The following is a 250,716-nucleotide window of genomic DNA, read 5'->3' as shown; positions in this document are numbered from 1 at the left end:
GGGACACTGTTTATCTGAACACCACTTGCACGAATTGGATACCTTAGAAAGCTCCACGCAGACACCCCTGTAAACTTTCTACGGTTTGACACGGTTCCATATTCCAAAGTGCAGCATGCACTCAAGTTGTTTTGACACAAGGCGGAATTGTTGTTTTCAATATTACAGCATTACATTAAACTCTGCAAGGAAACCTGTTTCCATCCACTTTAGTGCATGCTCTGTGCTACACTAGCATTTCTGCTTCTGCAGTAACAATAATCCTTGCGGTTGAACATCTGCCCCAGTCGTACCAGTTGGGAGCATATATTAAATAGGACTTATGCAAAGTATGAGTTATGTGAAACTTGCACAAGTTATAGGAAATTCAAGGGGACTTAGGCAGATGTTTGACTTAGTTGATGATATAAATTATCCCTCTTTCTCTCTCTCTCCTGACTAGAGCATTGCCCCCCACCAGCTCGTTCTGGTTTCTTGAACGAGCTGGGAGGGGGGCGGGGGGGGGGGAACCACTTTCACCCCCAACCACTTTTTAAATCGTTCTTCTCAATGAAGCTGTGAAGATGGATTGTCAAAATAAAATTGAAAAAAAGATAGAACTTAATTCTCAAATTGTAGCCCGAAATGAAGTGTCTTGTCGGTTGCTAAAAAATTTTTTTTGGCCAACGACACAGCGAAATGCTAGCAAGTTTTAGCACCTATTCTGGCGCTATCTTGAACCGAAAAACAAAACGCTCTTGCAGGCCAAGGCAAGGCTCAATTTCGGGCCTTGGATGAGAACAACATAGCAGTGGGTGTTATGAAGGAATCTGTTGCAGCAAGCAACTGCGCGTGTGTCTATTGCAAGTGAGCCCCAGGCTGAAAAAAAAATCAAAGTGCTGCCAACTTTTTAATGCCGACTAAGGTTTCCTCCACCACACAAACAGAAGACTGCTGGGTCAGCCTGAGGTCAGTAGAATACCCCGCCTAGAGCAAAGCTTCTCTTCCATTCCGAGTCCCTCCAAAGTATGTGTGCCCTTCGCTGTCTCTCTTTTTCTCTCGCTCGTTGGACAGCACAACATTTACACCATGTATTGTGTCCACTGGGCTGCGAACGGAACGCAGCAAGGACTTAAGTTCAATAACACAACCGCTAACCAGGCTCACTAAGGATATAAATTGAATAGGAGTGTTGGCCCAGGTCTCCTCTTATTTTTGCTGGGGTCAGTCAGTGCTCGTTCTTTAATGCTGCCTTTCGTTCAGAGTTGGGAGGGAGGGAGGGAGGGAAGGAAGGGCAAGTCAGAGGGTCTCCAGGATGCGGGGCATAAAGATTTCCGCGCAGTCACAGGAATTACAATGATACGTCTCAGCACGCTTCACAGTAATCACGGTTAATTGCAGCCGCTCTACTCGTCGGCAAACAGGTCGGCCGGTTTGCGCACAGCAATGTCCCTCGAGCAGCCACGAAGGAGGTTGAATGACCAGTTCTATCTGGAGGGGAAAATAAATTCCAAAGATCATGAAGTCATATGTTCCTCGTGCACGACGAGAAACCAGAAATCCCGGGGGCTTTCCGACAGTATAAAAGTTGCAGCTGCGCTAACGTGCTTTAGCTCATCACTGTCTGCGATGTAAAAGCAGTGTAATGCACCCAGCGAGGAGGAGGGTCAGAGAATCCCGCTGAAAATGAAAGTCATGTGAAACGGTCAGGAAAACAAAGACAAAAATCCCCCAAAAATGGAAATACACCTGAATAAGAAAGGCCTAATTTTCTCAGAAAGGCCTCTGGTTTACCATTGCCCCCCCAGCAGGAGCTCTGGTGTTCGAGCACGGTTACAGTCGTCAAAGAAAGCCTCCCGGGCAGGCAGTGAAGCATGCAATGCAGGAGTGTCCTAGGATGGGCGGAAATTCCTGCGTAGATCGGGACCCATAAACACACACTTTGAACTCACAGTCGACACTGCCATCCCAGTGCAGTGCTGGGGGGCGCACTGCATTGTCGGAGATTCTACCCCTCTACTCCTGGCTCGGGGTCAGACTCCGCTACTGTCCAAGCGCTCCGGGACGCTACCCTGCGTGATGGGCGCTACATAAATGCAAGTTGTTGCTGTCCAAAGCACGAGACGTTAAACCGAGGTTCCCGTCTGCCTGTTCGGATGGACGTTAACGTTCCCATGGCACTCGAAAAGAGAAGGGAGTTTCTCCTGGAGTCCTGGTCGACAGTCCCCCCCACTCAAATAAAATTGGTCATTCTCTTCATTCATGGCTGTTTGTGGGACATTGCTGTGCGCAGATTGGCTGCTGTGTTCGCCTACAAAATACAGTCATTTGACATGAAACCAGCGACTGAGAACCACTACACTCGACAACAAAATCCTGTGAAGTGCTTTGAGACGTTTCGATGACATGATAAGGCTCTGTACTGAATACAAAATATTATTATTGTTACAAACCACATAAACCACAAGATGAAAACCCAGCACCTAGGGGTTGGGATACAATATGATATTACATTCATATAACGCCTTTCACGTCGGAATGACGTCCCAAGGCCCTGACACAGTCAGGGATCCGTACCCGAGCTGGTGGTTGGGATCAGGAGGGGTGGAGGGTGGGGAGGGTGATCGAAGGCACGGTCGAAGAGGGGGGTCTTGAGACAGGTCTTGAAGGAGGAAAGGGAGGGGGGTGAGGCGGAGGAACTGTAACACCCAAGGCTTTGCTATTGGTACATTAAAAAGCAGCCACATTACAGTGATTAGCTTGAGCACCAATTCTGTTACAGAAGCTGATCAGGGAATGTGGCCTCATTCTGACCACACGAACATTTTAAGCAGACGGTTTTCTTCACAAATGAAAGAGCTGCTATTCAATTAAAAAAAAACTCAAGGCCTTAGTATGAAAAACTGTGGATTCAAATCCCTACTCGGGGATGCCAAGTTTCTGACAACAGCTCATGTTTCTGCCTCCCTCCACTTTTCGCTTCTCGCCCACTATCCAGCCATCTGTCTACCAGAAGCACAAACATCACCGGATTCCTCGGGTTGAGCAAGACACGGAAGGGGGAATCTTTCTCAATCTGAAGTCCGACCGACTGAGGAAAAAAAACATTCCTCTCTCTCGCTCTCTCTTTTTCTTCCTAAACATTGTTTTCAGCATGCAACTGAAACTATTTAGATTTCCAGGAAAAGCCAGTGTTTTTCATTATCACAGAACCTTTTATAGATGGGCGATAGAGATAATAGAGAGAGAAAGAGACACACAGACAGAATTACACTTACATAGCACCTTTCACATTGAGAGAACGTCCCTTCTCATAGTATCATTGGATCTGTAACGACCATCTAAAGAACAGGCCTACGGCACATTGGTTTAATGTCTCATCTGAAGGATCAGACCTCTGACAATGCTGCGATCTCCAAGCAACACACTAGACTGTCAGCCTAGACTGCGAGCTCAAAGTCCCAATTTGGGGCTTGAACCCTCGATCTTCTGCCGCAGAAGGGAGAATGCTAACTTTCTGAGCCAGGCTGACACTCAGGTAAAGATGTGGAAAGTTGCAGGCACGTTTAAAAATTTAGTTAGACTGGAAGTTAGACTAAAGACTAGACGAGTTGAAGTTCAAACCCGTTATCAGCTCAGTCTCTTCAAAATGAACAAAACAAGCATCAAGTGTAAAAAATATTTTTCTTCAGAAAGGAAGCCTTAACCCAACGACTCGCCTCTCGTGGATCCCTTCCTGTCCTAGCACCGCCCTGTGTCTCTGACCTGCTTATTTCCCACTCCACCACCTGCCTCCTCCGCTCGACTGGCTCCGGCCTCCTGCTCGTCCCTTGTCCCCTCCGCTCCACCATCAGTGGCCGTGCTTTCAGCCACTACGCCTCGGAACTTTGGAACTCTCTCCCTCAATCCCTCCGCCTTGACCCCTCCTTCCGCATTTTCAGATCACGCCTGAAGACCATCCTTTTCAACTGTGTTAATGCCCCACACCCCCCCTCCCAGGGTCAATCTCCGCCACTATTAAGTGCTCCAAGACTCTATCCCTTGGGAAGGGCGCTACATAAATCTTGTAGTACCGATCACTCTCAAATGTCTTAAAAATCCTTATGATGAACTGGGAAGCCTTGATATGTCCCCTAGAACAATAGAAATATACAGCAGAGAAGGCCAATCGACCTATCGCACACGTGAAACAAATTGAAAGAGCTACCCATGCGGTCCCATTCTCCTGCCTTTCTCCCCCCTCCCATACCCTTTTATATATTCACCTTTTCAGACATTTATCCAATTCCCTCTTAAAACTTTGTTTCGGATTCTGCCTCAACCACAGTTCCAGGTGGGACATTCCACGTCCTAACGCCTCTCCATGGATAATACACTTCTCGCAGCCTCTCCCTTCGTTCTTTTCGTAATGACTTTAAATCTCTGTCCTCATCAATATGAGCCAGAGTCCAAATGTGTAGGATGGTCCTAGCTGGACAATGCCACGCAAAGTAGCAACTCATTATTTTGCTTTTACCACTTTCCTCCATTTGTTTCCCCGACCTCGAGCATTGTAGAGCAAGAGAGCGGGTCATTCACTTTTCATTTACTTTCAAATATGCCAAGACAGCAGAGCAAGAAGGTACAAGTTCACTTTACAAGTGCAAAGGGCAATTTCAGGACGGACACCAATAATAATAATAATCCTTGCATTTGATGTCGTGCTTTATCACGTCTTCGAAACCCCTCAAAACGCTTCAAAGAATATACTGTAAAGTGAATTGACTTGTATATTTTTTGGGCAAAGTATTACTTTTCACACAGGGTAATTGATGACTGGGACACGGTGATCAGGAAGTGGTGGCCGAGGCCAGGACGCTGAGGTTCATTTAAAAAAAAATATTGCGATGTTGCGGTGGGAGGAATGTGAGGCTGGTGTTCTGGAAGGGACGAGAGCAGATGGGTCGAAGGGGCCTTCTTCATCTGACCCGATCTTGTCACCTTGCAAGTTCAGTGAAAGTAAGCAGAGCCAGCAGAGCTCTGGTGCAACCGGAGGATGGAATGGGATCCTGGCTGCTGCTCATCTGCTAGTGGAAATGTTGAGGTTTTATTAACACAAACATAGAGAGACAGATTGTTCCTATTAAGGTATGTAAATTCTCCTCAGTGATGGCAAATCTCGATATCCTGACAAAGACACACCCCCTTTGGATTTTGGCAGGCTGACTACATACCCTGGTGACTTCTGGGCTGGGCCAGGAGCCAGCAGATTCCCTGGTATAATAAAGGCTGTCTTCTTTCTCGGGCTGCTGAGAACCGCAGAAGAACAATGTCTGGCCCTCCTTTCGGTGCGTTCTGCTTCTGAAGCAGAGTGAAAACAGACGTACTCTCCCCTCCTTTTGTAAGAACAGAACTCTGCAGAGAGCACCACTTTACAGACAAACTTTACTGGGGGCTGAAAACGATCACCCCTCCCTTCCCCATCCGTCTGTCGATTAGTCCCCGCAACTCCCCCCTCCACTCACCACACACACACACACCACATACACATGCACAGGGGACTGTAAAAAGAGGATATTTAGCTTAAAATTACCAAGCAATCAGATCAGGTCACTTAAATAACCTTGATTTGGAACAGTGCCTTTCACGTCGGGAAGCCATCTCGAAGCCTCACAAGACGTACTGTGAAGTGTAGAGACTGAGTAATTTTTTGGTGAGTTCCCACTTGTTTAGTGTTTGAAGACTCCACGTTTTCTGGTGTCAGTCAGGCTCAGTTGGAGCATTAATCACCTCTTGAGTCAGAAGGTCGTGGGTTCAAGCCTCATGTCAGGACTTTCAGTTCATTCATGAGACTGACATTCCAGTGCAGTACTACAGGTGTGCTTTATTGACAGAGGTGCCATCCTTCAGATGAAACATTAAAAGGAGCCCCTCTTGCCTGTTCAGGTGGACGTTAAAGATCTCATGACACTACTCGAATCCCCAAATAAAATTGATCGTTCACTTCATGGCTGTTTGTGGGACATTGCTGTGTGCAAGTTGGCTGCCTAGAAAATACGCAGTCACTACCTTTATAGTAAAAGCCTGTGAAGCACTTTGAGATGTTTTGGTGGCATGATAAAGCGCTATTATTAATGGCATGGTTTATTACACTGCATTCAACAAACACTACTGAAGGCCTGCACCACTCCAAAGTATCTGCTACTTTAAGATGCCCAGGTCACTTGTCTTCCAATTGCCGTTCCTCCCTCTGGCAAGTATCGAGCCTCTACATTACCTATTCGCCCCTTGCCCCCTCCGCTCCACCATTGGCGGCTGTGCTTTGAGCCACTACACCCGAAGTACTGGAACTCCTTCCCTCAAACCCTCCGCCCTAACCCCTCCCTCCCCACTTTCAAATCTCGCTTCAAGACGACCTTTTTGATCGTGCTTACGATCACCTCCCCACTCCCTCTCTCCCTGACCTGGAGTCAGACTCCATCACTGTCAAGCGCTCTGGGACGTTACCCCGCGTAAAGGGTGCTGAATAAATGCAAGTTGTTGCTGTGATACCCGAATGAGCCCCATTAAGGCCACACCAGGCTCAGTGTTCAGGTCAACATTGTTTCGAACAGCGTCGTGAGATCCTCAATATTTGCCTGTGAACTGGGCTCAATCCTCACCTGAACAGAATGGCATCACTGACAATGTAGCACTTCTCCCCCCCAGTACTTGGGAGCTTCAGCTCACAGTCCAGACATTAAAGTGTGTTGGGATCTGCTGAATCATAGAATTATACAGCACAGAAGGAGGCCATTCAGCCCATCGTGTCTGTGCCAGCTCTTTGAAAAGAGCTATCCAAATCAGTCACACTCCCACGCTCTCTCCCCATAGCCCTGCAAACTTGTCCTCTCCAAATAATTATCTGCTTCTCTCTTAAAAGCTATTAATTTACTGTTCCTTGCTTCAAAGCTTGACGTATGTAATGGGTTATTTTAAGTGTTACAGGCTCAGCGATGCTGTAATGAGCTGGCTGGTGTTGTGTCAGGGAGGTGCATTCTCTGTATTCCAAACTTAGTCACATTCCTCTCCCCTGTTATCAACAAGAACTCGCATTTATATAGCGCCCGGCACCCAGGGAAGCATCCCAGAGCACTTGACAGTGGCAGAGCACGACTCTGAGCCAGGAGGAGGGGGAGGTGACCATAGGCACGGTCGAAGAGGACGGTCTTCAGGCGCGACATGAAGATGAGGAAGGAAGGGGCAAGGTGGAGTTATAGAGGAAAAGTGTTCCAGAGTTTTGGGGAATAGTGCAGAGTAGGTTGAAATTGCTGCCACCAATGGTGGAATGGAGGGCCCGAGGACATGCAGGAGGCCAGAGCCAGTAGAGAAACAGCGGGTTGTGAGTTGGGGATTAAGCAGGTCTGAGAGTTAGGGAGGTGCTCGGGCATGAAGGGATTTGGAAACGAGTGTGAGGATCTTGGAATCGACCTGTTCGGTGATAGGGAGCCAGTGGAGCCCGGCTGGAACTGGTGTGATCGAGTTACGGGGTTTAGTGTGGGTGAGTATGCGGGCGGTGGGCTTTTGGATCGGCTGGATCCTGTGCATGGTGGAACTGGGGAGACCGGCGAAGAGGGCATTTGAAGTGTCAAGGTGGGAGGTGATGAATGCATGGGCGAACAAGTTATCAGTAAGGTCAGATTGTGTGGTCGCACTGGCTCAGTAGGTAGCACACTCGCTTCTGTGTGTTAGTAAGGTTGTGGGTTCAAACCCCATGTTGGGATTTTGAACGTCGTCAAGCCTGACACTCGAGCGCAGTGCCAGGGGACATGCGGCATTGTTGGAGCTTCCATCCTTAGGATGCGATATTAAACCGGGATCCCGTCTGCCTCTTCAGGTGGACATTAAGGATCCCATGGCACTATTTGAAAAGAGAGTTTCTCCCGGAGCCCTAGCCAACAAATACACCAGATGAAATTAGTCAATGCACTTCATGGCTGTTTGTGGAACATTGCTGTGCGCAAATTGCCTGCCACTTCACCTACAAAATACACCGTCACTACACTTTCCAGTACATCCTTTGAAGCGCTTTGAGGTGTCCTCTTGACATGAAAGGCGTTCTATCAAATGCAAGCATTGTTATTAATCTGATTCCCTTTTAAAAGCTCGCTGTGGATTTTCTGGTTGAACCACTGTTGTTGGTAGTAATATTCCATATCCTAATAGCTGTGTGTGGTGTGTGTGTGCAATTCTAAACTTGATGACAAAATGGTCTTGTTGGCTATGACTAGGTGGATGTAGGAATTCAGATATGTATAGTTATTCCAAAAAGAAAACAAACTGCATAGTCAATGAAGGCTGGTTTCTACCGTTCCAATGTTACAATTACTCTTGTTTTTGTGTTCACCTCTGCACAGATTTCATTACCTGCTTGGACAAGGGGAGCCACTTCTCAGAGCCTGAGGTCAGGTAAGGAAAGCCTCAGGGAGCCAGTTGGTGCCGAGAATCTGGAATTCCTTTCGGGAACTTGGTTCCTCAAATCTCAGCGCCCAAAAAATAGATGTGCAGGCCTTTCCCTGGGCCTTATTGTGGTGTTTACGGCAATTTCAGGACAGACACCAGGAAATATTATGGCCCCAGAGGAGTCCTGTAGCTTAGTGGTTCGAACAATCCTAAGCGAGAGGTCCCCTTAGGCAATTTTCCTTACTCCACACGTCTGTTTACCTAGCAGTAAGTAGGAACTCGATTGTTAGTCATTGGTGGATCACTTTTCCGGGCATAATAATTCCTACAAAAAAAAATAATTTGGTCACTCAATCCACGACTGTTTGTGAAACTCTGCTGTGCGCAATTGCGCACAGCAGAGTTTCACAAACAGTCAATTCACTTTACAGTGGATTGACTGTGAAGCGCTTTGAGACGTCTCGAAGATGTGATAAGGCGCTATATCAAAGGCAAGGATTATTATAACTAATGACTAGAAAAGGGTTACAGGAAGAGTGGTTGAGACTGACAAGAGTTGTAAGGTTATCATCAGGAATAGGAGAAATGTGCAGTGAAAACAATGGAGAGTGGGGGAGTAAGGTATTTTTTTTGGGGGGGTGGGAGTGAGGAGAACTTGTGGAGTTTTGTTCTTTTCTTTTTGGTTAACCTGGAAATCTGCTGCATGTGGAACTTGGATTGAAAGTCTCCAGTTACAACTGAGCAAAAGTTCTGGATTACGCAGCCTGTTTTAAGAACCAACCTGTCCTGACACAGTCCATTAACCCGGGGTTTGCACGTTGCGTATTTTGGCCTGCATTTGTACGTGGTCTGCATGTATAAATGTATAATAGGAGCTGTTCGATGTTGCATAATAATCAACTTCTGCTCAACACAGGGGCAATAGTGAGCCGATCGCATCAGAATGGAAAGGTTTGGGTCAAGAAGGCTCTTTGGCCCATTTGGTCATATCCTTCCACCCTATACAGTTTTCCCATTACAGCATTGAGTTCCTTTTTTTGTTAAAATGATTCCAGCCTCCTGGCCTTGACCACCGTTCCTGGTAACCACGTCACAATCTCTAGTTACGCACTGGATCCATAATACATCCTGGCGTCTGTCCTGGAATTGCCCTTTGCCATCCTAAACTTCTTGTGCTTCTGCCTTGGGGGCTTTTGATTGGCAGTTGCTCAGCACTCCGTACCATACCAGTGAGCACTGTCTGCTTCGCAGTGATCACTGCCTGATCACAGCGCACAAATCATCTGCAATTCTGCGGCACCGAAAATTTCATAGGCAAAAATCAGAGCCATACATCTACCAGTCAGTCTGGTTTGTTTTTAAGAAGAAATGGGTAACTTTATCAACTGCACGGATTATTAAACTTTCCCAACGGCCCCTGCTGGTGTTGAGCAGTACTGCAGAAAGTACAACAACTTGCATTTACACAGCACCCCTCATGCAGGGTAGAGTCCCAGAGCGCTCGACAGTGGTTAAGTACCACCTAACGTCATCGTTGATGAGACACGTGTACGGGTTAGAATGTACCGAACTGCACGTCTTTGTAAATGTCTTTTAACAGTGAGGTTGTTGGCGTTGTGGTGAACTCTATACCTTGACTTCCAGGAACCTGTTTGACCCTTATTGTGTCAGTAGTGCAGGTTCATTTGAGTGGCTTCTGTTCAACTGAAGCCAGCAGGCCATGCAAGCTCTGTGTGCGCGTGTGTGAGAGAGAGAGAGAGAGAAACTGTGCGCGCATGCTTTAGACATTGTAGCACATGCTCGCAAACACAGATGTCCACTGACTATCACAAGCTCGTGCATTTCCTGTGAGATGTTGATTCATGTTTCCCATTCTCAGCAAGTACTGCCCTGCTGGATGCCTGACACCATTTGGTGAAATTTCTGGAACCATCCCTCATGGCTATCGAGATGTAAGTAAAAAAAAAAAGAAAGAATGAACAAACCTAGACTTTCTATTTGTAGCACCTTGTACCCCGGAATGTCTCGCAGCCCTTTACACTAATCATCCCCAAGTTTAGTGATTTTTTTTTGTTGGCAAATGTGGAGGCCTTTATATGCAAACCTAGGTCCAAATTTATCTTGAGGATTCTTGTTCGATTAGCACAGCAGGAGAAACTCCCTGCTCTCTTTAAATAATGCCAAGGAATCTTTAATGTCCATTTGAACAGACAGGCAGAACTTTGGCTTCATATCTCACCTGATGGATGGCACCTCTGTAAACACAATGCTCCCCTATCATTGCATTGGAACATCCGCCTGGACTGTGAGCTGAAAACCCCAATTGGGGCTTAAACCCACAATCCTCTGACTCAGAGGCAATAGTGCTGCCAGCAACGATCCACAGCCAGAACCATGAAGTGAATTGACTCATTTTAATCTGAGAGATTGTTGGCCAGGAGACCGGGAGAAACTCCCTTCTTCTTCAGGATCAGTTTTCGAAACTCAAATGAGCACTTTCCATCCATTTTGGGTTGTAAATTAGACCCCAGAGGAGGTTGAGGGGGAAGATTGAGACTGTGAAGGGAACTGACAGATAGTGAGGGGCTTTCTCCCTTCGCTGGATCAGAGGTTATTGCTGGGAGGACATGATCGGAAAATAAAAGCAAAGCAAACCTAGTTTACAATAACAACAACAAGCCAAGGGGAAAGGGAGTGGGGAGGTGACCGAAAGCACAATCAAAAAGGAAGGTCTTGGGCGGGATTTGAAGGTGGAGAGGGAGGGATCGAGGGGGAGAGTTCCAGAGTTTCGGGGTGTATGACTGAAGGCATGGCCACGAGGGTGGAGCGGTGGGAACGAGGGACAATTAGGAGGCCAGAGGCAGCCGAGCGGAGGCAGCAGGTGGTGGAGTGGGGGGTAAGCAGGTCAGAGAAGTAGGGAGGTTCGAGGGAATGAAGTGATTTGAAAAGGAGTGAGAGGATCTTGAAGTCGATCCGTTTGGTGATTCGGAGCCAGTGGAGCCTGGCAAAGACTAGTGTGATGGGGGTTAAGACTAGGGCAGGCGGGAATGTCCTCCCACGGAGAGTGACGGGATTGTGGATTGTGCGCTGTCCATCCTGCAGTTTTACAGGACCTTTCACATAAGATAACATCTCTGAGGGCCTTACAGTGAGGGGATCAGGCAGCAAGAGAGCGAGAAAGTGACCATAGGGACGGTCGAGAGGTAGGCTTTAATGCTGGATTGAAAGAAAGATTGGAAGTGGGGGGGGGGGGGGTGAGATGGAGCAATAGAGGAAAGGAAGCGTATTTCAGAGCTTTGGAGTGGAGTCGCAGAAAGTTTGGCCGATTCCTAAGAATTTTGAAGGCGTTTTTCTGCAGTTACTAAAAAGAGGCTCGATAAATTAAGACTGAATTTCAGAATTGTCTAAAAATTTGCAAGGTTGGGAAAGAAGAAACAGAGAAAGAAAAAAAAAGTCTTAAATGTCTAGACCCAGATGATTTTCGCTCCCTCCCTAGATGTAAGGTGCAGCTGGACTGGTTGGTTGTTGTGGGAAGCGCAGTGGTGTTAGCTGGTGAGTGGAACAACTGTTTGAGCTGCAGCTTATTCTCTTGATGAGGGGGGTTTATCAGGCCCTTTACCACAGAGCTGATAATATACGGAGAAGCAGCTGGGTTGCAGCCATCTGGAAGTGTGAGTCAGTGGGACCGTGAAGATGGAGGGCACCCAGTCATCGCAGTCTGGCTTCTCCAGTGCTTACTTCACACATTCCAGGCAGAGGGCGTGTCGGGCAGATTGAAATGAATACCGAGACCATGCAGAGCTTTTAATTAATCAAATGCCAAACCAGTCACGTCATTATATGACGATGCCTCGGTTCGGTGAGGTTGTGGAGTGCCTCCAGCAAATTCATTTGGAGACTGCTTAATTCCTTCCAAATGAATCGATGTGAAGACTAGACAGGAACTCCCTCAAAGCTTTTCTGGGTGTTCACTCACAAATACAGTCACTACACTTTGCCGTAAATCCTATGAAGCATTTTGTCAACAATAACAAAATTATATTTGTAAACCTTCAGTGATGTGATAAGAGTCTGCATCAATCGGAAGGATTATTAATATTCCTTCTTCCAACGCCTCTCCTCGTTGCCGCACCTTCACCGTTCTGTTCTCTCCTGGACCTGATCAGGAATCCCCTGCTGTGAGGAGGTGGCGTAATTACTCTCATGAGGCAGACGACGGGGCGAAATTGAACAGCAGTTAAAGCACTGGGAAATCCTGGCTATGGACTGACTGAGAACAACAACAACTTGGATTTATATAGCCCCCCACCTCTCCCCCACCCCCCCGCTCCCTCCCTTCGCATAGGGCAATATCTCGGAGCACTTCACAGTAACAGAGTCGGACATCAACCGGAGGGAGCAGAGGGGTTGGGGAGTGGAAAGGAAGAGTATTAAAGGAAATGGTGGGGGGGCAGTGAAATGAAAAGATCTGCTGTGATTAGATCAACTGATCAAACAGCCCGCTTCCACAATTCCTGTTCCGAAGTGACACTGGCGTGATGTTGTCTTCTGAAAACGATGCCGTGTTCTTCTAGTTAGCGTAAGACATTTGTGCAAAAGCAGTACTGATGTTGGGTTTCCTTTTTCAGTCCTCCCTCCTCTGCAAGGCCGCCGTTCACGCTGGCGTCGTCTCGAACTATCTGGGCGGCCGAATCAACGTGGTCATCAGCAAAGGCATTCCGTTATACGTAAGCACCCTGGCAAACAATGTCTCCTCAAAACTGTAAGTGTGTTGTTCATTTCAGGAGGGCAGTAGATAAAGATGTGTTTAACCCGCCTGCTGCAGTCTGACCCCCCCCCCCCCGTTATAGCCAGCCTCGGTATACTGCGGATTTGTGGTGAAATGCGTTGGGCCTGCAGTACATACCGCAGTCACACAGGTCCAGACCAACTCTCTCAGGGGCAATGATCGCTGCTGCATTGTCGGACGTAACGTCCTTCGGATGAGATGGCTCGGGTTGGTAGCACTCTCGCCTCTTGAGTTTGGAGGGTTGTGGGTTCAAGCCCCCAACTCTGGACTTTTAAACTCATTCTTGGCTGATGCTCCCAATACGAGGGGGTGGCGGGTGGGGTGGATGTTCTGCATTGTCCAGATGTTAAAAGGTTCCCACGGCACTATTCGAAAAGTGAAGGGAGTTTCTCCTGATGTCTTGGCCAACAATCCCACTCCAAATAAAATCGGTTGTAAACTTCATGGCTGTTTTGTGACGTATTGCTGCCTGTCTACAAAATACAGTCACTACACTTTGCAGTAAATCCTGTGAAGCCCTTTGAGACATGCCTGATTATAACTTGGGGTGTTATTTTAACATTCCCAAACACCGCTTTATAACGGGGTCGGACTGTATTGGCCTGTAAATAGTCTGTGCAGTGCTTTGTCCTTTTATGGAGAAAAGGGTAAATTTGCGACATATCACTTTGAAATCCCTTTGGTTCAGAAGGGATTTAATCGATAATTATCGACTGGTTTAAAGGAGGTGCTCAGATTACCCTCCACTTAACCCCCCACCCCCACTCTGAATAGTTTTGTATTTAGTTTTCACCCTCTGAAAAAAAAGTAGCAAATTAGCTTCAAGTCTGGTTAAAAAGGCATCTTTTGTGTAGCTTTCCCAATAACCATAGAAGGGATCGGACTGGCTCAGTTACTTGCACTCTTGCCTCTGAGTCACAAGGTTGTGGGCTGTTGGATAAGACGTTTAAAGTGAGTCCCCGTCTGCGCCTGTTCAGATGGGCGTTAAAGATTCCATGGAGCAATTTGAAAAGAGAAGGGAGTTTCTCCCCAGTGTCCTGGCCAACAATGCTCCAGATAGAAATTGGTTCAGTCACTTATTGGCTGCTTGTGGGACATTACAGCACGCAAATTGGTTGCTGCATTTGCCTACAAGCACACAATTGCACATTTCACAGTAAATCCTGTATAGCGTTTTGAGAGGTCTTGACAACTTGTTAAGGTGCTCTATCAAATGTAACTATTATTATTAATATGACTGTTTAGCAATCTATGGCATGGGAGGAGGCCATTTAACCTATTGTTTCCTCCTCCAATGAATATCCAGTGTTTGCACAAGTACTCGATTTTATTTCGAGGGTTATACCTTGTTAATCATTTAGCACACTCGCTGCGCTGGCTTAAACCTGTCGGTTGATTTGAGGGTTTCACCAATGAAGTATACAGTCAGTTCATTTTACACTACATTCTGTCTCGACATCGTGATAAGGCGCTATATCAAATGCAAGTATTATTATTGTTATGACCACAATTAAGGTCAGTTTATTACACGAGAGAGATTGTGTTCTGAAGTGGTTTTGCAAGCAACAATAGCGCCATCTGGTGTGGGTAAGAGAAGCAGTTTCAGAAGGTAAAATATCTACAGTAGAGACCAATCCATACTTATTGGGACCAGCCCCATTGTGGATATGAAGAGTGTGGATATCCAGTGCAATGCAATGTACAGTACTAACCAAACTTTTCTTGCATCAGGACTTATATTGCCACTATAGTACCACACAGTGCTAACCATTCTCTTTCCCTCTTTATCTCTGTCTTCTTCCACTCCTCCACACACAAAATACCAGTCCTCTCCTCTTTCCCTTTTTCTCCCTCCACCTTGTACAGTGTTTTCTGTTTCTTTCCTGCTTCTCTCTGACTTTCTCTTTTTTCTCTCTCTACCAGTTTCTCTGTTTGTCTGTCTGTCTCCTTTTCTCTCTCAAACTCTGAATCAGACGCAGAGTTAGTAGAGGTGAAGCAGCAGGGAATGTTCCCACTGAAGAATAGATGCTCTCGGAGCGCTCTTATTAAAGCATTCACAATCCTAAAGGGTAGAACTAGACGAATGTCTACCAAGATGTTTAATATAGTCACAAAGAGGCAAGGACAGCTTTAAAAGAGGGAAGGTGAACAAAGATGTAACTACTTTACGCAGAGAGCGATAAATGTGTGGAATGGATTTTCAAGGGAGAAAGTGGAGGCGTAAATAAAGTTGACCAGTCTCGAGCTGCCCACTATTACTGTTCTCCTTCATTTTACAGTGGACCCTTGTCAGCTAGTCTGTTTACATTCAAGACCAGCGGTGAGTGTCCAATGAACCGAGCCACTGTATGTAGCGTTGTGTGCTGCTGAGCTCAACATGGCAGCAGCATTGTTGTGGTTTACTGCATTATTTTCATTCCCATTTTTGCAAGGTCTTGTCTCATATCCAGTGTGCCAGCCTGGCTCAGTTGGTAGCCCTCTCGCCTCAGCGAAGGGACTTCGAGCTCACAGTCAAGCCTGATGCTCCAGTGCAGCGGTACTGGGAGACGCTGCATTGCTGCTGGTGTCGGATGTAACGTTAAAACCTATTGATCGGGTGGACGTGACACAAAACACCAAAAAAAAAAGCACACTAAGAGTTTCAGCCTAGTGCCCTCACCAACAATCTGCCAGATTAATTGGGCTTTTGCCACAAGGTGATTTGTGGGCCGTTGCTGTGCAAAAAACTGCTGCGGCATTTGCCTACGAGAAACACAACAGTGATTTGAGACAAAGTTCTTTCTTTTCTCTGTTTTTGTTTCAAACTGTGCATGAGTCAGCCTAGTGCACTCGCCTCACAAACGAGAGAATCCGGGTTTGATTCCCGGGTGGGGCAAAACCTCACGCAATTTTCCTTACTCAACTTCTCTGTTTACCTGGCAATAATTAGGAACCCAGTAGGTTGGCGGATTGCTTTCCGGGGGGTAATAATGCCTTTGAAGTAAATAAACAAACAATAATAATTAGGTCAGTCAACCCACGACTGTTTGTGGGACACTGCTGTGCGCAATTGGCTGTTGCATTTCACCTGCACAATATACAGTCAATTCACTTTACAGTATATTCTGTGAAGCGCTTTGAGACGTCTGGGTAAGATAAGGCACTGTATCAAATGCAAGGATTATTATTATGAATCACTTGCATGTTTATGGGTCTAGTGCCTGTGGAAACGCTGGAGCCAGTGTGTAGTGTGATGATCTGATTGTGTTGCTACTGCTGCTGCTGTAGGTTGCTATGGGACTCTGGGCATGGAGTCTGGCATCATTGGGGACGGGCAGATCACCGCCTCCTCCGCTCTGCAGTGGCACGATTCGTCAGGCCAGTTCCACGTCTGGGGCCCAGAAAAGGCTCGTCTGAAACAGCAAGGCTCGCCTTGGGCTGCGTGTCTCACTGACGAACACCAGTGGCTGCAAATCGACCTGAAGAAAGAGAAGCGAATAACTGGTAAGCTGCCATTTCAGAAATCCGCCCAACGTGAAAGGTGCTGTATAAACGCGCAGTTGTTAGCATTTCTGACCCCTGCAAACTCCGAGACCTTATCCAAGGTGAAGAGCGCTGTGAAAGTGCAAATTTTGCCTACAAACACGCAGTCACTACACTTCGTGATATATCCTGTGAAGCACTTTGAGACACGATAAGGTGCCGTACCCAATACAAGGAATAGTCTTAGTATAAGATATTAGTATCCTATCAAGGAGGGTGGGAGTGTTGTGAGAGTTCAGGTTAATAGTCATTATTCCCAAAAGAGACAGCTTCTTCATGTGGCGACATTAAAGATCCTATTAGTAGCAACAACTTGTATTTATATAGCGCCCTCCACGTGGGGCAGTGTCTGAGGACGTTTAACAATTTGAAAAGAGACCTTTCTGGGTCAGAAGGTTATGGGTTCAAGTCCCGTGTCAGGTCTTGGCTGACATTCCAGTGCAGTTCAGGTTAACAGTACATTGTTGGAGATGCAGTCTTACAGATGAGACACTGAACAGAGGTCACATCAGCCTGTTCAGGTGAACCTTAGAGGACTATGAAGGCAAGGCACTATGAAAAGAGAAGGGAGTTTCTCCTGTTGCCCTGGCCAGCAATCAAGCCCCTAAATAAAATTGGTCATTCACTACTTTGAGGTACCTCATGGGCAGAATTTGTCTACTTTTTTTTAAAAAGCCACTTCACTTGACAATAATTACTTGTGAAACGCTTTTCAGATGTTTCAATGTGATACGGTGCTAGAAAAATAGTCCTTACATTTGACATAATGCCTTTTGCATTGGGAGTTCGTCCCAAATATACTGTAAAGTTTAGTGGCTTTCGTTTTTGTGTGGAATTCGCAAAGTTCACAAAGAAAGCAAAATGCGAAGTCCTCTCTCTGGGTCTTTAATTTGTTTTGAACGGCAGTGAAGCTGAGAGGCACGTGATGGCAAAACCAGATGGCACAAGCTAACTTTTGTGCTCGAGTTAAATTCTTTTCGATATAATGTGCGCATAGAATAGAGAGATGGGAAAAAGTCCACACACTCAGAGGCTCCTTCCTCAGATGTGCTGTTTCGCTCCCCAGGTATAATAACTACAGGTTCCACGCTGGGTGAATACTCCTTTTACATCTCGGCATATCGGATCCTCTACAGGGATGATAAGCAGAAATGGAAGATGTACAGAGAAGCCAACGGTGATCAGGGCAAGGTCAGTGCATTCAAAATGAGGTTCGGTCACCTGTCTTTTATGCATTCTCAGAGTCCAGTTCCTTCTTTACTTCTTTTTGGGGTCTAATTTGTGACGACTTTCATAGTGATAATGCACAGAAACAGACCACTTGGCTTAGCAACATAGAAACAGGAGTAGGATATTCAGCCCCTCGAGCCTGTGCCACCGTTTTATAAGATCATGGCTGATCTATAACTCAAGTCCAGTTATTCCCCTTTGCCCCATATCCTTTAATACCCTGACCTAACAAATATCTATCTACCTCTTTCTAGAAAATGTGAATGGACAGCCTAACTTGTCTGTTGGTCTTCATACTTCATATGTAGTATGTCTGCCCCTCTATTCCCCTCACCTCCACCCCTCTATTCCCCTCACCTACACCCCTCTATTCCCCTCACCTACACCACTCTATTCCCCTCACTTTCACCTCTCTATTCCCCTCACTTTCACCCCTCTATTCCCCTTTTCCTTGTTATATACATTAAGTTTTCTTTCGAACACATTGAAGCTTTTTGATTTAACCACAGCTTCCGGCAGCGAGCTCCACATTCTCACCACTCTCTGCATGAAAAGGTTCCTCCTAGTAGGTCAATAAACTACTATTGGGGTCATTCGTTGTCATGGCTGTTTGTGGGACGTCGTTGTGCACAGCTTGGCTGCCGTGTTCAAATTTTTCCAACCAAAGAACAGCGAATGTCACAAAGGAGGGGAAATAAAATAATGTTAATTTCACTCTGTAATATATCCACAGATATTCCAAGGAAACGCTAATAATTACCAGGAGGTACGGAACAATTTCATCCCACCTATTCTGGCCCGGTACATCCGCATCATTCCAGTGCAGTGGCATCAGAAGGCAGCACTGAAGGTGGAGCTCCTGGGCTGTCAGCCTGCCCAACTCTCCTTGGGTAAGGTGGCAGCAAACTCCGAGCTGGGGGTGGGGTGGGAGGGGGGAGGGAGGAAGTGACCCCAAGCACGGTTGAAGAGGAATCTCTTCAAAGCGTGGTCTGAAAAGGGGAAGGCGTGGGGGTGCTAGCGGGAGGGATTGAGGGAGAGAGTTTCACAATCTAGCCAATAACTAATCCTTTACTCGGAAAGAGAAGCTAGTTTCTCCCGGTGTCCTGGCCAACAATTGCCCAGTTAAAACTGGTTGTTCACTTCGTGCTGCTTTTGGGACATAGTTGCGCACAAATTAGCTGCAGCATTCAGCTACAAAATACACAGTCACTACATTTTGTAGTAAACAGTGTGAAGCGCTTTGAGACATTCTCCCGACATGAAAGACGCTGTATCAAATGCAAGGATTATTGTTGCTATAGTAACCCGCCAAGTGATTTTACTGAAGAAGGACTTGTTTCAGAGGCGTGAATCATACAGGCAGATCTTGGATCCAGTTAGCTGTGCGCACAGAAACGTCCGTCTGTTTGGAAAGACTAGACAGGATTTAGTTTGGCTGGCGCTCGTTTTCCTTGCTTTGTTTGAAGTGTTTGTGTGAGGTTTTTCTTTGTAGTGGTCCTCAGGAGGGTAAGAATGGAACTGGCGAAGTGTGGTCGCCCATGCTGCCAGCTGTCTGAAGTCTGTCTGAGGTTCATTCCAGAAGTGGTCACTGGAGATGAGGGTTTGCTGCATCTGGCTCCATATCACACATGTAACGGAAGAAATGCAGAGTTTTTTTTTATTTAAATCATGTATAATTCCAATGACTGCTCTATGCACTAAAAGAGCTGATCCCAGAACAAGGCATAATCTTAAAATGAGAACTGAAATGGTTAGACGTTGTTCGGGAAAACATTCCTTCACTCAAAGGCCTTTGGGAGCGTGGATTGCATTGCCCCAGAAAGCTATAGATGTAGAAACGATTGTCCTTCCCAGTCACTGGGGAGCATCGATTCTTCCCACTCAGCTCCTATTATCCCTGCAAGTCAAAACCCTAACGGGTAGAGTTGTCCCAGTTGGACGAACAATTGGGAGCTTGGCAGTTAGTTGTTTTAATGGCAAGGTATGTGGTTTGAGCTGGCTAAACTCCAGAACACTCTGGGGTCTCCAGGGTGCATCCCTCCAGGGAGGGAGACAGAAATGGGGAGAGAGTGCTCAGGAAAATCTCCATGTGTAGGTGGCATACATATGGTTCAGATTCTCTGATGAAGAGGACGGGGGGGATGAGAAAAAACAAATCCAATGCCTTTGGTAGAAGAGAGAATTGGCAGATAAATATCCTTATGCATCAAAGGATCATTTGAGAGGATTTGTTTTGCAGTTCGGGCTCCGTCACAGTCTGTGCCTCCTCCACTCAGCACGGAAATCCCTCTGACGCTGATTGAAACCACGTTCACGCCGGATGTCAAGAACACCTCAGTGAAGTCAAATGTAACTAAAGGTAAAGACTAGCCTTGTCTTGATGGTCTGATTCATCAGCCGCTATCGTATCAGTTTAGCTTCTGGGGGAGGGATTAGCTAGCAATCAAAGTAAAAGAGCACAAGTGACTTAAAAGGGCGTAAGAGCTGAAGTGACTTAGAGGAACTCGTAGGAACGGCAATCCTGACAGAACAGCAAGGAGATGTTGCGATTCAGCCTAATTTTATAAAATGAGACGACTCACGATACGAGGCGTGTCGGACCGTGAAAAGTCCCGCCTTGTTGCCAGCCTCCTTCCCTGTGTTAAACTGTCGCTAAATCATGCATCGTCAACAAGGTGACCTCAGTGGGTGATCTTTCAAGTCAGTTTTCCCTCTGCTTCTGCTTTTTTTAAAAAAAGACATCTTTTTTAAAAAACAAATCTCTTTGACGTGCGAAATGAGCATCAGTAGACTGCTCGACCATTGGCCGATCCTGCCTGACCACCCCCCACACACCCCCCCCCCACCCCGCTCCCAGCAACACTGACTAAATTTCTGCCTGCCCGCTCATATGCCATTGACCTCAAACTGTAGCCAACCGCGCTTCCCTTGCTGACATTAATAATAATCCTTGCATTTGATATTGAACACTCTTGGTGCAGTCCAGGGTCTGAATCGGGTGTCTATAGATTAAGTTCTCCAATGGTTTGATACCACACCACGTGTATCACTTGCCTTTGGGGGGAACTTCATCCTAAAGTTAGGGGACTAAACAAGAGTTTAGTCTCTCTCAAGACAAATCAGCAGACCAGAGAACAGCACCCAGACTGATTATGTTATGGAGTCCTGCAGCTTAGAGCGCTCGCCTCACCAGCGAGAGACCTGGGTTTGATTCCCGGCAGGGCAAAACGTTGGGCAAGTTTCCTTACTCCATACATCTCTTGTTTACCTAAGCAGTAACTGGGAACCCGGTCATTAGTTGATTGGCGGATTGCTTTCCTAGGGGTATTAATTCCTTCAAAAAAAAAAATAATAAATTGGTCAGTCCATGACTGTTTGTGGAACGCTGCTGTGCGTGATTGGCTGCCTCGTTTTGCCCACAAAATATACAGTCAATTCACTTCACAGTATATTCTGTGAAGCGCTTTGAGACGTCTCGAAGTCATGATAAGACGTTATATCAAATGCAAGGATTATTATTATGCTCGAACTGGCATCCAGAAGAAATAGGGACCTGGAATCAGTCATTGGGGTGACCTGGTTTAACCCAGCCTCGCTTGCTGCAGACACAGGGCTACTTTTAAAAGGTTTTAAAATTAAAACCTGTCAAGGCTCGTCCTTTCAAATTTATTATTGAATCGTGGATAGTAGTTGCATGCATTGAATTCCGTTCTGCCAATGGAATCGCTCTTGACAACAAAATTGAGTGTTTTTGATGGTTTTATGCAGAGGGCCCCGCTGTGGCTCAGCCGAAAATGAGTCCAAGGGATGAAATTGACAAAAAAGTCTGGTTTTATTATCGATGGTCGTTTAGAATCCCAGCTGGTCTGATCAGCACAACAGAGCAGGGTAGACACCGAATCAACACTCACTGTTTGAGGGACATTGCTGTGTGTAACTGGCTGTCACGTTTCACCCACAAAATACATAGTATATCCTGCAAAATGCTTTGAGACATCTCAATGACTTGATAAGGCACTATATCAAATGCAAGGATTATTATTAACCGTTGCTGAGTCAGGGTTGCTAGAGAGTACACTCCTACAGAGCATTGATGTTATTTCAGATATTCTGTGATGTCTCCTCAGTTCTAGGGATAAATGCAATGAAACTTTCTACCCTGACTACTGTCTTGGGATGTCCTCCCAATGTGAAAGCGTCAATCATAGAATTATACAGCACAGAAGGAGGCCATTCGGCCCATCGTGTCCGTGCCGACTCTTTGAAAGAGCTATCCAAATTAGTCCCACTCCCCCGCGCTCTCCCCATAGCCCTGCAAATTTGTCCTTCCCAAATATCTATCTACTTCTCTCGAAAGTTGTTATCGTATCGGCTTCCACCAGCCTTTCAGGCAATGCATTCCAGATCCCAACAACCCGGATGTAATTTGTTGTTTGTTGTTATTCCTGTCATCTCGTGTTGCCTCCCTCTGCTCATCCCACCAGAGGAACTCGCATTGTTCAGTTTCTCTCCCAAGGCAAATCAACAGAGTTACACTGTCCTAATGTGGTCTGAGCCTCAATGTCTTTTGAAAGTTAAAAATCCTGCAGAGTTTCGGAAAACTTTTAAAAATCCAGTCTTAATTTGGATTCTTAAATTCAGTCCTGGTTTAGCGGCTGTTAAGTCCTCCATTTCTTTGTTTTCTTTTCTTTCCTGTGCAAAAAAAAAAGCAACTTCCAATTTAAAACAGAATTCCAATCTTCTGCACAAGCTTGATTTTTAAGAGGCTTCATTTCTCTTCAGGCTGCTGGTCAAGCTAAAAGTTTTTACTGTGAGGTTTATTGAGGGGAAATCTTTTAGCTTGACCAACAAGCAGCCTGAAGAGAAATGAAACGTGGAGCAAGACAGATTTGGATCATGTTATAAAATTGCTTGTGTGTGTGGAATCGGTTCTAGAAGCTTGGGGAAAGAGCAAAATGTCACGCAGAAGTACATGCCGTATTTATGAGAGCCTGAGAATGTCCTCTTAGTGCTCCAGTAATTGAGGTTACAGCCACAAGGGCAGATTCACAGTATAATCCTATAAAATATTGTCACATAACACAAGAGTGTGCATGTGTGGATGCAATTGTCTGAAATGTATGCAGATGTGTTGAAATGGAGCTTGTGTTATTGAAGGTTCTGAGTTGCACTGCAGGGCAATTGTTATGACTGTAACTTTTTTTTGCAAAAGTTCGCTAGGGTCTTAAAACAGTATTTACAAACACAAAGCCCTCAGTTTCGCACACAGAAATCTGAGACTATTGGCCCGATGGGGGTTTTCCTGCCTGAATCAAACTTCGTCTGTTACTTGGCTTTTACTGAACTGCAGCTGTCTTCAATGGGTTTCAGATGTGGCGTTGGCAGCTGTCCTGGTGCCTGTGTTAGTCACGGTGCTCACCACACTTATCCTGGTCCTCGTGTGTGCCTGGCACTGGAGAAACAGGTGAGTGATTGGGCAGTCATGGAGCAGGGACTTGGTTACTGTAATCTGCCAGAGTTTAGCTACCCAAACTCCTTTTTGAGGGTAATAATCCCTTTATGAAATGTTGATAATAATAATAATAATAATATGGTCACTCAATCCACAGCTGTTTGTGGGACACTGCTGTGCACAATTGGCTGCCACATATCGCCCACAAAATATACAGGCTATTCACTTTGCAGTATATTCTGTGAAGCGCTTTGAAACGTCTCGAAGACGTGATAAGGCGCTACATCAAATGCAAGGAATATTATTATTACCCTCATCACAGACTGCCTCCGATAGTGGGTGAATTTGTTGGCAAGAATGAGATATAAATGTCACGTGTGTTATCGTCAATGCCATTGAATTGTGTCGGGAGCATAGGCCATGATTGGTGATTGCTTTTTTCTGACAGATTATCTTGGTGCACATTAGGCCAAATATAAAAATGTGAATAAAAACAAATAGTTTGGGAGGTTTGTATTGTATGCATTATCCACTGGGATTATCATGGAGGTTTCTACTGCACAAGTTGTGAAAACCTTGTGTAAACATTTTATTAATTAGGTGCACGTTTGAATGTATGTGTGCGGGCTTTTTTTGGGTGCACATGTGTTTTTTTTGTGCTTTTGGGTGGTAGATGTTTTTTGGGTGGGTGGGGGTTGTGGATGGGTGTTTTGTATGTGGATTTTTTTGGGGGGGTTGGATGTATCTTTTTGGGGAAGGCTGATTTTTGTGGGAATGTTTTTTGGGGGATGGGATTTGTGTGAGTTTGTTTTTGGGGTTGGGGGGTTTGGTGTGTGTTTTTTTGTTTTGAGGCTTGTTTTTTGGGGGTGGGATGTTGTGCGTGTGTTTTTATTGGATGTGTGTGTTTTGGGGGGGGAGGCGTTGCGGGGGAGGGTTATATGTGTGTGTGTGTGTATGTGTGTATATGCGTCCCATCCTGCGGTGTGTATGTGTGTTCAATTGACCGTAATGTAATTACTCTGTGATTTTGTGCATGTGTCTCCTCTTGTGCATGGTGATGTGTGAATGGTCTGCACTGTATTTTGTCCGCTCTGTAAAAATGTTAACAGAAGGTATTTTCATTACAGAAAGAAGACTGTGGCTGGGACTTACAATCTGCCCTACTGGGACCGAGCAGGTAAATGAGGCCTTGGGCCCCTTCAGATCTCATGTCAAATTGGTACACAATATGTTATCCAGTTTAACTCCTTAACTATCCCACTACATATCTGAGGAAGAAAGTTGCCGCTTACAATGGACTGCCCGTGCACTTAGCCAGGAAAATAATAATAAAAAAATAATGTGCTCACTCAATCCATGACTGTTTGTGGGACACTGCTGTGCGCAATTGGCTGCCTCGTTTTGCCCACAGAATATACAGTCACTAAACTTTGCAGTATATTCTGTGAAGTGCTTTGAGACGTCTCGACGACGCGATAAGGCGCTGTTAAAATCCAAATTGCGATGTGCGATTGCTCTTAAAGACCTGAAAAACTCAACACGGAGTCAGTGCGGTAAACATCCAAAAAACGCTTTATTTCATATATGAGGTGCAGAGCGGTAGCAACAACTCTCTCAAGATACTGCTCCCCACACTGCACACCAGATAAAAATAACATCTGACTTTTATACAGGTTCCATTTTCCCATAATTGGATGTCTGTTTCTTTCAGAAAAAGAGATATGGGTCCCGGGTTCCTTAGCACAATAACATATACATTGATAGTTGCAAACCAAAACAAAGCTGAGCTTACACCAAATGCGAAAACATGTTTTGTCTCATTGCCTTTGCTTATTCTGTAACTTTTGCGATTGCCCAAAGATGAACAACATTGCCCAAAGATGAACAACATTCCCACACTTTCCACAGCGCTATATCAAATGCAAGGATTATTATGGCTCCTTTTTGGCTCTGAAGATATTTTTGCTGAGTAATCGGCGAGAGTCTCTTTGTCATTTGCTTCCTGTACATTTGGATAAGCTGATCAGTGAGTCACTCAAAGCTGTGTGCACAGAGCATTGCCGCTGCATTACTTATGTAGTACCACGTAGCTGAGATTTATTACTATATAGCGTTCAGACAAAATATCTGTTGGTTAAGAAGCTAAGATAAAATTCTAATGGTATGAGACTATTGCATTTGCAAGCCAAATATGCAAACCAGACAAAAATGCTTCTACAATGTGTGCCAGCTTGGAACTGGACTGAGATCTTTGCGTTTCCAAATCCGTTGCCTCCCCTAGGTAGTGTTCCAGGTCGGGAGTGCGATCGGTCTGTATAAGGTTAGCGAGCTGGTTCTGATCTAGTAGGTGTCAATGTATGTCTCCTTTTGATGATCTCAATTAGAATCAGGACATCTTATGGTCAAAAACGATGCCTGGAAGCTGAACAGAACTTTTTTTTCTTTGAATCTTACAAAACGTGGCCTCTGTGCCCCCTGTTAGGCTTCATGCTTGGCTGTTCCTCTGAGTGCATGTGTAACTAATCAGATATTGTGTCACTCGCAGGCTGGTGGAAGGGAATGAAGCAGTTTTTACCGGCCAAAACGGCGGAGCCCGAGGAAAGCGACGTGCGCTACACCAGCAGCGAGATGAGCCGCCTGCGAGCCAGAGACGTCGGCAAGCTGATCCAGACAGAACCCGCAGGTACCTGTGGGTTATACCTTTAAGGCCCACAGCCTTGCTCATCCCTACCTCCATTACCTCCTAAGACTCTACCCAACCTGTCTGTTCCTTCCGCTCAGCAGGCTCCGGCCTGTTTCACGTCTTTCACCTTGCCAGCCCCACCATTGACCGGGTGGCCTTCAGCCTCTCTGCCTCCACCCTCTGGAACTCCATCCCACAGTCCCTCGCCCCACCCCCCCCTCCCTTGCCTCCTTCAAGACCCATCTCAAGACTCTCTCTTCGACCGTGCCTTCAGTCACGCTCCTACCCCTACACTCCACCCCTCCTGATCCCAACCACTAGCTCGGGTGCGGATCCTTGACTGTCCAGCGCCTTGGGACGTCCTCCTGATGGGAAAGGCGCTTTACAAGTGTAATTTGGTGTTGTACAGCTTGGAACTCTTAAGAACCAGCGCTGCCGTGAGTGTAACACGCTGGGGTCTGGGCTGCAATCAGAGCTGCAAACTGATTTGGCATCATTCGCTCAGACACTGGCTTCCTTTTTTCTTTGGTTTCTTTCTAGGTTTCCAAAAGGCGTTTTTGTTTATTTAGCAGCAAGTAGGAACCCAGTTGTTCGTCAATTAGCAGATCGCTTTCCAGGGGTAATAATCCCTTCAAAAACGAAGGGATTGGTCACTCAATCCACGATTGTTGGTGGGACACTGCTGTGCGCATTTGGCTGCCGTGTTTCCCCCACAAAATATACAGTCGATTCACAGTATATTCTGTGAAGAGCTTTGAGACATTCGACGCCGTGATAAGATACTATATCAAATGCAACGATTATTAATATATACAATGTACCCTCTCACATCCAGGCTGTCCTACTCGAGTTTGCTTAGAGCCCACTAGCTGACTCTCTTCGGTTTTCTCTGTTGTTCCACTGCTAGCTTTAATCTGGGGGAAATCTGACGCTGTTTAACTTATAATGCGGCAGTATATTTTTTTAACTCCGAACATCTGAATTTTTGGGGATTGTCACAACAGTGCTCTTAAAATGGTGCTTCTTGCCCTCTCTACTTTTGATGTTTGTGCCCTGACCCTTTGTTGGCCTGAAATGCCACCCAGCCTTGGCCTGTGAGACAGTTTTGTCTTAAAATTTTAGATTCCACAGAATCGTGGACTGAATTCTTCATTTCAAATTTTGGTAGGCGTTTCTAACCCCCTTTCTAAAGGCTCATTCAAATTAATATTATTAATAACAATATTATCATCAATAATAATAATTGCATTTGAGATATCAACAACAACAAATTGCATTTGTGTAGCGCCTTTCAGATCATTGCTTCTGCCTGCTTCTGCCTTTCCGCCTGTCTTAAAATCCCATTTTACAATCTACCTCTCTGCCTGTGCCTATGGTCTCCTCAAACCCCTCCCCCTTTATCCCTTGCTCCGACCCTTGCTCCGAGGCGCTTCTCCAATTTGACGCTGTTGAGCAACTGAAGCGCCGCGAATGTCCGGGGTGAGTCCCTGTAAACAAGCACGAGCTCTTCCTTCCTGTGCCCACAGAGTACGCTCAGCCTTTAGTAGCCAGAGTGGTGGGCACGCTGAGACAGAGATCCACTTTCAAGCCGGAGGAAGACCCCGAAGCCGGCTACACCGACCCGGATGGGGACTGCCGCTACGATGCCCCCGGCACAGAAATCTACCACGCGTACGCCGAGCCCTTGCCGGTCTCCAGCCCCGAGTACGCCACTCCCATTGTCATGGAAATCGCGGGTTACCCTTCGGGAGGCTTGGGGCCCGTTGTGGCCTCCAGTTTTAAGTCCGCAGGGGTCTCTGTGGTGAGCCCGAGCCCAGCGTCGCCCACCATCGAGCCAGCCCCTCCTGGCCAGGCACAGTATGACACACCCAAAGGAACAGTAGCTTCGGTGACTGAGGAGCAACTAACGTACCAGGTACCACAAAGCCTCCCCCAGGCCACGACGGTGGCAGACACTGGCTGAATGGAGACGAGTTTCCCCACCCACCCCACCATCCCAATTCACTCTAGTGTGGTGGGGAGTGGGAGAGATAATGGGGGGTGTTTGGTGGGAGGGTGGTGGAAGGGGGTGAGGAGAAGAGACAAGAGAGTTTTAAGCCCACTTGACTGCGCGGCAAAGGAAAGGCGCGTCCAACATAATATGGTGTTACGTTCTGACGGTCGTCTCACTGTCTGCCACGCGCGGAACGTGGAGGAGACTTCGTGGAATCGTTGCCTTCCAAGCATGCGCCTGCGATGCAGAGAGCGACTCCTGCTAGTTAGTGTTTTAATGTCTGCTGGTCCCCGGGGGAGGGGAACGAGTCGAGAACGGTTTCAATTGAGTTGAGAAGCATTTCACCCACAAAATACACATTCGATTCACTTTACAGTATACCTCTCCTGCGAAGCGTTTTGAGACGCCTCAATGACGTGATGAGGCACTGTATCAAATGAAGAAAATAATAATAACAGTCAGTGTTGAATCTGACTCAGATCCAAACCTCCAATGCGTTTCGTAACTACTTCTCGTGGTCATCTTTCCACAGCACCGTTGTGTGATATCCAGTGGTTAGCATTGATCCAGAAAATTAGCTTGGGATTCGCCTTTAAACCTTCTTACAAAGCATCGGACTTAATTAGGTTTTGGGTGGGTTGAAAGTTCCAGGACGCATATACAGACTTTGAGGAGGTGAGGTTATAACGGTGGGAAACATTATTACTGGTCAACATTGCCAAAGGCGATGCACCTAATGCTGTCTGGGATTCCTCCCCACACACCCACGCACACAGGCCCATCGTAGCTCTAACTTCTTTCCATACCACTCAGAGGCCTGAAATTTCTTGCTGTGTTAGCATTAAGACCATTATCTTAAAATGTATTCTTCAAATCTACCATAAAATCCGGCTTCCAACTTGAAGCCAAAGACTTTAAGAACCTTCCTAACAACATTAACTTTTCAGACAATGCTCTTAAGGCAATAGTCAACAGAAATTTCGGACTGTAGGAAGGAAGTGGGGGCGGTGGGGGTGGGATTGGGGAGGGTTCACTTAATGAACCTTGAAGTAAAGGGCTGTGAATTGTCTGCTTTCAGACAGACAGGACCGTGAAATGGGTTTTCTCCCTCGAGCAGAGCGGATGCGATGCGTGCATTGTGAGCGCTTCCCTGTGTGTGTCGGTCAGAGCATTTGCAGGGTGGTGCCAGCGAAGTTTTAGTGGCTCAGACCGGCTATTCCCCGAACAGAGCTCTTTGACAGCTGCGCGTTAAATCTTCAGGAAATCCATTATCTAACGCTGGGGCCAGCCAGCGCCGCGCTGGACCACTCCAGCTCCAATTCGAGTGTAAATCGCCCTGATTCAGCACCTTGGTGGTCAGAGTTCACCCCCACATGTATATTTGCAGCTGAATTGGATCACTTGGAATGCCTTACTCACACATGGAGGATATTTTATAATTGGGCTGACACAACGCTACGTTTTTTTTTAAAAAAAGCATTACCGTCCTGTGTTTTACTGCTGGGGGAGAGGGAGTAGGAACAGGAAGGGAATGTGCTGATATTGCTGAAAACCTGATCTTTGTGTTGGAAATGTTTTAAATGGTACTATCTTCATTATTTATATGTTGGGGGTTCTTCAGGTAAGACTCGATTGTTTTTTCTCTTAAAAAAAAGGCTCTAATGTTGGAGCTCGAGAGGTCTCCCCATACAAGTTTCGCTTAATCCCAGCCAGGACTGTCATTGGAGATGATGATGAGCCTCTGGATCAGATTCCTAGTGGAAGGTGTGGCATTGGTTGAGAAAAGCATCTGTTTCAATGTGATCCAAGCCCCACCACCCCACCCCACACCCCCCCCTGTAAAGGGAAAGTGAATAATATGCCATGTACAATGCCCCTTTGAATATTTCTCACATCATAATAACACAAATCTCACATTAAAAACCTTTGGTACGAGTTGGATCTCTACATGAATGTACTTTTTCTGTTGTCTTACCTCGGCATGTACTGTAGTCAGTTTAAGTTTGTATATTTTGGTAGAATTTAGAGTCTATGTAGTGGGAGAGGTTTTTATATATATATATGTGTGTGTGCTTTGTTGATATGTGAATGAAATACTTTGCACCCAAGATCGCCAGGCAAAAATGACGCATTGGTGGAAAAGCGCTCAGAGCCCTGCTGTGTTCCAACAGACCAGTCTGTCCCAAGGTCCGTCTGGTTATTTCACTCGTCACTGCAGCTCTGCCATCGCAGTGACCTACGCTTCTCAGCAGAAAAAAATATTTTTAATGCCTTTTTTTTTCTTCTTCCTGATCTTGTGCGTTCAAAGCTGCTGGTTCTAGTGTGCCTATTTTTCCTTGGTGCTCTTCAAAACTGAATAATTGTCGTTCTCTTCAGTGAAGAGTTGGCTCTGCAGAAATAGCTGGTTAATGGGGCTTGGTTTGGAAAGACCAAAGAAAGGAGCAAATCCGATGCAAAAAAAAACACCACAATGTCTCGACAGAGCACAACTAGCCTTGTAAATGCTTGTGTGGAACAGAGAGGGCAGCGGGGAGTCATTGGAAGCTGTGGTGGTACACACGCAGGCTGTGTTTTGTTACAAGGTACGTACACCTTTCTGGCAAGAAAAAACAGAAGCTCCTACTGAAATGTCATTTTTAAAAAAATCGAACTACTGTTGCCAGAAAAGGTGCTCCTTTGTTCCGTGTCAATGAATCTTTGCTGCAAGAAGTACCGCATCTCCCAAGAAAAAAAAGTGATTTATTTCTGTGAAATAAAAGTTTGAACTTGTATTCGTATCCAGACCATTACACTGCAAAGTGCATTTTCATTCGAGAGCAGTTGCCAACATGGACAACAAAATGTTTTCTTTTTTTTTAAAAAACAAAAAAAACAGAATGTAGTTCCAAATGTAGTCTTTTTTGCTGTTGTTGTGGGGGACGAGGAACAAATTGTAATTTCACGAAATTAACTCTGGAAAAAAGTTTGGGGTGAGGGGGAAGTAGGGTGAAATCGTAAGTTATTCCTTCATGATAAAAGCAGTATGAAATGTCATGTATTTCACCCCAGTGCATTGAAGAAGGGAGGTTTTTCCTGTGTCCTAGCAAACAATCCTGCCAAGTAAAATTGGTCATTCACTTCATTTCTGGTTTTGGGACTTTGCGGTGTGCAAATTGGCTGCTATGTTCGCCTACAAAACACACAGTCACTTTAACAGTGAAACCTGCAAAGCACATTGACAGGTTCTCCTTATGTGAAAGGGGCTGTATCAAATGCGGGGATTATTGTCAGTGATTCTTTACCACTTTCCCTGCAACCTGGCAAGCCAAAGGCTGTTTGTTGTACATGCGTCTGAAATGAAGTGAAGTGAACGGAACTGGTCTAATTCTCCAACAGGCAAGTAGTTCCAAAGTTCACTGACACTCAGAGAATTCACCCCTTCCCACACAAGCCTTCAGAATACCTACAGATACAGCCTGCACTCACTGCTTTCACACTGCCTTGCCGGGAAAGTCACCTATCTGATCCTTGGAGGTATTTTGTTTTAAGATAATAATCCTTGCATTTGATGTAGAGTCTTATCACATCTTCGAGGTGTCTTAAAGCACTTCACAGAATAAATATATTTATATTTGAAAAAAAGTGATGCACGTGGACCAGTGAAAGCTATCTCGAAACTTTTTAAAGTGCCTCGAGTTATTTTCGTGACAATTATTTTACTTTTTGCTGAAACTGGGAATGAGCTGCTTTCTGCTAGATTGTGTGAAATCTGGAGCCTTGATACACATGGTTCAACTTGCAAAAAAAGTATATTCTTTTTGTTTTGTACTTGTCGGTGAAACTGCTTTTTCTTTTGAATTTATTGCAGACAGTTCTACACTATGTAGAAGCCATTAAGTTTGTTGATTTTTACTTGTAGTACTTTTTTAATATATATAATGTGTGTTTTTTTATTGTTAGTGCGAGTACTGTACTGTGGCAGTGGGAGAATGCTGCCAGTCCAAATTAAATTCTACCTATAATAAAAGCCAAACTGAGTGGTGCAGTTGTTAATTTTTGTGTGTGGTGAAGGCCATTAGAGTGAGGAGTTTCTTCTGGTGTCCTGGCCAACAATCCCCTCCCCAAATAAAAGGCAGTCACTCGTTTCGTGCTCTTTGTGGGACATTGCTGTGTGTAAATAGGCTGCCTACCAAAGGCATTCAGTCACTGCACTTTGCAGTATCCTGATGAACTCCTGATGTGAACGGTGCTGTAATAAAATGTAAGGATAATTATTGCCTGTTCGGGTTGCTCAGCACCAGCCACACACAACAGGATGAGGCAGCTTTGCAGTGCTTGGAATGGAAACTCAACCCAGCCACACACAGCGCTCGTGGTCTTTGCCTTGACTCATTGTATTTAATAATTAATATTTCAATAGTCAGAAATTCTTAAATTCAGTTTTAATTCAGAAGCCAGTTCATCCCAGCTCTGTAAGTTCCTTGCACAGGAGGACAAAATCGCTTGGAGATTTGCCTCTCTCTTCACCCAAATGTTTATTCCTCTCTCTTCTTCACCCCCCCACCCATTATGAATTAATCCAATTGCAAGATTTCTCCAAACATCTAGTACAGCATCTTAACCAGTCTTCCCAAGTGGAGTCAAAATCACTCAACAATCTGTTGTAAAATACAGCTCTTTGGGATATCTCGATAACTTGCTAAGATGCTGCATTAGATGCAAGGATTATTATTGTATTGCTGTAAGGATCTTGGGACCATTTCATTGTGATCAACATCCTTAACCGAGTGCAGATCAAACTGTATCTTAACTTGATCTTAACCAAAAAGCCAGGTAGGGATCCCAGTTTCTTTTAAACAAAATACCACAGCAAGAATTCCCATGTCTGGTGTATTTCTGTTGCATGGGTTTATTCTGTTTGCTAATGCCTTATTATGATCTGCTCACTCTTACCCTCTTGGGCTCACACACACTCTTTCTCCTTCCTATCCCTTGGGTCATGTTTTTGAGGTTAAATAAAAGTTGAAATACCATTGATGATCTTGTCCAAATTCTCAGCTGCTCCTGCCATTTCCTGCTGATTTCTGCTCGCTGGCCTGTGTGTGTGTGTCCCTTAATCTCACACAAGCAGAGGTGGACAGGCACTGCATAGGAACAGAGTAGTTATATATATTTTACAACCTTGATGTGTCATTTCCATTGGGAAGGAAGAAAGAAGTTTAGTGCAAGTTTGTAAATTTTGTAAGCACTCCGGGACGCTACCTAGGGTGAAGGGTAAATGCAAGTAGTTGTAAAGAAAATTACGTTGCAAAATATAGTCAACCCACTTTACGGTATATCATATCAAGCACTTGGAGACATCTCAGTGACACGATAAGGATCTAAAATGTAAAGGATTATGTTTTTATGTTTATATAGCACCTTTCACATCATGGGGGTATCTCAAAGGAATACAGGATCTGCTGTGAAGCGGCATGACTATTTTGTAGGCAAACACTCCAGCCAGTTCGCACATGGCAGTATCTCACAAATGGTCGTCATGAAGTGAATTAATCATTTTATTCAGGGGATTGTTAGCCAGGAGAAACTCTTCTCTTTTTTGAACAGTGCTATGGGATCATTAACATCCACCCGAACAGGCAGACAGTTTAATGTCCCTTCCAAAGGGACAGGCACCTCTGACCATGAAACACTCCCCCAGCACTGTATTGAAACGTGGAGGGCTTGAACCCACAACCTTATGACTCAGGGGCAAGAGTGCTATCAATTGAGCCAAGGCTGACTACCTTCTTCAAACAAGAGATGCATGGTTTTATGGAAATCACATTGCTGTGAAAACACCTTATCGCTATCCCAGGTTGAAACTGGAGCTTTTCCAATATGCTGTGATCAGCCTTAAATCTTAATAAAAGTCAGGCAGATCTTATCAGAAATTGCAACCAGAAGGAAACTCACTCTGGGTGGTAAATGAGCTCTGGGACATTCCTTCCTTAAATACCGAGATGGAATTTGTTTTTTTGTGTGTGGAGGGGGGAGGAGGGGGTATCACAGACTGAGTGATTTTTGTTTGTGAATTCTGATTCAATATAAAATTAACTTTAATAAAAAAAAATAAAAAATCCATATGAACATGACATGCCTTTTAGAACCATAATGTTTGTTAAAAGTACAAATAGATTTTTTTAATCTCATTTTTGTTCCAAGAACAGTACTCCCAAACACACGACTTAACCCAACAGAGCGAGTGGCCAGAGCACACACCCGTGAAGGTAAGAATAATAAACCTTGCGTTTGAATAACTTTTCCATCGTCCCCTCTCTATGTTTCTTTAAGTTCCATTTTAACACACCCACCTCCTTGACCATACCCATTTCCTCTCCGCTCTCCCCCCCCCCCCACTCCGCTCACCTCCCCATTTGCCCCTCCTTTTCCGTTTGTCAGTTGATTAGCGGATCACTTTCCGGTGTTAATAATCCCTCCAAAAATAAAATTTGGTCACTCAATCCACAACTGTTTGTGGGACAATTGGCGGCCACATTTTGTCCACAAAGTACCCAGTGAATCCACCGTACAATATATCCTGTGAAGCGCTTGCTATATCAAATGCAAGAATTATTATTACCGAGTGGATAATAACAGAGGTCTCTAACTGAGGTCTCACTTAGCTTGAACCATAGCCTCAGCAGTAATTGAACAGGTTTGCGAACGCCTCCTCAAATGAAAGGAAAAGTATGTGGGCTTGCCCTCCTCCGTGCTCTGTAACATAGTCCAGTCTCAGAGTGAAAAAGAGCATGATAACTGATAGTCAGGGATCTCAGCGAGAAAGTCAGGGCTGAGATGAGGAAATGTATGTATTGGATTCCTCGGGGAACCTCTTTGTCCACATATTTTTCTTGTATTCAGCATTTATGGCTGATTAGTTCAGGACATTATCAAAGCAGCTGTGATAACAGGACAGCGATCTGAGGTAATAAACAGCCTGAAACGTCCTTAAATACTCTCCTCCCAGCAGTGAAGGCCAGAAACTCTGATAAATGATCATCGTGCATTGCATACCAGCTAACCGTGAACTGTGATTCCCTTGACATGCATCAGAGAAGAAAGGTGGCAGTGTGTTTAGCTGATGTACCTGTACGCATTGCTAGTCAAGGGGATAAAACACCATTAAATATTTCTGTACTTAGTGGGTAAACAACTGTAGGGTTGGTTTAGATAAAACATTATCCTTGATGTAGCATTTATAACATCAAAATACTGCACACATAATTGCTGTAAAGTGCAGTGATTGTATATTTGAAAGCAAAAGCAGCAGTCCAATTGCACAAGGTCATGTTCCACAGACAGCCATGATGTGAATGACCAACTTATTTGGGGGATCGTTGGGCGAGGAGATCATTTCAAAAACAGTGCAATGGGATCGTTAACATCCACCTTAACTGGCAGACGGGACCTTGGTTTACATCTCATCCAAAGGGCGGCAGGTCCGACAATATAGAACTGTCCCATAAACCCAAAGTCCCAACGCACGGCTTGAACTGATAACCTTCTGACCTAGAAGCAATAGTGATACCAATTAAACCAAACTGATTCCTGGAATGTTTCTGCATGAATGAAATTAAAGTAGTCAAATGGTCTTCTTCATCAAACCTTTTGTGATCTTATAATAACAGTTATTTTGTAGCTCATACATCTTGCCCTTTTCTCAAAAGTCAATGGTACCATATCTAGTTAACGGTTTACAGAATGAAAGGGAAGAGTGATTTGCTCTTTTTTAATCAGGTTGCAAAAAGGTTTCAATATCCATTTAAGTCCCATCTTTATATCCCATTCTGTTCAAGATTCCTATCATGTCTTACCATTTCTGAAGAATTCTTAATGAATCCATTCACACGTGATATCTCAAACCAGATTGTACTCCCAGCAGTGCTCTGTGCCTTGTTAGCTGATCCGAGGTGAAGCAGCAGTTAAGACCCTACACTTAATTAACACAAAGAAAATCAGCCAAAGTTCATGCTCCTAGATCCCTATCAAGAGAACCATGCTAGAACATACAGATCAGGTGAGGACAGGATCAAGCTCGGATGTGATAATAATAATAATAATAAAAATTCTTACATTTATAATAGCGTCTTTCACGTCAAGAGGGCGTCCGAAAGCACTTCAGAGGTTATATTGTACAGTGGATTGAATATATGTTTCCCTTGTGGGGCAAATGCAGCAGCCAATTTACACACAGCAATGTCCGATAAACAGCCATGGAGAGAACGACCAATTTTATCTGGGGGATTGTTGGCAAAGACACTGGGAGAAGCACCCTTCTCTTTCAATTTGTGCATTGATCGTTAACGTCCATCCGAACAGATAGATAGAGCCTCAGTTTAAAGGTCGCATTTGAGGAAATATGTCTTATACCCCACAAAAGGAACAGAAAAATCAGCAGGAAAAATATTTTTACTCCTTTCATTCATGTCAGTTAACACTTATTGCAGACTGTGCTTTTGCCACTGAATCTCTCACCAACATTATTAACAGTCTTGAGATTTTCTTGTGAGGCAAACCATTGCAGGGGTGTGTGAGAGAGCGACTTATTAAACATTTGGACATATTTTGTAAAATGGCATGTTCCAGACTTCAGACTCTAAATTGCTAATTGTTCGTGCTCACGGAGAATTTGGTATTCAGAAGCAAATGATTTGATTTGACTTGACAGCAGTGGCTGAGGGGCTTTCAGTTCAGATCCCAGTATTAACATCGTGAGACACGAGTGCTGTACACATCAGCAAGCCCTCGGGAAAACAAACTGTGTTAAGTTTCTGCCTGCTCCATACAGAGGGCAGCATTCCCTCACTTAATAATAACCGCCCTTGCATTTGATACAGAGCCTTATCACATCAAAGCAACTCAAAAGTAGTTCACAGTTTATAATATAATAATCTGGTATAATGCCTTTCACGTCAGGAGGAAGTCCAAAGTTCTTCACAGAACATATTGTAAAGTGTATTAATTGTGCATTTGTAGGTGAATCCTGCAGCCAATTGGCGCACAGCAACATCAAGAAGTAATAGACCAATTTTGTTTTTATCTGGGGGAAATAATTGACCAAGTCTCCTTTCTAACCAAACAAAATAGACATTCAGGACTGAGTATACTTGAGACTTCAAAGGATTAATTTTCAAACTCATACAAAGTTTAAAAAAAAATCTGTCAGGCCCCACACAAATATTTGTAAATCCCTTGGGAGGTGACTGCAGCAAACCAACGAGTGTTACACAGAACTTTCTCATCCTTAAATCCATCAGTAGGTTAAAACTAGCCGTAGAGAAACAATAGCTAAATAAAAATCCCATCGATAACAGTTATCGGAGACATTGCTTTATTGTGTTTAATGTACTTTGTACTTAGAGGATGAACTTTGATAGTTCAAAATAGTTGAAACTGGGCATTTTTAAGCTATATTGAAAGATGCAACTTTTGTTCTTCCATCATCAGCTTGAGTGGCACCAACTCTGCTCTAAGTGGACAGGACAGGACATGCTGACCAGTGCAATACAATCTGAATTTACATTTATGTAGCGCCATTCACGTCAAGAGGACATCCCAAAGCACTTGACACTGGTGGCTGGGTTCCTTAGGTAGGAGGGGGAGCCAATGTATGCCTTCATCACCACCCCTCCCACAGTCAAATACCATGATGACAAGTCACATCCTTCGTTCAATTTACCCTTCCAGTAAGTTACACCTAAATAATAGTTACCTGGACAACATTCAATTTGCCAGTTATACTTTAAGGAAACAAAAAGAGAACCAACTGAACCACAAAGATCAGAAAGAAAATACAAAAAGAACAAAACACAGACTTCGTATAAGTCACTTTGGGTGTTAAAACCTTTTTTTAATATATATATTTTAAAAAAAGCATTTAAAGGGGCACCGTCTTCACAAAATCTTGTTTGTCAAACCTTTTATTCCATTTATACAAAATGACATTGAAACTCCACCATGACACTTTGGTGCCTACATAACAACAACAAATTACATTTGTATAGTGCCTTTCTCGTCAAGAGGACGTCCCAAGGTGCTGGACCAAGTCAGGAATCCGCACCCGAGCTGATGGTTGGGATCAGGAGGGGTGGAGGACGGGGAGGGTAGGAGCAAGGAGGGTGACCGAAGGCACGGTCGAAGAGGAGCGTCTTGAGACAAGTCTAAAAAATGCAGCACAATTCTTTTGGGTCTCCCTCAAACAACAACATGGACGAAGCCTTTTAACTTCGGAAAAGTCAATTTTGGAGGAGAGGAGAAGGCAGCGGGGAGGGGTGTGGGTTGATCGCTCTTTGGAAAGTTAAATCCAACCAGGGGCATTTCAACAAGTTCAATTTGGTTATCCAGGAGAGTGCCAACGCATCGCACAAAAAAAAACAGATTTGCTGCTACTGTGAGCAGAATCACATTCAACAGCCCCCTCTCACGCACTTCTTTGTTCACAATTGAATCCTCAACAAGCACCAGAGGTTTGGCAAGAAACATTAGACGCATGTCAGGGTTATTCATCCATCAGGATTTCAAATAGGTGAGTCATGCGCTTCTTATCCTGTGCTGAATCTGAACGAGATTTATGGTTCAATGGCATATCCTGATAGGAAGCTGAGCATTTGAGCTGCATGACATGTACCTTTGGCAGCCTGGAGATGTCACTGTGCCAATAGCAGCCTTGTGGAACATACCCTGCAGATCACAGGCATATCTGGAGGAAGCTTGGGTTACATAAGCACCACCTGTTTTTCCTTTTTATGAAGCTTGCTGCACGGATTCCCATCGGCTACGTCTAAGTCTGCAAGAATGTTCGTACCTGGCTAGGGTTTTCTTAACTAAGTACGGCCTATGTCCACGATCAATAGGTGTCGCTGGTAAGCCAGAGACCAGAATGGTTGAGGCTATATGGGTTGTCGACATTTGCCACATTCCTAAATGCATTTTGTTCCTTATTTGAGGAACCGGGACTGCATCCAACCCTGGTGGGGAAGTTGTACATTTGGAACAACTCATGCTACTGAAGAAAGGCAGATTAATCCCTCATCTACAACAAAAACTTGCATTTATATATATGTTGCACTAATATATATTGAGACTAGGGTAGGGCCTCGGAGTGCTGCACAGTGGAGGGTTGGCCAACGGGCAAGGGAAAAGGGAGAGGATGACCATAGGTATGGAGAAAGAGATAAAACTTCAGATGGGGATTTAAAGATAGAGGGGTTGAGGCAGAGGATTCCAGAGTTTAGGGATGGAGTGGCTGGTTTAGATACTCTTAAACGTGGTGATGGTTTTCCCGATGCAACAGACACAAAACAAAATCCTTAAGGATTCTGGGGTACGTCTCACCTGCTTTACATTTAAGTCCGGTCAGGCCCACATCTGGAAAACTTAAAGTTACTGACATTGCTTATGTTACAGATTCCTGAATTCAAAAGATAGTAACAGCCTTTTAAAGATTTTTTACAGACAAGGCATACTATCCTGTACTCTGTTCTAGTTTCTAACCCAACCTAAGGGGTGAAAGGTTAAAGTTCTTACCCTGCACCACCCAATCGTGTGAAAACATGACCTAACTCAAATTACAAATTCATGTGAAAACCATTAGATAAAATTGAGATTTAATAGCAAGAGAGCAAAACTGTTGCAAAGTGGTCTTTGGACACATTACGGAGCAAAGATGGACAAGTGTGTGGAGCAGTGCAAGAAATAATATTCATGCTAACACTTACACTTCAGAAGGTAGTCGCAAAGAACTTCACAGGATTTACTGTATAGAGTAGTGACTGCGTCTTTGTTCTAAAATCTAAAGACAGGGAAAGCCAATTCTTTATCAGCTAACTGGATTCTCTGTATAATCCTCCTCACCACTGGTGAGGAATTCTACCTGGGTCTAGATTTATTCTAATTCTGTAGCAATTTGTAGCATTCCTTCTGTAGTTTCTTAAATGAAACTTTTCGGAAAACCAGTTTCAAATTTAAGGCTGTCGTTGCAAAATTCTGTACACTGTGAAATAAATAGAGTGAATCTAGACCCAGATGGACTTTCTAATCACCCACCTCTCTCCCCCATGTGTCTTCTTGGGAAGCACTGAGATATAATTGGTAAATCACTCCAGGAACAGGAGGAGATGTAGACCACCACAAATCTATCGCCTCTCCGCCAACACACACACACACACACAGACTGAAAAATATTTTCTGTAAGGAATAAGGGGGTAAAATTCACAGTGGTTTCTGAATCAAATCCTCGTGTTAATCAATGTTAGGAAACAATCACAACTTTTATACCTCCACCAGTGGTAAAAAAAATCATTTTTTAACACCCACTCCCCTCACCCTTCCCCCTCATCTCCTGCTATCACCACAAACATTATGCATATTTACAAGCAACCATATCTTTTTTAGCAAAAATGCCCTTCACATTATTAGAATCTTTGCATTTCATATAGCATCTCATCCCATCGGTCGGATGTCTCAAAGGGCCTTCGCACAATTTACTGTGAACAGTATTGACTGTCTATTTGCAAGCAAGTCTATACATTTTCTAAAAAGCGCAATGCTGAGAATTGAATGAGTTACAAAGACCCAGCAGTTTATTTTGGGCAAGAGCATGCCCTGATTCAAAGAGCACATCGCAATTGGCTATGGACAGTAGCTTGAAGGGTTAAGCCAGTCTCATCACCCTTGCAGTGTATTTGAATACACGATTTGTGTTTAACGTTTAAACGCAGTCCGTTTTTTTCCAAATTTCAAAGAGACAAATGTTAAAAGCACGCCAGCAATGATAGAAAGCGCCCCGGTCACACAGTAGGCAATTCCAAGGAAAGAGTTCTTACTCCCCATCCAGGACATAGTTGAGAGAATCATTTCTTTCCTCCCTCCAAATGCAGTGACTGGGTAATCTGATACGTGCAGTTAAGGTTCCCAAAACTCACAGACAGAATACAGGCAAACATTGACACATCTCCTACCCGTGTTGGAGTGACATCTTGCCAAGCTTGGTTAGATATTTGAGACGCGAAATTCGTAATCCTTGCATTTGGTATAGCCCCTTATCACATCATCGGACCATCTTAAAAGTGCTTCAAGGGATTTTACTGTAAAGTGCAGTTACTGTGTGAATGTAGGGGTGAACTCGGCAACCGGCCAATTTGCACTCTACTCTGTCTCACAGTCATGAAGTGAATGACCAGTTTTATCTGGAGAATTGTTGACAGGAAAAATACCTGCGTTTTGATAGCACCTTCTTACCTTTCAGCGCCTTGGGACATCCTTCCGAAGTGAAAGGCTCCATACAAATGTAATTTTGTATCGTATTGTATCATGTGAAAACATCGCTAATTTCTTCACATGTAACTTCAAAAGCGCCTTGGGACATGTGAAAGGTGCTACGTAAGTGTCAATTATCAAGTGTAGCAACTAATTTTGCAGGCAAACTCGGCAACCATTTGCACCACTAAGGTCCCACAAAGATCCATGAGATGAATGACCAATTTAATCTGGCAGGTTGTTGCTAAGGGCACTGGGAGATAGATATTACCCTTTTTTTTTGAATAGCATTACAGGATCTTTAACACTGCCCAAACAGGTAGCTTTCCCTTCCCTCCCCTCACCCTGACCATTTCCCCCCTCCTCGCTCCTTCCCTTCCCTCCCTCACCCTGACCATTTCCCCCCTCCTCGCTCCCTCCCCTCCCCTCACCCTGACCATTTCCCCCCTCCTCGCTCCCTCCCTTCCCTCCCCTCACCCTGACCATTTCCCCCTCCTCGCTCCCTCCCTCCCCTCCCCTCACCCTGACCATTTCCCCCCTGCTCAGGTCATGACCCAACTGTGCAGTGCCTTGGGACGTCCTCCTGACGTGAAAGGCGCTTTATAAATGGAATCTTGTTGTTGTTGTTGTTGTTTATGATAAAAATAAACAACAGGTTTAACGTCTCAACCAAAGATAGAAATCCTCAACAATACAGTGCTCCCCCCGCAGTACTGTAGTGTCAGCCCAGATGATGAGCCCAAATCCCAGTGTGAGGCTTGAACCCCACGGTCTTTACGGTAAAGATTCCTATGGTATTACAGGCAGGTAGACCACCTTACCATTGCACAGTGCGGGAGACAGGTCAGTAAAGGATACTATATTGAATCTTAATACTGTAATTCCCAGCAGGGAGTCCGTTGACAAACTCCTCTTTGCGATCCAAGTATCGATAAAGCTTTCGGAAATTTGGGAAGGCATCAGTTCTCATCCAGACAATGAAGTCCTCATTCACAAAGCCATTGTTATTGCCATGACCTAGCGTGTAAATGTCCTTCTGCCAGTTTGGAGGTCTCACTGTACCTAAAAGCAAAACATTTTAACTTTAGAGGTTGAGGTAAGCCATTTTGGAGTCCTGTAGCTCAGTGGTTAGAGCACTCGCTTTGCAAGCGAGAGACCTGAGTTCAATTCCAGTCGGGGCGAAACCTTGGGCAAGTTTCCTTACTCCACACAGAGCCTAATAATAATCCCTCCAAAACCAAAAACAATAATAAATTGGTCATTTTCAATCTACAACTGTTTGTGGGACATTGCTGTGCGCAATTGGCTGCCGCGTTCGCCCACAAATATACAGTCAATTCACTTTACAGTGTGTTCTGTGAAGCGCTTTGGGACGTCCTCCCGACGTGAAAAGCGCTATATCAAATGCAAGGATTATTATTATTATTATTATTATTATTGTTTATTTATTACCTTTCCTCTAACTCCACACATCATTAACCCATTCCCCTGTCAGTGGAGCTTCTTCTCAACGTCTCCTCTTGATGGAACAGCAAGAGATTTAGAAGGCAATCAATGGCCACAAATCTGTGGTCTACATTCCAGCACTTCAATTCACCTTGAATAATCCTTGCATTTGATGTAGCGCCTTATCACATCTTTGAGACGTCTCAAAGTGCTTTACAGAATATATTGTAAAGTGAATTGATTGTATATTTTTTGTGGGCGAAACGCAGCAGCCAATTGCGCACAGCAGTGTCCTACAAATTATTATTTTTATTATTTTTGTTTTGTTAAGGATCTTATCACGTTGTTGAGATGTCTCAAAGCATTTCACAGGATATATTGTAAAGTGGATTGACTGTGTATTTTGTGAGGAGGAAACGTGACAGCCAATTGCACACAGCAGTGTCCTCCATACAGTCATGGATTGAGTGCCCAAATATTTTTTTGGAGGGGTTACAATGAAGAACATCCAAATCTTCTGTTTAGGGCAATCACATCACAGAGCTTGTGTTTTTTATCGATAATATTAAAAATAATCCTTACATTTGATATAACACCTTTCACGTCAGGAAGTGCTTGAAAGCGCTTCACTGGATATAATGCAAAAGTCCAGTTTAGGCGAATACAGCAGCCAATTTTCTGCCAGCAATATCCCACAAACAGCCGTGAAGTGAAAGACGAATTTTATCGGGGGAGATTATTGGGAGATTACTGGAAGAAACCGTCCTCTCTTTTTTCAATAATGCTTTGGGATCTCAAGCCTCCACCTGAACCAGGCAGACAGGACCTCAATTTAACATCTCATTCAAAGGACGCCACTTCCAACAATGCAAGATTTAGGGAGTAGTCAGGTGTAGAATTGTACTATAACATTTGTGGTACACAGACATGGAGCCATGCTAGCGTTTCAACTCCAACTTTCTATCACAAAACACAAACATGTTACTTTCCCTTTTAATTTCTTTGCTTTGCCTGCTTTTGTCTTCCAGACAACCGGCTCCCAGGACAAAGATGTCCAATATATTACATGACATTTCCCGCTAGATGGAGACAGTGAACTAAATGTACTTTGTGAACAGCCTCTGGTGGTGGAATGTTTATATTGCATCACTGCAGCTCACTGATGGTGCACGGAGCTTCAGACTGGTTCCAATGCTTTCCTCAGTTCAGTCTCTGGGTTGGGATATTTCAGCTTTTTTGTAATCAACTTCACAACTTCTTAGACACTAGAATTAATAATAATAATAATAATCCTTGCATTCGATATAGCACCTTATCATGTCTTCGAGACGTCTCAAAGCGCTTCACAGAATACACTGTAAATTAAATTGACCGTATATTTTCTGGGCGAAATGCGGCAGCCAATTATGCACAGCAGTGTCCCACAAACAATTAATGTAGTACTTTAGAATTGTGGAGGATACCCCCTCAAGCACAAATAAGGCCTACAGTCTAACATAACTATTAATAATCTCGAAGACGTAGCCTTAGCGCTATATCAAATGCAAGGGTTATTATTATTATTAATAACAATAACAACTTACATTGATACAGCAGCCTTCACGCAGGATGAGTGCTGCTCCACTCCAGCCTGACTGACTAACTAATAATTAATCTCTAATATGTAATTTTTCAGGACGCTCCTAGCGCAGAGGAAGTTCACCAAGAGGTCTTTGGACTGTAAGCAGGTGTTACACTGTAGATAGAATAACAGCTGCTATCTCTGCCACAGTACAAGCCTTTATGTTTGTAAAATATTCAAACTACACTAGCGATCATGATCAGCAAAGCACTGGCCTCATCTCATATCACTGATCTCCAAGCAGGATACAACAATAACAGCTTACATTTATATAGCGCCCTTCACGCAAGATAACATCTCGGAGCGCTTCACAATGGCAGGGTTTAATGAAGAATTTTCAGGACGGGGGCGGTGGGGGGTGAGCAGGTCAAAGAGATAGGTTTTAAGTTCAGATTTGTAGATAGAGCGGGCATGAGGCGGAAGGATAGAAGTTCCAGAGTTTGGGGCTGTTCAAAACATTTGCCTGCAACTGTGTCATTCATGCTTTTAAGTATTTTGAAGTTGATAATTAATAAAATGTGTATCTGAGATCACTTTTGAAAAAAGGATATCCTTCATCACTCTGTGTTTGGGGAAAATAAAACAAATTCCCTCCATCCCTTAGGAGAATGGCATTGGCAGAGGTCCTACAAAAAGTATGATTCACTTTCTTTACTCTGGTGACCACAGAGACCGAGACGCAACATCTAGACGCTTGCAAACCTTTTTTAAAAAAATAAGTCTATCAAAATAAAAATATTCATTGCAGCTTTCAAGCTGCTTTTTCCGTTAAACATCATGAGGAAGAAAAACAGCCAAGTATCTGTAAAATCAGGGTGTATATAAATACCGATTGGTATTAAGCACATTAAAAGTATTCTTTGGGATAGGTACAGCCTCAATAGTATGTGTTGGAGAGAACTGCAGTTTACAGATCAGGAGATCACTGGTTCTAATCCCGGCCCGTGCTGAGTTTGTTGTTCTCAGGCAGGGTTGCAATCGAGAGGCTAAATTGATGAGGGAAGGGAAAACAAGCCTGAGTTCCTGCGCCTGGTACATCCGTAACAACCTCTACTGGTTGTGTTTGCCAAGTGAGGGAGGTCAGGCTCGTCTGCGATGCCTACTCTTACTGTATCGAGGTTCCCAATGGATACAAAAATTGGTCACACAATCCACGACTGTTTGTGGGACACTGCTGTGCACAATTGGCTGCTCGCGTTTTGCCCACAAAATACATAGTCAATTCACTTTACCGTATATTCTGAGAAGTACTTTGAGATGTGATAAGGCACTATGCAAGGATTATTATTATTATTGTTATTATTATTATTATTATCATTAATAGCCACTTGGGCAAGGAATGGAATGGAGGGAAACTAGTTGCTTGTGGAACCACACCCAGCCGAGAGAAAGTCAGACAAGGAGCAGTTATTCCCCTTTATTGACTTGGAATGTGGGGAAAGATAGTATTATTAATAATAATAATAATAATGATCATAATCCTTGCATTTCCCACTCTTTCCCTGAAATTAATATGGTTTGGATGTTATCTTGTCTGGAAGACTTTTTTTTCCGAAGGATACGTAGACTTGAACAGACTCTCTGATGGAAGCAGATGCACGTGAACATCCTGCACCCAGCTGGCCTTTTCAGTAATGAAGAGGGCACTCGGCTGGTTGGCAGCAACAGATGTGTAATTCCATCCTCAGACACGAACCGAAGCAGATTCAGATTCAGATTCGAGAGGAAGCAGTCAGTGCCGTGACATCCAGTTATACACACTGCATGGATCAACACTTCCTCATCACTACACCCAGCGTGACCCATGACACCAATCTGTCTGCAATTTACAATCACAACCACTCAGTTGTTGCTGAACTGCTTTTAACATTTCATCTTTCTGAACGTTGCAACATAAATACACACACATACATATATATATATATATATATATATATATACTCCTTTCACAACTTCAAGCTGCTTGTTAAATGAGTCCAGCCCTCTGGCCTCAGCCATCATTCCTGGTAACCTGTTCCAGCCATTAATTGCCTTCCGAGTAAATAAATCCCTCCAATAATAATAATAATCCTTGCATTTGATATAGCGCTTTTCACGTCGGGAGGACGTCCCAAAGCGCTTCACAGAACACACTGTAAAGTGAATTGACTATATGTTTGTGGGCGAACGCGGCCACCAATTGTGCACAGCAATGTCCCACAAACAGTCGTAGATTGAAAATGACCAATTTATTATTGTTTTTGGTTTTGGAGGGATTATTATTAGATTCTGTGTGGAGTAAGGAAACTTGCCCAAGGTTTCGCCCTCTGCCTGGAATTGAACTCAGGTCTCTCGCTTGCAAAGCGAGTGCTCTAACCACTGAGCTACAGGACTCCACGTGTCCGTATCGGTTGGAGGAGAAATGTTTAAATCAGAATTTTTGAAAATCAGCATAGTATTTATCAGATGCGGATTGAAACAAACTTGGACCTGGTAAAGCTTTACCCTGTACAGTGCACAAGCCATACACCAGTGCACTCAATGGTCATAATAATCCTTTGACGTAGCACTTATAACATCGAAATGTCTCAAAGCTTCACAGTGGTTACTGTTAAGTGCAATGATTGTTCATTAGTAAGCAAATATAGCAGCCAGTTTGACACCGTAATGCCCCGCCAACAATCATGACCCACATATCTGGAGGGTTGCGAGCTAGGACACCAAGAAAAACTTCCTTCTGTTTTCCTGTCTTGGATTCCTGAAGATCCACCTCAATAGACAGAATCTTGGGTTACTGCACCCCCAGCAATGTAGCGCTTCCCAATGCTGTAGTGGAATGCCAAGTCTAGATTACAAGCTCAAAGTCCTCGACATGGGGTTTGAACCTCTGGCTCAGAGATGAAAGCACTACCAACTGAGCCAGATGGTGTGCTGCTTGACGAATACAATGATTTTTTTTATGGTGTACCTTAGTAACTATACAACCTATAAAAACTGAGCAATAAAATGAAAACCTGCAAAAGCCGCTGAAAGGTTATTGTGTGGAACAGGATTCCTAAACTTTATATTCCTGTCCGTCCACCAAGTGATGTCCCTGTCCAGCAGCGAAATGGTCCTTTCACAGCTAGTGTTGGGTAGGAACAAAAGAGAAAAGGTATCTGAAAGACAGAAAAAAAGATTAACGTGAACCACTGAATCTCAGCCACTGAACCAGATAGTCTCTCTTTGACCTATGGATAAGCTTTCAAAGTTTTCAAAGTGCTCTGTCACTCTGTCAAATGGATTGGACAAGATCCTGGCTTTTTAATCATCTCTTGCCCCCTCGCCACAGCAAACTGATCTTGCGACCTTGTAATGTAAGATTAGAAGTAGTTTGCTCGTCCTACACCAGTCCTAGTTAAAGATGTTGCCCAGTGACTCAGCCTTTCCAAAATGTCCAAAATGTTTCCTCAGGTCTACTCTGGAGCCGACCCAGGGAAGAGGAGGCAGCCTGGAGGTGAAGACATTAACTCAATCCTACAAGCCATAGCCCTTTAGAGGAGCAACAGTCCTAGCTGCTGCGATTTGTCCAAAAATACACAGTCGATTCACTTTACAGTATATTCTGTGAAGCTCTTTGCCATGTCTCAACAACGTGATAAGGTGCTATATCAAATGCAAGGATTATTATTATTATTATTTGTTGGACACTTTATTGTAGGTATAGTTTTTGAATTACAGGACTAAGGATGATTGTCTTTACACTGCATGTCAGTCTTACGGAAAAACATAAAAATGTATCTCTGAACTCACGGTCAACCCTTTTTTTTAGGTTGTAATTTGTTTAGGGTATTTTATTCCCCTCCCCCCCCTTCCCTCCTCAAACGAGAGCCTGTTTTCTCATCAAAAGGTCACCAGACAGTCACAACTCGAATCACATCATTCTTTCTCCTATCTGTCCCAGAAACTCACCGCACTCCAAAAGCAGCCTGCGGATATCGTTTCGCTCCATTAGACACGATTGTGATCAGGCTTTCATTTAATCTGCTTCCATATTAAATCTAAAACCTCCTGATCAGTTAAGGAATGTATTTGGACTGATTGCATCGTGTTTTCTTACGCTCCGCAGGAGGTACGCTAGCAGGCACAGAGCCCACAATAGCTATATGTTGGATACTGTGCAACAAAGTCAAGATTTGTTAGAGCACTTTCCATCTCCATGCATTCATGCTCCCCGGTCAGTTAGCACTAGAGCTGTCAATCACTGCGCTCAGACAGCCTTTACCAGAGCACTCGGGGAATGTAGACACGTGAAGGAAAAGGTTACGTGACAACTTAGATCATATAGAGTTGGTTGGTGAATCGGTTACCAGCGGGCTTCAGTTCAGGATTGTCACTGGAAGAGTTAATGGGGTTAGATGATTTTGTTTACACGCATACAGCAAGTTATTAGAACAGAAGATTAGAGGGTTATTAGATTTAGTGGCAATTGTGGTTAAGGCCATGACAACATTATAAAAGGAAATGGGTAAGTGCTTGCAGAGAATTAATACAGAAGCGTACGGAGAAAGAGCATGAAGGGTAATCAAAGACTGTAATTCACTTAAAAAGCAGCTCGATGCAGTGATAATAATAATAATAATATAATAATCCTTGCATTTGATAATAGCACTTTTCACGTCTTCTAGACGTCTCAAAGCGCTTCACAGAATATACTGTGAAGTGAATTGATTGTACATTTGTGGGCAAAATGCAGCAGCCAAGTTGCGCACAACAGTGTCCCACAAACAGTCATGGATTGAAGTGACAATTTATTATTGTTTTTTTTTCTTGAGGGATTATTATCAGATGTGTGGAGTAAGGAAACTTGCCCAAGGTTTTACCTGCCGGGAATCAAACCCAGGTCTCTCGCTTGCGAGGTGAGTGCTCTAACCAATGAGCTACAGGACTCCACACGGTGATGGAGGGAATGGTAAGGTGGGTGTTCTGGAAGAATGAGATCTGGTGGGCCAAAGAGTCTTCTTCATCCAGACCAATTTTGTGATCTTGTGATCTTCTGAATTGGGATTAGAATGTATGGTTTCAGTGAAAGAGCCACCCTATCTTCTGCCCCTCACAGCATTAAACTACTTTTTAAATGAGTCCAGTGTCCTGCCCTCAACCACCCTTCCTGGAAATGTGTTTTAGTCTTTGATTATCCTCATGTTGCACATTTGGAGTCAAATCTGCAATCTCTAACCCGCAAGAGGATGTCTTAACATTTTATGGATTTTATGGATCTCATAACACTGTGTTACAATGGGGATTCACTGCAGCACCTTTCACCTAGATAGAATATCTATCTAGGTAGAACATCTGAAAGTGGTTTACAAAAAAATTCAGTGGGAGCCTGAGCTGAGATGGATATAGGAAGAGCAAAGTAGGAGGTGGAGCAGTTAAAAGTGCAATCAAAGAGATGCGTCTTTAGACAGTTTCAAAAGTGGGGAGCGAGAGAGGGAGGGAGGCAAGATGAAGCAGAGGGGATTTGGAAGAGAGTTGCAGAGGGTGGGGATGGAAGGACACGGGCAAAGTAGCTGAAAGTTCAACGTTTGCCGAACAAACAGCAAAAAAAGCACAAAGACTTCAGTGCTTACCATTAAAAAGGCTGTTGGCTACAGCGCCACATGGAGCAATAGGATTTCCATTCCCATCTGTGTTAAAAGGCTGACAGCTATCGCTAGGCGTCTGCATTGGATCCAAAACAACAACAGAATTACAGCATTTGGATTGCTTCCAAAATTTAGGGTGAACGTTAAGAATTTTCCAAAATTCGACCCTTTCTTAAAAGTTTCAAGACAATAACCCTAACGCTAAGACGACAGTCGGTCATTTCGCAAACTTCAAATAACAATCCCCAGGTGAGGTTAACAAAAAATGCGTTCTTCGGGTATTAAGGTTGAAAGAGGTACAATAACAACAATAACAAAATTACATTTGTATAGCGCCTTTCACGTTGGGAGGACGTCCCAAGGTGCTGGGAATTGGTATCAGTGTAATTTGTAGGAAAACACGGCAGCTGCTTTGCACATTGCAATGTCCCACAAACAGCCATGAAGTGAATGCCCAATTTTATTTGGGGGATTGTTGGCCAAGACACTGAGAGACACCCTTCCTTTTCCAAATAGGTCCAATGGGATATTTGATGTCCACCTGAACAGGCAGACGAGACCCGAGTTTAACATCTCATAGAACCATAGAAATTGATGGCATAGAAGAAGGTTATTCAGCCCATCGTGTCTGTGCCAGCTTCCTTAAGAGCAATTCTTCAGTTCCATTCACCTGGCCTTTCCCCATCCCCCTGCAGTTGACTCTTTTTAAGGTATCTGAAGGATGGCACCTCCGACAATGCAGCACGCCCCTAGCATTGTACCTGACAGGTTCAGTATGCATTGGTGTCAGGCTCCTCAGCCTCAACAGTGAGGTTAGACTCTCGGTCAATGGCGAGAGGTATTTCTCAGTGTTGATACAATGCTGAGCAGAGAGGTTGATATGGGGTCAGCAAGTCGCAGAGGAAAGGAGGGCAAAAACTGTGGAGGGCCTTGAAGTTGAAGATGAGGATTTTGAACTCTATCCTCTGGGGGATGGGGAGCCAGTGGAGGCGGGTGAGGGTGGGAGTGATGGGGTCACGGAGCCTGGTGCGGGAGAGGACACGAGCTGCAGAGATCTGGATATACTTTAGTGGAAGAACTTATAGCATAAAAAGAGGGCAAAGTTACAGAATGTGGATGCATAAAAATCATTCATGTTCACGTACTGAAAGTCTAATAAAGTTAGTCATGTTGGCAGTATTTTCTCTTCCCCCCAGCTTTCATTAAGAAATTAAATTAATTCAACGTGACTGTGGGAGATCTTCAACAAAAGGAATTTGACAGCCGTTCAGTGCTTGCTGTTGCATTATGTCATTTTCATTTAGGAAACAGCTTAACGGGAGGACAGTAGGGTGGGTATTCTGAAAGGATGAGATCAAATGGGCCAAAGGGCCTTCTTCTGCCGATCCATCTTGTGATCTTGTGTCAGTTTACAGTGTATAGTTTGGGACACAACATGTCAAGTGACTGCCAGGATGGTGGAAGGTAAACTAGATGGACCTTGGTCTTCTTTCGCCTGGCAAATTCTTATGTTCTTATCTTATGTTCAGTTATTAGCTGAGCTGACAGGTGAGGAACTGTGGGATTGAATGGGTGGCTTTGGGCTTCTATATATAACTGGATAGTCAACATAAAGGTGAAAGAGAAGGGGAATAGGGCAGGATGGGATGAGATTAGAGATGAGTAGTATTTTGCAATTTTGTCTGTTCAAATTTTACATATTTTTCCCCTTGAAGTGGGCATGGTAAAAAACGCTGACTTCCAGGTCATCAGGTTGCCGCCGACATCAGTTCCTGATTTGCGCACGCACAGCGCACAGGAAGTGACATTGGCGGAGACCTGATTATAATCATTTTACGGATTAAAGCACTGCGTTATAACGAGGCTCCACTATATCAACAATCAGAATATTGGGGTTCAAAGCCGTGATAGGTTTATCGTCAGGGTGGCAGCATTTCCATTTTACACTTTCAAAAAAAATCCATGCATTTCATATTTTGCATCTAGAACCAGAGGACATGGCCTGCAATTGAAGGGGGGGTAAATTCAAAACAAATCTACGGAAATACTATCTCAGTGAGTGAGTTGTAAATGTATGGAATAGGCTCCCTTGGGAGACGGCAGAAGCAGAAAGTTTTGATTCTATCAAAAGCGAATTAGATCAATTCCTTTCAGGAAGTAACTTCTCAGTATATAGTATCTAGTTTGGGGCGTGAGATGTGCATGCGACTGCCAGGATGGTGGAAGGCGAATTGGATGGACCTTGTTCTTCTTTTGTCTGGCAAATTCTTATGTTCTTATGTTTATACTAGGAGGACGTATCAAAGAATAAACGATTGTCAGGGTCAGTACCTTTAATCTTCTTGGTAATCCCAATAACTGTGCATTATCCCTGGAAATCCCATACTGTCGATGGTTCTGGTAGTAGTTTCTCAATCCATAATACATGAAAACATCACCCTGGAGAGGAATCATGAAGGAGACAATTGGTTAGACAAAGGGAGAGAGTGTGTGCATACCATCGCCAACAACTGTAGGCACTATCTATGCTGGGATCTTGAGGTTGTACAAAGGGAAATCTAAAGGTATCTGCTTGTCTCTGCCCCCACCCTCTGGAACTCCATCCCACAATCCCTCCACCTCGCCCCCACCCTTGCCTCCTTCAAGACTTGTCTCAAGACTTTCCTCTTCGACTGTGCTTTAGGTGACCCTCCTACCCCTACTATCCCGCCTCCACATCTCCTGAATCACAACCACCAGCTCAGGTGCGGATCCCTGACTATCCAACGCCTTGGGACACCTCCTGATGTGAAAAGCACCATACAAATGTAATTTGTTGTTGTTATTTGTTGTTGTTGATAGTCCTGTCTCCCCTGCGTCAGGATGTTGTGGGTTCCAGCCACGCACTTAAGCTTACTGTCCAGGCTGGGGAAGTTCTGTTGAAGATACCATCCTTAAAATATAGATGTTAAACCAAGAACCTGTCTTTCTGTTGTTTAAGTGGATATTAAGTGGAGTCCTGTAGCTCAGTGGTTAGAGCACTCGCCTCGCAAGCGAGAGGCCTGAGTTCAATTCCCGGCAGGGCAAGTTTCCTTACTCCACACACCTGATCATAATCCCTCAAGAAAAAAAACAATAATAATTTGGTCACTTCAATCCACGACTGTTTGTGGGACATGGCTGTGCGCAACTGGCTGCCGCGTTTCGCCCACAAAATATAGAGTCAATACAGTTAGAGCCAAAAAAGACATCAATTCACTTTATGGTATATTTTGTGAAGCGCTTTGAGATGTCTATAAGATGTGAAAAGCACTATATCAAACACAAGGATTATTATATTATTATTATTATTAAAGACCGCAGAACAGCATAAGCAGGGAGTTTCTCCCGTTGTCCTATATAATCTCCCACATAAATTGATCATTCACTTCATGGCTATTTGTAGAACCTTGCTATGAACAAACTGTTCATCTATGTTCACCTAGAAATACAGACACTGCATTTGACAGCAATTATCTGTAATGTTGTTCAGAATCTTTTGAAGCTATATTAAACATAAGGATTATGATCAATCTGAAACTGGTTGCTCATTTATTTTTTCTCTTCAGTGCCCTGGAATGATTAATCGTGCCACGTATCACAATGCTCTGATTGCTTGACTCACTGGAGAAGATAGAGGAGAGGTGTTATGGAGACTGACTGGAGTCATCTCTGCACAAAGCTGCTCCCAGGCTACAGGGATCTTATTTCCTGACACAGGGCTAGTTCATGAGTCCACATTAGCCCCCTGATAAAATCTCAGTTATAGCCAAAAAAAGACATCAACAGTATGTGGCAGCAATGCTCTCAGCAACTCGAGTTCCAATATCGTAAGAAACCCTTGCAATTACTATAGCACCTATCACATTAGGAGGATGTCTCAAAGCATTTCACAGGATTTATTGTAAACTGGAGAGACTGTGTATTTTGTAGGCGAATGTAGCAGCCAGTTTGCACTCAACGATGTCACACAAACACCAAGATGTGAATAACAATTTTATTTGTTTTTTTTGGGCCAGGACACAGGGAGAAACTGCTTTCTCTTTGCAAAAAGTACAGATTTAGCATCAAACTATGCCATTGTTCAGAGCAGCCCTCACCTGCGTAAAGGGCCCTTATAAATGCAAGTTGATTATTTTCCAACAATCCAGCTGATTCCCTTTTAAACAAATTGGTAGACCTGGTGTCAGTGAGGGCTTTGAAACAGAGAGATCCCGTTTTCTCTGGTTTTGTATTACAACATGCAGTTATTGCGTCTGCAGTTACTTGCCGTGCAGTTTCTCTCACTTAGCAGCAACTAAAATTAAGTTTGAACCAATAAGCAGGTCACAAAAGCGGTGTCAGAATGACTGACATGTGTCCTGACTTTGCAGGAAATACGAAGGGCATATGCTCCAAAACAATCATCATGGCTTGGATGTAACCAGAATTATTCTGTGAATTCTGTGCTCCAACCAGTCCATGCCAGTGTTTATATTCCACATGAATCTCCACCCACTCCTTACTCCCCCCAATACCCATTCCCACACCATCCTATATCCCTTGTGTGTATATTTAGGATAATGCTTTCTATTAACTTCAGCGAGATAGATGTTTTGCGGAACTTACCTGGAAACTTTCCTCCAGAGTGAAGTTTATGGTACAGGTGCACGGTTTGGTCCAATTGCGCCAGTCCTCTCGCAACAAGCTACAGTGTTGACAAGCTCCATCCGTGTAATCAACCTATCACAGAGGAAGCACCCTGTTAACATCGATTGACACATCCATCTCCAGGCAGACGCAAATTTATTATTGCTAAAGGTAAAGACATCCACTGCTGAAAATCCACACCACACGCAGTGATCCACTGCCACGCTTAAAATAAATAATAATCCTTGCATTTGATATTGCGCCTTATCATGTCGAGGTCTCTCAAAGCACTTCTCAAGATTTTCCTGTAAAGTTTAATGACTGCGTATTTGTTGGCAAGGAATAATTGGTTAACTACATGATGGAGAGCAACTGTAATTCCCTCTGTGCACATGGTTAGCACAATCCGCAAACTATATCCAACTGACTGAGTGAGAGGCACTCGTCAGTGACAGAACCTGTATTATCTACAGCAGTGATGAAGGGACCTGGAAAAGATCTATCTCAGTGCAATGGGGTGGGAGGATGAGATATGATACATTAACCATCAGTACCATAACACTGAACAGATTGTTACACTAGTGCCCTTCTAATAGTCAGTAACCATTTAACTACTTAAAAGGACATGCATCGAGAGATTACTGAACATTCTCGCTGCTTGGCTTTCAGTTCCCGTCTGGCCTTTGAGAACAAACAGAGGGAAGAACTGTGTTTCCTCAATAATAATGCACATGGGACCTGAATAATGATCTTAGGTCTGTGAGCTTCTTGCATGAGGTGCTCCCAGGGGCATCTGATATTGAGAGGGTAGGGCAGGGCAGGCTGGGAATCCAGCTCAGCTCTCCTAGTCAAGGGACAATGCCTTAATAATGTATTTCTATTATTTTTTAAATCCCCATAATTTAAAGTTCAAATGCACCATTCGAAAAGAGGAAGGAGTTTCTCCCAGTACCATTGCCAACAATTCCCCCAAATAAAATTAGACATTTACTTCATGGCTGTTTGTGGGACATTGCTGCGCACAGATACGCTGCTGCTTTCACCCACAAGTTACACAGTTACTACATTTTACAGTTTATCCAGCTTTGAAACATTCTACTGATGCGAAATGTGCTATATCAAATGACAGTATTATTATTAATAATAAGTTAAATATTTAGGCAGCTCAGCTACCCAAGTGTAGAGATTTTATGTATAGTTTTTCAAAAATTATTTTAACTTTTTAAAATGCAATTTTAAAACCAGTGTAAAACCACATTCACACACCCCACCACAGCCCCCAAATTGTGCAAATAATGTGAAAATCTTTACACGCATAGATTTGCCGAGACATTTATTGGGGTAAACACTTAAATATGGCAAACGGCAGCATTTAACATCAGAGCAGCACCTCTTGCGACGGAGGGTTCGCTCAATAAAAAGCAAGGTTCATAGGAGCAATCTTTGAAGAACGAGCTTTGTGAGAGTGAACTCTCACCGCTTTTTAACCGCTTTTGAACTTCTATTATTTTAAAATAACATTCAGCATCTTTATTCTTCTCTGAAGAAGGCAGGCCTGTCAAATCTTGTTCGCTTTGATTAATCAGTTTGTGCATTTCTGTTTTACTGAATACATAGAAAGGAAAATGAAAGGACAAAAGGTTTGATTTGTCGCTGCTCATTCAATGGCACACCTAGGAAGGCCCAGTTTTAAACGCTGTACCAGGCAGGGATATCACACCCAATCAATTAAATGTGGGTGGATTCTTACTTGTAAATCTTAAGGGTTATCACTTATGCTAGCTATTTCTTAGGAAACATAAATCCATATCCAGAGGAGAGTTTCAACGGTGACCCCACTGTACAGACCTGAAACTCTTTCACTCTCCCGTCGATCACAAGCAGGAAGATCCCAACGCTAATGCAGAACACTCCAGTGATGTAAATAGTTGGCAGCACGTTTTTAGCATTTAGAAATGGAGTCCATGCGGGAAGTCTTTGCTGTTTGAAAGCCGAATTATCTGGCTGGTTCAAGAGATCCTCACTCTCTAAACCGGTATCTCCTTTTTCCTTTGAATCTTTTTCCCTTGAAGCTTTTTTCCCCATAATTTTGTCAACGACTGTAACAAAACCACTGTTCTATATCTATATGGCACCTCAAGGCTTCAACCAAGGATTTCTGCTCTGCTCGACTTGGCTCGGTTCTGTGTCGACAACTTGGAAACCTTTGATACTCCCATAGTTACTTATTAACTTATGGGTTGTTTCGGCCACCTATTCTAGAGATCGGGAATACTTATGTTGGAACCAGTTCAGATTTTCCGCCCACAAAATACACAGTCACTATTCTTATTTGCTGTGTGCAATTGGCTGCCGCATTTTACAAAATATTTTCAGTATTTTCTGTAAAGCGCTTTGAGACATCTTGTCAGGGTGATAAGGCACTATGTTAAATGCAAGCATTATTAGTATATATTATTATTAATAAATTTAAAAATAAATTAATAAACTCCTCAAACGACTTTACAGGATTTACTATTATCAGTAAATTATTAATAATAATAAATCCTGTAAATTCGTTTGAGGAGTTTTCCCCTTGTGAAAGGTGCTCCATTACTTTTATAATAAAAAACAATAAATAGTCACTGCACTACATAATAATATTTAATAATAATAATCCTTCTATTTGATGTGAAACCTTGGGCGAAACCTTGGGCAAGTTTCCTTACTCCACATGCCTAATAATAATCCCTCCAAAACAAAAAACAATTATAAATTGGTCATTTTCAATCTACGATTGTTTGTGGGACACTGCTGTGTGCAATTGGCTGCTGCGTTTTGCCCGCAAATATACAGTCAATTCACTTTACAGTCTATTCTCTGAAGCGCTTTGAGACGTTGAGAAGACGTGAAAAGCGTTATATCAAATGCAAGGATTATTATTATATTATATATTATGTAGCAACTTTCAATCTGGAGAATGTCTCAAAAGTGCTTTAAAGGATCTACCATTAAGTGTACAGACAATGTATATTGTAGGTGAACACAACAGCCATGAAGTGAATGACCAATTTTATTTGAGGGATTGTTGGCCAGGAAACAGGAACAAAATTCCTTCTTCTACAGCTAATCGTCATATGAAACCCTTTGAGGCCTTGGGACATTTGCAGGTGCTATATCAATGCAAAAGATTATTAGCATTATTAATATATCTCAGTTCTGGAGTAAGTGAAGGTCGATCATTTATAAGCTGCATCTGATCGGATTGTCACTTTAAACATAAATGCTTATTAATACATAAAAGGGAAAAGTAAGGAAACACTCCACGATTACATTGTAATGAGCACCAACCAAAACTCTGAACTGGCCACAAATGTTTTCTAAGTGCTTCAATAAAAGGCAAGGAGAGGGGGAGAGAGAGGCAGAGAGAATGTAGTGTCAAGTGGCTTGTAAAATACCAGACCTAGTGTAAATGGTGCAATAGATCATTGTGCTGGGATTGTGTGATTCTGGGTCAGACAGATTACCAGCTACTTTAGCAATGATTCACTTTACCCCGTTTGACAATCATACATTTCAGACACACCTTCCTTCTCAACCTCGTACCCTCTAGCTTGAAACCATTACCCTGACTGGTAGTATTGTGATAATAACAATAATAGTCGTACTTGGAATTTTGTATTTGATATAGCACCTGCAAAGTTCCGAGTCCCATGGTCATGATCTGCTATCAAGAGAGAAGGGATTTTCTCTTGGTATCCTGGCCAGCAATCCCTCAAATAAAATCAGTCATTCACCTCATAGCTGTGTGCAAATTGGCTACCGTGTTAGCCTATAAAACACACAGTCACTACACTTAATAATATATTCTGTAAAATGCTTTTGAGACGTCCTCCAGAGTGAAAGGTGCTATATTAAAGGAAAGTATTAGTATTATTATTAACTATTATTATCTAGTGTAGTGACTGTGTAATTGTTTTTACAACAATAATAATAATAGAGCATCTTTCATGATGGGAAAACACCTCAAGGAGCTCCATGGATTTACTTTTAAGTGCAGTGATTGTGTATTTTGTAGGCAGAGGTTATCTGAACTGGTTCTAATGTACGTATTCTTGATCTCTCGGGAGGGTGTCCCAAAAGGTTTCACAGGATAGGTCGTAAAGTAATAATAATGATAATCCTTGAATATGATTTAGTGCCTTTTCACGTCATCGAGATGGCTCAGAGAGCTTCGCAGGATATACTGTAAAGTGAATTCAATGTGTATTTTGTGGGGGAAATGCCGCAGCCAGTTATGCACTGCAATGTCCAACAAACAACCATTGAGTGACTTTATTTGGGCGATTGTTGGACAGGATACTGGGAAAAACTTCCTTCTCTTTTCAAATAGTGCCATGGGATTCTTAATGTTCATCTGGACCGGCAGACAGAACCACGGTTTAACGTATGATCCTGTATGTTTTGTTGGCAAACATGGCAGTCAATTGATCTCCTCCTACAGAAAGAGTTGTGTTGTCTAAAATTAGAATCCAGTTACAGGCGAAAAAAAGTATCAGCTGTTTGTAATTCATTCAATGATATAATCTCGCAATTGATGTAGACCCTTTCATGTCAAAGCACTCCACTGGATTTACTGTGAAGTGAGTGACCAATTTTATTGATAAATTGTTGGCCAGGCTACTGGGAGAAACTTGGTTTAACATTTCATCCAAAGGACGGCACACTTAAAGCACCACATTGGAGTGTGAGCCTGGACTGTATGAGTTTGAAGTCCCGATTAGGGTTGAAAGTGTGATGTTCAATGTCACATCACATCTCTCAAACATTTGCAATCGATGAAGGTGAAATCATATCCATGTTATTGTTTCCCAAGTGGGCTGGAAAATGTGCTTCCATGGTTTGTTTTAGTTTTTCAACAGAAAATGCACATGTGGGACATGAGTCAGGTCACCGCAGGTACCGCACATGAAAGATAAAGAAATACATACGTCGAACATTTCTACAGCCGTTTCCTATTAGTTGAGATTTACAGGGTTCTTAAATGCATCACGCAGACCCCATACAAGTCTCATCATTAGCATTTGGGTCATTAGGGACTCCCCCTCCCACCTCAACTTGTGTGATAATCTTTTGGGTGAGACGTTAAGCCAAGGTCACGTCTGCCTGCTCAGGTGGGCGATAAAGAGATCCCACAACTCTGTTTGAAAAGAGAAGGGATTTTCACCCTTTTCTCCAACCCGAAATTCTCCCCAGATAAAATTGGTGATTCATTTTGTGACTGTATGTGCGACACTACTTTATGCAAATTGGCTGCTTGGTTCACTTACAAAATGTAGTCATCACTTTACAGTAAATTCTGTGAAACGCTTTGAGACATCCACTTTCATGAAATGTAAGGAATATTTTTATTATTATAATAATAATAATACAAAGCATCTTGACATGGTTCCAGCTTGGTTCAGTTGGTAGCACTCTTGTCTCTTGGCCAGAAACTTGAGGGCTCAAACCCTCTTTGAGACGTTTCCACATGAGAAGGTGCTAAAAAATGCATTTTTAAAAAATATATATTTCTCTCTTAGTGCAGTTCAAGACGATCAGACATCCTGTTGGGTTACAAGGGCAAGCCATGAAGTTCTGTATGACGCATTTAGGAAACATTGACTAATAGGTAACTGCTGTAGAATCGTTTGACAGATTTGTTTACCTTTCGTGTACAGCCTACAATCACTGGAGGGCATCATCCTGTCTCCATTCATTAGGTCATACATGGCAAGGGAATGTTTGGCGCTGACATGGGGCGCACGGAAATATATATTTAAATTAAGACGCCAAAACACGCAGACAGCCACTGTTGGCACCCAGACAAACCAAAAGCAGAATAATTTCCCACTTACATTTGTAAAAGTACACTTTATTAACAAGAGATGCTGACCAGCGACGTCAAGGCTATAATCCAATCTCAGACTGCAGAGGAGACTGTAATGAACTTCTCATGCTTCAATCTGCCTTTATAACATCATCAAAACCCAGTCACAGAATTACTGGCTTGCAAAGCCATTTTTCCTCCACTCATGAACCTGTATGTTCCCACAGCTGGCTTCCTTGCCTGCTCCCCCACCTGCCTGGATTTGAAGCCAGATCACAGTATTATTGGACCATTAAATCCACCTCAAAGAACACTAAGTAGCTTTTCCATGTCTATCGTTCACTTTAAGTTGCTGAGCTGTGTTATGTAGAACTGCATAGACTACACAGCACAGAATAAGCCATTTAGCACACCTGGTCCACACAAGGAGTCTCCACCACTCCCTGTACCCCTTTATTCCCTGCTCACTCATGTATTCTCTCCCTCTGTCCGGTCACATTCACCAAAGTGTTCAATACAAAGCTCCGTGTCAGGACTTTGAACTCATACAGTTTAAGATGACGGTCCAATACTTTCTATCCTTTTCTTCTAATTCATCTGCAAAATCTTGACTAACACTCAAATATAGTGTGGGAATGTGCTGCATTGTTGGAGGTGCTGTCCTTTGGATGAGACATTAAACCATCTGCCTGTTCAGGTGGACATTAAAGATCCCATGGCATGAGAAGGGGAGTTTCTCCCAGTGTCCTCCTCAACAATCCCCGAAATAAAATTGGTCATTCACTTCATGGCTGTTTTGGGGATATTGCTGTGCACAAATTGGCTGCTGCATTCACCCACAAAACACACAGTCAGTACACTTTAGAGTATATCCTGCGAAGTGCTTCGAAACATCCTCGTGACATGAAAGCTGTGGATTACAAGCCATCCATCTATATCTCCCATATTTATTTGACTAAACTTGAATTTAGAGTGCATTTGTTTTTCTGCAAACCCACACATGATGAATGATTTCTGTACAAATCAGTGAAAGATTTGTACAACATATCAGACCTGCGATTAACGCACAGCACGATGAATGAAATGATGTGTTAAGATTTCGAGTCGAATTGTTGAACATAATAGGGTGTTGCATTAAATATGGTAAGTGGTAAACTAAGCATATTGAATGTGGTGAGAACTTCAATTAGAGACTTAACTCCTAAACCGAATAAAACTTATTGTTTAAAGTTAAAACGTTCAGACGAGGCATTCAAACCCAGATTCCATCTATCTGTTCTGTTGATCAGATAGATGCAATGATACTATTATGGAGTGTAACTATAACAGAGTTTATTAGGTGGCATTGGCAAATATACCTTCCTCATCCAAACTCAGGTGTCAATTTGGCTCCGCTCTCTGAGTCAGTAGGTTGGGGGTTCAAACCCCACATCGAGACGTTCAACTCTTCAGACTTAGGTCCTAGGTTAGACTGAGTTCTCGGCTCCCATGGCACTACTCGAAAAGAGAAGGGAGTTTCTCCTACATTTCCTATACGTCTCCTGGACCAACAATCCCCCAGATAAAATTGGTCATTCATTTCATGGCTGCTTGGGGAACATTGCTATGTAAAAATTGGCTGCTGCATTTGCCTTACAGTCGTTTCACTGTAAATCTTGTGAAGTGCTTTGAGAAGTTTTGACAATGCAATAAGATGCTGTATCACATGTAAGGATTGTTATTATTATAAACTCACTAGAAACAATCTGTCCTTACTGCTGTTTGCAGATTTGCTGCCGTGGTTTTCTACCAATCATTCACTCCTCTTCAGGAATAACTCATTCAATAAAGCGAGAAGGGATTTTTCAGTGTTCAAGACTGTGAATTCTGTTACAAAGAGCAACAAAAAGAAACCACAACACACAAGGTATTAAGAATGTTTTATGATTTATTTATTACAGGAGTACAATTTAAAACAATTTAACACTGGGGGAAAGGGTATAAAATGTAATGATTTCTAATCGGATTCCTTAACACGAATTCCGTGTTGCAAATGGGGACTCTTTCCAGCGCCTGTAACTACCGTAACTTCCATCTGCGGAAATTCAGCTCTGGGAGTAGATCAGGTCAGAAAAGAGTTCCTTACCAAAGAATCCCACTAGAAATCGCTGCGTTTCAGACCCTGACGCCAATTGTTCTGTTTCCACACAGATGTAAGCAAGCCTTTTCTTGGCGAATGACATTTTGTATTAGAAAAGACCCAGTTTGACAGACCCTGATTGACAGGCAGATATGATGCTCGTCTCCAGCATCAACAGCGTTTCCTTTTTAACCTGAAAGATGTGAAAGAAAATCAGAATTAGGTTCAGTCCGTGTATGGTCGCTCAAGCCTTGCCCAGGCAGATAGCTTCAATGCACTGTTCCTATTTCTACTGCGCATTTACAGTCAGTGTGGTCTAATTTGCTAGACTCGCAAAAGGACACGTGAACGGCAGGTTTCAGACCCTGACCTCCTCCTAAGACACCGGGAGGCGCTTTTGACAAGTCAAAACTGAGGTCGGCTGAGATAACAATCACCCAGATAAAATCAATCACTCACTCCATGGCTGTTGGTAGGACATTGCTGTGCGCAAATTGGTTGCCAGGTTTGCCTACAAAATACACAGTCACTGCACTTTACAGTAATTCTTGTGAATCGCTTTGCAAAGAATTACAATGATTTGTAAAGAATGCACAGCATGGAAACAGGCCATTTGGCCCAACTAGTCCATGTCAGTGTTTATACTCCATGAGTCTGCTTCGAGATATGACCCCATCCACCTGCTCAGTTTTCCAAAGAAAACAAAATCCCTGCATTGGGTGCGTACCTGACATACATCAATTTCAAATGCGCAGGTTGGGAGATAGATGGGGTCTGGGGATTGCAGATTTATTGCTCGCCTTTGCTTTGAGAGCTATATTTCACACAGACAACTCTTGCTCTTAAATTGTCAGGATATGTATAATTCATATACGTATAGGTATATGTTGCCTGTGAAACATTGTACATATTTAAAGAAAGCAAACAGTTGAGTTTAGGAGAGAAATAATCACAGTTTAACCCACGAGGAATCTCCTGGGACAATAATCTGCAGCATTAACGTCTTTCAATTTAATGGTAGAGTTAAGTGTCCTGCTTGACAGTAGAGCACTTGCCTCTTGGGTCACCTTTTGGGTTAAAATCTCATGTCAGGGACTTTGCGCTCAATCTGGCTAATACTCCAGTGCAGTCCCCCTTGGGGAATTCCTGCATTGTCAGAGATGCTCTCGGTCAACTGAAATGTTAACTTGAGGTCCTGTCACCTGGATGTCAACAAAATCATGACACAATTTAATAATAATAATAATAATCCTTGCATTTGATATAGCGCTTTTCACGTCGGGAGGACGTCCCAAAGCGCTTCACAGAACACACTGTAAAGTGAATTGACTGTATATTTGTGGGCGAACGCGACAGCCAATTGCGCACAGCAATGTCCCACAAACAGTCGTGGATTGAAAATGACCAATTTATTATTGTTTTTTTTTTTGGAGGGATTATTATTAGGCTCTGTGTGGAGTAAGGAAACTTGCCCAAGGTTTCGCCCTGACCTGCCTGGAATTGAACTCAGGTCTCTCACTTGCAAATCGAGTGCTCTAACCACTGAGCTACAGGACTCCACTCTAATTTAAAATTAGAAAGGAGTTTCTCCTGGTATCCTGGCTAACAATTCTTCAGATATAATTTGGTCATTCACTTCTTGGCTGTTTGTAGGCCATAACTGTTTACACCTATAAATAACAACAATAATAAAAATCGTTACATTCAATAAAGCACCTTATCACATTGTTAACGCTTCTCAAAGCTCCTCTCTACTGTGAAAAGTATTGACTGTGTTTTTGTAGGCAAATAGAATCGGCAATTTGTGCAGAGCAATTTCCCACAAACACCCATAAAGTGAATGACCAAGTTAATCTGGGGAATTGTTGGCCAGAACTGGGAGAGAAACTCCCTTATCTTTTCAAATAGTGCCTTGGGATCTTTAACGTCCACCTGAACTAGCAGATGGACTTTAGTTTAACGTCCAAAAGAGGTACATAGGTATTTGATAATTTAGGGCCTAGGAGATTATGGTTTTGGAGAAAAGGCAGTGAAATTAGATTAAAACATGATCTGCCACAATTTAATAAAATGTCAAAATCTACTTGATGGAGTGAAATGGTCTATACCAGTTCTTACGGTACAAAGATACATATGTCTGCTTGCATGTTAGAAAATGATAATTACCTCTGGAATATCCATCATTTTTCTAAGTTTCTGGTCACGCCAATTCCAATCCAGGATCATGTACTTCAGAGACTGCAGACTGAGTGCATCTAGGATAAGAACTGTGAGTTAGCATTTATTGCCATTGACTTAACTCCCATCTTAATGCCTTCCAAGGAAACAAACGTCTTTGACTATGCATTCAGTCATCTTTCCCCTCCTCAGCTCCCTAAGTTCCCACCCCCAACTTGGGGACCCATGCAGCACTGTGAAGCACTTTGAGACGTCCTCTTGGTGTGAAAGGCTATATAAATTGTGTCATATTCCTCACAAGAATCATTACAGCAAAGAGCCCAGCTACTTGTAAAAGTTGACTTTGTAGTACAGTTTAGTTACTGCACCTATTATGATTAAAATCATACATTTATTTCTACTTATCAGTCTGTACTTTAATTTAGGAGATTAATAGACTGTGAGTTCAAAGCCCTGAGAACATTCTGAGTCAAAGGAAAGAGTGCTACCAAACTTCCTTCAAGATTCTTGGCTGACCAACTTAAAACATGCGATAACTGGCAGCTTTCTGAATTGAACCGAAACGAGTTAGAGAGACAGAATTAAAGAGCACGTGGTTGTATTTATCCATACCTTGATCTATCAGACTTCTAATGCGCCCTGGAGTTCCCACACCAAGATGGACAACACCGCTCGACAGCAACTTGACCTGTTCTTCTATCTGGAAACAAAACAAAACACCAATAATAAGATGCAACGCTGCTGAGCAGATACCATGCTTAATAGGTCCATTGGCCCACCCAGTGTAACAGGTGTCCTGGGTGACTGGGAATCGATGCAATGAACAAACAGGGAATTTGGTGAATTTGGATAATGTGGGAACATAAAACAGGATATCCAGGAGAGAAAAACTCCACGTTTCTTTGAAATAGAGCTAAGCCTGGGATCCAGCAGAGAAAGTATTCCTCCAGCAAAAGGGTCTGTGGCAACCTGGAAATAACAATATGTTTGCTACGATATGTAGCAATTTTGACATTGGTTGTTCACGTAAACTAGGTGTAAGCACAGCAGTATTATGGGCTACGTAATGCCATGAAAAAGAATAATTATGTAATTCATAAATCCTTTTCATTCATTGCTACTTATATCATTGAGAGTGTCTGTATTTCCCTCTGTACACATGTGTTAACACGTGATATGTAATAAAGCTGCTTTTGCACATAGCACATTATTACACTCTTACTGTAGATAATTGGTGGCCAGGACACCCTGAGAAATTCCCTTCTCTTTTCAAATAGTGGCATGGAATCTTTGCCATCTACCTGAACCAGCGGATAGGATCTTTCAGTTTAACATCTCATCTGAAGTACAGGGTCTCCAATGTTCGCCAACACTGCATTGGAATGTCAGCTTAGACTATGTGAGTTGAACCCACAACCTTATGATACAGAGGCTAGAGTGCTACTAACTGCACCAGGCTGACAGAGGTAATGCAGTTTTACTGTATTTTATAAACACACTAAGAAGCCTCTAATGCCAGAGTTCAGCTGATCTGCTCCAGGTGTCACCACTGAGTCCACTTACACTCTGAATCCCAATAGCAACTCGTGAAATCAGGATACAATTTAAAACCTACTTGATCACATATTACCTAGTAAAGATTAACTGTTACCACAACATGGCAAATTCCCAGCTGGTGACATCAATGTATTCACATTTACCTTGATGTGTTTTGCAAACAACTTCAGAGTCTTAGAGTCACTTTTAAAGGCCGACAGCATCCTGCCAGAACAAACAAGGTACAATCATACAGATACAAATACAAAATTACATTTGTATAACGTCTTTCATGTCAAGAGGATGTCTCAAGGCGCGGGACAGTCAGGAATTTGGCCCAGAGCAGGAAGGTTCGGATCAGGGAGGTGGAGGCTGAAATAGTCCCAAAACTATGCTGTTATATTAGCCCATTCTGCTACTGTGTTGGTAGATCCACTGAGGAATCACAATCCCAATCCCACAGTTTCAACTTCCCCGTCGACTTCTGACAATAAACATCAACACAGTTAATAAGGAGAAAACACTAGAGATACATCAAATAGTCCTATCAGCACAACTGCTACTATAGATACTTAGGTTCCTTGAAATCAATGAACTTGATACACTCCTGATATTATTAACATCTGTGAGTATAGTCAGGTTTCAGTTTCTCGCGCTCTCTCTTTCTCTTTTGCCCTCTCCTCTAGTCTGCAGGTTTGTGTTGGTTGCTGGGAGGTGTGCAAATGCCTAATAATAATAATAATAATCCTTGCATTTGATATAGCACCTTATCACGTCTTTGAGACGTCTCAAAGGCCTTCACAGAATATACTGTAAACAACATCAACAACAACAAGATTATATTTGTATAGCTCCTTTCACGTCGGGAGGTGAATTTACAGTACTTTTTGTGGGTGAAACACAGCAGCCAATTGCGCAGAACAGTGTCACACAAACAGTCATGGATTGACTAAACAATTTAATATTATTATTTTTTTCAGGTATGCTGGGCTGAGCTCGGTTGGGCTGGGTTGAGGGCCAGAACAGGAGTCAACTTTCAAAGGTCAAAAGTTCTTCTGGTTCAGCACAGGAGAAGAGAAACCTGGGACAGGTGTGTGTTTTGCTGCTTTATTTCAGCCACCATAGCCCAGCTCTCTGCAACTCCCTCCCAAAATGCATCCACCTCACTCCCTCTCTCTCTGGTTTCAAAAATCCTCTAAAAAATCTTCAAATATGCAGTAACCCCATCACACTCAAGCCTCAGGGGTAACTGCCCTTGGCTCTTTTGAATTGATTTGTGTGACTCACCTGATGAGTTTGAGGGCTCGGAGGGCAGAGCTACACATGATTAACATCAGCACGGATTTCTTCTCTGTGTGGCTCTTGGACAGCTTCACCCACTTGGGACAGACTGCAGACGGGCAGACAGACATCATTCCCAAACACTTATGCATTAGCGATCAATCATAATGTTCGGAAAACCTATCAACTATTTCAAAGCAATTTCAAACTGCCCAAAGAGGGAACACGGGAGGAGGCCATTCAGCCCATCTCGTCAGTTTCTTCGATCGTAAACAGATCTTTTAATCCCACTTCCCCATTAATCTCTTTACCTCCCAAGTATGCATCTCCCTTTAAACATCCCATTTGATTCAGCTATCCACAATCATTTCATCTTGACCAAGTATTCAGAAAAACAAAATTCAATCCAGGTAAATGCATGTGATAAGGTTTAAGACTGCCTCTGGATTCCATCTTAACATGGAATCTCAGAGGGGACCATATTAAGGCAGGTGTGTACCTCGTGGTCTAGTTATAGTGCGATTGACCTGTTTACTGTTTACTGGAAATGCGGTACAATTAATAATAATAATAATCCTTACATTTGGTATAATACCTTTCACGTCAGGAGGATGTTCCAAACAGGATTTACTGTAAAGTGCAATGACTGTGTGTTTCGTGGGCAAACACGGCAGCCAATTTGTGCGCAGCAATGGCTCACAAAAAACATAGATTGAATGATCAATTTTACTTGGACGCCCATGTGCAGTGCGGTTCAGTGAACACATGAGCTCCTTCGTGCCTCAATCATACATCCAACATTCTATAAAGATGCATTTTCGAACAGAGGGGATATGAACAATGATCAGGAATGTAAACGCTGATTGATATTTTTTTCCCCCCTCCATCCCAGGTGCACTGAAGCTAAACACAACACCCCACTCCTGCCCCAACTGAGAGCAATCAACCTCAACCCAGGCCATAAGTCATATTGGAGACATCTGAGTTTCTATCAATCACTTCCCCATCAGGCAAAGGCTTTGTTACCCAAACTATTAGGAGAGGCTGAGATCTGTCGATTTCTATTAAGAAATTGAAGCTCTTATGCCGACACAAGTATGGAGACGTGAAGGATGTCTTCACAGCCCGCACACCGTATGTGTAGTGTACATAAGGTGTGCATTCATTAGTGGTAGCTTCAGCGCCGAGGGACATACTTCTGACGTGAAAGGTGCAATATAAACATAATTTATTGTTGTAACCCACTTACCTTGTTTCAGGTAGGAAGACAGAGTGTGCGTGAGGTCATTGCTCTGAAGGAAACAGGAATCTGAAAATGCACATAAAATGTTTGACACGAAAAAAGCACATCCCCACAAGCTTCAAAACAAACCCCAACTTTCCTCCACTAGTTAGCTGCAGAGGTGTCTTTCAAAATGCCAAATTTGTTTTTCTAAAGAAAACACAGAATCCTATTTTTAAACAAATATTCAATTTAAATTTGCATTCCAAACATCTACAAAACAAGAACAATTTACATTTGTATGAAATGCTTTGAGACGTCTCGAAAACGTGATAAGGCGCCATGTCAAATGCAATGATTTTTCTTCTTCTTCTTCTTATTATTATTATTATTTGTATCGCGCTTTTCATGTTGGGAGGATGTCTCAAAGCCCTTCATGCGACTGACTAGGAGCCAAGCTGGTGGAAGGGTAAGGTACTTAGGAAGGAAGGGGGAAAAGGAGGCTGAAAGCAGGGTTGGAGATGTAGATTTTAAAGCGAGTTTTGAAGGTGGACAAGGAGGGAGAGGGGCAGAGAGGCTGAGGGAGCGAGGCGGCGGGATCTCAGGAGAATAGAGGCAAAGGTCTCAAAGCTCGCGTGACAAGGGTGAAAGCTTGCTGGACAGTGTGTTCTGTACTGGATAGTGAGCTGTGTGATGGATAAATAACTGTGTACCTGGCAGCTTCATTGCTTCCAGTTCAATGACAGACCGTTCGCCTTTGAAATGCTGGACAATCAGATTCTGCAAATCGTCAGAGGTAGCAGGCTTGGGGGCACTGTCTGCCAGAACATCAGAGATCTTCTTCTATATTGAAAGCAAACAGATCAACAACATTAATGGAATAATAAAATAATATATGTGTTTGATACAATAATAATAATGATCCTTGTGCTTGATATAATAATAACCTTTGTGTTTGATGTAATAATAATAATGAATAAAATAACCTCCTACAAAAATTAGTTATTTTTGGAAGCTCAAACATACTAAGAAAAGTAACATCCATTCACATGTAACTTTGTCAGTGTTATTGATCTGGTTGATCCATCACTGAAAACCACTTAGATTTAAATTGTATTAACATAATAATAATAATAATCCTTTAATTTGGTAAAATAGCTTTCACGTCAGGACAGCTCAATGCACTTCACAGGATACATTGTAAAGGGAAGTGATTGTATTTTGTGGACAAACACGATAGCCAATTTATCATGGAATCTTTAATGTCCACCTGAACAGGCAGATGGGACCTTCGTTCAGTGTCTAATCCGAAGAACGGCAGCTACAATAATACAGTGCTCCCCTAGCATTGCACTGGAGTGTCAGCCCAGACAGTGAGCTCAAAATCCATATGTGGGGTTTGAATCCATAACTATCCAACTTGAGAGGTGAAAGTGCTACCAACCGAGCCAGACTGACCAAAGCTTTCTCTCTGGAAACAAACTTGTATCATGTGCAGGTGTTTGCAATCCTAGTGCTTTCGCTCTGTTACCTTTCTCCGTCTCCTCGTCTTGGTCGGAGGTTGCTGAACTGTTTCTTCCTCCACCTCTGGATCTAAGAAACATTCTATTTGCTAGAAAGTAAAGCAAATGTTTTAACCGTGTTAGAAACCTGCAAACTGCTTGACTAACAGTTATAATAACAGTCCTTGCATTTGAGACTGTGCTTTATCACGTCGTTGAGACATCTCAAAGCACTTCAGTGAGTGTATTGTAAAGTGGTTTGACACTGTATTGTGTGGGCGAAATGCAACATCCAATTGCACACAGGATTGTCCCACAAACAGTTGTTGATTGAGTGACCAATTTTGGGGGGTGAGGGGGGGGTCCGGAGGGATTCTTTTCCTTGGAAAGCGATCTGCCAATCGATAAACAACCTAGTTCTTACTTATTGCTAGGTAAACAGTAGAGTAAGGAACTTGCCTAAGGTTTCACCCCACCTGGGAATCAAACCCAGGTTCTCTCACTTGCAGGGTGAGAGGGCTAACCACTACATTAATGGACTCCACAATACAACAGTTCTATGTATTAGGGTGCTTTCCATTGAGAGGATCTAGTGAGGGCCACCAGACGAGATGCTAATACCTCAAATCCCAGGTTCGAGGTTGCTCGAAAAAGGGCAAGCCCCTTTGTGTAGTGGAAGGAGCTTACAGATCCAGGAGCTTGCTGGTTCGAATGCTAGGTTTGTTGGTTTCAGCCAGGGGCTGCTTGGGAAGGCTAAACTAGCCCAGGCCTTCCCAGGGTTAGGGAAGGAAAAAACAGCTGGGGTTCCTGCTCCTCTTCAGCACTCTTTGTTTGTGCAAGTGTGTCGGAGAAGCAATCAGAACCATCTCTGGAAGCCGCTCCCCTTGGTTAGAACGTTTGCAAAGGCCATTAAAAATGTTTTTAAACAAAAAAGGTGTAAAGAAATGCTGCCTACAAAGTGCTTCAGACTGTCAGAGTTTGGGTAATTACAGCTGAACAGCCATTTCCGGTCTCTCCAGTGCAATAATTTCCCAGTTACATCACTCAGCTGCAATTAATATTTCGGCACTACTATTTATAGCAGTCAACGGCTACTTCTGTGGTTAGTGACGCAAACTGCATTGGGTTTACACTTGGTTTAACAGGTGAGTCGCGCATTCAGTCTGACAGCTTTCAAGGTTGACTACATGCTGGGATAGGCCGCTGGTGGAAGGGAAGGCTGACTCGCCTAATTGCCGCATTATTCTCCAAGCTCTTGTCAAAGGAACAATGTCGTCTTAAGACTCAGCGAGAACATTGACAAGTGGGTCAGGGAGAGGATCAGGAACTTGGTGGAAAAAGTCTGTAGGAACAACTGTGTTAAAGTCTAATCCCAATTTGCGACAGGTTTTTTATGGTGGGGTTAAATGCAATGTGTGAATGGATATCACTTTATGGTACACATTGTTGTTGTTGATGTTCTATCAAGAAGGGAGGTTGAGGCCAGGACACTGGCATTCATGTAAAGCACAGCTTGATGCCATGATTGGAAGATGTTTGGGTGGGTATTCTGCAGGGATGAGATCAAAAGGGCCAAGAGCCTTGTTCATCTGAATCAATCTTGCGATTTGCTTGCATCACCTTTTTACTTTTCTTTGCCGTGGCAGACACCATGCTCTCATCCCCTTCCTTCCTTTTCCTTTCCATCGTATCTTTGTCTGCGTCTTTCCTTATGTTCGCTCTTTTAAGCATACCTAGACCAAAACAAGAAAACATCTCTCATACATACGTATCCTTCAATCCCCTGCAAGCAATGCAGGGGATTGAAGGATACATCCTGAACAAATGATGCAGAGCTATTGGTAATAAACAGAGTCTCTCATGACACGGGCTGCACAACCAGACCCACAAGACAATGACAACTTGCATGTCTATAGTGCCCTTCCCGCGGGTAGGGTCCCGGATGCTTGAGACCAGAGACCCACTTTTGCACTTATAATGTCAAATGTCTTAAAGCGCTTCATAGAAATTACCGTTACATGCAATAAATGCAGCAGCTAGCCAAGCCCACAACTAGTTATGAAGTGAATGATCAGTTCATCCATGGGATTGTTGGCCAAGACACCGGGAGACAATCTACCCTCTCTCCGAGTAGTGCCATGGGATCTTTGAAGGAGCTCACGAACAAGTAAATGGAAACCTTGGTTTGATGTCTCATCCAAAGGACGGAGCCTCTGACAATGCAGTGCACCCTCAGCACTGTACTGGATTTCCAGCCAAGACTAAGAAGTCACTGGTTCTCAGTAAAATGAGACAATGGTTGGAACAGTAACTCAAATTAATAATAAAAATAATAATCGTTGACTTTGATATAGAGCTTTTCACATCTTCTAGACGTCTCAAAGCGCTTCACAGAATATACTGTAAAGTGAATTGACTGCATTTTTCTGGGCGAAACACGGCAGCCAATTGTGCAGAGCAGTGTCCCACAAACGTGGATTGAAGTGACCAAATTATTATTGTTTTTTTTTCTTGAGGGATTATTAGAACTGTAAACACCTATGGATGTCTGTTACTGACAGCTTACGAAAAATAGGTCACATTTCAAAATGTCTCCCTCTTCCCCCCCACAGGTTCAATATCATTGGTAAATATACAGTTGTTTTTCGAGTACTTTAATGCTCATTTTCGACTACTAGCAAAAGTGCAAAATTCCTCGCTCCTTCCTCTCAAATAGAACTCTTCACTTCTGTGAAATAATAATTATAATTATTATTTATTATGAAAATAATATTATGTAAATACATGTAGTATTTGTTGACGTGGCTATCCAAAGTGATTACAATGTAAGAAATAAGGAAATGGAGAAGATTAGGAAATATATCAATCTACAAATTGAGTGCGGATGTATGTGGTGATGTAAAACAAACATAGTTCCTATCATCATCGGTGCAACCGGAACTGTTAATGAAACTATTCAGAAATGCCTTGACAAACTACCCGGTGAACAAAATAATAATAATCCTTGCATTTGATATAGCACTTTTCGCGTCAGGAGGACGTCCCAAAGCGCTTCACAGAATAGACTGTAAAGTGAATTGACTGTATATTTGTGGGCGAACGCGGCAGCCAATTGCGCAAAGCAATGTCCCACAAACAGTCGTAGATTGAAAATGACCAATTTATTATTGTTTTTGGTTTCGGAGGGATTATTATTAGGCTCTGTGTGGAGTAAGGAAACTTGCCCAAGGTCTCGCCCTGACCTGCCTGGAATTGAACTCAGGTCTCTCGCTTGCAAAGCGAGTGGTCTAACCACTGATCTACAGGACTCCAATATCATGATTATTATGAAAATAATATTATGTAAATACATGTAGTATTGTTATCAATCAAAATATTAACCTCCTGCAAAAGATAACTATTTATGAAGTTTAAACATACTAAGAAAAATAACATCCATTCATATGTTGCATGGCAGTGTTATTGGTCTGGCTGAACAATCGCTGAAAACCACTTAGAAACTACCTCTACGGAGTGATTTAAACTGCAATAGCATAGTAATAAATAATAATGCTCGCATCTATTATAACACCTGATCATGTTATTGAAATGTTTCAGGATTTACTGCAAAGTGACTCTGTATTTGAAAATCAACGTGGCAGCCAATTTGTGCCACCAAACAGCCACAACGGGAAATGAGGGATTGTTAGCTCGGTTACTGGGAGAAACTCTTTTTTTCTTTTCAGTTAGTGACACGGGATCTTTAACATCTACTAGAAGAGGCAGACGGTACCTCTGTTTAAAGTTTCACCTGAAGGACGACACCTCCAACAATACAATGCTCCCCAGCACCGCACTGGAGTGTCAGCTTACACTACAACAACAACAACAAAATTACATTTGTATAGCGCCTTTCACATTGGGAGGATGTCGCAAGGCACTTGAAAGTCAGTGTTTTCGACCTGAGCTGGGGGCAGGATTGGGGAGGGTGGAGGGCAGAGGGGGAAGCAGAGTAATCGAAGAGCAGGGTCTTGAGATGGGATTGAAGGAGGCAAGGGAGGGGACAAGGTGGAGGCACTATAGGATGGAGTTCCAGAGGGTGGGGCAGAGTGGCAGAATGGTGGGGTGGGCGAGGCGAAGTATGTGAAGCAGGCTGGAGCCCACTGAACGGAGGGAGAGGGCAGGATGGGAGGAGGTTAGGAGGTCGCAGAGGTAGGGATGAGCAAGGCCATGGAGGGCTCTGAAGGTGAAGACTAGGATCTTGAACTGTATCCTTTGTGTGATGGGAAGCCAGTGGAGTTGGGTGAAGATGGGGGTGATATTGAAGAGGAGGGACCAAGGTCAGCGACCTGAGGAACACCCCATGAGACTCGTTCAAAATCCTGATGTGGAGGCTTGAACCCATGAGCTTCTGACTCAAAGGTGAGAGTGCAACTGACTGTGCCAAAAATGACTGGCAGAGAAGGGCAAACTAAAGTCACCAAAGCCTCTGAGGATGAACAGAACAGGGAGCTCAGTAAGCGCTGTAAATGGCGGTGGAGCTAATACAGTTCCAGCACTGCTAATCCAGCATACCTCTCGATCCTATTTAAAATCACTGCGAATTGCACATGTGATGGCTTCTACATCTCAGTTGGCACCATGTGTGGAGGTGTGAAGTGAAGTGAACGCACAAGCTCCCCAGGAGAGGAGGGACAGTCAATAAAAAAGCCCTTCCAATTCACCTTTCCTGCGCTTCCACTTAACTCAGGCTGTGTATGTGCTAGTTTCCGGGGAGTGCACTGCGTTTCACCCAAAAAATATACAGTGAATTCACTTTACAGTGTATTCTGTGAAGCCCTTTGAGACATCTCGAAGACGTGATAAGGTGCTGTATCAAATGTAAGGATTATTATTGTTATTATAGTGCACACATGAAGCCAGCAATGACTGACAAGTGGTATTCACGGAACTTTCAACAAAGCCTGGCAAGACTTAAATACAAATATATTGATATAGGAATTGATCCAAACATGTATTACCAGCAAAAGCTTAGCTCATCAATAGTCAGAGCCAAGTGCAGCATGCCCAGGACTAATAAACCACAATTTTTTGTTTGATTTTGTTTCAGTATTTCCTTCACTACTTTACATTTGCACGTGGAATACACTTTTACCAAATGGGATGCTGGGATAACGGAATCATCTGTCCAGGTATCTTCCATGTCTTTAGGTGACTATCTTAACAGTTTCAGTCTATGTGTGACCCCATCACACCCACCCTTGCCCGACTCCACTGGCTCCCCATCCCCCAGAGGATCGAGTTCAAGATCCTCGTCCTCACTTTTAAGACCATCCATGGCCTTGTCCCCTCCTACCTCTCTGACCTGCTGACTCCCTACTAACCTGCCCGCTCCCTCTGTTCAGCGGGCTCCGCTTTGCTCCATGTCTCCCACTCGACCCGCCCTACCATCGGTGGCCGGGCTTTCAGCCTCTCTGCCCCCACACTCTGGAACTCCATCCCACAGTCCCTTCGCCTCGCTTCCTCCTTTGCCTCCTTCAAGGCCAGTCTGAAGACCCTTCTCTTCGACCGTGCCTTTGGTCACCCTCCCATCTCTTTGCCTTCCCTCATTCCTACACCACCCCTCCCCCATGCTCGAGCCCCGACACCTGACTGTCCAGTGCTTTGGGACGTCCTCCCGATGTGAAAGGCGCTCCATAAATGTAATTTTGTTGTTGTTGTTGTGGTGGTTGTTAGCCTGGCTCAGTCAGCAGCACTCTCAGCCCTGAATCAGAAGGTTGTGGATTCAAGCCTCACATCGGGATTTTGAGATGCAATGCTAGGGGAATGCTGCACTGTCAGAGGTTTCATCCTTTGGATGAAACTTTAAAACCGAGATCCCGTCTGCCTGTTAGGTGGATGTTAAAAAATCCCATGGCATTTTGTTGGAAAATGTCAAGGGAGTTTCTCCTGGTGTCCTAGCCAAACTAAGAGTGACCAATTTTAATCGAGGGATTATTGGCCAGAACATTAGGAGAATCTCCCTTCCCATTTCGAACAGTGCTGTGGGATCAGTAACCTTCACCTGAACAGGCAGATGGGCCCTCGGTTTAATGTCTCTTCTGCAGGACGGCACCTTTGACAATCCAGTACTCCTCCAGCACTGCAGTAGAATGTCAGTCTAGACTATGAGTTCAAAGTCCTGATGTGGGGTTTGAGCTCACGATCTTCTAACTCAGAAGCTAGAGTGCTACCAATTGATCCAGGCTGGGACTTGATCCACCGCGCAAATTGCCAATTTAAACCTCACGACTGCCAATTGAAACCTCACAAAACGATTCTGTGCCATGGCTTTACATAAGGCTCTATGATGCTCCAACGTGTAAACCATATGTCCCCACGTGTTCCCAGAGAGAGAAACTACAGGGTAACTCGAAGCCCGTTTAGTAACACATGGAATCATTTCACGTCTCTATAATAAAACATACTTATACGGGGGAGACAAACCGTGCTTGAACGACTGTGCAGCCCTGAAGCGGCCTGTCAATCTTCCTGAAGTGCTTACTTGAAAGTTGAACGGTTTCGATTTTCCTTCCCCTGTGCTGCTGCTATTTTGAGGCACCTTTTAGAACATCTTAGTTAAAATGACACGTTGCAAACTAAGGCTGGAGTATCTGAGTATCGGAACGTGCGAGTGAAACACATGATCACAGGCAAGTGGGGGGAGGAGGATGGGAGGGAGGAGATGGGAGAAGTTAAGGGTTTCAAGCAGAAGGTGGTATTTCAATAGAAATGTTATCAATCGATGTTTCCTTATTATCTCCAGCCCACAAACACATGGGTATTAAGCCCCATGCCCTATTTGAAATCACAGTCTAGGCTGACACACCAGTGCAGTGCTGGGGGAGTCCTGCAATGTTGGAGGCACCATGTTTTGGATGAAATGTTAAGCCAAGGTCAATGGGACATCGTTACAAGCAAATTGGGTGCTGAATTTCACATGCAAAAAAATGCAAACTAACTACACATTACAGTAATTTCCTGTGAAGCGCTTTGAGATGAGGCGCTATATCAAGTGCAAGGATCATTAATTACTATTATTGCCAATAACTGTGAAGGTTTTCTTTCCGCCGTGCTTCTAGAGCGAGTCACAGACCGCCAGTCAGGTCAGATTCCAACCCGCTTGGTCGCGCGCTGGTCTGATTCATTAGACTGTCCCGATCGGTGCTGGTTTTCCATATTACACAATGTGTCAGAGGAACCACAGGCTGCTACGACTGGGGCCAGCTGTGCCTTCACTAGTTTATACACGAGAAGCCCTGGGCGTCAGTAATACTTCTGCTCACCATGGCTTTGAATAATTTAATCTGTATATCACACAGAGGATCTTTATAGAAAATAAGCACATTGCTGTTAGGGGAACTTGAATTTGCAAAAGTCACTCAGAACTCAAAAGGGCAGTCGAATTCCCAGCTCAAATTTTCCGAACATTTCAGTTTTGAATTCAGGAAAGTTAATGATCGAATGGAGTTTAGGGGGAGGGGGAGGTTCAAGGGACATTTACGAACCCTGGGAGGCCACATTAAAAGGGAAAGGGTAAATGGAAGTTCCCAGTCACTTCAGGGAATCAAGCAGATGTTTTGAGTGACCAAATTGTACTTTAATAGCGGCAACAGGAAATTTTACGGGTAATAAACAGCATTGATAAGCCTGCTGGGCACAATATTACTCGTCAGTTATCTCTTTTTGCCTTTAAAAAATATCTTCAGCAACTGGGCTCAGACCATTACCCATTGCATCCTGAGAGCAGATCCACAATCAATAAATCAATCATTTTTGTTTTCTCATGTGTGATAAAGCAATAGCAACAGGAAGAGCTTAGATTGGTGCTATGCTTGTGTGTCAGCCTGGCTCAGTTGGTAGCATTCACCTCTGAGTCAGAAGGATGTGGGTTCAGGCCCCACATTGAGACTTTAAAATCACTAGTCTCGGCTGACACTCCAATGTGGTGCTGGGGGTGCGCTGCATTGTTGGAAAGGTCATTAAAATTGAGGTACTAAGGGCCTGTTAAAGATCCCACAGCACTATTCAGAAACAGAACAGAGTTTCTTTCGACTGCCCTGGCCAACAACCCCCAGATAAAAATAAGTCATTCGCTTCATGGCTGTTTGTGGGTGAATACTGTATGCAAATTGGCTGCTGTGTTCCCACAAAATACACAGTCACGGCACTTTACAGCAAATTCTGTCACGCGTTTTGAGACATCTCTTGACATGAAAGGCATTATATCGAATGTAAAAATAATTATTATTTCTTTGGTATGATGGGTTCCCATTGGATTTTGTTGTATATCCAACAGGATGGGATTGCACCTCTTTCTCTGTTGCATACAAAATCCCATTCAAGGCTGATGTGATTCCTCTCTTTCTTTCAGACATAAAGCACTGGTAAGTTTCATGATGTTTCTCCAGTTAGGACCACCCTGTGTGTTATGTGTTCTGTCTCCCAGACCTGACGACATGTCTACGCCTCCAAGGCTGAACAGATGAGCCAGACAGTCTGTTCAGCCATCAACAATGCCTCGGATGAGTGTGGAGATACCTAGTTTTGCCAGTCATGAGTCCTTGGAGCCACTTAAACTCCAGACAAACTCCTCTCTCCCCGAGGTGATTTGTAGGCATGCTTTTAGCAACTTCAAATGGGTGAAGCATTGAGCTGATCAACTGGATTTCAAAGCCAGAACCATCTAATCCCAAATCAGCTCAACAGACGTACAGTCGTAGTCTATAACGATTAAATACACAGTCATTTCACTCAACAGAAAAGTCTGTGAGGTGCTTTGGGATGTTTCGACATACTAAGTCACTGTATAAATTTAAAGGATTATTATTAATAATAATAATAAGGGAAATAATCCTGCTCTGCATTGCTATCCAGTGAACTGCTGTGGAAAGTGTGCACCAGTAAACATCAGGTCAGGACAAGGTCAGAGGAGGCTGTGCTGGTCTCTTGGGTTAAATAGGCTACCGACAGTTAGAATAGGCTATTGTTCTGTCTTACACACACAGGATGGTCACTTGGGTGAAGTTAAGGAGAGCTGACTTGGAAGCGTATCATTGCAAAAGTCAGGAGAGGAGTGAAGAAAAGGATAGAAAATTGGCAAAAACTATAGCAAAATAATCTCTAAGACCAGACTGATATCCCTGTTGCATATCGCATGAACCCATATTATTAGAAAATGGGGGAAGAACGCTGTCATTTCATTGTAAGAAATAAATCTAGTTTCCCCCCCACAACACACTCCATCCCAAATGGGAGCTAAGCAATGGAAAATGTGAAAGAGCTTTACATGTGATGTCCTGCCAACTTGGCTCTGGCATCACCTCAGCCACTTGCACTGAATATTTCAGCTCCCGTCTGGGCACAAGCTGCATCAGCTGCTTCTGTTAGCCACCCAGCTACGTAGCTTATGTGCCCTGCTTTGGTATAGACAGTGCAGTGAAACTGACAGCTATCTTTAACCTCTGAACACAGAGTAAGTGAAGCAAGGGAGAAGGGGGAGGGGAGGATGAAGTTAGCACAGGGTGGAAGGTTACTATCACTTGTTCTGCATCAATTGGCTGCGAGGAACCGACCCCATAGACGACAACACTTCACAGGACTCCCAATGCAGCTCATTGCAACTGCAGGAGCTGACTTTCAAAAGCAAACCATTATATAATAAGCATACGGGCACGTTGCAAATTTGAGCACAGCCCAATGCAGTATCAGTAACGCGAATGGTGAAACTTAAGCCCTGTTTACTTTGGAGCGATATTCCATGGAGACTGGGTGCACGCAATAGTTCTGTAGTTCTAATGTTGCAAACCAAAAATCTACACCTATGTGAAACCAGAAACAAAACTCACCTATGTTACCTCAGGTCTTGCGCTGCTTTTACACTAACAGTTCAACTGTTAAGAAGCATTAGCTTTAGATTGCCTTCACAGCTAATTTGCATTGTCAGTTGCAAATGTTGATGGCATAGTGTTAGAAGCATTACCACTGGGGCTTACTATAGAAGAATTCAGTAAGAAGTTTACAGCACAGAAGGAGGCCATTCAGCCTACAGGAGCAGTGTATTATTCTGCAATTCAGGGGAAAGCTATTTGAAGGCAACAACAACAGAGACTTGCATTTATACAGTGTTCTTCATGTAGGATAATAACGTCTTGGAGATCACAAGATTGGTTCGGATGAAGAAGGCCCTTCTCACCCTTCTAGAATTCCCACTCTACTGTCCTCTCATCATAGCCCACAAATATACGGTCAATTGACTTTACAGCATATTCTGTGAAGCGTTTTGAGACGTCGCGAAGACGTGAAAAGCTCTATATCAAATGCAAGGGTATAGCATCATGCTGCTTTTTGAATGCATCCCAGTGTCCTGTCCTCAACGACCTTTCCTGCCAACCTGTTCCAGTCGTCAATTACCCTCTCTCTGTCCTGAAATTGCCCTTTGCAACCCTAATCCCTGTGTCCTCTTGTTCTACTGTCTTAGTTCATTCTAAAGCATTATCCCGGGTTTACTTTTTCAATCCCATTTAAAATGTTATACACCTCTTTAACATCCCTTCCGAGATACCTTCTCTCGAATAGGCTTCTTGTGCAGAGACGAGCAGATACTGTTTGTTCAGTTAGAAAGTTATGAATGTCAGTCTTAGAAGTAAAACTATATCACACCGTGATCTCTTCTGATCTTAATCTGAAAACCCAATTTCCAGTTCTTTATAAATTAAGAGAAAAAAAATCAAAACTCAATGAAAGGATTTTTCATAATACTGAAAATTTCAAATGTTAAGATATTAATCTAGAGGCTGAGAACATAAGAATTTTAGGCCTCAGAAGCAATGAGCTAATTGAGTGCAACAGGAGATTGATGCTCTCAAGACATCAAGGATACACTTATTTAATAATTATAATAGTCCTTGCATTTGATACAGCGCCGTTCACATCGAGAGGACATCTCAAAGCACTTCACAGGATTTTACTATAACGTGTAGTGACCTTGGATTTTTGTTCTCCGATTTTACTTTGTAATTTGGTGGGAAATCCCATTTGTAAAGACATGGCCATTTAGCACATCTCCCCAAATAAAATTCACTTCATTGGCTGTTTATGGGACATTACTGAGCGCAAATTGGCTGCCGCGTTCACGTACAAAATACACAGTCAGCACACTTCGCAATACATCCTATGAACCGCTTTGACATGTCCTCTGACGTGACTGGTGCAAATTCAAATGTAATAATAATTATTATAATCACAAAACAATATTTGTACTTTGACGTGAAAACGAGTAGAGAAATATCATTTTCTTTTCCCTGTTTATAATGGACACATCTGCACACATCTGAATTTTGTTTGTGAGAGCTTTCTTTTTTTAAAAAAATATAACACATTCGGCTCTTAAAGGGATGGAAATAAATCACTTTAAAATCATTGTACTTGCTTAGCAACAGTGAGCAGGCATCACAGGCATATGGTGAGTTCTCTGTAAGCCCCGAAGCCCTGTCTGGTTACATCTCTCTGTGGAGAGACTAGGTCAGCTTTTTGACAGGGCCATCTGCCCTTACTGTGCATAGCTGCACTGGAAGTAGGAGATAAATATAGAGGATCATTCCGATCCATGCCAGGTTCTCCCCGCTAGCCCGAGACTACGGACACCGATCCCTGCACACTGCTTAAAAAGGAATAGAAAATAAAGCCGAGGTTCTATGTTCAAGCTAGCACACACACCTTCTGTGCAATGTCTTTGAGGAAGAGCTGGAGTAAGAAAAGGAAGCCACTGAAAAACTTGTCTTGTTCAATTGTCTTCTTGCCTGAAGACCGAATGCCTATTTTACGCAACACTTACTGTAACAGAACCCTGGATTTTGAGCCAGATCTGCAATCGTAGGATTCACAGGAGAAAATTCCACCCGCGTTCTAACAGTAAGGCATTCAGCTTCTTTATTGTGTTCTATTTTGTCGACAAGTATTTTTCTGTTAAAATGGTGCGATAAATGTTCCCCCACCCAAGTTTTCATTGAAAATACTATAATTTGATGGTACATTGCTTACTGCGTGATTTGTAATGGTGTTTACTACTTAAAAGATTAGCTTTGGATGTTTCAAAATAATGTCTTTTTCAGCCAGGCGGAAATAGGGTTTAATGTACAGCACAACTGAGCACTTTCCGGAAGCTTTGCTGAGCAGTTAATTTGCACCCCCTTCACTGAAGGACTGGCTGGTGTTGGGAACTACCACCAGTACCAGAATTAAGTCATTTTGCCAAATAGCCTACTGGGCAGATTCTAACATCAGATTCTGAACTCCATTCAGTCAGGGCTCCAGTTACGTGCTTCGAGACACCACCTCGTGTGAAGGGCACTGTGTAAGTGCAAGTTGTTGTTTTGTTGTATTTATGAGAGAAGATCACACAACTTACTTTTTTTCTGGCCGTTCCGAATTGTCTATGATTTAAGTTAAATCCGAACAGTGCGTGATAAGAGGCGACGGGGCACTGTGGCTGTAGACAAGAGCGCATGTGATGCTGTGTTTGATGCACAAGCACAGGACATAGGAGGATTATAGGAGAGCTATGTGTGTGTCTCTGCGGGTTGTGAAGGTGCAGTGTTTGAGTGGGTCATTTACTGAAAGGCTTCTAGTCAATGTAAAGCTTCCACCTGAAAGAGCTAATCAAATACAGTGCCAGGTTGCAGCTCATATCGCTGCAAGTCAAAAGACGTGCTTCTAATGTTGCCTGAACACTGCGGGTGTAATTTTGAGCCCTCTGTCCTTCAGAAGGACATTGATGCATTGAGGCTTCAGAGAACATAGGAACATAGTCACAGGAGGAGAAACAATTCAGCCCATTGAGCCTATTTCTCTCTTCTATTAGCTAATGCCTGATCCTTATGTTTCCCTCACGCTTCTCCATTTCCCCTTATTACCCAACAGGAGGATTAAGATATAAGGGGAAGATCGCAGAGCTGAACCCATTATAAACAGGGAAAAGAAAATAATAATCTTTGCATTTGGTATATGTCTGCCCTAACTAATAATCCTCCAGATAATTGGGCATTCACTGCTTGGCTATTGGTGGGAAAATGCTGTGCACAAATTGGAAAGATATGGTCAAGCACCAAGTTACACTATGAAGCATATAACAGCAAAGTTATTCTTATTCGCTGAACTGAATTGAACTCTGTCTGGGACTCACAAAAAGATATCTGAATTGAGCTCTGGGGAGAGCTGATTGCTGCCTTCTCAAAGGAGAGCAATAAATAGAATTAAGATGCATTGTTTTTTAGAGGGTTTAGCTGTGTATTGTGCACAGTTGGATCTTCCTACTGTTACTACCAGTGTTTTAGAAAAATCATAATATTCCTCCCCTTTCATCCACAAGACATACAGTCAATTCACTTGACAGTATATTCTGTGAAGCTCTTTGAGACGACTCGAAGACGTGATAAGGCGCCATATCAAATGCAAGGATTGTAATTACGATTATTATCTGACATAGTGCCTTTCAGTTCAGGAGGACGTCTCAAAATGCTTCACAAGGTTCACTGTAAAGTGTATGGCTCTGTATTTTGTGGGCGAATGCAGCAGCTAATTTGCGCACACCAAGGTCCCACAAACAGCCGTGAAGTGAATGACCGATTTTATCGAGGGCACGGTTAACTAGGAGAAATTCCCTTCTCTTTTCAACCAGCGCTGTGGTATCTTTAACGTCCACCTGAACAGGCAGACAGGGCCTCGGATTAACGTCTCATCCGACGGACCAAATTGTACTGTTGGACAACAGCCAGTAAACAGTGAGCTGTTGTGTGGCAGTCGTGCGCTGAGCCTTTTCCATTGCCAGCAGTGTAGAGGCTATCACTGGGGCCTGGGGAAAGGGCGGGCTGTCAATATTCCTTCCTGTAGAACCACAGATAAGACCGAGTAGCATCTGCCCGCGGTGAATAATGAATATTTCCTGCCCTTCTTACTGCTTGAGGAAAGGAAAGGGAAATCTGCTGACATTCAGGAGTTGCCATTACCCATGTCCACTGGGGTGATATTCGCACATTAAAATTGGGTGAGTCTTGATAGGAAGCGCAAATAAAATAGAACACAAGGCAGAGGCTGAATTTTACAGCTGGAGTATCTGGCAAGAAATTACTGTTACCCAGCAGCTGAATACAAAACAACCTCACATAGAAGCCCCGCAGTTGAATACACTGTCCGCACTTCATTATGAGGATGGTTTTGTCACTTGCGAGTAATACGATTTGCGAACTTATGTGCCAGGTTGGCTCAGAAGACTGTGTTTGGTTCAAGCCCCATATCAGAACTTTGAGCTCATTATTTACGCAGATGCCCCAATACACTGCTGGGGGTGTGCTGCTTTGTTAGAGGTGCCATGTTTCGGATGAGACGTTAAAGCGTAAAGCAGCAAAGATCTGTTCTACCTATTCAAGTTGATGTTAAAGATCCCATGGCACTACAAGAAACAGAAGGGAGCTTCTCCCACTAAATATACAGGCAATTCTCTATAGAGTATATTCTGTGAAGCGCTTTGAGACATCTTGAAGACGTGATAAGATGCTATATCAAATGCAAAGATTATTATTATTATTATTATTATTATTATTATCCTAGCCAACATTCTCCCAAATAAAATTGATCATTGGCTTCTTGGCTGTTTGTGAGACAGTCTTGTGCACAGATTACCTGCTAAAAATTCAGTCAACAACAATAACAACAACTTGGATTTATATAGCGCCTTCCACGCCGGACGGCGTTTCAGAGCGCTTCAGTCATTACATTTTATAGTAAAAATCCTGCACAGAGCTTTGAGATGTTTCATCGACACGATAAGACGTAATATCAAATGCAAGGATTATTATAGACTCCGATATAAACACCTCGTGTCTCTGCAAAACAAAGCGGATCTGAGCAGGTTTGGTCATTGATGCTGGAATTTGGCTGTATCCAAGAGAAAAACAGTAGCAGAAACACAATACATAGTCAATAGTCAATACACTTCACCATGTCTACTGTGAAGCGTTTCGAGAGACCTCATGACTTGAAAGGCGCTGCATCAAAGGTAAGGATTATTATTTAGAAGACAATTAAATGAGCACACGTTTCAGGTTTAGAAAACTCAGGCAAATCTGGGCTTGTAAATGAGGATCTAAGGAAGGATCTTATTTGACTAACAACAATCAATCAGGAACTCACACAGTGCTTTTTGGGTTAAGAAGCGCAGATCAGGTGTAAGGGGTTGAGTGAAATGTTTGGCAAGAGGCAATCAGCATTATGTTTAAAACCAATCTTTCTGTTTGCGGAAGAGTGTGATTCGCTAGATGCTCTAACATGATTGGCAAACTAATGGGGGAAAATTATTTCACTTGTTGATGTACATTGATACGCATGCTGAGATTTACTAGCTGAAGTTTGTTGGGTGCTATAATTTGCTCACAGAATTCAACATTCTGACCGCATGGAATAGGATCAGGGCAAGATCCAACTGCATTCAGTGCAAGTGGTAATTTCCGTGCCTTCTGACTGTCACTTTACGGGTTTGATTTTATATCTTTCCTCGCAAACACCAGACTTCATTTGCAAAGCACTGTACCGTGTAACAGGACTACATCCAGTGAAATCTGCTTCGGAAACTGGTGCAAAACAATTCCTGAGTTCTCCAAAGGGATAGAAAGACATGTTTCCTTTGTGGAAGTAGCAGCCAAAGAAATGAGCAAAGTCTTCAAAGACTTAACCTACTTGTGCTATATAGTGCCCAGCAAGCTTGTAATACACTGTAACACATCCATGGAGCAATAAGCTTATGTAAACAGCTTAGAACTCCTCTTTAGTATTAAAATGCCCTTTTGCCAATGACAGTATTTAGGGAACAACAGGTGAGGTCCCATCTACCTGTTGAGGTGGACATTAAAGATCCTAAGCCACTATTTTAAAAGAGAAGGGAGTTTCTCCCTGATGTCCTGGCCAACAATCTCCCAGATAAAATTGGTCATTCACTTCATGGCTGTTTGCAGGACATTGCTGTGTTCAAAGTCTAAAGTGCAGCGACTGTAAAATTGTAGTCATACGGAGCAGCCAATTTGTGCACATCAAAGTCCCACAAAAAGCCAGGGTGTGATTGATTAATTTAACTGGACGATTGTTGGTCGGGGCACTGAGAGAAATTCTCTTCTCTTTTCAATAAGTGCCCTAGGATCTTTACCGTCCACCTGAACAGTCAGAAGGTTTAATGTCTCATCCGAAGGATGGCATCTCTGGCAGTGCAGAGCTTCTCCATCACTGCACTGGAGCATCAGCCTAGAGTCCTAGCCCGTGAGCTCACAGTCCAAACTTGGGGCTTGAGTCCACCACCGAGCTCTACCTACTGAAGCCAGACTGACCCTGTAGCACACAGAATCTATTAAGGGGAAGGAGAATGTTAAAGATGTACTTCTCTATCTCCCCAACGGTTCTTTTGGAAAAAAAGTACTTTGTTTAAAGCGTTTACGAGTTGTGGAACGCTAGGTTGCATCTAGCAATGTGATAAAACACACACACACACACACACACAAGGCTGAAGTGTTTAAAGCCCAGACCATGGTTGCCAGTACCTAAAGCTGGACAGATGCCTATGAATACAGCCAGCAAGGCTGCCCCTCACCATCAGCAAAACGATCTCTCAGTGAAGGGCCAATGACTATAAAATATCCAGAGAGGTGAAGCAGCCTCCGATACCGTGCTCCAGCTTCCACAGTGGCCTGAGTCTGTACAGTAATGCATCCTCGGGGGCCAATTGCCTCACTAATTTAAGTGATGTGAAGTGTCCTAAATAAATCCATCAGCTCTGCCCGGCTATTACACGGCGCAGAAAAAAACACAAGCAGCAACTGAGGCAAGCTCAGCCTCGGTGGTCGCTGGACGGATGTGGCAGGAAGGGTTTTTTGAAATTATGCCAACCTCTGTGTGGTCCAGCAATTTGAACCCTTCCTTGTTTTCACACGTCAATTTTTTTTGCCAGAAATCTTCTCCCATTTGTTCTCCCCACTCCAAACCGCCACATACATACACACCATACGCACACACAGACACACACACCCCCGCACTCGCACTCACACAAAAAACATATTTTTTTCATATTTTGACCTTCAGATGGAAGTGGGAGAACATGCAACGCTAGCTTTTCTGAGGCTCTCACCAATCCTTGTTAGCTGACAGGAGGGAGGGAGGGAGGAGGGAGAGAGAGAGAGAAGGAGAGTGAGGGGGAGAAGGAGAGGGAAGGAGGGAAATTGTCATCCTGTCAATTTTTACTCACCAGAGACGTAATGCTTTATTGCTAAACTGCTTCAGCTGCGAAATGAGAAAATACGATCATCCTGAGTTCAAATGACAAATAAAGTCTCATATTCTAACCCGGCGGCTGAGAGACTGAACTATAACTGGCCAAGTCATTACAGCACATCGTAGGATTAGAATTTGTGATAGGATATATCCTAGACACAAGATTTCCTGATAACAACAACAACTTGCATTTATATAGCGCCCTTCATGCAGGGTAGAGTCCCGGAGCGCTTGATAGTGGCGGATTGTGACCCTGAGCCAGGGGTAGAGGGAGAGAGCAAGTGACCGTAAGCACGATCAAAAAGGAAGGTCTTTAGGCGTGATTTGAAAGTGGGAAGGGAGGGAGCAAGGTGGAGGGATTGAGAGAGAGCGTTCCAGAGTTTCGGGCATAGTGGCTGAAAGCATGGCCGCCGATGGTGGAGCGGAGGGGGCAAGGAACGAACAGGAGGCTGGAGCCATCCGAGCGGAGGCACCGGTTGGTGGAGTGAGGGCCATCATTATTATTTTTTTGAGGGATTATTACCCCCGAAAAAGCGATCCGCCAATCAACTAACAGCCAGGTTCCTACTTACTGCTAGGTAAACATAGGCTTTTGGAGTAAGGAAACTTGCCCAACATTTTGCCCTACCGCGAATAGAACCCGGGTCTCTCGCTTGCTAGGCGAGCGCTCTAACCACTGAGCTACAGGACTCCACGATTTATAGGTGAAGGTGAGTGAGAAGCTTCAAATCGATCCGCTGGGACACAGGGAGACAGTGGAGCCTGGAGGTAAATGGGGTGATGGGTGTGCGGAGTCTGGTGTGGTCAGCCGAGCTTGGGAGTATAAACATAGGGATTAGTTAAGCCGAATGGCCTTATTCCATGCTCTTTCCCAGCAAAGAGCATGATTTCCTCTTTTGGGAATAGTGGAGGGATAGGGGATGAGTGGGGTGACAAAGCGGTTTGGCAGCAGAAGGCATGTCAGGCATTGCTGCGTAAGCCATCTGGGATTTTATGATCCCTTCCAATCTTTCGAGCTGCGGTGCTTTATTTAACCTTCCTCGGAACCTTTGACAGAATTCATTTGCAGGGGTCACGTCACAAGGTACAAAAAAGAAACAGCACTGAAACTTTACAGGGCAGTATGGAATGTCAGCTTAAAATATCTGCTCAGATTGCCGTGGACGTTACAAAGCCACATGCTAAAGACCTAAACTATTATTGGCTTGAGAGCTTAGCTCCCACGCTGATAGATACATTGTGAACCAAAATGTCAAAGAGGAGAAGAAAATTACCCCCTTCGTAAAGAGGTTATAGTGATAATAATAATAGTAATCTTTGCCTTTGATATAGCTCGTCATCACGTCATTGAAACGTCTCAAAGCGCTTCACAGAATATATTGTAAAGTGGATTCACTGTGTATTTTCTGGGCGAAATGCAGCAGCCAATTACGCACAGCAGTGTCCCACAAACAGTTGATCAAAAACGGGGTCTAAAATGTGGGCCAGGCCAGCAGTCTGACTCACATTTTAAACCTCCAAACTGCTTTTAAAGCAGCCTGTGCTCGAATGACTTCATGAACTATATCCTGGGTTATTAATGTCCATTGGCAATACGGCACAGGACAAATTAAGAAAGATTATTTTCAGTTGAAAAGGAAATAAAAAACGTTTTCCTGAAGGCAAGGCACCATCGGAGTGATTGAAAATAGTAGGTTTAGCAATGTACACACTCTACGATCCTGAAACCAGTGTAAAACTAGGCTGTTACCTGAACATTCGTTGGCTGAAGCAAGTAATTTGGATTGAACACATTTCTTGACCCGAACTTAGTCCACTTGTATTAACCCCAATGCTCTCAGCTGTCCTCTGTATAGTATTACCAGCTGAGTGCATGGCTCGGATTTCAAACCCAGCACAGTGATGTGCTTAACACCTGCTGCGCTTGATAAGTGCTCCGCACGCTGTCAGAAAGAAACAAAGAAAAAGCACACCGAACATGGATTTTATTGATCTAATGTGTGTGTGCCAGGTGTCCTCCAGTTCTACATGGGAGCAGAAGTAGTCTGCAGTACCATGTGACAGGTGCTGCAATGTCAGGAATGGAGGAAGGCCACTGGGACCTTTCCCGAATGTCACACAAAAGTATTTGATTCCAAATTGATATCACGACAGATGCTCTCTCTATTCCCCCAACACCCACCCCCCCTCCACCTCTCCCTACTGAAAAAAAAAATATTTTCCCAGTAGAGGCTTAGAACACATTTCGATACAGTCTTCAAGGTGAAATGGCAGTGTCCGAACCCAATACATCCCAGATCGCACCAAGACAGTAGAACAAGTGGAATTTTCAGGACAAGGGCGATTTCAGGACTGTGGTCAAATCTGAATTTTTATCGATTGAAACAAATACTTTTTTTTAAACCCAATTAGTTTGGCGCTCGCTTTTATCTTGTGGAACACTCCTATCTCTTATAAACCTCCAATGCCTCCGCTCAGCTGGTTCCGGCATTCTGTTCGTCCCTCGACCCCCCCCCACCCCCCCTTCACCACCAGCGGTGGCCGCGCTTTCCAGCCACGACGCCCTGAAGCTCTGGAACTCCCTTCTTCAATCCCTGCCTTACCCCCTCCCTTCCCACTTTCAAATCCTGCCTAAAGACCTTCATTTTTGATCGGGCTTACAGTCACCTCCGCCACTGTCAAGCGCTCCGGGACGCAATGAAGGGCGCTATATAAATGCAAGTTCTTGTTGTTATAACCTCGCCACTATATGTTTTCCACGCAGCTGCTGAGGGTTGAGCTCTTCTATCCCACTGTAGATTTTGATTAATTTAGCACTCGCGGCCCATTTCGATGAGGATGCGAAACCTCAGAGCGTGAACGCTAGCTAAATCAAACGGGCTTCGGAAAAGATACCAGATCAGGCGGCGTTCTTGATCTCCAAGCTGATTGTGTCTTAAAACAAGAAACAGCTTCCGACTGCAGCCACTTCCTCCCTGTTAGGGCTCTTTCGAGCCACAGGCGTTAAAGACCTGGATGAGGGATGGTTCTGGATGAAGGACCCGTGAGGTGTACTGTTGAAAGCCCGTATCGTGCAGACCAACATCGCAGAACACAACATCATTACAAAACATCTTCACATCTGATAACCCCCACTGTCTGTGATAGTCAAGTGAACAGGGAAAACATATCAAAGCGAATTGCTTTGCTGCATAAAAACCAGCACGAGTCTCAGAAATTGAGAGAAAGCAGGCAAGTTTGTGAGGAACTCCAGGCGTTTAAAACTTACTATTATTTAGAATTGTTCCTTTGGGATCTAACAAATACAATATAATACCAAATTACATTTGTATAGCGCCTTTCACATCGGGAAATGGTTTAAATTTAGACATCTCTAAAGTCTCAGAGTAGGATTACACAGATGTAATAATAATAATAATCGTTGCATTTAACATAATACTTTTCATGTCTTCGAGACGTCTCAAAACGCTTCACAGAATACACTGCAAAGTGAACCGATTGTATATTTGTGGGCGAAACATGGCAGCCAATTACGCACAGCAGTGTCCCACAAACAGTCATGAACCGAGTGACCAAACCAACAACAACAGCAACTTGGATTTATATAGCACCCTCCACACCGGATGGCATCTCAGAGCGCTTTACAGTAATGGATCCTGGGACCGATCCAGGGGGAGGGGGAAGAAGGTGACCAAAGGTGCAGTCGAAAAGAAAGGTCTTCAGCAGAATAACCACCATTGTTGTTTTTTATTCGAGGGATTATTAACCCGGAAATGCGATCCGCCAATCGACTAACAACCAGGTTCCTACTTACTGCTAGGTGAACAGAGGCGTGTGGAGTAAGAAAACTTGCACAACATTTCACCCTGCCGGGAATCAAACCCAGGTCTCTCGCTTGCGAGGCGAGTGCTCTAACCACTGAGCTACAGAACTCCACGAGTAACAAGTAACATGTAACAAACTCTCCCTCCGCCCCATACATACCAAAAGCTGGGACAGGAAACCAATATAGTCGAAGCTCATCCTCCAGCGCAGTGCTGAGGTGCGCTGCATTGCTGGAATGCCGTCTTTCGGATGAGACTTTAAACCAGAGTACCACCTTGCCTAATCAGGTAGATGTTATACTGTTATGGTACTATTTGAAAAGAGAAGGAAGTTTCTTCCCAGTGTCCTAGCCAACAATCCCTCAAATAAAATTGGTTATTCAGTTCAAGGCTGTTTGTGGGATATTGCTGCATGCAAATTGGCTGCCGCACTGACCTACAAATAAAATACGCAGTCACTACACTTTACAATAAATCCTGTGAAGTGCTTTGAGGCATCTCAAGGAGATGATCAAGCCTACAAAATAAAGTTATTGCACTTTACAGAAATTTTGTGAAGCGCTTTGAGACGTTCTTGACATTGTAGACGTAATATTAAATACAAGGATGCTTATCGTTATAATCATTATACTCAATGTGTCTTTATATGGCACCTCACCTCAACTTCCACCTCCAACTCAGGTGCCGAACCAGGATTGTTAAGCACCTTGGGACGTCCTGTTGATGTGAAAGGCACTGTGTAAATGTAAATTATATTGTATTTGTGCTAGAGTCACATTATTTGTGATAAGTCATGGAGGAAATATTGTGTTGAAAAGTGAACAATGTGCAGTTTGAGGTTGTTGAACCTCAAACTATCACCCCACCCTCTCCGGCTCCACTGACTCCCCATCCCCCAAGGGATAGAGTTCAAAATCCTCATCCTCGTGTAACAGGCTCTCTTTTGCCTTGCTCCCTCCTACCTCTGAGACCTGCTAACCCCATATCAACCTTTCCGCTTGCTCCGCTCAACAGGCACTGGCCTACTCCACATCCTCCGCCCAACCTGCTCCTCCGGGCCTTCAGCTTCGCTACCCCTACCCTTTGGAACTCTATCCCCCAGTCTCTTTGTCTTGCTCCCTCCCTTGACTACTTCAAAACAAGTCTCAAGACCTTCCCCTTTGACCGCGCATTCGTCCACCCTCCTACCCCTACCCTCCCTGGCTTCCACCCCTCCCTGATCCCAACCACCCGCTGGGGTCCAAATCCAGCGCCTTGGGAAGTCATCCCGACATGAGGAGTGCTAGACAAAAGTAATTTGTTGTTGTTGTTGAGAAAACTGAAATCCTTCTCCAAAGGTGAGATTAATACTTCATTGATCCACACGGAGACTCTCCAACAACGTGTATCCAGTTTCCTAAATTATCCTCACATGATCACATCAATCCACTTTTCCTAGAATCAATCTATTTATATGTAAAGAAACTCCAGGTTTAGCACTGATCACTTTGAAGAACTCCCTCTCCCCTCCTGATGATGGCTTTCTCATTTTAATCTGGTTTCCACATCACAAGCAGCTACTAGGCAACGGTATATTATATATAAATACAGTTCAACAGAATTACTTGGCACAATAAATACATTGTCCAACATAGCTTACAGCAGGGAAATGCCTTTTTTCTCTTTAGGACCGCATAGCTCTATGTATAGCAATGGAAAATTCCAAGGGTTGCATGAAAACTGCCACTCAACTTGTAGCGATTGGCCAGTGGGTCCATGTGTGGTCATCAGCACAGAACAACTTAGAAGAGGTCAGTTTCAGCAAGTCCTAGAATAAGTGCTGTAACAAGCACCCAGGGACTACTATAACTTGTAACTCTTTAATACACAGCAAACCATGATGAAATGGAAAGGAAGAAAACATGTTCCAGTTTTGTCATTTGATAGATCAATAAATTGAATTATAATAATCCTTGCATTTGGGTGTCAGCCTGGCTCAGTTGGTTATACTTTCACCTCTGAGTCAGAACGGTGTGGGTTCAAACCCCACGTCAGTACTTGGAACTCATAAAGTCTAAACTGACACTCCGATACAGTGATGGAGGCGTGCTCCGTTGTTGGACGTGTCATCGTTTGGATGAGACGTCAAGCTAAGGTTATGCCTGCCTGTTTAGGTGTACACTAAAGAACCCATGGCACTATTTGAAAAGAGAAGAGAGTAATGGCTGGTGTCTTGGCCAACAATTTCCCCCTCCCTCAAAAACAAATGGGTCATTCACTTTATGGCTGTTGGGGGGGACATTGCTGTATGAAAATTGGCGGTCGAGTTTGCCCAAGACTCACACAATCACTCCATTTTGCAGTATACCCTGAAAAGGGCATTGCTACGTCCTCCCAATATTCTTCTGAAGTGTAAAGGGCTAAAGTAACAATGCGATGAAAACCGAAAAACTAGTTACCGACAAGACACTCAACACTCGTTGCATGAGAATACCTCCATGTGAAAAAAAAATACAAAATCTCAAGTATTTTATAAATGTTTTATATAATTAGGTGCTGTTGCTGTTCAATATCAATATCACTGCTTACACCACTGTAAAAAAAATCCAGTAAGGTGGAAACTTTAATTTAATTTATATGCTGTACTTGTTCACCAGACGAGTGTGTTAGGACTTTTAGGTCCCTGGGCATCTTGTAAATTACACCTAGGATTTCAGTATTAGATTTTAATGAGGAGTAAAGGAATATGGGCTTGGTGCCTGGACATGAGAGGTCAAAATGGGAACAGACTGTGCAGATCCATAACAAGGACATAAACTAAAGAGCATATCTGGCAACTGAATGCTCTTTTCATTCTAGTGATACAGTGTCAGGAAACCTGCACTGTACATTGACGTTTACTCTCGTGACAGGAAACCTGTACTACAGAGGGATGGCTTCTCTAGTGATAGATAGCCTGCACTACAGAACATCTTATAATAATAAAAATAATAATAAATATATAATCTTTGCATTTGATAGAACACCTTATCGAGTCATTGAGACGTCTCAAAGCGCTTCAAAATATATTATGAAGCGAATTAACTGTATGTTTTGTGGGTGAAACATGCCAGTCAATTGCGCACAAACGTGTCCCACAAAGTCGTGGATTGAGTGACCAAATTATTATTATTATTTTTGAAGGGATTATTATCCCCGAAAGCAACCTGCCGATTGACTAACAACTGGGTTCCTACTTACTGTTAGGTAAACAGAGGCGTGTTTATAGTACACAGTGAGGAAATTTGTCGAAGGTTTCACCCCGCCCGGGAATCAAACATGTGTACTCTTGCTTGCAAGGCGAGTGTTCTAACCTACAGAACTTAGTAAACTCCATATTTTCTAATGATAGAAAACTTCCACTACAGACCAACACCTTCTCCTGCTCCTTGTCTCCCGCCCGAGCTGCCCTACCATAGGCGGCCGAGCTTTCTGCCTCTCTGCCCCCACACTCTGGAACTCCATCCCACAGTCCCTTCGCCTCACTTCCTCTCTTGCCTCCTTCAAGGCCGGTCTCAAGACCCTCCTCTTCAATTGTGCCTTCGGTCGCCCTCCCACCTCTCTGCCTTCCCTCATCCCTACACCACCTCTCCCCCATGCTCTGACCCCTGACTCTCCAGTGCCTTGGGACGTCCTCCCGACATGAAAGGCGCTCTATAAATGTAAATTTGTTGTTGTTGTTGTTGTTCTCTAGTATTAGTGATAAGAAACCTACATTGAACACTGATGTCCCCTTTAGTAACAAGAACCAAGAGCCCTGCACTGTACAGTGACATCTTCCCCAGTGATAGAAAGCTTGCACTACATACTGACATTCTCTCTAGTGATAGGAAACCTACAGTGACAACAAGGCTGTGCTACTCCAGTATTTGAAAAGAGAAGGGAGTTTCTCCTGGTGTCCTGGCCAACAATCATCCAGATAAAATGGGCCAATCAGTTCATGGCTATTTGTGCAACATTGCTGCTCGCAATTTGGCTGCCGTGTTCAAGTACAAAGTATACAGTCACTACACTTTACAGTGCACGCTGTGAAGCATTTGAAACACTTTTGACAATGGCACTATGTCAAAATGCATTTTTCAAGTGGTTTTAAAAGAGAGAACGGCAGATTCTGAACCCTGAGCTAAGAAGGAACAATTCACATGATGGTCCAAACCATGACCCAGCAGACAGCTGACAACATATGAAGTGAATAAAAGTAAAACGCAGCTCTGGGGCTTATCCTCATGACTTCCTGGCTCAGTTCACTCTGACCTGAACTAACATTGCAAGCTCAGCTACTGCATTAGCAAATCACTTCCTGAAAATTGTGATTGAAAGGAAATAAGTCATAATCCTTGCACTTGATATTTCATGTTGGTAGGACATCTCAAAGCATTTACAGGATACACTGTAAAGTGTAGGTACTGTGTAGATATTGCAGACGAACACAGCAGCCAACTTACACATCACAAACTGCCATGACAGTGACCAATTTTATCTGGGGGATTGTTGGCCAGGACACCGGGAGAAACTCCCTTCCCTTTTCAAATAATGCCATGGGATCTTTAACGTCCACCTCATCTGGCTGAAGGGACCCCTGTTTTAATGTTTCATCTGCTTGAATGCATGGAAGTGGGGAATAAGTTGAGCCAATGGATGCACAGAGTTCCCTGGAGAGGAGCTTCTAGTATTTTAAAGGTTAAAATTAATTTCTGTTCAATAAGATATAGAAGAGTTATGAATAGAATGTGGTGTCAGTGGTGTAATTATATAAATTTCTCGCCTAATCAGTCTGACAATAACTTGCTTGCAGATATAATTATTGTACGACAATACTTATCTGTCAGATATCCTCCAGAAGTCTCATTGTCTATTTAAAAACTGCAAGGCCCGCAGTATGTAGATATATATCTATATATTTACTTCTTATCTAAGACCTCACTGATATAATGAGCGACACTGGTATTGGACGGTTCAGCAATGGAAAAGTGGGATATGTTTCAAAGAATATATATATATGTGTATGCATCAGCCTGGCCAGGTTATTGGTAAAAAATGGTCATTCACTTCATGACTGTTTACAGGACATTGCTGTGCACATGTTTTCTACCGTGTTCATCTGCAAATTACAGTCTCTATAGTTTACAGTATATCCCGTGAAGCACATTGAGATATTCTTGTTTTTGATCTATATGAATGACCGAGACTCGGGTATAGGGAGTACAATTTCCAAATTTCCCAGATGATACTAAACTAGGAAAAGTAGTAAACAGTGAGGAGGATAGTAGCAGACTGCAAACAGACATAGACAGACTGGTAAAATGGGCAGACACGTGGCAGATGAAGTTTATTGTGGAGAAATGAGAAGTCATGCATTTTGGGAGGAAGAATGAGGAGAGGAAATATAAGCTCCATGTTACATTCTTAAAGGGGGTGAAGGAACAGAGAGACCTGGGATTCATACAAGCAAATCTTTGAAGGTGGCAGGACAGGTAGATAAACTGTTAAAAAAGCATACGGTTTATAAATAGGCTTTATAAATAGGGGCATAAAATACAAAAGTCAGGAAGTTATGATGAACCTTTATAAAACATTGGTTAGGCCTCAGCTAGAATAGTTTGTTCAGTTCTGGGCACCACGCTTCAGGCAGGATATCAAGGTATTGGAGAAGGTGCAAAGGAGATTTATCAGGATAGTACCAGGATTGAGGGACTTCAGTTATCAGGAGTGGCTAGAGAAGCGAGGATTATTCTCCTCGTGGCAGAGAAGGTTAAGAGGCGATTTAATAGAAGTTTTCAAAATTATGAGGGGATTTAATAGGATGAATAAGGAGAAACTATTTCTACTGGTGGGTGGGTTGGTAACCCGAGGACACCAATTTAAAATAGTTGTTAAAAGAAACAGAGGGGAGGTGAGGACAAATGTTTTCACACAGCGAGTTGTTCGGATCTGAAATGCATTGCCTGAAAGGGTGGTGGAAGCCGATTCGATAACAACTTTTAAGAGAGAAGTAGATAATTATTTGGGGAGGACAAGTTTGCAGGGCTATGGGGAGAGAGCAGGAGAGGAGTGGGATTGATTTGGATAGCTCTTTTCAAAGAGCCGGCACAGACACAATGGGCCGAATGGCCTCCTTCTGTGCTGTATAATTCTATGATTCTCCTGACGTGAAAGGCGCTATATCAATTGCAAGGATTATTAATTTACTTTATTAAAGTAGGAAACAAGAATTGCTCTCAGGGGAGATAATCTTGCTTCCTCTGTTAGCAGGGAGCTTTCTGCGGCACGTTTGGCACTTTTACACTATAAAGTTTGGTGCTCGCTGATGCCAAAAGTGCAGATTAAAGGCAGCAGTAACATCGCTGGCCGTTGCAAGTTCACTTCAGGGCAAAGCCTAGTTTCACGAACAACATTTGCAATTGAAAAGGAAAAATTGTGGGCGTGTGAGAAACCCGGAAAGAATATAAATGCTTCGTCACCCCCAACTTGCTCTGGTATTCTCTCAGCTCTGGTTCACATTATTAAGAAAGTGTTAAGACTCTGAATGTGCTCAAGTGATGCAGAGTGTAATTATTACAGGAGCTGAGGTATGATTTGTTGGTTATTTATGGTGAGGAAATTGAAGCATGTTCAGTGGTGTTTTATATGGTCAGAAATGCATTGCATAGTTATAGGCGGTTCGGCATCATGCCAATTCCTAATATAATTCATATAAAGTTCATGTAACTCAGTGCGGTACAACACAAATTTACATTTACATAGCAACGTTCAATTTGGCACACAATTATTAAGTGACCACTTGGTTTTTCATAGCATCATGTACATATTTAAGGACTATTAAAGCTGCTTTTTATTTGCAAGATAAAAACCTGGGTGTTTTTGTGAAGGGAGGAGGGTGCTATTTATTCTGTCAAAAAATGGGAGAAAATCATGGAGGGGGGCTAAATTTAACACAAAAAAAGGTTAAATTTGGCGAAAATCAGAATTTATTTCCAGTAATGAAAAAACGCTTAACCAAAAGGCATTGCGCACAAACTTCGGGAACCTGCTTACCTGCACTCACTCATTGATTGCGTTCGTATTCGCAGAATAATGCTCCGCTAAAAAAATAAAATGGTGAATTCAGGTTTTGATTCAGGTCAACATTGTCTGTTATTTACCGATTGACTTTCACCGGGAAAAAAAGGGGAAGCCTTTATCAGTGATGATCAGTAAATTCTGACTTCAATGGCCCTTATACATTATAATAATAATATTCCTTGCCTTTGATATAGTGCTTCATCACGTCTTCAAGACGATTCAAAGAGCTGCACAGAATATACTGTAAATTGAATTAATGTGTATATTTTCACTCTTATCCTAAGGCTTGACGTTAAGCAAAGTGAGAACCAGTGCTTTCTCCACCCTAGTGTTGCTTTTAACAACTGCTGGAAATAACAGGGAAGTATACAATCTGCCCTGCCATTTCCAGCAGTCGTTAACAGGAGGTGTAAAGGTATAATAACAATCCCTGCATTTGATACAGCACGTGATCATGTCAGTGGGACGTTTCAAAGCACTTCACAGTGCTTTGCTTTTCGAGTAGTGCCCTGCGATCTTTTAATGTCCATCTGAACAGTAAGGAGGGATGGCTCCTCCGTGAAAAGGCAGTGCACTGGAGCACCAGCCTCAGCTTTGTGAGTTCAACGTGCTGACGTTAAGCACTCTGCGAAGCTACCCTGCGTGAGGGGTGCTATATAAATGGAAGTTGTTGTTGTTGTTGACGTGGGGTTTGAACCCACAAACTTCTGAGTCTTAAGTTGCACCCTGCAATTAAAAGCACTTGGCGGTTTTGAAGTGCTGTGCTCGTAAAGTACAACGTCCTCTACTTGAAGCATCCCGTTCTGAGAAGGATCGTGCTTGGCACGGCTGATTTAAAGCGAAGCCTTGGTTCCATATAGAACTGCGAGCGCCCTCAACGGGTTAAATTGCTCGGGAACATCAGCATTCGCTACTGAATACGGCGCCATCCCTCGGGTTATGATGTATTGCTACAGATGAAACCCAAGCTCTCCCAGCTCTTTTACAGCTTGTACTGTTTGTGCCTGGCCAACAAACTTTGTTTCTTAGATCGGTTACGGATCGGATTTAATTTTATCCTCCCGAGTGTAGCTGGCTAATCCCTCGTTCCACTTTCACAAGATGAAAGGCCCGCCCGCCAAGGTCAATCTCCTTTCAAACTCACAGAAAAAGATACAATCATACAATCACCTCCGCGGAAGCCCCCTGCCCCGATCGCACCATCACTACAGATTTTTTCCCTTACGTTTGATATAGAGCTTTTCCTGTTAGGAGGACGTCTCAAAGTGCTTCACAGGATAATAATCATAATAATCCTTGCATCTGATATAGCGCCTTTCACGTGGAGGGCGTCCCAAAGCACTTCACAGGATACACTGTAAAGTCCAGAGACAGTGTGTTTTGTGGCCAAACGCCTCAGGTTTCCTCCCTTTTTGTAGAAAGAAATACTTGACATGTTTTTGCTGCCACAAAGGCAAGAAAAATGTGGAGCAGTTTTATTTTATATAAAACCTCACCCTTTGTTTAGAGGTTTCCGGACAAAATCATTGTGTAATTTCCCTGTTTTTTAATTACAACTGACTCCAACAACAAAATACACTCTACCTCAGAAGCCTGAATAAATGGCTGATTAATAATAAGAATACTTGGGTTTGATATAGCACCTTATCAAGTCAGAATCCCTCAAAGCACCACATAGCACTTCACCTACTGTAAACCTAACCCTAACCCTACAACTAAATGTTGACAAGAGGGAAGCCATACTCATTGGCTCCCGTCAACGTCTTCTATCCTGTGGCTCTGATCTTCTCAACCTCCCCGGCCTATTCCTCAGACTTACTGAACCAGTGCGCAACCTAGGCATCAGGTTCGACCCATGGCTGTCCTTCCTTCCCCACATCCAGTCCCTGATCAAGACTGCCTCCTCCACCTCCGCCACATTGCCCGCCTCCGACCGTACCTTACCCCAGACTCAACCAAAACATTCATCCATGTGTTCGTCACTTCCTGATTCGACTTTTCAAATGCTCTCTTCGCCAGTCTCCCCAGCCCCACCCTGCACAGGATCCAGATGATCCCAAACTCGCAAACTCACCCGCACTTAACTCCAAATTCTCATCATTTCAGTTCTAGCCAGCCTCCACTGGCTCCCTAACCCCAAACGGTTCAATTTCAAGATCCTCACACAGGTTTTCAAATCCCTTCGTGTCTTGGACTCTCCCTACCTCTCCGACCTGCTTATCCCTCATCCCACAACCCGTTGCCTCCACTCGACAGGCTACGGCCTTCTGCATGTTCCTCGTGCCCTCCGTTCCATCATCGGCAGGCGCACTTTCAGCAATTACACCCCGAAACGCTAGAACACTCTTCCTCTATCCCTTGGCTTTGCTCCTTCCTTCCCCCTCTTCAGGCCATGCTTGAAGATCTTCCTATTCGACCGTGCCTATGGTCACCTGCCCCTCCCCCCGGTTCGGCATCACGCTCCATCACTGTGAAGTGCTCTGGTAGGCTACCCTGCATCATAAGTAACCGCAAGTTGTTGTTGACTGGGTATTGCAACCTTCAAAGCCCTCTACGGTCTTGCTCCCCTCTACCTCTGTGACCTCCTAACCCCCTACCATCCTGCTCGCTCTCTCTGCTTAGCGGGCTCCGACCTGCTACATGTCCCCCGCCTGGCTCACCCCATTATTGGTGGTTGGGCCTTCTGCCACTCTGCCCCCACCCTCTGGAACACCATCCTACAGCCCCTCCGCCTCGCCCCCTCCCTTGCCACCTTCAAGACCCATCTCAAGACCCTGCACTTCAACAGTGCTTTCGATCTCCATGCTTCCCGCCCCTGCTCTCCACTGTCCCCGACCCCCAACTCGGGTCCGTAACTCTGTCTGTCCAGCGCCTTGGGACGTCCTCCCGACGTGAAAGGCGCTTTACAAGTGTCATTTAGTTGTTGTTGTTGCTGCAAGCTTCAAAAGATGTCAAGGATGTCACATAATTTTCATGTAAAGTGTTAGTGACTGTATTTTGTTGGTGAACGTTACAGTCAATTTGTACACAATTGTCCCACAAACAGCCAGGAAGTGAACGATCGATTTATCTGGAGGATTGTTGGCCAGGACACCGGGAGAAACCCTTTTCAACTAGTGTCATGGTATCTTTAATGCCCACTAGCACAGGCAGACAGGACCTCATTTTAACATCCTATTTGGAGGACGGTACGACTGACATTACAGCGCTCCCCCAGCACCACACTTGAGGGCCAGCCCACAACCTTGACTCAGAAGCAGGATTGCTAGCAACTGAGCCAGGCTGACACGCAGTTTTGATTCTACTCTTGCAAAAGCATTCAATGAAATGTGCAAGGGCAATGCATCATTTTGTGTTTGTTCTGCCTCATAAGCCTAAATCAGATCATCGTGGACACTTAACCTTCACTGAGCTGAGGACGGCGAGTCTAATTTGCGGTATTCCTTCACAGGATTCTTTAATAAGAAATCCACATCATGCAAAAGAGGGCTCCTTCCGACGACTAGAACTGTGTCACGGCAATCTGCGGGAACCCTGATTTAATGCAATCGATTTCTAGAATTTTCAGATCAATGCTAACTTTCCTTATGAAGAAATCCTAGCAGCCTGCTGTCAACTTGGTGTCCGCTTGGTATCAACCTGGTATCAGCCTGGCTTGGTCAGTAGCACGGTATCATGTGCAATTGCAAGGATTATTATCCTATTCTGCAAATTACAACCCATTGTGCCTAACACTTCCTGTGCAGTTACGCAATCGTTTCCTATAAACATGACCGCGTTGTGGTTTAAAGCATTATCTGAGATTCTTTTCCTAAACCAAACCCCACCCAGGAAAAATACCCAATCTTAAGTTACATCCATCCCATGTACAGAACATCACTGTGGTTAGTAATGATAAGGTGTAACATTTCCTTGCTGTAAGTAGGTGTGAAACCCCAATGTAAACTACAAATGAAATTTTGGGCATTGTTCAGTTAAAGCATTCATTTCATTTGACTTATGGAGTATTACAGCCGTTCACTTCTCTTTATATGTGTCCCAGTCTGGCAGAGTGAGCCAGAGGAAGAGTGAGTGAGAGAGTGAGTGAGTGAGAGAGCATGTATGTTGTTGTTTGTCTTTCTCTCTCTATAACTCGCATTTACAAGTTGTGTCTCCCGTAGCGTAGTGGTTAGAGCACTCACCTCGCAAACGAGAGGACCCGGGTTCGATTCCCGGCAGGGCGAAAACTTAGGCAAATAATAATCCCCACTCCTGCCAAAAAAAATTGGCTGCCACGTTTCACCCACGAAACACACAGTCACTACACTTCACAGTATATTCTGTGAAGCGCTTTGAGACGTCTCAATGCCGTGATAAGGCGCTATATCAAATGCAAAAATGATATGATAAAACTTGGTGAAATATTAACCTAACAGAACTGACTTTTCACCTAGATCCACCTGCGAAAATGTATTTGTTTTTTGTAGTTGTTGATAAAAACTTATGACTTGTCTAAAAAAGGCCAACAAAAAAGCAGCCCATATCAGACTACAGTGAAACCGTGATTCAGTACTGTGTTGCCTCAATAACTTGTTCACTTTGCATGAGGTTTAAGCATTTTGACTGTATGGCCTTCAAAGACACAGAGAGACAACAAATGGATTTGACCTTTACGCTGCAGCGGTGCAAACTGAAATGCTCCTTAAAGCATCTAGACTATACTATAATATAATATTAATGCTTACATTTAGTGTAGTGCCTTTCATATTGAGAGGTCATCTCAAAGTCCTTCACAACATATACTGTTAAGCATTTGTAGGCAAATGTGCAGTCAATTTTGCACACAACAATTTCCCACATGCAGCCATGAAGCGAATGACCAATTTTATTTGGGGGAGTGTTGGCCAGGACACTCTTCGAATAGTATCATGGGATCTTTATCATCCGTCTGAACAGATAGGACCTATCTCATCTGAAGGACGGCACCTCCAGGAATGCAACGCACCCCCAGCTCAGCATTGGAGTGCCAACCGAGAATACATGAGTTCAAAGTCCAGACATGGGACTTGAATCCACAACCTTTTGACTCAGAGGTGAGAGAGCTACCAACTGAGTCAGGCTGACACACACTCATGTAGATGCACACACACAAGCACACACACACACACAAACAAGACTCCACTGCCAATAGCTCAACTCTGTTTTACACTGCAACATTTTCGTTATTAAAAAACCTGAGCGCTGCATCGATTCGCTGCAAATAATGTAATATAAACACAGCATTGAAAGCCGGTCAAAGACACAGGAAGAAATGGGAGAAGGCAACTAAAATTAAATCAGTCCATTTTGACTGTTAAAATCTGTGTGGCCAGGTGCGGAGAGTGGGATATGACCTTTATGACTCCCGCAACACAAACAGAACAGATGGTTCGGGATTTCCGTACCATACTGCAGGAAAGATTCTCCACAGTAGCACTTGCTTTACTTATACCTTAGTTTTTAAAAGGGAACGCGCTAATCTCCCACTCTTCCCATCGACCCATTTTCTTCTTTTTTTTAGAAACTATGCAGAACAACTGTGTTCAAAAACAAGGTGGAAAACTCAAGAATTCGCGTTCTGCTGTCACTTTATTTTCGTTGAAAAACACCATTCTAGGGACTGTTTGCTATTCAATAATGATAATCCTTGTAATAATAATAATCCTTGCATTTGATATAGCGCTTTTCACGTCGGGAGGACGTCCCAAAGCGCTTCACAGAACACACTGTAAAGTGAATTGACTGTATATTTGTGGGCGAACAAGGCAGCCAATTGCGCACAGCAATGTCCCACAAACAGTCGTGAGTTGAAAACGACCGATTTATTATTGTTTGGGGTTTTGGAGGGATTATTGTGGCTGTTTGTGCCACAGACTGTATTGCAGTACATCAAATCGAGAGTTGTGATCCTTGCATCCAGGTATATTTGTGGGCGAACGCGGCAGCCAATTGCGCACAGCAATGTCCCACAAACAGTCGTAGATTGAAAATGACCAATTTATTATTGTTTTGGTTTTGGAGGGATTATTATTAGGCTCTGTGTGGAGTAAGGAAACTTGCCCAAGGTTTCACCCTGCCTGGAATTGAACTCAGGTCTCTCGTTTGCAAAGCGAGTGCTCTAACCACTGAGCTACAGGACTCATACATACAGCACCTTTCAGGTTGAGAGAACGCTTCAAATTGCTTCACAGAATTTACTGTAAAGCGACTGTATTTTTGTAGACGAACACATAAGCCAATGTGCACGCAGCAATGTACCCACAAACAGCCACAAAGTGAATGATGGAGTTTATCTGGGGGATTCCTGGGCAGAGCACCGGGAGAAACTCCCTTCTCTTTTGAAGGTGCAGTGGGACTTTTAATGTCCGTCTGTACAGGCAGACGGGACCGTGGTTTAACATTTCATTCGAAGGACGGCGCCTCCATCAATGTAACAACCCTCAGCACTGCATTAGAGTGTCAGCCTAGACAATGTGAGTCCAACATCAAAGCCTTGAGCCCATAGCCTTCTGACTCAGAGAAAAGAGTGCTGTCAACTGAGCCAGGCTGCTGTGTCAGTTATTTCCATGCACCCCCCTCTGTCCATGGGTTAGTTGATCGTCAGCGATTATTTCCTCCCAAAAATTTATCCTTGCAGTTTTTATGTTATGAATTCTGGCATTCAGGAATGTGAAGAGTAAAACATTTGCAATACCGCTGAAAGCATTAGTCATCTTGGTGCAGATGGAGCTCAAGAACGCAGATGGTTTCTTTGGATTTCGAAGACCTCGCTGTGATCCAGCATTGTGCTGAGGGAGCAGGAATCATAATCCTAGCATTGCATGTAGCACCTTTCACGTCGGGAGGGCATCTGAAAGCGCTTCACAGGAGTTACTGTAAGGTGGAGTGACTGTATTTTGTGGGCAAAGTGAATGCTCGTAGATATGTTTTGTGAGAAGACAGGGAGACAGACCTCAAGATCACATTGTGGTGATGCTCCCTTTTATTTTACTCCCCACTCCCCCCCCCACACACACCACTGAAAGGATTTGTCCTTCATTTGCCTTCAACTTCCTTGGATCTGGAATTCATTGAGCAAGGGGCTGTGGAGGTTGGGGAGGGGAAATCATAGGGACAAAGACATGTTTTCCCGTGGTCCATGCTACAGTATCTTGGTATCCATCTTTGCTACCCTAATCATCTATTGCCAATAGGCAAGTACAGCCTTGTACAAACGGTACCAAATGCACCATATGTTAGAGATATACTTCACTATAATAACATTAAGGGATGTAGGGGAAAGAGCCAGAGAACAAATCTTATATAAAAAAGGAGGCTTTAAGACACTATCCGTGTGTGCTTATAGTTTGCTTTCGATGCAAAAAGTAAAAATCAACGGCTTTTCAACATAGATACAGTCTCTACTATTATTCAAACTTAAATTTTTCTGCAATGTTTCAAAATAAAAACCACTGCCACTTTATTGCTTACCACCAAAAATCTAGAATTTTAATGCTAACCTAAAAGTGGAATCCTAACCCGAAATTATATTTTGGCCAACTGGTCTATTCCTCACTGAATATTCAGATCTGAACCAGAGGCCTGCAATTTCTCATGGTCTCAGCCGTAAACACATTCTCAGTTCATACGGACTTCAAACCATCCCTTGGTCGAATACCTCAACGATCTATCAATATTCCACATGTTCTGTTTCTTTCCTTGTTTCTTTCTTAAAGGACACACGTCGGAGCTGTGAGAGCCAAGGCTTGGGAGCGTGTGTTGGGGTACTGCTGGAGTTTAACCAGCTAAAACTGCTTAGCTTGCCATTGAAAGCATTGTCCGACAAGCGTCCCACTGATTGTCCAACTAGGACCACCCTACCAGTCAGGCCTTTGTCTTAACCTTTGCAGGGTTAACAGGAGCTGAGTGGGAAGAATCCTTGCTCTCAGTGTACAGCAGAGGCGTCTTCTGAGACGGTCCACGCTGCTTTGGAAAATGCGCGTCTTGGATTAGAACCACTCAGTGGGCAGTGCTGCAGCAAGGACGAAAAATAACCTATTTCTCCTACAACCTCACTCAAATACTCCACAATTTGTTTCAAGAGGGTACCAGATAGATAACTAAAAAGGAGTAAACTACAAACAAACAAACCAACAAACAAATTACCTTTGTATAGTGCCTTACCCTCAGCGTATGGGGAAAGAGCAGGCTAATGGGACTGAAGAAATTGCTCGTTAAAAGAATCAGCACAGACTAGATGGGCCGAATGGCCTTCTTTTGTGCAATACATTTCCATGTTCTGTGCACCTACCGGGATTTCAAGGCAATTATCAGTACAGCAACATTAAGGGGTTACTCTGCAGGAACTGCAGCAGCCAAACGATCTGTGTGCACCAGTATTGAGTTGACGTGACCTGTTTCCCAAGCGCTTGGTATGCTATCCTCTGGCGTTTTCACAATAATATGTGTGGGATTATTTTTTTCTGGAAAATCTAGTGTTGTGAGGTAGGTAAATGGACGACCCTGATTGGCCCGGTGTGAGGTCATGGTTTGTAAAGTTTGCTGTTGCTAGGAGCAATGGAACATCACTGTTCTCATCAAGACAGAAACACTCGGTGAGCTCCTGCTGCTCCTTCCCTTACACCCCGGAGCCTGTACTGGCACTTACAACAATGAATGGTTGACACTCCTGTTTTAGGTTTCCGAGTAATAATATTGGCAATCTTTGCAATTTGATTTAATGCCTTTCACAGGATGTCAGGAGGGCGGCTCAAACTGCTTTACAGGATATACTGTCAATGCAGCGACTGTGAATTTCGTAGACGAATGTGGCAGCCAATTTTGCATGCAACAATGTCCCACAAACAGTCCTGAACTGAATAACCAATTTTATTTTGAAAGACTGTTGGCCACGACACCAGGAGTAACTCCCTTCTCTTTTCAAATAGTACCACAGGACCTTTTACATCCACCTGAATAGACACCTCAGTTTAACGTCTCATCGAAAGGATGGCATCTTCAACAATGCAGCCCATGCCAAGCACTCCAATGGAGTGTCAGCTTAGGCTATGTGAGTTCCAAGTCCTGACGTGGGGCTTGAACCCACACCTTCTACCGAATGTAGTCAAATTTAGGACTGGTGACAAAGTATAGAAACTTTCAAGTATGTCCTTGAGCAATTTATTGCAGCGTTTTCCAATAGCTTCTAATAGAAGACATTGGTTACGATTTTCTCCTTGGACAGATGGACACCGTGCAGTTTGTATGGTTTCCACTGAACCTCGCACTCATTTTCAAATCCCTTCATGCTCCACCACTGACAAGCACTCTGGGACGTTACCCTGCGTGAGGGCTATATAAATGCAAGTTGCTGTTGTTATATACCTCCACATGGTCCCCACTGAGCCATTCTCTTTTGGAGGCTGAAGAGCCTTAACTTAACAAATCGCTGCTGTTGCCCCAAAAAAAGCAAAATTGGAATCCTTGTTTTTGTGTATAGAGGCATGTGAAAAGCAAGGAGATAGTGTGAAACAGGACCTTAGTTGAGGAATACTTGGAGAATTATGCACATTTTGGGCACCCCATTATTTGGAAGGATAAAAAAATAATTGAAGGAAAAGTTTAACGCAGATTCAATAGGGTGTTATTATGGATGGGGGGTGGGTGGGGGGTTCATCTATTAAGAAAGATTTGAGAAGTTAGACCTGCTTTCATTTGAAGTGCTTTGAGATGCTCTCCCCACAGTATATTCCCGTTGTGAAAGGCGCTATACAAATGTAATCGTGTTGTTGTTGTTGTACCAAATGTAAGGATTATTATTTTCTTCTTATTATTTGAAAAGCTCCAGTAGTGATCTGATAGAGGTCTTCAAGATTATGAAGGTTTATGATGGGGTAAATTAAAGCGCTTTAAGGGCTCCTGAGAGCGCCGTGATGGGTGCTATATAAATGCAAGTTGTTGTTGTAAATTACGGTGGATTATTTCCATTGGTTGGCAGGTCAGTCATATTTGAGGCAATCACAAAGGAATTAGGGAGAGATTGGGAAAAAACACTCTTTATACAGAGAGTGATTGGTAGGTGGAATTCTCTGCCACAAACCACTGTTGAAGTGGGCACCATGATTTTTTTAAAAAAAGTAATAATATGTTTGAAAAGACCAACATGGATGGATGTGGGGAGCAAGCAGGACTACAGGAATACATTACGTGGGCGTCAGCTGGAAATCTGACAAATGTAGAGAACATTCAGCGTAGATTGGAAAGAGCCAAGGCTTGAGCAACCCAGAGTGTGTGCTGGGATACTGCTGGAGTTGAACCAGCTAAAACCACGTTGCTTATCACTGAGAGCCCTGTCTGGCAAGCTTCCCACTACTTGTAAAGTTGGGACCACCACGACTCACTAAAGCTTTGGCTTGCAGGGTTATTAGGAGCGAAGTGAGAAGCATCCCTGCTACAGTGATCAATCTGCCCATCCGGGTTCTACCGATGAGTCAGGCTCTATCATCAGCCATGCCCTGGAGAACTGTGGACCCACCTGACTCAGGAACCAGACAACCGAGACCACCACAGAGGGTTGACTTGACTCCAGCGTTTTAGCTGCCAAGCGAGGATGAGGATGAGGATGAAGAAATGCTTTGAGACTTACTCCCGACAAGAAAAGTTCTATACCTGTGGAGTCCCGTGATTAGAGCACTCCCATTGCAAACGAGAGACCTGGGTTTGATTCCCGGCAGGGCAAAATGTTTCCTTACTCCACACGTCTGTTTACTTAGCAATAAGTAGAAACCCGGTTGTTAGTCGATTGGTCGATCGCTTTTGTGGGGGTAATAATTCCTTCAAAAAATGAAATGCAAGGATTATTATTATACCAGATAGCAGCCCACGGCATGGACCGTCCATTGTTTAAACAGAAAGATTCCGACCTACTGAGGCAGACAAACAAAAGAGGACATTAAGAATAATTGCTGCGTAATCTTTAAGGTAAAACAGGTATTGACAGCACGATCCCATGTAATTATTTCTGAATCTGCGCTTTACCAACAACAAAGTTTTTGTTTTAAACAAAACAAGCATAAAATATTCTTGTCATTACAGGTTTTATTTTGCCCAGCAGCTTGTCCTGTTGATAACTTAACTCCGGGCATGTGGGACTATTGACTGACTGAGATGATGTTCTGCATGTGGAATGTGTCTATTTAATTGGTTGGAGATGACATCAGGATTCATAAGTATCAAGAGGATGTCAGCACGGTGGAAATATACATTTTAACCCTTTGCACTCCCAGAAGCAACCCGAAAGTTTTAGAGTTTGCTTGTCTACCTCCAGAAGTAAACCAAATTGTCTTTATAATAATCCTTATATTTAATACAATCCCATTCAAATTAGGAGGATGTTACAAAGGTGCTGTAAAGTGTATTTTGTGGGCAAAAACAGCAGGCAATTTGCGCATGGCAATGTCCTACAAAAACAGCCATGAGGTGAGATTTAGAAGATTGGCAAAGCCTCAGGAGCTTTGAATAACATTGATAATGAATCTGCTCCAGTGAGTACTGCGGTAGACTTTCATATTGGTTTACTCTTTATCCCAATCAAATAGGCAGTTGTTTTTAACAAAACTATTCTCTAATTACCTACATAATACTGAGATCTATTTACCCATCGAGGGCCAAAAATAGCAATGAAACGAACAAGCACTTTATTTTTGGAGTGAATTTGGATAAATAGTGGTCAGAACAAACACTGCTTTCAATTTAAGCAATGTCATGGCATCTCTATCGAGCAGATGAACGTCTCAGCTGAAGGAGGCAACTCCACTGGAGTAATCTCCCTCAGTATTGGAGTAGGGGCATTTGCCTAGATGTCCTTATGTGGATTCGAACCCTCAACCTCCTGACCCAGAGGTGACAGTACTACCAGCCGAGTCAGACTGACTCAATTTGGAAGTTCAGAAAATAAAGTGGCTTATTATCTGAAGACAAGCCAAAGTGTTACTGTAAGGAAATCAAATTCAGGATGGAATTAAGATATAAACGCATGACCGGGATCCTATTTTTCCATTGATTTTGATGGGAAGTGCAATTGGTTCTGCTTCTGCTGAAGGGGGGAAAAGAAATAGAGGATGGCTGCCAGTTGTGCATTTTTTCTTTCTGCAACAATATCTTTTATGTATCAAGTTAAAATAATTGAGTAAATATCATTTTTTTGGCGCAACTCTCCACTCGCAGTAACTTACAATTTGAGGAGGGCGTCTCAGCGACTTATACCATAAGGTTTCATTGGCAGTTTAACGCGGAAAATATATAGGCAGGAACTAATTGAATTGTGGCCTCTTCAGAAGAGATATGAGCTCCAAACGGGACAATCGACATCTTCCGCAGCACCGCATTACATCATCGGCCACTTTCAGTCCATTATGTCAATCAAACCTTAACCAATTAAAGATGCTTGTAAAAGGCAGCTTCAATATAAAGGGCTATAAAGCAAAACACAGGCTGATCTAAGCCAGACATGGTTCAGAACATGCAATCTTCACATTTTTGCAGCTCTGTTGAGGCTCTCAGACCTTTCCAGTTTAGTAAATTATAGGCCCAGCTTTCATTTCAGCCTGACTTCACCCCGCAAGAATTCTTCATTTATTTTTATGTGGAATAAAAAAAATGGACGTCTTAACAATTACAAAGATTTGAGGGATTTTTTCTCCTTAAAAGAAAATCCTGTTAGTGTTCGAGCAACATAACTAACTGGGCATGAGCTTTCCAACGGTTATGAAACTGGTTCAAAATGTAGTCCATCATTTAGAAGCTACTGTTACACCTATAACCACCTCCACACCACCCAACACCCCTCCTCACTTCCCAAAGGAATTATGGTTTTACAGTGAGCCATAGCCATTGAATTTTGTCTCAAGAGTGCATAATGTAACCTCGATATTAATAATAGATTTCCTAAAATGCATCTGTGCACCAAAATGCACCATGAATATTAAGTATCTGGTAAAACTCTGTTGAATACAGCAATTCTCTGAATAAACAGTGAGCAGTGAACTCCTGATAACCCGACCCTGGTTTAACTTGTCACTTAAGTCATCATGCAGTCAATATCCCTGCCACATTTTGTCATTTATTTATACATATGCCTAACTTGCCACTCTGGATAACTTGTCACTGAGCCCTTTTTCTTCGGAGGGAACTCACAAACACAGGGGTACACATTAGTTAATGGTTAGATGCTGAGAGAGGACACACTGTATGATCGGAATGACCAGGGCGGAATTATGTTGTTTCAGGTTCTTACACTTTGTAGCCTGTGAATTATTGATCTCTAGACATGATTCTAATGGTTCAATCATATAGGGTTAACACTCTCGCCCAAATAATCTAAGCCAGAGTGGTTCAACTGGCGGCCAGAGGGCTGCATCTGGCCCCTCTCCCTCCATTTCATCTGGCCCACCTGCTCCCTCCATAACCCGGGATGTTATGTTATGTTTCTGGAAGGGAAACACAAAAATATTGCTTATGCGGCCAGTGGACATTTCTCAAAAAGGACATTCGGCCCTCAGGAGCCAAACGTGTAAGATGGCACTCCAATGGAGTGCTAGAGTGTGGCAAAGGTGGCATCCTTCGGATGAGATGTTAAACCAAGGTCCCCTCTGCCTGTCCGAGTGGACATTAAAGATCCCATGGCAGTATTCGAAAAGAGAACGGAGTTTATCCCGGTGTTGAGGTCAACAATCACCCAAAGTAAAATTGGTCATTCGTTTCATGACTGTTTGTGGGACCACCATACAGTGTGCAATTGTGCTGTCATGTTTGCCTACAAATACACAGTCATTCAATTTCTTTGTCAGACATCCTTCTGATGTGATAAGGCGCTATACCAAATGCAAGCATTATTATTATTACAAAGTAGTCAGTTAGATAGATTACTTGTCATTTTGACACAGATCACAAAATCAACGGAATTCAAGATCAGTTCAAATGAAGAAGACCCTTCAGGCCATTTGATCTCGTCCTTTCAGAACACCCGCTCTACTGTCCTCCCATTACAGTATCAAGCTCTGTTTCACATGAATCCCAGAGTTCTGGCCTCAACCACCTTCCTGGTAACCCCATTCCTGTTACTAATTACCCTCTGGGTAAAGAAATACTTCCTGGTGTCTGTCCTGAGATGAGGACAATGGGTTCTCAGTTAAAGCTACTAAAATAAACATAAACAAAGTGTAAAGATCCCAGGAACATTCAAGTCCATCAAGTTAATGCAAGAGGATGGAGATCTAAGAGCTGATAAGGAAACTAGAAAGAGTTTCTCAATCATCGGAGGAATTGAAAGGTCTACGATAGCACTTACTGCTCTAAGCAAATATGCAGTCATTATAATATCCTAACTGTCCCACAAGGAATCCTCCTGCTCAGAGAACATACACTTTCCTAGGTGATTCCGATGACACATTGTACAGGGAAGGGCCTGGGTGTGTCTCAGAGTGTCTACAATTAGTTTAATGGGAGCAATTGCTCTAGATTAGCTGGAAGAGGTTGAGAAGAGGTTGATTGGTAGCTGGAAGGGATTGATTTGTAGCTGCAAAAGAATGGTACTGGTGAAACATTGCTGCAAGCTCAAATGGTTTCCTCAGGGGATGTGGGGAGGGCAAAGTAGTTACTGCTACAGAACCAGCAAAGCCACTCCACGAGCTTGCTGGCCCTGCTTATTACATGAGTTGTTGGAACCCAGCAGGCAAGCACGCAAAACTCAAAGATCCCCTATAAACTCAAACATTCCCCATATAGGTAAAGAACATGTTTTATGGTTGTGGTTTTTTTCTTCTTTAACTGGGGGAAATTCCTTTGAACACTAAGTATTCCTCCTAGGCCTTTCTTCCCCTTTAGGTAACAGCTACATGACTATTAAGTCATCTGTTTCAATAGTTGCTAGTCACGTTCTGGGATTTCTTTGCCAGACAAGAACCCTACTGTTAACTAACAATATGCTTCCCAAGGATTGAAATTTCACATACAGTACTTCCGTCTGGGGTTGAATTGTTCCAAGCAGGAGGAAGGGGCAGACAGGGCAGGTAACTAAACTCTTTGTTTTATAAAGAAAAAACACATTGACTGTCATTTCGCTGTTGGTATTCTGGCAGTGAATCACAAATAAATCTCTGTGACTCCCATTTGCCTCCTTCAGCTGAACTGCTTGGATAAAAAAATTCTGGTGACGTAAAGTTACAACATTTCCTAGTCTTTTAGCTGAACTGGCTCCAGACCCAGCAACTTGGAAAGTTGGAATTGAGTCAATCCTCTATATCGGCCTCAGTAGTCCAGTTTCTGAGCCAGGTGGGTACACAGTCCTCCACACCACTGCTGATGACATACCAGCCAGCTTCACTCAATCGCAGAATTTGGAAGAGCAGACCAGTCACTGCGGGCAGGGATTATCCCTACTCGGCTCCTGTTAACCTTGCAAGCAAAATCCCTAATGGTAGTGTGGTCCTTGTTTCTCAACCTTGGCGCTTATCATCCTGTGCCTCAAACTCTCTGGAATTAGTTAAGCTGGGATGTATCCCTCTAAGATAGAGTGCACATTCCATTACAGAGCTTTCCATGTGTAGTTGGCAAGCATGGAACTCCCAGTCCGGTTTGGATACTCTTAAGCATGATAATGGGTTTCCACATGTGTCAGATGCCCGGTTGACCCCCTCCACCAAAAAAGTTCTTCAGTAGTAGATTGTTAGATCTGATCTGTTCCCATTACATCATTTGCACGTCCAGTCTTGTTACATACAGCACAACTGCTCATACACAACTAGTCAATCTGCTCCACACCTTAGTGTGTAACAGCTTAGCTCATTCATATCCAGAATAAACAGTGAACTTTTGCAAGGAATTTTTTATTTGTATCCCCCATTTACAAGATTTGTATATTCTCCTTTCAAGCCGACTCTCTCCAACCGACTATGTACATTCTGTATGTCATGCACTCCTCATGTCACACACTCCTCAATTTCATTTGAGGAAAGGTGAATTACCACATGCGATAGTTCTGAGAAAAATTCACCTTGATTCCCCCAACAAGATACTGATCTAACATCACAATACACAGCATACTATCTGACCGATTGCATTCCATAACTTAATGGATCATTTAAGCCTTGGTTTACCCGTATAAACCTCAAACTGATTCTTAACCAGATACTCATTCATCCCAATTCTAAGCAATTGATATTATTTCTTCTGCTTCTGATTGGAATTGATCGTATGTATATATGATGAAAGTGTGTCTGTGGTGTGTCTATATAGGGAGAAGAGAATTTTCCTGATCTCTAACAGGAGGCTTTCAACTGCCTGTTTCTGAGATCACAGCCAAGGCTAATTAAGCTGTTGCATCCATTCTGTCAATTCCTTTCAGTTTGGGCTGGATTATGTCCCTTCACAGTCTTCCTCCTTTCTTCCATTATAAATAAATATCGTTCACGTCATGGTTGTTTGTGGAACATTGCTGTTGGCAAATTGGCGGCCATGTTCATCCACAAAACACACAATCACTACACTTTAAAGTGAAGCACTTTGGGAAGTCCTCCCGATGTGAAATGAGCTATACGAAATACGAAATTAAGGATTATTATTATTATTAATAATAAATAATTTCCACCAAGTGAGCTTTAAATCTTAGAGTTATCATTGTCAGTCTTCTCAAAGCCCTATTGTAATCAGAGCTTAACTGATAACCTGTTGATATTCTAACAACAACTTGCATTTATATAGCACCTTTTACCCGTGATAGTGTCTCACAGTGCTCAATTTTATCCATGTCAATGTTCTTCCAATTCATATTTTGCTAGACTTACTGTGGCAAAAATAATCTATTTCAGTTTCTGCAATTTCTTATGATCTCAAGCCTAAACAGGGCTTGTTGCTTTTATTTTATCTGTCAGTGGTAGGGGATGGCGTTGTTCTACCCTGTACAAGAGTGCTAGTAGAAGAGAGATTCCAACTCTAATCAGAAGTAATAAATAGGATTCCAATTTTACCATGTTGACAAAGCTTCAAGTATATAAACTCCTTCAGGATTGCTGGCTTTGATGTCTACAATGAACTGGTTCATTTAAGTTCTGTTTCCTGAACAGTAGAAACACTGGAGGTCATTCGGCCCATCATGCCTACACCGGAGCTCTGAAAGAGCGGTCTGTTTAATCCCACACTCCTGCCTTACCCATATCCTTTTTCAGATTTATCTAATTTCCTCGTACAAAGCTGATATGAATTCTGTTGGATTATTATTACAGTCACAGATATACACACCCTGATTGAAATGGGCTGTACTAAAGTACAGCGCACCAAAGTGCAATGGTAAAGTAGAACGTGATGTGGCGCTGTGTTAGATTGGCTGTGGTACTTGGCTTTAACATTCAGTTTGAGTGAGCAGAGGGGGGGTGAAGAAAGCTATGTACTGACATTGGCTTTAATCACAAGGTTGGGGGAAAGCAACTGTTATATATCATATAAGGGAACACGCTGCTTCCTTGCATCCAAATGTGAAGCAGAACAGATAATTGTCAGGTAAACTTAGCTTTTAACCATTACGTCACCCTACAAACCTTGTAGCATCAATCAAATTACATGGGCACTGATGCAAGAGGACAGGAATGTCTGATTCAAAAGGATTAGGCTGCTGCAATCTCTTTAAAAGGCCAACATTTACTTTAAAGAGCTTCGCTGAGAAAGGAATCGATTTAAAAATATGATTCACCGCAACATGAAAAAAACCAAATCAACACATTCATGTTAAATGTACTTTGTTTAAGAAACAATTTATTCTTATTTACAAAATGCCTTTCTACTCAGCGCCTGATAGCACCTTCTTTTAACCCTCGTAACCCTGCAATAACCTCAGTTACAAAACATTATGCTATTCAGCCTTCGCACATTACCAGAAATAGAAATAAAATCACATTAGCTGAAACAAAACTTTGGAGATTTAGAGTTCCTAATGAGCAAATACACAGACAATGATAAATCAAAGACCTTCAGCAGTTTACCAGACATACACTGTGTATATGTGGATATGTACTGTGTATAACAGAAAACTTTTTGCAAAGTGTTAGGTTCGCTTAATTGCACACAATGCCATGTTGGTTCTGCAGTGTTAAAAGGACAACAGAATCAATATCAGTGGGTAGATTGATTTTTAGTGTAAAATAGAATATTGTGTAGCACTGTCAGGATTCAGGCCATGGCCTTGACAAGGGGTACTGATTTGATAGATTCCCTATTGTCCCACTCTGCTGAACCCTTGATCTCAGCTATTCTGATGGACGTGGAGTCTAGCCTGAAATTGCAAGGGAGGGAGGAGAGAGGAGGGGGGACCAGAGATGAGTCTTTGGACCACCGCCCCAGCAGCAAAAGCAGCAACAACAACAAATTACATTTGTATAGCGCCTTTTAAGTTGGGAGAACATCCCCAGGTGGACAGTCAGGGATGCCAATAACAGGCAGCTGAAGACCAAGACTGGTAGAGACCTGTAAATGTGTCACTTGTCAGCCTCTGACTACATACAGGGAGCAGAGTAAACACGACTTCAGAAAAAATAGAAGGATTTACCTTATGTTTACACCCGATAGAGGAACTGTGCTGGACTCTGCTCAGCTTTATTGCACAAGTCAACACTGATTTAACGCAGCTTGCTTGGCTTTTCAACACTGATGAAGGAATGTCTTGATCTGGGTTCTCTTTGAGTGTGGTGATTTTACACTTATTGTACAGCCACTTCACTTTGAACAAGGAGGAAGACACATGTGCTCCATTGTGCCCTAACTAGAGTTGACATCTGGGCATTTGCTGAGCTGTTCTTCTTGTATTGGGTCGGGGCAATGGATTGTTTTCTATATATAAATAGTACTTCTCTTCATCCACCCCACCCCATAAATACAATCTCTATTTCCAGATTAGGTTTCAGGGTTGGTAGAACTCACCCCTATGTGTCAGAAAGTTGTAGATTCAAGGCCCACGTCAGCCCCATAGTCAACACCACTCAAGTGCAGTGAAGAAGGGAGCACTAAATCGTCAGGTGGGTGTTAAAGCTCCTATGACACCATTGCTAAAACAAAGGGAGTTTGTTCTGGTGTCCTGGCTAACATTTCCCCATATTAACTGGTCATTCCTTTTATGGCTGTTTTGGGGATATTGCTGTGCGCAAATTGTCCCCTTTTCCTACAAATACTTAATTACTACACTTTATAGCAATTATCTGTCAAGCACTTTTTGCTATATCAAATGCAAGGATGATGATTATTACTACAACTGATGCTTGATAATCGCTCGATTCCAATCACCTGTCAGCAAATAATAGTTTGGTTTATTGGGATCTTCTAACACAATAATGTGCAATAATGGTTAAGAGAGATGACCTCTTCCTCTACTCCATCTGTTTTTTCTATCACAACCTTGATGGCAACCTTGTCTGGAGACAGATGGGGGAGTGACAGAGAGTCTGAAAAAGGGAACTGACATGTGACAAAATGCCCTAGATGAGTGATTCAGGAACAAGGGAGAGGCCAAGAAAGGGATAGTGGGAATAGAGCCAAAGTACTGTTAAGAGGCAATGTACAAACTGTGAAGCTAATACATATTTATGAACATGATATAGGGGTCCTGGAATACATTCAAAAGTAGTAAGAATGACTGATCTGATACAGAAAGTGGGGTAAGAAAAAATATTTGGACTGAGAAATGGGGCTGGACTAAATATATAATAATATAATCCTTGCATTTGATATTACACCTTATCACATTGTCAAGATGTTGCAAAGCACTGCACAGAATATACCGTAAAGTGTAGTGACTGTGTAGGTGAACACAGCAGTCAATGCTCACCTTCCCCCTTCCCCTTCCCCTCTTCTGTGACTATTCCCACATCATTGCGGTCCCAGACACACCTTTTCATTCCATGCTCTGCCTGTTTTGTTGCAAGTTCTTTCGCCCCCACCCCACTTTTGTTCTGCAGTATTAACACCTCTTTAACTCATCCCATCCTCTACCCCATTTTCTCCTTTGTCTTCCTTGCCCTGCCTCCCCCCACCCAACTATTAGCCCTTAAAAGCCTCTCCCTCCCAACAGGCCCCAGTTCTAACGAAGGGTCATGGACCCGAAACGTTGACTAATTTTCCTTTCTCCATAGATGCTGCCTGACCTGCTGAGTGTTCCCAGAGACTTCTGTTTTTGTTTACAGCAGTCAATGTTCACAGAGCAATGTCCTACAAACAGGCCATGAAATGAATCACACTGGGAAAATCAAACTCTCTTCTCTTTTCAAATCGTGTTGCGGGATACCTTCTGAACAGGCAGACTGGACCTCAGTTTAACGTCTCATCTGAAGGGTGAAGAATCTAAAAGAAATGCAGGCAAGAGGGAGAGACTTTAAACTAAAACTGCTAGAAACTATGTCACTTCTCGAGGCCAACATCTCCAGATATATTCAGCTGGAAAGCTCACTACATTGTCAAAAGCAATGCCGAATCCATCTTCCCAAACAGTGATATGATACATAGTAACTTCCAAACAGTGAGGCCAAAATGCTCGCTCTCTGGCCAGTGATTTTCAGAAGGTCACTCCAAGCAATCCTAAAACTCCCCCAAGTCAGGAAGTTGTGGTGTAGCTCACAGGTTTTATATTTCACAAAAGGATGCAAAAAACTTGGATTAGCAACAAGTTTTACCCTTTCCCCAATACAACTAAACTGGTTAAAAGTGAAACAGGAAAAGGCTACTTTGCACAAAGGGTTGTGAGATTGTTGGACACAATGCCCGGAAGCTACATATGCAAATTGCCTGAAAATTGAACGAAACACAGGTTCGTTCTTGCAATGCATTCAATGTACCCGCTCAACCTTTAAACCGATACACAAGCCCAGTGTGTAATTCTCACATAGCTAATGTTATTGCTGATATTTAATAAAAAGAAAGAGGACTGATTTTCACTGTTCAGAAAGTAGCTGTTCAGAAAGTAGCTCGGTAGGAAGAGTTTTAACATATTTTACGCTGACCTGCACTGCTTAACAGGAAGCTCAAACGTGAGTTTGTCCAACGTCAAATGACCAACTCAGGACTATCTCAGTTGGCGGAAGAGGGAGGGTTCGGGGAGATAAAAGGGATTTCCTTGAAGATGAACTGGCTCCAAGGTGCTTGGCAATTTAATTTCGTAATCATGTCAGTGACGGTCTTGGTTCCTGAATGTAGGTGGCATATATATATATGGGTGTAGAACTTGTGGTCTGGTTTGGCTGGTCTTGAACATGGTGATTGGTTTCCATATATGTCAGACACCCTGACCAAAAATGAAGGGCATTAAGAGGAATGGTGAGAGAGCTAGGAATTGGCTTTAACAAATGCAAAATTGTCTGATAAAATCGCAGGGTAGATCTGATGGGCTGTATAGTCTGCCTCGATTCCTAAGGTCTTAACTAAGGATTGTTAAAAAAAAGCCAAATATTTTCCATTATCTAATGCACACCAGTAGTTCTTTAATATAGCAATTCTTTAATATGGAAACGATTTCACACGATTGGAGATCAAAGGCGGCAGGGGTAGTTATCTTGAGTTTCCGCTCCCAAAAAGGCAAGGATACGATTGAAACAAAGTTCGTTCTTGTAATGCTTTCAATGTACCTGCTCAATCTTTAAACCGATACACAAGCCCAGTGTGTAATTCTCACAAAGGCTAATGTTGTTGCTGATATTTAAGAAAAGGAAAGAGAGCTCAGTGATTCAAATCCTGGTCCAGGCTGAGTTTGCTGGTCTCAGCCAGGGTTGCAAAGGAAGGTTAAACTGTCTCTGGCCTTCTCAGTTAGGAAGGAAGGAGAAAATGAGCCTCAGTTGGAGCTCCTGTTCTCTCTACAGCGATGGTTGTGAACGTGTATGGTAACCGAGTGAGGAGAGGTTCAGGTTTGGCTATGACTCCCTCTGGAGTCAAGTGACCAACTGACCTATTCACTGTCAAGACTCTGGCACGAACAATGACCACTTGAGAGGGGTACCAGTGGCCATGAAACTGCGCCCCAGCAAAAGGAGACAGAGAAAAATCCAGATCAGAGGCAAAAAGGGAGCCGGACCAGGGGCAGAGAGGAGTACACCAGTGGTGAGAGGACAGAAACATGATTGGACACACTAAAAAAATTATAAAAAAAGAGAAAGAAGGGGCAAGTAGCACACCAAAAACACTGGGCATGTCTGTGCAAATGTACTCAATAGGAAATTCTTGTCATAAATTGTCAAACTATCTCATGATCAGAGCAAGTTGGCAATATGGTATCTTTCTTTTCAGAAAACAATGTGCCCTCAGTTGCCAGTGCCTGTGGTAACAGGAAATTTTCTACCACAGCCTTCATGTGATACATGATGAAACCATGAAAGACCATCCGATGAATCCAATGAACGGCCCCACTATCCAGTTGAATCAATGTTGTCTTTCAGTCTTTTTGAACGGTCAATTCTTCAGCGATTTTCCTGACTGTTCCAACATTCAAAATAAAACCTCCAGGATCCTGTAATTGCTGAGAGATAACCTCAGAAAGGAAGGGTTTACGTAGAACTGACTGACCCTCCAAACCATGGGTTTCACAGTAAATCTGGGCTATTGCAAAGAAAGGTCCCACTATTACAACCTGCATCCCAATTCTAAAGTATCCTTGAATTTTGGTTATCCGGATGATTTCCTTTTAAGCAATTACTGCATGGGTCTCCTGACACTGACTTAATGGCAGCTGTCTTCACAAATGAGCTTTCAAAAGAGAGCTAGAAAAATATCTAACAAAGAGTGAACTATAGAGGTATGGGGAAAGAGCAGGTAAATAGAACTGAAAGTATTACTCTTAGAAAAGCAGAATGGGCCGAATGGACTTCTTCTGTATTGTACATTGCTATGGTTTTATTGGCTGACATGCAAATGTCATGATATTCATGTTAGTTATGAAGAAAATTGATACTCTCTACCTTAGAATAACACTTTCCTGCCTTAGATCTGCATTCTATCCCTTTACCAAACTCTCCCTCCCTCCCGCATCTCCCAGCCACAGTATCGGTTCCCATCGGTTAGCGCCAGCCTGACTCAAGTGGGTAGCAATCTCGCCTCTGAATCCCATGGTTATTAGTTTAAGCCCCACGTCAGGACTTAGAGCTCTCCCGGTCTCCTAGTTGACAATCCCCCAGATAAAATTGGTCATTAACTTCATTTCCTGGCTGTTTCTGGGATATTTGTTGTGTGCAAATGGGCTGCCATGTTCACCTACAAATACACAGTCACTGCACGTTTCAGTAAATCGCACGAAGGGCTTTGAGATGTCTCAACGCCTTGATAAGGCGCTGTATCAAATGTGAGGAGTATTATCATCAACTAAGGGAGTACAAATTTAAAAGAAAAATAGTGTGAATTTACAAGCCAGTATCTCTGCAACTGCACAAATATGGTTTATTAGCAAGAGGACGGGGGAGGCTGAAAGCAGCCTGTCACGAGCCAGGGAAGCGGCCAATTCTTCACATTAAAAATGTAGTGAGAAGTCAGCAAGTCATTGTAGAATTTCACAAGTTCCTGAGTTCATTGAGATGTTATCCAGAATGCATGAGCTAATGCAGACTAACTGGTGCCATGTTTTTTGCCAATGTGAGATGCTGGTCTGTCATTATGTACACATAATGGATGGTTGGTGCTGAAAATATGTAGTGTGGTTTCCACTGTTGGAAGAGGCCCTGCAAACAAGGTGGTTGGCGTTTCGTAAGGCTGGAAATCAAGTTCATAAGGCTACTTCAGGGCTACTAAAAATTATTAACAGTACGTGAGCATGATGCTTAATTACACCAATGAAGAAAAGGCACAGCAGATGAAACACTGTTTGGGTGGTGGGTGCCTGCATGTGTAATTGTATGTAATGTACGTATGTATGGGTGTTTGGGGGTGGGGAGCAATATTCCAGTATAATTATATCTGTCGTCCTTCTGGATAAAGGAGGAAGCAGCAATTCAACTTATTCAAAAGAGAAAACCTTAACATCTGGTTAAGCTTGCACCAGGCTTTCCCCTTTCAAGGTCTTGTAACACACATCCAGGTACTGTAATAATAATGAAGCAGCCCTTTACAAGTGTTCTTATCAACTTAACCAGGCACCCCCTAGCACTTATTTACTTCCTTAGATTGACCACACAGTCACCAGATCCAATCATTACTTTGATGGGCGTGTGGTAAGATAAAAGAGACTGCACCACTGCCACTGGATTCCTCAAACAGAGTCTGCGTGGTAGCCTTGATGGGCCGAATGGCCTCCTTCTATGCTGTAAATTTGTATGATTGTATAAATTTATTTTAAAAAAAGCTAAACGAGTGTGTTTTTGTGCCACCTCTGGAAGCACCAGTTCCCATGGGGAACATCACCTATGGCACCTGTTTCCCCCCACCCACCCCTACCCTCACCACTTCCAGTAAGACACCGTCATTATTATGGCTGTTGACAGACTGAGCATTTAGGGGACTCATACAGACTGTAAGGAGCTTCACGCTCAACGCCAATCCTTCCATGTACAGATTTTCACCAGCCAACTAGTTGGCCTTAAAGTTGACAACTTCTGATTTGCAAATGTTTCTGCACGCACAAGCATTCTGGATTCTGCTTACCAATCGTGAAATGCTTCGAACTGGAATAAGAATAAAGAGGAAGAGGGTGGGAAAGGGAAGAAGAGAAAAAGCCATGTTGTGAGTGCTTCTTCGGTGCTACCTCCAGAACAACTCCACAGACCCTGACAGGAGTATTCTGAAAGCATTCCTACCATCGTGTGGTTGTGATTTCAGGACATAGTCCTGAAGCACCTTTGAGGTGAAGCCATAGGCCAAGGAAATTCCACGGTGTATACTTGGCCTACAACTAGAGTCCTGTAGCTCAGTGGTTAGAGCACTCGCCTCGCAAGCGAGAGACCTAGTTTTGATTCCCAGGTGGGCAAAACGTTGGGCAAGTTTCCTTACTCCACACGTCTCTGTTTATTTGGCAGTAGGTACCCGGTCGTTAGTCGATTTGTTGGATCACTTTTCCAGGGGTAAGTTTTCTTTTAACAAAATAATAATAAATTGGTCCATGACTGTTTGTGGGACATTGCTATGTGCAATTGGCTGCCGCGTTTTGCCCACAAAATATACCGTCAATTTACCTTACAATATATTCTGTGAAGTGCTTTGAGATGTCTCAAATCCATGATAAGGCACTAAATCTAATTCACGGATTATTATTATTATTCATAATGGACGAATTATTATTATTATATGTGGAACTCTTAGTCTCGGGTTGAACACTCTTAAGCACGGTGACAGGTTTCCGCACATGTCAGAAACCCGGCCGACCCCAAAAAACACAGGAGGTGAGCGCGGAAAGATAGACAAATGTCCCTCGCATGTCACACACATGCACAAGTTACTTTCCTTTTAGGTTTTAAAGCAGCGTGAAGACAACTTATGCCGGAAAGAGATTTGTAATGCCCACGTTAGCTCCATTAACCAGCTCCTTTAGCCTTTAGTATGTTGAAATACATATCTTGAGGACTCTGATCTTTTAACTTTCTTCTCCTGAAAAAAGTTTTTCACTGTATAACAATCCTTCACACTCCCTTTCCTGGGAAACCCCCCTCCCTCACCACCATCACAAAACAAGACAAGGAAACAAATCGAAAACAAAATTCTCAGGCTGGTTTGGATACTCCATACACCCAGCTGACCAAAAAAAGGTCTTGTTGGTAAAACATCTTCCTTCGCCTGATGAACTGAGTGGTTAATCGCATTCCTGTTAAGTATCAGCATTTCTGAACTGTGACTTAGAAACATAGAAATTTACAGCGCAGAAGAATGCCATTCGCCCCATCGGCTCTATGCCGTCTCTTTGAAAGAGTGATCTGTTCAGCCCACCTTCTACCTCGTTCCCTCCTGAAAGTTTGCATGAATCCTGCCTCTGCCACCGTTCCTGGAAGGACATTCCACAGCTTTGTGTGCGTGTAAAAAAAAACCTCTCCTAATCTCTCTCTTCGCTCCCTTGCTTACTATCTTAAATTGATGACTTAAACCCAACTAAAAAGGGAAGCTGTGTCTGACAGTCAAGGCCATTTCTAAGGTTACCAAAACAAACATCATCATTTTCCATTGTCTTGTGTAATAATATACTATTAAAAGTAAAAGAGTGCTGAGAATCCAGCTCAGCAACATTGAGACTGCTCTACAAATGTATCTTTTTTTACTGAGCGATGACTAAGTTATCAGGAATGAAAGGGGTCAAATGCCATTTCTTGCAGCTATCCATCCTTCAGTTCTAACCTCTTTGACGTCAGCACTGGGTCGGTACTGCTTAATTCTCAGAGCAGTGACATGTTTGGACAGATTAGAATAAACAGACCCATAAATAATTTCCAATGTAAAAATTTTGCTTGAACCCTTTGAAAAATTCAAAATTGTATCGAATGGTATTTTCAAGCATGACTTCATTGGCCGGTGCTGCCAGACTTACTTGAGATGTCTGTATCCCGATAGGCAGTCTTAACCCCTAATTCTCCTTATTAATTAAGGAGACCCCCTCCCCCACCACCCACACACACACAATGGCTCAGCTGGTGAAGCACCTACCTGCCTGATGTGAGCCCAAGTGAAACAGACCAGAAGGTTCCCAGGTTTTATTTTAACCCGAGTCTTTGGTGAACCCAAGAGGTGCTACCAGTGGATCAGTGTTAGAGAGAGGGACAATCTAATCGTGTTTCCTCCCAGTCACAATCCAATGATGACCTCCCCAACCCCTTCCCCTTCTCCCCTGGCAAGTACACACGTATGAATATCAAATCATAGAATTATACAGTACAGCAGGAGGCCATTCAGCCCATCGTGTCTGTGCCGTCTCTTTGAAAAGAGCTATCCAAATCAATCCCATTCCCCCACGCTCTCCCCGTAACCATGCAAACTTGTCCTCCCCAAATAATTACCCCAAATGAAGGTAAGATCATGCTCAGCTGAGAAGCTTTGCGACAATAAGTAGCTGGTGCTCAATATTCAGGCGTACAATTGATTATAGGAAGTGACCTGTGCCTGTGGTACCTTACCCCAGGATAGGTCTCAGCTTTACCTGCGGAGCAGATCACAGTTGCAGTGGGGCTGAGATTGGGTGCACTGCTTAATTAACCAGATCACAATGTGTAGACGCTCTAAAACATTGCCAATACACCACCACATGCCCACCAGTCTCAGCAACAAAGCTCAGATGCAGGCCCGGATACTGGACTCATTTAAGTACCAGCTTGATGTTGTGATGTGAGGATGAGATTAAATAGGCCGAAGAGCCTTCTTCATCCAAACCTGCCTTTTGACTGGACCAGATGTAGTGTAAATCTCATTTTGCTCTGTTCCAGGTCCTTTAAACTCAATCTCAGGATAACCTGCATAAGGGTAATCACAGAACATAGAGCATAGATGTATTTAAGGGAAAGTTTAAATGTATTTAAGAAAAAGCTAGATGTATTTAAGGGAAAGCTAGATAGGTACATGGGGGAGAAAGGAATAGAAGGTTATACTTGAAAGCTTAGTTGAAGAAGGGCAGGAGGAGACTCACATGGAGCATAAACACTGGCATAGACCAGTTGGGCCGAATGGCCTGTTTCTGTACTGCATATTCTAATGTATTCTAATGTATTTTAACACTTTCTATAACCTTGTTCATCGTGTGCCTGAACATTGTCCATCCTTAATATCTTCCTCACTCTCTCCTTGAGTGTGAATGCCAATTTAGTGATTTTTTGTACTGAAATTATACTCAATTTGCTTGTTCGAAACTCATTTCAATCATGACTCTTACAGTCAGCAATGGGATACTTTCATCCCATTTGTCTGGACTAGTTTTAAAACTAAACCAATGTACAGTACCAATGGTTTGATAATTACAAGATGTACTGACAGCAGTATTCACTTTTGACAATACATTTATGTGCCTATTTTGTTCATGGAGTAAGAAAGTGAGTGAAACTTGGTAGGATTCCACTCTTTCAAAGACACAGCAGTTTATAACAGGAAAACTTGCTCTTCATTAGAGCAGTGGCCTATCTATAAAGACTTTCTCAAAGCTCCTCATTATTAATCTTTTCTATGATAAAGCAGAAGAATCTCCATATAATCACAAGAGAAAAATATACCCGGAACAACTTACATTTATATAGCGCGCTTCACATGGTGTCGGGTCTCGGAGTCTTAACAATGGCATAGTTTCACGCTGAGCCGGGAAGAAACAGGAAGTGACCATAGGCATGATTGAAGAGGAAAATTTCCAGGTGCAATCTGAAGATGGGCAAAGAGGGGGAAGGCAGAGGGATTGAGGCAGGGAGTGGCATAATGGCTGAAAGTATGGCCACTGACAGTGGAGCAGAAGGGTCGAGGGACGTGCAGAAGGGCCAAGCTGTTTGAGCAAAGGGTGCAGGTAGAGAAGTGAAGGTGAGCAAGTTGCAGAGATATGAGAGATTGTGAGGTGCTGGGGCATGAAGTGTTTTTTTTCACAAATCAAGATAAGAAGATCGTCCAGAAAGGGGCCACTCTTTGGAAGATCCTAGGCCTCTTGTGTATGGCAACATGTTGGAGCAAAGTGTAGAGGTCACCACATGTGCACAGAACTCGTGTGTATCTAAATCTTCACCTCTGCAAAGCAAGAGGCTAAAATCTTCTCAAGTAGTCATGTTTGCCACGTGACGTTTTGTGTAGCAATAAGCTCCATCCTACCCAGGGGGAGAAAATTCTTCCAATGTGGGGCAAAGTAAGTTTTGACAAAGGTTTATTAACCTTGGGCCTGATTTAAGGCACCCTTCACTGTAACAGAGCATAGATGCTTTGTAAAAATTACTTTGAAATTGACTTTTTTCATCATAATCCCACCATATCAGATGCTTATCTCTTACTTGCCGCAGTGCTAATACTCAAAAGCGGTTAATATCGTCCTGGAACTATTTAGCTGCAAATTACAACTGCTAGCTCCATCCGTGCCAGTGGTAGAGTTAACGAAAAGCAACTGGATTAGGGGAGGCAATAAATCCAGAAAGAGTGAAAACTTAATTCTCTACTCATTCCCATATATTTAATGACTGCCTCATAAAAACTGCTTTCTCCCCATTAATGGGTTGAATGCTACGAACAAGACTTCTTTTCACAAAATACCCATACACTTAAAGATGATGTCACTTTTGAACGGCATAATCCAAAAAGCAATTACACATGTGAACGATCATAAGGTAAGTCAGGAAGCCCAGATACCATACAACCTGGTGCATGAGTTATTCCACACTTTACAGTTGTGGTTTCGAAGTAAAATACGTCACCATTCTTCATTAGTGTAAAAGCCAATGACAGTCGCCAGCTTTATTCAGAAGGTTCATACTGATAAGGGTGTCACTGTAAATTAGATTTAAAAGTCCGTCAACAGCACCATTTGGCAGACCAAATCGAATTGTCAGTGATAATACAGCACTATGAAAAATAATAATTTTTGCATTGGACATAGCACTTTATCAGGTCATCAAGACATCTCAAAGTGAATCTTCAGAGGAGTCTACTGTTAAGAGAACAGCCATGACGTGAATGATCGATTGTTGGCTTGGACACCGGGAGAAACTTCCTTCTCTTTTCCAATATTGCCATAGGATCTTTAATGTCCATGTGAATACGTTTAGTTTAATGTCTCACCTGAAGGAGAGCATCTCTGACAAATCAGCGTTCCCCCAGCACTTTATTAGAGTGTCAGCCTAGACTTGTAATATCAAAGTCCTGATGTGGGGCTTGAACTCAAGGCATTCTGACTCAGAGGCAAGAGTGCTACCAACTGAGCCAGTCCAACACCTAATGTTGCAACAATATCAGACGCTTATGCATTTAAAAGAGAAGCTGATAAAGGTAAGTTTCACTAAATGACAGATATTTATTCTTCCTTTGTCATGGTGTCTGAGTTTTGTTCCTCTCAGTTTCTAGAATTTTATTTTAAATATACTCGTGATTTATAGGATTAATCTCTTCGCTCCACAGACAGTAACTAAGACAATGATTTTTTTAACAAGAATCACTCAGTACCCACTTGAAAACGTTGGAGAGGCCCGAGATGCTTTGCAAAGCTTATTTTTGTAAAACAAATACACTTGAAAAATTGGAAAGAGTATCAGACCAAGGAAAAATCTCTTGATGAGTCTCTTAATGATTTGTTCCCTCTGAGGTTCTAATCAATGTCATCAATGTAGATTTAGAATAAATTTACATGAATAACTTCAGATAAATCCTGACCTCTGGAGTTATCCAACAAATATTTTGATTCTTAGCATGAATGATGACAATGATTTTCATTACGAACCACTGATGGTCTAAATTTGGACTGGACCTTGACCAGATTGTTTGCTAATAAAGTAAATAAGGTTCACCTTGTTTTCTGACAAAATTGCAAACAAGCCTGCTCCTGGCCTCACACAATGTTTTGCTTCCCCCACCCCACACGCGCATATACACACACTTTCCAGCAGGAAGTACTGGCCAACAATCTCCCCAGAAAAATCGGTCATTTACTTCACGGCTAATGGGATATTACTGTGCACAAATTGGCTACCGCATTCGCTACAAAACAATCACTCCACGTTGCAGTAAATCCTGTGAAGCAATTTAAGACATCTTCCGATGTAAAAGGTGCTTTATGAAAAGGATTATTATTATTAAGAAATCGGACCCCGATGTATTAATTGACACTCTTCAATACACTTAATGCATGAATTCTAAGAAACAAAGTCTCAGCAATAATCAACTTTTTGTGACACAGAAAATAGGAATTTGCTCACATGGCTCAGTCATTCTTCCCTCTTTTCATTTCCTCACCTTTTCTCCCTTAATGTTCATATTTCCCAAGTGCCTGTCTCTCTCCCTCTTAAACATGCCAATTGTTTCTGCGTCCGCCGCCTTCTGGGGCAGTGCATTCCATGTTCTCATGACCCTTTCTGTTGCAAATCATAAAACAGCCACACAACGGATATTAGAACGTTGAGTTTAGTCCTCGAGCAGACCTCTGTTCAGCTCTTGAGTGATTGTATACCTACATCATGCAGAGAAACAAACTTGGCATACTGCTTCTCATTGTGCATTTTCATAGAATTGTAGAATTATAACAACGACAACTTGCATTTATTTAGCACCCTCCACACAGGACAGCGTCTTAGAGCATTTAACAGTGGCGGAGCCTGATTCCAAGGCGGGGAAGGGGAGTTGACTGTAAGCACGGTCGAAAAGGAAAATTTTTAGGAGGAAGCAAGGCAGAGGGATTGAGGGAGAGCGTTCCAGACTTTCAGGGCGTTGTGGCTGAATGCGTGACCTCCAATAGTGGAGCGGAGGGCACGAGGGACAAGCAGGAGGCCGGTGCCAGTTGAGTGGAGGCGCCAGGTGGATTGGGGAGTGAGGAGGTCACTCAAAGTGTAGTGACTGCCTTTGTTGGTGAACCCGGCAGTGGTACCAATTTGCATACACCAATACTCAAAAATAACTAGGCAACGAATGACCATTTTTACCTGGAAGATTGTTGGCCGGGACACTGGGAAAAATCCCCTACTTCTTTTGAATAGTGCCATCTTTAATTTTTAACATCCACTTGAACAGGTAAGATGAGACTTTAGTTTCATCTGAAGGGCAGCACCTCCAACAATGCAGCGCTCCCCTAACTTTACACTGGAGCATCAGCCTTGACGGTGGGCTTGAAGTCCCATTGTGGGGCTTAAACCGACTTATACAACAATAATAGTCACACCAATTGTTTCTTTTAACATTATTAAAGTCCACTATAAACTTGGAAAGTGTATTTAAGTTTCTTAATACTTCTGAGCCAGCTTAGGGTTGCAATGGGCAATTTCAGGAGGGAACCCAGGAAGTATTTCTGTACCTAGGTAATTAACAACTGGAACAGGTTACCAGGCTGGATCATTGAGGACAGGATGCTGGGCTCATTAAGAAAAAGCTTGATATTATGACGGGAGAACATTCTGGTGGGTATTCTGGAAGGATGAGATCAAATAGGCCAAAGGAGGATCTTCATTCAAAGCAATCTTGTGACCTTATTTCTCTCAAGTTGGTTTGGCTGAAATATTAGAAATCATCTCTGTAGGAAGGGACACTCGCCTCACAAGCCCGAGTTTGATTCCCGGGCAGGGCAAAACATTAGGCAAGTTTCCTTACTTCACACACCTCTGTTTACCTAGTAGTAAGTAGGGACCCAGTTGTTAGTCGATTGGCGGATCACTTTCCTTTAAAAAAATAGAATAATAATAATAATAATTTGGTCACTCAATCCTCAACTGTTTCTGGGACACTGCTGTGCGCAATTGGCTATCGCTTTTTTCCCACAAAATATACAGTCATTTTACTTTACACTATATACTGTGAAGCTCTCAATGACGTAATAAGGCGATACATCAAATGCCAAGGATTATTATTAATAATAATAAAACTATAAATGCAGAAAACAGGATCCTCACACGTTAGCACTTGCCCACAAAGGAACCCACTAAAAGTCATAAATAATCCACCTTAGAACTTTCTGTTGCAGAAAGATCGTGATGTCAGTGGCTAACAGCCTTGAACAGAAACATTTTCTCTGGTACCTTAATACCCGCTGATACACTGCATACCACCACATTGGTTCAAGATGTGCAGTCTAATTCTGCCAAACCAGCGCAGTTTGGCTGTGGTTTTGACACAGCTGGGAAAAGGTAGTCACACAATGTAAGCAGCACCGCCGTCCATATACTGCCCGTCTTATAAGCTTTAAGTTTTTTTTAAAAAGAACTTCAAGTCCCAGTTATACAACAGAGACTAGATCAGGAGTCGTTCAGCACACTTCCATCAATAGATGTTTTGCTGAGAATAGGCGGCCGAAGTGAATAGGTTTTATAGACCTCTCCCTGCTCCTCTCGCTCTTCTGACTAGTTTTCCATCTGATCAGGGCTCATTGCTATCCCCTCAACATATACATTTTCTTGTTTCTCTACATCAATGACCTCCACTCGTTCTGCAACCCCACCCAGTCTTTTCCTGATTTTGGGGGGTCAGCCAGGTGTCTGTACCACCTCCACCTTTAAGAATATCCAAACCAAATTGAGATTTCCATGCATCCCACCTACACATGGAAATTCCAGAGATAAATTGTAGGAATGGAATGTGCACTCTCTCCCTGGAGGGACACATCCTGCTTACCTAATTCTGGAAAGTATTAAACGCAGGTTAGCAAGAGCCAAGGCTTGGGTTCCCCAGAGTGCATTGAGGTACTGCTGGAGTCTAACCAGCTAAAACCGCATAGCTTGCCATTGATACTGGTGTCCGGCAAGCTTTCCCGCTGCCTGTCCAGCTAGGACCACCTCAGGCTTTGGCTTGCAGGGTTAATGGGAGCAAAATGGCCCCATTAATTGGTCTGCCTTTCCAAGTCCATGTTGGAAGCTACGGTTTTAGCTGGTTAGACTCCAGCTGTATTCACATCTCTAAGCTACTACTTCAGTGAAGTCCTGGGGGTGTAATGAAGTGCTGGGGGTACACACCGAGGTCTCATCTGTTATGGTGGATGTTAAAGATCCCATGGTACTATTTGAAAAGAGAAGTGAGTATCTCTCGGTGTCCAGACCAACAATCCCCCAAATAAAATTGGTCATTCACCTCATGTTGTTTGTGAGACATTGCCATGAACAAATGGGCTACTGAATTCACCTCCAAATATTCAATCACTGTACCGTACCCGAGAGCTGTTACCACACCAGACAGCTGTCACTGGAAATATTTCTATTTCCACACCAGTTCTTATTATTGTGATTTTCTCAGGAGGTTTTCATACTTGGAACAAAATTCTGGTTAGTTTTATAAATCTGTGGCCATTAGGAAGTTGGTTTTGACTGCTCAGACTCTTTGCACTTAGGCTTCCGAGTAACCTTTGGGAAAAGGGGAATTTCGACCTTTTGGTCTGGGCTGGTTTTGAATTTGATTGTGTGAGGAAGGCTCCATACATGGAGAGTTTCCCTTCTTGTTCCATGCAGACGCACCTAAAATTAGAATACACATAGTGTCAATCTTCTGGCTATTGACTTTACCTATAACCTTATACGATGAAATATGTCAACACCAGACCTCGGAGTTAATCCTTTAATTCTTCCTACTTTTTTTTTTGCATTTTGTTTGGTTTGTTTTCTTATAATCCATCTGGATTTTTTCTAATTTTTCGAGTCACCTACTTTGTTTTCCCTTGGCCCCCCCCCTTCATTTCAGTTCCGGTTTAACCATCATTCATTTTCTCAGAGCCTGCTTAAAATCACACACCTGGCTGAATGGCTGAACGATTAAGTAACTTTTTATATTTCCTTATCGCATTCAATCATCTCAAATGCTCCCGCAAAGAAATTCTGCCAAATGTAGTGACTGTTTCCACAGGCTGAGCCTGATGGACAATTCATTTGTAGGATTAATGATATTCCTTACATTTGATATGGCGCCTACTCACGTCGTTGAGACGTCTCAATTGCTTCTCAGAATTATTGTAAAGTGAATTGACTGTATATTTTTGGAGGCAAAACGCAGCAGCCAATTTCACACAACAGTTTTCCACAAACAGTCGTGGATTGAGTGACCACATTTTCTTTTTAAAAAGGGATTCGAGGGGATTATTACCCCAGGAAAGCGATCCGCCAATCGTCTAACAACTGGATTTCTACTATAACTGCTAGGTAAACAGAGGCTTGTGGAGTAAGAAACTTGCCTTAGGTTTCGTCCTGTCCGGGAATCAAACCCAGGTCCCCTCGCTTGCAAGGCAGGTGCTCTAACGCATGCCCTACAGGACTCCACCCTGGTTTGTTGATTGGCCAGGACACCAGGAGAAACTCCCGTTTCTTTCTGAATGTGGTGTCACAAAACCTTTAACATCCAACCGCATAGGAGCTCAGTTTAATGTCTCACTCAAAAACCTACTCTCCTTTCCCTCTCCGACATCGCAGGATACTCTCAGTGCTGAATTAGAGTGTCAGTCTAGCTATGAGCACATCTTGCCAACAAGAGGCTTGAGCCTGCAACCCAAGACTTCTGATCCAAGACATACCAACAGCGCCAAGATGACTGCTTGCATGAGTATGAGCATACAAGGATTCAAGTGCATATATTGCAGCAATAGGGGCAAAATTAGCCACTGACAGACCAAGATTGCAATCATTGGGGAGGTGGGGTGGGGGAGGGATAAAATGTTGTACAAGGCATTAAAATAAATTCCCCAGAAACTCCAACAATATGTTGTAACTCAGTGAACAGCAAAACAATCGACTAAGCAACACGAAGCGGAAAACCTCCTACTGTGATTTGGATGCTGTGCATTCTATTGAATATGAAGTCATTCCACAGACAGAGCAAGTTCAAACTGTAGATAATTAATGTGTCACATTGTTTATGTCAGGGGAGGAGAAAGGTTCCAGACTGCAAACCGCTGTGACTGCAAGAGCAATCAAAATGGGGTCAGCAGGTCTTAAAAACTGTAAAGTCTCAGGTTCACGCTCTGCACTGTACTGTAAAAGCACAACTCCAGGAGGGCTGCAGCCTGCTTCACTTAACAAATTGGCAAAATGTGCCCGCTCGCACGTGCGTGTGCGTTCTCTGATGCCGACTGTTATGAGAATCACTGGATTGCCTCCCCCTGCACAGAAGCAAACCTTTCTCTCGTTCTTAGAGAGGAATTCTGTCTCCTGTGCACACCAAGGCTCCTGCTGCCATTCAGAGGAAGGAAGTAACTCACCCAGAGGGCACTTCAAGAAACTTGCACCTTGCAATAATCAGGGGACTTTTGCCTCACCCCATCAACCCCCACACCCCCCTCCTCTCTCCAAACACACATAAATAATTCCACTATTCATAAAGGCTCCTTCTGGGGTGTCCCTCAGTACTCTGTCTGGAGAAGATAATGTTAAGACCCCTCACCCCAGCACACACACAGAAACACACAGTTCCGAGTAATAGCAACAGCATTAACTATTGACAGTGAAAGAGGGGATAGTGCAAGTTGGAGGGAATTCCAGAAAGCAGGGGCAAAGCGGCTGAAGGTTTGATCACTGCTGAAGGGTCTGAGGACATGAAGTCAGCAGGCCTGAGTTGGCAGAGACCACAGGAGTCAGAGATAGGGATGGGTTCAAAGCTGTGAAGGCATTTGAAGTTAAGAACAAGAATCTAAGGGTCAGTGAGGACTGAAAGAACAAAAGTCCTTGCATTTGATACAGCTCCTTAACAGCTGTCGAGATATCTCAAAGCGTTTCACAGGATTTCACTGTAAAATGACTGTGTAGGCAAATGTAGCAGGCCATCTGCACACTGCAATGTCCCATGAAGTGAATGACCCATTTTATTTGGGGAACTGTCAGTCAGAGCAATGGGAGAAACTCCCTTCTCTTTTTGAGTCATGCCGTGGAATCTTTAATGTCTACCTGAACTCGGTTTAACATTTCATCCAAAGGACGGCACCTCTGAAAATGCAGCTCATTCCCAGTACCTGGAAATGGCAAAATTAAAACATGAGTTGCCAAAAGGATTTTTTTAAAAGGAGGTTGGAAACCTTGACTGCTTTTCGGGTAATATTTGCCATTGTCAACAAGTTTAAAATACTGTAGTAAAAAGTTTCATTACCTTAAATTACATTGAAAAGCTCCAAAAATGCCAGCAGTAATGAGCAATCCATTGCGTGTTTTACAAACCTGCTAAATTGCTGTGTGCGAAATAACTAACAGATGAGTTCTAAAAATTCCCTCATTTAGAAGCTATCTTTAAATTGTGTTTAAGGTGGAAATGCGATCAAGAAGCAACAGCCTGGAAAACGCATCCAAATCCAAAAGGTCGCAACAAAGAGGCAGGTCCCACCGTCGAAGCTCAGAAAGGGACGAGTTACAGTCGGGAACCATTAACATGAGTGAGAATCTGGGTAAAAGGGACTACATGGAAGAAACGGGCACCGTTCTGCGAAAGCGAAAAGCAAAGGCTCAAAAGACATCGTCCAAGAAACGGGAAGATCTGTCTCGAGATGACCTGCTGTTCCTTCTCAGTGTTCTTGAAGGTGAATTGGAGGTCAGTAACCTGAATTACCTGCGAGCTTTCAAACGGTCTGAAACGCTGGCGTTCGAGCTCAATTCACAAGCGGGGATTCAAAATGACAAGAAGATGCTCTACCTTTTACCTATCTTGTGGTGGAAGAATGTTCCTTAATTGTTTCTAACCACACTATATCGAAGGATGTGCCTTCCACACTAGTGAGCTGATCCTCATTGCAAGCTAAGGATGGAACATCTGCGTAGAATGTCTCCATCTTGTGCAGATCACTGAATAAAAATAAGTATTTTCGTTACATCGTTATATTGGGATTCCTCATTATATAGACATAGCAAAAAGAATGGTATAATTATTATGATACAGTTATGTGCTTCTCCAATATGTCAAGGTAGCTCCAAGCTGTCAGCCTGGCTCAGTTGGTAGCACTCTCACCTCTGAATAACAATGTTGTAGGTTCATGTTCGCCCTCACATCACCCAGGCTGACACTCCAATGCAGTGCCATCTTTGGATGAGACATTGAAATTGAAGGGTGGGCCTTCAGCTTTTCTGCCCCCACTCTCTGGAACTCCCACAGTCCCCTCCTTTGCCTCCTTCAAGACCCATCTCAAGATGCTCCTGTTTGACGGTGCCTTCAGTCACCCTCCTAGGTCCACCCTCCCCTTGGGACGTCCTCTGGAAGTGAAAGGCGCTATACAAATGTAATTTGTTGTTGTTGAGATCCTATGGGCCTGTTCAATGAGACATTAGAGATCCCACAGCACTATTCAAAAAGAGAAGGGAGTTTCTCTCTCGATTGTCCTGTCCAATAAACCCCCAGATAAAAATCAGTCATTCGCCTCGTGTTGGACATTGCTGCTCAATGCCGCTCACTAACTAGCTGCTGTGTTCACCTGCAAGTCACACAATCATGAGATCAATACAATACATTGTACATCGTATTGTAAATTTCACTGGGAGGATGTCCCAAAGTGTTTCAACCAAACTTTACAATGAATAATAACTCAGGAGGACGTCTCAAACGCTTCCCAGTATGTATATGTCGTGAAGTGCTTTGAGACATCCTCGAAGGTGAAAGGCACTGAGTTAAATTCAAAGATAATGCATATTTATATAGCCTTCTGTAAATATCACGCAGGTGCGAGAGAGCAGTGCTGCACGCCACTTCACCTTATGCACTTCTTTGGTTTAGGCTCGAGATGAAGTTATAACTGTGCTGAAAGCTGAAAAGATTGACTTGGCGCTGCTGGAAGCACAGTATGGTTTTGTTACCCCAAAAGATGTACTACAAGCTCTCCAGCGGGACACAATCCAGTCCAAGAGCGAGCCACTGCAGGAGGACATCTACGAAAGACCCATGGTTGAGGTACGTGGTTTATAGAACCTTCAAAGTACTAAGACCACTTACAAATAGAATGGCTGCCCGTTTTACTGGGGTGGGATTTAAGTTTGGACGTTTCTTAGGAGGGGTAAAGGAGAAGGCATTGGGATGGGTGAAGGCTTGCGTGGAGTATAAATACCGCAGAGAAGATCTTGGAACCAGTGCTCATTGTTTTGAGCTCAGGTTAGGCAGGGGGTGGGGAGAAGAGGGCGTTGTGTGTGGTCTCACATCATGGCTTTAGGAGTTGGTGGAAGAATGCAAACTTTTGTTATGGATTCTAAAATATTGCAACATCTCACATTTCTTATCCAAGTGTTGTGTTATTTCACCTCGAGGCATTTACTGAAGCACTGTAAATCTGCGTTAAAAATAAAGAGCCAGAAAGTGAGAGCAATTCAAAAAAAAGGAATTGGGGAAGATGGGGGAGCGGGTTGGGAAATGGGGGGGGTCAGACTGGTAACAATTAACATTTTAATTCTGACCGTGTCATAGACCGTTTTGTGGTTCGCAGCAATGTTTTGTTTGGCAAATTAGCTGTGAATAATAAATAATTACTGCAGGAACATTAGCAGACACCATTCATTATTTCACAGAGTGTGACTAGGTTACAATATGCCCAAGCTTTGCTTGTCTTGCTCCTGTTGTATCTGATAATGCAACAACAACTTGCATTTACATAGCGCCCTTCACCTTGGAGTCTCAGAGTGTTTCAGTCACACTGGCGGATTGGATGCCGCGCAAGGGAGAAAGGGGGGAGAGGGAGGTGACTGTAGGCACAGTTGAAAAGGTAGTTTTTTAAGATTTAAAGATAGGTAGAGGGATGTGGGCTAATTGGAGTCGGTTACAATAAAACAAAATGAACAAATACATCCCCTTATATTTAAAAATCTCGCAAATGAAATACACAACTGCTTTGCAAAATGGTAGACCATGAATTTTGTCTGCGATATTTTTCTTCAATAATCCATACGCAATGAACAATCACTGCACTTTACAATAAATTCTGTGAAGCGCTTTGAGATATCCTCTTGACATGAATGGCGCTATATCAAATACAAGCATTGTATTATTATTATAAATAATGTATTATTATATTAATACTAGTAGGCTTTGTTTAGAAGACCGATTCTGTTATTGGTTTTTTTAGCAAGTGTCAAACTATATTCACATGTTTCACTCACAAGTTGACTCATGAACAGTACCAGAAAATGTTTCAAAACTCAGCCTGGCTCAGATCGTAGCATTCTTGCCTTTGAGTCACGAAGTTGCTGATTCAAGCCCACAGTCTCTTTAAACCAAAGTCCCCTCTGCCTGTTCTGGTAGAAAACAAAGATCGCTGCCATTACTTGAAAAGAGAAGGGAGTTTCTCCCTGGCCAACAATACTCTGGCCTAATTAGATATTTATCTGCATGCAAAATAGCTGCCGCATTTTGCCTACAGGAAAGACACTGCATGTGATAGCATAATTTTTATGAAGGATTCGAGATGTTTTGACTTGAGATGTGCTATAACAAAGCCAGTTTTCCGTTCAAAAACTATAAAACCACCACTATTCTGTCAGGAATTTATGAATGAAACATACTGGAAGTCCCCTGTTGCAGGTCAATTTACTCCTTTCTAAGTTACTCTTGCTTTATGTTTCAGGATTATGAAACTCTTAGTGGGGGAACGGGACGATGAAAGAGTAGATTGAGAAATGATCGATATCACTGATCTGGGGAAGTTCCATATCTGTCAAGCAATAACAATGTTAAGGGGATGGCTGATGTGCTTGTGGACTTCACACAAAATGGAAGGCTCAAAAATAGCTTTAAAACAACAAAATTCCATTTGTGTAGCACCTTTCACGTCAGTTTTGCCCCCAACCAGTGCATCATAATGGGACTCCACTGCAATTGTCAAACTCTTAATGTTTCGCTTGTAACGGAGACTCAACTGGCATATCTTCAAACTGATGCAGACTTGGGCAAAACAGAATTCTAACTGAATACAATTCTTACACCGCAGCTCGACAAACTCGTTGAGAAGCAGAAGGAGACTCACAGGCGGATGTTGGAACAACTTCTCCTGGTTGAGAGGTCTCATAAGCTCACAGTCTACGAACTGGAGGATGAGAAAAAAAAACATGTGGACTACATGGACAAGAGCGACGAATTTACCAACCTCCTTGAGCAAGAACGCGAACGGTAAGATGGAAAAAGTATAATTACACACACACACCCACCCACACCACACACATACCCACCACACACACACACACATACAACTCTACATTCCCAGGATATGATGCACAACACTGTGCGAACACTGGAAATAGTCCCAGTGAGGAATAACTGGAAATCTCCCAAAACATCCCCTAATCACATTTGATGGCATTGCTTACAGTCCACATTTGGACCAGTTTCATCTTGGCGTCTCATTTGATACATTCAGCACTGAAACCAGGGAAAAAGCTCCCTTGCAAATGAAAACGTCCGTACTGAATCAAAATTATGTTTTCAAAAATTCCAGGGAACTTGAGTCATCTGCCACTAAATTTCTGAAAAATTTAGTTTCCAGTGCCAATTATGCCGACGTAAACAACAAAAATGCTCTGTTGAAACACTTGCGGGGGGGCTATGTTTAGCCTTGATCCCCAAACATTTTGTGGCATGTTCATGTCTAAGAGAGGCCTAGAATTAAATGTTGTTGTTCAGCTGTTTTACTCACAGAGCAACGCACAAGATACCCAAACTCCAGTTCTTCAAGATAGCTGTAAATTTACAATCAGCAACAATATTTACATTCCTCGGTCAAAAGAAGACTCGTATGGTCTGCAGATCATAGCATAGTGTCAGTTTTGGCTGATGCTCCAATACTCCAACCTGGGCTTGCCAATCTGCGGCTAATACCCTCCAGAATTAGGCAAGCAGGGCACATCCCTTCAGGGAGAGTATTCACATTCCATTCTATACACACAGATATTTCCGTGTGTGAGTGGCGTACATCAAACTCTCTGTCTGGTTTGGATGCTCTTAAGGTGATGGGTATCTGCACGTGCCAGACACCCGGCTGACTTCAAAAAATAAAGTTGTCAAGTCATGTAGCTTCCTAGTGCGAGTGACCCTCTGAATGGGTTTGAAAGGAATGCTTGTGTAAGTGATGCTTATCAGTAGAGCGCTTGGAAAAACAGCAGTGTGCTGAATGAAAAGAAGGTTAAGTGCATTGGTAACGTCATCTGTGTGAGCTAACAGTTTGGTTTGGACTTCTCATGAAAGGCAAGATCGTTGACCATTTTCTTTTTCTTTTAAAGTCTTTTAAAGCGGCATAATATAAAAATAAAAATCCTTGCATTCGATGCAGCATTTTTCACGTCAGGAGGGAGTCTCAAAATGCTTCACATACTGTAAAATGGTGCGTCTGTGTATTTTGTGGGCAAACACAGCAGCCAATTTGCGCCCAGCAACATCCCGCAAACAGCCATGAAGTGAGTGACCAATTCTTATTCGGGAGATTGTTGGCTAAGACAACAAAACTGGTCGACACCTCCAAAAATGCAGCGCTCCCCCAGTACTGCACTGGAGGTGTCAGCCTAGACTAGGAGCTCAAAGTCAACAACAACTTGCATTTATATAGCGCACCCTCATACAGGGTAGAGTCCCAGATGGCTTGACAGAGGCAGAGCCTGACGCCAAACTGGGGTGGGGTGGGGTGGTGGTGAGAGGAGGAGGGGGAGGTGACCATAGTCACGGTTGACTGGGAAGGTCTTCAGGCGCAACCTGAAGATGGGGAAGGAAGGGGCAAGGTGGAGCGATAGAGGAAGAGCGTTCCAGAGTTTTGGGGCGTAGTGGCTGAAAGCGCAGCCATCGATAGTGGAACGGAGGGCACGGGGGACCTGCAGAAGGCCAGAGCCAGTCAAGTGGAAGCAGCGGGTTGTGGGTTGGGGGTTAACCAGGTCGGAGAGGTAGGGAGGTGCCAGGGCATAAAGGGATTTGAAGACGAATCTGAGAATCTTGAAATCAAGATCTTGAAGTCCTGAGTAGATCCACAAAAGGTGAACAAAGACCTGCTCTGTGATCACAGGGACTTGATTACCTGAAGAAGAGCAATAAGTGGGAGCAAGAAAAGAATCCCTTTAATAGAAAGCTTAAATGTTACTCTCAGCAAATTGTTCCGATTAGGGACATTGTGTACTGATCTCTATCAATAACAATGTGTCCTTGATCTGCCCAGGTTGAACCAAAGTCATTGCTTTGCTTTTTAAATACATGAAATACTAGATACTCACACAACTATGAGTCATTTCCAGTTTGAGCTAAAGAAACATGCTTTGAAAATCCAGCATTTCAATATCTAAATTGTTCCAAACCAAAAACATATTTTTCTCATTTGATTGTATGGGGACTAGAATCAGTGCCAGAGTTAATATTCCCACTAAAAGGATGTTACTACTAACTGAGTGCCAATTAACTATACAAATGCATTCAGTACAGTTTAAAAATACAAGACGATTTTAGTCTCTTGCTGGTTGAGCGAAGCCCGGTGAAGATTAAGTGAACTTGCTCGACTATTTCCAATTGTGAATACAAGTATTTCTCCAAAATAAGTAAAATTCCTAGATATCCAAACAGGTTTTTTTTGTTGCACATTTTAGGAAAACTATTATGAGGAGCAAACATTCTGAAGATTTTGCTGTTTTATACAGAGAGGTGTTGGGCAGTAATTTAATGCGAGATAGGAATTCAGGCTGAATTGGCTACATTTCTGGTTGCAGAAGGGAAAGTCTGCAATAAGTGCAATGTTAACTTGTGTTCTGTTTCTGTGTGTGCTTGTGTCCTTTGCAAACCACAGCATTTCCCATTCCTGGCACAGTCCAGTTTCCAAAGAGACTATAAACAGACCAACATCTTCCTGACGTGGTCTGATGGTTTCTTTATAGTCTGCGAGCAATTTGTAGGAAAAACGGATTGCGGGTTGTCTATGTGTTCAGTTGGTAACACTCGCCTTAGAGTCAGAAAGTTATGGGTTCAAGTCCTACTTTGGGACTTTGAGCTCACAGTCTTGACTAACACTCCAGTACAGTGTCGGGGGTGCATTTCTTTGTTGGAGACGCCTTCCTTCGGACGTTAAACCGAGGCCCAGTCTGCCTGTGGATGTGCTGCATTGTCAGAGGTGCCGTCCTTCAGATGAGATGTTTAACTGACGTCTGCAGCTAAATTTCCCCATGGCACTACCCAAAAAGAGAAGGGAGTTTCTCCCAGTGTCCTGGCCAACAATCCCCCAAGTAAAATTTGTTCACTCATTCCATGGTCATTTGTGGGACTTTGCTGTGCACAAATTTTCTGCCGTGTTCACCCAGAAAATACACAATCGCTACATTAAACCCTGTGAAGTGCTTTGAGATATAACAACTTTTAAGAGCGAATAGTTGGGTATTTGGGGAGGACAAGATTGCAGGGCTATGGAGAGAAAGCGGGCCAGTGGGATTGAGTTGGATTGCTCTGTTCGGAACTGGCGCAGACACGATGGGCTGAATGGCCTCTTTCTCTGCTGTACGTTCTATGATTCTATGATATCCTCCTGACTTGAAAGATGCTATATCTATTGCAAAGATTATTAATTCATTATTATTATCACACACTCCTTGTAAAGTATCCCTCAATACAGTAGAATTTCTTTACCGATATGTGGGTGTGGACATGGTAAGGCCTCAAGGAGACATCCACAGGGTAAGGAAGGAACTGTCCGTGTCTGTCATGCTCTATGAGAAGCTGTTGATGATTAGAAAAACGTAATCGCTGCTTCCCTTCCAGTCCTAAAACAACCTCCAGATGGAAAAGTTTGGGTGTGAGAATATCGACGTAGCACTAACTCCACGCCAGCAAAACCGATAATTCTTCTCTCAGTTCCTCTGTCGCACATCAAACACAGTGTACTTTGGCTTTGTGAACAGCTGTCACCCTTCCTGTCATAGTGGAATTTTGCCAAAATGCAGATATTTTGCTTACAGTTGTAGATATGTTGCTTACAATTGTCAATGAACGAATGATTACAGTACGTTTCCTGTGTTTTGATTCGGGAACTGTACTATTTTACGTCCTGCAGCTTGAAATATCACTTATTTCCCCCAGCCCCTAAAGAACAATGAATAAATTAAACTGTAAAATGTCAGATGAAGTAATCCAGGGGTTATGGAGCTGGTTTTCCAAATTGGTACCATGCGAACATACTAGCCAGGGTTGCAGGCCATTTGAAACTGCTGGGCAGGGCTGTGGTAGGATTCAAGGAAGGAAGGATTTCCAAGAGGCAGGGCAACATTACTTCAAGAAAGCAAAGACTTGATGAAAAATATAGATTATGCAAAGCAGAAATGGCTCCATGAATTGAGGTTTTGGATTTGCATCTGAAACCGTGCAGTGGGAGTAAACAGATTTATATAAAGATGGCCTAAAACGAACTGAGTGTCACATTTTTAACTGCCACGTTAAAGTGTAAATAGAAGTCACATTACGGGCAGTGAGGCTGACACTTGAGGCACACCCAGCAGACATGTGTGAGAGCCTAAACAGTGAGTGTGTTGGACTGATGTTATTTTACAGAGGGAGGGGTGGGGGAGGAATCCCAATATCCAGGTCTCTCTCAACGTACACAGCTCCAGATTTTAATGGTGGGGGGTGGGGGGGCGAGGCAGCATCTTAAAATCCTGAATGAAAACCTGGTGATTATACCCTCTGGAATTCAAGGGCACTGAGGCTAATTGTAACTGCAAATTGTAGCTGCTGCCCTAAATGACATTAGCTATCTTATGTTAGTCTAACAAATCAGACCTGTGCCTATCTGGTCATAGTGCTACAGCAGGTGTTAGCTTTAGCATTAGTTCCTCAGAGAAGCTCAATGCAGAGCTCAGAACTTTACAACGGTAAGCTCATCATTTTGTATCGTTTCAATTAACAGTTCATTTACCCGCCCCCACTGTAAAAGTATGGCAGAGCTTTGCGAGTAAAACACGATCTGAGCCATTCTATACCTTTCATCTGGCCGCACAGAACTAACCATGGGCTGGAAATGTCCAAATAGTGTAATTGACATTCATAATAGTAATCCTTGCATTTGATATTAGCGCCTTATCACATCTTCGAGAAGGCTCAAAGCGCTTCACAGAATGTACTGTAAAGTGAATTGACTGTATATTTTGTGGGAGAAACGCCGACTGCTGGGATCTTAAACCCTTCAACTAATTGATAAGTAATACGCTAACCCTGCAACATTTCATCTGCTGTTCGGATACATTTTCGTTTTGAAGAAGTTCATTAGCTTTGGCCCTGGCCTGGTTGATAGGACAGTCGTCTCTGAGTCAGAAAGTTGCGGGTTCAAGCCCCGTATCAGGACTTTGAACTCCCAATCTAGGCTGACACTCCAAAACAGCATGCTGGGGGTCTTGCTGCATCATCAGAGGTGCCATCCTGCAGATGAGACTTTAAACTGAGGTCCTCTCTGGCTGCCATGTTGGATGATGAAGGTCTCACAGCACTAATTGAAAAGACAAAGGAGCTTCAGACACGGGGGTGTCTTGACCAACAACCCCGCAGATAAAATTGGTCACTCACTTCATGGCTAATTGTATAGCTGTTTATAGCTGTGTAGAAACTGTTTACCATGTACAAATACAGTCACTCCACTTTGCAGAACACTTTGTAAAGCTTTTGGAGACATTGATATTATAACATGTTCTATCATACCAGATTGGATTTCATGCCAGTTTTTATTTTAATATGAAATAAAGTCTATTGTGACAGTGGTCTGATATCTTCTTTCTCTCTCGTCCCTCCACCTCCCCTACCATGTATAAAAGGTATTGTGCCCGCTGCACCATACAGTCTCTAACACTGACTTATTCCTGCATTTTCCTATTGAAAATTATATTGCACTGAATTGGCTTAGCACAACATCTAGTGCCTACTAAAATCCAATGAAATTCAAGGGCCAAATAAAAAAAATCTGTTGCAAGATCTAGCCAAGTTTTCCATTAAAAAAAAGGAGTCTCTGAGAAGTGGAACACTGCTGCCAGAACTCAGTACAAGTATAGGAAGGAAAGGAACCTTTGTTTCGGATATTTTACACATTGCTTGAAGTCTCTGGCCATTCTTTTTTTGGTTACAATATTTTTAAAAAACAAACTGCAAATTCTAGATACGGGGTGGGTGGGTTATTGGCAAATCGTTGGTTGTGTTATTTTCCCATGGTCATTGTGCAACTCAATGTACCAACAAGGCAGCCGAAATTGTGTCTGCTTACACAGTAAACAGACCGTACCCAAATATTTCAATCAAAATCTTTGCTCTTAATCTGGCCCCAAGTAACATCAAAACATGTCAAAAAAACTCCACAGGGAATTGCTATCAAGTGCAGTGTTTTGTTGTCAAACTCAGCAGGTCAATTTGCCTGTGCACAGCAAGTTCCCACAACCGGCCAGGGAGTGAATGAACAATTTTATCTGAGGATTATTGCCCAACAACAACTTGCATTTATAGCGCCCTTCACGTTCGTTATCTTCTCGGAGTGCTTAACAGTGGCGGAGCATGATACCTAGCTGGGGGGAGGGAAGAGGTGACTGTAAGCACGATCGAAGAGGAAAGTCTTCAGTCATGATCTAAAAGAGTGGAAGGAGGGGGCAAGGCAGAGAGAGTGAGAGAGAGAGTTCCAAAGCTTCGGGGCACCGTGGCTGAAAGCACAGCCACCGATGGTAGATCAGAGGGCATGAGGGACAAAGCCAGCAAACCTGGAGAAACTCCCTTGTCTTTTCAAATAGAGTCACGGCATCTTTGCTTCCACCTGAACAGGCAGGTGTGACCTCCGTTTAAAGTTTCATCCAAAGGATCCTAAAGTGTAGCAGTAGATAATTGGCACAGAAGCCCGCAAGGATAATCTCAGCCAAGCCAAGAGATGAAACACATCAATCAGAAGGAATAGCAGACCCTGGAGCAAGCGTGTGCGGACTAAGCTCTAGCATGCCTCCACAGTGGCGGAGTCAAAAACAACCTTGACAAAATCCTGAACACTAAAGTACCCTTCCTCAGTGTCCAATGGTCCCATTGCAAAGCAATTTCCTGACACTACCTTAGTCATTCCTGCAATGCGGCTGATTTACAAGCAACACTAAATCTGCGCTGAAGCCTTGGGATCCTTTATGCTGGAGTTCATGATGTAGGGCCGATTATTTTTAAGATAACCCGGTAAATACTTCAGACGAATATACACATTAAATCTACTGTGCTGCTCTCAATCATAACAGTTTATCACTGTGTAAACATCTCCATGTTTACCATCAGTTTTTAATTTACTGCTCGCTGCTTTGACAATGTTCACTAATCTAATTCTGTATGTGGCATTGTAGTTCAATGTAATCATTTCCTCTCTGGTTGTTGGCATCGCGTTTAGAGATTACATATGCCTGTGACTATGTGTTAAAAGCTCAAAATTGACGCCAGACTCCTGTGTACTTTGACCGCGGTTCAGGGTATTCCACACTGCGAGCTCCAATGAACAAAGACCCACCACAGATAACATTATTAAGTGACCTATTGGTTGAGCGGAGTTTAAGTCCTATTTATTTTGGGTGCCGTGGAGAAATGACACACGCACAAAAAAAATCACCCGAGGGCTAAATAATTTTTCATTCTAATAGTTAACAGATGCTGGGTACGTTATAGTGACAAAGGTGAGCTCTCCAGCCAAAGACCATCTAATAACAATAATAATTATTACTAATAATAATAATCTTTACATTTGACATACAGCCTTTCTCATCAGGAGGACATCTCAAAGTACTTCCAAGGATTCATTGTGAAGTGGAGTGACTGTGTTCCTTGTGGGTGAACGCAGCAACCAATTTGTGCACAGCAAAGGCCCACAAACAGCCTTCAAGTGAATGACCAATTTTATTTGGGTGATTGTTGGCCAGGACACTGGGAGAAACTGCTTTCTCTTTTCGATTAGTGCCATGGGGGAAATTTAACATCCACCTAAACTGCAGTTCTCAGTTTAACATCTCATCCAAAGAATGACACCTCTGACAATGTAGCACAACTCTAGCATCAACTGGCAAAGTAAGGGATTGTAGTCAGTTAGTCCCACTATGGAGCTCAAGTTCATTTCCTGCAGCATGTCATCCACGTACATCAACTTCTCCTTCACCCCAGGAAGGAGATATTCTATATATTCTATATATAGAATCTATATATATATATATATATATATTCTATATATTCTCCCCAGCTCCTCCCTACACACATTATAGACTATCCAGAACTTTACAGCTCATACAGTCTCTTCCTCTCCCCCTCCCTCAGCTCCCCTGGCTCTCCATCCCTGAGTGGATCAAATTCAAAATCCTCGTCCTCACATTCAAATCCTTCCACAGCCTTGACCCACCCTATCTCTGTGAACTCCTGCAGCCCTACCAACCCAACCACTCCCTTTGCCCTGCTTCATGTCCCCTGCCCTATCTGCCCAGCAATTCTGGGGCCCCTCCAACTCGCCCCTCCAACTCGCCCCTTCCTCCCCACTTTCAAAGCCCACTTCAAGACTCACCACTTTGATCATTTACCCACAACACCCTCCCCCCCACCTCCCCTCATCTTCCCGACATGAAAGGCATGATATTAATGCATATTATATTTCACTACATACAAACAATGCAACTGTTCAAATAATCAGTTTGCATCAGAAAGCAATGTCTCCTGCCTTCAGCTCCCCCAATGTCTATTAATAACACCAACAAGAACTTGCATTTATATAGTGGGTAGCGTCCCAGAGCAGGAATAGAGAAGTGAATCAATTTGATTCCTGAAGCTGGCACGCATAATATCATGGGGCAGGGTTTTGTGTTCAGTATTCATGTCCAGCAATTTGGTGCTGCACAGAAATGTCTCTTTTGGAAATTGATGCGTGTGTGCAACATAGCTCCAACAACCACAATAACAAAATTATGATGAAGTGAAAAAATTTGGATTGGACCACTTCTGCCTTTCTCCTCCACATACCACAAGCCATTCTCAAACAGTATTATCCCTCAGGAAGAGGGAGGACATGTCCAATTAGGCATGACAGACGAGATGGCTTGACTTTATTATCTAGACAGAATGACCCAAACAGTGTTGGGTAAAACTGAGCTGACTCTGGTTTGGCTCCAGAAGGATGTAAAATAACCTTCAAACTGTGCCAATGTTTCTTCGGGCTATATGACAGCATCAATGGATTGGGAATTTCTCTAGCTATGTTGGGTCGCACACTAAGCCAGCCCAGGCATCCGTGCCCAAAAAAAAAGTTTGGACTTTCAGACTGTTTTTGATCTGTTTTCCCCCCTCTTCCCTCTCTTCTCACTCACTCCCTCACCAATGTAAAAACAAATTTGCTGTGCGTAAATTGGCTGCTGGACACTTTTCTGTTGGCCCAGCTCATGGCCAAGGTATAAGCATAGCAGGGGCCAAATGATCTCCATTCAATGTTCTTTGGCCGCCAAGGATGCCTGGGAATTTTCAACGGGGTATTTTAAAACAACAAAATTACATTTGTAAAGTCCCTTTTGTGTCGGGAGGACATCCCAAGGTGCTGGACAGTCAGAGTTTCGGATCCGAGCTGGGGGTCAGGATTGGGGAGGGTGGAAGGCAGGTGGGAAGCAGTGTGATCAAAAGCACGGTCGAAGAGGAGTATTTAAAATACTATTTTAATACTTTTAAAGAGTTGTTTGTAGACCGGGTCTTTTCTACATTAATAACAACTGTTTTGATGCACTGAGGTCTGCGTGCAGAAAATCTGATTCGGGAGGTTTCAAGTCCTCATTGAAAGGACCATCTAGTGGTATAACCACAGCCCAGGAGGAGCAGAAAGGGCCTCTGACATCATTATCAGCCCGTGATGGCAGGAGAATCCCAAGCATCATATGCATTCAACAGGGAAGCAGGGAAGTATTTATTGTTCAGAATGCAAGGGGCACTGAGGTTTCATCTGCTCATTGTCCGAGATAAGAATATCTTCACTCAAGCCTCGCTGAAAGCTGTTCATTTCAGATAGTCACTTCAGCACTCGCAGGCAACATGTCACATTCTGTACACTTCACATAGCCTAGAGAAAAGATGCCAGCGTTAATCCAACACCGCCCCCACCTTCTCTCCCACGGTCTGCCCATCTGAACCAAGGAAATGCAGTTTGCCAAGAAAAAATGTGCCTGGATCTGAATTACTTTGTTTTCAAAGCTAACAATAGCTTGCAGATTTATACTTTGGGCCATTTCAAAATTTTCTATCCAAGAGCCATTTGAAAAAGCAACCTCCCCGATTTGCAGCCTGCGTACACGAGATTGTCTCCTACAAGGAGGTGTTGACGTATCCCAAATTAAGGCTCTTCAGGGGACAAAGTGCAGATGTCAGTACCTTCAATTACTGCATTTCCCAATGTAATGTACTGAAGTACATCTGCAATGGGAAACGCAATAAGTAAATGCAGCGCTGGGAAATCAAGTAACCCTGTGGTTGATTTCCCAGTCTATACTACGAGGCACAGTCCACGGTAATGTTAATAAAAATCATCTTTACATTTGATATAGTACCAGTCATGTCAGGAGAATGTCTTAATCAGTCACAGGATTTACTGTAAAGTGGAGCAAATATGTACTTTTTGTGGGCGAACACAGCAGTCAATTTGCACAGAGCCATATCCCACAAACAGCCATGGAGTGAGTGACTGATTTTAGTTGGGGGAATTGTTGACCAGGACACCAGGAGAAACTCCCATCTCTTTTGGGATCTTTAACGTGCACATGAACAGGCAGACAGGAGCTTGGGTGAGCATCTCATCCAAAGGAAAGTGCCTCTGACAACAAAACGTTCTTCTCCCGAGCTTCACTCTCAAAGTCTAGATGTGGAACAAAAAATGGCTGAATTTAAATCCTAGAGGGAGCCAATCAATCCTGCACCCTTTTGAGTGAAGAAGTACCAGGTCTAAACAATATTGTGGGGAAGGGGAGAAGAGAGGTAACTTTTGGGGTTGAACTAACTCCGAGGGGACTCACGTGGAAAGATAGGTGGCAGTAATGAATGCTTCACCACCTTGTGTCTAGTCCATCAATGATGTTCTTGGAGATGCAGCTAGTTCCTCTAAAGCCCTAATAGGTAGGACAGTCCTGGCTGTGAAACTTCTTAACGCTTCCTTCCCCTTCGCTCAGTGACCAACACATTTGCGAACGATACAAAACCTTTGCTTGGCTGGTGCGCGACTGCCCTTTTCTTTGTAATAAAAAGTTAAAACTGAATTCCATTCCAATCATGTAAGTTCTTATTTCTTCCCATCCTAATTGCAAACCAGTGCAGTACGTTTACATAGCAGTTCGGGAATGCTGTAACAAATGGACCACAGATTACAACTTTGAAGTTCAGGACTGGTTTATGAAAATGTAGCCTTATATAGAATTGCATGGAACCAACCAGGCTGCATGCTAGCTAGTGTTTCACAACAGAAAGCATGACATGTTGTCCAATTGTGTCTATCACAGGAAACATCTGTTTTTGTTTACTTTTAAATGCTTCACGAGAGCAAGTCACACATTGAGATGGATGCGTGATATCACTTGCAATGAGTCCCCGAAGGACACATCAGGAAAAATAAAAGATATAATTGGAAACATGAGATAGTTAGAAGATTATTTTGCAATTTCTTTAGTTTTGCAGCATCCAACTAAGGGCAAAATATTTGTTGAGGAAACAAACTATTTCACATCTCAGTAATATATTAGATCATGGCTTGAATTAAACCAAAGCCCTGACACCCTGCTCAGGTGGATGTTAAAGATCCAATGGCGCTATTCAAAAATGAAGGGTGTTTTTGCCGATGTCCTGCTCAACAATCAGATTTTAAAAAAAGGTAATTGATTTCATAACAGTTTGTTACAAATGTAATTGTGTGGTTTTTAATGTTTGTGTTTGCTGTCACAATTTGCCTGCCGTGTTTGCCTACAAATACGCAGTCACTACACTTTAAAGTAATTTCTGTGAAGCGCTTTAAGATGTCTCCACGATTGTGATAAGGTGCATATGAAATCCAAAGAATATTATTACCAAATGCAAAAATTATTATTGAGAGAATACTTATATTTTACATTTACATATTACCAGTTTGAGCATCCATTTCTCTCTATCACATTCCTTCTCCTTTTTTGAATCCCTGTTATTATCTTGTTCCTCCACTCTTTTATTTGCCATTTTCAGCCACATCCTTTTTTCTCCTCCGGCTCCAAGTTTCTCTCGAACTCTTCGCCACTCTGTTTATCCCAAGCCTCATGTCATTGCTTTGCATTCCTCCCAACTTACACCATTACAATCTTCTTCCTCTTAAAAATAACAAAAAATGTTTACAAAAACACAAATACTAAAACCTCCTGTTGTATCTACTGGGACAGCAATAGCAATGGCTGTAAGATAAATATAAATGTATACAGTACTGTTTTGGGAAATAATAAACTTTGTATTTGATATTGTGCGTTGTCACATTGTGAAAATGTCTTAAAGCGCTTTGCAAGAATTACTGTAATTACCGTATTCTAAATATATTGAGTCTTGTTACACAATTGCAAACATAAGCCATTTACCTCAACATATTTGAAAGCATAATAAAAGCTCTTATTTTGGTCAGCCAGTGTTTGACACACACAGAAAACCATTCTTAAGAGTATCCAAACCATTCCTCCCACATGGAATACATGGAAATTCGTGAGATATTTATTGGAATGGAATGCACACTCTCCTCAGAGTACACATCCCGCTTACCTAAATCAAGTATTAGGTGCAGGTTGACAAGAGCCAAGACTTGGGACGCCAGACTGTGCATTGGGGTTCTGCTGGAGATTACCAACTAATACTGCTTAGCTTGCCATTGAAAGCACTGTCTGGCAAGCTTCCCGGCTGCTTGTCCAGCTAGGACCACCCTACCCATTAAGGCTTTGGCTTGCAGGGTTATCAAGAGTCGAATGCGAAGAATCTCCGCCCCTAGTGACTGGTCTGCAGTTCCAAGATCTGCCGATAAGCCAGGCTGGGTGGGCTGCCATCATCAGTGCTCATCTCCAAGTCTCAAGCTTCATTCTGTTGTTCTGTCACTCATTCTTTCTTACTCGTTCTTTCCCTTGTTCGCTCTGTTCTCTCCACACCTTTCTAATGGTCCGGTTCCTCTCTTGACTTCTTTCCAATTTGCTGTGGATCTTCTTGTAACAGCTTTTCATCGACTCAAACAAACAGCAGTTTGACAAATACATTAAAAACAAACCCAAACACTTAGCAACAATTTAGCACCGAACCCAATCTTCCCATATACTCTGCTATGTTCACCAAATAGGATGACTGTGTGCCTGTTTGCATCCAAATACACAGCCACCACACCTGACAGTAAAATCTTGTGAAATGCTTTGAGACATCGCAACAACATGATAAGGTGCTATATATAATGTAAGGATTATTATTATTGTGTCAAATATGCTAAAGTGCTATCACCAGGCCAAACCTCAAAGCACTGATGGATGTTATCACCAGCAAGAAAATCAAGTCCGGTATCATGATCTGACAAGAGTACTTCGATCCTTGCGTCTCTGAACTCTAACTCTACTTTACACCAAATCGGTCTTTGCGAGATACACTGTTAACTTCTATTGAGGGAGGCACTTGGCTTGTTGAAATCAAGAACTTTTGCTTATCAAGACCGCTCCTTCCATAAACCCGGCTAAACCTATTAATCATGGACCCCACCCCCCAGCCAAACTCTGTTCAGTCCCAGACTTCATCTCCACCCAATCTATGTCCAAGTTCCCAGACTTCACTCCCACCCATTTTATGTCTTTGCTAATTCTAGACCCTAATCAAACAAAAAACATTAAACTCCTGGATTCAAAAGTAGCCCAATTCCCTGGAAGATAACTCCCTCCCTGGCCCAGCAGCCAGACATGGATGTAGAAAACAACACCAACATTGCTTCGTATTGAGATTGGCTCTGGCACATTCATCTGCACAATTACACAAAAAGAAAAGGGAGTTTCTCCCGGTGTTCTGGTCAACAACACTCCAGGAAAAATGGTCATTTGCCTCATGGATGCTTGTGGGACCTTACTCTATGCAATAAAAAAACAAGCCACCACACTTGACAGTGATTACTATTTAGTATTTAGATGTGTTTCAACATGATAAAGTGTTATAAAGAAATCAAAGTTCTTTCTTCCTTCCTTCCACATCCTCTAATGATGCAACCAACCAGTTCCTTTCAGATTATGGAAAAGTCACTTTACAATGAATCCTGTGAAGTGCATTGAGGCATCTGTCCTTCATCTCTGAGCTTTAAGTATTTTTCCACACAGAGGGCAACAATTATGGCAATTATAACTTACTATATTTAGAGGTTCTTTAAAGGCAACATCCTCACTTTAAGCTAAGGTTCTCTTCATCCATCTGCTCCTAGTAAACAAGCCACGGGTTTATGGAAACACCACCTGCCAATAAGGTATCCATTAGCTGTACTTTAGGATGTATGAAATATCTGAGCTACTGTCTGGAAAAAAAGATGTCTTTGTATATGTAAAGCCCCCTGCAGTATCTGAAAACCTACAAGGTTAACAACAGCAGAGTGCAAAGGGCCCATGAACTGAGCTCACAGGGTGTTTAGAAAACATCCTTAGATACAAAGTCACGCAGCCCTAAATCATTTACCTCAAATAGTTCAATATTTAAATATATTTTAGCTTGTTTTTTAAAAGATCATTATCCCTTTTTACATGTGAGTCATTTAGTAAGTGGTGCTGGGGTGAGCCCAGATGGAGTAATGGACGGAGACACAGATTATGGATTAGGAAACTCGCCGGATCAAATCCCAAATTCAGTGCTGAGTTCTGTTGATCTCAGACAGGGATTTTCGGAGCCAGGTTTCCCGGGGTTAGAGAGGGGAAATCCAGCCAGGGCTCTTGCAGTCTTATAGTCTTAACTGAGATTCCAATGTAGTGCTGGCGGAGCGCTGTATTGTTGGAAGTGCCATCCTTCAGATGAGACAAGACCCTGCCTGTTCAAGTAGATATTAAAGATCTCCCGACACTAGGAGGGAGATCTTTAAGAGAAGGGAGTTTCTCCTGGCGTCCTGGCCAACACTCTCCCCCCATGTAAAATCGGTGATTGACTTCATGGTATTTCTGGGACATTGTCATGTGCAAATTGGCTGCCACATTCACTTTCAAAAATACAGTCACTACACGTTACAGCAAATCCTGTGAAGTGCTTTGAGACTTCCTCCTGACATGAAAGGTGCCTTATCAAATGCAAGGATTATTATTATTACATTTCATTTTGTAAAGCGCTTTGAGATGTTAGCTTTGAGCAAAGGCGAGCTATAAACGTAAGTGGATATTGCTATCCAAGTACTGGGCTCCCACCAGCAAAGCTCTTACTGTCCAGCCAAACTGTCTCTCTCCCACACCAACCACTTCCCTCCCAATGTAGTGGAAAGCTCATTACATAAATCTCTCCAGCAAGGGTGGTACTGTTAAATAAAAAAAGTATCAATATGTGGAAACACCACCAAGTCCCATTGATTCCTGTGGAGTGAATAACCTCTTTGCTGTACAATGTTATCCCTCATCAAGGGTATTTACATAAGAGTTTACTTAAATCTTGGCAGCAGGTAAGGAAGTGCCTTTCATTGACTCAGGTAAAGAAAACAAATTCGATATTCAAAACAACTTTTAAAGGAGGGAAATAAAACGTGATTAAAGAAGGAAGCTGCAACTGCAAACTTTAATTTCTATTTTACTTAGGCTTTAATTGATGAGGTAGTGAATAATAGTCCTTGCATTTGATGTAGTGCCTCTCATGTAGGGAGGACATTTCAGAACGCTTCACAGGATTCACTGTAAATTGCAGTGACTGTGTATTTTTGTAGACGGACAATGGTGCATTTGCACTGTGGGAATTAATAGTTTAGAAAGCAGTCCGGCCGAGTGATGAATCCAAAGCAATTGTGCTAAAACGCACCAGTTAAACAAGTCCTCACTGTTGCCTTTCGAGGGTGAAGAAATGGTCTTACACAGCACTTCCGAAGCTAGGACCTCCGAGAAACAACACAAAATATTCCACCTTCATTGATGGCTTAGATCTCTTCAATCATCAAACAAAAGCTGTCTATGCCTCGCCCACAACCTCCATGCCACCATCTGTATCTGAAGGAATCAACATTTTGTGCTTCAACCGTCTCCCTAGGGAGCCTGTTCCACAGGTTTACTATTTATCTTCAAAGTCCCATCTTAAAACCTACTTCTTTGGCTTCGCCTCCCCTTCTCCCTTGCTCGGCGTCCAACTTTGCCACTGTGAAGCTCTCAGAAACTTTATCCTACGTGAAGGGGCTGTAAAAATGCAAGTTGTTGTTGATATTATTTTCAATCTTGTCCATCATTATGGACCTTTTTGCCCATGAGAACAGAAGAGGTTAATACAACAGTTATTTTTAGCAGAAGAAACAAATAGATGTGATATATTACTTTGTTTATAGTGTCAAATGAGAGTGGATTTTTCTTTTAAAAAATTGGACAATTTGGCTTGTGTTGTTACTGTAAACAGTAATATCTTAGGCTTCATGCCATAAACAAATATTTGTTCAAACAAACTGAATGTGAAGTACCAACAAATCTGGCTGCTCCACATACTGTTCCAAACTCACTGGGAATGAGGCTACGCATTTGGCAAACATAAGGCTTCCTTCAGGTTTCTTTATTCAAAGGGTAATTAACAACTGGAACAGGCTGCCAGGAAAGGTGGTAGAGGCCAGGACACTGGACTCATTTAAAAACAGCTTAATGTTGTGATGGGGGATGGTAGGGTGGGTGTTCTGAAAGGATGATTTGGGGTGGGCCAAAAGGCTTTCTTCATCCAAATCAATGCTGTAATCTTGTGAGGCTTAATAGTTTTTGCCGCTGTCACATGAAACTTTTGACTCATTAATAATCTTGCATTTGATATAACTCCTTTCACGTCAACAGGACGTCTCAAAGTACATCATAAGATATGCTGCAGAATGTAGTGAGTGGATATTTTTTGTGGTGGGACACAATAGTCAATTTGCACACAACACATCCAACAAACAGCTGCGAATGAATGACCAGCCAGTTGCGCACAGCAATGTCCCACAAACTGCAATGGAGTGAGTGACCAATTTTATTTGGGGGATTGTCCGCCAGGACACTGGAAGAAACTCCCTTCTCTTTTTGAATAGTGTCCTGGGATCTTCAACGGCCACCTGAACAGGCAGACGGGACCTCAGTTTAACGCATCGTCCGAAGGATGGCACCTCCAACAATGCAACACCCCCCCCCCCCCCCTAGCACTGCATTGGAGTTTCATCTTAGACTTTGTTATTCCAAGTTCCAATCCAGGGCTTGAATCCACAACCTTCTGATGCAGAGGCGAGAGTGCTTCCACTGGGCCAGGTTGACACACCAAATATTGCTATGGGCAAAGTCCCTTGCACAGCAGAACTAGCACTCACTGACTGGAGAGAGTCTTACAGATCGCTGAAGTACCTCTGTGGTGGGGGGCGGGGGCAACATATAGAACGTGGACAGGTCCAGTTCCCTCAAAGCTGGAAGGTGCTTCTGTGTTGCCACCAGTGCTGAGTAAATGAGGGCAATTCACAATATCATCAGGTTCAGGCACCGCAGTGATTCTTGTACTGATGGCCCCAATATAAATAGGTTGGAATGGTCATAAAGTGACGTAAATTAGATACCACTTTTCTTGCCTAACAACAACTTGCATTTATTAAGCGCCATCTCAAAGCGTTAACATCTCAAAGCGATTGACAAGCGATTGGAGTTGGGCACCGAGCAAAGGGAGGAGGGGAGGTGGAGCAGAGTGAGGTGGCCATAGGCTCATTCGAAGAGGTATGATTTGAGGTGGGATTTAAAGACCGAAAGAGAAGGGGCCGAGACAGAAGGACAGAATTGCAGAGGTGATAATATTTACTTGATCTCAAATTATTCTCATTTGCTTAAGAGCTTTAAAACATGCTTTTACACAATTTTTTATAAGCAAGTTGCTGTCATTCACAAACAAAGTACCCTGTCACAACAGTTTACTGTATATCTGGAGAAGAGCTTTAAGATGTTCTCCTGACGTGAAAGGCATTGTAGCAGATAAAGGATTATTATTATATCTCATTCTGTAAAGCGCTATTAAATATTTTTATCATGCAGCAAGGCATGTCGTGCTTTGGCTTTTTAGTCTGCTTTTGCACAAATGCGTCCAGGGGAAATAATTTTATGTCAGGAAATTAGTTCAGCTTCCAGTGTTAACCTGCAGAGAAGAATCAAGTGGGAAGCGGAGGACAAAACTTCATAATAAAAGAAAATCATAAGCTTTTATGCAGCAGCAGGGTTTTGGTATATGTGGAGAATGAGAGACGATTAACTGCACTTACTTTAAGGGGGAGGGGGGGGGCGACGTGCTCTGTGGTATTCACCATTCTCTATTATTTAAGTGCTTATGAAGTTGTTATTCTGACATCACTCAATGTAATTGTCAATGTGCATTACATGACTCGCTGCTGGGACACTCCGCACTAGGTGTGTAATCTGAAGCCTCTCGGCTAATTCCGTCCTTAAGCATTTGTTTAGTGTTAAATGGCCTCTTAAGGGGAAAGAAAGAGAGCTGGTCTGCATTGTTTTGAGATGACCTGGAATGAGTCATCCTGTGGTGCTGCACTGCCGAGGAATTTAACAACAAGCCACCAGCAACAAAACAGTCCATGCAAAGAGTTCAACCAGCACATCTTACACCAGTTGCAAGTGATGATTATACATGGATCGAGTTGGAATGCAAGAGCTAACAGCAACACTTCAATCTTCACCACCCAAGACAAAGGAAAATAAAGCAAGTCATCCCCAGCTCCAAAGTGATTTAAATCACTGAACTCTATCAAGACATGTAATTATCCTGTTTCCTTGCATTATCTAGATTAAAACCCCCCACAAGGAACAGGCTAAAGAGCTATTTTTTTGTTCCAAGATTATGAGAGACTCTGCTCTGAAATATTCAATGCAAACAGATCTGAAATTCTGCAACACGTTATCCATTTAAAGACAAATTCTTACTATTCTGAACTCACCGGAGTTAGCAAACTTAACAGAGCTTAGTATCCTACTCCTCTCCTGGACTAGTAAAATAAAACAGTTCCCTTAAGAGGCAATTATTGGCAACAATGACGATATTAAAAGTTCAACAGTCCCTAGGCATCATTACAAATAATATTCGTACATTTTTTTCTGCTTTCTTGAGTCAGAGATACGTGTTCCTTCCTTGTTGCTGTGGGAACTGTTCAAGCTATATTCACATTCCCACTAGGCCATGTCAAATTCACTTCCAAGTCCGTCCTCTTTCCACCCCAGACCCCAACTCCACCCCCCAGCTCCCCACCCCCCACACCATCACCACCATCAAACTCCAATTGAGGGTCATTCCCAGTAAGCGAAGCCTCCGACATACCGCAGTGAGTCATGCTCCAGCAATGGGTGCACCTCCTGTCTGCAGATGTTCACCAGACAAAATCTCTTCAAGTCTGCAGGTCTATAACTGTTCTCCACAGAAGACATTTTACTCACATACTCAATAGGTTGACAGTTTCTGAATCTAATTTACACACTAGTAACGAATCATCTGCCCAATGTTAAATCATTCGACTTTTTTTTTAAAAAAAGGACCTATAGATTATGTTTGAGTGGGATGACTTATTAAACAGATGTGGGCTATCTCTACTGTTAACCTACTTACCTGTAATTTACACCAAAAGAGTAGCAACTCTACTGCTTAAACCAATAACAGAACTCATCTCCCCAGATGACTGTCGATAAAGCTAGTATGAATTAATCGCAACCATTCAGTTCGCTTAGTCCCACAGTTTGTGTTGAGTTCACAAGATCGGTCTGGATGAAGAAGCTCAATCTTATTCATCCCTCCAGAGTCTCCACCCTACTGCCTCCCCCACCCACCTATCACAACATCAAGCTGCTTTTTAAAGTGAATCCAGTGTCCTGGCCTGTACCACCTTTCCTGGCAACCTGTTCCAGTCTCTAGGTAAAAAAAACTTCCTGGTGTCTGTCCTGAAATTGCCCTTTACAACTCTAAGCCTCTTACTCTACTTGTTGCAGGCTAAAGACATGGTTCTATGGAGCCACAAACCACCACCATCGTGCCAAACGTTTCTATTGTCCATAATAATATATAATAATCCTTGCATTTGATATAGCGCTTTTCACGTCTTCTCGATGTCTCAAAGCACTTCACAGAATAGACTGTAAAGTGAATTGACTGTATATTTGTGGGCAAAACACGGCAGCCAATTGCGCATAGCAGTGTCCCACAAACAGTCCTGGATTGAAAATGACCAATTTATTATTGTTTCGATTTTGGAGGGATTATTATTAGGCGTGTGGTGTAAGGAAACTTGCCCAAGGTTTCGCCCTGCCTGGAATTGAACCCAGGTGTCTCGCTTACAAGAAGAGTGCTCTAACCACTGAGCTACAGGTCCAATTTAATCACGGGATGGGGAATATCTTCCAAATAAGATTCAGATGCTAAAAGAAGCTTTCAATTGGAAAATAAGTGGGCTCCTCTTATGTGACAGGAAGTAGGTGCTTGCTGACAAATCATACATTCTCTCACCGTGCTACAACACTCCTTGTGTGTTGAATGAAATTACAACCTGCCTGCAGCCTATAATTAAAATCAGAGTGTTCAACTTCCTTTGCTTAGTTCATGGGTTGTGATGTCAGCCTCGCTCAGTTGGTAGCACTCTGGCCTCCAAGTCAGAAAGTTGTGGGTTCAAACCCCACATCGGGACTTTGAGCTCACAGTCGAGGCTGACACTTCAATGCAGTGCTGAGGGAGTGAGGCTTTTTCGGAGTTGCCGTCTTCTGGATGAGATGTTTAACCAAGCTCCCTTCTGCCTGTTCAGGTGGACGTTAATCTTGCACTAATAATAACAATGGTGGAAAAGAGAAAGGAGTTTCTCCCATTGTCTTGGCCAACAATCCCCACTACATTCTCTTTGACCGTACCTTCAGCTCCCCTCTCGACTCTCTTCCCCCTCCTCGCTCCCTCCCTTCCCTCCCCTCACCCCGACCATTTCCCCCCTCCTTGCTCCCTCCCTTCCCTCCCCTCACCCTGACCATTTCCCCCCTCCTCGCTCCCTCCCTTCCCTACCCTCACCCTGACCATTTCCCCCCTGCTCGGGTCATGACCCAACTGTGCAGCGCCTTGGGACGTCCTCCTGACGTGAAAGGCGCTTTATAAATGGAATCTTGTTGTTGTTGTTGTTGTTGTACATCACTGTTTGTGGGACATTGGTGTGTGGCAATTGGCTGCTGTGTTTGCTTACAAATACACAAGTCACTATGCTTTACACTAAATGCTGTGAAGTGCTTTGAGATGACCTCTGATGTGAAAGGCACTATATCAAATGCAAATTATTATTATTATAAGAAACAGTGTGATAAACCTCAAATTAATGGTCATTGCTGCAGAGAAAGCTTATTGCAAAAGGGCTTTTTAACATGGTTCTCTTGTTAAGAATAGCAAGAAAGATCTTTAATGTACTGTCACAAGCATGAATTCAGTCCTGCAAATTTCAACTATAATACTTGCAGGCTCTCCAGCTGGGATTTTGAAATAACTTACCCCACAGGAAAAGGTTGGGAATCATCAAAGTAACATAGGAGACACCAACCCTCCAATTTGCAACAATACAAGTCATGTAACATAAACCTCCCGACAGAGACTAAAATAGATGCAATAAATGACTAAAAAATAATTGACCCAAGATTTTTTTTCCCAGCATTAGTTGTTGCTGCCCACAAATAATTATTTCCTATTAATGGCTATAATTTTGTTGAGACACTCCATGTTCCATACTGACCTGCTATTCTTGGAAGAAATTTGGTGCACTTTGGCTTAATGTCCCAGTATTCACTCTACGAACAAACAGGTTTGAAAAATGTTGCAGCAACTTGTTCTTCAAATATGGGCAATTTATTCATAAGATTTGTTCTTAGTATCAGTGGCGCTGGTTAGTTTCCTTGCCAACCTGTACCTAATACTCTCCAGATTTGGGTAACAGGATGCATCCCTCCAGGGAGAAAGTGCACATTCCTTTCCAATAAATATCTCGGGAATTTCTTGCTTGCATGGAATTCTCAGTTTAGTTTGGATACCCTTAAGTATGGCGATGGCTTTCTGCAGGCGTCAATAAAGCAAGGCACGAAGATGACAGGCATGAAACAACGACAGATCAGTGGTCAAAAGATTGGTTGGTCACAAGATTGGTTTGGATGAAGAAAGCCCTTCAACCCATCTGATCTCATCCCTCCAGAATACCCAACCTCTCATCAGAGCATCAGGCTGCTTTTCAACTGTGTTCCTCTATCCTGGGGTCAACTACCTTTCCTGGCAACCTGTTTCATTTTGTTGATTGGTTGCCGCGTTCGCCCACAAATATACAGTCAATTCACTTTACAGTGTGTTCTGTGAAGCACTTTGGGACGTCCTCCCGACGTGAAAAGCGCTATATCAAATGCAAGGATTATTATTATTATTATTATTGATTACACATGGTGCAACTGAGTGTGGGTCTGCTCCTGTGGTAATTTGCCTGGCCAAGCAAAGGCTAGACAAATTACCCTGCAAATCAAAGGAAAAGGCTCAACAGCTCTCATGATTCCCTTCTGTAGCACCACTGGTCGAGGAGTAGGAGCTTGCTTTCTGCATTCTCACCCACAGTGAGTGATCCAAAGATCACAGAAGAAAGTGGAGCAACTCACTACAAATCCCCAGTGCAGCTTTGAGACATTCTTCTGAGGTAAAAGGCACTCTACAGTCTAGGCTCACAGTCTAGGCTAACACTCCAATGCAGTGCCGTGGGGGGTGGAGGGGTTGGTGTTGCATTGTCAGAAGGACTTTGGTTTAATGTCTCATCTGAAAGATGTCTTTCAGATGAGAAATTAAACCAAAGTCCTGTTTGTCTGTTCAAGTGGAGGTTAAAGATCCCGTAGCACGATTCGAAAAGAGAAGGGACTTTCTCCCAGAGTTCTGGCCAACAATCTCCCAAATAAAATTGCCCATTCATTTCACGGTTGTTTGTGGAACATTGCTATGTGCAGCATTCACCAAAAAATACAGTCACTACACTTTGCAACAAATCATATAAAGCGTTTTTTGACAATGTGATAAGGTGCAATATCAAATGCAATAATTATTATTATCAAGTCCTGGATGAGGGCCAACTTTCTCCAACTCAAAGTCAACAAGACCGAGGCTCTTCTGATTGGTTCGCGCCAGCGCCTCCGCACCTCAGGTGCTGGCAGCATCAGCCCTCATGGCTGCACGCTCAATCTCACTAAGCCAGTCAGGAATCTGGGTATCTTGTTCGACCCTGAACTGTCACCCCTCAGGCTGCCGAAACCCTCATCCACGCATTCGTCACATCAAGGCTCGACTACGGAAACTCCCTCCTCATCGGCCTTCCCAACTCTTCCCTTCACAAGCTACAGATCATCCAAAACTCTGCAGCTCATGTACTCTCACACAGTAGGCTCTGCGACCCCATCACTGCCACCCTCCCTTGACTCCACTGGCTCCCCATACCCCAGAGGATCGAATTCAAGATCCTCGTCCTCACTTTCAAGGCCATCAATGACCTTGCCCCCTACTACCTCTCTGACTTGCTGACTCCCTACCAACCTGCCCGCTCACTCCATTCAGTGGGCTCCGGTCTGCTCCATGTCTCCCGCCCGACCCGCCCTACCATCGGTGGCTGAGCTTTCAGCCTCTCTGTCCCCACACTCTGGAACTCCAACCCACGGTCCCTTTGCCTCGCTTCCTCCCTTGCCTCCTTCAAGACCGGTCTCAAGACCCTTCTCTTCGATCGCGCCTTTGGTTTCCCTCCCACCTCTCTGCCTTGCCTCACCCCTACATCATCTCTCCCCCATGCTCGAGCCCCAACACCTGACTGTTCAGCGCTTTGGGATGTCCTCCCAACTTGAAAAGCGCTCAATAAATGTAATTTTGTTGTTATTATTATTATTATAGCAGCGTTGTCAGTTAACCGACATGAATCAAAACTAGTTTCTCAATAGGCAGAGACATTTTAGCATTAAAACCAATACTTCCATTCTGTGGCAAACAAGCACTGCAATTTACAAGGGAATCATTGAAACTTCTACAAAATTAAACCTCACCCCAACCCACATTTAAAAATAACACCATAAAGTACAAGAGGTTTGGTCAGACTTTGCTTGACATAATACTTCCATGCTGAGCCAAGACTCAATCGACCCAAATTACATGTTCTCGTTACATTAAAATCTATTTCTTTCTTTTCTCAAGCACAAACATTCTCCACAAGAACTTATAATAAAGATTAAGTCCATGTGAATTCAGAACTACAATAACCTTTCTGTCCCTAAAATCAGACTGATCGCTGCAGTGACTCACTAGCTCCGTTTATTTGCACATTTGGTTCGGAATTGGCCATCGAATCGAATTCCCCAGGAGGCATCAAATTTAATGACAATCTGAGGTCTGACTCGCTGGATTTGTAGGAGTAATTAAAAAACAGGGGAACCTGCTGGGCCAGAGTTGCGCTTAAGTGCTCTCTCAATTCTGACAACCGTAAGCTTAATTCGGAGCCAAAGGAGGTTCCAGAACCCAGCTGGGGATTGGCGTCCGACAAGTTTTCTGACACGTGCTGAAACCCATCACCACCCATTGCACTTGTGTATGCAACCGACACCTGGAAATTTTCTTGTCTGCAGTGGAATGCACGCTCTCCCTAGAGGGACACACTCTGGTTACCTAACGCCAGAGGTTTAGGTGCAGTTTGGCAAGAGCCAAGGCTTGGGAGGAACCATAGAGTTTGTGTCGGGCTACTGCTGGAGGCTAACAAGCTAAAATTACATCACTTGCCATTGAAAGCAATGTCTGGCAAGCTTCCCACTTCTCACCTTGCTCAGTCAGTAGCGTTCTGCCCACAAAATACACAGTCTATTCACTTTACAGTATATTCTGTGAAGCGCTTTGAGACGTCTCGAAGATGTGATAAGGCTCTATATCAAATCCAAGGATTGTTATTATTATCTTGCCTCAGTCAAAAGGCTGAGGTTTCAAACCCCATCTTGGGACTCAGAACTCATATAGTCTAAGCTGACATTCCAATGCAGTGCTGTGGGGGGAGTGCTGCATTGTTGGAGGTGCATAGAAGTGAATGACATGTTAAACCAAGGTCCCATTTGCCTGTTCAGGTGGACGTTAAAGATCCCGTGGCACTCTTCAAAAAGAGAAAAGAGTTTCTCCCCGGTTCCCTGGCTAACACTCCCTGTAAACAAAAGTGATCATTCACTTCATGGCTGTTTGTGGGGCATCATGGTTGTATGCATATTGCCTGCTGTGTTCACCCATGACATGCACAGTCACTCCACTTTATCCTGTGAAGTGCTTTGAGACATCCTCCCGATGTGAAAGGCACTATATCAAATATAAGGATTATCATTATTAATTACGATAAATTTCACCTACAAGTTTTAAGTGCTTCAAGATGCTACCCCACGTAAAGGGTGCTATATAAATACAAGTTGCAAGTGTTGTTGTTTTAAACAGCTAAGTGATAAAAGTAAAATACATTCGACTGACCATTGTGGTAGCCTATAAATGGCACACACCTCTACACCAGATCTACTTGCCCCCAATAAGATACAAAAGGCTATTGAGATCTGAGAAACACCTTTGTTCTGCCAGAAGAGCAGGTCAGAGGTTCCTTAGCATCCATACAGTGGAGCTTTTGTTTCTCATCAGTCTCTTGCAAAGGAAGGAACAGTAATTTCCTGCTGCAAATGAAAGTCAGAGACTACCTTAGGCAGCAATTGTGATCGTGGTCGATGGACCACTAAGCCCTCATGTCATATTAGATATGCCTGCCAATTAACCGTTGCTTGAACTCAGCTGGCTCAGACCAGAAGCCTCTCCCATGATAAACATGCAGAACAGTCAGTGAGCCACAGGTTCACAAAGAAGTGGACAATACAATAAAAATTCACAATTATAAAACAGCTTTTACGTTAGGAGGACATCCCAAGCGCTTGAGGGTCCTGGTTTGGCACCCAAGCTGGGTGCAAGCTGAGGGACATGGGGTGACGGATGCTATACAAGTGTAATTTGTTGTTGTTGGGAATGGTGACCGATGGATGGTGTGGTCAAAGAGGAAAGTCTTCAGTCAGAAGATTCTGAAGTACCAGATATTGGACCCAAGCACGAGTTGAATGTGGAAGAGTGCAGCTCAGTATCTGCCCCTACCACCCTCCTACCCACCATCCTCTCCCCCACCCCACACTCCCCCACTCCCCTCCTGTCCATGAAACTGGAGACAAGAATATTTGTTCTCAGAGAACACATCTGTGAAGGCGTAACAATGGTTGTGACGTGGGCCTGAATGGAACAGAGCTTGAAGACTGAATTTTAGCAAGGGTCGGAGGTACTGTGCACTAAGTTTTGAACGATCTCACATGATAGCAAATCCAGGTTGCTGTTATTGGGCAAAACGCCAAAGGTTTTTCCCACCCCCCCACCCCCTCCTGTTCAATTTAACATTATGAGCTGTGGCTCGTGGAAGGCTTCCTGAAAGCCAACAACACTGTCTCTGCCATAGACAGATATTATGGCTAGGTCTGTAACCGAGCCACCTCTTGGGTTTTTGCAACGCTGGACATTTGCTGCACCAAAGAGTTAGTTACCTTTCGGATCTCTGCACTTTGGGAGCTAGGCGAGAGTGAATGCTGGGCTGAGTTTTATTCGGATCAGAGCCAGAACAGAACTGTGACTGGAGATGAAGCTGGAAAAGAGACACATGAGGATCAAAGTCATTGTTAAATAAATGAGGTGTTGAGTAGCAAACTTTGCTTACATTTCAAATCCCAGAAGTGGCAATCACCCCTTTATACACTAGAGGCTCAGAATTATCATTAATAATAATAATCCTTACATTTACATTTGATCTAGCAGCTTTCATGTCGGGAGGATGTCTCAGAGTGATTCATAGTGTAAAGTGACTGGATTTTGTAGGCAAACTTCCCTTCTGAATCTTAACGTCATTGTCTTAAAATTTTCCTCTCATACCTCACTGTATTTCAATTTGGAAATGATTTGCTTTCAAATTCTTTTTAACTGCCTTTTGAAGAACTGTGATTCAGAATCAAGAAAAATTAGGAATTGAACATGCATTGCTTCCCCACCCCACTAAACATTAGTGCTGGAACAAACAGTCTTAGTTTGTAGGTAAGAATGTAATATTACAGTAGTTAAGCAAGGTATATTTAATAATAAAATTGGTCACTTGCTCCATGGCTGTTGTGGGCCATTGCTGTGCGCAACTGGCCGTATTTCACCCACAAAATACACAATCAATCCTTTTTACAGTATACCCTGTGAAGCGCTTTGAGACGTCTCAAGGTCTTGATACATCAAATGTAAGGATTATTATGCATTGGGAGGATGCCTCAAAGCACTTCACAGGATAATCTGTAAAGTGGAGTGACTGTTTGTTTTGCAGGTAAACATGGAAGATTGTTGGCCAGGACACCGGGAACAATCCCATCTCCTTTCAAATAGTGCCATAAGATCTTTAATGTCCGGCTGAACAGGCAGACAGGACCTTGGGTTAACATCTCATCTGAAGGACAGCAGCACTGCATTGGAGTATCAGCTTAAATTACATAAATTATCAGTCCTGATGTGGGGATTGAGCCCACAACATTCTGACTCAGAGGCGAGAGTGCTACCAATTCAGCCAGACTGACACAAGGTAGCCACAAAACTCAACTCTTATCAGTCTGCTTCAGAGCAGATGATACTTTTGGTTCCCTTCTTACTGAAGGCTCTGCTTTGACACCACGACGAGTGTTTACTTCGAGCTCCTGTCACATTTCAGACAGTCTGAATGTCAGTGACCCATTTACTGTTTGTGGGACACTGCTGTGCGCAAGTAGCTGCCGCATTCGCCCACAAATATACAGTCAATTCACTTTACAGTGTGTTCTGTGAAGCGCTTTGGGACGTCCTCCCGACGTGAAAAGCGCTATATCAAATGCAAGGATTATTATTATTATTATTAACGTCAGTATTTTAACGTCAGTAGTTGAATGTAGGCACTGATGGTTTTCTTCACTGGCATAAAAATGTGAACATTAAGTGGCTCCGCCTAAAAAAAGCAGAAAATTAACATTTCGGCAGACAGATTGTACTTTAGTGTGAGGCTGCTCCTCGATGTGGTTATACAGCACTTGCCAGAATTCAGGCTGCCTCCTCTTTGGTAACATTGAGTCAAGATTTTGGGATGCAAACTTGGTGTGATCAACCCAGAAACGTCAGGATAGCTGGTCAAAATCAGGAGCGAGGTACAGGGTCAGAAACAGCAGCTCAAAATTCAAGCTGGTTGCATAAAACTAATGAGGATTCACTAGTTCGGGCTACCCAATGTATGGCAATGATCCTCTTCTACCTTCTCCTCCAGTGTGAGCTAATAGCATCACCCACCTTCCAAGTGTGCATCTTTTATTGCTGTCACTCTCCAATTCTAGAATATAAGATAAGAAAGTGGTGCAATGCTTATAAACTTTGAGTGAACTTTGCTGCGAGCAAATTGGCTGACACATTCGCCTACAATAAGGTGCAAAATACTAGGTGCACAAAATAGAGTTGCTGAAATTGCTGCACTTTACAGTAAATCCTGTGAAGCGCGTTGAGACTTCCTCCTGACATGAAAGGTGCTGTACCAAATGTAAGGATTATTATTTAATATGATCATTAAGCTTTGCACGACACCAAACCTCTCTGTTGAAGAATAGCATAGCTGGTCTATCTTATTTCATGGCTACCTGAAGTTTGCCAAAACAAATAGGTTGAAGGCTTCACTGGAAACAAAACAATTGTTCTTTCGCTCATAGAGGAAGGAGAGGATTTGCAAAAGCAATCCTCCGTTGCTAAGATGATATTTGTTTTAACTGGGCGAGGCAGATATACTACTCTGAGTCACATTTAACTGTGTAAACTCGAAAACTGTCAATCATGATATGTATGCCCATTAGAAACATGTAAAGGGTAGGAGAGAGCACAAAGATGATCCCCAGCATTGGTGGGATGAACTACGACAACACAACAACAAAATTACATTTATAGAGCGCCTTTCACGTCGGGAGGACGTCCCAAAGTCCTGAACAGTCAGGTGTCGGGGCCCGAGTGTGGGGGAGGGGTGGTGTAGGGGTGAGGGAAGACCAAAGGCATAGTCGAAGAGAAGGGTTTTGAGACCGGCCTTGAAGGAGGCAAGGGAGGAAGGGAGGCGAAGGGACCGTTGGATGGACTACAAGGAACAGTTAGATACGCTAGGGCTTTTCAGCCTTGAAAAGAGATGTCTCAGGGGACCATACATACAAAGGTATATACCAGGCACCAACTTGGATTTTGGAACATAAACCAAGAGCAATACTCTCAGATAAGGTAAGGCAGTAGAGCAAAAGAGTGCAGGTTCAGAACTGTGAGGGGGAATTTCAGGACCAATACCAAGAAGTGTCACTTTTATACAGAGTGGAGTTAACAGTTAGAATCAGAGGGTTTTAAGACATATGGAAAGGTTGCATTTCAGCATTCCAAATACAAACTATAACATTCAACAACAGGGAAGAACTTTTGAACTAAATAAACAAGTACAAGGTTTGGACAAGCAATTTCTCCAGCAAAAACACAAATCAGCAGAATACACATCCTTTAATGAACGAGTTGCTGCATGTAACTGACACAAGCCATTCACAGAGAAATATAAATTAGTTGCCCACAAATCTTTCTCCTACTGCCAGAACACAGGTGTGTGAGGTCAAAAGTAAAACTGGAGTGGCTATCTACAGTTTCATAGAGCAGAGCTGCACCACAATTTTACAGAACCTTGGGTTCCCGAAGGAGCAGTAAAATGAAAGGAAAAAGCTGCAAGTACATTACACCATTGTACCTTCCTGAAACAAGTGTTAAATAGAAGCAATGTAACTGATCAGCTAATAACTTCTCTGAGAATAAAAGGAAATGAGCTAATGTAATGTGACAAACAAAATCGAAATGGACGAACAGATGGAACGGTGCCTGTTTGAGGCTGGCCAAAGTTTGGGCTTGGCGGGCCAGTCCAGACAAATTCACAAACCACAGATACCACACCATATTCAGAGCAAGTCAGCTCGGGACACTGACAGACTGTGAGATGACAGCACTGACTTGAATAGTGTGCAAACAGAGAGAAGAAAATAAAGCGGTTTGAGCAAAACCAGGCTCAGTCCCTCGTCCACAGGATAAATTCTGGAATAGAGTAAACTGCACGTAATCTGTATCAGTTGAGACCATACATTTAATAAAACTTTTTACAAAGTATGAATTAAGTCAAACTCTTGAACAGGACCTGGGCAGATGTACAACTTAGACGATTATATGATTTATACAGATGAGACTTACGTGAGTTTTACTGTACTTCTCTCTCTCTTTCTCTCTCCCTCATTTATTTAACATTCTCCCCTTTTCGTTTAAGGCAGTGAGTTGTGCTGAGGTGAGAATCCAGATGGCTATTCGCTAAAGCAGCTATAAAAAGCTGCAGTCATAAATTCAGATAAATTTATAGATTTGTATCTACAAACAGTGATTTAAAAGATCAATATATGCACTGCTAAACAATGCACTGAACATTCTTACACAGTGTGCTTAACATGGGAGGTTCCCTTCACAAAGTAAAAAAACGTACATAAATTCTCATACCTCAATTGTCAAGCATTGCTTCCATTGCTTATGTTTTCTTACTAATAGTATGAACAGCTTACCTGCAAATGAAACAAAGCAGAAAGATTAAAAAAACAGACGCAAACATTGTGCTTCACTGTTCTAAATACAATCTTGTCGAATTCACAACATGGATCGCTTTGAGGAAATAAACAAGTTAAAAATTTAGAGGAGCTATTTCTCCCATAAGAACAGATGTGGAGAAACAATAGTAATCTTTACATTTGAGACAGCACCTTTCACGTCAAGAGGGTGTCTCAAAGCGCTTCACAGGATGTACTGTCAAATGCATTGTGTACACTATCAAATGTAATGTCAAATGCAATGCATTGCATCGCCCATTGGGTGTACTGTCAAATGCATTGTCCATCTATTTTGTGGACAAACTGAATTCCACCTGGGTGTACGATTGCTCTATTTATGTAACATTTCAGAGCGTCCAGATTTGGGCAAATTCTTAAATACACAGCCTTGATTACGAGCCTGGTTTTCTGTGCTTTGCTTTTAAGAACTTACAGAAAAATGAATGCAACAATTTGCCAAATTATGGAAGTTCAAAAGACGGTATATAAACAGAGCAAATCTACACCCAGGTGGAATTTCTCCCCGAATAATGATCGCAGAGAAAAAGACACAAGACATCAAGAAGAATCGTTATATATTTGCTATTGTCAAAGAGCAGTGTCATGGTGACTGTGTGTATCCAAACAGCATCAAAGCAATTTGATGCTGTTGTTTTGGATGTAGTTCTTAAGTTTGGTGACTTGAAACAGTTCTCTATTGTTCGGTTGCCATGGAACACCTCCTCACAGGAACGTACAGGCCTTAGAATGATAATCAGGAAAAAGTATTTTTTTTAAAAAGAAAAAAATCTACACAACTTTATGATTGTATTAACCAAAAAGCCACAAAAATGGGCATTCCGGGTACAAATTCATGAATGGGATATTACGACAAACTTTGAGGCTGCAGGGTTTTAGGTGTGCTTATAATTTTTAATGTTTTTTAGATGTGCAGGTTTTAAAATTCATCAAACTGAGTGACAACTGACTTCAATTGCCGAACTGAGTGCAGTAAACATTGTCCTTATCGAATTTGCTGGTTGATCGGAAAAATAGCATGATTTAATTTCAGATTACTTTTTACCCACAAAATACAGTCAAACCACCTTGCAGTATATGCTGTGAGGCACCTCGAGACATCTCGACGATGTCATAAGGCACTATATCAAAATGCAAGGTTGATTATTATTTTATTATAACTCAACAGTGACGAACGGCTATTAAAAAGGTTCAGTGCTGAGTTAAAATAAATAAACTGCAGTAAATGGATTGCTTTCCGGGGGTAATAACCATTAAAAAAAAATGATTTAGTCACTCAATGCTCGACTGTTTGTTGGACTACTGGGCTCAACTGGCTGCCGAATTTCACCCAAAAAATATACAGTCAATTCACTTTACAATATATTCTATGAAGTGCTTTGAGATGTCTCAGTGATGTGCTAAGGCACTATACCAAATGCAAGGATTATTATTAAATTGTTTCCTGCTCTGCTCTGTATGCCCAGCATAGTCAAAGACTAACAACTTAGTGGATCCCTCAGAAATGATTTTAAGCAGGCTGAGTTGACAGATGAAATGGGTTGCTGTGGTACTGCATGTATCTGGGAGAACTGGAGATGGCAGATCAAAATGAGAAATACTGTATTAGACATTATAGAGATTTCACTTTCTTTCCCCACAGAGCCAATGCCTGCAGGACACGGCTTCCAGATTCTCTCCCGCATTTTTATCCATTCGCCCTTCAATTTTACAAATCAATATTGTAGTTGTTGCAGGCAGTTTTTGTCAAACAAAGCCTAGCACTGGTCTGATTTTGTCAGCTTGCCCTAAGATTGCAGGAAATGCCTTTATTGAAAATATATCCATTCCTACATTTGAGAGCTTATCCAGTATTGTAGCAATATCCTTAGTTAAAGTAGTGGTGCATTGAGATGCCCCGAGCTATAACTCATACAATGGCCACTGCTTGTTTTACATCACCCACATTCTGGAAAACAGAAATCCCACTTTGCCTCTCGCCCAACCCATTTGATTATCCTCTGTGTAGCGAAATGGTAAGAAATGCTTCCTGGGTCTGTCCTTAAATTCCCCTTCACACCCCTGAACCTTTGTCCCCTAGTCCCTCTGTCTCAATGTATCTAAATGTATGGTTCTGAGTTGGCTTTCTCAATTCCATTTAACTTCTTGTACACGTTTACTGAGACTTCCTCTGGGCACATGGTTTCTTTAGAAGTATCCACTGTAATACCAATCTTCACCCATCAATACCAATTCTAAAGGGTTTTTAATAATACTCTTTACATTTGATATAGTGCCTTATCACATGACATTGTCAAGATGTCTCAAACGCACATCACTGCTTTGAGATGTCTTAATGATGTGATTTGATAAGTACTTCACAGGATCTTTACCCTGACTGTATATTTCTGGGCAAAGGCAACAGGCAAATTGCACACAGCAAACTCCCACAAATAGCCATAAAGTGGGTGACCAATTTTATTTGGGTGATTATCAGCCAGGACACAGGGAGAAACTCTCTTGTCTTTTTGAATAGTGCCATGGGATCTTTAGCATCCACCTGAACAGGCAGGCGAGAACCTCAGTTTAATGTCTCATCCCAAGGAACGGCACCTCTGACAATGGAGCACACCCCAGCCCTGTACTGGAGTGTCAGCTTAGACTGTATAAGTTCAAAGTCCTGCAGTGAGGCTTGAACCCACAACTTTCTGACTCAGAGGCAAGAATGCTGCGTCTCAGCTAGGCTGACCTTTTGGGTTTCGCCCCACAAAATATGCAGTCAATTCATTTTACAGTATATTCTGTGAAGAGCTTGGAGATATCTCAAAGACAGTTAAGGTGCTATATCAAATACAAGGATTATTATTATTATGAATACTGAAGGGCAGTGATCTCGTTAGGCATATGGGAGAGGGGAGAAAAAAAAGCTTAAACCATCACCAGTAATCCACAGCATCTCCTTAGCACTGTTCATCTATACAGAGAAAAGAACTGGGTCAAACAAATGAAAGAGAAATGGTAACTTATGTTCCAGTGGGAGTAGGATTGACTCTGACTGTCCTCTTACAAATCATGCAAACGTTCTTGTTTACTTGTTTAAAAAAAACTGAAATGCGTTGAGCATTTTATTCTTGGACAATTAGGATCTATTGAAACCACAGCACTTTTGAATATTTATCCTCCTTACTTGGGCTGTCTTATCTATCAGTGATGAAGATTTGATCCTCAAAAGAGAGCTTACAAACAGCACAAAGCACGGATGCCACAAACTGCCTCTTATAATTCTCCACAAGTTTTTCAGTGCAGAAAAAAATCGCAAAGCTTTCAAAGGGAATAGTTACATGGATGCCTCTATTTCTTGCACTCTTATTCAATTGCACATTAGTTGGAGCGCAGATTTGCGAGATACAAAATAGGTGGCTTCGCAAACAGGATTTATTGTAATGTGTTACAGACTGTGCTTCCCGCAAAGTACAAACTTTCATGTCACTTTTGACAAATGCAAGGGCCCGTGATTTATCGCCTGACCTTGTGACACAATTTGCAAGAAGTTTTGGAGATGACATAATCTGGAATGAAACAAAAAACCAAAATCCTCCGAGGACTCACACCCTCTACCGAAACGAGAAGCAGTAAGATCTATAGTGGCTGCCTCGATCTCCAAACAACCCTATAAAAGGTCCCTCAAGGGGCAGCCCTGTGTCATAAATCATCACCCAACAACCGCGACTAGTCAATTGTCTGAACTTGTACTTTAAGGAAGGCTATTCGTAATATAGTTCCGGCCCCAACCCCCTTGCCCCCTCCCCACAACTCTCCTAGCCCTGCTCCCTTCACCCTCACCCCCAGCCCTGCTCCCTCGCCAGCGCCTTGGGACGTCCTCCCACTGTGAAAGGCACCGTACAAATGGTAATCTGCTGTTGCCCCCTTCCCTACTCCTCTCTTTCCCCACTGCCCCCTTCTCCTCCATTAACCCCTTCTACCCAAATTCTCTCCCTACCCCCCCCCCACGATATTTGTCATTGCAACACAGAAGTATGCAACAGATTTTAAATGGGGGGGGGGGGAGGAGGGAGAAAAAAAGACATGCAATTGGTTACAACAAGTCACCAATCATCTAAATCCAAAAAAAACAGTAAACTCACAATAAGCCACGAAAAAAAGACGACTTCGATGAAACATGTACAAATGCAATGATTGTTTTCACTCAGAAGTTAACTGTTTAACTCACTTTTTTTTATATATCGGATGCAAATTTGAAATGCTTTCCTTGGAAGGCAGAGGGCTCTGGGAATGGTGATCCCTCTGTTTAAACTGCTTTTCTCTGAAGTGCACACTGTATGCACACAGCTCTAAAAGCCTGGCATTGCACAGACACATCCAAGGAACTTTTATTTTGCACATGTTTTGTGTGTGTTTGTGTGTGTGTGTGTGTGTGTGTATTTTTTTCCTCTCTCTTTTTTCTCTCTCTCTCTCTCTCTCTCTGAGAGTTTTAATGTCAGTGAATTAAAGAGTGCGGGTCTCAATGCCAAGAAACCACCAAAGTCTTCTGGTGCTGAAGATCAGCTGAAAACTTTTAAACACAGTCCCACTTAAACCACATCCCTGAATCCAAGGGAAAAGAAATGCAAACGCTCTCTCTGCAAATCCTCTCATTGTGTTGGTGTGTGTTGGTGGAATTAGAAAAATACTGGGATTTGTGCCTTTTTATTTTTAACCCCCACACCCCACCCCATCCCACCCCAGCAAAGAAAAAAAAGAGCAAAATCAGCAAAACCATTAGTTTTAACCATTAAACCACAGCCATCGATTGCAAGAAGGAGATTCTGTTAATGCAGAGAGCCCTGTCCCGAGCACATTTGATTCCTCTTTTTTTTGGGGGGGTGTGGGGGGGGGGGGAAGCTGGAGCCCAGCGAAGCTGTTGCACTTGAGGACTTGAACGTCAGCTGGAAGCCCAAGTGCTTTGCAAACTAAAGCTTCCTCTCCCTCCCTCCCTCCCTCCCTCCTCTGAGCTGTGGCTATCAGAGGCGCTGCAAGTCAGTCAGTCCCAGTCAGTCAGTCAGTCCCAGTCAGTCAGTCAGACAGACAGACAGACACTCCAGGTCCTGCACACAACAGAGCACCATATATGGCAATGATCTGACGTAATGGACCATTGACTAAGGCCAATGCAAAGGGCCCATCTCTCATTGTTTGGCGTTACTGCCGGAATGCTCACATCTCCACAGCCTGGAAGGCTGAGTCACATCACTGCAGCCTGAGAAGTCATCTGCACTTCACTTGCTTACCCCCTCCACACCCCCACCACCCCACCACCTCCACCCTCCACCTCCACCAGACCAGCCAGACCAGAGACCAGGCAATGGGACTTCATCACATCAAGCTGCAGGGATCAGGTAGGGGAGACAGACATCAGAGCCCTCAGACTTTTCCTACCTCCTCACTTCTCATCTCCCCCCCTTCTCTCTCTCTCTCTCTTCTCTCTCTCTCTCTCTCTCTCGAGAAAAAAAAGTGCATTTAAACTTTAAAGTTGCTGTGTTTTTTTTTTTTTTTTTTTGCTTTTTTTTGGTTAAAAAAAACAAAACACAGGGGAACTGCAAAGGCACTTTGTTCTTGTTTTGCAGTCCAACTGTGATCAGTTTTGTTTTCTTGCCAAAGTTAACCCTCAGTCTTAAGGAAGGGAGAGGATTTGTATGATATGGGGTGAAACTGTAAGGTTTTTTTTTAAAAGAAAGCCACACACACACACACACACACACACACACATGAGGCTGGATAAAAGTAATTCAAAAGCTGATGTATAAATAATTTTTATTGCTGGTTGTATTAATAGGATTTCAGTGCAGGTTTTTTCAAAGCAGGCAATGAGTACAGTCTTACAGGGGAGTGGATGGATGGGTGTGAAGTGAGAAGTAGGGATGAAAGTCACTGCTGCCTTTTTGTTGATGAGCAATGTACAGTTCAAAAGTCTCCCAGTTCACCTGCAAATGCGACTGACTGTCAGTGTTATTCAGCAGCATGGCTTTCTTTTTTTTAAAAAATAGCATCAAACTTTTGGTAGCGTAATCTCCAGGAGAAAGAAGGTGCAGTTTTACAGCACCTCATCACTTCGAAACTTCTCAAAAGCCTTTCGGGGGGGGGGGGAACTGCTGTCAAGTGTGGTGACTCTTATCGGCACCGAAACCTACCATGTGTCTTAAAGAAAACATCACCCCCCCCACCCCCCAAGTAATCCCAAATATTCCAAAAGATGAACAGGAGTAAGATTTTAAAAAATGCTAAAATAGTGTAACCAAACCTCTGAATTCTGCTTCCAGTAAGTTCAAATAAGTCTGTTCTTGTGCATTAGTGTCCAGACATAGAGCCTTAAGCTGTAATTAATAAACGATAACTACAGTATTTGACACGAAACTTTGGAGCCACGTACTTCACAGCATACATTTTGGCACAATACCTACCCCACCGTTTAACGCATGTTCTTAATCAAAACAGAATCTAGGCTGCACGTTCCGTGCATTTTATAAACATAGCCAAATTCTACTCGGGAAAATTTGGCTGGAACAGAAAATATATTTCCGCAAACCGAGCCTGCACTTTGGGAGTTCAGCTTTTCCCTTGCAAATAATAATAATAATAATCCTTGCATTTGATAAAGCACTTTATCACGTCTTCGAGGCGTTTCAAAGCGCTTCACAGAATATATTGTAAAGTGGACTGACTGTGTATTTTCACTGCAAACGAAGAAGAATTAAAAAAGACAGGCATTTACTTTCTAAATTAGAGATTTTGAAGAATTCACTAGCTCAGGCAAAGAGCCAACTGGATACATGTTTGTCATGCTGTATTTTCAGGCAACTAAAATTTTAACTGTTCAAATTTCCGCAGCTCCAGGAATGAAAGTCTTCTCTTGCTTAGTGTTCGTTTTAAAAGTAAATCTTTTAGAAGTGTAATGGAAATGTTTTACCCCAGATTATGAGCAGCGATTGACAATTCCCTTCATAGTTATATTTGCTCAAGTTTGCAAAGATTACTTTCTAATCAAATAAAAGCTGGCTGAAATGTAAGTGAAACACCTTCAGTGTCACTAGGACTTTGAATTATTGTAGCCTTTGATAAACCAATGTAATACACTAATATGGAGACTTTCACTTCAGTTCAATAGATACTTAAAATTATGGGGTGCAACTGGTAATTGAGTCCATTATTGTTGAGCAAACAGACTGGTAGGTGTGTCTGTGTGTGTCCTTGGTCTTAATTGAAGTGAGAGAGAAGGCAAAACGTTTATCATTCAATTGCCATTGTCGGAAAAAAAACGATATCCTGAATAAGATAATCAATCTCAACGAAGGTACCATTTGCTGCTTGAAAGAGATCAGTAGTTATCGGCATACAGTAGCCAGGAATTTAAATTGGGTCTTAAACACAAAAGCCTTACGATTGCTGTGGCTAAGAAAATCCATGCCTGCGTTGCTGTAAATCATTTAATGGGCAAATGTGATTAACACAATTTACCAGCATGGTCAAATTTCATGTTTTATCTATTAAGTAATCAATCGGCAAAGAATGTATCAACAGCGAGAGTACACATGTGACAGGTAGCGAGTCTGAGCCTCTAGTCAGGGATCAAAGAGGTCTTTCAGAGCTGTACCTCCTAACCATTGATTCCCTATTGGAAATTGAGGATCCACACTGCGCTAGTGTGGACCACAAATATATAAAACCCTGGCGATATTAATTGTTTTAATCTGCGATATTCCTTTCAATTAAGATTCTCCCGGTAGCTTGAGGAGCATTTTTTTTAAAATAAAAAGAGTAACTAAGTCAAAGTTTTTACTTAATTTCTGCCATTTATCTACAGTTGAGCCTTCAGCCATCATGTTGCTGCCCTCTGGAACTCTTCCCAAACCACTTTGACTTGTACCTCTCTCCCTGCCTTCAGAAACTTCAACAAATCATTCTCTCTCCAACCATGCCTTTGGTCAACATCTTTATATTTCCCATTTCCCCACTTAGCTCTTCGAGATGATCCTTTACGTGAAAGTTGCTGCATAAATGCAAGAGTCGTCAATTTAAGGCATTGCTGGAAAAAAAAGTAGTACTGTAGCTATGCTGCTGTGATGTTGTGATATTAATAACTTTAATAAAGTCAGAAGTTCCTGGAAAAAGTAGATGTCATTTTCGAGACAGATTAATATGCTTAAATAAGTTGCCCTATCATTATTCATTCTCCATCTACTTTATAACATCTCCTACTTTACTTCTTATGGTTGCACAGTTTATAATAAAGTGCCTGCAGATCAGTAGTTATTGATGGTGGGTGTTAGGGTCAAATCTTGTTTTAACACACAGCTACTTTTGTGTTCATTAACGAATGCTCATTGTGCCAATTGGATAGGGAAGTATACCCGAACGCAAAGCCAAAGCTACGTCCACACAGGAAATCGTAAATGACTCCCATTAAAGGTGTGTGGCTATTCAAATGAAATTCAGTGTGTAAAATGGTGTGGGGTGGTGGGGCGGGGAGAGAGAAATGTATTATTAAAAGAGGAACAAACCTTTTTGCGCTGTTGCTCTCAACTATCCTGAACTTTTGTAATGACCGCTGTTGGCACCCATGTGGGTAAACATTTGCCAACATTTGCTGGGTACAAAAAAGCTCATGCAGCAACGTACAATACTCATGCCGTGCAACGTGCAACGTGCCGCAGTGTAGGAAATGGGCAGACACGTGCACTAATACTCCAGCCCTCGGTCTATGAAAGTACAGTGTCTGCAGTCTTTGGGTCTATTCATGTTAAACAGTTGAAACTAAACTGCTTAAAGTGAAGTCTGGTAGCTTAGTGGGTAGCGAGCTCACCTCGCAAGCGAGAACACCTGGGTTTGATTCCCGGGCGGGGCGAAACCTTTAGCAAGTTTCCTTACTCCAAACGCCTGTGTTTACCTAGCAGTATGTTGATTAGCGGAACCCTTTCCCGGGGTAATAATCCCCCACACCACCCCCAAAAATATAATTTGGTCATTGATTCCATGACTGTTTGGTGGACACTGCTGTGCGTAATTGACAGCCGCGTTTTGCCCCATAAATACACAGTTAATTCACTTTACAACATATTCTGTGAAGTGCTTTGAGATGTCTCAACGACATGGAAAGGCACTATATCAAATGCAAGGATTATTATTGTAATTATTATTATTAAAGTGACCGGAGGTTAGAAATATTTCAAGCATCATTGAGTTAACCTTAGCAATCAAAAGGGGTTAACTATTTTTGAACACTAGAAACTTAGAAGAGGTAGAAGTGTTCTTTAGTTTTGCAGACAGCAGTAAATGAAGTGATCCACTGAGTTTGGTCCATCTCTTTAATAATAAACACTAAATAATTAAGAAATGCCCAGACTCCCATTTCTGGAGAAGGGAGAACGAAACGCTAGTGTCTTACAAATGCTGCACAAGGAGTAACTCTAATAAGTTGTTGACATCCATACCATCAAGCACTGTGTTCGTGTTGCAAAGTAGTTACTATCATATTGTTTGATATAAAAATCGAAGGAAATGTTTCCTGCAGGGATTTGCGTGCCCCACGATTCCCTCCACAAAGTACTGGTTCGCATGCAAAAGTGGACATGCAGAACTGAAGTTTCCTATAAATGAAACATTAACCTCCCGAAGTTTCAGTTTGTGGGTCGTGCTAATCATGTGTAAAGAGGGCATTATGGATGTCCTGCATTATGAAGAGGGTTACAGAATCATTAGCTGTTAACATACCCTTAGCATCACTGAGGGCACCTGGCATTCCCTTTTTAGCACATGCATTTTACATGGAACCTGAAAAATAGACCTCAGTTGTGAATGAGCACAATTTACCTTTTACTCAGCTCTTCCTGGACAGAGGTACATTCTCTAGCTGCAGAAACACTCACAGGGCAAACCTCGACATAAGTGAAGCGAAATGAAACTCGTTTTCTCATCCAACTGCCCAGTTGCTTGCTTTTTTCCCTCATAAAGCAACAAGGCCAACTATGAGTAAAACAACAACAACTTGCATTTATATAGCACCCCTCAGGCGGGGCAGCGTCTTAGAGCGCAGAAGTGACAGAGAGAAACTTTGTCGGATCTACTACACTCTGACGTGCTAGGACTGTAATCTGCAGTTGGCCCTGTACTGTACTGCACTGACCCTCACGGGCAGGTTTAATAGTGTACAATGACCACTGTGATTCTCAACTCTTATCTGCAAGGGACTCCGACTTTCCTATAAAAACCCAGACACAGTAAAGTTTTACTTCACGTTTCCCAGTGTTTCTCTTGTGCTGCCGCGATATTTTTATATACTCTATGCAAAATGTATTTATTTAAACAGTGCTGTCCAGTTGCAAGATTCCAGAGTTTAGGGGTAATACAATTTACATGGGGCAATTCAAATTATTGTACAAGATTAATGCACAGATGTGCAGTGCATTTGGCTGGTCGACGATTGGGATCGTTTCTTGGCAATGGGACGTAGTCAGAGAAGGGGGAGGGGAGAGGGGAGGGGAATGGGGTGGAGGAGACAAGGCGAGGGGGTGACATGGTGACAAGGGAGCGGCAGTGGGGAGGGTGGTGCGGAAGGAGGAGATGAAACGGAGGCGAGTGGGGTAGAGAGGGAGCTGAAGGGGGGTCAGGTTTTGCATGTTTCCCAGGAGCTTAATTCCCATATATACACTTAACCAGCGTGAATGCAGTCTTCCCTGCTTTAAAAGGATGTTGACGTCAAATGTGAAGTTATCAGTTATTCAGATCTTGGTGATGTGATTTATTTTTGCAACCAAAAAAAAGTCAATCAAAAAGAAACAAGCTGACTTTCATGAGAATATTTGGGTCCCAGAAAGGGTATGATTTTATAAATAGAAAAGCACATCAACTGCCATTGTTTTCTGTGGAACTGTCAACTTACTAAAAATAATGAATGACCTAGAGCTGTTGCAGTTAGTTTTACTGAGCCACATGTTGAACAGGTCTTAGTGTCCTCCAGTAATGCAAGTTTGAAATTGCAACATTCAACATACCATTTCCGATCCTGCTTACGATAATAAGAATAAATAACAATAATAATCCATACATTTGATATAGCGCCTTTCACAATAGGAGGATGTCCCAAAGCGCTTCACAGGGCATGCTGTAAAGTGCAGTGACTGTGTGTTTTGTGGGTAAATGCAACAGCCAATCTCCCATAAACAGCTATGAAGTGAATGACCAATTTTATTTGGGGGATTGTTGGCAAGACATTTGGAGAAACTCCCTTCCCTTTTCAAATAGTGCCGTAGGATCTTTAATTACCTCACTGAACAGGCAAACAAGACCTCGGTTTAACATCTAATCCAAAGGATGGATCCAATCCCAACCTCTTCCCCCCAGCATATTTTAAAACATTATAAGAAATATTGTAGAATCCTTATCCAAACTATAATGCAACATTATAACTGAGAAGTTCCAAAATTCTTCCTTTCATCCAAAAGCACACAGTCACTGCACTTTATAGTGTATCCTGTGAAGTACTTTGGGACATCCTTCCCATGTGAAAGGTGTTATATCAAGGATTATTATAAAAGAATTACACTTCAGGCAAAACCAACGACCATCTACAAATCTGGCTCTCTGCATATTCAATGATATTTGGCGGGGTCATTTGGGGTTGGTTTTATCAAAAATGGAACAACCTGCTGCATATATGAGAAGTGAATGATAGAGGGATTCAGGAGGACTGGAGGCTCTTGTGGAGTGCAGTATAAACACTGTACTGACTGGTTGGGCAAAATGGCCTAATTCCGTGCTGTAACATTCTGTGTAATTCTTTGTAAACTTGGATCTTTAATGATTCAAGCTTTTTCTATTAGATCATAACTTCCTGATATCACACACACACACACACATACAACTTTAAGTTGAGCGTGTGCATGCAGTAGACAGTATATCCAGTTTAATGTTTCACTGAGGCTATTGAAAATCAGATATTACTATAGATGGCAAGAGGTTGGGGGAACGGGTGGGGGGGGGGGGGAATTCTGAGCAGTTGCAGCTGTACTGAAAATCTGGAGGCAATACACCAGTAACCAAGTAAAAATAGAACAAGGCTAATGAGACGGACAGATAAAGCTTTGTTTTAATACTGTATTTCGGAGTCAGATGCAGATCGCAGCAACTCTGGCTCAAATGCTACCACAGCCTTACCCCCCCACCCTACCTCTGTGATCACCTGCTTCCTTATTGCCCAGCTAACCCCACTCCATTCTATCAATCCTGAGCTGTTTCATTCCTCATGCCCGCTCCATCCCACCGTCAGCCGGGGAGCTTCAGGCTACTTGACCCCCGTTCTCCTGAAATCTCTTCCGAAATCTCCCGAGCTCTCTCTCTCTCTCTCTCTCTTTCCACCACCCCAGCCCCCTGCTTTTAAAGCCCATTTAAAAATGACTGTACCTTCAGTGATCAGGAAGGGGAACCCTGAGTAGCCCAGGAGTGTGTCACTGCCTCAGCTGAGATGAGCACAGACCAGGGGGATCCAAACCTGCCCTGGGCATTTACTCACATGGTGGGGAGGGGGAGGTGTAGAAAAGAATCATTAAAAAATTTTAAACGCAAGGACTAAATCTGAAGGCAAAGGGTTTCATGGTCATAGTCATACTGTCATAGCAGCAATTATCACCTACTTTACCAAATCTGGTTACAAAGTGACACAACTCATTCCCGGTTATGGGAGACAGACTTGAGCAGCCTGTGACCAGCCAGCCTCTCGCTGTTGGTAATGATACAGGAACACATCAAACATACAACAATCGCCAAGGAGGGGAAACAGAACTTCTCCTCCGCCCCATTTTACAAGGTAACCCCAGTGCAAAGTCGAGGAAAAAGCAATGAGCGAGAAGAGCCTTTGTGATTCTGCCTAAAATTGATGTTATAATACCAATAATCCTTGCATTTGATATAGCACTTTATCACGTATTTGAGACTTCTGAAAGCATTTCACACAATATACTGTGAAGTGAATTGCCTGTATATTCTGTGGGCGAAACATGTTAACAGATTCCAGTGACAGAGAGAGTCACCCAGACTTTACATGCACACTCGCAAGAGTTTTAACATGTTAAATTATAATGTGAACTGAATCAGGCTTTCCCACATATCTCCCGTTTGCATTACGTTTGTTTTCCTTCTCCTCCCTTCCCTCCCCATCATCCTCAGTAAGAGCCCTGTTCACATTGGAAATTTCTTCCCCCAATGTCCTGTGGGGGGGGGGGGGGGGGGTCAAACTCCTAATTGACCCCAGAAAGTTAGTAAAACAACTAATGTGAACCAGGCTCCAGTCATCCACCAACAGCATGACATCACTAACAACCAATAGGGTGTATGTACTCCCTTCAGAAGAACTCCAGGGAGAGCATAATTTTTTCCTCCCCCAGCTCCTAACTTTACTATAACTTCCGTGCGTTATTCATTGGAACAGACACGCAAAGCTCTTGCAGTCTGTGCCTTATCCTAATGTTTTTTGAAAAAGCGTTTTGGGAATAAAGGCTACAGTTTCGGTTTATTCCTAGCACAAACATAAAACTTTACTTTGGGGTAAAGTAGTGAAATATTTCTAAAAACATGTTTCTATACCAGCTGCAGATCAAAATTATTATCTACCAAAAACAGGCTCCTATATATAAAAATACCAGGCCTGTTAGTTTATAGTGGCCAGGTCAACTATTTTCTATACTTTGGGCTAACTGTTTGAGGCAATGTTTGAAGCATCTGTAGATTTTCTGCATCTGTTTTCAAGTTTAGAAAACTGAAGTCAATAGACTGATATTGGAAATTTATAGTTGCTCGTTAACTTTGCTCGTCTGCATTGAAATTGCATGAAAGCCTATGGTTGTGCAGGTTTGTTTTGGAAAAAATTTATAGTGCAAATAAAATACGTAGAGCAAAGAGCAAAATTTCCAGTAGCAATCAAGCACTGGTGTGGCTGACAGACTCTGTTGTTCACAACATTTATATTTCAACAACTTATATGTATTTACACATTACCTTTCACATAAAAGAAAGCCTCAAAGTGCCTGATACAAGTTAAATAAACTAAACTGATACCAACTTGATACATCTTAGTATCCATTTGACATTCAGTACTATAACTCCAAAAGCAAAAGGATGGAGCTGTCCAGGCTATTCGATAAAATGTTACTGTCTCATAAAAGTAGCTAAAAGTTTCCTAAATTACATATTAGATGCAAGTCGAAAATATCCAGCAATCGACACACAATAGCCTCCTCTCATAAAAAATATCTGGCCTGTTTGTTATGGTAGTCAGGCCAATTATTGTATTTCTATCATTTGGACTTAAATGCTAAAATTGTAATCTTTAACGTTTACAAGGCCGGCGGAATAAAATTAACATGGAAATATCTTGTTTTAAATGGTTTTGATTTTACTCCTCACAAACCGGTTTAATGCGTTTAATAGCAAGTGTGTCTTGATGTGCTGGGTTCTCCTGCAAAATTTGGTCACATTTTTTTTCACATAGGGAACGTCTGTAGTAAATTGTAACCTTGTGTGCACTGTACATAACCGTCACCACAAAATATGAAAAGGACGCAACCTTCTTGTTTCAGGTTGTTAAAATAGCCCGTGATCGTGATTCAGCTATTAACTTGATGACAAGATAAAGGGGCCGATATCCTTCCCACGAGGGGAGATTGCCAAATTTTCAGATCTCTCGGAAAAATATTATTTTCCTTCCGTGTGTGTAAAAAAAAAATACACAACAAACTAGTATGGAACAGTGCAGTATGTATTAAAGTAAAAACACACTGCTTCAATGTAACAATTATCTTAGTTAAGAGGAAATTGCTGGGGGTTTTTTATACACAGTACTGTATTTGAAAAGGAGCCCACATAGTAGATCAAACTGAACAATAGAACTGGAATTATTTGTGCATTACAATCATTTCAAAGTGCCTATTTTGTGAAACCCTAAGTACTCTCAGATACAGCTGTACTTAAAGTGGTTTACAGAGGATCCATCCATACTGTACATACAGTACACCATCCACTTGCCAAGATATCACTGGTCATTACATGAGAAAACATTTTCAAGAATCACAGACATGTGCAAACTTTGGTTAACTTATTCTGAAACTGAATCAAATCTTATTCTCCTTGCTCCCCAGAGGGAACAAAGATAGAAAAAAAACTTTGTTTAAAAAAAACTTTTTTATTTTTATTTTTTATTTGCCTAAGTATTTATTATGTACCGTATGTTGATTTGGATACAATTTACTAATAGGATGGCACATAAGGCATTTCAGGATGATAGAAAAAAATCAGGTCTGCTTGCAAGAATTATTTTATGAATGAAACTCTCCAGCCCTTCCTTTTGGGATACAAGTTTGATTTATCTGCTGGATTTAATGGAACTGTTTAATATGCAATATATTTTGTTGAATGTGCTTGTTTTTGTAAAGGTCAATTATCCCCTTGTCCCCCCCCACCTCATTTTCAACTAACAAAATTAATAAAACTAAAAGTTGCAAACCTTAAGACTGTCCAGATCCTTGTGACCTTCCCTGACATGAAAGGTACTATAAAAATGTAAATTTTTATTGCATTGTGTAAAATGCTGTACAAGTAGTGGGTTTTCAAACACTGCATTCCATCATTGAAAGTGATGAACTCAAGTTGCTCTTCAGTAATATAACAGTGCATTCTGCAGCTTGAAATATATCTTTAAACAAAACCAAAATAGTTAGACTAGAGATTAGATTTCTGAGACGATTAACCCTTTGAAAACTGGAGAGTTGAGTCACAATATTCAAACTGCAACAACGACAACTTGCATTTATATAGCGCCCTTCACACGGAATAGCGTCCCAGAGTGCTTAAAGTGTTGGCCACACACCAGCTGGCAACAACCCAGTTTTCTTCCATGTGTATTACGAACAGATCTGTTGTTACCCAGAGAGTGTGCTTCACACAAATGAAATTCTTTACGCCTTCCTACTGTTTCCCCCCCACCCCATAAGAAAAATGAAGGAGACAGAAAATGCACTATAGTGGGTATATATTGCAACCTTCGACTTGAGGATGATTTGTGCTTTCAGTTCCCAGCACTAGGGGGAGACAATTTGTCTATCCACTCTATTGCACTGGTTACATTCTGTAACGGTGGTTTTGGAGAATGCAATTTGCATGTCAAACACATGCAGTCATATCATTGTCCACCCATAGCAACTTGCTGAGATGCTCAGTTCATCCTTCAAAGGGTTAACGGCGGCGTCATGAGCAAACAAGAAATGTAAAAAAAACTGAGCAGAGATACGATTCAGACTTCTAAACTCTAAAGTTTTGAAACTGCTGTTTGTGTAAAGGAAACCGATAATGACTAGGTTATCATAAAACAACACCAGCTTCCGACAAGATTTACACAATGATCCTCTTATCTGGCTTTGAATGCTACCACTTTGCAGTGAAACAAGAGCTTACGCGATGCCTTTATTAGACATTTCAGCACAAAACACAGGGCTACAGAAAAATTCCTGCTTTGAAGAAGTGCAACCCAACAATTATTTACATTGCCCACTTCTCCTGCAACATCCGATCACTTATTGAGGAGTAAGCAACAAAAGCTTCTACTTTAACCATGAAATAAATAAATCCCTGCCATACTAATCTTCTTAAGGCACATTTTTTGACAATTAAGATGCAGACAGAAGACAAAAGATTTAGCAGGTAAAATGCTGAAGGATTACAGTGTTACTTAGGTTCTCAAATTGACAAAAAGATACCCTGCAGCTGATAGAATTTGTGATAAGATGCTCTTGACTGGGCTGTTTGTTTTGGTAGAGCATCCTTTTTGATAATCAAATAATAGAGAGAATGATTTAGAAGCTTTGGTGTTAGGAATTAAATTTTCCAGAATGTTTGTGGAAACTGAATTCAAATTGGTCCATTGATCGTTACATGTGGCCCTGCATTTCAGTAGAAATGAGGGGTAGTAAAATCTCCAGATGCTGAAAATAGGAAACGGGAAGGTGTGGAGCTTCAGCAAGTTAGTCGTCACCTAAAAGAGAAAGGTGGGCTTTGTACATAGCCTTCACCTACAAAATACACAGTCACATCACTACAGTGTATCCTGTGAAGCGCTTAGAGATGTCTGGATGATACGCTAAGGCGCTACATCAAATGCCAGGATTATTATTATATTATAACTCAACTCGATCAGTTTTGACAGAGTATTGTTTGAAAGGTTAAACTATCTTTTTCTTTCGGATACTGATGGATTCTCTCCATCTCTCTGCTCTCGTAGCACTTCCCTATTTCTCTCATCCCCTTCGACCGCACTCCTCTGATCCCCTTCTGCGCGGCTAACTTGGGCTTGCTTTGTGTCCCCCGCCCTACACACACCGCCATCAGTGACCAAGATTTCCGATTCTATGCTCCTAATCTCCGGAACTCCCTCCCTTGATCCATCCACTTTCGGTCATCTTTCCCTTCCCCGCCCCAAGTTTGGGCAACCAAGCCAGGGGTATTAAGTACCTTGGGATGTCCTCCCAAAGTGAAAGGCGCTATATAAATGTAAATTTGTATTATATCCGTCTCTCCCCTTCTCTATGTCTTCAAGTTCTGCCTTATAACCTACCTCTTTGACCGCACTTCCAGTCACATCCCCCTTCCCCTGCTCAGCATCAGGCTCCATCATTGTAAAGTGATCCGAGATGTTATTCTACACGAAGTGCACTGGATTAATTCAAGTTGTCATTTCTGTTTTTCTGTTTCAACTTTGATCTTGTTCCTGTATTCCAGCCTGCACTCTTCCCCCTTCCCCATATTATGTTTCTTTTAAAAAAANGCTCCCAAGGATTCACCCCCTCACCCCCACCCTCAATCCAATTTCGGCCCTGTTTGCAGAATAATTGCATTAATTGCTTTAATTTGTTTCAACCCATAATGATTGAAATTGTTCTTGCGTGTGCAGATTTTACAGCAGATGTTTATGAGTCTCAAGGCCTTATTATAACTTCAACATTTAAAGCCTGTTCCAATTTTTTCCATCTGAACTTGACAGTCAGCCACTCTCCCCCCATTCACCTCCAGCCATTGCATACATTTTCCTGCTCGATCCATCTCCTATTCTTGCCAATAATGGGTATGCGTTCCTTCTTTTCTGTTGAGTTTCAATCTTGCTGGAGTATGGTTCCAGGGGCACTGAGGGCCCTCCAGTACTGAACATTCTCCAGTACTGCATCTGAGATAGTGACCCAAGAGAGTGAAGGTTTGGACCAATTTCCCCTACTGTAGGGCGATCGTATGTTCCTGATTTCCAGATGAGGTATTATCTCCTTGGCCAAATTTGCCCTGAACTCAAGTTCAGCAACAACAAACTGAGCACAAGAACAATAAAATCCTAAAACAGATACATGCACTCATCAGAGAAATACAGCCATTAATCAACAAGCTTCTCCAGTAACTGCCAACACCAGGAATTGTGGTGAGTTCAATTTATCTTAATATACATGTCCCAGTTTTGGTTTACAAAATATGGTCACCTTACCCTATCTTCACCCATCGGAGATCAACTCATTCAGCATAGGCAAGAGATTGGCTCATTCCCCCCCCCCCCCCCCCCAAATGCACAAGTCAATAGGAACTGTATCCATTGGGATTATTCCATTATTATAAATGTCATCCTGGTTTCTCAGCCATTTTCTACTCTGAACTAAACACAAAAACTCCATACAGAAATGCACTGCAAAAAAAACCCTTGAACATTTTATTTAATTTGGGGAATGAATCAAGCTAAGATTATTACTCACATGTTGCAATGATCATAGTGAGGCTATTTACATAATTTTTTTAATGAATTGGCTTAAAACTATTTTCTGATGCATTAAAATGCTGCAATTAAAGAAGTTAGTTCATTCGCTAGTTAGACATCTTAAAAAATGTCCCATTTATCAATAAATTGTTATCCAATAAATTAGTCCTTCACACGAGCAGACCAATATGGAAGGTAGGCATTTAGCTAAGTGACATTTTCTCTTTGCAGCAAACGTTTGTCTCTAGGTTTTAGTCTTGGCGTACAAAAGACGTCGAGAAATTTTAAATGCATCAGTTGGCAAAATGGTCACGGTAGAAACATAACGTAATAACTAAATATCAACTTAAAATAGTGACAGAACATTTGAGGGTATGCTGTGCTCTTTGAATCCATAAGTTCATGCACAATGTATCTAAGGATATCCAACACAATGAATCTGTAAAGAAAAGTACTAATTTGGCATATTCTGGTTTCATTTCAATGTTTATAGCCAATTTCTATTTTAACTGGCATCGAAACAGTCCTTATTGACTTCCGTGACTAACTCCAAGAGGTTATGAATTACATGTTCTTTTGCAATGAGTGAATTAATCAGCCGAGCCATCCATAATTTTCATCATCACAAGACTAGTGAAAGTACTCTGGGGAGCGAGCTAACGCTTCGTGTTCATTTTTAGCATGTTTTTGTAGTTTGCTTTTAGTAGGGGTTATCCTATGCATACTTCTGACAAAGTTTCTTATGGCTGATCTCTAGATCGTGCATTTGAATGTTATTTTCTGCTTCTAAACTACTAAAGAGCCATTCTCTTCCGATGGTGAGTAGGTAAAAGCACTCGGTGCTAAATCAGCTTATCTCAAGCCATTGAGTAAATATGTTTGTCCTTAGTTCCCTCAGGTCAAGAAGCTGAAGGGTTGAAATTAGCCGATTGATTATGACAGCTCCTGATCCCTCCCTACCCAGAGATTGCTATCATGTTGGAAGATGCACTTGTGTGAACATTGGGTGTGAACATCATCAGGCTCAATTGCAATGCCTTCTACGCTTGAATTGGTTGCCAACGTTCACCGTCAAGGTTCAAATAGAAATAATGGTCATGGGTGAGATACTCCTAAGAGACTTGTAACCCAGTAGAAGAAAAAAAACGAGTCAAACTCCTTCTGGGGAGGAAAGAAACATTTCAGGAGAAAATTGGCCAAAACATTCAGATGGGGGGCAATTTATCTTTAAGTGATTTAATACCCTCACAGATTTGTCTTAATGCTTTATTATTAAGGAGCCTTGCAAAGACTAAGTCAGAAAGTTAAATGTTCCATCCAAATACTATACATCAGATCCAATAACATAGTTGAAATACAACTACAGTAGCATTCAGCAGGAGGCAAACAAGTTCTGATGCTGAAATGGACTGATTTTAGCAGCACAAGACCCGACAGCTATGTGATTTTGTGAACTTGGGCTTGCACAAAACTTGAGAGAAATAACTCAAGATATGTGGGTCCAGTGTAAAGGATTTTTAACAAAGAGGTGTTTCCCTTTTTTTTAACGAATTATTCAGAATATTACGTGTCCAAGATACTTCTTGTTGAACTCCTTTAGTCCAAGGACTTGTTGCTAGGCTTCAGTCCAACAATCTTCCTTATGTTTCTCGACCGATAAACTGTTGACTCTTCAAGAACAAACTACTGGCTTTTCAATCAGAAGTTTTGCTCAGTCAGCTCACAGTCTCTTCCTTTCTCAGTTTCCTGAATACTGTGCTCATTGTTCTTCTAAACATTTTTTGCTTGTTCCATCAGCATGGCTCAGCTGGTAGCACTCTTGTCTGCGAGTCATGAGGCTATGGGTACAAGCCCCAAGTTGGGGCTTTGAGCCCCGAATTCACACTCCCAACGCAGTGCTGAAGTCGGGGAGGGCGGGGGGGGGGGGTTGGAGGGTGCTTCATTGATTGAAGTGCCGTCCGTCGGATGAGAAAATTGAACCGAGGTTCTGTCTGCCTGGTCAGGTGAACTTTCAACGATCCCATGGCACTATTTGAAAAAAAGTTTTCAACTTTGTCCTGGCCAAAAATTGCTCAGATTAAAAAAAAGTTATCTCTTGGCTTGTCGGACATTGTTTTACACAATTTGGCTGTTGGAATTGCCTACAAATGCAATCTTTACAGCAAACTTTGTGAAACACTTTGAGACACTTCAACACAATAAAATCCACATCAAATGCAAAGATTAAGGATTATTCTTTCTCCTCCCTTCAATCTTAATGTGTTAAAATGAAAATCCAGTACACTGTTGCCTGCTCTAACTCAATTCTTTCCTTAAATCTCGAACTCCTCTTCTATGAAAGTGACACAATTATTCAACTTTTACACCACGCAGTACATTCAGAATTTTAAAATTATTTAGCGTGCAGTATTTATTTTACTCTACTTCAGAACATCCCTCAGACACCACAAAATAACTCTGCACCTTTTGATGGCGATATAAATGGCTCTGTAAAAGATTAAGCACTATGATTTTAATAAGGAATACATTTGTTGGCAGAATTTTAAAAGTGTAGTTTCCTTAGCTCGGGGAATCGCTTCGAAATGGTAACTGGCAAACAACTGAAACAGCTGCAAATGGACGATATGGTAACTAATCCAATGGATAATGTTTGTGGAATATTGAGGCCAGTATACAGAACAATGCATTATTGTAGGTTAAAAGCCGAAGTGCTGGTTTTCACGAGTTGACAATAATTATCTCTTTTCGCCCACATTTTTCTTTTTTTTTTCCACCCCTCATCGAAAGTCTTTTTAATTGTCCGTGGCAACAGCATGGAAATAGTGATCTGTGCTATGATTTTTCATACTCATCCCTTTCCTCTTTCAATGTTCTCCTTGGTCAAGAGCGTGTGAGGTGGACAAGCCAACACACAAACATCTGCATAGATGCCGTCACTGACACTCCTTGGCCAATTTGTAAGAAAACAGCAGCATGGGAATCTTCCCCAGACAGTTGTGTGCAGCCCTGCCTGACGACAGCAAAACGCTTATGAGAAACGGCAATGAAGATTAAGATTCAAACTCAGATCTAGTTTTCAGCCATGCTCCTCGAATGTGGGGATGTCAAGGAAATGCAACACTACAGCTTGAGACCATTGGATTAAATAATAATAATCCTTGCATTTGATGTAGCGCCTTATCGCGTCTTCAAGACTTCTCAAAGTGCTTCACAGAATATACTGTAAAATGAATGGACTGTATATTTTGTGGACGAAATGCGCCAGCCAATTGCGCACAGCAGTATCCCATAAACAGTCGTAGATTGAGTGATAATTTTTTTTAAGGGATTATTATCCCCCAGTAATTAAACTGCATTACAGATTTTTTTAAAAGCGAAGGGTGGGCTCATTTCCCAACTGTTGAAGACTCACAATCTCACATCTGGTGATGGCCTGATAAATCACATGAGCTGTCCCTGGGCACTGATACTGTGACTGTTTTAGCTTGTTGCTCTGTAGGGAGAAGAGTCACATCATTGACAAGGAATGTGCACCACTGAAGAAATCATGCTGTTCAACTTTTTGGGGGCATTCAACTCAATCCTGTTTTCTTCGGAGGATTGTTGACAGAGTGCCCAACAGAGAATGCCACTCCTGTGGTACAAAGCTTCCAGCTGAACAAAGTGGTTACAACCAAGGACACAAAGGTCAACCAGTCTATAATCTCGCTATATGAGGGGGCGCCACATCTATATAGATTTACATAGAATGTACAGCTGGCCAACTGGTCCCTGTTGGTAATTATCCTGGTGCCTTTACACCACATGGACTAGTTGGGTCGAATGGTCTGACTAGGACCTCATTCCTCCACCTCTGCCACATTACCCGCCTATCAACATACCTCACACCCACACAGCTGAAATGCTTATCCATGCTTTCGTCACCTCCTGCCTTGAGTATTGCAATGCACTCCTCACTGGTCTCCCCAGCACCACCATTCATAAACAATAGTTAATTCAAATTTCCATCGCCCATATCTTCACTCGCATCATTTTGTCCCCCAACAAGTGGGAACAGCCTACTTATACTAACCTTATCAAACCCTTTTACACAGCTCTGAATATTTCCTCTGTCCATTGTACACGTTATTGCAAGATCACAAGGTTTGGACGAAGGTGGTCTTTAGGCTAATGAGATCTGATCCTTCAACAATACCAATCATATTATCATCCCATTAGTATCAAGCTGTTTCCTAAATGAATCCAGTCTCTTGGCCTCAACCACTCAACCTAGCAACTTGTTCCAGCTGCTGATTATTCTTTGTATAAAGAAATACTTTCCAAGTCTGTGGTAAACTTGCCCTGCACAATCCCAAACCTGTGCTTCTTGCGTTTAGAAAGAAAGATCTTGTATTTTTATAGCACCTTATGTCAAATTACACATCAATCAGGGTCCAATGTAGCAACTGTGTATTGGTAAGCAAATGTAGCAACCATTTTGTGCAAAGTAGGTTCCACAAACAGGCTCAAAGTAAATTATCAATTTATTTAGGAGAAACTTCCTTCACTTTTGCAACACTGTAGTGTCGAGATCTTTAACACACACGTCAATAGGCAGATGTTTAAGGACCAGTGTAATAACATTGCTCACCAAATGCAAAATAAAATTGTTGCAATTGCTTAATGCAATGGATTTAAGGTCTGACCAAAGAGCTGTAGTGATGTAACTAACTGGATTGTGTATCCGTTCTCTGAAAAATACAGCACCAAAAGATAATAATAATAATAATAATAATCCTTGCATTTGATATAGCGCTTTTCATGTCGGGAGGACGTCCCAAAGCGCTTCACAGAACATACTGCAAAGTGAATTGACTGTATATTTGTGGGCGAACGCGGCAGCCAATTGCACACAGCAATGTCCCACAAACAGTCGTAGATTGAAAATGACCAATTAATTATTGTTTTTGGTTTTTTGAAGGGATTATTATTAGGTGTGTGGAGTAAGGAAACTTGCCCAAGGTTTCGCCCTCTGCCTGGAATTGAACTCAGGTCTCTCACTTGCAAAGCGAGTGCTCTAACCACTGAGCTACAGGACTCCACAAAGATCTGTAATATTGCATCAATGGGACAGTGCACATTATGCAATGCTGCTGCTCCTGTTACAATACAATACACATTTATATAGCGCCTTCCTCATCGTGAGGACGTCTTGAAATATTCCATATTTTATTCCAAGGGTTTATTAAACATTTTGAAATATGTAATTCCTCGTATTCCTTAAGTTGCAAAAAAAATTTGTCGGGGTTAAAAGTGACAGCGGCAAAGATTATTCACCACATCCAATGATAATGCCAATTTTGTGCTCAGTGCCTGACTGGGTGATGTCATGTGTGTTGAAAAGGGAATTGAACCGCATGTGAAAATGGTAAAAGGATCCATCGGAGAACCCAGTTTGATTCAATGGCCCAACAGCTCTCCCTGCAGTCAAGCAAGGGAAGTACAGAGCAGACACCATTGCTTTTACTCAAATCTTCTTTTTCTTCTTTCCATCATATTAGGTTGAAAAAGCTGATTGACCAGGAAAAGGCTTACCAGGCGAAAAAAGAGGAAGAAAATGCTGCAAAGATCTCCAAGCTAAAGGAGGAGCTCACCAAGTTGAAATCCTTTGCGCTAACCCTAGTGGATGAACAGCAACGCTTTTCTGAGCAGTTTAACCAACAGTGTCAAAAGGCCCAAGATCTGTCGGTCGCCGCCCAGCAGGCACAGGAGAAACTCGCTGTTGCTGAGTGGAGGGTGCAAGAGGAAGAGCGTAAAGTCCTCAGTCTCGAGGTCGAGTTGCAGACGCGAGCCAGCGGGTTTTACCAGGAGCAGGAAGCGGCAATGGCCAAGTTGACCAATGAGGAGACGCAGAATCGGCAGCTTCGCCTGAAGCTGGCCACCCTCAGCCGGCAGATCGACGAGCTGGAGGAGACGAACAAGTCCCTGAAGAAGGCGGAGGAGGAGCTGCAGGATTTGAGGGAGAAAATAAAGTGCGGAGAGTGTGGGAATTCCAGCCTGATGGCAGAGGTGGAGGACCTGAGGAAGCGGGTGCTGGAGATGGAGGGAAAGGACGAGGAGCTGCTGAAAATGGAGGACCAGTGCCGGGACCTAAATCGGAAGCTGGAAAAGGAGGAAAGCCACAGCAGGAACCTGAAAACCGAGGTCGGGAAATTGAAGAAGAGAATAATGGAGCTGGAAAAATTGGAGGACGCGTTCAGCAAAAGCAAGCAGGAATGCTACGTGCTCAAGTGCAATCTGGAGAAGGAGAGAAACCTGACCAAGCAGCTGGCAAATGAACTGGAGACCTTAAAGGTGAGAGTCAGGGAGCTGGAGGCCATTGAGAGCAAACTGGAGAAGGCGGAACTGACCCTGAAGGAGGACCTGGGCAAGCTTAAAACACTGACCGTGATGCTAGTGGACGAGAGAAAAAATATGGCGCAGAAAGTGAGGCAGACCGAGGAAAAATTTCAAAACGCCAACTCCCATCTTCACATGGAGGAGAGCAAGGTCACCACGGTCACGGAAAAGCTGATCGGGGAAAGCAAAAAGGCCTTGAAGACCAAGGCAGAGTTAGAGGAGAAAATGTACAGCCTGGCCAAGGAGAGAGATGAACTGCGCAAAAAACTAAGGGCAGAAGAGGAGCGTGGCAGCGATATTCTGTCCAAGTCCAACATGTTGAAGAAAAGGCTCCAGTCCCTGGAAGCCATCGAAAAGGAGTATCTCAAGAACAAAGCGAAACCGTCCGCACCTGTGCAGCACGAGGACAATAAAGTCAACGAACTAACTCACGAGGTCGAACGCTTGAAGTGCAAATTAAAAGACATGAAGGTGGTGGAGGATGACCTGATGAAGACGGAAGACGAGTACGACTCGCTTGAGCAGAGGTATCAGAACGAGAGGCAGATGCTCAAGGTCCTGTCGCAAGAGCTTGAGGCCATGAAGAAGGAATTGTCCAGGCACAAGCTAGCGGAAAAGATGGAGTCAAACCAGGAGCAGATCCTGTTTGAAAAACTCGGCGAGGAGCAAGCAAAATCGAGCCACCTTACAAGAGAGGTTGAAGCCCTCAAGGAGAAAATTCACGAATACATGACGACGGAGGACTTGCTGTGCCGTTTTAAGGGAGAGCACACGTCGCTGCAAAGAAAGCTGACTCAGCAGGAGAATCGCAACAAGGAATTGGCGAGGGAAACCGAAAGCCTCACCAAGGAGTTGGAGAGGTACAGGCGGTTCAGCAAAAGCCTGCGGCCTGGCATGAACGGCAGGAGATTTGGAGATTTGCAACTCTGCTCAAAGGAGGTTCAGACCGATTCGGAGGACAACGACCTGCCCGATTACGGAAGCCTAGTTCCTTTAGAGAAAGCAGTTATCAATGGGAAAATATGCGTGGAAAGCGAAGAGCTGGACGAGGGCGGTCAGGAGGAAGATCTGTCGCTGCAAGTTAATTACAATTCGTTATCTGTAAACAGCGTCAACAACAACAGGAGGTCGTGGATTCCGTGGATGAAGCGCAAGGAGAGTCCTCCGCAAAACGGGAAAGCCGCGTTCAAGCAGAACGGAAACCTAGCACAGCCCGGGGAGGTGGTCCTCACGCAGAAACAAGGGCAACCGCTTCACATAAAGGTCACACCCGATCACGGGCACAACACGGCCACTCTCGAAATCACCAGTCCCACTTGTGAAAACTCGTTCTCTTACACCAGCACGGCGGTTATCCCCAACTGTGGTGTGCCGAAGCAGAGAATCACAATTATTCAGAACGCCTCAATTACGCCTGCAAAGTCAAAGCCATCTGATGGGTACTCCACGCCAGACCGGGCCTTTTCGCCTCTTGCCATGACTGCAATGTCAAGATCCAAAACTCCTGACTCCTGCGGTTCGATAACTCCAGAGAGGACAGTGTCCCCCATTCAGATTGTCGCTGTGACTGGGAGCTCCGCCGGCTCTCCCGAACGCATTCTGTCCCCCGAACCTATGGATTCTGCCATGGCTCACACAGTCTTTAGAGTGGCCCCTGAGAGGATACAAGGGCGCCACCTGCAAAAGTCAAACGGCACAAGTCCTAACGTAATTACCACTGAAGACAATAAAATCCACATCCACTTAGGTAACCCCCACATTCAGACAATTACACCCATGGCAAGACCAATGAGCCCGTGCAGCCCATTGCAGGAAAGCAGAATGCCAGCTTTAACTAACGGAACACCAAATAAACCAACTAATAAAGTCACCAGCAGTATCACTATTACACCAACAGCCACTCCTGCCCCACGCTATTCACAAATTACAGTAAGTAATGTCTATGATTAATCCCCCCACCCACATCCGAACCCAACTCCTGTGAAAATAACAGCACTCTTAATTTTGTTCTTAGAAGAAAGAAATAGCTACATTACCTGCATCCTTTTGGTTTGGGAGTGGTTTGTGCATGTTATGTATAAACCCTGCATCTGATCAATACCCTTCTTGAATTTTGTGTGCTCGGTACTAATGCGTGTGCATATTATAAACTGTAATACCACAACATTAAAAATCCTTGTATTAAAAAGGTCAATCACTATTTAATCCGCACCTTGTATTAAAACAAAACCAACTGTATTTGCTTCACATTGTTAAAGAGCAGCAACATTTTTTTCCAATACAAATTGTAATAGGAGAAAACCATTTCATTCAGTTACAGTAAACATTGGTAAACATTAGAATGAGTTTGTTTGTTGAGTTTCTTTTGTTTTTTTTCTTCCTTGCATGATCATATTTCGAGCATGTGTGATAAAATGTGATAAAATGTTCCAAAAATTTTTGATTAACAAGCGAGTGTCTCTTTTATACAACAACAACTTGCATTTATACAGCGCCTCTCACACAGTGTAGCATCCCAGAACTCTTGACAGTGGTGGAGCATAATGCTGAGCCGGAGGGAAGGAATGGGGGGGGCGGGGGGGGTTAGTGGCTGTAGGTACAACCGGAGGGGAAGGTCTTCAGGTATGACCTGAAGATGGGGAAGGAGGGGGCAAGGCGGAGGTGGATAGAGGAAGAGTGTTCCAGAGTTTCGGGGCATAATGATTGGACCAGAGTTTGTGAAACTGGAAAGCAAACTGATCTTTTCACTCCAGGACCAAAATTCAAGTTTAGTCAAGACCAAAAAGATGAAAATTTCCCCTCTGCTGGTTATGTGGAATGGATTTGGGAAAAATACATCCAGTTTCTAATAGGTGAATGCTCACGGCACATAAATTGGCCAGAAGTTAAGTCACAAACTAGAAATCTCACTCAGAAACCACAAAAAACAAGTCACGTGGAAAATGGCAAAATTCACACTGAGGCATGCATGGGGTCAGAGTTAGAGTAGTCACTCGTAGCCAGTTATAACAGTCACTGGTAACCAGATAGAGTCACTGGTCTGCAGCAATGAAGTTAGATAAATATATAGCTTATTCACCATCACTGGGAAAAAAGGACATCGTTTCCCATCTCCAAACAAGCATTTATCTAAAACTGATTGGTGATCACAATGTAACACCACACCATCAGATCTGTAGAATTTCCGGTTGCACATATATTCCAAGCAAACTGCATATCACCTGCTACATTAGCTTTACCTGGAGCTCCGTGATTTCCTACAGCCCCGAATTAAATTTATTCAAAAGTTATACAATTTTATTTCGAACCAATTTGTGATCTTGTCCTTTTTGTTAATGACTAAGAGGGATCAGCTCTTTTCGAGATTCTTGGTTCGATCGAATGAGAAATCAGTCAATCCTTTTTTCACACAAACACAACCTGTCAAGGCATACAATGTACTTCTGGATACTGGACATACAAAGCCAAGGTATGTCAAAGTTTTCAGGTTCTTAGGCATTTCGCAAGAGTCCACCCCCAGCACTGAAAACCTCGAGGACCAAGTCTCTGCAACAAACATTCACAAATAAATATATTTTCAGCAGCTCCTGACTTAATCTCCTTCAAATAGAAATATTAGGAATGTGCTACTCCTGTTCTTCATAATGTACAACACTTTTATTTGCATGGAAACATCCTACTTTTGTGGAAGAAGCCCAGCAATAATGAATGTTAAAATCAGCAAATAATCATTGGATCATAACTGGCTGTGTGGGAAGGGTGGGGCGGTGATATTGTATCCTTTGTTTAGCGCAGAGCCGAAAGAGGGCTTCAATGCTGGTGTTGCTGTCTTTCAGATGGGACATTAATCTGCGGTTCAGGCTATCTATTCATTGGGTGAACATTAAAGATCCCATTATCTTTCACTTTTAATCATCACACAACATTAATCATCCCATAATATGTTCAGAAAGGTTGGTCTCCCAGTGTTTCAGACAACAATCCTCCGGATTAACCACTTGATGGTTTGTGGGAGCTTGTTTGTGCAAATGGTTGCTCCTCTGTGCAGAAAATCCTGTGGATTCCACAACCAACATGTCCTGTCCATCATTACCTGCTATCTCGGTCACACATTCAGTCTCTCCGTCTCAATTTCAGTGACTCCAATACTAAACACCCCCATTCCCAGATGCCATGGTAAAACAAGTTCCTTGGCTGTGCCAAAAAGGCTGAAATGAATGTCTTTACCACATCACAGTTTAATGTTACCAAGAGGCTTACAACCTTCCGCTAGATATGAAGCCCTGTGTGAGCTAGATATGGATGCTGTTCAAAGAACTGTCATTCTCAATTTCATGATGTTCTTATCAGCGCCATAGAATTAATACAGGACAACCGCAATGACAAAGAGAAAAAGTGGGCCGTATTCCTGCTGTCACCACCACGAGATAAAACCTATTACTGTAGGTCAAATAATAAGTTCAAAGAAAGCATCCCACGGAGAAAAATGGTACAGTATTATTAAATCTAAGCATCGAATAAGGATTCATCAATCTGTAGCTCAAAATATGAATACTACTGAAATGTAAATGAGCTATCCAAGAAAATAGCCATAAAGTACAAAAAGTACAAAAGTTGCCTCAACATTTTCTAACCCAAAATATCTCAACTTTTATAATATTATCTTGTGATATTAGAAAACCTTTCAAAAATTGTAGGTTTCTTCTATCTGTTTTGGAGGAAATCACTCTCATTCAATCTGAACTAAACACTTCACACTGAACGCTGAAAAAGTGATTTTTCCCTGTGACAAAACTGCAGCCTTACTTTACACAAAACCCAAGGTTTTGCGTACATTTACAACAACATACATTTACAGCATTGTTTTATACAGTGAAACAGGAGAGAAAGATCCAAATTAAATCATCTTATAAGACAAAGATAGGATGTTATTTTTCAATATTATTAATTGCTCTATAATTTTCAACTAATTTAACAACATAAAATGAACGTTTCAAACAGCTAAGTGCTCTGTCTAATATCCACTTTCAACAAACAAACCATGCTGGCCCTTCTAGTGCTGGAAAAGCACACAAACCAAGAGCATTGTTCAAAGTATTATATTGCATGTCAGCCTGGCTCAGTTGGTAGCGTTCTCAGAAGATTGTAGGTTCAAGTCCCACTTCAGGACTTTGGACTCACAAACTCTTGGCTGACACCAAAACAGAGTGTTTGGGGTGTACTTCTTTGTTAGAGGTTAAACTGAGGTCTTGTCTACCTGTTCAGATAGACATTAATAATCCTATGGTGCTCCTCGAAAAGTGAAGGAGTTTCTCCCAGTGTCCTTGTCAACAATCCCACCGTTAAAATTGGTCATTCCTGTATTTGAGACATTGCTGTGCACAAGTTGGCTGTCAGTTTCAACCACAAAATTAGAGTTGTACATTTTACAGTAGAATCCTGTGAAGCGCTTTGAGACGTCCTCCCCATGTTAAAAACGCTACATCAAATGCAAGGATATTATTTAGGTGCAGAGTTCTAGTTTGGATTTCAACTGGAGTGGAAAGTGGCAACTAAAACAGTGACATCCTTCTTCCTGCTAATAACCACAGCACTGATGGTATTGGTCCATTATAAGTGTCCATCTTCAAATACAAAGCCATTGTATTTAATGGCCCAGGCAAAATTACGCCTCCATCCTTAGTTTCAGAAATCAACCAAACTTAAAATGTGCAATTTGTTGCTTATTAAATATGCCAACAAGTATTTTTACAGGCGAAGACAACAGCTAATTTGTGCAAAGCAATGTTCCACAAACAGCCATGAAGTGAATGACCATTTTTTAAATCTTTTGTCGACCAGGACACCAAGAGAATATAATTCGTATTTTCAAGTAGTGCTATGGGAACGTTAATATCCACCTCAACAGGCAATTGTCGGGGACCTATACAACTACATAAATCATCCTATTATCTGAACATCTAATCATTAGAATCTCTAATAATATAGCGCCTTATCAAGTCTTCTAGACGTTTCAAAGCACTTCACATAATATACTGTAAAGTGGATTGACTGTATATTTTGTGGGCAAAATATGGCAGCCAATTGCACACAGCACGGTCCCACAAACAGTCGTGGATTAAATGACCAAATTATTGTTACTATTTTGTTCAAGGGATTAACCCTGGAAATGCGATCTGCCAATCGACTAATAACCAGGTTCCTACTTACTGCGAGATAAACAGAGGAGTGTGGAGTAAGGAAACTTGTCCAATGTTTCACCCTGCCGGGATTCAAACACGGGTCCTCTCGTTTGCGAGGCGAGTGCTCTAACCACTAAACTACAGGATTAGACTGTAGCCTGGATGATAAACACATTTATCATATCTTTATATACACAAAAAAATGTTTGTGTAGTACTGATCCCTCCAAGTGCTCTTGTGGAACAAATATGGGTGACTTGTTTATGAACAACTATTCTAAAGTAAATCTTAAACAAAAATTACAACGGCAATATAAACATAGCTAGTGGATGTCATAGCAAAAGCAAAGGAACAAAGCTGCTTGGACTTGTCCTCTGATTAGTTAGATATTAAGGCCTACCAATCACATCGTTCACTGTATTCCCATTTTATGCTTAGTGGAGTCCTGTAGCTCAGTGGTTAGGACACTCGCTTTGCAAGCGAGAGACCTGAGTTCAATTCCAGGCAGAGGGCGAAACCTTGGGCAAGTTTCCTTACTCCACACAGAGCCTAATAATAATCCCTCCAAAAAACAAAATAATAAATTGGTCATTTTCAATCCACGACTGTTTGTGGGACATTGCTGTGCGCAAATTGGCTGCCGCGTTCGCCCAAATATACAGTCAATTCAGTTTACAGTGCGTTCTGTGAAGCGCTTTGGGACGTCCTCCCGACGTGAAAAGCTCTATATCAAATGCATGGATTATTATTATTATTATTATTAACCTGGAGTGAATACAATCAGACCACTCTTAGCATGAACAGTAGACTACCACACAAAGATTGGTAACAAAGATTGGGTTAATTTAACACATTACCACTTACTGCAGTGATATTTTATAATTCTTATGTATATATATATTAAAAAAATTTGGTCACTCAATTCACGACTATTTGTGGGACACCATTGTGCGCCTTGTTTCATCACAAAATATAGTCAATTTACTTTACAGTATATTCTTTAAAGCGCTTTGAGACATCTCAATGACGTGATAAATGTATCATTTGTATCAAATGTGTATCAAATGCGAGGATTTTTTTTGAAAAAGTGGCTGCAACTTTAGAAGTGCCCACATTCAAATTCTATTCATGGTTCAGATGTATATAAAGAACACTGCTTCCGCTCTGTATAGTCGTCCTCAGTTATAATATATCCTGGTTACTCATTTTGAGCTTGATTTATATTATAAGATATTATATTATAATGGTTCTATAAATTGCCAGTAGTCACTTAACCCCCAGTCCTGGATCGATCACGTTTATTAATACTGATAGCCCAACATGTGGTCCCTGTAACTTGGCTATCTTTAATCTGCTTTGAAAAATGTGTTTTCCCTCCTTCACAATTAGAAAACTATCATAATATATAAAACATCCCATACCAGGAAAAGCTAGATACCATAATAATCTATCGTTAAAGGCTGCTATAGTTCCCAAACATCAGATAAAAGCGGTTTGCAGTATTTCCAAAAAATACTTTTGCTACTTTGGTCCTGAGGAAAAATTATATTATCCTATTCAGCAACGAAAACATACTTTTATAAAATGCAAACATATCCATTACGATACAGTTCAAAACGATCCTTGGGTTCAAATCCTTTTTTTAAAAACAAAAATTTGGCCTCTGCTGTAATGAGTCAGCAGGATAGTTGAAGCAATATTTCCTGTGTATGACAATTTTGATGCATAATAATTTTTTTATACATAAAGAAATGTGGCTTCTCTATGGTTTCTGCAACCAAAACACTGGTAAATATCGAAAATTCACCGCAATAATGTACACAATCATCAAATTGGATACAAAAGCAACTTTGAAGACGGTGAGATCATTGTGTCAAAGCCGAGACCTTTATGGAATTATATTTAATCTCCCAGAACTGATAAAATTGAACCCTGGAGAAATAGCCACAGAGTTAGAAACACGTCACAATTAGAAACCTTATAATTCCTTTTTTTTTTAAAAATGCCTTTGATGCTTAGCAGCTACAGCCAAAGAAAATGTTGGTGGTTTGAGATGGACAGCTGGATCTTTTTCTAAAGCTTTTGAGCCTTTTTCCTGTCTATACATTCATCAAAGAGGAAAAAAGCTTAGAAGTCAACCCATACTAATTTGGCTGACATAACACAAGCGTATGAGGCATTATAATAGGCGGTGTACATTACCGACGGTCTGAATTATTTGATTATGTTAATTTATATAGTTCCTTTTCTTCATGCTACTCAAATAATGTGAGATGCTTAATTCCTATTCCCAAACCAGGAAGAGTGCTTTACAACTAAGACAACACACAAGCTAATTATATGTTTGAACAAAATACACTCTGGATGATTTTAAACTATCGACTCTTTTGCAAAAGCTACTCATAGTGTAAGAAGCTCAAAGTCTAGGTCGACACTCCAGTGCAGTGTTGCACAGTTGGAAGGAAATGCCTATGTTTGGTTTTGATGTTAAATTGAGGTGCCGTCTGCCTATTCATGTGGATGTTGCAATACAATACAAAATTACATTTGTATCGCGCCTTTCACATCAGGAGGACATCCCAAGATGTCCCTTAGCATTTTTTGAAAAAATAATGCAATTTCTACCGTTGTCCTGGCCAACAATCCCCCATATAAAATTGGTTGTTTATGGGACACTGTTGTGCGCAAATTGGTTGCTACATTTGCATACGAATACAGTCACTATATTGCACAGTAAAAATCCTGTGAAGTACATTGACAAATTTGATGATGTGATAAGCCACTATATCAAATTCAAGGATTAATATTATATATGTGCAGTGTATGTGGGTGTGATAACAGTATTGCAAAAATATATTTAGATCCCGTTGATTAATTGCATTCCATTATAGAACTAACTTCGGTACCGTTTTTAAGAAAATTGCTTTAACCTGTTCAAACTGCTTGATGAGTATGTGCGCACATCACACACACACACAATATATCTTTTGAAAGCAAATCTAATGAGACATTTTTCAAAAATCCAATAAAGAATCAGCCTCTGCTGGTCTCAACATGCGGAAGCCAGGTAAGCACATAATTGAGTTTGCCTGATTCCCTCATGACGTCTGCTGATACTCTTTCTCTGACTTACATGACAAATAGACTCTTATGTAAGACATATACCCAACATACATCACTGCATTCAATGCGATGTGGGGAAACACAGAAGAAATAACTGTAATAGTAAATCGGTGGTGTTGACTTGACCCTATTCCCAATATAACAATATTCTCAATATGATCATTTTCAAAAACCATCAAGTTTTATTACGTCAAGTGAAATGTGTTTTTATTTGCTGTGTTCATGGGACACTCATTTTCAAGGAAAATGTACTTATGGACATAATAATACCTGCATTTTTATATATATTATCACATCAACCAGACATCTTAGAGTATTTACTCTATACTTAAACAAGTATAGTGACTGTGTATTTTGCATGCACACATAGTCAGACGGGTAGAAGATTGCCAGCATGGCAATTTTTAAACTGAATCCAGTGGACAACTTATTCATATTAAGTTGCAATATATCTTTGGTGTCAGTCTTCAGGAGACCCAATACACTTGCCAAAGAGAAGCGAGTTTCTCCCAGTGTCCTTACCAACAATCCCTGGGACACATGTTCATGCTCCCAATACTCCGCACAGTGAGTTCCCAATCTCATGTCAGCAAACAAGTCAGTGGCTTCCCCACAAGGATGCAGAAGTGGAGAGTGTTACTCCATGTCAATTTCTTATTTGTGTGACCAGTTTCAGAAGACTGTCAGAGGCCTGGGAATGATACATGGGATATCAAAAGTAGAAAATGCCTTTACAAAGTCTCACATTACTCCTCACTGTCATGGGTTTATAGTCAATCAAAAAAATCCTTACAATTGATCTAGCGCCGTATTACATCATTGTCTCAAAGCATTTTATAGGATTTATAGGTGTAGTGACTGTATTTCTTTTGGTGATGAACGAGCTAACCTTTGCTGAATCATGCAGACCATGAAGGTCTTAGATTCAATCTGAAGTCTTTCAGTGAGATGATTTTACAAGATGGCATTCAATTAACCTGCACTATGCGTTAGGGAAGTTGGGTGGAGGTGGGTGGGGGTAGAAATCAGATGGATTTCTGCTCCTGATTACAGCCCAGTTACTCCAGGTGCATGGATGTGAAGACCTTACGTGACAAGTTCAGGCTTATCTGCAACGCCTCCCTCACTTGGTCAAATAGCTTATCTGATACAGTACTTCACTATTCAAAGCTCACATGAATGATACATGCTTGTCCCAGAAACGGAAGGTATGACCATTGATAATGATGATAATAATCCTTGCATTTGTTACAGCGCTTTATCATGCTTTTGAGACGTTTCAAAGCGTTTCACAGAATATACTGTAAAGTGAATTGACTATCGTTTGTGGGTGAAACGAAGCAGCCAATTGCGCACAGCAGTGTCCCACAAACAGTCGTGGATTAAGTGACTAATTTATTATTATTATTTTCTGAAGGAATTATTACCCTGGAAAAGTGACCCACCAACAGACTAACGGGTTCCTACTTATTGCTAGGTAAACAGAGGGGTGTGAAGTAAGGAAACTTGCCCAACGTTTCACCCTGTTTGGAATCGAACCCAGGTCACTCGCTTGTGAGGCGAGTGCTCTAACCACTGAGCTACAAAACTCCACATTGATCGTGGAACGAACAAAACAGTAGCATAAAAATGGGTTGGACATCTTCAGGAAAGGAGGGTGGGGTGGCGGAGAAAAGGAAAGTCTCATCTTCCAATATTATATAAAGATCATGAATCACAAGTCCCGCAATGAATCTTGGAATTCCTGGAATGGTAAATGTATTTCGAGGTTACTCAATGGGAGTTTTAAAAGTGATTATACGCCTATCAGGGGGGACTAGCTCTTGTGCTTTCAACCATGTTTCCCAAATTTTCAGTGGTGCTGTTCAATCGCTCATCGCAATGAGTCATTCTTGAAGATTGAACCCGCCGTTAAGTGCCAAATGAAGCATCACAGCAAATCTTATCCTGCTCAAATATCTGCTCTGTGTACTTTCTCGCGGAAATCACTAAAAATAAATCTGGCTAGTTTTTCTCCTCCCCGCTCCAGAGATGCCAAGGCCAAATGTAGCATCCTTTCTCACAGCCGTGAGAAACATTGGCTATTGTAATTGGATTTCGAATTCAGACTCTACGGAGCAAATTCTAATAGAGGTAAAAGATAGACCAGTGATCTAGTGCGTATATAGACTGTACAGGTGGGAAAGTCGTAGGTTCCAATCACGGCGAGTAAGCTGAGGAATCCTGCAGCATGGGTGTTAGCGAGTTTGCCTTTCAAGCGAGTGGACCTGGGTACGATTCCTGGGTGGGGCAAACCTTAGGCAAATTTCCTTACTTCACACGCCTCTATTTTCCTAGCAGTAAGTAGGAAAACGATTGTTAGTCGAGTGGCGGATCGCTTTCTGGGAGTAATAATCCCTCAAAAAAAAGTCACTGAATCTACTACTGTTTGTGGGACACTACTGTGCGCGCTGTCGCGCTTTGCCCACAACATACAGTAAGTTCACTTTACAATATATTCTGTAAAGTGCTTTGAGGCGTCTCAACAACGTGATAAGATGTAATATCACATGCAGTGATTACTATTATTTCATCATTATTTTAGCCTAGGATGCACTTGGGGTGTTAAAATTTGATCCAGTGTCCCTGGGAAAGGGGGAGGGAGAAAATCATAGAATCCATGCTCCCAAATCGCTATCCACAGAGTCCACTGTGAAAATTGGGTGAGGATAGGATTGGGTTGGTTTCAGGGTCAATACATAAACATATAGCTTCCTCACTCTCAATATCAAGGTTTACATATGAATGATAGCCAGTACTAGTATAGATGCCAGTGTTGAACCTCAGCTCAGCAGAAGGAAAACAAATTAAAAAACACTGCAGAAAAGAGGGATGAACAGAACATACAGCAACAAACGTGTGAAAGTAAATAAAGTACGCAAAAGGATTGGTTTCAAAATTATTTCTAAATGCTTGGAACCATAACTTGTCCATAAACATAACTGTAACCTCTTGATTCTAAGGAATTCTCTGCATTTTATTCCTTCAGGTAGCACAAGAGGATATTCTTCGGCGTTCAGTCCCGACCCGCATCCCCAAACCGAGAACAAACACAATAAAGTTGCTAAAGGTGCCTGAGAGAACCTCATCTAAATCTGAACCCCAACCAGAGACACAAGCTGCAAGGGGACAAGCAAAAAAAAGTGTCGCTTCCAACCTCAGTCCTCTTGATACTTGCAGCAAAATGTAAAACTTTTTTTGCTTTGTTTTTGCAAAGGATGAATAGAACAAGGTGCTACATATGCTGCATAGTCCACCGGGCTGACTTGGAACTGTGCTATGCAGTGTGTTCTATTGACAGTTTTCTGCAGCAAAAAACAGCTGCAAACCTCATACTGTTACAAGCCTCAGGAAATCACAGATTGAAAAACAAAAGACTCTTTGCAGAATGGGTTATTATAAGGTGATAATCTAAGATGGAAAATACATGATGGGGGGGGGTAGGGTCTATTCATATTTATGGCTGTGCTACTTGATTCAGACTGACTCAAAAACTGTCTGGTTCCAGACTGAAATCTCTCCAAGCACTTGGTTGGCAATGTTCGCACTGAAAAGGAACTGAACGACATCATTTTGGTTTTGGCAAGAAACTGCCCATAAAAGGAAATTACATTATGATTAGAGTATGAATGCTGTATTTCACTGAACTCTTCTCTCTGCCTGCACCCAGTTCCAGTGTGAATGAGTCAGACATTTCCAAGCAAGCTAACTCATACAAAGACGTCAATGAGTCCAGGCAGCCAGTCTAAATGCAGCAGTGTAGTGAGGAATCCTACCAGGAATTAATCCACTGTTTACTGAACAAAGGCCCTTGACTTCAACGCAGGAAGTTTTTCGAGGGAAAATTCTGAAGCTGGGAACTCATGGGCAAGTCTATGGGGAAAGAAAAACAAATGTGGAAATGTGCAACTTCAAAATGAAGTATGGGAGAAAATGTATCTGATCGGGTCATACTGAAAATGGCTTCTATATAAAACTGAACATGGAGCATGTTTGATGCTCTTTCATGCAGTAAATTCCGCATTCAGCCTAAAATTACTCTGTAAATTATAACAATTTCTATCCATAAGTCAAAATACAAGTAGTCAACTTGCACAACTATAAGGTACTTTAGTTAAAAATGTCTCCAAAACGCTTGTCTTGAAAGAACTCTACATTTTATTGTTTGTTGTATAGCAATTGTATACTGGATTTACATTTGACATATATAAATAAAGCACTGTGACTTTTAACTCCTCCAAGTTTGCTCATTTCCCTGAAAGTTGGCTGAATCTATCCCCTGCTTACTCTTAAATCATATTCACCCACTGTACCATAACCAAATGCAATGCAAGAAGTGCGAAATTCATTTAACATTCATTGAACTAAAAGATGGGGGTGGGGGGGAAACGACAAAATAATAGGAGTCCAGGGTCTACTTAAAGTGGAACCAAAGTCTTGGGTAAGCTCTGTTAGAAAATTACATCCTTTTAACACATGTTCCGAGCTTCCTCGATGGGTCAGTTGGTAAAGCCTCTGATGTGTGTCATATGAACCATGAAGTAACTGATTCAGTCCCTGATCTGTGTGGAGTCGGATGATCTCAGTTGGGGTGTTAACAATTGGCCTCAGTTACCTGGGATAGGGAGGAGAGAGAGAGAGAAAGAGAGAGAGAGAAAAATCAGGCAACTCTACTGTACTATGCTTGGCTGTTATCCAGTAACTTACTTTAAAAATGCCTACGCTTTCAGACAGGCAAAACTACCCGCATTGAATTCACACCAATATGGGTCTGTAGTGAAATAACGTTAGTTGGTGATACATGAGGTCCTGGTCTTCAGGACCAGGTCCTGTCCCTGTGGACATCAGTATCGAATAGCCATATTTGGCAATTCATATGCAATGACAAGGCCAGGCACACATCACCACTCACAAAACGTGATGCTTGGCAATTGAGGCCATTTATTTTAGAGTCCAGGTTCAATCTCAAACAACCGTCTTGGGGACCAACAACAACAAAATTACATTTATAGAGCGCCTTTCACGTCGGGAGGATGTCCCAAAGCGCTGAACAGTCAGGTGTCGGGGCTCAAGCATGGGGGAGGGGTGGTGTAGGGGTGAGGGAAGGCAGAGAAGTGGGAGGAAGACGAAAGGCACAGTCGAAGAGAAGGCTCTTGAGACCGGCCTTGAAGGAGGCAAAGGAGGAAGCGAGGTAAAGGGACCGTGGGATGGAGTTCCAGAGTGTGGGGGCAGAGAGGCTGAAAGCCCGGCCACCGATGGTAGGGCGGGAGACATGGAGCAGGCCAGAGCCTGATGAGCTGAGAGAGCGGGCAGGTTGGTCGGGAGTCAGCAGGTCAGAGAGGTAGGAGGGGGCAAGGCCATGGATGGCCTTAAAGGTTAATTAACCACAACTTAATGAGAAGGCCACCTTGTCTACCGACTGGACGGAAACAGCCTAAACTAAGAATTAAAGTTACAAATCGCCACCACTTCAATGACGTACATACATTCCACATCGGCTGAGTTAGGATTCACACAGGCCATAAATACAGGCACTGTCTCAATCTACTGAGCCACAATGGTATATGGCCAACTTCTGCACACAGTGTTCCAAATATTTACGCTGTCAATAAAGAAATGGGCTCAAACCACCTTTATTTTGGTTCTCGTTACCCATCGAGGAAGGAGTGTTATTTTTCTTACATTTGGGTTGGTTTCACCTTTAGAAGGTGAACTGGTAGTAACATGCAAATAGAAGTCCAGGTAGGCTCCCAGTTATTCAGTTACAGCAGTGTGGCCCAACCAGCAGCCCCGTGGGTCGCATCTGGCCCGGCGGGTTATTTTATCCGGCTCGAGACCATTTCCAACATTCCACTCCCCCCCTCCCTGGTAAACATTCTCCCAGGCCAGGTGCCGGCGGTTGGGATGCAGCACGAGAGTCTCAGAAGGAGTGAGAGAGAGTGTGTGAAAGACGCAGAGAGTGTGCCAGAGAGTCCATCAGAGAGAGAGTGTAGTCTGATTGAGGCAGAGAGAGCATGAGCGAGAGGGGGAGAAAGAGAAACAAAGAGTGAGAGAGCAGAGAGAGGAGAATTGATGGCAGCGTTTTTTGTTTCACTGTTAGGACAGACGATAGGAGTCTCCCTCAGTCACCGCGGGTGGGGGGAGAGGAATGAAACACCGAGGACTGACACCTGGTGACGTGCCGTTTCCTCACAGAAACCGTGCCACACACACCATCACCATTTTGCCCCCACCCTCTGGAGTTCCACTCCTGGTCTCCCTCCCTCCCCTCTTTCAAAGCACGTCAAGACCTAACTCTTTGACCATGCTTTCGGTCGGCTTTTCCCCTCCCCGACCCACGTCCCTCGGCTCAGCTCCCACCCCCGGCTACAGGTGCCCAGCCCACAGTGTCAAGATGTCCTTCCAACATGAAAAAGACGCTGTGTGAATGTTGTCACGCTTCTGGAAGTAAAACACAAAATATTGCTTGCGTGGCCCCCGAACTTTCCCAAATAGGGATTCCAGCCTACGTCAGCCAAAAGGTTGGACCACCTTGAGTTACAGCATCACGGCGCTGAGAGCGCTCGGTTGAAACACACTGTAGCTGTGTATAAGTGCAACCGCGCCACCTTCTGGTCAATAACCATAACTGTAAGAACTCTCATGACAGTACTTACACAGTAGTAAAATCATCTGATCACTTTCTTAAAATCCTACTGAAAACAATGGTAAACAACAGTTATTATCCAAGTTAAATAGAGTGATAAATCCAACAATATTTTAATTATTCAGGCTTGAACTCACATTGAGGGAGCGCAGGCGGAAATAAAGCTCCAGGATTCAGTCTCAAAGATGACCATTCCCAATATGTTTTACAAAACTCCAGGTTATGAAACCAGTAAGGCTCTACAAATGCTCAGATATTTTTGCGCACACCAAAAGTAGCATAGGAAAATTAACACAGATTATATTTAAATAAATATTTTCTGAACAAAACAAATTTGTGGAGTCCTGTAGCTCAGTGGTTAGAGCACTCGCTTTGCAAGCGAGAGACCCGAGTTCAATTCCAGGCAGAGGGCGAAACCTTGGGCAAGTTTCCTTTCTCCACACAGAGCCTAATAATAATCCCTCCAGAAACCAAAAACAATAATAAATTGGTCATTTTCAATCCACGACTGTTTGTGGGACATTGCTGTGCGCAATTGGCTGCCGCGTTCACCCACAAAAATAGTCAATTCACTTTACAGTGTGTTCTGTGAAGCGCTTTGGGACGTCCTCCCGACGTGAAAAGCGCTATATCAAATGCAAGGATTATTATTATTATCTTTGCATTTGATATAATGTTAAGAACATCTCAAAATGCCCGCTAATAGTGGGGCAGGTGAGGCGGGGGATGTGAAGCAGGCTGGAGACCGCTCAGTGGATGGAGCAGGCAGGTAGGTAGAGTTAGGAGATTGCAGGCGTAGGGGGGAGCAGAACCATGGAGGGCTTCGAAAGTGAGCACCAGGCTCTTGAAGTGTATCCTCTGTGTGATGGGAAGCCAGTGGAGTCGGGCGAGGAAGGGGTGGTAGGGTCGCAGAGCCTGGTGCAGGAGAGAACATGGACTGCAGAGTTCTGGATGATCTGCAGCCTATGGAGGGAAGAGTTGGGGAGGCCGACAAGCAGGGAGTTTGCTTGTAAAGTAAATTGACTGTATGTTTTGTGGGCGAATTGTAGACTGTATGTTTTGTTTATAATTGTACATGAATACAGCAGGCAATTAGTGTTAGGGCAGGAATGTTCCCCCAAATAGCCATGAAGTGAATGACAATTTCATTTTATCTAGACAATTGTTGGCCAGGACTTCTCTTTTTGATCAGTATCATGGGATCTTTTAAAATCCACCTGAACCAAAAGATGGGGCCTCAGGTTGAAACCTTTTTCGAAGGACCAAACCTCTAACAAAACCGCATTCTCCTGGAACTACAGTGAAGCATTGATCCAATAAATTATGAGCTCAAAAGTCCTGATATCGAGATTAAACCTACAACCTGTTACTTCTGGCGATTAGGTGAGCAACAACAAATGCATTTATATAGCGCCCATCATGCAGGTTAGCGACTCAGAACGCCTGACAGTGGTGCAGCACCCAAACGGGGGGAGGTGACCATAGGCACGGTCGAAGACGAAAGTCTTCAGGCGCGATCTGAAGTCGGGAAAGGAAGGGCCATAGCCGAAGAGTGTTACAGAGTTTTGAGGCGTAGTTGCTGAAAGCACAGCCACAGACGGTGGAACAGAGGGAGGGCACAAGGGACATGCAGGAGGCTGGAGCCAGTCGAGCGGAGGCAGCAGATAGTGGGTTGGGAATTAAGCAGGTCTGAGAGGTAGGGAGGTCCCGGGGCATGAAGGGATTTGAAAATGAGCGTGAGGATCTTGAAATCAATTCATTCGGCGAAAGGGAGCCAGCGGAGCCTGGCTAGAACTGGTGTGATGGCGAGTGTGTGGGCGCGGAGCTTTAGATCAGCTGGATCTTGTGCCTGGTGGAGCTGGGGAGACCAGCGAAGAGAGCAATTGAAAAGTCGAGTCGGGAGGTGACGAATGCATGGATGAGCAGGGTGTGTCTCCCTGGGAAGAGAGCGTGCAGTTCATACCAGGCAAATATAAATTTCCATACATGTGTGGAACAATCAGTAGTTTGGTTTGGTTACTCTTAAGCATGGCGATGGGTCTGACCACATGAAAGTTAACTGCTATCCTCAGTCATTTTCAGTTTGAGTGGGAATCAAGTACATCTGGCTCCCCAGGCCACTGTGCTAAACGACAAAATATTATGTCTTTTCCACAGCATTAGATACACAGCTAGAAAAACAAAAATAAGCACTTTATTATTAAAAACAAGTGATTAGTTACTGGGTTGTATTATTCAAATAAATTGTTGAAAGAAAATATTTTATTCCAGAGTAATCTCTGAAGTACAGTAACTGTTTGTATAGAGTATACGGGTAACTTTTAAATCATATCAATGGACAGTCATGAAACATTTTCATTCCAGTTATGAAGCAAAGCTGACAAAAACAGTCACTACACTTTACAGTGTATCCTAAGACTTCTTGATGACGTAAAGCGGCGCTATATCAAATGCAGGGCAGAAATATTCTTCTAACAGGTCTTTCTTAAGAATATGCAAAGAAATCCAATTTAGTTTAACCTAAATAAATAATGATTGTAGTGAAACGTAATTCAAGTGCTGTGATTTTATAGTGTAATTCGTATTGTTCTTTTACCACTGCGCTGATTTAATTACATTTTACTGAATTTTATCAGGGAACAGCAATAGCTATGTAATGTATTAAGGTTCGACACAAGCACAACATGTCTATTTTTAAGTATCAATAGACTCCACAAATGTTAAATTAAAAAGAGAAATGATAGTACTCCACAGTGGTTCTGTATGTCCCGGACAACATTCCTCCACATAAACGTTGGTCATTCACTTCCTGGCTGTTTGTGGGACACTGTTGTGTGTAAATTGTTTGCCACATTCACTTACAAATTACAGTCACTTGATAGAATCTTTGTAAAGAGTTTTGAAGCGTTTGAAGTCATAAGTGCTATATTTAATGAATAATGTATGTGTAGGTCTCTCTTTTGTGAAAAAAAATTATAAAAGCAGTTCTGAAACAGATCATTGGCTAATTCCTAAGAGATATTGGCAGAAAAATTCTTCTTTCTTAAGAATATGCAAAGAAACGCAATTAATAATACACTAATAATGCACATTATTAGTGCAATGAAACATTATGTCTCGATTTCAGTTAGCGTCCAAGAAACCTAGGATTTCTTATGGCTGTCTGAATCACACTCCTTTTATTTGAGGATTTAATTGGATCCTTTTCCACCAAGAAAAAAATACGCGATTGTTTTCAATCAGGCAGCAATTGTTCTGCAGTGATGTACTGTTGACACTAGGTGGTGCAATAAACTTTTACATTAATAAGTTACAGCACTGCAGTTTATAATTGCAGGCAATAGAGATACTATCTGGGCGTCCAGCATTACGTGGTATTACTGAATACAATAAAGTACAGGTCACTAGGCTCATACAAGGGACACCCTAAAATTAATACCGCCTTTCTATTCCCTCAAAGTTCTTTGTTAACTTACAGAACTAACAAAGGCACAAATCAAGCTTTCTTAAAATACACCAGTGCAGTTATTTTCCACAGAGTCATCGTGATGTTCCACACATTTGCGGAACCAGTGTCAGTATTCCGTTACGGTAAAATGATGTGCAAATGGCCTTTCCGGTTTCCCTGTGAAATACGGTTAACAGTCATGGAACCCACCAAGCACAAACGTCAGAATAACCGAGGATATCAATAATAATCCTTGCATTTGATACAGCACCTTATCATCGAGACGTCTCAAAGCGCTTCATAGAATATACTGTCACGTGAATTGACTATATATTTTGTGGGCGAAACGTGGCAGCCAATTGTGCACAGTCGTGGATTGAAGTGACCAATTTATTGTTTTTTGAAAAAAAAGTAATTATTACCCCCAGAAAAGCAATCCGCCAATCGACTAACAACCAGGTTCCTACTTACTGCCAGGTAAACAGAAGCGTGCAGAGTAAGGAAACTTCTTTTTGATCGGGCTTATGGTCACCTGGTCCTCACATACAAAGCCCTCCATGGCCTCGCCCCAACCTACCTTTGTGACCTCCTAACCCCCTACCAACCCGCCCGCTCCCTCCGCTCAGCCGGCTCTGTCCTGCTCCACGTTCCCCAACCCACCCGTCCCACCACTGGCGGGAGAGCCTTCAGCCACTCTGCCCCCAACCTCTGGAATTCCATCCCCCAATCACTCCGCCTCACCCCCTCCTTAGCCTCCTTCAAGTCCCGCCTCAAAACCCTCCTCTTCGACCACACCATCGGTCATCCCTCTTCCCCTCCCCGACCCCGGCTCGGGTCTGAAATGCTGTACACTGTCCAGCGCCTCGGGACATCCTCCCGACGTGAAAGGCGCTGCACAAATGTAATCTTGTTGTTGTTGCTAGTGATTACAGCACTTGCCTCGCAAGCGAGAGGACCTGGGTTCGATTCCCGGCAGTGCAAAACGTTGCGCAAGTTTCCTTACTCCACGCTCCTGTTTGCCGAGCAGTAAGTAGGAACCCGGTTGTCAGTCAACTGGTGGATCGGGATAATAATCCTTCAAGAAAAAAATATTTGGTCACTCAATCCACAACTGTTTGTGGGACACGCACTGCTGTGCCCAACTGGCTCAAAGGCAAGTAAATGGGAGTTGAGGTACAGATCAGCCATAATCTAATAGAATGGCGAACTGGCTCAAGGGGCTGAATGGCCTACTTCTTTTCCTATGACCAGTTCCTATGTTATAATAATAATAATAATAATCCTTGCACTTAACATAGCGCCTCCGAGATGCCTTAAAGTGCTTCACTGAACATACGACAAAGCGAACCGCGACCGCGTGTTTTACGGCCGAAACGCGGCAGCCCAATGGCGCGCAGTCGTGGATCGAAGGGACCCGATTCGATTTATTTTATTTTTAAAAAGAGAAGAAAGGACGCATCAGCCCCCCCCCCCCACCACACCCCACCCCACCCCGGGAAAAGCGATCCGCCAATCGACCAACAACCCGGGCTGCCGGCTTACCGCTTGGGGTAAACAGAAGAGGCGCGTGTGAAAAGAAAAGGGAGTAAAGGAAACTTGCCCACCTTTTCGCCCCGGGCCCCCTGGCCCCCTGCGCCCCCCCCCGGCCCCCTGCGCCCCCCCCCGGCCCCCTGCGCCCCCCGGCCCCCTTGGCCACGGACTCCTGTGGCCCCCAGCCCCGGGTATCGAACCGGGGGACCTCTCGCTTGCAAGGCGAGCGCTCTGACCACTGAGGGGTGAGTCCCCCCCCCCCACCACGTGCTCCCCCCACCCCCACCCACGTGCTTCCCCCACCCACGTGCTCCCCCACCCCCACCCACGTGCTCCCCCCACCCCCACCCACGTGCTCCCCCATCAGTACCGTTGGGTTGCATGGCTGAATCCTGGGGCACGTGTTACTAACTGGGGTGGGGGGGGGGGGGAGTGTGTGTGTTGTATGTGTGGGGGGGGGGGAGGGGGGGTACACGCGCCTCTGACGCGCGACGACGCGACGTCACCAACGGGTTGAAGAGGGGATTCAAATCTTTTTGAAACACAACGGTCGGTGAGAAGTTCCGAAACCAACTGCAACGCGAAGGTCAGACAACCTCAGGCTCTCTGACTCTCTCTACTCATCACTTCCAGGGCCACGGCTTCCTCTGCATTGTTTGTTTTTCTCTCTCTCTCTTTCTTAATAAATCAATCAATCAATCAATCAATAGTTTTGATTAAATTAACGAATGAATTAAAAACGACAGCTTCAAAAGCTGATCGCTTCGAACGAACGTTTTGAAGTCGTGTCAGTGTTTCGGGGGCTGTTTTTTTTTCAAATATATATATATATCTGTATGTATATATGTATAATTCAACTCGATTCAAATAAAAAAAAATAACCGATTAAATAAGTCAATTAAAAAAAAACTGAATGAAAAAGAGCGGCTGCGTATGGGGGTGCGGGGAGGGGTGGGGTGAGGGGGGGGGGGTACTGTATCGAGCACCCCAACCCCACCGGGGGGAGAGGAGAGGAGGGTATTATACCGGGGGGTGCTGTACCGGGAGGGGAGGAGGGGGTTACCTGGGTCCTGGTCTCTCGCCGCCGATCTTCCGTCCCGACCCGTTCAGCGTCGGTCTGGTGCTCACTGGGCTCTGCTCTGCTCTCCCCTCCCCCCCCCCGGGGCGGGCGGCACATTCGCCAAAGCCCAAAAGGCTCCCTCCCCAGGGCCGGCGCGAATCTGCCGATTGCAATCGGTCCGCTGCTTTGGACTGCGCCGTCTCCGTGGCAACCGGGCAACGCCGGAAGTGAAGCACGTGGAGGAGAAGGAGGCTGGTCAGGGAGCGGGTGGGGGCCTCAGTGGGCGTGAGAGGCTGTCTGTGAGCGTGTGAGACCCTCAGTGAGTGTGAGAGGCTGTCTGTGAGCGTGTGAGAGGCTGTCTGTGAGTGTGCGACCTGTCAGTGAGTGTGTGTGTGAGACCTGTCAGTGAGTGTGTGTGTGAGACCTGTCAGTGAGTGTGTGTGTGAGACCTGTCAGTGAGTGTGTGTGTGTGACCTGTCAGTGTGTGTGTGAGACCTGTCAGTAAGTGTGTGTGTGTGTGAGACCTGTCAGTGAGTGTCTGTGTGTGTGAGACCTGTCAGTGAGTGTCTGTGTGTGTGAGACCTGTCAGTGAGTGAGTGTCTGTCTGTGTGTGAGACCTGTCAGTGAGTGTCTGTGTATGTGTGAGACCTGTCAGTGAGTGTCTGTGTGTGTGTGAGACCTGTCAGTGAGTGTCTGTGTGTGTGTGTGAGACCTGTCAGTGAGTGTGTGTGTGAGACTGTTGGTTAATGTGAGAGGGACTATCAGTGAGCGTGGCAGACTCAGTGAGCGTGAAAGAGACCCTCAGTGATTTTGGGACAGACCTTCAGTGAGTATGAGATAATGTCACCTAGGCTGAGAGATGCTCAGTGAGTGTAAGAAATTGTCTGTGAGTGTGAGATGCTGTCAGTGAGATTGAGAGATTGTCGGTGAGTGTGAGAGAAAGAGAAGGTGACTGGCAATGTCCACGAGAAAGAGAATATAAGCGATAGAGGACTGTCAGCAGGAGAGACGTTCAGCGAAAGAAAATCAGCGATAGAGGCAGAGACAGAGAGAAAAAGACCGACTGAGAGAGAATTGCAGTGTTACAGAAGCTGACAGAAAGAGAGGGGCAATGCTTGACAGGAAAGCTATCACTGAGATGCACTAGTGATGTAAGAAATGGTGGAAAAGACAGCTAGGATTCAGCAAGCGAATAAAAGTGAGTGATCATGAAAGTGAGAGAGAAACTGTCAGTAAGCCAGGGAAAGTGGGGCGCTGAGATGCTGGTAGTGAGTGGGAGAGTGATCATGAATTGACAAGAGACTAGCAATGAGCGAGAAAATGATTAACAGTCGACAAGAGACTGGACGTGAGGGAAAGAGGCTGTTATTGAAAGAGATGAAGCAAGCAAAATATTCTTCCAATAAACTAGAAAGAAGCTGGCAGTGGCAGAAAGACATATATACACTGTATATATAAAATATATATATTTGGATTTGAGGTACAAATCAGCCAGAATCTAATAGAATACCAGAATAGGCTTGAGGGGCTGAATGGCCTATTTATGTTCCTATATACACACATACTGAGATGCCTGAGAGAAACTAACAGTGAAATAAACTAGCATCAGAGAGAATGACAGTGAAAGAGAGTGAGGAGGAGACATTGGCAGTGAAGAATAGCAGTAAGGGTTAGAGAGTTAGTGAGGGAAAGTAGAAGAGAGACTTACTGAAGGATGTTTTGGTACTGAGAAATAATAGAGACCGCGAGTGACGGAGATACTGAGGAAGGGGGGGGGGAGAATAGCAGTAAGGAAGAGAGACTGAAGAAGAGAAACAGAAAGAGAAAACAGTGAGGTAGAGGAAACAGTACTGAAGGAGAGAGAGACTGAGGGCGAGGGAAATAGCAGTGAGGGAAAGGGACTGAGGGGAGGGAAATAGCGGTGAGGGAAAGCGACTGAGGGGAGGGAAATAGCGGTGAGAAAGACGGGTTATGAGAGAGTTCGCCCACAAATATAGTCATTCCACTTCACAGTAAATCCTGTGAAGCGCTTTGGGACGTGCTCCTAACATGAGAGGCGCTATACTAAATGTAAGGATTAATTATTAAAGAAGCAAAGGGCAGATAATGGGTGAAAGAGCGCAATTCTTTGAGAGAGAATGCATTGGCAGTAAGCGAAAGTGAGACTGATCTCTCAAAATTATTCTTTTTATATAAAAAAAAGAAATCCATAGACAGTCTTGCTGATGTGCAATCAAGGTGGTGGTGTGTGTGTGTGTGTGGGGGGGGAATTAGCAGTAGTTTGTTGTATTTTTTTGTCATCAATAAACAAAGACGATTTGTAATGAAAGATTATTCTGTTTAAAACGAGCTGGTGTGCGAGGCATTCACTAATCTTTGGCAACTCCATTCTGAACAGGGCTATGTATGTAAGATGACAGGCAGTAGCGATGAGGCTCTTTCACATCATCTGCCCGCCAAAACCGAATGAAGCCACTCTCATTTCAGAAGCACAGCCGCTTATACTTTCTGCATTTTATTACACAAAAGATTCAGATCGACCAGTTTGACGTCGGTACTTCACACAGGTGGAACCCGGGGTTTTCTAACTTATATACAACCCGAACAAACGATTGGGCCCCTTCCCCCATCACGTCGCCTCAGTTACCTCCATTTCCCCCTCTCTCCCTCCCTCCCTCCCTCCCATGAATGATCCAGCCATGTGGCAAATCATGGGGGAAGAATCGCTGCATTTCACCATTGAGTGGCAGTGTGCACCATTGAAGATCCCCACCAACCATCCTCCTCCCCCCAAAAAAAATACACAAATAGAAGTATAATGCATATATATATATAGAGAGAGAGAGAGGGAGAGAGAGCACCTATGGTCCGCTGGTAAATGATTCCTATCAGATATCATCACTGTCGACATGTTTCTCGCATCTCTGCAGTCGTGAAGTCAATTGCTCTGCGAAACGGTACGAGTCCAAACGTTTGGAGAGTAAGTCCAAGTAATTAAATCACAGTATGTGGAGCCGAGCACTTGCTGTGTTGTCTGAGCACCTTCTGAACTCGACCTGGGACCTGGGACCTGGCTCTGGGGGGGGTTCAAATTCATCCACACACACACACAAATTCATCCACACACACACACACACACACAAATTCATCCACCGCACACACTCTCGCTCCTGCTGGGGGGGGGGGGGGGTGGAAGGGATACGAACCTTTTTATATTATATATATATCTATATATATATATCTATTCGCTGCTGCGACCATTGCAAACCGCGCACAGTGATGTCGCCGACTCAGATCAAGGGCATTAAAGTTCAAAGACAGGGGTGGGGGGGGGGGGGGGTTGGGGTGGGGGGTCTTTTGACTCGGCCCCGATCCTTCCACCGCCCCTCTCTCTCTCTCTCTCTCCCCCTCCCAACACACACACACACGCCTTGAGGAGAGGGGGGGGGGGGGGGGAGAGAGGTTTTGAGTCAGAGAGCAGAGCAGAGCAGAGGGGGTGTCAGTCAGTCAGTCAGTGCAGAGGAGGTGATTCCGGCTGAAGAGGAGCGAAGAGGAGCCAATGGCTGAGCGCTGAGAGAGTGGCGGCCAATGGGCTGCGAGGCCCGCGGGCCGCGCGGCAATTTCCACTGAGTTACACTGTATCCCGAGGAGGAGCGCAGTCACCGAAAAGGGGATCGATCTCCCGCGGACCCGACCCCGACCCCCCGTCTCATTCACAAACTGCTGCCTCCTCTGCGAGCCGGACTGCTGCAGGCACTGGGACACACACTCACACTCACACACACTGAGACAGACACACACACACACTGAGACAGACACACACACACACACACTGAGACACACACACACACACTGAGACACACACACACACACACTGAGACAGACACACACACACAGAGACACACACACACACTGAGACAGACACACACACACACTGAGACACACACACACACACACACACTGAGACAGACACAGAGACACACACACAGAGACACACTGAGACACACACACACTGAGACAGACACAGACACACACACACTGAGACAGACACACACAGACACACTGAGACAGACACACACACTCAGAGACAGACACACACACACTCAGACACACACACACTCAGACAGACACACACACACACACACACACAGAGACAGCCTTTTAAGCTGTTTCTTGCACCCAATGCGATTTTTTTTTAAAAAACTTGCATTTTTTTTGTTAACAGCGCACACACAAAAAAAGGACTGCGAGGACATTTGAATCTCATCACCTTGTGTGTGTGTGTGTGTGTGTGTGTGTATGTGGGTGGAGGATAGAGAGGTTGGATAGACAGACAGTCAGACAGACAGTCAGACAGATAGATCTTGGGTGTGTGTTTTTTTTGGGGGGTCGTTTCATGAGTGCAATTTTTTTGGAAGTATATTAAGTGCCCCCCCAAAAAAAAATAGCCGAATATGGCTCCTGCTGTCAACCTTAGGCAGGTCCTGGTGGAAATCCCAAACCCTCAGCCTAAAATCGCCGGTGAGTAAGATTTTAAAAAATCTTTTAAAAATTTTATTTAAAAAAAAATAAGACGCGGAAAAAAAGAAGGCGCTCAACTGAGACTGAGACGAGGCGATGGGGGAGGAGGAGGGGGAGGGGGGGAGGGGGGAGGTGAAATGTGGGGGGAACTCGTTTGCTGAGGTTTTAAAACTTATGCAGCGAAATGCAAAACGTATGGTTTCGGGAGCGTTGCGTCCTGTGTGGGGGTTCAGTCCCGTTCGTCTGCGTTTATTGTGCGAGAAAAAAAAGTGCAATGGAAGGGGTTGCAAAACGGTGCGTTTCTCTGGCCATGGTCTTGGCGGGCGGATGGGAGAGCGCTTCTTTTTTTTTTTGCCCAATCGCTCGGTTTATTCAATGAAAAATATTGTATTTGCAACCCACTGTTTCCCAAAAAAAAAATAACCAAGAGTTGAAAATAATCGCAGATGACATTCGAATAGATGTGATGTGCACACAGTGCTTTTAAAAGCAATGGGATCAGGTTGTTAACTTGCAACTGGGATGACTGGGGGGGAGGGGGGGAGGGGGTGGGGGGTAAGTAAGGCGCCAACACTGAGTCAGCAATGAAAGGGTTTATCTCTCTCTCTTTTTTTTTAATTAAACCATTCGTGATTTTCCGAAAAGGTGCGCAAATATTTGTGCTCGTGGATTTGTTGAACCCACTTGGGGGCTTCGCTAACCTATTGCTGTCATTGCAACGATGTCCACTGAGCAATAGTAAAGCATATTCCAACGGGGTATATAAAAGCACAACCGGTGAACGATCTGTGTGCTTTTTGAAGGAGAAAATTAAAGGGGGGGAAACAAAGGGATTTTTTTAGTGTGTGTGATTGCACTATGGCTTTTTAACCATATGGATCCAATGTTAATCCTAACCCTTGATGCAAAAATGTGCACGTAAAAATGTACGTGTGACCCTTTGGAGTAGGATGACAACTCATCCTACAACTCATCCTACTGACCCGTTCTGTATGATGAGTGGTGTGTGTGTGTGTGTGTCTGTGTGTGTGTAAAAAAATAATATTGTAAATGAAACTTGCCGAATAGCATTGAAAAAATGGACTCGAGAAGGGAGTTGCAAAATGAGTAAAGGCCAAGAGCCACCCTCTCACCACCCAATGGGTGCTGCTTTACACACTGTGAAACAAAGTTACTTAGGCAAAACTATATTGCTTGATGGTACACCGTGAACGTCTTTTTTTTTTGCACAAACTTTGTTAAGATAGATTCATTATTGGAAATAATATCTTGGGATGCATTTTATACATTTGTGGAGTCCTGTGGCTCAGTGGTTAGAGCGCTCGCTTTGCAAGCGAGAGACCCGAGTTCAATTCCAGGCAGGTCGGGGCGAAACCTTGGGCAAGTTTCCTTACTCCACACAGAGCCTAATAATAATCCCTCCAAAAACCAAAAACCAATAATAAATTGGTCATTTTCAATCTACGACTGTTTGTGGGACATTGCTGTGCGCAATTGGCTGCCGCGTTCGCCCACACATGTACAGTCAATTCACTTCACAGTGTGTTCTGTGAAGCGCTTTGGGACGTCCTCCCGACGTGAAAAGCGCTATATCAAATGTAAGGATTATTATTATTATTATAGATTAGGACATTATATGTGCATGTGATTGCCATGATGGCGGAAGGCAAACTGGATGGAACTTGGGTCTTCTTTCATCTAGCAATTTTTATGTTCTTATGCTAAGGAATTGTGTTCCTTTTCTGTAATTTAACCTTGTTTTGGTTAACCTCCCAGGATGGAAAAAGTTGATGCACTCCTATTGTAGGGCCTTGGCTGGTCTTTGAATATTGCTTGTTCAGAAAAGTGACAGCAAATCACTTTGGATGGGCACTCCAGTGTACATGCAGTTGAGGTCGCCTTATACATTTATTTGTTTTATCTTTCAGTTCATCTGCGGAGGTCCTATGAAGATATTCTGAATTCTACAAGAACAGCGCCTCCATTATCATCCCTTCGTGTCAATATTCCAACATCTTACCTGAGAAGGGAGAGTATCCCATCAAATGACCACCAGCTGGTTCCAAATCTTGAAGTTGCAACACCAGGTATGTATTTTTTTTGCAGGGTATACGTCACCTATTTTAATTTTTCTTCAGCAATTGACAAATCAGCCATAGTTGATGGTTTTATCAAACTGCTTCAACCTGTCACCAATACCATGTCACAAAAAGAATTGCAACAGCAATATAAGAACAACAATTTGCATTTACAGAGTGCCCTTCACTCAGGCAGCGTCTTGGAGAACATAACATCAATATACAGAGCCTTCAACTGTTTCTTTTCTCTCCTTTTTCTTCTCTTTCCCATCCATAACACAGAACAGCTGAGAAGGGGACTTCAGCAAATTTGTATTTGGTCAGTTTGTGGTACTGTGTGTGAGACCATGGAGAAATCCTATCACAAGTCCCTTAAATCGCAAACGCAGATCAGTTTGAATGCAAGAAAGCATGAAAGGATAAGCCTTCAGGAGCATCAAGCTCATTTCTGTAATGCATAACTTCGTCTGTTATGGATTCTACAACAACAACAACAAAATTACATTTATAGAGCGTCTTTCACAATCTGAGGACGTCCCAAAGCGCTGAACAGTCAGGTGTCGGGGCCCGAGCATGGGGGAGGGGTGGTGTTGGGGTGAGGGAAGACAGAGAGGTGGGAGGGCAACCAAAGGCACAATCGAAGAGAAGGGTCTTGAGACCGGCCTTGAAAGAGGCAAGGGAGGAAGCGAGGCGAAGGGACCGTGGAATGGAGTTCCAGAGTGTGGGGGCAGAGAGGCTGAAAGCCCGGCCACCGATGGGAGACATGGAGCAGGCCGGAGCCCGCTGAACGGAGGGAGCGGGCAGGTTGGTAGGGAGTCAGCAGGTCAGAGAGGTAGGAGGGGGCAAGGCCATGGATGGCCTTGAAAGTGATGGCGAGGATCTTGTAACTCGATCCTCTGGGGGATGGGGAGCCAGTGGAGTTGGGTGAGGGTGGCAATGATGGGGTCACGGAGCCTGGTGTGCGTGAGTACATGAGCTGCAGAGTTTTGGATGATCTGCAGCTTGTGAAGGGAAGAGTTGGGAAGGCCGATGAGGACGGAGTTTCCGTAATCGACCCTTGATGTGACGAATGCGTGGGTGAGGGTTTCAGCAGCCCGAGGGATACAATTATTTAATCTGCTGCGAGAAAAGCTCTCATAAGAGAAGTGAGTTTCTCCCGGTGTCCTGGCCAATAATCCCCCAAATAAAATTGATCATTCACTTCATAGCCGTTTATGGGACATTGCTGTATCCAAATTGGCTGCCACATTCGCCTACACGATGCACAGCGTATCGTGTAAAATGCTTTGAGACACCGTCGTTACGTGATAGGTTCTATATTAAATGCAGGGATTATTGTTGCTGTTTTATTATAACAATGTTTTTCTGGCTCGCACGGTAGTAAATCAAAATCAAACTTGCATGCATAAACACTTACATATCCATGTGTAAAGTGTGTGTATACATTATTTATATATATACATATGTATATTTCTGTATCAATATGCTCCCTCTTGGTGACATCATTCGCAGATATGGGGTCAACTTCCACATGTATGTGGAGGACACCCAACTCTACCTTTGCTATCCTGACAGAATGTCTGTCAGACATCAAGTCCTGGATAAGAGCTAACTTTCTTCAGTTGAACGTCTACAAGGCCCTCCTGATTGGCTCCACACCTCAAACGCTGACAACATCACCATCCATGGATGCACACTCCACCTTACTAAGCCAGTTCAGAACCTTAGCGTCTTGTTTGACACTCAACCATCCTTTCTACCCTAATAATAATAATAATCCTTGATATAGCGCTTTTCACGTCGGGAGGACGTCCCAAAGCGCTTCACAGAACACACTGTAAAGTGAATTGACTGTATATTTGTGGGCGAACGCGGCAGCCAATTGCGCACAGCAATGTCCCACAAACAGTCGTGGATTGAAAATGACCAATTTATTATTGTTTTGTTTTTTGGAGGGATTATTATTATTATTACCCTACATCTGTGCCATGACCCACTCTGCCTTCCCCCACCTCTGCAACATTGCCCGGTTCCACCACTGTCTCACACCGAAGGCCGTCGAAACCCTCATACATGCTTTCATAACATCCAGGCTTGACTTATGCAAACTCCCTGCTTGTCGGTCTCCCCAACTAATCCCTCTATAGGCTGCAGATCATCCAGAACCCTGCAGCCTGTGTCCTTTCCCACACCAGTCTCTGACATTACTACTCCCATCCTCGCCCAATTTCACTGGCGTCCCATCACACAGAGGATACAGTTCAAGATTCTGGCCCTCGCCTTCAAAGTCCTCCATGGTCTTGCTCCCCCCTACCTCTCTGACCTCCTAATCCCCAACCAACCTGCCCGCTCCCTCCTCTCAGTAGGCTTCGGCCTGCTTCACGTCCTCCGCCTCACTCGCCCCACTATTGGCGAGCGGGCCTTCAGCCACCCTGCCCCCACCTTCTGGATCTCCATCCCACAGTCCCTCCACCTTGCCCGCTCCCTTGCCTCCATCAAGACCCATTTCAAGGCTCTCCTCTTTGACCGTGCCTTCGGTCACCCTCCTTCACCCCACCTGCCCTCCACCCTCCCCGATCCCGACCCCCAGCTCGGGTCCGAAACACATGCACTGCACAATATGCTGTACAGCTCTTTGGAGAGTTGAACAGAGGTGGGTTGTTTGTCGATAGGTGGCACTGGAGTACAAGTAGGAGGAATTCATACAGTCAAAATTTCAAAAGTGAATGATTTGAAGAATTGGTCAAAGAACCTGATGCTTTATCGTGTAGGAAATATATTTTGCTTAGTTCAGGCTTACTTGTCTAGCACCCAGAAGCAGCCTTTTATCTCAATCTAATGTATAGTCAATTGAATCGAATTTAAAGCAATTTTGACTGTGATTGGATCAAAAAGTTGCCCATGGACTCTGCAGCCTCTTGCAGAATCAGCATTTAACTTGTTTCCCCCGAAAAGATTCCTCCAATTGTAAAACGATTGGGGTGAAAAACACATGTGTTGAACCTTTAAGTGATCTGATATCTAGGTGACAGCTTGGTTTGCAAGATGGAACCCTTAACAATTTTTTTTAAGTAATAATAATAATTTGGTCACTCAATCCACAACTGTTTGTGGGACACTGCTGTGCATAAGAACATAAGAATTAGGAGCAGGAGTAGGTCATTCGGCCCCTCGAGCCTGCCCCGCCATTCGATAAGATCATGGCTGATCTTCTGACCTAACTCTTAATTACCTGCCCTATACCCATATCCCCTAATCCCTCTGTTTTTGAAAAATCTATCAGTCTCAACCTTGAAGATGTTCAAGGACTGAGTATCTACAGCCTTCTGGGGTAGTGAATTCCATAAATTCACTACCCTCTGAGTGAAGAAATGTTTCCTCAACTCTGTTCTGAAAGGCTGACCCTTAATTTTAAGACTGTGACCCCTGGTTATAGATTCTCCTACCAGGGGAAACAGACCCTCAGTGTCTACTTTATCCAGCCCTTTAAGAATCTTATAATTCTTCTGTACTCTAGAGAATATAGCCCTAGTTTATTCAGCCTATCCTCATAGGTCAGTCCCCTCATCCCAGGAACCCTTTTTTAAATAAGGAGACCAAAACTGCACACAATACTATGTAACCATTGGCTGTCACGTTTCACCCACAAAATATACAGTCAATCCACTTTAAGCGCTTTGAGGCGTCTCAAAGACGTGATGAGGCACTATATCAAATGCAAGGATTTTTATAACTCCAGAATGTGAAACTTCAATGGCATTACAGGTGCCCCTTCATTGATTCCGTTTCCAATGTGTAAACCTCGTCTCGTCTCAGGACTTGGCATTAGGACTGGAAGCAAGTGAATTTTGAAGAGAAGCATTCAGGAGGATAACAGGACAATACGTCCAAATGAGGGGAAGTTGCAGTGGTAACATGTATCAACACCTTGCACTTATATAGAGCCTTCCTCGCAGGGTGATGTCTCAGAGCGCTTAAACGAAGAAATAATGCCAAAAGTGTAGAAAATTATTGCAGATTTCTCGTCTTCCAGTGCCTAGCTTCTTTTCTGTCTGAACGAGCTTAGTTAATTCAGCACACACTGGGGATTGATCTGGGAACTTTACTGAGTTAGGCAAATTCAGTTTCTGTACCAGCTCAGCCATTGTGGGGTCCATTTTGCGGAACATTTACCAGTGAAGGATGGCCGATGATCTCTGACAAATTTAACAGGAAAGGCGAATTCAAGTAGAGCAAATGGCTTTACCTGACACTTAATCGCTTTGTCCAGTGGTGCCCTAGCAGAGAATATCCAATTGCAGTAGTTAGTTTGAATTCATGGTAACTCTGTAGTTTGAGTCCATGCCAATTTGGAAGCGAGCCACATATTGTTCTGTCTTGGACCACCAAGCGACTGAATCTTTCTTGTTCCTTTGCTGTCAGTGACCACCAGCTGGTATCTTTTGATTTCAGTTAATAACTTGTCTTGTTATTTCGCTGTTGCTCAGTGTCCGTTTTGCCTTCAACAGAAAGCATCTCTGGAATATCACCAGTTTCAAGGAGCTTTGGAGGAGAAGAGCAAAATTCACATTTCAATTCACCAACATCCTCCAGTTATCAGACCAGAACTTGGCAAAGTGGTAAAACAAAAGGTATGTGATAACCTGACCATTTCACTGTAGCTTTGCAGACAAATCCAGGTCACTTTTGAATTTGTAAATCTTTTGTGACCCTACTCAGTTCTGCATCCTGTTGTGTCAGTTTGGTACATTTAAAACCCACACTAGCTGCCCTTTTTCTCCAGCCTTAATCATTGAATGTTACAACACTGCAGTTTTTTCTCCACGTGATCTATATAGTTTCATCCCACTCGCTCTTTGTACCCTTCAATATTCTTTTAAAAATCTAACATTCCTTTTCAAAGGAATAACTATTTTATCCCACTCTCAGTAGGAAATTTGCAAGGATATGGGGAAAGAGCAGGGGAGTGGGACTGATCGGGTAGCTCTTCCAAAGAGCTAGCAGAGACATGATGGGCCAAATGGCCTCCTCTTGTGCCATAATGATTCTATGAAAGTTTCTGTCCTCTTGGGATCTCTCCTCAATGACATGGGTGTAATCATGAATTTGTCATGCAGTGGTTGTAGGAGAGTATTCTATTTCCAGTCCATAATGATATTGTGAACTATATTTATGAAGATACCCATTCCCACCCAACCTCTTGACTTTCTGCTGTTGGATCCATCATGCCAGTGGCAAATCCTAATCAGGGCCTTGGCACTGTTGCTCTCGAGCCAGCAGGATTTGAACAATAAATTATTTTTCGTTGGAAATTGCCTGAACTTTGACGGGTAATCTGAGTTTAGGGTCTGATAGGAGGAGTGAAAAGGAGAAATAACCCATTTCCCAAATCACTGTGTGAGTGCTTTCCTTATGAATTGTTAGCGTAATTCTCTTCCCTTACTCTGTAACTGGCTGTCGAGTGTGATTTGTAAGATATATGCATGGCAAATTTGGTTGTTTTTCTACTTTCAAGATGAGATGCACCTTTGTGCTGCTGGTCCTTTTAATTGAGAAATGTATGCAATCGAGACTGGAATCTAAGCAAAGTTCTTTGTACATATTTACTGTCATGTTACAAAATGGCTGCATTAGTTTTAAAATGGTGTCTGGGACAATGAACAAATTTAAATAACCCTATTTCTCTTTCCTCCTTTAATAGAAATGCCCATGAAGAAACGACGATTAAATGTTAAGCACGACGTAAATTTTGAACCCAAATTGAATGACTCTTCGTCTTCTCAGCTTGTGAGCACCCTGTTACTGCACAGCCATCCAGAACTGGATCAGGTATCGTGATACTACATTCCTTTCATCCATTATAATCAATACTGTAACCTTATTTCTGACTCAATATTCCCTGCATTTGATACAGTGCATATTTGACATATTGCACTAAACTCCATGACCCCATTTCTCCCACTCTCGCCCGACTCCATTGGCTCCCTATCCTTCAGAGGATCCAGTTCAAGATCCTGGTCCTCGCATACAAAGCCCTCCATGGCCTCACCCCACCCTACCTCTGCAACGTCCTAACCCCCTACCAACCCGCCTTTTCCCTCCGCTCAGCCGGCTCTGGCCTGCTCCACGTCCCCCGGCCCACCCGCTCCACCATTGGCGGGAGAGCCTTCAGCCGCTCTGCCCCCAACCTCTGGAATTCCATCCCCCAGTCACTCCGCCTCGCCCCCACCTTAGCCTCCTTCAAGTCCCGCCTCAAGACCCTCCTCTTTGACTATGCCATCAGCCACCCCCCTTCTCCTCCCCTCCCTTACCCCCCCAACCCCAGTTCAGATCTGAAATGCTGTACTCTGTTCAGCCCCTTGGGACGTCCTCCCGATGTGAAAGGCGCTATACAAATGTAATCTTGTTATTGTTGTTGTTGCATACAATATCAAACGCCTGTTTGCCTACAAACACAGTGACTGCATTTGTAGACAAATAAGGCAGCCATTTATACACAGTGAGTTCCCAGAAACAGCTATAAGATGAATGACTAATTTATCTGAGGATTGTTGACCAGGACACCAGGAGAAACTCTTCCATTTTTGAATTCATGTAATAAAATCTTCTATGTTCACCCGAATGGGTAGACTGGGCCTCAGTTTAATCAGATAATGCAGCGCTTCCTCCAGTAACTTACTGGGCGTCAGTCTATACTATGAGCTCAAAGTCCCAAACATAACAACAATAATGTAGGGTAGCGTCATGTTCAATTAAAACTACCAGTTGAAACAGCCCCCAGCTATAACAATCAGTTGCCATGTTTGAACTCAACATTTCTTAACTATGGATTTTGCTTTTTCCCCCAAACAGAACCTAAAGTTAGTTCTTCCTTCTCTAATCCTGAAAATTCTTCAAGAACAGCTGGAACTAAATAAGAGCAACGTTTACCGATCGATTCCACGGTGGCGCTTGGGTTCCAACAGAGATGCGTACTGCTTCCGAAAAGCGCATGCTCATCTTCAGGCTTTCAAGGTATGTATCCTACAATCTAGCACAGTACTAAATGGACATTCAATGAGAGGGCCTAGTCTGAAACTAAGCCTTACTGACTTAGAATATGACTGGCTCTATCACTGGGCTGTACTGAGTCTCAGTCAGGGCTACAATTTGTGTATTACAACTGACCACTTCTGATCAAGCTCAGACACTGTTAAGCGCTCTGAGCCTCTACCCCGCATGAAAGGTGCTACATAAATGCAAGTTGGTGTTGGGCCTTTTGTACAAAAACAATCAAAAGTTGTCACGTATAATTATCTGGGGCTGCCTGATGGAAAGAATGGGCATGTGACCATTGGGTACGGACAGAAAGTGTTCCAGATGATGCTTTTCTCTCCAGTGAAATGATTAATGCAAAGGATTAAAATTCCAAGAAATATAAAATAATTCACATTGCACGTAAGCAGCATGAAGACTTAGAAAGTAGAGTTACTGATCCTAAGTCTTGTTCTTTTGTGTGTTTTACAGAAAACGTGCCTGGAACAAGGGCGATTATTGTTGCAAGCAGAGTGTTGGGAAACTACAACAGACTATACATTAATTGCCTGGAGATACACAAGTGAACTTCCTCATTGGGATAATAGCTTCCATAATGAATGCACGCAGCAATGCTTTACTGCTTTGGCTGTTCAGAGCATGATTGGCTTGCAGAGAAGCTGCCTAGAATTAGAAAAGTATAAACAACTCAAGAAAAGGTATGAATACTATATAATATATATAATGTATGACAATGTGCATAAGCGATTTTCAGTGAGGTTGAGCAATGCACCTCAACCTTCTACACAGATTAGCAAAGTGAATTGTTGAGTTTAACCTTGCATCAATATATCCTACTAACTCTATTTAAATGAATATACACCTTTCTGAAAAAAATTTGAGAGCTACATTAATGCCTTGTGTAGATTGAGTGTATTCTGTGAAGCACTTTGAATGCAAGGATCATTATTATTATAGTGGTTACTGCCAATATAGCATCCATGTTGTGCTTAAAATTCAAATTAATTTGACTCTTGTGGGAAGTTTCTGGTGCACCTTGGCTGCTGCATTTGGCTATGAAACATTGTGTGTTAAACACAAGTTTATTTCCAGTTTTTCACTCCACTTTTGCATTCTTAACTTTGGTCCTGCCATCCCCATCTCAAAAAGTGTAGCCATTCTACTGGTTAACCTGGTTTATATTCTCTCCTTATTCAAATCTACCCCAGATTCAAATATATTGGCTATTTTTCTCATTGTCGCTTATTGGATGTTGCTAGTGCAGATTAGCTTTACGTTTGATAATATAATAACTTCAGTGTCTTCTGTAAACTGCCTCAAGACATTTTACATACAAAGTGCTATATGAATTAATTATTAAACATGTTTTCCGGTAACATGCTAGAACCCTAAGGGATCATGTTAGTGAGTCAAATGACACATTAATCTGAGATCCTGTCTGCTTATTCAGGTGGACATTAAGGATCTCACAGTGCTATTAGAAAAGAGAAGGGCGTTTTCCTGGCCAACAGTTCTCCAGATAAAACTGGTCATTCACATCACAGCTGTCTGAGGACACCACATCAACTAAACATTCTAGTCACTACACTTTACAGTATATCCTATGAAATGCTATGAGACAACTTCCTGATGTGAAAAGTGATACATCAAATGTGGGGATGTGATAGTAGTAGTTGTAACTGCCTTAATGGTAGTACATCTGACAATCATTTGTGGTGCTGATAAGTAGCATAGACAGGCTCTAATAGTATAGTAGTTATTCTTGTTTATGGCACATGTACCTTAAACTTTAACAGTACAAGAATACAAGAGGAAAGTGGTGGTTTGACCGGATTCACTTGCTTATCCTTTCAACTTACACTTTTGCATACAATATAAGTGAATCCAGGCTTGAGCCTGTAAGTAACTTTTTCTACTTTTCAGGTTTCAAGTGGCATGTACACAGAACAAATTGATGAAACCCTGCCTTCAGCAGCTGGAGGGGATTGTGAAGGATTTGGAGTACAGTGGCCCAAAACCAGAATCCATCTCATCTACCTGTTGATGGTTGGAAAGACTTGAATGTTTTGGGATAAAGATAAGAAAAGCAGCCTGCATGCTGGCCTGTCCGCAGTAAGAAGATCCCGATGACCAATTTGAAAGTGGCAACTGAGTTAGGGCCCGTGCATTGCACGGAGCCCCGAAAGAATGGGTTTTGTTCAACTCGCAGTTGCATTGTTTTTAAGGAGAAAGGTTAGGGGCATCTTGACGAGGGGTACTTGAATAATATTGAAAGGTTTTGTCTGCGGATATTTTGCAAGCTGCAATGTTTTTCCTAATGCTCAGATCGGAAGCTATTGACGAGAAAAATGAATGTGGAAGAAAATTCTTGACAGACACTTTCTTCTCACAAGGTACGCTGGCAAGAGAATTGAATTTGGAATTGGAAGAAGAGAGCCACTATGGGATCTTACCTAAAAACACTGAAACTGCATAGCTTGCTTGTGTTAGCCTTTGTGAGACTGATTTCAGGAATATTAGCAATCAGCTCTACGAATCATTCCTCTGTACATCTCTGAAGCTTTAATCATATTCCAACTTCATGGTTTTTTTACAATTCAGAATGTGCATGTTTTTACATTTGAATGGACTTTGCATGAAGTTTATAGAAGACCTTTTTAAAGAAGTTTACAATTATAATTTTTTTAAAAAAGTAAAGAGATAGGTTATTTAATATTCATTCCATTTCTTTTAGAATAATAAATTACACCGAATGTTTAACTGTGGTAGAATCAAAGGTAGGTAAAATTTATAATCATCAGTACAACACAAGTGATTTAGTGCAACAGCAATGTTAGTGACAATTGCACTTTAACAAAGTACTATTTTACTATGCTAAGTTTTCTGGTATAAAATCCTCAGATTGTTGCCAGAATGAATCCCGATGACTTGGCTTTGGAGCAAATACGTTGCATTTCACATTTTGTTACTAATACTGCAGGTGATTGAACCATTTCCCTCCTTTAAAGTAATCGCCTGAATTCTGTAAATGGAATGTATTTATAATAATACCAAAACCAGTTCTTAATATAACATAGCACAGCTGTACCAATTTGCTGATCAGGGGGACATTTTGTACTGGGTATATTTTAAAAGCTTCTTTTTGTAAATGTAAAAAATGTTTTGGACGAATGTTTAAAGGCTTTTGGCAAATAAAGTGTGATGTGAATACGGAAACGTGTTTTTCGAAATCCCCAAACACAACCTCAAAAAAAAATTGATATATATATAGCTGTCTCTGGGAAATGCTTTGCGATGTCTTTGTGCCAGGAAGATGTTGCAAAGCATTCCCCAGAGCCAGCTGGAAGCCCAAGCCGGATTGGGAGTTCTCTACATATCTAAATCTGTTCCTTTTTTTTCCCCCCATTGTGCAAACCTCCGAGTGCAATGTTTAGGTCTGTTTTATTTTCAGAATCAAGGCTCGGGCATGGTTGGTATGATCCAATTTGTGCTCTTATGAGACTACTTCTTAACTGAATAGACTACTTTACAATCTGCTTTTAGGAAATGTCTAAGTGCTGTCTTCCATTACTTACCCCATGAGAACTAGAATACATCTCTAAGTGGATTGTTAAAAAGTGATGCTTGATATCTGCATGTTAAACAATTTTGTTTAATGCTGTAAATCTGTGCAGTTTTCCAGACAAACAACCCAATCCCCATATTCAACTAAAGTTGTGAATGAGTTAGACAGCAGTTACACTATGAAATATATCCCATAAGTATTCAGTTTCCTGCCATGGATTCTGTGTCGGGCAAGCGGGTCTTCAGCCTCTCTGCCCCCACCCTCTGGAATTCCATCGCACAGTCCCTCCGCCTCACCTGCTCCTTTGCCTCCTTCAAGATCCGTCCTCAAGACCCTCCACTTTGACTGTGCCTTTGGTCACTCTCCTACCCTCCCCGCCTTCCACCCCTCCTAACTGTCTAGTGCCTTGGGAGGTCCTCCTGACATGAAAGGCACGATAGAAATGTAATTTGGTGTTGCAATCGTGGGCTGTGAAATTACTGCAAATCCAGAATAATTTTTGTATATTCATATTACCTTGCTGTACTTATTAGGGAGGCAGAAAAACAATGAGATCATACACTTGGCTCAGAGCCCAGCCTTAGATAGCCTTGTGTGTATTAATATTTAAATGATTATTGTTTTTCTCCCCACAATGCTTTGTATGTTTTTTTGCTTTCTAATTCTTGCAAAGGAGTGTAAACTTGGTCCAGGGGGTAGCACTCACCCTCTAGGCTAGAAATATGTGTTCAAGCCCCAGCTCAAAACCTTTCAGCTCATAATTTGGTCCAACAATCGGATGCAGTCATACTTGTTTCATTTGATATAACACTTTTATCATGTCTTTGAGATGTCTCAAAGCTTTTCACTGTGAAGTGAATTGACAGTGTATTTTGTATTTTGTGGGCAAAACGCTGCAGCTGATTGCATACAGCAGTGTCCCACAGTCGTAGATTGAGTGACCAAATTATTTTTTTTTGTTAAGAAATCCCTGCAATTTTTGGCAAATATTTCCGCACTTTTCTATTGGCCCTGCCCATCACCATGCTTAAGAGTATCCGAACCAAGCTACTGAGAGTTCCACATATTCATCAGAATTTCTGTGTCTGGAATAAAGTGTACAAATTGCCAGACTGCACTCTGCTCATCTAATCCTGAAATGTATCATGCACGTGAGGGTAAGAGCCTATGTTTGCGGATCCCAGAGTGTGTGTTTTGGGGAGTGGGGAAGAGAGCACAACTGCTGGAGTTCAGACAGTTAAATCCGCATAGCTTTCCTTTGAAAGCACTATCTGGTACATTTTCTCATTGCTTGTCCAGCTAGGACTACAACAACAACTTGCATTTATATAGCATCCTTCATGCAGGGAGGGCAGTGTCCCGGACCGCTTGACTACGCTACTTATTACAGCTGAGTGAGAGGAGTCCCAGCCCACAGCGACTGATCTGCCCTTCTAAGTCCTGCCAATGCACCAGTTTGGCTGGGCTGCCAACAGCAGTGCCCTAGAGTACTCTGACATGCAAGAGCTTGACTACTGAGACCATCACAGAGAGTTGGCTTGATTCTGACATTCTATTTCCAAACAATAATAATAGGAAGAATCCTTGCACTTGATATAGCACCTTATCATGTCACAAGACATCTCAGGACGCGTTTCACAGGATATCCTGGAAAGTGGATTGCCGGTGTGTTTTGTGGGCGAAACACGGCAGCCAATTATGCACACTGATGTGCAACAAACAACCATGGAATGGGTGACCAACTTTATTTGGGGGATTGTTAGCCAGGAGACCGGGAGAGAAACATCCTTCTCTTTTCGAATAGTGCCATGGGATCTTTAACATTGACTTGAACAGGCGGCCGGGACCTCTGTTTAACTTTTCATCCAAAGGACGCCACCTCCAAAAAGGCAACACACACCTCCAGCACTGCAGTGGAGCATCTTAATCTATTGTGTTTCCAAGTCCCGACATGGGGGCTCTCGTTCACTTTTGATGCTTTTATTTTGGAACTATGGGTTTTCTAGGCAGAGAGACTTGTTTGAACCTACCTTGTCTGTAGAGTCCTGTAGCATATTGGTTAGAGCACTCGCAGAGAGGACTTGGGTTCGATTCCCGGGCAGGGCGAAATGTGAGGCAAGTTTCCTTACTCCACGACTCCTCTGATTACCTAGCAGCAAGTAGGAACCCGGTTGTTAGTCGATTTGCGGATCGCTTTTTGCGGGTGTAATAATCCCTTCGAATAAATAAAACAATAATCTGGTCGCTCCAATCCACGAGCGTTTGTGTGGGGAAACGGCGGGTGCAGCAATTGGCTGCCGCATTTTGCCCACAAAAATACACGGTCAACTCACGCATTCGTCGCATCGAGGCTGGATTACTGGAACTCCCTCCTCATCGGCCTTCCCAACTCTTCCCTTCACAAGCTGCAGATCATCCAAAACTCTGCAGCTCGTGTTCTCTCACGCACCAGGCTCCGCGACCCCATCGCTCCCACCCTCGCCCGACTCCACTGGTTCCCCATCCCCCAGAGGATCGAGTTCAAGATCCTTGTCCTCACCTTTAAGGCCATCCACGGCCTTGCCCCCTCCTACCTCTCTGACCCGCTGACTCCCTACCAACCTGCCCGCCCCCTCCGTTCAGCGGGCTCCGGCCTGCTCCATGTCTCCCGCCCGACCCGCCCTACCATCGGTGGCCGGGCTTTCAGCCACTCTGCCCCCACACTCAGAAAATCCATCCCCACGGTCCCTTGGCCTCGCCTCCTCCTCCTTTGCCTCCTTCAAGGCCGGTCTCAAGACCCTCCTCTTCGGTCTCCCTCCCACCTCTCACCTCGGGACGTCCTCCCGACGCGAAAGGCGCTCTCTAGATGCAATTTTGCCGCTGCCGCCGCCGCTGCCGCCGTCGTCGTCGGAGCGCTTGGAGACGTCTCGAAGACGTGATAAGGTGCTGTATCCAATGCGAGGATTATTATTATTTTTATTATTATTATTATTATTATTATTGAACCCGCAACCTTCTGACTCCGAGAAACCGGCTGCGAAAGGCGCTCCAGAAAGGCAGTGTTGTTGTTGTTGTTGTTACCACTGAGCCACACTCGTCAGCTTAGAGCCTGATTCCCCCTCTCCACCTCCTCCCTCTCCCCCTCTCTTATCCCTCACTGACGGCGAACCCAAAGCTTTCAAATCTCCCGCGTCCTGAGCGCTTCACAACTGCCGTAAAAACAGGCGGAGATTTTTTTTTTTTTTTTTTTTTTTTTTTTACGACACCGTGTGCGAGGGGCGGGAGGGAGGGGGAAGGTCGTCACAGTTTGCGGCAATCGGCGGCGGACGTGGAAGCGGACGCTGCAATGGCGGAGGCGGAGGAGCGGGAGCGGGAGCCGCTGGCGGGCGGCAGTTGGTGAGTGTCGGCCACAGTCGTCGTCGTTCGTCCCCCGTGAGAGAGAGAGAGTGACACATAGCCACAGGCGGCTGTGCTGCGGATGAGGAGCACCCGGGGGTGTGTGTGAGGGTGTGTGTGTGTGTGTTTGTGTGTGTTTGTGTGTGTGTGTGAGGGTTGTGTTTGTGTGTGTGTGTGTGTGAGGGTTTGTGTGTGTGAGGGTTTGTGTGTGTGAGGGTTTGTGTGTGTGAGGGTTTGTGTGTGTGAGGGTTTGTGTGTGTGTTTGTGTGTGAGGGTTTGTGTGTGTGTTTGTGTGTGAGGGTTTGTGTGTGTGTTTGTGTGTGTGTGTGAGGGTTTGTGTGTGTGTTTGTGTGTGAGGGTTTGTGTGTGTGTTTGTGTGTGTGTGTGAGGGTTGTGTGTGTGTTTGTGTGTGTGTGTGAGGGTTTGTGTGTGTGTTTGTGTGTGAGGGTTTGTTTGTGTGTGAGGGTTTGTGTGTGTGTCTGTGTGTGTGTGTGTGAGAGGGTTTGTGTGTGTGTTTGTGTGAGGGTTTGTGTGTGTGTTTGTGTGTGTGTGTGTGTCTGAGGGTTTGTGTTTGTGTGTGTGTGTGTGTGAGTGTTTGTGTGTGTGTGTGAGGGTTTGTGTGTCTGTTTGTGTGTGAGGGTTTGTGTGTGTGTTTGTGTGTGTGTGAGGGTTTGTGTGTGTGTGTGTGTGAGAGGGTTTGTGTGTGTGTGTGTGAGGGTTGTGTTTGTGTGTGTGTGTGAGGGTTTGTGTGTGTGTCTGTGTGTGTGTGAGGGTTGTGTTTGTGTGTGTGTGTGTGAGGGTTTGTGTGTGTGAGTGTTTGTGTGTGTGAGGGTTTGTGTGTGTGTTTGTGTGTGAGGGTTTGTGTGTGTGTTTGTGTGTGTGTGAGGGTTTGTGTGTGTGTGAGAGGGTTTGTGTGTGTGTGTGTGAGGGTTGTGTTTGTGTGTGTGTGTGTGAGGGTTTGTGTGTGTGTCTGTGTGTGTGTGAGGGTTGTGTTTGTGTGTGTGTGTGAGGGTTTGTGTGTGTGAGGGTTTGTGTGTGTGAGGGTTTGTGTGTGTGAGGGTTTGTGTGTGTGAGGGTTTGTGTGTGTGAGGGTTTGTGTGTGAGTTTGTGTGTGTGTGAGGGTTTGTGTGTGTGTGTGTGTAAGAGGGTTTGTGTGTGTGTGTGTGAGAGGGTTTGTGTGTGTGTGTGTGAGAGGGTTTGTGTGTGTGTTTGTGTGAGGGTTTGTGTGTGTGTGTGTGTGAGGGTTTGTGTCTGTGTGTGTGAGGGTTGTGTTTGTGTGTGAGGGTTTGTGTGTGTGTGTGTATGTGTTTGTGTGTGTGAGTGAGGATTTGTGTGTGTGTGTGTGAGGGTTTGTGTGCGGTGGGGAGGTGTGAGGGTGTGTGTTTGTGTGTGTGTGTGTGAGGGTTTGTGTGTGTGTGTGAGGGTTTGTGTGTGTGAGTGAGGGTTTGTGTGTGTGTGTGAGGGTTTGTGTGTGTGAGTGAGGGTTTGTGTGTGGTGGGGGGCTTTGTGTGTGGTGGGGGGGTTTGTGTGTGGTGGGGGGTTTGTGTGTGGTGGGGGGGCTTTGTGTGTGGTGGGGGGGTTTGTGTGTGGTGGGGGGGCTTCGTGTGTGGGGGGGTTTGTGTGTGGTGGGGGGTTTGTGTGTGGTGGGGGTTCGTGTGTGGGGGGCTTCGTGTGTGGGGGGGGGCTTTGTGTGTGTGGGGGGGCTTTGTGTGTGTGGGGGGCTTTGTGTGTGTAGGGGGCTTTGTGTGTGTGGGGGGGTTGTGGTGGGGGGGCTTTGTGTGTGGGGGGTTTGTGTGTGGTGGGGGGGGTTTGTGTGGGGGGGGGTTTGTGTGGGGGGGGGTTTGTGTGGGGGGGGTGGTGGTGTGGTTGGGGGTAGGGTGTGTATGTGGGGTAGGGAGAGAGAGAGAGAGGTCGCCGGGTTCCAGCGCCTGACAACAACACAACAACAAGCAGAGCAAAGGGGAGGCCCTGGGTTTCTGTTTGTTTTTATTTATCTATATATATATATTTATATATAATTAATGCTGTTGTGTGTGTATTGCTGTTGTGTGTGGTTATGTTGTTTTTCTATGGTTTGTCCGTCTGTTGTTTTGTTTTTTTGGATGTGTCTGTCTGATATTGTTTTTGTGTGTAGGTTTGTGGGTGGTTGTGTGTGTGTATATATAATAATAATCCTTGCATTTGACATACATATGAGTATATATATGGGGATTAATATCTGGAGAAGTGCAGATTTATTTGGCCTGCAATTGGTCCAGGATGTTTGTAACCCATTCTGTTGAAGGAATTTTCCTCTCCTCCTTCGCTCTTTCCTCCACTATCTCTCTCTCTCTTACACACACACAGGGAGTCAGTAAAAAAAAATCTAGTTTTGACCGTGTGAAGTTCAAAGCGTTTGGTGGGTTTCTTTTATTCTTCAGATCTGAGAAAGCCCTTTTTTTCTAAATGCACAAAAGCACTATTCAGTGTAGGTTATCTTAGATGGGAATTTAATTCGACGTAAGTTCGAAAGTATGTGTGGTACGAGATAAATCATCATGATTGGCACAAGGATGTTTTACATTCCATCAGAAGTTGAAAGGGACCACATATTCATAGAATCTTTTGTATGTATTATGTGAATATGTGTGTGCGTGTGCCGAGCAAAAAAGGTTTATGCTTATAGTTGGTACCTCTTCCTATGAAGAATTGAAACAAGGATGGAGCAACAAAGCACTTAATAAATAAGAGACTCAGACCAGATTTTCAGTACTTTCTGGCATTTGTTTATCTACCTTTGAAATCAAGACAGTCCAGATTGGGGGGTAACCTTTTCAATAACTAAGTACAACATGAGTGGGAAAAGATGTGGTTATTCACTGATCTATCAGAAGTCAACATTTTGAAAGGAAAAGGATTTCAAATCTTGATAGTGACAGTCTTAAATATCAAGGTAGTTTTTTTTGCCACGAAAGAGGTATAAAACATCTACTACAACAACCTACACAGGGTAACATCTCAGAGTGCTTAACAGCAGCGTAGCCTGATACCGAGGTGGGGGGGGGGTGCGAGTTGGCCGTATGCACAGTCGAAGAGGAAGGTTTTCAGGTGGGACTTGAAAAAGGAGAGAGAGGGGCAAGACAGATGGATTAAGGGAGAGTGTACCAGAGTTTCAGGCCGAGTGGCTGATAGCGCGACCTCCAATGGTGGGCACGAGGGACAAGCAGGAGGCTGGTGCCAGTCGAGCAGAGGTGCCGGGTCGTGGATTGGGGGAGTCAGGAGATCGGAGAGGTAGGGAGGTGCCAGAGTGAAGGGATTTGAACACAAGTCTGAGGATCTTGAAGTCGATCGGTTCGATGATGGGGAGCCAGTGGAGCCTGGCTAGAACTGGTGAGATGTGGGCACGGAGTTTGGTCCGGGTACGCAGGCGGCAGAGTTCTGAATGAGCTGGATCTTTTGAAGAATGGAGCTGGGGAGACTGGCAAGGAGTGCGTTTTGAGTTATCCAGGCGGGAACTGACAAGCATATGCACGAGGGTTTCGGCTGCATTTGGGATAAGGTATGGTCGGAGGCAGGCGGGCAATGTGGTGGAGGTGGAAGAAGACAGTCCTGGTCGGGGAACCAGATGTGGGGGAGGAACCTGGGGGCTCAACCAGCTGCGGGTTGAACCGGACTCCTAGATTTTGCACTGGTTCGGTGAGTGTGAGGGAGAGCCCAGGGAGGTTGAGGAGTTTAGATCCACAGGAGTGAAGACGTTGACAGGCGCCAAAGAATATGCCATCCGTCTTGACCACATTTAGCTGCAGGGGGTTTACACTCATCCAGGCTCTGATGTCTGCCAGACAAGCTGATAGAACATTGGCGGACCTGGAGGAGCCAACGTAGATTTGTGTGTCATCCGCATATATGTGGAAGTTTACCCGGTGTCTGCGGATGAGATCGCCCAGAGGGAGCATATAGATGAGGAAAAGAAGAGAGCCAAGGATGGAGCCCTGTGGTACCCTGCAGGAGACCGGGTGAGAGCGGGAGGAGAAACCATTTGCCGAAGTGAAATAGAGGCGGTTGATGAAGTAGGACTCGAATCATGCGAGTGCAGCCCCACTAAGGTGGATGAGGGAAGAGAGGGGGTGGAGGAGGATGGATACTGCAATCAACGTTGAGTGGTGTAAAGACAGTAGTTTATTAGATAATTGGAAGATCACAATGGTTTGTAAACCACCCGACTCCCAGCTCGGGTCCGAAATACTGACTGCCCAGTGCCTTGGAACATCCTCCTGACGTGAAAGGCACGATACGAATGTAATTTTGTTGTTGTTGTAGAATGTTTACTTTAGGTTAGGCGTATTGGATTATCATTTTAAAGTTGTTTAGAATTAATTGTTGCTGACAATCGGTGGCTCAAAATCTGTTAAATTCTGCAAGCTTTTCAATGAACGTACTTATCACGCTTGAGTGTTGTATCGTACTCTTTAGGAAGACATTTGTAAATATTGCTCTGATTTTGTTACTTGCTCTGGTGCGGTTTTTTGAATTCGCTTGAGAGTGAGATAATCACCGACAAGTATAGCTTTGTACAAAAGGCATGATGCTTTAAGTTGTGGGCTGATTACAGCACAAGTGAGGATTATGTTTGGGGATTTAAATCATTTTCTTTGTGTGATGTCATAAAAATGCCACTTGATTGCTCACTCAGTTGATCCAGTGAGTCGTTGAGAGCCCAACAGACTGGGACAGCCCCAAATTTATTCTTTGGTCTGTACTGAGTCAGTAAATCTTGGCAAGCTTTCAGTAGAGGAGCTGCCATTCGCCTCAGTGTCCTGAGGTCAGGAGGGTCCCACAAGCCAGGGTCCTCCTATCCAGCAACGCCTTCTGTGTGTGAGCATATAATGAGATCCTGTGACATCTCCAGCAGCCAAACAGCCAGCCAAAGCTCACTAACAAAACTCACACATTGATAATGGCGACTTGGGTGAGATACTGGGGGGCACGTCTCTCAAACAGAACTGAGCGCAGTGGAAAGGGAAAAGGAGTCGAAACATTTTCGGCAGAAAAGGAGAAAATGGCATTGAGAATTTTCCGTACAGTTTTTAGGAATACATTTCATAAAAGGTACATTTATAAATTCATTTGCCTAATAATTTTTCCGTTTGTAAACTGTGTTGCTTGGTGTAAAAACTTGTCGTTGGACTGTGCAGTTGATTAATGTCGCTGTTTAAATACTATTGATGAAAAGGCACACGGTTGTTTTGATGGAAACTCATTTCCATTGTTTGAACATTTATTTTCAGTCTTTTCATCTTCAGCAAGGAAGATAATTGGTTAAAACAGACCACACCTCTTAAAAATATTTCAGAACTGTTTAATGTTTTGGGTCCTTCAGCTTACTATGCGAAGACATTGCTTGACAATCCACCCTTAGTATGTAAATGCTGTGCTGTGCAGTAATTTTAAACGGTGCCTTTTGTTGGCTTTTCATGCCACGGTTTGCTGTGGGATGAATACTTTGCTGTATGTCAGCTTCTCATGCCATCATTGTTTTCTTTGGGATGCATAATTTGCCCTTTGTTGCCTTTTCACGCTACCATTGTTTTCTGCTCCCAATGATGCACAATAGCTCTGGGAAATTGGGCTGCACTAAAATAAGCTTCAAAATATGTTTGCGTGAAGATATCAAATTCAAAAGCAGCAAATGACTTGATTGGTGTCAATAACCAGAAAGTTACAGCATCATAATCATCAATGGCTATGCCCTGAAATAACCTGGTAACAGCAGTAGTGTTTTGAACAAGGGGAGATCAGAGTGAGAGAGAAAAAAAACAATGAGCAATGATTGTGCTTATAACCAGAAAGATAACAACAACAACAACAACAAGACTCCATGTATAAAGCGCCTTTCACGTCAGGAGGACGTCCCAAGGCGCTGCACAGTTGGGTCATGACCCGAGCAGGGGGGAAATGGTCAGGGTGAGGGGAGGGAAGGGAGGGAGCGAGGAGGGGGGAAATGGTCAGGGTGAGGGGAGGGAAGGGAGGGAGCGAGGAGGGGGGAAATGGTCAGGGTGAGAGGAGGGAAGGGAGGGAGCGAGGAGGGGGGAAATGGTCAGGGTGAGGGGATGGGAGGGAGGGAGCGAGGAGGGGGGAATGGTCAGGGTGAGAGGAGGGAAGGGAGGGAGCGAGGAGGGGGGAAATGGTCAGGGTGAGGGGAGGGGGCGAGGAGGGGGGAAATGGTCAGGGTGAGGGGAGGGGAGGGGAGGGAGCGAGGAGGGGGGAAATGGTCAGGGTGAGGGGAGGGAAGGGAGGGAGCGAGGAAGGGGAAGAGAGTCGAGAGGGGAGCTGAAGGCACGGTCAAAGAGAAAGGTTTTGAGACCGGCCTTGAAGGAGGAAAGGGAGGAGGCGGCGAAGGCACTGGGGGATGGAGTTCCAGAGCCTGGGGGCTGAGAGGCTGAAAGCCCGACCACTGATGGTAGGGCGGTTGGGGCGGGGGACGTGGAGCAGACCGGAGCCGGAGGAACGGAGGGTACGGGCAGGTAGGTAGGGGGACAGTAGGTTGGAGAGGTAGGAGGGAGCAAGGCCGTAAGTGTTAATGGGTCTACCTTGCGGTTAAATGCCTACCTTTGGAAGGCTATAATACTTGCGTTTTAAATATGTTATAAATGCAAGGATTATTATTTTTTAAAGAATCACCAACTCTTTTTTTGCAATGCGACTTCTTGGTTTTTATTTAATTCTGAAGATAATCAATTGTTTGGCGTTGATGAGTTTCTTCCCGTTTATGTATTTAGAGTTTAAAAATTTGGTTGATGCATTTTCTAACTCTTAGTACAATTCTAAAGGTCCAATGCTCGTGACCTCTGACATGTACGAGCAACAACCCTCTGGATAGTTCCTCCCCCCCCCCCCCCGCCCTACACACACACACATACACACACATATGGCCCAGCTAAGGCTATTAGAACACGTCTCGTAGAAGGAAAAGTGAGGTGAGATTTTAACTTTTTCCATTACCTTAACCTTCTGAAACCTGTGAATGTATTACTGTAGTAGAACAGTGACCAAATGATAAAATCCAACTAGAATTCTGCGAACCTCACAGCTATGTAGTTAAGCAGAACCAACATAATCACTGTGCCTGTAGTGTTCACAGTAGAGTGACCCGAGCGAACGTATTCAATTTAGGCAAACCAAGAAATGTATTAAAAAAAAATCACTTTGCTTGTAACGTTTAACTGACAATTAAATGTCTTTGCAGTCCTCGACAACAAATGTACGTGTAGTGAAGTGTTTTCCACAAAGCGGTACTGCTCTTGATATCTAATGGTGAATGTTATAAAGCAGAATCGTATTAGATTCCATGCATCTGTCATTTGTTTGTTCTTGTTGCTGAAACGGGAGAGATTCTAGTTTGGTCCCAAGATCCCGTTTCCAGCCAGCAGGTAGGGATCCAGAAGAGGGCTTTTTATTTTTGAATGTAGTAATCCTTCACAGAGTTGTTCTACTCTTAAGGTTTAACGTGGGTAACATTCTCTTTTATTTCTTATAGGTGGGTTTTTATTCTTTTACTCTTTCAAACTGCGTTGAGTGGCAGCGCATTGTTCTCTCGTCGAAATGGTTTGGCACACTCCTGTCACACTTCTGCCAAAGCCGTAACTCAGCTCTTACTGAAGATGTTTAAAAAAGGTGTTCACTGATATTCCTGTAAGGCAGTGCCTTTCTTGCCTCCTGTTATTTTCAGTGTGACAAGCTGCTAATCGTCAGCTCCTATGACATTTTGAAAAAGTGTATTTCAACAAGTCTTATTTTTAGCCGTCTTGGCAACGTTATTTGAAAAACTTATGAAAAAATATGAACACGATGTGTGGAGTAATATGAGGTAATTTTTTTTATGTACCCTGACTTAAGATCCTACTATTTTACCTTTTTTATTCAGCAATTCACTAACTGAAGGAGATGGGCGACTTGCTAATGTGTGGAAGTCAGAAATACACCAATTATTTTTTTGTACAATAAAGATGGTCCGTTACCCTTTTTGGATAAATATGAAATATTTGCAGAAGCCCCGAGCGAAGACGGCCGGTCGTGGATTTTGGTGTGAGCAGAATGCATTTGAAAGGAGAATATATATTGCCTGGATGGAGCTACTTGCCAGGATAAAGATTAACCTTTAAGATACATTGATATTGAGAATGTAGCTCTGCAGGAGAATGACCAAAGGCATAGGCAAAGAGGAGGGTCTTGAAGGAGACAAGGGAGGGAGCGAGGTGTAGGGACTGTGGAATGGAGATCCAAAGGTGGGGACAGAGGCTGAGTGGAAAATATTTTATTGATTCTTTGTACTTTAGCCCCAACTGTCGATGGTGGGGCTAAAGTACAAAGAACCAATAAAATATTTAAAATGTATTGCTCTATTATTCAGGCCTCTGCCACATTGATAGTGCTTGCCAAGTATAACAGAGTAGGAGGGAGCGAGAATCTGACATAAGCACCCGCTTACAGAGCCATACTGACAGGAACTTGGTAACAGTTTGCCTTTCTGCTCTCAGGCAAAAAAAAGTCAAAACCTCGTGCATAAAACTTGCCTGAAGGCGTGTTTTTATAACCTGCAGTTCTTGATGATTTGAATATTATCTGGTTCTTTAATGCAACAAATACATTTGCAAATATGTGGAGTCCTGTAGCTCAGTGGTTAGAGCACTCGCTTTGCAAGCGAGAGACCTGGGTTCGATTCCCGGCAGGGCGAAACCTTGGGCAAGCTTCCTTACTCCACACACCTGATAATAATCCCTCAATAATAAATTGATCACTTCAATCCACGACTGTTTGTGTGACATTGCTGTGCGAAATTGGCTGCCGCGTTTCGCCCATAAATATACAGTCAATTCACTTTATAGTATATTCTGTGATGCACTTTGAGAAATCTAGAATACCTGAAAAGCACTATATCAAATGCAAGGATAATTATTATCTTTTGTCTTTCCTGTGTACCCCGCCACTGTTGAGTCGAAAATCAATTCAGTTTAAATTTTCAACTACTGTCATTTCTGTTGGAAGGACGTGATCTCTTGTGCAGCACCGGGCATATTTCAGTGATGCTTTTCTCATGCCCAGTGGATAATGACTTTCAAATATACTGACTGAGACTCTCACAGCATATATCTTCAAATACCATGACTTGTATCATGTAACCAGGCAAAGCTGCACATACCAAAAAAGTGTGTGTCTTACACACCTTTCATAAAATTAAAAATTGTTTGATGTTAAGCAGCCAAATATATCCTGCGATGTCTGTAAAATGTTATTATTTTAAGTATGCTTCGGGTATATATATATACAATATATTTTTTAAAATCAACAGCAAGTTTCATAGGTCAGCTCCAAGATTTGACATGCAAAACCCATGTCATAATGCTTTAAAGCGTAAGGGGATTTGGTGACTAATAATAGTATTTTGTTGAACACTGAAGCTTGAGTTAATAGGGTGAAATCTAGGCCATCGCAATGACTTGTCAATTGCAATGATGATCTGAACAATGCACAAATAAGAATTTTTTCAGCCTGTTGGAATCTTCAATATTCATATACCAAATGCACAGCTTCCAAATTATTCCCGGAATATTGAGTGAAAACATTATGAATTCATTGGTGTACACGACTTGTATTATGAGCAAATATGTATAATTTAGTAGTGCAAAATAATAAAATTCTGTTTTACAAATAATTTAATTATCTTTTGATGTCCTTCAGTCCTGCTTTTGAATTATCATTAAACTGTCATTATGTATAAGGTCAGATACATAAATTGCTGCATGCAAAGAGTTGCGTTAATGGTATGTTTGACGTTGGGGTTTCAGTCATTGGTAGGAAATCATTGGAAGACTAGGGGTGGGGATGAGAGAAGGAGCTCTGATATGAAGGCAGTTGCCAGTTTTTTAATTATTGGTTATGATAGATCTGGAGAAAGCATGTGGTTCTGTATTTTTTCAGCTATTTATTCAAGCATCATGAATAGATTTTATTCTGATAACCTTACACTATATTCCATTTTAAAATAATTTAAATGACTGTGCTTATCCTGTGGCCCTTTTTACGCACAACTGTCCAGTGCCTTGGGATGTCCTCCTGTCGTGAAAGGCACTATATAAATGCAATTTGTTGCAGTTATATTGTGTTCTTTATGTGTAATTTTACTATCTCCTATTTGATCTCCACATTTTGTTTTTTCTAACTTTTATTCTTGAAACTAACTTTAAAGCTTTTTGGTTCTTCCTGCTCCCAATATCCATTTGGAGGTGGGAGTTTTTTTTTAATATAACAAGGGCTTTATTATTGAATCAATAGTTTAGATTACACTAGTTCATTGACATAAATGCTTCATAGATGCGACCTGTTATTCCTGTTTCTCTTCATAAAACACAACCTAAAAACTGGAGGAGTGATTCAAGCAAATGAACTGCATCACTGGAAGGGTTACACTCCCTGATACTTATGGATTTTACAATATTTTGGCTGTAATTTACGCATTAAGTTGTTGTGGTTGTTACGTGCCATAGAAATCCAGCTTAAAACTTATTGATTTAATTCTAAGATGCAGAGGTGGCTTCAGGAATCAAATCAATGGATCTGCTGCAGAATAAATTGGGCTAAAATCTATACTGGTTTCTGCTGTACTCTTAACAGCATGCCATATACTGCTTGAGCATTTATCTCACTGCGCACGTTAAATTCCATCTTTTAGTCTCACTCCATTTTATAAATGGCTTTTACTCGTCCTGGTGTGGAGCTGCTGTGCTTTGAAATTTGCAAAATTATCAATTGAGTCTTACCTCGGATCTCTGGGTTTATCCCTTTTATAACCAGGTGCATTGTACTTGTACTGTTAAGTATAATGATATTGAGAGATAATAGGTATTCAGCACTCCCTGCAAACCAGTTCAGGAACCAGCTGGTGGTCACCTGTGATTTCAGGGCCTTTAACATGGCCAGTACTAAATGCGAGGTTTCTTCTGAGTGTAGTGATGGAATGAATCGTGACACTCTATAAATATATCGGACACATGTTTTCTTTTTGGGTCTCAATCTCCCTTGTTCTCTCCTTCTCCCTGTGTTGTGGAAGAATGCAACTTTGCTGCTTTCCTGTTGGCACAGATAAATGAGGTTGTGAGCTTGCTATGCAAACTGTCGCAGGCACAGAGCCATGATGCTACCACTTTTGCCTCCCCTCCCATCTCTCTTCCCCGACCCCAGCTCGGGTCTGAAATGCTGTACACTGTCCAGCACCTTGGGACATCCTCTCGACGTGAAAGGCGCTATACAGATGTAATCTTGTTGTTGACGAGAGTGCCATTAATGTACTGAAATCTATTGCTGTAATTGAAAGGATAATGCAGTCTGGTATTCTAAATGGTAGCCAAATTTTCTTGCTGATACTGTGTATTAAAAATATTTCTGATCTGATCTGTGTGAATGGTGTTGCCGTAATCCTCCTAATGTTATAATCGCATGTGATTACATAAGCAGTTTTGTAATTTGTCAACTTTCTCTTTTTAGGAATAAAGATCTAGCTGAAGCATTGGAAGAAGGTGGCTGTGACCTGGAAACACTAAGAAATATAATTCAAGGACGAACCATACCAGTTGACCAAAGGGCCAAAGTGTGGAAGGTAAATCAATGTGATTAATGAAAGTAATCGCTAGTAAAGCGGAAATTTGGCACCTAATGAATGTAGATGCCACCTTTCTATGGATTTTCAATATAAATTAACTATAAAATAGCTTTAAAAAACGATTTCCAGAACCAGATATTAACATTTTTCAGAAACAACGTGCACTTGTATAGCACCTTTTATGGAATTAATCGTCTCAAAGAGCTTCACAGAGTTGGGTGGGATTGAGGGTTCAGTCTGTAAAATTATTACACAAGTAACATGTAATAATTATTCAACTAATGCTGTCAGAAATACTTTAGAAAGTCAAAATAAGTAATATCAAATTGGTACAATTAGCCAATGAACTGTTCTTGAGTATTACAGTGAGGGATTATAGTACAACATTATAAAATGCTACAACATTTCAAATGGCCAATCCTACATGTTTTCAAAAGGTTGGAACGTGAAGCATTACATGTGTATAGTCCCAGTGTAAGTGCTGAGTTGAATATTTAAAATGATTCTAACCTCTAGACATTCGCCCACAAAATGCACACTTTGCAGTAAATCCTGTGAAGTGCTTCGGGATGTCCTCCCGATGTGAAAGGTGCTATGTCAAATATAAATACTATTATTTTGAGTTGATCCACAACTCTTTTTTCTGCATTCCAGTTCATCCTTCAGCTAGTAGCCGAGTTAATTCATGCTGGTAGTCTTGGGACGTCCTCCCGACGTGAAAGGTGCTATAGAAATGTAATCTTGTTGTTGGTAGTCAGTATTTGCTGCCCAAGTGATCATCTTGAAACCACCGTCTCAAACACAAGAGTACAGCGTTCCTATTCTCAGTGTTACTCTGTGCCGCCTTCCCTCTACACCTTTTAAAAAAAAGATCAGAAAAATTAGCAAAAAAAACTGAAGAGATAGATAGCCATAGGGGGAAGAGGGTACTCAGCTCACTATCCTCTTTCATCTTGTGGTTTCTTTTTCGTATTGTATGTTTAACACTACAAGAAACTGAAAGAAATATACTGCAGTGCACTAAAATTAGAATTGCTTTTATCAAATGTATTCTGTTCTTTTGGGATTGAAAACTGACGCCTTTGATCTATGGATTGCTGCTAAATTATATTCTGGATGTTTAATTACTCTAAATGTCAAATACATTTATTTACTACACTACTATTTCTTGGAAAGCGTGATCCATGTCTTCAATATTTTGATGAGTAGATATATATATATATTCATATTT

At 43.0% G+C, this 250,716-nt stretch overlaps 6 protein-coding genes and 2 non-coding genes across 29 annotated transcripts in view; 5 read left to right on the top strand and 3 right to left on the bottom strand.

Annotated features, from left to right (window-relative positions):
• Nucleotides 1-7,195: 7,195 nt before the first annotated feature.
• dcbld2 (discoidin, CUB and LCCL domain containing 2) lies at nt 7,196-28,103 on the top strand. 2 transcript variants are annotated; one of them, XM_042334680.1, is made up of 13 exons: nt 7,196-7,498; nt 8,355-8,406; nt 10,280-10,352; nt 13,029-13,162; nt 15,469-15,509; nt 16,457-16,672; nt 17,778-17,902; nt 18,675-18,831; nt 20,181-20,300; nt 23,312-23,405; nt 24,521-24,570; nt 25,939-26,076; nt 27,603-28,103. In XM_042334680.1, exons 1-13 carry the CDS (start codon nt 7,387-7,389, stop codon nt 28,037-28,039), a joined length of 1,749 nt encoding a protein of 582 aa, XP_042190614.1. In that variant the 5' UTR covers nt 7,196-7,386; the 3' UTR covers nt 28,040-28,103. The 2 variants fall into 2 exon arrangements, with proteins under 2 accessions (XP_042190614.1, XP_042190615.1); XM_042334681.1 differs by lacking the exons at nt 7,196-7,498; nt 8,355-8,406 and having other exon boundaries at nt 10,284-10,352; nt 13,029-13,127.
• Nucleotides 28,104-40,559: 12,456 nt separating this feature from the next.
• On the bottom strand, nt 40,560-56,840 carry tmem30c (transmembrane protein 30C). The gene is made up of 7 exons (XM_007895748.2): nt 56,516-56,840; nt 54,647-54,760; nt 52,352-52,459; nt 50,006-50,096; nt 47,408-47,551; nt 42,206-42,409; nt 40,560-40,980 (listed from the first exon to the last, which is right to left on the bottom strand). The coding sequence occupies exons 1-7, from the start codon at nt 56,750-56,752 to the stop codon at nt 40,793-40,795; spliced, it is 1,086 nt and encodes a 361-aa protein (XP_007893939.2). The 5' UTR covers nt 56,753-56,840; the 3' UTR covers nt 40,560-40,792.
• A 5,645-nt stretch (nt 56,841-62,485) lies between these two features.
• Nucleotides 62,486-217,385, bottom strand: cmss1 (cms1 ribosomal small subunit homolog). 15 transcript variants are annotated; one of them, XM_042334352.1, is made up of 13 exons: nt 217,280-217,385; nt 169,944-170,005; nt 165,893-165,990; nt 98,559-98,605; nt 71,974-72,086; nt 70,383-70,463; nt 69,565-69,694; nt 68,879-68,938; nt 67,636-67,738; nt 66,513-66,573; nt 65,425-65,512; nt 64,801-64,889; nt 62,486-62,827 (listed from the first exon to the last, which is right to left on the bottom strand). In XM_042334352.1, exons 5-13 carry the CDS (start codon nt 72,082-72,084, stop codon nt 62,744-62,746), a joined length of 807 nt encoding a protein of 268 aa, XP_042190286.1. In that variant the 5' UTR covers nt 72,085-72,086; nt 98,559-98,605; nt 165,893-165,990; nt 169,944-170,005; nt 217,280-217,385; the 3' UTR covers nt 62,486-62,743. The 15 variants fall into 15 exon arrangements, with proteins under 15 accessions (XP_042190286.1, XP_042190284.1, XP_007893918.1 ...); XM_042334350.1 differs by lacking the exon at nt 98,559-98,605; XM_007895727.2 differs by lacking the exons at nt 98,559-98,605; nt 217,280-217,385 and adding an exon at nt 175,481-175,497.
• Nucleotides 82,232-207,823, top strand: filip1l (filamin A interacting protein 1-like). Of its 4 annotated transcripts, XM_007895745.2 has the most exons (6): nt 82,232-82,284; nt 135,426-135,707; nt 136,881-137,054; nt 139,078-139,256; nt 194,411-197,177; nt 207,582-207,823. In XM_007895745.2, the coding sequence occupies exons 2-6, from the start codon at nt 135,432-135,434 to the stop codon at nt 207,780-207,782; spliced, it is 3,597 nt and encodes a 1,198-aa protein (XP_007893936.2). In that variant the 5' UTR covers nt 82,232-82,284; nt 135,426-135,431; the 3' UTR covers nt 207,783-207,823. The 4 variants fall into 4 exon arrangements, with proteins under 4 accessions (XP_007893936.2, XP_042190283.1, XP_007893937.1 ...); XM_042334349.1 differs by lacking the exon at nt 207,582-207,823 and having other exon boundaries at nt 194,411-197,587; XM_007895746.2 differs by lacking the exons at nt 82,232-82,284; nt 135,426-135,707; nt 136,881-137,054; nt 139,078-139,256 and adding an exon at nt 175,376-175,440.
• On the bottom strand, nt 88,301-88,372 carry trnaa-agc. Its single transcript has one exon. It is a non-coding gene; the product is annotated as a tRNA-Ala (tRNA).
• Nucleotides 217,386-221,710: 4,325 nt separating the features above from the next.
• LOC103180104 lies at nt 221,711-233,467 on the top strand. Its single transcript, XM_007895724.2, has 7 exons — nt 221,711-221,797; nt 223,726-223,884; nt 228,384-228,506; nt 229,577-229,704; nt 230,728-230,889; nt 231,382-231,608; nt 232,834-233,467. The coding sequence occupies exons 1-7, from the start codon at nt 221,731-221,733 to the stop codon at nt 232,952-232,954; spliced, it is 987 nt and encodes a 328-aa protein (XP_007893915.2). The 5' UTR covers nt 221,711-221,730; the 3' UTR covers nt 232,955-233,467.
• A 4,291-nt stretch (nt 233,468-237,758) lies between these two features.
• Nucleotides 237,759-250,716, top strand: part of tbc1d23 (TBC1 domain family, member 23) — a 36,438-nt gene continuing 23,480 nt past the window's right edge. For 3 of the 4 annotated variants that reach the window (XM_007895723.2, XM_042333905.1, XM_007895722.2), the window contains exons 1-2: nt 237,760-237,850; nt 249,371-249,482. In XM_007895723.2, coding sequence (XP_007893914.1) covers nt 237,801-237,850; nt 249,371-249,482 — 162 coding nt within the window. In that variant the 5' untranslated portion in view covers nt 237,760-237,800. Of the gene's footprint in view, nt 237,851-249,370; nt 249,483-250,716 lie in introns of all 4 variants that reach the window. The other variant, XM_042333904.1, reaches the window with a different exon arrangement.
• trnaa-ugc lies at nt 246,492-246,563 on the top strand. Its single transcript has one exon. It is a non-coding gene; the product is annotated as a tRNA-Ala (tRNA).

Source organism: Callorhinchus milii, unplaced genomic scaffold (genome assembly GCF_018977255.1).
Source record: "Callorhinchus milii isolate IMCB2004 unplaced genomic scaffold, IMCB_Cmil_1.0 Scaffold4, whole genome shotgun sequence".
NCBI classification, from domain to species: Eukaryota; Metazoa; Chordata; class Chondrichthyes; order Chimaeriformes; family Callorhinchidae; genus Callorhinchus; species Callorhinchus milii.
The sequence above is the reverse complement of the archived record's forward strand: the minus strand, read 5'-3'. Positions and strand labels throughout refer to the sequence as shown.

Bases quoted from the DNA above. Each gene is read 5' to 3' on its own strand.
- tmem30c (XM_007895748.2), bottom strand. From the start codon at position 56,752: ATGGGGAAAAAAGCTTCAAGGGAAAAAGATTCAAAGGAAAAAGGAGAT. The intron at 52,460-54,646 runs GTAAGTTCCGCA...ATTCCTCTCCAG, and splicing joins CTCTGGAGGAAAGTTTCCAG to GGTGATGTTTTCATGTATTA. The intron at 50,097-52,351 runs GTACTGACCCTG...GATCCAATGCAG, and splicing joins GATTACCAAGAAGATTAAAG to ACGCCTAGCGATAGCTGTCA.
- filip1l (XM_007895745.2), top strand. From the start codon at position 135,432: ATGCGATCAAGAAGCAACAGCCTGGAAAACGCATCCAAATCCAAAAGG. The intron at 135,708-136,880 runs GTCAGTAACCTG...TCTTTGGTTTAG, and splicing joins TTCTTGAAGGTGAATTGGAG to GCTCGAGATGAAGTTATAAC. The intron at 139,257-194,410 runs GTAAGATGGAAA...CCATCATATTAG, and splicing joins CTTGAGCAAGAACGCGAACG to GTTGAAAAAGCTGATTGACC.
- dcbld2 (XM_042334680.1), top strand. From the start codon at position 7,387: ATGAAGGGATTTGGAAACGAGTGTGAGGATCTTGGAATCGACCTGTTC. The intron at 18,832-20,180 runs GTAAGGTGGCAG...TTTGTTTTGCAG, and splicing joins GCCTGCCCAACTCTCCTTGG to TTCGGGCTCCGTCACAGTCT. The intron at 20,301-23,311 runs GTAAAGACTAGC...AATGGGTTTCAG, and splicing joins GAAGTCAAATGTAACTAAAG to ATGTGGCGTTGGCAGCTGTC.
- cmss1 (XM_007895725.2), bottom strand. From the start codon at position 124,575: ATGTCCTTCCAGGAACGGTGGCAGAGGCAGGATTCATGCAAACTTTCA. The intron at 68,939-69,564 runs GTACACAGTTAT...GTGCATTTTCAG, and splicing joins GGAAGCAATGAAGCTGCCAG to ATTCCTGTTTCCTTCAGAGC. The intron at 66,574-67,635 runs GTGAGTCACACA...TTGTTCTGGCAG, and splicing joins CGAGCCCTCAAACTCATCAG to GATGCTGTCGGCCTTTAAAA.
- LOC103180104 (XM_007895724.2), top strand. From the start codon at position 221,731: ATGGCTCCTGCTGTCAACCTTAGGCAGGTCCTGGTGGAAATCCCAAAC. The intron at 221,798-223,725 runs GTGAGTAAGATT...TTTATCTTTCAG, and splicing joins CCCTCAGCCTAAAATCGCCG to TTCATCTGCGGAGGTCCTAT. The intron at 230,890-231,381 runs GTATGTATCCTA...TGTGTTTTACAG, and splicing joins CTCATCTTCAGGCTTTCAAG to AAAACGTGCCTGGAACAAGG.